Source organism: Cryptomeria japonica, chromosome 9, assembly GCF_030272615.1.
Source record: "Cryptomeria japonica chromosome 9, Sugi_1.0, whole genome shotgun sequence".
In the NCBI taxonomy this organism is placed as follows: domain Eukaryota; kingdom Viridiplantae; phylum Streptophyta; class Pinopsida; order Cupressales; family Cupressaceae; genus Cryptomeria; species Cryptomeria japonica.
In genome coordinates this window covers 562,871,221-563,159,578 of record NC_081413.1, presented here as the reverse complement: position 1 = coordinate 563,159,578, position 288,358 = coordinate 562,871,221, and the positions used below count along the sequence as shown (strand labels likewise).

The window sequence follows — 288,358 nt, the reverse complement described above, 5'->3', positions numbered from 1 at the left end:
TTTAGTAACTGCTCATTATTAAGTTGGTAGAGTACGAGTCTTTCTTTGGAATGTTGAGTATCTTCTCGCTAAGCAACAATGGATACAACGCTCAGACTTATAGGGTTGAAACGCCATATGGCCTTTGTGGGTGAAATTAAAGATGAGAGACTCAAAGGTATACTTGTTCAATAGAACCCTCTGATTTCTAGAGCAGTTATGAAATTTCTTGGGAAGGATTTCGTAATGAACGAGGACCAAACTCGAGCCAACTCAGATATTGCCACAATGTTTCTGGCCTTGGCAATGTATTTCAAGAGGGATAGGGAGGTGGTGGTGAAATTATGCAAGAAGATCTTCATCAAAGACGTTCTTAGTGAATTGGAGCGGGTTCTGGTGAACATAGATGATGAACTTACAGCTCCCAAGCCTCAGGACTATGATGTCTTTATCAGGAATAACAAACCGGTTCCTTGTTTCCCTATTTTGGTTATTGAAGACCAAATGGTTTTTGAAGCTCTACGCTCTGTAAGGAGCAGGAACTTCTTATTTCTCTCCTAGATCCTCCTAGTAAAGAAACCCCCACGGGAGAAGTGGTTGCAGAATTATTTGGATGCAGAAAATATTACAGTCATCCCCGATCACATGCCCATCCCCCGCTCTCCTGAAGCCCTCTCTGCAGAGACCCTAGGGAGCTCTGGACCTTGCTCTTCTCAAAAGCCGAGCAGGAAAGGATAATGGCCCAGGAAGGGCACTCGTCAAAGACAAGGTCTCGGTATTAGATATAATCTTTTTGTTTTTAGATGTTAAGGAATACTCTGAAACATTACGCTTACTAACCTTTTATGAAAAAGGACGTAGCATAGTTGATCTCTCAAACTTGATAATCTTGAGTTGGTTTTTTCTAAGCTATTTTTGATCACGTAGACATTAAGTTATTTTTCTAGAAGAATATAAGGTTAGTATTCTCACAAAGGTAAAATATGGTTTCCAATCTTGTTCTTGTTTCTGAAGATGTCTACTTTCAGGAGTTGTTCTTATGCTTCTAGGCTAAAAAGGGGAAGTAATTCAGTAATATACATTCATTCAGTAAATTTTATATATATATATATATATATATATATATATATATATATATATATATATATAAAATACATACATATGAATATAAACATTCCCAGTTAGCTTTCAATATTACTGGTTTTAAGATGTGTGGCCGTCGTATTTTAGGCATTATTCTCACCTCTAAAATGCCTGATTTTAGTGGTTTTTTAAAGGTGTTTACCATCCCTAGTAAAAAGGTAACTTTGTGCCTTGCATATCTAGTAAATTATATATTTAATCCAGACATTATCCACAGACCCATAAGTAATATAGAGACAAGTGATTATTAGTATTTAAAGGCATAACTGGGTCTTTCAATCCCGTTTTCCTATGTCTTTTAAGCTTCAGGGATAAATATGAAGGGAGTACTCATGTTGTAGTGCTTCGACTATAAGGGTTTTCGTTCGGATATATCCCCTTTTATTGGTAGTCCCAATTTCCTCTAGTCATTTCTAGCCCAAGGTGAGCTCAGTGTCATCTTATAGATATATACTCAGATACCTATAGATACTTACATTCAAATATATATACTCACATATACTAATATATATACAAACATAGTCTCATATGCATATACATTTACACATGCACACACACACACACACATATATATATATACACTCACATATACTAATATATATACATGAGAGTATGTTTGTATATATATTAGTATATGTGAGTGTGTGTGTATATATATATATATATATATATATATATATATATATATATATATATATATATATATTTATATTTATATATATACATATTTACTCTGTATTATCTTTCAGGAATTTTATGGATGTCTACCTATATAAATACTTATACAAAATTTGGTAAAATTGTCCATGGTCCTTTTTCCTATTCTTGCCCTCCTCCAAATTTTCAGTCCTCGAAGTATACTTCATTCCTATCCCACTTCGCAATCTTTTCATACCTAAAGTATCATTAGGGTATAATTCTTGATAGCAGATGGGGGTCATATTTGCAGAAGATTCTCTTGTTTGATTTTATTCAAAGCAAAAGATTCTTTCGAGTAAATGAGACCCTAACTACAGATATCAGTACTGGGTCAAACTAATAAGGGGTTTTGAATCCTTTAGACATAGGCTAGGCAGTCACACTTTTCCTTTCTATTCTATAGACCCAACAATTCTTAATTTTTACTTTAGATTGCATGTGGAAGTATGTATTCATTGGCATTTACACTCACTAAGGGAATAATTTTATATATGAATCCAGGAGAAGTCTTTAATGACCACATGCTGAATTTCTATAATTAGCTATCTTGCATGTCATATCTTACAGACTATGGTTTAAAGGTGGTTAATAAGCAATTTTAGGGTCGGGACAACTATTTATATCCAGCCTGGCATAATCATACCCCATCATCCCTTCTGCTATAATTTCAAAAAAAGGGAGGTGGGATTATTGAATCCCATTTACCTACCCTTGTTATTGTAGCCTGGATCCCTTCTCTCTTAGGGACTGCATCCAGGAGCATTAACAAGAGTTGGTAAGTGAGAGATTCCTTATATGGCTAGGTCATGGGTCGATCATGTTTGGGCATTAACGAATTTGATACCTAACTTAGTTTTAAGTTTTATATCTCGTATGAATGTTCTTTGAGGATAGGTTTCACAAGATAAGTTTATTAAGGTAATCTTTCCAGTTGGACAGCTAAATTTTTCATTTATTATAATGGGCTGAGTGATTCTAACAACCTGCCTAGTTTTTGAGCAACTAACCATGCAGGCCAAATAGGTAGGCCCCGAGAAATCATGGAAACTATACAATCAAAGATCATCTCCAGAGCTATAAAAGATGGATGTTAAGTGACAATGACTTCTTAGTTATGAAAGTGGCAAATAAGGGCTTGTAAAGGAGGGGTAAAATAGAAACACCCCTCCTGATTACCCTAGCCCGAGGTTTGCTAGTTTTGTTATAGTAAAATTTGGAATTATTGTATATTATGTAAGTTAAGCTGGACTATGGTCTCGGGCAAGGCCGGAGGTTTTCTCACCTCCACTCTTTCCTACTGGCACCCGCACGAGTGGAGTAATGTATTGTAAACTTTAAAATAATTAATAAAATTCTTGGCCTCGGCCTCTTACCGATAAAAAAAATTTTAAAAAAAATATATAAGTTAATAATAATAATAATAATAAACTTTGTCTAAGAGTTGATATTGTTATTAATCTCAAGTACTAGAGTTAAGAAATCAAGGTTAAAATAATATAAGTTTACATCAATAATAATTAATAATTAAAATTATTAACAATTATGTCTATTATTTATTTATTTAAGTTAATTATTTACAATTAGAATTAGAATTAGTGTTATAAATAGAATTAAGAGTATTATTATTATTATTATTATTATTATGGCTAGGATGAAAATAAAATAAGAGTTGTAATTAAGATTAGGGTTGCGAGTAAGATAGAATAAGGGCTATATAATTGAGGTTAGAATTAGGGTAACAATCAAGGTTAGAATGAAATTAGGGTTATGATTAGGTTTATAATTATAATTAGTGTAATGTCTACCAAGAAACCCTGGAGAAATAAACCATCTAACCACCTAACTAGATAACTCAAGAGATCTATTTTTTTTTAAAGATACTGTTTATGGTGAAAATGGATAACAATAAACAACAATATTGAAAGGCTAAATGAATTCAACCACAAAACCCTAGCCTAACAATGAACAAAGATCCACCATAACATATGAAGATAACCTAAGACAATGCAAATAACTCAAAATCACAAAGATTATACCATCACATGTCCAATAGGGTTTTGATCTCCATTCTTCCTATCTCCATTGATCTTGCTTGATATATTTGCTCTCAGATTTTTGTATGCACAAGAGCTCAACAAAGAACGGAATGTGGTTGCAAGTGGAATTGTAGTGTAGCCAAGTACTCCAAAATCAGTCATTAGGGTTTGACAATGAAGAAAGCATCTCCTTAAATAGAAGACACAATAAGAAATGGAGGGTTAAGATTGAGAGGTGTAAAAAGAGAGGTCGGCTAGGATTAGAGGGTAGGTAAAAGAAATACCAAAATAATGAAAGAGGTAGGTAGTGTAGGAATTAAGAGATGAATGACATGTGTCATAGGTGGAAAAAGATAATGAATTAATTAAATAAATAAAGATTTATTTAATTAATAGAAGAAGTGGGATCAATTAAATAAATAAAATATTTATTTAATTTAGGAAAGGGATCATTTAAATAAATAAATGTATTTATTTAAATGAGAAATAAGGCTAGAAGAGGATAAATGAATTAATTAAATAAATAAAAATTTATTTAATTAATAGAAGAAGTAGGCTTAGATAATTAAATAAATAAAATATTTATTTAATTAGACATGACAATTTTGAGTGTCTACATTTTGCCCCTCTTTGAGACAATGCGGCTTGTCGCGTTGTTTCAAAGAAGATAAGATGAACTGATACAAAGTTGCCCCAAGATGGGAATGATATGCCCCCTCGAGAGATTGGATGAAAATGTCTGAAAAGATTGCAGACAATCTCTCGTTAAGAAAGACGGGATAGAATGGACTGATTGGATAAAGTGACAAAGTCACGGGATGAGAAAGACTGACTCGAGAAATGAAGACAAGGGCTAGGCTAGGCTATAAGATAGACCACGGGCAAAAGACATCCTCATTGTCATCCACACCCTTACGAGATCGCAGTGCAGAGCGAGAAAAGAGTAGCAGCAGTCAGCAGCGATGGCTTTGGTTCATAGATTTGACCATGTTCGCCGATTCCAGCGACCAGCAGAGGCAGGAGAGCCGGTAAGTACCCGAAAACCTCCTCGTAGTTTCACGCATTTCAAGTTTTGTCATAAATGCATGTTTAGTAGTAATAAATGCGCTAGGAATAGGGTAGTTAAAAAGTGCGAAAACGCGCAACCGCGTCTGTGTCAGTGCCAGGCGCGTCTGTGTCGGATAGGCGCATCTGTGTCGGGTCTAGGCGCGTCTATGCCTGGAACCGCGTTTGCGTTGATTGCAGGCGCGTTTGCGAATTATAGAAGCGTCTGTGCCCTGTAGGGGCGTTTATGTTATTTAGGGACGTCTGTGTTCCCTAGTCGCGTTTGTGCATGGTATAGGCACGTTTATGTTCAGAAAGCGCGTCTGTGTTGCAGAAGCGCGTTTGTGCAGTCTAGAAGCGCGTTTAGGAGTTTAAAGCGCGTGTGTGTGTGTGTGTCAAAATGCATGGTTTTGGTCTTCAAGGTCAAATCGGCAGTTCTGTGATGAACATACGCTGTCGATTGGATAAGCTGCTGAGAGGATACACTCAAGCAGGTCCTCTAGGAAGACTAGGATAGATCAAGGCACTTTGTGATGAACAGGGAGCACCAAGATAGGCAGCACTTTGTGATGAACAGGGAGTGCGAATGTGAGTAACACTTTGTGATGAATAGGGAATGTCACACACGTAGTACTTTGTGATGAACAGGGAGTACTACTAGGATAGATAGCAACACTTTGTGATGAACAGTGAGTGTCACTAGGATAGGTAAGCGTATGCATTTAGATAGCAAGTAGCATTTTGTGATAAACAGTGAATGCCACGATAACTAACATGATTGATTGGTTCGACTGCAGGAGTATTTACCGATGTTGGAGTCACGGGAGAGATTCCCATCGACTCAGAGGTTGCGACCAGAGTTGTCGATTCAAGATAGGATTTCCATTGAGGAGATGGGTCTTACACATGTGCTATTTGTGCCTGAGTTTCGGGCAAACATGGGTTTGTTGACTGTGTTGGCTGAGAGATGGCACTCTGAGACGTGCACGTTTCATCTGTCGATGGGTGAGATGACAGTGACATTGGAGGATGTGTACAGGATTCTGCATATCCCGATCGATGGAGAGTTGATTCCATACGATCGTGATGGTGACAGGGAGGCGCTGCGACGGGTATTTCAGGATCCCGGGTTGGAGATGCGAGCAGGTCACGTAACCTGGGATACCATGACTGCTACAGGTTTAGCATTGCTGGCGGTTATTGGAGGAGCTATCAGTGGTTACTTGTGTCCGGACAGAGCCACACAGGGATTGGCAGTTGGCTGGGGAGGGGCATTGGAGACGCTGATGATAGAGCACACCAGATATGCATGGGGGCCATGTGTCCTGGCACATTTGTACTATGAGCTGCATCAGTTTGTTTACCACGGATCAGTGGGACTGGGCTGCAGAGTTACTCTCCTTCAGGTGTGGGCATATGAGCACCTTCCCATCACACGACCAATCCACTTCAGAGGCAGAGGGTAGGGACGGAGCTTCGTGCATTTGTACGACATGATTACTTCACAACCTCGGATTGGTCGACTGGAGCATTGGAGGCGCGTCATAGATGACATAGACATGGTCATCTAGAGGTCGTACCTGGGGTGCGAGGAGTGGGATGACGACGCATTGGAGCTACCCTATGTATTCAGGTTCAGGTATCTGATTGGGCGGACGCCCTATATTCTGGAGAGGCAGCTTGTAGACAGGGTATGCAGGCAGTTTGGACGGATTCAGCAGATGCCACGAGGCTCGGGCATGTATGCCCGTACAGTCAGAGATCAGGTACAGTTTGGGCCGCTTCTATCATATGATCAGGTCGTGACACAGCTGGCAGAGATGATGCCATTACCATGGGACATGTGGCCAGAGGTAGAGGATGCAGGGATGGACGCAGAGTACTCTGCGTATTGGGCAAAGCATCCATTTCCTAGGTTGACAGATCCGGAAGAGCTGTTGGAGGGAGAGGCGGGAGGGGATGATGATGGTGGTGGTGGAGGGGATGGAGGCAGGGGACGACGGAGGCGGAGGGGAGTGGTGGGGGAGAGGCGAGTAGCACCTCGGAGGGAGGGAGGACAGGAGAGAGCAGCTCAGGTGGTGAGAGGTCGGGGTGGATTGCCCCTACAGGTACTAGCAGCACAGGGTCCTAGAGCACAGGGACCGAGACAGGTGCAGGGACAGGAGCAGGTGCAGAGATAGGGACAGGTACAGGCACAGGTACCTATTCAGGCACCTAGACAGGTACAGGCGGAGGCACAGGTACAGGCACCTGCAGAGGAGGAGCCACAGGCAGAGGCTGAGGGTGGAGATCCTGAGGAGGATGAGTTGCTAGGGCTGAGAGAGATCTGCCAGGGCCAGGCAGACGAGATTGCGGATTTGGAGCGGGAGAGGGATCGCCTCAGGATTATGCTCAGGGACACAGAGCGGGAGAGAGACCAAGCCATCCAGAGATATACTGAGGCCGAGATAGCTCTGAGGGCAGGGAGGCGGGCAGCAGAGGATGCAGGGGCAGGCTACGCATATGTGCTGCGAGCCGGAGAGGAGATCGCCTACTGGAGGGATCTATACTATGCTGCCGTGTCAGCGGATCAGAGGGCGAGGAGCTTCCATAGATCGTCGTGCACAGCGACGGCTACGGGAGGGAGTCGTACGAGGCAGGCGTCCAGCGGTGGGGTCATGGGTCCTCCACCACCACCAGAGAGACAGGGGGATCCTGGAGCGGGTCCATCTATAGCTCAGACTCCGTCGAGGCCAGGCGGCTCCGAGGGAGGGAGTTCATCATAGCCATAGATGGCTCCCCTTTGTATCAGTATATGTACCATTTTTTGTATTGTAGACACTTGCGGGTGATTTTGTAGCCATATGATTTTTGACATCATTGTATCATGACACATTTTGATTATATATGAGATGATCCATTTTTTTTTTTGCGGCAGCTATATGCATGTGTACCTTATGTGATGAGATGTTCTTATGTGATGCATGTTTTATGATATGGATGCTTATATGATGCAATGCAATATATTTTTGTTCTTTTATGTTGTATATGTGATGCATGATGCAAATGTGAATGTATGTAATGCAAATGAATATGATAATGCAAATGATCATTTACATAATGAAAATGTGAGATGTGCTAATATATGTTGTATGCAGGATGTGATGCAATTGTGATATCTATATGTATGTATGAAATGCTTATATGTGGTGATGCAGATGTAGCTATATGAAATGCAAATGTTTTTGGTGTGTCATTATACTCAGTCATGTGACAGCGGGCTACGCGGACTTGAGAAGGACGATGGAAGTCAATCAAGAAAGGGGGATGGAAGACAGAAGATATGAACGTGAAAGAGCTTCTTGTGCGTTATCATCATTGAGCTTATTATGGCAAAATAGGTTATGACAATCGAGGCATATGTTCGGCCTAGAAAGTCATCGTACCTGTTTGCATGGAGATAAGACAGTCACAAACAAGGAATACCCCAGTTCATACTAGACTCACAGTGTCCTCATATCCTTGGACAAGTCATAGCATTACTAAGAGACAATCCACAAACAACAAATGCAAATAGGTGACGATACCCCATCCTCGCCGTTCTAGTCAAAAACATCCTGGAGATAGAATATCTAGTCAAAGACATCCTGGAAAAGCTAAAAGACATGTCACCAAAAAGATAAAATCAAAAGAAAACCAAGACTTGACACCAACATCCACTGTAGTCCTCAAGTTTAGTGTCTCTTGTCACTTGTATAAGTCGAATTTTGATTGTGGTCACAATGTTCACTTTCACAAAAAGGATAGATAGCACTGAACCATATGTTGTCTGAGTCTGTTGAAAGATTTGATTTTGTTGAAGCCCATTGTTGCTGCTGTGTCTCATCTGAAACTGACTGAATCCATGAAACTGATATTTTATTGTGGAGAAGACGAAACTTTATTGTAAATCTATGATGCAGATGTTGCTTTATTGCGGATTGTGCGCGGATAGACTTGAAGGAAGCTGGAAGAAACTGTACTCCTTGAAACACGTGATGTTCTTAGTTCCACACCCATCACTAGACGTAGGAATTGCCTTAGTCACAGATAGGAGCTGATTTATTATGGATGGAAAGGGAGTGAAAAGGGAGGGTTATGGATGGCTAACCAATCTTAGGTAGATCAATAACAAGCCATGATGGGAATGGGTAAGTTTATTGTGAGTGAATAGGTTGTGAGTGTGTGCAAAGTGAAAGGATGAAAGTGAATCCTGAAGGAGGGAGGAGCAATGTCTCTATGCATGGCGCTGGTGACCCAGTTTTCACCATGGTACTTGCCCAGGGCGCCACCGAAGTGGTTTTCACCGTTGGACGAAATTATTTCTCTTTACTTTTTTCGATTTTTCAATTTTTTTGTTGTCACAAGGCGCCTGTTTGCCAGGTTTTCACCAAGTAACGATTTTTTTTGTTTTATAATTTTTATTTTTTTTATATTATGAAATTTTTTGATTTTTTTTGTATTTTTGAATTAGGATATTCTGAAAATTATGTGTAGAACCTGCGAAGGTGCATGCTGTTGATAGGATCCTCTAAGGGTCCACCTTCTGTAGTTGAGAGCTGATATGCCCCAGATCCATATACCACTGTGATGATGTAAGGACCAAGCCAATTTGGTTCGAACTTGCCCTTCTTCTCTCTGTTTTGCTGATTTTTGGGGTTTTCTCTGAGAACCAAGTCACCTACCTCAAATGTGTGAGGCTTGACTTTGTGATTGTAACTGCATTGTTCCTTGACTGAATGATGTGTAGCTTGAGTGACTGTCTTCCTTGATAAAGGAACTGAGATAGAATTACTAGTGTGTGGACTACACAGGCCCATATGCGTGTCACCTAAAGAAGTTTGGGCATCACTGATAGCAAAGTCCTTTGAGGAAGCTCCATTAAAGGTCCATGATGTATCACTAGAAGGAAAAGGATGTGTGGAACAAGTGGATGAATGATGAAGGCTTATGATTGCGAAAAGAAGTGAAAGTAGGATAGCATGATGGAGACTTAGGATCAACAAGTGTTCTTTTTGACTTGAAATTTTAGAACTTTTGCCCCCAGTTATTTTGATATTAGGGGAGATCAACTCTTTCTCTTTTTGCTTCATAGGATTTTTATCCTTGACTTTGATTTTTGCAGAGTCCAATAGCTTTTGATTTTGATTTGGACTAAAGGACTTTTCTTTATTATTGACTTTTAGATTTTTCTTTTCAAAGCTTGATTTTTGATCCCCAATTAGTAAGGGCTTTTGTAATTCTTGTTCATCCAAGTCTGGGAGTGGAGTGGAAATGGAATGAGTGGATGAAATAGTAAGGCTATGTGAGCTCTCAAGAGGGCTGGTGATACACTCAATAGATTGTTTGTTGGAACCACTCTTAGGACTATTGATATCAAGAGTTGCTTGCACCACTAGAGGAGATTTGCATTCAGACTCAGTAGCCACAACACTAGGTGGTTCACACCCAATTCCTTGTAAATTGTTTGTAGATTGTTCTTGTTGACCGAATACATTAAGCTTTAAAAGAGATAAATGCATAAAATTAACATGATCACATAATCTTAAATGCACAAGCAAAAATAAATGATTTCTAACATCTAACTATCATTCCCTAGGGTATCCTAACATCATTACTGAAATGCAACAAAAGTATAGATATGCACAACATTTATAATAGCACATGGTATTTTCCCTACTTGAGCTAATGCCTTTCATTACACATAACATATGAAAGTAATCATTTTAAACCATAGAATCATAATCATGAAATATGTTGCATCTAACACCTCTAAGATATTAAGTTCATTTAAATACATTGTTATCAAATGATCCTACGTGATTAAAATCAACTTACATAATAAGTCCATACATCCCTAAAATATAGCCGGTACCATTTACACAGAATAAACAATGTGAATCATCAATACACTACATATTACACCTCATACAAGGTTTAAATTACAAATATGCATTAACCATTACAATTAGAATGCCATGATACACTAATTACATGAATGGTATCCAAATTACATAGTACAAAGAGATTTCTTGAACATGTAGAATAGATCACATCTGCTCCACGAAACCATATCACAAGAGCTGAAGAGAAATAGATGCATCCATCATGCACATGAACAACCAACAAGGAATTCACAATGGAAAAAGGCATCAACCACCCAACCATTTGGAACCCAAAAGTTTCACTCTCCATGCTCCAGAGAATGACATAGGGCCCCACACACACTCTAGACCTAAGTCGACACCTAATCAACCATGGGAATTTAATCATACACATAGACAGTATGATACCGAAAGACTAGAAACAATAAAGACATAGGTTTAACCACAAATCATATACTCACCAGAGGCTTACACATCACAGAGGTTAAGTTCCTAGGACACACCAATGTGTTGTCAATTTACACTCTATTGGTTGGTTTCACTATGTTGTCATTGATGACAACATGGTATTGTGTTTCGGCTTCATGTTTTGGTTCTATGGTGTACTGGAAGGCACTTCATAGATTCTTCACCGGCATCGATAGGATAGAGGATTTCTTTGGTCACCGACAATGCAAACCGACATGGTTTAATAAAGGTTATCAGTATTGGAGGCCGACATATCTTGGATCTGGCATAGGGAATTTGTTTTAATGTTTGTGCATTTATGTTATTTGACTGACATGTAATTTGATATTGTATATATCTTTGTAAGCCGACATAAGGTATAAAAGTTGTATAGAGTATATAGGTCAGTTAAGATTAGATCATTTTGACATATAGACATAGTGATGGATATGTGAATGTAATATGATGAGAAATTATTCAGAGAGATTATGTATGTGAGGAAATTATTGTAAGGGTTATTCTAGTAAGGGGTTTATGGTTTCAAACCAGAATAAACAGAGCTTAAAACGGAATTGTATTCTAGCATAGAAGATGCTATCTTCGTAGTTCTCACTTCTCTGTATTGTAGTCTAGAATTTTATGTAGTTAGTGAGGCTCCTATTGTGATTGAGCAATGTGCTCTAGGCTGTAAGACTTCCTACAAGTGGAGGCCCCTCATATTTTGTAATATCTCTTCATATGACCAGTGGATTGATATTGTGGGTCATAAATCCCACCGTGGTTTTTCCTCTTTGAGGTTTTCCACGTCTAAATCTATGTGTTATGATTCTCATTTGTGTGTTTGTCTTATTGGTTGCTTTACTTCTTTCAATTTTGTATGTACCGGTATACCAGTTGGTGTATGCATGTTTTAATAAGGCTAAAATTTACTATTTTGATATAACACTAATTCACCCCCCCCCCCCCTCCCCTCAGTGTTATTGGTTTCTAACAATTGGTATCAAAACCTTTTGCCTCTGAGGAAGTTTAACATCTTGAGGAAGATCCCAAAACCGGAATCCATGAATATTATGATGTTGAAAGGTTGAAGAACTTAAAGCTATAAGATGAATTGAATTCTGCTAAGGAATTCATTCTTGTCTTACAACAAAGGCTATCATCTATTCAAGCTATGAGGAAGAAACTTTTGCAAAATTAGGATGATGAAGAGAAAGATGCACTTAAGGAACAATGTCAGAAATTGAGTCAAGAGAACATGGTTATGAAGAGTGAAATGCAAGTTATAACTATGAGGATGTCTAAGGAGATTGAAGATAGAAAGAAGAAGGAAGAAAATCTTGTTGTATCCTTAAAGAACAAATTTGAAGAATGTGGTAGGTTGGTTCATGAAAATGATATGTTGAGAACTGATTTGGTACAATCCTAGTGTAATGAACAAGAGCTTGAGAGACAAATGATAATACTAAGAGAAGATTTAACTACTGCAAGTAAGTACAAAGAAAAATTCAAGATCAGCTTAGCATAACTTGATGAGTTATTGAAAAGATAGAGGCAGATTGGAGATTCTAGTGGACTTGGATTTGAGCAAGGATAGAGTTTTGGTACTACTAATGAAGATCAAAACCAAAAGGCACTGGTATGATAATTCAATGCTTATAAATTCAATGGTAGATGTATTTTTTGCAATAGATTTGGTCACATGGCTAGGCAATGTAGAAACAAAGCAAATCTGAACCCTGATTCTGCTCCCGTTAAATGTTCTAAATGCAATAAGGTTGGTCATAAGACAAAAGATTGCAGAATGAATGTTAAATGCTATGCTTGTAGAAAATTTGGACATATGGCTAATCAATGCAGATCAAGCATTTTCAGCAGTTTTAACAAAGCAATTCAAAAGAACAATGTTACATGTTATGCATGTGATGAGGTTGGACATATTGCTAAGTTTTGTAGAAGCAGAAATCCACCGATTAGTAATGGAGGATCAAATGAGAAAGGAAAAGAGAAGGTTAGTGAAATCCGACAAGATCATACTCAGAGATGGGTTAGGAAGACTGAAGAACAATCATCAGATAGGAATGTCTTGGTTACTTATCTAGCAGAAGAGACTACTCCTACACTAGCAGGAAGCTCATCCGATAACTAAGGTAGATGCCTTAGGGGTAGGCAAAATTCATGAAGATGTTGCATATGCCCTAGAAAGAGGTTCTAGAAGATGTTCCAGATATTGGAGAGGATTATCCAACATGGATATGTTTTGAGCGAGATCTGGTATCTTTCACAGGCAGTCATTTATGTCAATAGAAGATTAGGGTTTTTTCTCGAAGGATAAAGGTCGAATACACTTCATTGTTAATCACCCTACATTCAGAGCGATTTAGAGCTACTAAGTGCGATCAAAGGCAATTCAGAGCAACTAGATTTCTTCTTGAGCGATTTCACCAATGTCTGGAAGAATTTGTTGGAGGTTCTCATTGAGAGCGATCAAAAGGTATTTATCTTTAAACATGGAAGCGTTATCATCTTCTATTCCTATTTTTGTTGCAAACCCAACTGTAGTAGAGGTCAAGGACCTCCCCAGGCCAATTTTCAAGCGGTATCCACATGTGGCTACCCTAGAAGATTCGGTTGGAGCATTTTCTCACATTCCGGAGGTAGTTGTGTATGTAGAGGATGTTAGGACATATATTCATTGTCATATCGAGGACTTGGGAACTTCTAAAATTAAGGGCATGTATATGAGTGAGCTAATGGGAGAATCTGGAAAGATCAAACTGGCATATAAACATATTGAAGACCTAGGGTTTACAGACATTTTGGATATCCTAGAGTTTGAGGATGAGATAATCAGATATATACTGAGCAGAGTACATGGGCAATTCATATGGATGAACAAACCTTACAAAATCACCAAGGAAGCCATCTAGGCAATCACTGGTTTTCCATCGGTTGAGCAACATCCAGACAAGAAGGTTTCAAATGATTTCATGAGGAATATCACCGACACTATATTTGACAAAAGATCCATGAAAGAGCACTATCACCGACACTGACATCAAATTTGGTAGCATGATTATCAGGTATAAGGTAACTCAGTCAAACCGACTAAATTTTGTTTCCAGTTCATGCATTTTGGCTGCATACAAAATGATGAGAAAATGTAAAATTAGATCTGTGTGGTTGGATTCTTGATGAGTTGTTAATAAACTTAGGGAATATTAAGGGTTAAAAGAAGGGTACATTCTCATATGGAAACTTGTTAGTCTTCCTGATGTTATATTTTCTGAATGATACACCCGGTTCTAGTAAGAGGCAATGGGCTTTTGACATTCCAGTAGGGAGACAATTGAAATAGTCAATTGCTGCATTAGGAAGCTAGAGAGATGATAAGGTTTGGGGGTATTTTAAGGCATTTAAAAAATATATGAGGTCTAGGGTAAGGCTACCTGAGCATAATGCAGAAAAATATTCTATCGACATATGCTTTATTGTAAAGAAGGATGAGACACTCATGGAAGTATTTAAGCCCTGAAGGATCTAGATTGAAGAAATGGGCTATGAGGTGGATGCACATATTCTTGATGCTTGCGTAAAAAATGTTGATTGATGCACAAATTGATGAGGCAGAGAAGCCCTGTGGTACTGCACAACAGAAAACTCAAGAGGTTGAAATAGAGTTCAACTGGAAGAAAAGAGAGAAACAGGAAGGAAAAGCAAGCAAGTTTGTGCAGAAGGTCTCAAAGGACATCAAAGCACTAATTGATGTTGTCCCGGAGAAAGGCAGAAAGAGGAAGGATCTGGAAGTTCATATTGAGCATGTTAATGCAGAATCAAAATCAGAGGATGACACATCATTAGCATTTAGGAGGGTTGTTAGGAAGAAATCAGAGGAAAGAAAGGTAGAAGCAAAGAAGCAATTGATTAGGAAGGTCACAATCAAGATACCAGCAGAGAAGCAAGCACCTAAAGCTACACCTACAACTGCATACGATACTTCCAAGAGGAAGAAGAAGAGTGACATCGACTTAGCACTTGAAACTAATAGTGTGACTATCATACCACGTAAAACTTGTGTAGAAATAGTAGATGAAATCACCAAAGATGGCATGTTGAAGAATGTTAAATTTTATTATGAAAACTTAGAGGATGATGAACAAAGAGAGGTAGAGGAAGCAATCATATTATACTTGGATATTTATAAGAAAGCCTTAATAGAGATAGAAAATCAAAAATCGGTTGAGTTATATAACATGTTAGATGCTAGAAGATTGTCAGCTATGCAAGAGGATAAACACATTGAAATTCAAGATCTATTATTTGTCTATGTTACTATAGCTCCAAATGAATTGGAAAAGACACTTGAGGCGGCAGACAAATTTTTTTTCAATAGCAAATATAGGATAACTAATCTGATGCTAGGAAGAGTGAATGAAATAATAAAGGAGACTCAAAAAGCATGGGTTAAATTTTTGGGAGAAAATAGAGGATTCTTTACTTCACCAGAAACCAAGACAGACACTGTAGATACCCCGGTTGAAGGAAAAGGAAAGGGGATTATGGGTACTTCACCCTTATCTTCAAAAAATATTAAGATAGTGGAAATTGAGCCCCCGGTAAATACATATGTACAAACAAATATTGAGATACCAGTTAATATAGAGAGTGAACCAACTAATATTGTAAAGGATACTAATATTGAGGATAATTGTCCTCTGGATACAAATGTATAGGTTGAGGTTATTGTTCCTACAGAGGAACCAATAGTTACATAGACTGCACCAAGTGGCGAAGCCACCAATGCAAGTGAGGAGGTTATAAAGGATAAAACTTTAGAGGAGAAGACAGGGGAATCCGGCAGGGAACAGACTGTTGGCCCATCATTATTGTCAATTGACACTTCTTAGGTAGAAAAGAAAAACATCACACTCAAACCGGAAAGCACTAGAAAGATTTACTCAGGCTAAGATAGCCGCATTTGATCAGGTAATTGAAACTGGGAAGAAAAAGATTGAGGAAAAGTTGATACTAATAGAAAACTCCTTGAAACAATGTACAAATATATATAGGGTATGTTGTAACATTGGAATACTTACAACAAATGTAGATAAAAAGATAAAAGAGATTTAAGAGAAAAATGCAAGTATTGCTAACTCTTTTGATGGATTGATTTCATTAACTACATCAATTGATGGTCAAATTTTGATTTTGGAGAACCAAATTTCCGCTCTTGAGAAGGAAAGAGACAAAATAATTAGAAGAGCCAGAAGTCTGAGAGGCTTGGTGAGTACCCGGTTGGATTCACTCTATGTACACAAGAAAGAATGCATGGATATGGTGGGAAAGCCCACACCAGCTGAGGTAAATGAGAAAGAGCCTTTTGCACATTTATTGAGTGGACTTGTATCTATTTCCGACACATTCAAAACTGGCTGGGATACTTATGTGGAGTTACTAGAGAAGGCTTATCCAGAAATTTTGAAGTTGGTCAAACTCTGGTAAGACATTTTTGGGGGATATTCATTGTACAGTTTTTATTCTTTGACATTCCTTTTTGAATTCTTTTCATGGCATTGATGTCAAAGGGGGAGTAATATAGATGTGAAAAAGAATAAAAAGAGTTGTATACATTAGGGGGAGTTATGGAGTCATGGAGTTTTGGAGATATGGAGTATTTTGCATATTCAGCTTAGGGGGAGCAAGGCAGGGTGAAACTGACAGATGAAACCTTGAGCATTTTTCACATGAGTGTTTCCATCAATTACAAAGGGGGAGATTGTTAGCAAATGATCACACTCTATTAGTTGGTTTCACTATGTCATCATTGATGGCAACATGGTATTGTGTTCTAGCTTCATGTTTTAGTTCTATGGTGTACCGACAGGCACTTCACAGATTCTTCACTGACACCGACACTGACAAGACAAAGGATTTCTTTGGTCACTGACAATGCAGGTTGACATAGTTTAATAAAGGTTATCGGTATTGGAGGATGACATATCTTGGATCTGGCATAGGCAATTTATTTTAAATTTTATGCATTTATGTTATCTGGCCGACATGTAATTTGATATTGTATATATCTTTGTAAGCCAACATCAGGCATAAAAGTTGTATAGAGTATATAGGTCAACTAAGATTAGATCATTTTGACATATAGACATGGTGATGGATATGTGAATGTAATATGATGCAAAATTATTAAAAGAGATTATGTATGTGAAAAAATTATTGTAAGGGTTATTCTGGTAAGGGGTTTAGGGTTTCAAACTGGAACAGACAGAGCTTAAACCGAAACTGTATTCTGACATAGAAGATGCTATCTTAGTAGTTCTCACTTATCCAGATTGTAGTCTAGAATTTTATGTAGTCGGTGAGGCTCCTATTGTGATTTAGCAGTGTGCTCTAGGATGTAAGCCTTCTTGCAAGTGTAGGCCCCTCATATTTTGTAATATCTCTTCATATGGCCAGAGGATTGATATTGTGGGTTGCAAATCCCACCATGGTTTTTCCTCTTTGAGGTTTTCCATGTATAAATCTATGTGTTATGATTCTCATTTATGTGTTTGGCTTATTGGTTGCTTTACTTCTTTCAATTCTATATGTATCGGTATACCAGTTGGTGTATGCATGTTTTAATAAGGCTAAAATTTACTATTCTGGTATAACACTGATTCCCCCCCCATCCCCTCTCAGTGTTATTGGTTTCCAACAATATGGCTATGCATAATAACATATTTATTAATTACCAAAACCATATAATATCAACCCAACAATAATATTAAATAAAATACATCAAACCTAAACCACATTAAACCTAACAAGAAGATTCAAGCCAATAATATGGGAACACACAAGATTGACTAGGATTAGAGTGTGATAGAATCCTAATGTCACCTCCAATCATATGCCATTGGGATTAGAGGCACACTCAAACGTATGAGACTAAGTGGAGTTGATGCCTAGTACATGCATCCTACATAACACCAAACATCTCTATGCAACATATAATTAAACATAAGGTAAACAAATAGGTGAAATAGAATCGCAACATCACACCCTGCTCATAAATTAGTGATGTGACATTGTCCCTTTCATATCCACAAAAATAAGGCATAATGGCAAAGACCTAACATGACTAATAACATCATCATATCTAATGTAATCATGAAATAAGGGTTAGCACATGTGCATATATCATAATAATTAAATGTAAACCACGTCACATGATAACGAGTAAACACAAATAAACAAACATAAACCCTAACATAATAATAAGTCTTGAGTATAACATCATCCAACATACAAACATAATGTATCAAAAGTCACCCTAAAGTATCTCAACATAAATAGTCTAAAATAAGTCCATAAGTAACCATAATATGTGTCATAAAAGAGTGTGTCATGGAAGGGCACTATAATTAGGGCTAGAGTTACAATCAAGGTTATAATTATAATTATGATTAGTATTGGAATTAAGATTACTCTTAGCGTTAGGGTTAGGATTAGACTAAAATTTGAGCAAGGATAAAGCTTCCAGTTACAATCAATGTTATAATTACAATTATAATTAGCATTAGAATTACGGTTACACTTAAGGTAAAGGTCAGGGTTAGAATAAAATTAGGGAAAGGATGAAGCATAGGGTTAAAAATAGACTTAGATTTAGGGCTAGCAATAGAGTTAGAAGTAAAGTTAGAGTCATAATTAGGGTTTTAACCCTTTAAGACCTAAACTTGTATGATGGTTTTAATTAAATAAATAAATTTAATATATTGATTCAAAAAATTATTTTAAATTTATGAGTGGGCCCAATCCCACAATTTGCATATAAAAAATAAAATAATATTTTAGATCTAAGGTTATAATTTATTTTGCATAATTCACTTTAAGTAATTAAATTCATAATAATGTAAAAACTCTAAAAATAACCAAAACCTAATTTTAATAACCTTCATCCTAACCCTACTTCTAATTGTACCCTAATGCTAACTTTAGCAATATTAATTCTAACACTAACCCTAATTCTAATCATAACTCTATAAATTTTTTAAATGATTTTATTTTATTTTATTTTTAGTATGCAAATTGTGGGATTGGGGTCCACTCATAAATTTAAAATAATATGAATCAGTATATATTATTTTAATATTTTATTTAATTAAAACCTTTATACAAATTAAGGTTTTACAAAGGGTTAATTTGATTTCAAGTAAGGTGTGCACAAAAATAGGAAATCACTCACGTAATTATTGTTATTATAACTTATATCATTTTAATCAAATTTTATGCGAAAATAATTATAACCTTGATTTTAATTATAACTCTAATTATGTTGGTGTAATTTATGTCTCATGCAATTACACTTTACTTAAGTTGACAGGATAATGCATTTCATAATAATTTGCATATGAGACACTTAGGGAATTGCATATCTAGGGAATATGGTTGTAGGAGAAATTCTTGTCTCGCCTCATTTAATTAGTTTAGCCTAATCACCAAATTATTGTACTAATTGTTTAAATAAGAACAATTAGATAATGATTTGATTGTGTTGATTATTGTTGCAATGGTTATGCTGACAACTAATTGTGCAAGTGTGACAAGAATCATTTGATATCTTTTCGGGTTGGATAGAGTGTATCATTGGGAAAAAGGTTCTAGCCAGTGGAGGTAACTTGTTATAATGGAATTAACATAGACAAACCCGCATAAAGTCATGTAGTTAGGTTTCATGTGTGTGAATAGAATTAGGTACTTCAAGTTTCTTTTTGACAGTTAGAAGCATCATTTCCATAATGAAAGGTATAGTTAAAGTCCAAGTAAACAAATTTATAAGTGTTTCATAGCTGATATGCCATCAAGCACTTCAATGGATGCAAAGTAGATTGGGTTGATGTGACAAAACTTTTGGTGATACTGGTCTTCAAGGCATGAGAGTGTATTCCCAAAACCACTTGTTCTATCATAGCTCAAAGGGGAAGATAAGTACCAATTATGATTCAATCAATTATATTCTTGCCCTAAGTTGTTACAATTTGTTAATTCAACAGTCATTAATTAGAACACAATTCACAAGCATAAATTATTTATGGTTACTGAAGAATGATGTACACTCCATTTCTAAATACTTCAATAGTTTTATTTTAATTCATGTGTTGAGTATTATACTAAATAATCTTGGTAGTGTAGTTTCAATTGTATTCTTTCTTCTAAAAATTTGATTAACATTTTAAGTTGTCCTCCATCTAAAACTATTAAACATTTTCCTTTTCTTTTCCCTTGTTGTAGTTTTCTCTATATGGTGCTCAAATCTTGAAAAACCACCCTTATCAATAATGGATGTAGAGTGATATTCTGAAAGATGTCAACCTTGTGGTGGTTTGTGCTACAAAATATTAGTGGCTCACTCATCATTAACATATTGACCATAAATTGTTTCAATGTTGCAATAACATTGTATCCCATATATGTTGACTTCAAAACTGGTACCTTTCTTCCATTGTTTCCCAACATAAGCTTCTCCTTGTTGTCCATTTTTGTGATGTCCACAAATGCTTGGAAATTTTCCTTAGATCATCTTTCAACCACTATATTACCATAAATTTTTATGTTGGGTTGTTTGGAGTGTGACAAAAAGGGTAATTGGAACATCTAAGCCTATAAACAAATCATATCCTCATTTGATTGGGAGCATTGTCTTCCTCATTTAATTTGTTTCTTTTTCCTCTTATGTAATCCTTTAATGATGATGATAGTGGAGCCTTTGTTAGATAATTTTGGTTCCTTCTTATGTTATTTTTCCATGTGGTTAATCTGATCTCTATTGGTATAGATCTTATCTCTTTCCAAAAATTTAGAAAATAAAACAATTTGGCCAGTCTATGAGCCCTTAGTATAGTTTAGAAGTTAAAAGTTAAGCCCTTGATGTCTTGTGTAATAAAAATTTTAACCATAGAAACCATTTCTTCTTAGAGAATACCATCCAATAATTTTACATATGTTATTATACTAATTTGTTAGCCAACTAGTTGGTCATTCAAAGGATGGTTTAAATAACAAAAAATACAACTGTCTCGTTGTTCTGGGTAAATTAATGACCCCAAGTTGAGGAGAAAATTGCTCACACATGCTTAAGATTTATGCTAATCACTTATTGGGTTGTGTTCTTTATTCTCCTACCTTTCTAGAACATATTGAAGTTCTAAGTCTGGCTTGGGGATGTAAAAGTTATGGGTGCATGAACATTGTCCTTTTGCTGCAAGTTATAGGTTAAAAATTATCGATTGACTTCCAAGATGATGTTTCTTGAATTTAAATGATTATAGTCATTATTTACATAATTATTACTTTGTATTACTATGCTTCGTGGTAGGGTGGATGTCACCTCAATGATGCTCTCTCTCCTCTACTTCAAATTATGGATGAAACATGTGAAGGTTTGTAATGTAAGTGTTAATGTAATTACCTATTTATAGAGCATAGATGACTTTTGTAGAATACTTATTCTTCTCTTGTAATTTTGAGTGTGATTCATAATGTGGTGTATGAAACTATAGCATAAATATTGCATTTTATAAGATGCCAAATATGGTAAATGGGCTTGTACAAATAGTAATGATTATGGTATCATTTGAAGAATGTTTAGATTTATTTTTATTTTTTTACTATTAGTCTAATATTTGTCTTCTTGACTTTGAATTATGTTTACTTTAATCACTAGTTACCATATTTTATTAAGTGGTTATCAATAGATTTTACAATTCCACCTTTGATGGTGTTATCTTTTTATCACATTTTCATATCCACTTATAGTGGAATGATAATTACACCTTTAGTGGGTGATCCAACTTTAGTGGAATTGTCTCTTATTTCTCCTACCTACCCTTGTATCTCATTGGGCCACCTATCAAGATTTGATTTGCTCAACTAGCCATGTTAGTTGCCTAATTAGCTTGAACAATCAACAAACATGTGCCACATCCATACGTGCCATGTCACCACTCATACACCATGTCAATGGCCAGTCAATGTCAAGTCAACAAGACACACAAGCATCCATAGAGCCGCATGGCAACATAGTCAGTAGTCGTACAATATGAAATTGAATCACAAGGTGACATGTATCACTGTTGTACAACACGTCATCTACCACACAAGTGTCTATACCTGCCACGTTCAGATTTGTACACTGCTACATTAGTCCTTTGTATAGTACAAACAACCACACATGCAAGGAGTTTTTTGGCATGACGACCATACAACCATCAAATTAAACATAGTTTTTTGTTGATGTCAATACTTTTTAAAAATAAATTTAAAAAAATAGACCCCTCTCCATTGAGCTTTTTTATTTTGTAGTCCAACTTTGAAGGCTCATAACTTGGTCATCTTGATGCCTTTTTTAGTGCATTTTTTTTAAACTGCATAATTTTTCATCTACTTTCTTATGGTGCTATCAATTTTTCATTCTTGTGAGTAGAAATATCATTTTTTAGAGCTTGATCTATTTTGGCCTAATTAGGCACATGTAAATGTTTGGATCTTAGTTAAGGTCTTGTGCATTATTGATTTGAGTCGGCTATAGCCTATTTGAGGCAATTGTAATCTTAACATCAAAAGTCCACTTTTCTCTTGTTTGCAAGTGGCCCATTGTAATCGCACTAAATACCAAATCGTCATTTTTTATTATTTTTTTTTTTAAATTTTTTTTTTTAAATTTTTGGAGGGGGGGTCTTGTGTGATTGTGCCTCTCTCTATCTTGTGCTCTTTCATTTTTAGTTATAGGTTCTCCTAAATTTCCACTTCTAACTCCACATAATTATGCATCATGGAAAATTAAAGCATGGCGTAAGTTAATGGAAAAATGACTAATTCATTAAATAAATGGAACAATAGTAGCACTAGCAAATCCTAAAGCTAATCCAATTTCTCAAATGGAATGACTCACTAAAAATTCTATAGCTCTTGGAACTTTGAGAAAGTATGTATTGGATGACCTTATCTTTCACATTGAGAAATGTAATATAATTAAAGAGGCTTCAAATATATTTGACAAATTGTATGCCCAAGTTGATGATATTAGGGGCTACAAGCTTGACAATGAACTCACAATGTTGGATCCCAATGATTTTGATGCAATCCAAGACTATGTAACTCAAACAATTGATCTAAGATCAAACCTCAAGGATTGTTACATTGATAAGAAGGATGCACAATTGGTCTACAATTTGTTGGACAAGATTCCATCAAAGTATGTTGTCTTTGTTTCTAGCTTTCAAACCCATCAGTTGACTTTAGGTGTTTCATTTACCACACCATCATTTGATGCATTCACAAAAATGTTGATGCTTGAGCAAGCAAAGATGATCAACATGGGGATTTTTAAGTCTTCAAAGCCCATGGCTTTGGTGGTTAATCATGGAATCAAAGGAATCAAGGAAACAACAAGAACCAAAAGCAGTCTAAGACAAAGCCATAACAAGATAGAGCACATTTGTCCTCTCCACAACAAGGAAATACTTCATCTTCTTTCAAGAAGGGAAATACACATGAGGTATTCCTTGAGAGGAGTGCTCACTTTGAGGAAATCTCTCCTACCTTGGCCTCTTTTCCTCATCCTCCTTTGTCCATAGTCGAAACTTGAAATTGATGGTAGTGACTCAGATGATGATTCCACCTAAACTTTGACTCACAAGGTCCACTTGAAGTTGAGGAAGCTCATCCTTCATCTCCTATAAGACCTTGTTGGGCTCTACAAAATCTTGAGTTAGTGGGTTCTCTTATTGGGGATTCTTCAGATACTCAATGGACTCAGTCACAATATCAAGATCTTCCACATGGGATCCACAATCCATTAAGGAAGCATTGGGGGTTCCCGAGTCGGATTTTGCAATAGAGGAAGAGTATAGTTTCTTGATGAGGAACAACACATGGGAGCTAATTCCTCTCTCTAAGGGGAGGAAGATGCTTTGTTGTAAGTGGATCTATTGATATAAGTTTGTAGTGGATGGTAGTGTGGATAAGTACAAAGCTCAACTTGTTGCAAATGGTCTTTCACAGGTTCCAGGTGGTGATTATACTGAGACCCTTGCACCCATAGCTAAGATGAACTCCATTCACTTAACACTTTCCATTGCCACAACTCATGGTTGGGCTATACATTAGATGGATGTGAAGAGTGCATTTCTTCATGGGGATATCGAAGAGGATATTTACATGGAACACCTACATGGATCCATTCAGGATTCTTCTTTGGTTTGCATATCCAGGAAGTCTATCTATGACCTCAAGCAAGCTCCTAGGGTTTGGTATGCCAAGATGGATTTCTTTCTTCTCTCCACAAGATTCACTAGGCGTCATTCAAATCCAAATATTTACATTTTACGACAAAATGACTCTCATTTTCTACTTGTGCTCTATGTTGATGACTTGATCATACGAGGAGTACCTCATCCATCATTCGCAGTGTCAAATCTGCTTTGCATGAGAGATTTGCTATGATTGACTTGGGTTTTTGCACACCACTTTCTCAAGATTGATATTTCACAGTCTTCTTTTACGATTACTCTTTCTCAACCCTAATTGTAAGCCTCGTTGACTCCCTTTCTTTCAGGAGTCAAGCTCGAGGCTAAGTGTTCCACTCCACTTGTTGATGCCACATTGTATAATCATCTTGTTGGGAGTCTCATCTACTTGACTCACACATGCCCTAATATTTCTTTTGCAGTTGGCATGGTTTCATGCTTTGTGCATGAACCACATGAGCTTCATTGGGAATTTACCAAACACATCTTGGACTACATGCAGGGTTCACATCACTTTACAATTCACTGTGTAGCAAGTGCATAATTTACCGTAGTTGGTTACACAGACTTCGATTGGAGTAGTGATCTTGATGATCATAAGTCCACTTTAGGTTATAGCTTTAATCTTGGTTCAGACCCTGTTTGTTGGCAAAGCAAGAAGCAACATGCTATTTCTCTCTCTTCGATTGAGGTTGAGTGTCAAGGGGTTGTTAATGCAACTACCGAGGCTATTTGGCTTCAAAAAATTCTATCAATGTTTGGCTTCACCACTCCATGGCCTACAATCCTTCATTGTGACAATTAGAGTGCCCTTTAGATCTTAAAGAACCTAGTTCACCATCAGAGGACCAAACACATCAAGATCCACATGCATTGCATCAGGGAGTTGATCTAGGAGCAAGTCATTGATTTATAGAATTGTCCCACAACATAGTAGGTTGCCGACATCTTCACCAAATCCTTCATTGAGAGTAAGTTTCATCAATTGTGAGCTCTCTTGGGGGTGTAGGATATTTCATCAAGGGGGTCAGTTGACTTCTCCATTCTCTCTTATGGGTGGGGTGTTTTTTCCCACTGTTTTTTCTCCCTTTCTCCATTCGTGAGAGATTCATTGCATTTGTTCATGGGTACCTTACATGGCCTTGTAGCTAGGACCCATCTAGTATTGTTACCTGGAGTCTACATTTCCCTAAGTTTCACTTAAGAGGAGGTGTTGGTGTAATTTATGTCTCATGTAATTAAACTTTACTTAAGTTGACTTAGAATAATGCATTTCGTAGTAATTTGCATATGAGACACTTAGGGAATTGCATATCTGGGGAATATGGTTGTAGGAGAAATTCCACCTTTGGTGGTGTTATATTGTTATCACATTTTCATATCCACTTATAGTGGAATAATAATTCCACCTTCGATAGGTGATCCACCTTTAGTGGAATTATCTATTGTTTCTCCTACCTACCCCTACCCACCCTTGTATCTCATTGGGCCACATTTCATGATTGTGTGCTCTCATTTCCCTATGGCCTTGCCTTTATAAGCAAGCTCATGTACATTGTATGATTGATCAATTTTTCCATCTTGATGAGTACAATTTGTTCTTATCTACCTCGTTCTCTCTTGCTTTTGTGCTATTCAGTTGGCCTCTATATTTTGGGTTGCTAGACAATTATTACAAATTATAACCCTAATCTTTACTCAATTATTTGGGATAAATAATACAATTACTCTTAGACATAATTGTTAATTATTATTATTGTAATTTATATTATTTAAATTAACTTTATGTACAATTTATATTCAATTTTATTGTTAACCATGATTGAATATAAATTTACAATTATTATTATTATTATCATTTTATTTGCAAATTTTAATTCTAACTTATAAATTCCCATAGACTTCCAACTATATGAATACCAATCATAATTTGTTTGACTTTCTAGAAACCAAATCTGTAAGACAAGTGATGATGATTTTTTTAAAAGTATTTTTTCATAAGAATATTTTATTTTGCTAAAGCTTATAAGATGGAATAAAAGGCTTGGATGTCCTCATAGTTTGAAGACTGCATAAACAAGGACATTATTACGACTGTTATGTAAGTAGAAATCATGTTAGAGATGCATTGCAATACAATGTCAAATATGGCCGACACTATAGAGATGTGTCATAAATGTTAACTACTTAGTACAAATCATTGAAACAAGAATAAAAATTTCGACCATGCTTCACACCATTGAAACTAACAAAGAGATAGTGATTCTAAATAATGAAATAAGCACTGATGAAGACCAAACCAAAAGAGGCACAACATACACATCATCATTTATGGCTAAACTGCCAAATAGACACTACGAATTAGAAATTATTAAGCAAACACTAGAACTTGAGGACAATACATATAACACTATTGACTGGCTTGAAATAATCTCATCTCCAACAAATGAATACAATATTGGGAGCCTATTCAATATGCATTTCCCACACTTTCCAAATAGATTTGTACTACAAATGAAACCACAAAATAGGAAAGTGCAAATGCATGAGTATATATTGCACTTGATGAGATTTCATGACCAAAGATTTAGAAGGCATCTGAGGTTTCAATATTTAATCTTCAATCTTCTAATGTGCCATTGTAGCCAATGACTTGCAACAATTTTTATTAAAAAAATTCAAAAAAAAACATACCAACCATTATTGAAAACCTACGTGCACACCTAAGATATCTTCCTGATACATAATTATCTAAGCAACTTATGCACTTCAAATCTTTGATGAGAGACATAAGAACATATTGGAATGAGTGTCATGTTGAACTAACAAACATGATCAACCAAATAGGGTCACCCACTCTATTTTTCATATTGAGTGCAACAAACATAAAGTGGCTATATCTACAATAACCACTCTCAAATGACATGATGACATTGATAGTACAAACAAACAATGTCACTTAGATAATGTAATTAATAACCCCCATACCATATCCTTATACTTACATCAATGATTCATAATCTTCCATGAGGAAGTTATCGAGAAACTCCTCTATGCAAAAGATTATTGGCATGGATATGAAAGACAACATTGAGGAATTGCACATGTACATGGATTTCTTTAGCTCTAAAATGCATTTGAGATGAACAAATTTGATTATAAAACAACATAGATATCAAAAAAGCAAGAACGTTCCTTCACATTACAACTATGAACTTGTAAAAATATTTTGTACAATTTATATTTTTAAATTAATTTATATTCACACACACACATACATATATATACACACATATATGTACACACACACACACACACACACATATATATATCTATGTATCTATGTATCTATGTATGTCTGTGTATGTATGTATGTACATATGTACACATATATACATACTTACATGCATATACATACATACATGTATATATATGTATATATGTATATGTATATATACATATAGATACATACATATATGTGTGTGTGTGTGTGTGTGTACATACATACATATCTATATATACATATACATATACATTTTTTCATACATACATGTATATACATACATACATACATGTACATACATACATATATGTATATACATGTATATATATACACACACATGGATATATATATACATAGATATATGTGTGTATGTGTATATACACACACACACATATACACATGTGTGTGTATACATATATACATATGTATGTATGTATAATGTATGTACACACACATGTGTATATGTGTGTGTGTATACACACACACACACACACACACATATCTATGTGTGTGTGTATATATATACACACACATATACATATACATATGTGTGTACACACACACATATATATCTATGTGTGTGTGTATATACACACACACATATACATATACATATGTGTGTACACACACACATATAAATACACATATGTGTGTGTGTGTTGTATATATATATATATATATATATGTACATGTATATGTATATATATATATGTACATGTATATGTATATATATATATGTACATGTATATGTATATGTATATGTATATGTATATGCATATACATATACATATACATGTACATACATACATATGTACATATACACATATGTATACACATGTGTGTGTGTGTGTGTAGATATATATGTATATATATGTAGATATATATATTATATATTATTTATACATATATATCTATATATGTAGATATATACATATATATGTGTGTGTGTGTACATACATATGTATATGTATATGTATACATATACATATATATGTAGATATACATATATATGTATATATACATATATACGTATATGTATGTGTGTGTGTGTGTATGTACACAATTACAGCAGTAAAATCTCCTAACTGGGTAAGCTCTAACAAGCTTAGTGTTATTCAAATCCTCTAACCAGGTGGTCCATTAGCTTGGATTTCAAATCCTCTACCGAGGTTACTCCTTATAGGGTATTGCTTTTAATAGGGCATTCTAGTCAATCCCTTAACCAGGTGGTCCCTAACAGGATTTGTTCTTAACAAGACTTTTGTAAAGCTTTAAAAGGCTAGGCTCCTAACAAGGTGAACTTCATAATAGTTTAGAATACTTGGGTTTCCACGTCAAAAATATGGTGTCAAATGGTGAATGCTTTTGTGGTTATGTTTACTATGGTTGAATTGCTTAACTGCTAAATCCACTTTGATATGTTATGTTAACCGACAACAATTTGAAATATGTTTTAACTACTGTTGGTAAAGTATTTGAATGATTCAGTTAAAATGTTTTGTGAGTTTCAAGTTGTTTTACTGTTAGTCTGTTATAACAGTCAACCAGTTTAACTTGTCACTAATATTGCATTTGAAGTTCAATGTTTAAACCAGTCAGTTTAGAGTTTTCTTTGAGAGGTTCATTTTGAGATTGGTGCAAATTTTATATCAAATTTTTATCTACTGATTCACCCCCCTTGTTAGTAGTTGATCGGATTCTTATTCTTTCATCATACCATCACATACACACACACACACACACATGTGTATGTGTAGATACATACATACATACATACATATTGTAGACACTCAAAATTGTCATGTCTAATTAAATAAATATTTTATTTATTTAATTATCTAAGCCTATTTCTTCTATTAATTAAATAAATCTTTATTTATTTAATTAATTCATTTATCCTCTTCTAGCCTTATTTCTCATTTAAATAAATACATTTATTTATTTAAATTATCCCTTTCCTAAATTAAATAAATATCTTATTTATTTAATTGTCCTACTTCTTCTATTAATTAAATAAATCTTTATTTATTTATTTAATTCATTATCTTTTTCTACACATGACACATGTCAGTCATCTCTTAATTCCTACACTACTTACCTCTTTCATTATTTTGGTATTTCTTATACCTACCCTCTAATCCTAGCCGACCTCTCTTTTTACACCTCTCAATCTTAACCCTCCATTTCTTATTGTGTCTTCTATTTAAGAAGATGCTTTCTTCATTATCAAACCCTAATGCCTAATGACATACCCTAATGACATATCCTAATGACATATCCTAATGGCTAATGACTGATTTTGGAGTACTTGGCTACACTACAATTCCACTTGCAACCACATTCCGTTCTTTATTGAGCTCTTGTGCATACAAAAATCTGAGAGCAAGCATATCAAACAAGATCAATGGAGATAGGAAGAATGGAGATCAAAACCCTATTGGACATGTGATGGTATAATCTTTGTGATTTTGAGTTATTTTGCATTGTCTTAGGTTATCTTCATATGTTATGGTGGATCTTTGTTCATTGTTAGGCTAGGGTTTAGTGGTTGAATCCATTTTAGTCTTTCAATATTGTTGTTTATTGTTATCCATTTTCACCATAAACACATATATCTACATACATACATACATAAATACATACAAACGTATAGATATGTATATGTATATATGTGCATATGTGTATATATGTATATATGTGTATATGTATATCTGTATATGTATGTATGCATATATATGTATGTATGTATGTATGTATGTATGTATGTATGAAAGAGTTTACAATATGTATTAAATTATAGAAAATCAGATGAGAGGGAAATAGAACGCCCTCTAATCTAACATACTAACAACATTTATCTTTTAAGTTGATAGGGCCAAAATTACCCCCAAAAGATAAGAGCATCACTGAACAATTCATTTTAGCTAATCTCATTCGCATAGTGAAGTCCTAATGTTTAACACTTCCTTGACAAATATGCAAAACAATTGAGTATGCAGTCTCACTACATCCTATATCATAATTTTCTATCCTCATTCTTGAAACTGAAACGATGAAGCCCTTGCAACTTTCATCAAAATCTGCCAACCTTTGATCACAACTGGTCAATCAACCTTTGACCAAATTCCATCTTCATAATCTGCAATCTTGTGTTCAATTGGAGCCAGGATTCACTTGATCTCATTATCAGAATCTTAAATCTCGTGATGAATATTTGTTTAGGGGACACAACATACCTATTGAGAAAAATATTCACAGGGACCTCCATGTTAAATTTTTTAGACCAACTCCCAATTCTTGGGGCGACATTGTGACTGCCATTTGAGAGGAAGACAACAAGGTAAACTATGCCATCCTCAGAAAAGAAAGATTTCGAACACAACTAGACATGCGGGAGCTATCTCAGACAGGAATTCAAGGAAAATTTGTCAAAAAACCCTTCAAGACCACTAGACACCCGAACCCATCTTAAAAAAACTGCTATCTTGTGGTCAATCAGAGCCATGACTTACCCTAGCCCATTATCAAAATTTGTTATCTTGAGGCAAAATGTCAAATTAGTAACAAACAACCAAACCAACAAGCAAAATTGTTTACAGAGACCTCCTAGCTAGATTTTCAAAGCCCATTACTGACTCCTGAGACAAAGCTATGCTAGCGGGATGTGGAAATGACAATAAATACCCATGGGGATCTATCTACGCATGAGAGTGGAGCTCCCAAATAGCATTAAATATAAAATTGCATTTGAAAGAAATGACTTTCCTATGAGAATAGCATATAATTTCATCTAATGGAAGAATGAAGTAGGAGATGCGTAGTGAATGCTATTAATAATTATTAGCTAATAAAGTATTACTTTTACACAACCACCCCCCCCTAAAGATGAACTTAGGGAGTAGCTAAAAAACAACTAAGGACTAAAAAGGTATGTAAAAAATGCATGAAAGCAACAATGAGTCCCAACAACTAGGCTTGATGAGGTACCCAAGTACAATAAAATCTCTGTAAAGTGGAAAAAAAGGAGAAAACCCTATGGGAACAAAACTCCTCTCCAAGAAGAGATGAAAGCTCAAGTGAAGGACTAAGAAGCCTCTAAACAATAGTGTTCCAAAAGATAGGAACAAAAAGAAGAGAATGAAGAACACCACTGAAGCATGAAATAGTTGCAAACACTGTCGAAGAGTATTTGCTGATCTGAAGAACCTCCACTGAAATAGAACATGACTAGGTAGAGAAGACTAATTTGCATGAGTGTCCTCAAATGGCACTACTCAAATCAAATGGAAAAAAATGGCAAACAACTAAACTCGAAGATACAGATGGCATGAAATACCATAGCCTGAAGAGCTGATCAATCGAACCAAGGAAGCGTTAGAACAACAAGACAAACCTCCCCATAATGCTGAAAAGGGAGAGGGATAGGTACACTGAAAAGAACGACCAACAAGAACTGCATGACGAAGAACCAGGAACGTCGAAGGTGTAGAGAAAGTACATAATGTCATGGAAGGAACACTCACTTGACACACATCATGAGGCTAATTTTGTGGAAGGAACACTCACGTGACAAAGGTAGATGGCAAACAAAGACAAACATCAACCTCCCCATGACACTTTATAAGTAGTGCATATACAATAAGACACAAGATGTGCAAGATCCCAAGTATACAATGCATGGTGGAACTTTATCTCAGTGTGTTTGCATTAATAAAATGCTACAATGATAAGAAGAGACAGAAAACTGGAAATAGAAAGAATAACAAAAAATGAGACATCCTATTCAAAGAAAGAGATCCCAGGACCTGAAACATACAAGATATTCACTAGAGTGATGAAAAGCAAAAAAATGAATAAATATACCTAGAGAAGAATCTGGAAAGAGCACTCATATGATTGGAAAGTACACAGAACAAGCTTTCCAACAATATAAAGCTTTGAAAAAATGGAGTTCGGATGCTCAAGTGATGTCTCCCGGAGTGCAAAAATAAACCTCTAGCTTTGACAGAAAAAAATGCCATAAAAATAAGCAATATCAAAATTTCAAACCTCCAGATCTAGATAGAGCTTGGAAAGAGCTTTCCGACGATATAAGGTTTTTGAAAAAGCGCCTCCGTATGACCAAGTTATGGCCAAAAGAAAAAAAAAAAACCCTCTTGTAGGGCATAAAGAAAAAAATAAAAATAAAATTTTATATATATATATATATATATATATAGTTTTATTTTTGACAAAAAATTTCTAACGCATTTGCAAGTACAGTTGTACGGATTTTTGTGCCTCGAAAAATGTACCAATAAAAATTCATGTCCCAGATGCCCCTGTCACCGAAAATAGGCAAATTATATATCACAATTCATGGAATCAGCCTTCTGAATCCAATTGTGAGGTCCTATTCGCACCAAAATATACCAAAAAATCAGGTACCCCCAGAAATGGAAAAAAGCAACTACACAAACCCTCGAATACACAGATCTGAAAAACAAGGCCCAAAATCTCTCATGAAGAGAACAGGGGCATGCAAATTTGGAGCTCTGATACCATATTAGAGTTGAGAAAATACAACTTTAGAGATCCCAAGAACAATGAAAAAGCTTTGAAAAAAAATTGAAACCCTCCTCCAAAAAATATTCTGAAAAATTAGAAACAATTAGCAATAGATGTAGGCTTTGATTCCATATTGGAGTTGAGGAAAAAACAATTCTATAGCTCCCAAAGATCACCTACATGCAAACCTGTTACAGAAAGAGAGAAGCAGAAAAGCTATGGAGGCCAGAATTCAGAGATCCAGAAAAGAGGAGTCATATTGATTGTACAACAAGAATACAATTCAATAATTATAATTGTTATGAAAAATACAGAGAGAAAATCCTTATAAAAGGATACTCGAAACCCTAAAGGTGAAAACCCTTAAGAATTATAAGATTCCTAAGTTTAGCTTAAGCATAGAGTATAATAGACTAATAATTAAATAAATAAATATTAGATAATAAAATCTCTAATAGAAAGCAACGACTTTCCTATGAGAATCGCATATGATTGCATCCAATGGAAGAATGGAGTAGGAGATGCATAGTGAATGCTATTAATAAAGGAGAGATATACAGATTCCTGCATAACATTCACTCTGTTGAAAACCCCTCCTACCCATACATCACTTGAGTGGAAATCATAGCTAGCCAATTGTGAGTTCAACACTTACCAAGTGAAAAAAGAGGAATGCACGAAGGGGCCAACCAGATACTTTGTAAAATCTTTCGAACATGTTAAGTCCATAACCATTGACGCCATTTTGGCTATTGCCAAAGAGGGAGGAGCAAAAGGGTTTGCTAATAACTAGTCTTCCCCAAGAATTTTGTGAATTGCCTAGTCAACATTAAAATAAGGGATTGCAAAGGCCTCATTGAGGTGAAGAGGATTTACATTCCCCTGCGGCCAAATCACATGAAAGCCACCCTGTAAAAGATTTTTAAGCACCATGAAGCCTCCAATGATCAAAATGACTTAATTGAGGAAGACAAGTCTACAGTCCCATATTTAATTGAACTATACACATGTGGAGGAATTGAGGCACATGTTATTTCATCCCTACTTATGCGAGAAATTGCGAACCCAGATCATCATTGTCTGCTTTATTCCATTTGTCCATTGTTTTTACTTCTTATAGGTTTCACTTTGAATCTCATTAACATTGCTTGAACTCTAATCGTGCGAAAGTCCTTCATCCAGGGATGAGAAAGGAAATTGATATGCACGGAGAGGTAAAACTAGGCACCAAGTGTCTTTGCATAATCCTACTCATATCCGCATTTTATATTTTCCCTCCGACTGGCAAAGATTACACAAGAGAGCATAAGATTGATTATCAATTCATGAGAGGTGCCATCATTATTGCCAATGTCACACAAGGTACCATAAATGTAGTGAATTAACAGAGGTATTTACAACACGTTGTCTCATGACTCTAGAATAAGCTCCAATATAGACAAAATATGGGGAAATATGGTGCCCCTGTCAAGGTGAAGAAATATGAACCTTGCAATAGAGACAAAAAAGAATGAGGGAAAAAATAATTAGGATAATGACCCTACGTCATTCTTCAATTGCAATATGAGGTTCATGTCTTCCTAAACTTGAAGTGGAGACATAGTTATCTCCTCCTCATTTGATTCACATCCCCTATTAGCTAGTAAATCTACTAAATGATTTGCCTCCCTATAGCAGTGCATAATGCTATATCCTTCTAAAAGTGAGATCCTCTCTCTATCTTCTTGAATAATGTAATCTATCTTCCAATTAGGAGCATGAGATTTTTTTAATGCTGATATAATATACATAATCTCTAAATATTTAACCTTCTCTGGAATGGCTAAATTGATGCCAACCAACAAAGATGTTGCTTTTGCCACATTATTTATTTCATCTGGGATTCTTGCATAACCTGCTTTCACTACCTAACCTTGTTGATTTCTGAGCACACTCCCAATTCCAGACACTCCCAAGTTACCCCTCGTAGCCCATCAAAATTCAACTTGAAGAAGTTCTTTTGAGGAGGTCTCCATCTAATTCCTTTCCTATTGACCCTTATGTCTGCATTTACCATCATACTTCCCTTGAACAAGAGTTTTAAAAACTGCCATCCGTTCATTCAATCACTGTCCCAAGAAGTATAAAGAGAGTCGATTTTTTTTATATTTAGTTGTGTATGTATTAATTCTGAAATTGTCATTTCTATCTTGTTTAATATGCTCTACACATTGTTATTTTCTTTTCAAAAAATGTGTCTATTCCTTTCCCACTAGAGATTCCAGATGAGTATAGAAGGAGCCACTTCCCATATAACTACAAAAAAATAATTTGTAAAGAGCTTTGGCCAGGAGTCAAAAACCTTAGACAATGAGGATTGTAAAGGGGAGGTCCACCCAAGTTTATTAAGTAATCATTTCCAACATTTTTGTGCCACTTCACAACCCAATAGTAGATGATCTACCGTCTCAGTAGTTTGCTTAAATAAAACACAATCAAAAGGCAATGCAATCCTTAACAATGCCAATCTATCACAAGTTAAAATTATTCCCTATAATGCTAACCATGCAAATGATCCAACCTTTTGTAGACCACATCCCTTCCAACAAAATGAAAATTTCCTTGATGGTTGGTCAAGACCATGAGATGCCAACTCCTTGTAGCCCTCCTTTACTGAGTAGGATCTTGATTTAGAGGGAAGCCACATCATCTTATCTCTTGTCCCATTGTAGAAAAATAATCTCTTCTTTAGTTCGGAAGATAACAACTGTTTCTACTGATGTGGGGCAGAGACATTATCTAAACTTTTCCAATTGCCCTTCCAAAACCCATTAACCAATGATTGTTGAAAATAACTGCTTAATGAGTAACCCCAAGTGGTTTGCAAAACTGCCTTAATTACATCCAATCTTGGGACACTATCCAGAGGGGGGTAGCTATTCCAAGTATCCTCCCAAATTCATATCGACCTTCCATTATGAGCAATCCAGGTTAGATTTGGAAGCAAACTCTCTCTACACTTCAAGAGAAATTTCCACATCTTTAATCCTTTTGGAGGATCGAGGACTGTAAAAATTCTTTTTGGTTCCTCCAAATCAAGATACTTACCTCTAATTATAGAAGACCAGATTGAGGCGATGTCTAAATACAACTTCCATATAAGTTTAACACCTAAGGCAATATTTCTATCCTCAAAATCTAGAATGCCTGCCCCCCCATAGAATTTGGGAAAACATACTTTCTCCCATGCCAATAGATGTATTTTATTTTTTTGATCTCTATTTCCCTTCCATAGGAAATTTTTAAGAAGAGATTCCAAAGCTTCTTTAATCTTGGAAGGCATAGGGAAAACTAACATAATGTAATTCAAAATTGATGCCAAAATAGTTTTAATTAACAAAATTCTCCCATCTAATGATAACCAAATATTCTTCCATGATGCTATCTTGTTCTCCAATCAAAGAGACTACAAAATCTTTAAAAAAACCTTTATTGCCTCCTTAAAATAGTGGTATTCCAAGATACTTACATAGTAAACTTGCTTGTTTAAAACCCAAAGTGGATAGTAACTTTTTTGATAAACGTGGTAAACAGTGAAAGAGATAAGCTTTTGACTTATTTTCACTCACTTTTTGGCCTAAGACATTGATGTATAGTTGAAGTTCTCTTTTGATCACCTTTTCTTCCCTAACCAAAGCCTCCCCAAACAATATTGTATCGTCAACAAATAAACAATGTGTAACCACTATCTGAGTTTGAGAAATTTGAATTCCCTTCCAGGAAGAAGAATCATGCAAGGCTAATATCATTCTACTTAAAGCCTCATCCATAATGATGAATAAGGATGGGGATAAAGGGTCCCCTTGTCTGACCCCTTGGGAGGAAGAAAAGAAGCCCACTAGGCTACTATTTACCAAAACCGAGAACTTGGCCCCTAATAAACAAGATAGAATCCACTTACAACATAATTTGGAAAAACCAAATCTAAGAAGGACTTGATGCAAGAAACTCCAATTAACCCTGTCATAAGCTTTCAACATATCAAGCTTAACCATCATTGCTTCTTTGTGAGACATGACTAAATGCATTATTTCATGCACTAAGAAAGCCCCTTCAATCGTTTCCCTCCCTGGTACAAACCCACCTTGCTATTTGGAAATGATCTTGGGAATAAAATTTGCTAATCTAATAGAAATGGCTTTGGTAACAATCTTATAGATTGTGTTACACAAGGAAATTGGTCTAAAATCTGCAAAGGATAACGAATTGGACATATTGGGGATTAAAACAACGAGGGTAGTGTTAAATTGTTTCAACATGTTACCATGTTTTCTAGATTCCTCAACCATCCTCCAGACATCCGTACCCAAGAAGCTCCAACATTTAAAAAAAGAGAGAGCTGGAAACCCATCCGGGCCTGGAGCCTTATCAAGCTGCATGGAGAATATTGCACTCCTAACTTCCTCCAAGGAAAAAGGTTTCATTAATACCAAGTTAACCTAATTAGTGATCAAACATGGGATGCGTTCGAGAATGTCTTGGGTCTTCCTACTAAAATCTTCATCTTCAACCACCGAATTTGAAAAGAGAGAGGAGAAAAAGGTCACGACTTCCTTTTGTATTTTTAGATTGTCCACAACAATCTCCCCTGCTCCAATCCTAATTTGTGAAATTAGGCTATTTGCTCTCTTCATTTTGACAAGGGCATGGAAAAACTTAGTATTCCTATCCCCTTCTTGTAGCCAAGCTTCCCTAGATTTTTGCTTCCAGAAAAGTTCTTCTCTTTTCAATACTTCCTGAAGCTGCAAATTAAGAAGATTTTGTTGCTTGTAGGACATCTCATTTATTCCATTCCAAATATTGTCTTCATTAATAATTTTAATACTATCCTCAATATGTTCCTTTAATTGAAAAATATTCTTAAATACTGAAGTGTTCCATTATATAATTCTTGATTTGATCCATTGGAGCTTTTTACAAAACTGAGACATCCTAGAACCCTGAACGAAAGGAGCAGACAACTACCATTCATGTAGTTTGGGTAAAAAATTCACATCCCTAAACCACATTTGTTGGAACTTAAATGATGTTGCACCATTCATTGGTATAGATGACAACAAGATATCCAACTAGAGAGCAAAATGGTCAAACCTAGTTAATGGTAAAATCTTGGAAGTAGGAATGCTATATGCGGCTGTCCATATAGGGTTTACCAGAAACCTATCTAAACATTTTGCAATATGAAGGAAACCTTGCCTTCTATTCGACCAGGTAAAAGAGCCATTTGTTGTCTCACAATCTTTTAGAGCATTTGTAGAAACAAAGTCATTAAAATCTTGCATGACCTTTGGGGGAGGAATGATGCCCCCAGTTTTGTCTCGTGAAGATAGAACAACATTAAAATCTCCTCCTAGAATAATGGGGTCCTTTGGAAAATTCATCAAAGTTAGTGCAAGACTGTCCCATACTGCTTTCTTACCCACTGTTGATGTTGGTCCATATACTAAAATCAAATGGAAAGATGCTATAGAATCTTCTACTTTGACATGGATAAAGTTTGCTTTAATTGCAATAGTTTCTACTCTCCCCACACTTGACTTCCAAAGAATGGCCAATCCTCCAGAAGCACCAATGGACTGAGATGCAACATATTTCCAATTTTTCCATCATTTGAAAGGTTGTGTCTTTGCATTTTTTGAAATTTTTGTCTCATGAAGTAGAAAAATATCAGCCTTGCAATTCTTAATTTGAGATTTGATAAGGCTCCTTTTGTTAGAGGCATTATGATGTCTCGAAGAATTCTCCACTCTCCAAGGACAAAGTTTACCATCTAACGTAGTTTGTATTCCTCCTCTTTGATTTTCTTTGCCACTCTTTTTCTTGATGATCTGCCCACTCTCCCCTTGGGTTTGCTAAACATAGCTGCTTTTCTATCAACCCTCCATTATATTACTTAAGTATATTTTACTATCATCCTAACCTTATTTTGGTACTAAGTGCTAAGTATTAATTATTAAAATTTTAATTAATGTACACATATATTTTCCCTTGCAAAAGTATCAAATAACCGCACCTAGCATTATGTGATATACACAATATTCAATATGAATGCACCCGAAAATTCCCAAGGCAGCCCAAATAACTGCTATTGGCAGAAAAATCATATGCATATTTAGAAAAAATGATATACATTCATCATGTATCAACATCTGATCCTCTGATTCCTCGCTCTGGGATACAAAATTTATAGTGCGATTTTGGTTTTAATATACAAGCGAGCTTCGAGAGAGCCACAAGGGACACACAACAGGTAGGGTTTCAAACAGAATTCATACGTGCGTAAATGAACCTAGCTGGTTTGGGCGTTCAATCTCAGATTATTTAATCCTCACGCTTGAAATTCTATTGATAAAGCAAATAAATATGTTTTTTCACGCCGAATTTGCTAGGGTTTGCGTGGGATTGCCTAATTGCAAGCAGTGGTTTAAACTCAAGTCATGCTCTACACGACTTCACCATTCTGTTACACCACAACGCCCAGGACATTCCAACCTCAATTTTAAGAGTGCCGTTAGTAGTTTATTTGTTTGGGGATTTGATTCTTGAAATTTTGGTTTTGACACATTTAAAAGGATTTATAATTCTCGGTAAATCTCAATAATTCTGTCACTGTCATGTAATTCAAAGATGGTCTAGGAACTCTCTGAATGTACTTTTGTGGCCTCTTTACCATAAGAGAGAACTTCAAGAATTTGTTTTATTACAGGTTGAGGTGAACTCAATTAATTATCTACTGACTGTAGTTGGAATACTCTGATTAAACATATATTGAGTTGAATTCACTTAGACCTAACTTTTTCCATTGCTTGTTTTTTTTGTTGCTGAGAAAATTGATCTGATGGCCGATCGTTTTTTTCTGTTTGGCTACATTATTAAGGAACCTATATAGAAAACTATCTCTTACTATTTTAGAAGAAGTTCTCAGAAAACTTTTGCTCAAGCTATCTTTCGGAAGAATGGAAATATCTAAAGTGGGTCCACAAACTTACATGATCCCCTGAAAGCCTTTTACCAAAAGCTTGCCACTCCATTTTTAACTTAAGATTCCAATTTTTCTTTTCCTAATTTGCGACTTTGTTAGAACCATTTGGGCAGCTTTCAATCTAACGGACACGTGAAGGCCCATTAAGCAATGGGTAATTTTAAAGCTTATTTACCAAATGCAAGTCTATGTATTTCAGAAGTTGGTGAATATGCAATCTTATGGCTGTCCCATCGACCTTCTAAACAAAGAGCAAGGGCACAATGACCAATTTAAATTTTCCAAGAAATAGGAAAATGTAATTTGTATAGTAATATGCATCATTATTTTGCTAGCTGTCTAGGAAATTACCTTCTCTTTCTTAGAGAGGTTTTTTTTTGATTCTATATATGGGATTTGGTCATGATAATAAAGTTAAACTTTCTGTGACTGGATCAACCGTGTCTTGCATTAGCATTGAGCGACTTGAATGGGATAAAAGAAAAATTCTTTCTCGAGGACCTACTCCGCAATCACGCAAAGATCACAATCCCTAGAATGGAACCTACTATAGCTGAAGGCAGGCTAGGAAGCCCCCGCTTCTTTGAAAATTTTGTTTCGAATATTTGATGATAAATATGCTAGCTGTCATAGCACTGACGACTAAGAATGGGCATTTGGACCTGTTTTTGTGGATCTTGTTAGAACTCTTCTTCATCTCTATCTGAGCAAGCTGCAGCCTTGGTAGCTATATTTAATTTTTTTGGGTTTATAAATTACCAGAATGGCAGGCATGAAAATAGGTTTGGCAACATTTGGTTTCAAACTTCATTTATCTCTTTTTGTGAATTAGAATGGACCTTAAATCTTTTCAAAATTCTGGAATTGATCAACCAAACAACAATCTCTATAACCCGCAGACCTTTTGTTTCTTCCTAAGAATCATTACTGCATTCTAACACTTCTCAGAAGTCAGGACTTTAGTTTTTGGGCATTAATGTCCAAGTTTTATTAACTTTTGCATTCTTAGAGTCCTCATTCTCTCTCTCTGCCGCATGTGATGGTTGAAGACTTTTCTGGATGAGAATCTGAGATATATTTTTATTGTTGTATTTTTTGTTTTATGTATTTTATGTGGTTATCTAAACTTAATACCTGCTTTAGGCTAAAATATGTATATATTTATGATTTTATGTGTTTTTTGTAAGGATGTAACCAAAACATACCCAACACAATTTCTGTTTGCCAAACCAATGTGTCTAAATTCCCATCCATGAACTCAACTGGTTACTCAGCATAAAATTAATTAAAACCACATGTTTTGTGAGTATGCCTAATGGCCCAAAATAACAACTATAAAAACACTCAACTTTCTATTTGGCAATGTGCATCGCATTTAAACTTTTGCCAACAGATTATTGTAGGATGTCTTTTTCCTCTCTCCTAAAGCTGATGTTAAGCTATAATTTATTGAGCAATGATACCTTTTTACTGCTATGGATATTAGCCAATTTTTTTTTCACAATTTTGTATTGAATTCACATCCTGGTCTTTTCTTGCATTCCTGCATGGTGATTGTAGACATTTTTATGGTTTGTTATTACAAATTACAGGTTTCCATGTCCAAGCTTGTTCACATTACTTTCATGGGCATGCATTATGGCTGAAGACATGTAGTTGAATACCTTGTTTTGGTTTAAAATTTCTTATTCACTTAAATTTTCTGAATTGAAATGGCCTGCTGCCATATTAGTGTCTGTTATTTTTTTAAAACTTAAACCTAAGTATTATTTCCTTTTAAAGAATTGGAATATCACTCCTGCCTCCATAAATTAACAAGTAAGAATGCAGTTTGTTATTGCCAACTTAAGTATGTGAAGCTATGTTTCGTCAGGCAAGTTTTTGTTTTTCACTTCTATATAAGTTCTTTGATTGGCGTGGATTGACAAGGTGGTGTATTTCATCTGAATTAAGAATTGTATTGAAGAAATATTTATATTCTAATTAATTTTGTTTACCAATTCTTTAATTACTGTCCGAATTTGTAGTTGATGTTAGAGTTCTAATTATGTGTCAGATACTAAGGATGCTTCTTGTTAGAATTGGAAGGAGCCTTGCAGAAAGAAGGCGAAGTCAAGGCAGATGCTTGCAAAATGTATGTACCAAAAATCATTTTTGTTGAGTTTCTTGAAGGAATGTGTTAATAATCTGTTAAGATTTATATAAAAATATAAGCCTCTTAGATTGGTATTCTCTTCTGATTAGATTGTTTATTTAGAACAAACAACATTTTCTTAATTCAAGAGGGCAAGTATTTTCCTGTATGAAATATAAAATTATCATATGTAGCACTTCCAGACTTCCAGTAAAGATTAATTTTATTGTTTGGTCTAGATTTGATGGGATTCAGAATAATCAGAATAATCAAAGCTTTTTTGCAGGCTCATCATATTTGTCTAATAACTTGATGCGAGTAATCTGTTGAAATTTTGTTTGTTTTAGCAAAAGACAAGAATTAAGTTCTAACCTTGTCTAATTCTGCAGACATTTCAGAATTCATCAGATGTATCTCATCTTTCGAATCCCAGGTTGGTTGGTGAAGTTTATCGTGGTTTGTGTTCATTGAAATCATTGCCTGCTTCCCACAATGTTTGTTCAGGTAATTCCATTCAATTGGAATTCCTGAAGAGATATTTGCATGGCTTAAGGCCAAGTGAAATGTCAAGTTATAACAATTGCTTATCAAAGGTCTTGCCAAGGAAATCTGGGATTCGGCTCTTCAGTAGTGAAGCTCCAAAGAAGAAGAGTAAGAACTCCGTGTTAATAATATGCTTGGCCTGAGTTTTGTATCTGTTTAGAACTTAGGTACATGTAAGGATGATGGCTTGGCTTAACAATCTTGCTCATGTAGTCTTGTTTATTATGCAAGGAATCTTGTTGACAGTTTAAATCTTTATGCCACAGGGGATAAAAATTCAAAGTTGAATACAAACCTTCTTTTTTTCAGCCATATCAATAAAACGTTTGTTTTTGGGAGAGTTATTTAACTTTGATCCATGCTTTCTCTAACCTCAATTAAATCCAATATTTGATTTTAATTGTCCTGAATCCAAGATCCTATTTGAAGTTTTTTAATATTTATAGACTTCATGTTTTGGAATACTTACATTGGGAAAAACTTACATTGTCTCATATCTTTTGTCTTTCAAAATTTATAACTTCAAATTACTTGATGTTTTCTGGATCTATTTTATTATTTTCTTTTACAGATGTGGCCCAAATGGTTTAACTTTATGCTAAGGTTCTGTCAAATCATTAATTGGCTACTTTTCTTATGTATATCAGGTTTTGAAAATTTCTACCCAAAAAGTAAGAAAGAGTTACCAAAGGGAAAGGAGCGGAAGTCACAGTCCAAAGGTGAGATTTGTTTGGAGATAGTTAAAGTATTATGAACTGACTTTAAGAACTGTGATGTTTTGAGTAATTTTCTGTGTTAGCATTTGGAAAAAAGGATGCATGATATTTTTCAAAGTTCTAATCTAACTACAAAAACACAAACAGTTAGTTGCATCCATTAAAAAGCCCACATTTTATATCCTTTTTTTTTTAGAGATTGCAGTCAGATTACAAAGGTGAGCATTGTTTGGAGATAAATAAAGGACAATGAATTGACTATGAGAAACTTGATGGTTTTATTTTTTGTTTTGTGCTAGCATTTGGAGATAGGGAGAAGTGTGATATATCGTCCAAAATTCTAATCTAATTATGAGAATGCTTTGTCCAAAAGTTCTAATATAATTATGAGAATACTTTTTTTACATCATATTAATTTGATTTTGATCGTGGATAAAGATCATATCTTTTTCTGTGTCAAGTGTTGTACATTTAGAGTTTTGCATTCTAATACACTAATTATTAAGTACCATGGCTTACAATTTTGAGTGATCGTGTAAAAATTTGGTTTGCTGACTAAAAACTCACCCCGCCGAGAGGAGTATTTACAAAAAAGTGATCCATACTTTGGTTACTAGTGATTCCTTTATTCTTCTACTGAATACTCATCTTTTCTATCAAAGTACCGTTTACCAGATAAATATTAAAAGAAAATGCATTTCCATGATTTGCATACGATAGGGAAATGCAGGTGGGAATGACTCTCTGCAATAAAATTTCCCAAATTCCAGTTGATGGGCACAAAATGTTTCTCGGAGGCACTTACATTAGGCCAACCTAATGTTAACACATTTTTTCTTTTATTTCTTGGTTAAGTACGTGTAAAGGTGATTTTTGTTGGGTTTAAGTTTGGAAGTTCAAACTGAATGGAGAATGCTTTGAGAGTTGATTACAATTTAATAAAGCAGCTCTTATGCTATGAGAGAGATTAATCACATAGAGCGAGGGAGAGAGCTGTTAAATTGGTAAAATTTACAAATATCTTTTAGTATCAAAATCCGCAGACTTTGCCTTGTAGATGAGTCTAATCTTTTCACTGATTCAGAACGATGTTGTTTTCTTCACATGGAAATATTTTTGGTATTTGTATTTAAAGGGCGAGAAAATTCCCATACTTTCTATCTTATACCCGATTTATCCTGAATCTCGGAGCCAGCCAATTTATTCCCTGAACAAGTCCTGATTCATGAAAAAATCGTTGACCAATTATTGACCCAATTTTCTGTTGAGACATGGACCAGCTAGGACTCGAACCTAGGACCTTCCATATGCTGCTGGAGTGCTCTACCACTGAGCTACTGGACCCTCTTGGACCAGTCCATCGTCAGTCCGGGTGTGGCTTATTTCCAACACCAACACCCCCCCTTAAGCCACACCTCTCGTGTGCTTGGGGCTCCTAGCCTGGACCTAGCTCTGATACCATGTTGAGACATGGACCAGCTAGGACTCGAATCTAGGACCTTCCATATGCTGCTGGAGTGCTCTACCACTGAGCTACTGGCCCCCCTTGGACCAGTCCATCGTCAGTCCGGGTGTGGCTTATTTCCGACACCAACATTTTCAATGATTTTTTGCATTTAAATCACGTTAAAATCATGTTAAAGACCTCCAAAAATGGCAAAAAAAAAAAAGAAAAAAAATCACTGTAAAAACTCACAAAACCCTAGAAAAGCTCATGAAATTATTGAATTCCTCAGAAATAGGGTTGATCCGAGATGGAATCAGAGTCAATGTGGAATCAATGTTGAAAAAGTTTGTTATTTTGTCCCTTAGTTTTTCTTTCTCACCTCTGAAAATTCCTAAATAAAGGAGTGGGAGGAGCAATGGCGGTCATCAACTGAATTCAAAGGGGCCTCAATCATCGTAAATCGTGGGGGGCATATGAGATAGTATCAAAGCAGCTGGAAAATCTTCTCTAAATTGTGGCTTCAATATGACTCAAGCACGCTGCACACCCCACCCAATGGATTCTTATGCGAACAAGCATATAATTAATATTGTTCACTAGCTTTAAAATTAATACTACTATGCACTATTATAGATGGCATTTTGACAAGGAAGGAGTAAACCTCTATAGTTTATAATTAATACTATAAAATAGTTTTAAAATTTAAACTGTTATAGACTATGAATATATATTAATAGTTATATAATAAACTATAAATTAAAAATAATGTAAAATTTGTAATGTACATATTTAATTTTTACTATAATATATAATATATAGCTCTTTTGATGGAGGAAACTCGGGTTTTAGCTTGGTTTGATCCCAAAGAGACTGCTTATAGAGGATCTCTTCCCATTAGGCCATTTATGGGGGGTCATCATTCCCCACAATTCACTTGTTGAAACCCATGAGCTCAACGGCCCAACAAAGGCAAAAAGCCTATGAGCTCAATGGCCCAGCAGGGGTTTGAACCTTGGTGGCTGCCTCACCAATGGAGTGTTTCTACCACAACATTAAATGTTTGAAGACATAATATATATATATATATGATTTTTAATTTTTAATTGATATAGTTAATTTTTGCTCAAACGAAGACATAAAATTCATTATGTGAGCAATATATCAGTGCTCCACGAAATAAATCTGAATGACAACAAACAAGCTTACATACTTGTAATAAAACAGCTTCCAACACATAATTATTAAAATTTCTCTAACTAAAATAGTAATTGCAAGCTAGGTATTGCCAAAACTAGTGGCTTGCTAATCTTTTACTTCAGCTAAACAAATGCCTTTTGTTGAATTCTACCCCATATAAAAGATCCAATTGTCATCAGGGAATATAAAGCATTGCAACTGTGGAATGTGATTTGATAAACTTTCTCAAATATTGAAATACCCCTAGAAAACTCCTTTGCCTCAATCACAATGAAAGTCTTGGATCACTTCAAAATGGCTTCCACTGTTACTAAATTCCTAACAATAGCTGGATTGCTGTCTGATAAATTTTGATCTTAGCTACTTCATAGAGTTAGCTAATCGTTGATCTCAGACTTAGACAACTATTTGGTGTATTTGGTGACTGCCCTTTTAAAAAGTTAACTGAATATTCGCCTATGTAATCAGCAGTATGAATATAAACAACAAAAATCTATTTCTACAATTCATGGGTTAAACTCTATTTTATATACTCTCTATATCTCTATGCTATGGAAATGCCCTTAAGTTTAAAAAAAAAGTAGTTTGTCTTAATTTCTACAATTTTTTATGATTTTTTTACCCATTTTTTCAAAAAATTGTGTACTTTTGGTTTGTCGGTTTTCCCCAATTGATTTTTGCTGCTTTGATATAAAGCATTGCAATTGTGGAATATGATTTGATAAGCTTTCTAAAATATTGAATTAATCCTACAAAACTCCTTGCCTCAATCACAATGAAATTTGTGGATCACTTAAAAATGACTTCAACTTTTACTAATTCCGAATGTTAGCAGGATTGTTGTCTGTTAGGTTTTGATCTCAGTTACTTCATAGACTTGGCTAATATTTGATCTCAGACTTAGATAACTATTTGGTGTATTTGGTGACTGCCCTCTTAAAAAGTTAACTGAATATTTGCCCTATGTAATCAGCAATATGAATATAAACAACAAAAAAATATTTTCTAAAATTCATGGGTTAAACTCTATTTTATCTGCTATCTATATCTCTATGCTATGGAAATGCCCTTAAGTTTATAAAAAAGTAGTTTTTGTCTCTTTTTCTACAATTTTTTATGCTTTTTTTTAAATCCGATTTTTCCCCTACTTTTTCAAAAAATCTTATACTTTTGGTTTGCCGAGTTTTTCCCCAAATGATTTTTTCTGCTATGCTTCCTATGCTTTGAATTGTGCTCAAACATCAAGCCTGATATGCCTAACACTAGTCCTTGAAAATGGGATAAATGACTCATAGGTTGATAGTCAACTTTATGATATTTTAATTTGTGACTTCATTTAAGTTCTGTTTGTTTTTCTTTTTCAACTGTAATATTGTTACAATGTTGTCTTTAACTGTAAGGATTTCTTCACTCTTTCTCTCTCTTCTCCTTGTCCACCTTGGTAAATGCCTAGCCATGCAGCTTGCTCTGACTCCCTGGAGGGTCCCACTTTGGCACATAGGACTTATGCCTCTAGATGTGGAGTCCATCTGCTGATGTATCATCTTATCATCTTGATATCAGTGTTGTTTTCTCTTGCCATCACTTTGTTGGGCTCACCATTTGGGTTAGGGCTAGCATTGTGAGGGGATTGGTGATGCATGTTTATGTGTCGGCCAATTTACCCTTATACACCCCAAATTTGGTTGCTGATGTCTTTTGAATATGCCTTAATTTTAATCTTTGCCAAATGCTCAATAGGTGTTGTTGGCAGTTCGTTGGGTGCCACTTAGTATTTTACTGTCATCTCTGTTTCTCTCATGGTTAACAATGGTCATGTGAGTACAGATTTCCATGTGTACATATGTGGGTTATTAATCATATCTTCTCGTATGATTGTAAATCAGCATCAACAGCATTGGTGTCAGCTCTTCATCAGTTTGTTGAAACCGTGAATGAAAATATTGTCAAAAAACTGGCTAAATCGCTATTCAGAAAGGGAAACAATTTAATCGCCTTTAAAATCGCGGCCGATTTTTTTTTAAAATTTGAACTTTTGATAGGTTTAAATTGCGATATAATCGCGAGCATAGCAAAAAAAATCGCGTGCCGAAAAGCGATTTGGTGTTTATCTTCGTGCAACCCTAAAAACGAATATTTTTTAACGCCGGATAAGTCCGCGAAATAGTTTTTAGTGCGTGCGAGTCTTCACGCAACGGCGGCTGAAGGAAACAGGTGTGTGAATCGGTTTTTAGCGCTCATTTGTCTTCATGCAAGTTTTCTGGCGAATTTGCGGTTTGAACCAAGATTCAACGGGACAGGTAAGAGCAGGAATTTCTTTATCATATTTAATATTTATTATTTAAGCTCTACCAAAGTTTACGATTCTTCCTGCCTGTGATTTTGTCTATGATTCTACCTGCCAGAACTAGAGACCCTTGATTAAATATAATTTTTAATGTGTTAATTCTTGATTAAGTATAGTTAATTTTTGGCAAAACAATAAATCGTTAATGAGTTAGTCACTGTTCTATTTTTTTTCTATGTTACCCCGAGTTTCCGGGACAGGGACAAGTTTCCGGGACGGCAAAGGGGACGGCTATATAAAATATAGGGAAAATTTAAAATATATAGTGAAATTTTAAATGTTCATATGAAAAATAGATAAAGCATGTATATATACATTATATTCATATGAAAACATGGATAAAGCAAGTATATGTACATTATAGAACCTTAACATACCACATTTGTGTTCAAAATTTTTTGTCAATACTCAATATGCATTCATAATTGAAAATACATTGTCAATATGGCAACACTTGTTTGCATGTAGTTCATTGTTTATTTCTGGTTGAAGGATATTTTGATAGTCTTCCATTTCTATTATGACCTACAACCGCTTCTTTATGCACTACAAAGTTTTGGATGTTTGTGAAATTCTATACCAAGCTGTTTTTCATATTTCTGAGTGCTTTTGGCTATGATTCAAATCTGTTTACCTTTCATAATTGTGAAAAGTCCAATATTGCAGACCTACAACCACTTTTTTACGCACTGCCGCGTTCTAAGTGTTTGTGAAATTTATTACCAGGCTGCTGCTCATTATTTCTAAGTGCTTTTGGAAGTGATTCAGACATGTTTACCCATCATATTAATGAAAATCCAATTTTATAGACCTGTAATAAAATAAAAAATAGTTTTTTTGAGCATTTGAGACTGTTTTTGTTTTTTAAATGTGCTGGGAAAAGGGGGACGGCTGGCCATCCCCGGGACAGTTGGGGGACGGGGGGACGTCCCCTTTAAGAGTCACTGCCATCCCCTTTAAGAGTCACTGCCGTCCCCAAGTTTCCGGGATGTTTCCCTCAAATTTTGCAATTTTGGGGACAGCGGGGGGACGTCCCCTAGCCGTCCCCAAGTCCCTGAAACGTCCCGGGTACAGGGATGGGGGATTTTAACACGGGGACGCGTCCTCGGGTTACGTAGATTTTTTTATTTTCAGATTAACAATTTATTTTTTGATTTTCACTGTCCCAGATAATATATATTCCTAGTATTTATAAATTTTGTGTATACATGTGTTTTTTTAGAATATTTTAAGAAATTATATATTTTCAAATGTTCGATAATTTTGGCGATTTATTCCCGATTTTTTCCCGATTCCTGATTTTTAAAAAATTTTCGGCCAAAAGATTTATTGCCGATTAAGATATTTACATCTTTGGTTGAAACAATTGGGTGTAGGTATGATCTCTCCTGCTTGTCATAGATGTTGATACATCTCTGTCAGGCACATCATGACTTTCTTCTTTGTTAACAGTCTCTCATTCCTTAGTAGCAAATTGTAACCCTATGATGAGGCCCTTACCATATAGGGACTATGTCACAATTACTAGTTGTATACTAGAGTCCATCTTGATGGTACTAATAGCAACACCCTCTTTGCCTGGGCTTGCACATTTCTTTATCACTCTTCTCCAGGAATGTTGGAGTTGTTTAACAACCACCCATAAAGTCATCCTGAATTTTTTTGGGACCCATGTTGTGTTTGGACCCTTTTTAGACTTCCAGAAAGCCAATCCACAGTGCTACATATTTTTGGAAAACATTCATAGTGGCCCTGTGGATTGGGCTTTGGGTGTCTTTAGGGTGCCTTGCTTTTTTATGGGTACTTTTGGGGTCTTTGTTCCATCTTTGAACTAGTTGTGACATTTTAACTTACCGGTTGGTTTATGGGTTCTTGTTTAAGTGAACCTAAATGTTAAATATATCTATATATAAACTTAATCACATTCTATCATGTTCGTAAAGGATCTTTTGGGCATGGTCACCTACAACTACCACCAAATTTTTTGCTTCCATACAACATTATGAGCATGGATTGTTTGATTGGTTTTAAGAGTCACATTTTCATCCTCTAATTTACAAAAGTCATTCATTGTTGTTTAGGTGTTGCTATTCTAGTTCAGGAAAAAGTAGGGAGGCTAGTAGGCCACTCCTCATTCTGCATTACAGCTACCTTGACAACCTTGTGTCTTTCTCCACCACCTCTCTTCCTTGCTTCTCTAGGACAATCAATTTGGTTACTTTGTTTAGGATTTGTTTGAGGAGCTACTAGTTGTTAATACACAGACAATCAAAACCTTCTCACTTTCATTCATTACAAGCCTTTTGACTTGAGGGTTTAAGTTAGCAGTCTGACACCCCTGACAACTGTAGAGGTTTTAGGTATCACTCTTGGAGGAAATTATCCTCCCAATGTTTAGCTGTCTTCATTTACTTCATCTTTTCATCACTGGAGTTGAATCATTGCCTGTTATTTAGAATGTGTCTAGGGTTTCTTTAAATTCTGCATTCATTGTATGAGCATTTGGGATTGAGGAAATCAAAAGTTGCATTCCCTAACAATAAAGTTTTTTGTGTAAATAAAACAAAACAAAAAGAAGAGAAATCAGCTAACTTATATCGTAGTTTCTATTCGTTTTATCTTGCATTTGTTTTCATTATTGCAAATATAATTAGTAGAATAGTCTACTTTGGTTGATACCCTAGAGGTCGTATTTCACCAAAACACCCTAGAGGTCATATTTCAAATCCTATTTGATATTTTCTGTCTAGCCTAGTTTGATTTACTTTGATTCAGGGATTGTCTTATCTATTGCATTGCTCCATTGTGTTGATGAAGGCCTTGCTTAGTTTCTAAGTTTGTTTTTAACCCATATTATTAGTATGTAACATATCTTCAGTTTTTTACAATTGTAAATTAAATATGGAATAAGACAACTGTCAGTCATGCATTGTATCACATTTAGCTAGCAATTCCTTTAATTTTTCTTTGGTCAATGACTTCTCTGACTTTGCTCTTGATGCAGCTTACTTGATTTGCTCTTTTGGATTCCATTTGTTGTTATATCATCATTAGCTCTTTTAACCCTGTGTTTGCCTGAATCAATCCATCCTTAGTGCAATTGGTTTTAACTTTTAATTCAAATTGTGTTACCACCAAGCTATCTAGTTAATAAATTAATTATTTGAATTGTTTGTCTTTTTTCTTTGTGTTTCTTCGAAATCACTAATGTTTAAGCATAGGTGTATTTGCATCTGATTTTTGACAGGGAGCACTAGTCTGATGATCTTAATTCTTTTTCAGACAACAAACTTGTGCATTTTTTATAGTTTGATATCCTTAATAATCCTTATTTGCTGTGGTGTCTGCAGATGAATCAAATTCAAATGAGCAAAAGGGCTTTCAGGATATGTTTTCCAAGCAATTTCAGTTTAATCTTTCACCAATTTTATTGATTGGACTTGCCCTTTCTACTTTTTCATTGATCCCTCGAGATCAAAAGCAGGTGTATTTTCATTGCAGCTACCCTATTTGCTTGTTGCTGTTAGCTTGCCATGGCTACAAGTTATTTTTGTCAAAGCAACATTTTGAATGCCTTTTTAGCATTTATTAGAGTAATTAATTATTATTTAATGGTCATTAGTTAATCGTTAGTTTACTTTAGTCTGATTAGATAGTTTCTATTTCAGTTTTCTGTTCTTGATTGTTTCGTTTAGAAACATCGTAATGTAATTCGTTTTACCTCATTAATAATCAAGCAATTACCATTTTGTGGTATCAGAGGGATAAATCTTTTGGCAAATTTTTTATCAATAAAATTTGTAGTTAATCCTAAAAATTTCTAAAAGAAGTTTTTTCAATTTTTTTTAAGAATAAAAGGATCATGGTTTTCACTTAGGAAAATTGAGGGTTTTCAGTTCATAATCGTGGGTTCTTTTTAGCAAACAATTGTGCGAATTTTTTTGCTGAAGAAATCGTGTGGGTTTCGTTTTTTAAATTATGAATTTTTTTGTGCAAATTGAAGGGTTTTTGTTTGTTAAAATTGTGGAGGAAATCGAAGAATCGCAAATGAAAACTGTTTTTCTGCTCCCAATTGGGTGTGTGTTTTCGATGCATGTTGTTTTTTATCATGCGACGGTTCTTTCTTTATGTTTTTCGTCCCACACAAACGTGTTTTCTGTGTCTGCTCTTCTTTTTTTGTGACGGCTCTTCAAATCGTGACGTGTTTGCTCCAGCCTGTGTTGCTCGCTATTTGGGTCTGTGGCTTTTTCTGTGACCAGAGATTCTAGCCCTTTTTTTCTACGTGGGGGGACTGAGAATCGTGAAGGCTTTGATTTCTTTGAGTTTTTCTGCATGCGACAGAGGTCTCTTTCAGTGGCTACGTTTTTCTCTTAATGTTTTTTTCTGCGTGCAAGGATTCTTCTGTGACGGGTCTAAAATAATTGCAGCCAAGTTTTAGTCTTCATGATTTTTCATGATTTTTCCAGCAAAATCGTGGGTCTTTATGATATGGACCTCAATTTTTTTTTTCAAAATTATGGGTTTGTGAGCTGCGACCTAGGGTTTTTGAGTTGATGGTGGGGTGTATCTTTTTTGACGGTTTTTAATAAAATTTGGGCCCTTCAACCTGCATGTGTTTTTTAATTGATTTTTTAAAAAAGTAGATTTTTTTACAAGCACCTCGGGATATGTGCCATGAAGTTTTTTGCTAGGGTTTTGACTATTTTTTTACCACAAAATCAGCTCTGTTCGTTGTTGCAGTATTACCTCATTTTTTCGTGCCTTGTAAAGTGTGAAGTATGGCGTTGTTGACCAACATCATGTTGGAAAATAATTAGTGTTTCAACGGCAAGAATTACAACATGTGGAAATAGCAAATTCTCACAATATTTGAATATCAGTGTCTAGACCAAGTTGTTTTGGGTACGATTTTAAACGGTGGTGGGAAAAGACTAGGATAAGTACGATGGGCGCAATTGGGAAGCAGTTATGCTCATCAAACTGTCAGTCACTGACGACATGCTTCCACAAGTGTCGTTTGGCAAGTCAGCTTCAGAGATATGGACGCTTCTGAAGGATCTCTATGAGATATCAGACAAGAGACAAGCATTCTTTTTGAAGATCGAGGCCAACTTCAAATGTCTTCTTGGACTCCTTATCAATAATGTGGCATTTGTGTGCATTGAAGACAACATCCAACTTCAAACAATGTCACATCATTTGACTAACGGAAAGCAGATTTAGCACCATACTTGGAACATAGTATAAGTTGAGGAATTTGAGATTTCTCCCACCAGATGTAATCTAAACGTTGCCCTTGTCGACAATCGTATACTCTTCACCTTCTCCAAAGATCATTGAATTGGAGCAAGCCATGTACTTTGTGAACCAATCTCTTCTGTGTGTGAAATGTTGAGAAGTTCTAGAATCAATGTACTAGGTAGAGGACTTAACCTCGTTTGTTGATCTTTTGGCCATAAAAGCGTAAAAAGCACACTCCTTTTGCTCAGTGTGCTCTGCAACATGGGCCTTCTACTGAGACCCTCCTTGATTGGATTGCTCGTTAGCCAACCATTTTCAGCACTGCTTCTTCATGTGGTCAATCTTTCCATAGTAGTGACATGTGATAACCTTCTTGGAGCTGTTCTTAGGTTTTCTCTACCCTTTTGTTGGAAAGGAATTGCCTTTGCCCTTGCTTTTATTCTTGGCTCTGGTAGTGAAGGCTTGTTCTGTAGGTGATGATGCACTGCTGGTCCCAAATTGTTGTTTCCACCTTTTTTGCTGCAAAAGTTTGTTGCATAGCTCAAGAATTTTGAGATCAACATTTGTGAAGGTAATGTTGAGCGTCTCAATAAAATATTCATACGAGTGTGGTAAACTTTTGAGAGTGATCATCACCATGTCTTCTTCCTCCATCTTGCGACTAATAGCTTCCAGTTGATTGCGTATATCCTTGATCTTCGTAAGATGCTCTTACGGAGACATCTTATCATCCATCATTATTGAAAACAAGAATGTGCCTAAGAAAATTTGGGCTAAAGCAGTCTACACTACCATATACCTTTTGAATCGGTCTCCCACATTGGCAGTTGATTGCGTATATCCTTGATCTTCGTAAGATGCTCTTACAGAGACATCTTATCATCCATCATTATTGAAAACAAGAATGTGCCTAAGAAAATTTGGGCTAAAGCAGTCTACACTACCATATACCTTTCGAATCGGTCTCCCACATTGGCCATTGAGAAGATGATTCCTGAAGAAGCTTGGTGTAGGAGGAAACCAAAAATCAGCCATTAGGGTTTTTGGTTCAATTGCATATAACTGGATTCCTGATGCAAAGAGAACAAAGTTGGATTCCAAGAGTCAGAAGTTGATGCTTACAAGTTACAATGACAATCATAAGGCCGATCGGCTGATTGATGTGGACACTAACCATCTCACATTCAGTAGAGATGTGGTTTTTGATGAAGATAGTTGGCCTTTTTTCAACTCTCTCCCAGCCAACGTCCTAAGGATCAACCTCTACAGAAAACATATATGGGTGTTAGGCTTCCATTAGCTTCACCTAAAGGGAGGGATTTTGATGTTTTTGAACCTGAAGTTGTGGAATCACCAAGGCATGATATTGTACCACTAGAGTTCCCTCAGGAAAATTTGGATCGAAATCTAGATGATTTTATTCCAGGCAGCCCAAGTCATGTTGCTACACTTGATTTGGAAGTAGATGGTTCTACTCTCTGTCATAAGTGGTGGGAAAAGCTTATTGTTGATGTTTGTGATGATGAGCTAGTCGAAAGTAGATCTTCTAGAGGCAAGAACAAGAAGAACATTGTCAACTTTGCTCTTTTGGCCAATATTCATAGTGTTTTTGAGCACTAGATTTATTTAGAGGCAAAAGGAATACCTAAACAGTAAAAGGCTATGGAAGCTGAACATCATAGTCTTAAGAAGAATAACACTTGTGTTCTGTCAGATCTTCATCTAGGAAGAAACCCATTGGCTGCAAATGGGTCTATAATGTGAAGTACAAAGCTGATGGAACACTTGATAAATACAAAGTTCGGTTGGTGGCTTAAGGCTTCTCACAAAAAGGAGGAGTTGATTATGAGGAAACCTTTGCTCGCACAACAAAGATGAGCACTATCTGACTAGTTCTAGCCATTACAGCTTAGTCTGGCTGGAAAGTCCATCAGATGGACGTAAAGAGTGTCTTCCTTGATGGTGATTTGGAGGAAGAGGTCTACATGACGTAGCCTCAAGGTTTCAAGGTTGCAAGCAAAAAGCACCACGTATGTAGATTGGTAAAGGCTCTTTATGGCCTAAAACAAACCCCTAGGGCATGGTACATTAAAATTGATCAATACTTGGTTGAACACAGCTTTCAGATAAGTCCTTCTGATCCCAATTTGTATGTCAAGTTTGTTGGTAATGACAATTTTTTCTTGTCATCTATGTTGATGATATCATCATTATTGGTAGTGGAGAACACTTGCTTGAACAAATCAAAGAGAACTTGTGTGAGGCGTTTGATATAACAGATTTGGTACTTTTGCATTATTGTCTTGGTGTAGAGGTTTCGCAGAGAGGTGGCAGCATTTTCATCTCTCAGTCAAAGTATGCCAAGAGTTTGTTGGAGAAGTTCAAAATGCAAGATTGCAAACCTTCATCTACACCTATGGAGAAAGGGCTGAAACTATCAACCAAATCAGATTCACATGTGGTGAATGAGTCAACTTTCATGCAACTAGTTGGTAGCCTCATATATCTTATGGCCACTAGACTTGATCTTATTTATGTTGTAAGCTACACATCTCATTTCATGATAGCTCCTAAAGCAGAACATTGGGTTGCAGCAAACTGTGTATTGAGATATGTTAAAGGGACACCTGACTATGGCATTTCGTACAGCAGAAGCAAAGATCCTCGGCTGATTGGTTTTACAGACTCAGATTGGGCAGGTTTTGTTGATGACAAGAAGTATGTCTTCAGTTTTGGCACGGGTGTAGTCACATGGATCAGTAAGAAGCAATAGGCAATAGCTCTTTCCTCGATCATCAACTTAGGGAGGAATGGAGGAAAATATAAATGACCTGAGGAAATTTAAAATAAGTAATTATTTTCAAAAAACAGAAATTAAGGATGAATAGTTGTGATTCTTTCAAAGGTTAGAAATAGTGAAAAGGTGTGACTTAAAATATAAAAAAGGAGATCAAATCATTTGGAGGGGCACCAATTCAGATAACAGCAATTCAAAGAAGAAATTCCGAATGACACTCAACAATAAAGGAATCCAAGAGATTTGGTAAATAATTTATTATTTTCAAAATACAAGAGTGAAGGGTGTTGACTCAATTTTTGTGAAAGGTGGTGACTTTTTCACCAATAAAATATAAAAGAGAGATCATTCCAAGGATTCAACCAATCACTCTATTAATTCAGCAATCATTCAATCATCACTCACCAAAAGATCAAATCAGCAATTATTAAGTAATCACTCATGAATCCGTCAAAGGAAATCATTCAATCATCCAACAATCATCTATGGAGATTCATCAGTTCAGAAATTCATCATCAAATATCAACCTGTTCAACTATATGTACAAATTCAGAATTCAATCAACAATCATTTTTGAATATCAATTTACAGTCATCTACAATCAATAAAATAATTTAATTCATCAATTCAAGGCAAAATTCCAGAAATACACTCAACAATACATATAATTTCAGAATTTCAGTCAAGAATGATTCCTAAGAACATTCAAATATTATTCAAGGGATTGATTGTCAATCCATCAAGAAATATTATCTAGCAATAGTCTAGCAGATATGCCAAGTCATCAATTTTGAATTCTAGTTAGTACTTGTGAACCAGATGGGCCTGGGCCCTTGGGGTGGGCTAAGGTTTGGAAGGACAGTGTCTTTCCCTACCCTTTCGCAAGCCAGGGATTGGGTCCTTGGTATTGTCACCGGACAAGGTTCGGGTTCACGGGGTGAGCTAGGGTTTTAAGGGATGAGGTCTTTTTTTTCCTAACTTTTACAAACTAGGGACTAGTGTCCTTGCTTTCGTCACTGTTGAGTTAGGGACGGGGTCTTATAGCTCACCAGATTTGCAAGATATTAATAGGGAATTCACGATTTGATCAACTTGGGTATTGTGCAATAATGTAGAACTTAAATATATTTATATCGATTGCAATCCTTGATAAAACTATTTTATCTTGAGTGAATTCTATGATTTTTAAGAATATCCCAAAAAGGGGACAGTATGCATGACTACAAACAATTCAACCAAAATACAATAATCACTTTTGTAAGTTCACTATAATCACTACCCAAGAGAAACAGACAGCACATAAAATTCTTGAAACCCAAGGACTGCAACACAAACCATTGAAATAGAGCTGTACAAGCAAAACGACGAGGGGAAGACTAAAACTAAAAACCTAACAGTGATTTGAAACAAACGACTTCAAGCATCCGCAATAACTATCTTCCTACTCTGACGAGAGAGGAGACTTACATCATACATCGGGATCCTTTGTTAATTGCTTCTGGAGCTTCAATCTGAAGTTCTTAAACCTCAAACTTTTGCCCCATGTGCTTCTTGGATTTATCCATGGCCTTCAACCACACGGAGGAGATACCAACCAAGCAATGCTGAACATCCTGATTCAAAGAGAAATGTTGAAGAAAACAACTCTCAAGTCTCCTCCCTTCCCTAAAGCTCATCTTCCCGAACAATGAAAAACTGAAATAGCTGCATCAGCAAAGCCATAGATCTCGGCATACTAGCTGCAAGTACTGGGGGGATTTCCTATGTCTGATCCACAGGAACCATGGAAGTCTCTGTGAAGAAGAAAAGTTTCAACTAACTACAAAGCAACTTTGTTTTCTCCAAACAAAATCCTCATCAGGCTTAGCCTATTTCAGCATGCATTTCTGCACCTTGAGTCTACTCTATTGAAACTTTGTAGAGAAAGAACCTTCTTATCTCCTGGCCCCATTCCGATTGCAATGAAAACACCTGAAAAGCAAAACCCCAAATTCTGCATATTGCAGCCTTGATCCGTGAGAAGACTGAATTTGAATAAATTGAGTAACAGGGCATGGTAGATCCTCAAAACACACTCCCTAGCATAGCTGCCATAAGAACCATCCAAATTAGGATTGATTTTAACAAAACATGCCAATCTTCATGAGCAGTTGAATCAACTTTGCATATCTACACACCGAGGGAAGATGAAAGAAGCAGATACAAAAAGCATCTCTTGAAGGAGAAGCCTTAGCAGGATCCAAAAAAGCTTCCAGGGGCACAAAAACAATCCATATGTCCCAAGAAACACAGCCCTTGATTCAAAATAAAATGCTGCTCTTCAACTGAATGTAAATGAAGAAGAAAATAATCCTTTACTAAGAATAGAGAGAGAGGGCATCTCTATATCGGGCCAAGATTCTATCCACCTGGATATCTCAAGAGAACTCAGATTTTTGTTCACATATATACAAACTAATGATTTTTCTTCATGTGCAGAGGAAATCTCAGTAATACACTCCTCTGGGAGAACAAATTAGGAGTAGCCATCACATTGACAGGGATATCCCAGAGAGAGAGAACAGCTGCACAACCATTATCATCAGCTGGTAGAGGTTTCAATCTTGAACCCCTTCGCCGGCACACAGAAATTAATAAATCTATCTCCATGTACTCGTTATTTCAGACCTTGGGTGGGCCTGGCCTTTTAGAACCTCAGTATTACCAGTGAAAGACACTTGTTTTTGATTCTCCACTTCAGACATTTTCATCAGAATAGGGGCCCCTCTAACCACATCTTCTGAAAGAAACGGAAGACAAAGTGCTACAACAGTGGAAACGGTTGTAAGCATTTTTACAGTCACTATAAATCAGTCTATCTGACTGTGATTCTTATCAGCCCAACCCTACCATCTGTAGAAGAAAAAGGGGAAGACATTTTGTGTAGATGAGAAGTAGTATTATGACTACTAGAAGTCATCCATCCATCATTCTGCTTACGCCAATCAGCTGTTTCTGCCATTCTAGCATGAACCTTCACTCGACAAAGTACCAAAGAAGATCCTTTAAGCTGACAATAAGTGTTTCGAAGATTTTGTTCGTTGTCACCTTCTGTTACCAAGTCCTTACCGTCTCCAGAACCTACTGCCTTTCCACAGCCTGTAAAAGAATGACGACATGCTTCCTATTCAAACCTTGAACTCTACCTCAATTGCTGACTGCCATCCTAATCACCAAAAATAAATAAATCATAAGATAATCTAAAAGATGCCTATAGATATCAATCTTGACATGCCTATCTAGCCCATGTGACGAAAATAATATTGGCTCTCCAATGCTGATGCCTCTCAGCAACTTGTAGGTACATGCATTTGAGGTATCAGTGCTAGTCATAATATATTACAGAAGGGTTCTGACAAATGTGTTAACGTCACAATCCTAAGGATATTCTGAGCATTATCAAAGTCAACAAATAACTGCATTTTCATGAGTTGGGTGAGATTCTACATGGTTTCCCTTGAAGGGCTCCCACTTTATGAGTAATAAATTAATAATAAATACATTGGAGAAATTGAGAAACTGCTTGATCATCTATCTCTCCCAACATAATTTTGCAATCCCCCAAAAAAGCATCTAATTCTTGTGCTTCTCATTGGTCTCATGCACGTGGCAGCTATCAAATATGTTTTTCTCAGCTAACTCCTTAAGCAGATGGCTTTTTCATCCAAATTCTACTCCTGTAAATATCAAACTGGGTAGCATTTATGGTCAAACCAAGATATACATATGTTGACATTGCTTAGTATCTCCATTATACCTAGTGTGATGTCTGGCTGGTATTCACCAAGCATGTGAGGAACTTCTACTTAATCTTATCGAAAGGTTTCCTTGCCTTTGCTATTATCAGTGACTCAATAGTATCAAATCCCTCCATAGTTTACCTTGCAATGCCTTTCTTATTGTCGATGATTAAATATGTTATGTCCCTCCATGGTTTACCAGTACCCTGCAGACAAGGTAAAATGAGAGGAGGTTCACTGTTGCTTTGCACTTGCAAGTGCCCAGTTTTATTTTCCTCAGCAGAGATATATGTTGCATACGATTTGCCATTTTGCTGGTATAATGGATCTTTTCTTTTCATTCATCAATGCAAAGGACATAAACAAACAATTTGGCAGTGCTGTTGAATGCTACAGTTTCTTGAGAAAGAAAGTATCTGTGCTTTGTATTCCATGGTCTTTACTGAATTGAATTAAGCATTGTTCTATTGTTCGTAGTCATCATTGCTTTCTATTCTATGATTGACACGCATGAGGAATATCAGCGGCTTCCTAGTCTTTCTAATCCTATTACCCTGCCATTATTTTGTAGGTATAAGTCATGAAAATTATGTTTTCTAACATTGTAATAGGGTTGAGCAGTTCTAAACAAACCTCCACACATGCATATGTAATACTGAAAAAAGAGTTTTGAGCAGCATATAAAAATTTAAAATGAACAAAAGGGTAACTCAGAATCATGTTCCATGATTTAATTGTCTTCTACTTTTCTGCTGTGTGGAGAAATTGCCCATCTTGAGAGTGGTTGGTGTGTATTCCTTCCACCCAGCCAATTGGCTTTATAGCTGAAGCGTGTTGGCTTTGCAAGAGGGGAAGCTCAACATTGACAAAGCAAAACTTGTCTCCTTTCTAACTGCCACAGGGCGGACAAAGAGGAGTTTTCAGTGAGATTCCTCATAATGCTGTTCCACACTTGACAGACAAAACAGTGAAATATTTGGAAAGTACTTTCCTCGTGAGCCAAATTTGTCACACAATGTCAGTGCTATGGAGCTATGGATTCTGGAGGATTTAGGAAAAAACAACCTGCTGCTCAATCCACCTGCTACTTGTCAAAGCTAAAACTGTTCAGCAATTTTGAGAAGGACAAACTAACTTGGTCAAAGGCATTTGACATGTCCATATTGATGAACTTGGCCTTTGCTTTGGCTCTTGATCGGGTGGATAGTTTAGTAGGCAATGATGATGCCCTCTGGAATTTTCCGCCCTTTAACAAATCCTTCCTACATTTGCCATATGACAAAATGAAAACAAAAAGCTCATTATGAGATTTTCAACTATAGGTTTAGTCATAGTTTTATGGATAGTATCAGTCTAATCTGGGATGTGTGCTGGCAGTCCATGAAATGCATAGAATTTCTGCTAGATAAGCTGCTTGTTGTAGCATAGGGAACATTAGTTCAGGCTCAATAGTCTGGTTTAAATATTGAATTAATGAAAGAAACTTTTTTGACATCTGCATACAAAGGAAATTATGTTTTATTGATCAACATCTTAACTTTGTTGATGTTTTGGTTCTGCAGATGAAGTGGGAAGATTTCCACTTAGTTTTCTCAAAAGTTTAATTTAGAGTTGGATCTCCTAACTTGACTTTATTTGTAGATCTGTCCATGTTAGCTAGTCTGATAGATGAGACTTGTTACTCGTCTAAGAAACATACTGAAATACTTATTTAGGATTATGTTGTGCAAAAATTGCTCCATTATTAATAAAATTATGATGTGGACACTCAATTTATTCACCACGAAAAACGTGCATATCCAATTGAACTTACTATTAGACCTTATCATACTTTTTTGGACTTAAATTAAATTTCTTTTCATTTCTCTTCTTAAATCTCTTTGATTAACCATAGATTTTTTTTGAGAATATATGCTTATTTTCTTTTTTTATATTGAAATAAAAAAGTGGACAGTCATATATGCTCAGAAAGAGCAATCAAAATATTATCAAGTATCAGTAAGGTCAGTGCTTGCTTTTTAAGGATTTTGTGATATATATTGCTGGATATTATTCTAATACTTCTTTGAGGTCCCTGCGACCACACTTCTTCTTAATGTTGTCAATTGACCAGGAAATATTTTTTATTTATTTTTGTACTTGATTACTAATGCTTGGAATTTATACTGTTTGTACCATGAATGTTGCAGATAAGCTTTCAAGAATTCAAAAATAAGCTTCTCGAACCTGGGCTTGTGGATCATATTGTAGTTTCGAACAAGTCTGTTGCCAAGGTTTATGTCCGAAATTCAGTCAATACTGCTACACAAAGTGACAGCCAGGATGGTGATATACATCCCCGCCGAACCGCCTCTGGTGTTGGTGGCCAATATAAGTACTATTTTAATATTGGCAGCGTTGAATCCTTTGAGGAGAAGTTGGAGGATGCCCAAGAAAAATTAGGCATTGATCCTCACGATTATGTTCCTGTAACATATGTTTCAGAAATGGTTTGGTACCAAGAACTATTAAGATTTGCACCTACAGCACTGATTCTTGGATCACTGTTTTACTTTGGACGAAGAATGCAAGGAGGTTTTGGTGTAGGAAGAAGTGGAGGCAAGGGTGCTCGTGGAATTTTTAATATTGGCAAAGCTAATGTCACAAAGCTAGATAAGAACGCAAAGGACAAGGTTTGTATTTCTAGTCTTCTATCTTTTTTTTTCCGAAATTATGTATCTTAATATTACAGTGTAAAGCAATCAAGGTAAATGACAGGAACTAAAAGTGGCAATCTAGAAGGCATAATTAGGTGCTCATTCCATAAAGGCACGAACAATTTGTCAGATCTTGGTATTCTGTTTTTAGAGTTTTGTGCTGCAATTTCAGCTGTTTGTCTGCTCTATGTCTTGCAAGTCTTCTAGTCTTTTTAAAGGACTACTTGAAAAAAATGCTGCACTTGCATAGCTCAAGGAAAGGATGGAAGACAATTGAATCACCAGCAAAACATTCTATCATGTTGCCAGACCATCAATGTGTTCTTGCAAAATCATTTCTTTTCAAGAGTGGGAATTGACAAAGAGGGAAGCATATTCTGATATAATGCAAGCCTGAAACACTATGCTGTCCTGCAATAACAAAAGGCATAATAAGCTGTCTCTTGTTTGTGACAAATTGCACAAGCTTTGCATGTCAATCTGGATTTTTTTAATCTAGCCTTCCCATCTAGGTTCTGACAAGTAACCAGCCAGCATTGAACCTGAATTTTGAAAGATCCTTTTGATTTCTAAATGGTCCAACATCTTTTGATCCACTGGTTATTGGAATTTAGTATGGGGATGATTTTAGTGGCTAGTATTCACCAACAGTCTATTTATGTCATTTTCTCTGAATAATATTTCCAATTTGAAACATTTGAAAAAGAATATTTTACCCATTTTCTACAAAACAATTTTTTTCCTTTGCTAATTTCCCAATTTGTTTGTAAATCTCGTTGGAATTTTTGGAAATAGAGCAATATATTTAGATACATGCTAAAATTAAATCCCATGCCATCATGGTTGGGTAAATAAACAAAAAATGCTGAATATGTTTTAAAATTTGAAAAAATGGAGGTCTAAGGTTTGATTTTTATGGTGTAGAGCAAAGCAGTTCATGCATACATGGGCTTTCTGGTCCAATCTCCAACTCACTAACCATGTTTGTGCGCAAGTATGGCTTGTGTTGTTTTTTTCCTCTTAAACCATGTCTAAACAGTTTGAGCTTTGTGCTGCTCCATTGATTTTTTTGCCTGCCTGACTGAGCACACACACACACAAACCTGTTCAGAACTGGCAACTAAGGTTGAACATTGAAAGCCTTTCCCTGCCAGTGACTTTGCTGTGTAATTTTTGGTTTAGCTCAAGGCTTCTAATTTGTCATTTGAACTTATAATTAGTGAAATCAACACCATTGTCTATCATATTGATATGTATGGCCACATTGACAACCTTGGTTTTCAATTTAAATTAAAGGAAATGTAAACCTGATGATGGTCCATTACAGAACAATTGTTCACTTTCTCTACTTATTTTGAAGTGCATTTATTTCTATCAAGATTTTAAATGTGTGCATCCATCAATATATTTATATAATTTTTTGCTATATTACATGTGCTTGTAGTTGACGAGCCAGTTGTGGTACAGATATTATTCAAAGATGTAGCTGGCTGTGATGAAGCAAAGCAGGAGATTATGGAGTTCGTGCATTTTCTGAAAAATCCTAAAAAGTACCAAGAGCTAGGAGCCAAAATTCCAAAAGGTGCTCTTTTAGTGGGTCCTCCTGGTACAGGCAAAACACTTCTAGCCAAAGCCACTGCAGGTGAAGCAGGGGTCCCATTTCTTTCAATTTGTGGTTCAGATTTCATGGAGATGTTTGTTGGTGTTGGACCTTCTAGAGTTAGGAGTTTGTTTGCTGAAGCAAGGCAGTCTGCACCAAGTATAGTATTTATTGATGAAATTGATGCAATTGGTCGAGCAAGAGGACGTGGTGGTTTAGCAGGAACAAATGATGAACGAGAAAGTACTCTCAACCAGTTGCTTGTGGAGATGGATGGATTTGGGACAACATCTGGTGTTGTGGTGCTTGCAGGCACGAACAGACCTGACATCCTAGATAAAGCCCTTCTCAGGCCTGGTCGCTTTGATCGTCAAATTGCTATTGATAGACCTGATCTAAATGGCCGGGAACAAATTTTTCTCATTTATCTAAAGAAACTTAAGCTTGACCATAAGCCAAAGTATTACTCTCAGCGGCTTGCTGCACTTACGCCAGGATTTGCAGGAGCAGATATAGCAAATGTTTGCAATGAAGCTGCACTAATAGCTGTAAGGAATGAGAAGTCGGAGATTAGTATGTCACACTTTGAGGCAGCCATTGATAGAATCATTGGGGGCTTGGAGAAGAAAAATAAGGTTCTATTTTGTTTCTTTCCTTTATTTGTTATTTTTGTGCTTAATTCCAGAGATTGATATGCTATGAATGTTACCTGGTTTTGGCTTCACAATTTTACTTCAAGAAATGGGATTACATTTTTCATTTAGCAGAAGAAATTATGTGTGTCATCATTTGTAGATATCTTCTTCAATTTGGATTACTTCGAAGTTTGAAGAGCTCATTCTGCTATTCCCCAGGTAATCAGCAAGGAAGAAAGGAGAACTGTTGCATATCATGAATCGGGTCATGCAGTAGTTGGATGGTTCTTGGAGTATGCAGAGCCACTTCTCAAAGTAACAATAGTCCCTCGAGGTACTGCAGCATTGGGCTTTGCTCAGTATTTGCCAAACGAGAATCTTTTAATGACAAAAGAACAGCTTTTTGACAGGACATGCATGACTCTTGGAGGTCGTGCTGCTGAACAGGTAAAGCCCAGTCATCTTTTTATTGTAAATATCTCTTTCTTTTGTTTCAAGGCTATGTCATCACTTCAACTCAGCATTGTTTGTGTTTTAGTACCTTTACTTGTGCCTAGTGATATCCTTGAGTGACCGTGACTGGATTTTCCAGGTTTTGTTGGGGAAAATTTCAACTGGAGCTCAAAATGATCTAGAGAAGGTAACAAAGATGACATACGCACAGGTTACCTTGTATGGATTTAGTGACAAAATCGGTCTTCTGTCATTTCCTCAAAATGAAAATTCTTTTGAAATGACAAAGCCTTATAGTAATGAAACTGCTGAAGTTATTGATAGTGAAGTCCGGGACTTAGTAAATAAGGCTTATAGTAGGACTTTGGAATTAATTGAAAAGCACAAGAAAGATGTGGAACAGATGGCAAAATTGCTGCTTGAGAAGGAGGTATTGTATCAAGAAGACTTGGTTCAACTGCTTGGAGAGAGGCCATTTAAGTCCAGTGAGCCAACTAATTATGATCGTTTCAAAAAGGGCTTTCAGATTAAAGGTCTTGAGGAGGGAGAACAAGATGATAAAGAGGAAAATATTCCATCAGCAGATGGTACAGCAGTCCCAACTTAGAATGGCAGCAGGGAATCACATGAAAGCAGAAAATTGCTTCAGGTGGGGGTGTTCTCTAAATATATCTTGACTAAATTTGTTCAGCTGGCACTCTTGCTGCTACAGAGCACAGAAGGATATGGCCAAATTATCTTAAGACAGACTGCTGACATATTTTGAAAACAAGTCGATATAATGAGAAGGTTAAAATGCTGACTAATAACAATTCAAGAGGTATCTTGCCAAAGGGTTAAGAAAGCTGGATTTTAGAAGGGAAAAATGAATTGGATTTAGGTGAAACATGAATTGGATTTAGGTGATTAATTAACCCTACCCTATGCTGGCATTCATTGGGCATATTTCTTTATTCTGGGATGATTATAGATGACCTTTAAGAGCCTAAACTGATTGCTTCTCTTATTCCGAGGGAAAGTAATATTGTATTGATAATTACGTAAATATTTTTTTTGTTTGGTCAAGAAATAGAACTTTTATTTTGATGTATTTTCATTGGCATCAGATTCAGCTTAGAACATGAATATGTAGCAGTTTCCATGTCAAGAAATTTTTTCTGTGCTGAGAAATTTGTATTGTTGTAATCAGTTGTTTCACATTCCTTCAATTATTGCATAGAGATTTAGCCATTTTCTGCTAGAGATAGTGTGGATTCCAAGCCAACTATTGAACATATTGACGCCTGTTCGTTGGAGACAATATTCAGTTCTGAATGTGAGCATCATTCTAGTGTTCGTTAATGATGTATGGTTAAAGATTGTTTTGTTGTCTATTCTTATGCATAGAGATTTGTCCATGGCCTACAAGACACAGTGTGCATGCATTTGAATTTTTGTTTGGGGATTAGATTGTTCTGTTTATCAATCTATTAGTTTTGTGGAGCTAACTGTGTGGGTAATTTAAATTTTGTTCGCAAGAACATTCCTTATAAAATTTCAGAATAGCAAAGCAAATTATAATTCATTTCTCAAACTAGTGCTTGAAACCAGTGGTGGCTGTAGATGTCAGAAGAATTTTATTCCAATAATGATGGAGTTGCATGGTTATCAGTTTCACTTCCAAGGGTTTCTATGATTCTGCCAGATGAATGCTATTGTAAGTAAGCTGTTTACAAAAGCTCATGTGTTGTGTCCCAAAAAGTTAGTTGCATGCTTGGCTATAAATCTTCACCCAGCTTCGTCTTTCAGCTTTAGAATGTATGTAGACGACATACCTCTTCAAAGGAATTTAAATTCCAATGCCCACAGAGTTGCACGGTTATCAGTTTCATTTCAAGGGATTTCTAAGGTGTTCTGTCCCAAAAAGTTAGTTGCATGGTTGGCTATACATCATCCAACTGTTGCATTCCTGCTAACTCTAGCTTTTTTTGTGTTAAATGCTTGATGTACTGATATGATTTGGATTAAAGGCGGAAACCCTAACTTCGGAACTGCTATCATGTTTGACATTTTGAATTTTGTATGGATATAACGATTGATTTTTTAGATTTAGCATTTTAATTTGCTGCTCTGTTACAATTGTTGAGTAATTAGACGTGCTGAAGTATAATTGTTTCATTTTAATTTATGACATTGTTTGTGTCTGTACATGTATGTTACATTTTGGACTAACTGGGGACTACAATCTTTTGTGACTTGTGCATGAGAATTGGAATAGTTTTATAGGTGTCAAGGGTGCAACAATAGTTCTAAAGCCTTTTAATCCTGCCCTTGTAACTAGGAGATCAAGTTGTTCTAGATAGGTCACCTGACTGAACTTTTGCTCAATGCAAGTTGTGTCCTTGACCCTGGGTCATTGTGTTCTAGAATGATTGCCGATTCAACCTCTGACCTCCCTCACAAACGTTATATAAAGAGTTATCGTTAGTAGACCAATAAATTCTCCTCTGTTGATTGTCAATAATTATACATTGGTGATAGAAATTCTCCAGCTCTATTCATTGGGTGTCAATAACTATATTTTGGTGATAGACACCTTTATTGATCCAGGTGGGGAAAATAAAAATGATGTTCATAATAAGGAGACTGTTGATGAACACAACTTATATATATCCCTAAACATTTTTATTTAGAAATAATGTAAAAGATAAACTGAACGTAAAAGAAAAACTACTATAAAAATGAAAATATAACAAAAATTTAACTAAGGTCGTTATATTTTTGCCAAGGACCCAGTAGAGGAGAAGAGGGCATTAATGGAGTTATCTATCCCTCTAATGGGTGGGAGATAGCTCGAAATAAACAAGAATGGCATGGGTATGCTTAGGAATGGCTGCCCATTTAGTAGGACATGGTGTTCCACCTGTCCGGCTGTCTAAAACTTGCATTGTTGCAAGTTAAGGACAAGGTATGGCGCATAAGGCAAGAAATAGAGCCATGAATTTCATAAAACCATGTTTTGGGGGTGGTTTTTGTAATTTTGTGCCCTAGATTAGTAATCAGATTTATGTCCTTTAATTATGCCCTAGTTTGTTACTCAGATTTGTAACATTTTAGTAAATCATAATTCAGTAAACTCAGAAATGAAGGAAGTAAACAAGAGACAAACACAAATACCTTGGGAAAACCTCCAAGGAGGAAAAACCCAGCATTAAAGACCCACAGATCAAATTATATATTCTCCCTTAATATCACAAGTACAATACTTATCTTCCTTGTCAGATCTGATCCCTTCTTGTATGATAGATTTGCACTTCTAAGCTCTTCAAGTCTGCACCAAAGATTGCCTTTGTCCTCTTGGACAAGTTCGCATAAGTCTAGACAAGTTTGCACAACTTTGCACAACTTTGCACCCTCCTAGTGTAAATTCGCACTTTTCATGCAGAGCTGATTTGCTGAATGCTTGAGAATGAAATGATTGTGTTTGACTTATGAAATGTCTTTTATTTATATGCACCTTTAACCCTTATTTGCAAGTCGGCCTCCTTTAAGATTTGGCGCCAATATTATTATGGCGTGTGTATTTAGGATAGTGTGAGGAATAGGGCAGGGCCTAGACTTGGGGCACGTTACCCTTTAGGGCCCAGACCTAAAAGGGTTTGGATGTTGCCTTAAGGCAATCCGAACCCTATATAGCCCTAGTTACAAACAACACTCCCTCTTAACTAGGGAAGAGGAGAATACATAATCTGAACCTTTAGATTTCCATCTAGCACACAGGCATAGAATGGATCTAGCACACAAGCATAGAATTACATCTTCCACCTAGCACACAAACATAGGATGGTTCTAGCACACAAGTGGGTCTTTACATAATTACAATTATCCATCTAGCACACAAGCATAGATTGGACATAAATCATTCTTGCACACAAGCAAAGTATCATTCAAAGTGTTGCAGATAGAGTCACTGAGATTGAAGCTTCCTCTCAATCAGGGTTCTGTTTTCCACAACACCAAGTCTGTCTCTGAAGTATTTGAACTTCACTCTGGATAAATGTTTGTTAAGGATGTCTGCAATCTGTTCATCCGTGCGAATGTACTTTAGATGACTGGCGCCTCTTTGCATCATGTCCCGAATCAACACTCCCTCTTAACTAGGGAGAAATGGAGGCTGTAAGGGATGATAGACAATAAGGATTTATGGTTGGTTAGAGGAATGAGGATTAGGAGGTGAGGAATGGTTTGATTTATTATGATTTAGAGGGATTGATGTGGGGTTTGACATGGATGGAAATTTATATAGTTTTATGAAGAGCTTAATGTTTGGGATCTTTATGGCTTGGTAAGGGAATCAATGTATGACAAATTATAGGTCTTGACTCCATAACCCTATTTCCAAAAAAAAATTGTATTTCTAACATAATGAGGGTATTGGATTGGAGTTATTGCATCATAACTCCTCATCTTTGTTCTTAATATTTTTCTTATGACACCTTGCTATTAGTCCTCAAAGGAAATCCTTTGCAGATGAATTGTACTAGATAGAATTTGACTATTGATTATATGTGTGATGGGATCAATGGTTGGATTACAAATTAGGTTGATGAGATTGATTAGATTGCAAAGGATATGGGGATGAATGTCTTGCACATGAAGTGATGCAATTAGGGATTTAATAAAGCTTTGCATGGTTGTTCATTTGTCCACTTCTTCCAATTGTTGTTCTCCATCAACTTACATGTACCTTTCATGTGATGGAAGTTTCAAAGACCCAAAACATTCTAAGTGTGGAGGTTTGTGTTCAAATTTCCATTTACTATGTTAAATGCGAGAGTTTCTAGAACTACCCATCTTAGCATAACTTTTTTTCGACCCCTGCTCTATCTCTTTTCTTTAATTTTGGGATTTTTCTTATTAGAGTTTTGTTCCTCACATCCTTCCATTTGGATGTTGTACACAAATTTCCCTTCAAATTCATGGTGTAATTCAACTTCTTACTTGCATACCTCGTAGTATTAGTCCCTTGTATCCATGATCTCTTAATTTTGATGTAATATTAGTAGTGTAATTAACATCTCTCCCATCACCAGGTGGAATGAGCATGTATTGATGTGCCACTGCTCAGGTAGCGCAGTCAGTAATCTGGGATTCGTACGAATCCGGAAGAACATATGCAGTTAACCTCAAGGTCTGTCAACTAATCACACAAACACTATATGGTTAGATGCCTCTCTCGCATCTGCATAACACCTAGGTGATCCTCCTACACAGACAATCGAACAACAATGTCAATCTCCTTGCTATAGAAAAACACAACTATTACCTAGACTTTTTTTAATTCTTTTTCAAGTATCTAAGTCACATCATGTAACTTGACTCATAAACACCTAGACTAACAACATACATTTACATCATATTGCCTAGTCTCAACAAGTACACTGAGTCTCACACAAACATGCATGCAATGACAACATTCACATCAATTGTCAACTTGACTGTAAAATTGGGGCATTGACACTGACTGTCTTATACTCAGACCCAAAAGTGCTAAAAACTTGACAAAAGCGCTAAACAAAATCAAAAGCGCTACTCCAATAACACAACAATACTAAACAGTCCAATAGTGCTACTTTAACCCTACAAAAGCGCTACATTATAACACGTTCTACATTGTGCAATAAAAGCACTACATCAATCACATTTCAATGACCATGATAGTAACACCAAAATAGTGAAAACATTAGTGCTAAAACTCCCTAACACTAGCGCTCCATTGACAAAAGCGCTACAACTACTATACAAATGCGCCATTGTGGCACGAAAGCGCTATTTTGGACGACAAAAGCGCTAAAACAATGTTTTAGCACCTTTGTTGTTTGAATTTTTCCCCTAGCTATAAATTGCAATAAATAAGCTCTAAAGGCAAAAGTTAGAATTGGACATACCGGGGGTCCATAGTCGGTTGGCCAGTGGTATCTCTGGCTTTGCTCCAAACGATGATCATCGAGTGGGAACACCATTTTCACTTAACCAATCTGTTGCAAATGTCAGTGTCAGGAGCTCTAGATCGCTATAGTAGAGTGTGCAAATGCGGACCCTTTTACCCCTTGTAGCCTACATATACCCTACCCAACCCTACCCCTGCTTCACCCTGTAGATCGCCATGGACTCCGGGAACTTCCAAGGCTTGCCATTTCTCCGTTTTGACCCCATTTTCATCCATTCTTTTGCCATTTAATCCAAATTCCTCTCCTCTATCATCCCCTAATTTCTTTCTATTTTTCGAGAGATCACCCGATTTTCTGAAATTTCCGGCCCATCTTTTGAGAGGGCATACCAACCCACAAAACTAACATCCCTGGGGCATTTTTCTCATGCCTATCTATTGTTCTTTGAAATAGTGCGATAAACCACACCGTCTTACAGAGGGGCAAATGTAGACACATAAATTTGTCTATTAATTAAATGAATATTACATATTTATTTAATGACAAAATATTCCTCTATTAATTAAATTGACATTTAATTAATTCACCTTATCCTATTCTTCTATTCTAAGTTAAATAAATTTAATGAATTTATTTAATTACTAACTATAGTCCAAGTTATTAAATAAATTTAATTTATTTAATTCACTCCCCTTCTTCCTATTTAAATAAATTTAATATTTATTCAAAAATCAAATCCCCTTTTCAAATAAATCAATATTTATTTAAAAATAACCCATCCACTTGCATTCTCCTACAAATGCAAGTTGCACATTTAAATAGATTTTTCTTTTACTAAAAAACCTATTTACCCACACCCACCTCTTTCTAGATTCTTCTAGATTTCTCTAAACCCCTTATAGACTCTTCTAACCCCTTCTAATTTAGCCTAATCCGTCTTCTAAACATTTGTACAATCCTAATCCAAGATTAACCCTCAACCCATCATCGCACCCATTTGAGACTCTTACAGAGTCATAAATGTTTCCCTTTTTCAACACTCCAACCCACATGGGTCTTGACCCTTTGGTTAAGGCTTAACCATGGGTAAACTTTGCACAAGAGCTTACCCATTGGATAATAACATTACCCTTGGATAAAAGCTTTATCCAATAACCCAACCTACATGAGGTTACCCTCATATATTCTCAGGCATTAAATGCTCTTTACCTCTCCTCTCAAACCATCTCATGTTGACACTTGTCATCATAGGATTGGGTTGAAAACCATAACATGGATCATGAATCATTCAATCCTAGCTCTTCACAAACCAATTCAATCTTGACCATCCAATCCACTATTTTGCCTATAAATAGAGCCTCATTCCTCAAGCAAAGGAGGAAGCATTAGAGCATTGCTATTATACTGGTATTAGCATAGACATTTAGAGCTTTCTCATATATATCATCATCATTTACATTTGCATAGAATCTTGTTCAAGTATTTTCAAACAAATGTTGAATCTCCATATGGCATCCATGGCTTGTGCTAAAATCTGAGAGCTTCATTCATTTGGGACTTGGAGATGAGAGAAACAAAGGAGGAACCATCATCAAAGCATCATGGAAGCATCTTAGGAAGAACTAATCTTTGTTTGTTTGTTTGTGCTTTCTTCATTTTGCTTTTAAATCTCCTTTGAATATGTTCTGAAATGGTTTTTAGTTCTTTGTTTTGGTTTCATGGTTGAACTAACATACTCACATTGAGCTTTGCTTTTGACTCTTGTAGCCATTTCTCACGGCATAATTTGGTGAACCTGACGTGAATCCAACACTTAAAATTTTAAAATTTGGCTTAACTTTTGAAAAATTTGTAATTTTACGCACAGGCGGTGTTTTAGTGTTTTCGTCGCTCGTAATAGCGCCTTTGACGCTCATTTTAGCGCTTTCATTGCACGAATTAGCGTTGTGTTGTTAGTTGGCCTTTTTTTATTTTTAGCGCTTTCGTTCGATTTAATAACGATCCTCAGTTGTTTTAGTGCTTTTGCAATTTTCTGTAGCACTTTTAGTTTAAATTAGCGCGTTTGCTCTGTGTTAGCGCTTTTGTAACCTGTACTGTTTTAGTGCTTTTGTCATGGATAAAGGCGTAATTTTGTAATCTCAAGGAACATTTTTAGGCTTGTAAAGCCCACTAGTAAAATTGATTTTGCAAACTGTTGGTTTGCAGGTTCTAACATTTGTTTGCAGGGTCTAAAAGGAGTTAGATTAGTTTTCTTTACGTCACTTTCTTTCAGAGTTGGTTAAAAGAACTCGTTTTTACTTTCTTGCAAAGGCTTAAAACGAACTTCATATTCATTTTGGTGCTTAAAAAGAATCACACTGTTTTGGTGCATAAAAAAAATCTCATTCTACTTTCTTGCAAAGGTAAAAAGAACAACAAATCAAACTTCCATTTTTTTTTTTGCAAGAAAACAAGTTCATCCTTCTTTGGGGCTCTTAAAAAGAACATCAAACTTTTCCTTTGGAAGTTTTAAAAAAGAACAAACAATCTTTCCTTTGCAAGCTTAAAAAGAACAATCATTTTTCTTTTTTGCAAAGCTTTTAAAAACAACAAACATCTTTCCTTTGGAAGCTTAAAAAGAATAATCTACTTCAAAGTTAAAAGTTTAGCTTTCAAAATCATTGTTATCATTTTGGCGATTTTCTTTTGTTGACTAGGATTTCCCTTTTCAAAATTCAAAGATTTGGTCTCTTTTCAGAAATTGCTATTTTGGTTAAAAAGAACCCCCATGTCTTTTGGAGAAACATCTCCAAAGTAGCCTTTAGACAACAATTTCAATATGGATTAAAAAGAACAAGTGTCCTTTGTGCTCGAAGGTGATAGGTATATGCTCTCCCCTTCATTGGGTGATAAAAAAGTCAAACTCACCATTTTACTTGTTTTATTTCTTTTTTTTGCAATTATGATAACTCCTTTAGCAGGCCTACCCTCTCGAGAAGCCAATAAGGTTGATGAGAGGGGAACAAAATAAGTGGGGAACAAATTTTAGCCAAGTTTACCAACCCACTATAATCAAATGTGGAGGCTGATGAAAATCCCCTCCAATGGTAGTGAGCATTGATAGCCCTCCCCAAGTATCCTTGAAATATGAAAAGCCTTTGTTTTAAAGGTTGGGAAGCCTCTTAAGGGAATTTTTATTTCGTCGCACCAAATAAAACCTTTACTAAAGAGCTTTTAGAAGGAGAAACCTCACTAAGTCAGTTAGCCAGACAATCGTATTATCTTAGTGCAAGGGTGGAGAAGAATCCGCCTCCAAGACACTCACCATATATCTCCCAAGAAAACAATCCAATTGAGGAGCAATTCTCTATGGTTCAAATTCCAGATAGAGGCAAAAAAACGGGCGCACCTTAGGGTGTGACAGGGCTATTTGAACTGACGGAGTATCAAGTGTGGGCTACTGATATTAGGAATGACCTTTTTGACAATAGTAGAGTCTATCTGATTTGTCTTTTGTTTGTTCAAAAACCTGTGAAAACAAAAGAGAATTTGAAAATATCCTTGCGCGGATCTGAAAACATCCTAAACAAACATCAACAGTTATCAAGAGAAAAGAAGTGTTTCTATGTGCTTGCTGTGTCTTCTTGTCAAAGAAATAATCCACCATTTGAAACTAGTTACATCCCAAAAACAAAATTCTTGAAAAAGCCATCAATGCTTCGTGTTTGAAAATCTCTCAAATATGCCAAGAAGTCAATTTATTGACAAACCGAGAAGAAACAAAGTGAAAAGAAAATAAATTCCTTGTACAAAAACCATAAACTATTGTTAAAGGATCGTACCTTCATCCATCACTATCACGATTTCAGTTATGGTTGCACCGACGATTTTGAACTTCCATATTCCAAAATCAAGTCACCCAAATATAAATACCTTCCATAAGTATACTTCAACATTCACCATCTTTTATAAATCATTCATTTTCCATAAATACCTTCCATATTTCATCTTCTTCAAATTCATGCAATCATTCCAAGGTTCTACACTCATTCCAAACACACCAAAAATCCATTCCACTCTCAACACACAGGTTTTGTCCTTAGTTCTTTCAAATATTGCTAATCACAAACAATACATACTTTCTAGTGTGTCTCTACATCTAGGATCAATCATCCTAAGAGGCATTACTAAGCATCTAGATAGGTTAAAACTAGCTTTTGAGTGCATCCTCTCAAAACTAGGTAGCTTATGCTTTTAAATTCTTGCTACACCTCATCTCACAATTATTTTAAACCAAGCAAGTAATCTCAAAAAGAGCTTTGATGATATCCACCCTTTTTGTAGACAAGATCACTCATCCATAAAATTTTCATCATCCGCTCTTGGAATCATAAGAGAAGCATCAAACACCCACTTTTTCACTTTCACGAATGTGCACTTCAACCATGGCAAGAACTAGGTCTCAGAGTCAGAGGAAAAATGAAATATGGGAAGAAGAAGAAGAGGCTGTTAACCCCTTTTCAAGAAGAGGTCGTTAACCCCTTTTCAAGAAGAGGAGACCCAAACACCCCTACACAAGCACAAATAGAACACGCACCTAGCAACCCCAGATTTACTAGAAATTTTGAAGAAATTCTCAAGAGAAATGTTGACGCCCATTTTCTAAAACTTGCTCAAGATGGAGCCAAACTTCTCGCTGACTTTGACGTATCACAACTTAGGGATATACCAAAACAAGCCCAACATAGCCATCGATAAGAACAAAATCAAGATGACAGGGGGGAAAGGAATACACATAGCTATTATGATAACTAACAACACAAAAACATCCCACCTCATTCTACAAAAATGGATATATTGAGACAACATATGCAAGACCTCGACCAACAAGTACACTTAGGAAGGTCACAAAAGCAATACAATCTCGAAGATATTTGTTCATATCCATTTGATAGAAACATATAAATGCCTCCTTTCCCATGCACCTTCGAAATTCTAAAGTTTGATAAATACAAAGGCAAGGGAGACACTAGAGATCATGTGCAAGACTTTTACTCCACTTGCTTAGAGGTTGCATATGAAGACACATATTTCATGTGCCTTTTCCCCCAAAGCTTGGGAGGCTTGGCCATGTAATGGTTCTCATGCCTACCTGGTGGGATCAGGACCTTCGAGGACATGGTACAACAAATTATCACTCATCATGTGCATAACATAGAACAAGATGTCTCCATGGCTGATCTATGCAATACAAAACAAAAGAATGGCAAGTTATTCTCAACATTCTTACAAATATGGAGACACCTTTCTAGTAGACGTTCCTTCCCCATTCCCGAAGAATAATTAGTTGAATTTTTTATTTCAAACTTAAATGAGGAAATAGAATTCTACTTAGACATAAAATGTTTAGAAAATTTCAAAGACGTGATAACTCAAGGACTTAAAATCAAGAAAGCCGTTATAAAAAAGGGACTTGAAAAAATATACAACGACAACAAGGAGGGTCCAAGACCAACCTACAATAGTGACAAACCAAATTTTTGGGCCAAGAACAAAAGCATTGTTAACGATGGTGTTGTGGACGCACGAATTGTCAAGATCGCCCAACCCATAGTCAAAATCTCAAGGCAAACAAATAATTGCAACAACCCCACTACAAATCAAGGTAATCCCCAAAACAATCAAGGAAATCAACCTTCAAATACGCAACAAGAGGAACCTAAAAATAGGTACCCTACCTATAAACCCAATCGCACCTACACACCCTTAGGAGAACCTCTTGAAAAGATTTTACGACAATTCATCTCTTCTAATCTTATCAACCTAAAACATCAAACTATGAATCACATGTCAAACCTTCATGGTGGAGTGATACTGAGTATTGTGAATTTCATAAGGGAAAAGGTCACAAAACAAACAACTACCATCGGTTAAAGGATATTGTTCAAGGCCTCATTGATCAAGGTGACATAGAAGTGGATGGTCACAATACAAATACTTCCAATATTGATCATACCATGTTCAAGAATCCACTCCCATCATATGAGAAAGGAGGTCACTCTCATCAAGGTAAGAATCACGATAAAACAACAAACTATACCTGTGCACCATATACTTATACTGTCAATAACCTGTATGATGCCAACGAACAAGTGGCATCCATTACAATCAAAGGTAAATAAGCCGCATGCAACATTGTTACTCACCGTAGTAAGATTACTGTACAAGGAAAACCATCAAGAGTGACATGCGTGCCCAAACATTATAACCTTGTGGACCAATTAGATAAGATGCCAACACTTATCTCTATACTAGAGCTTTTGTGCTTATCACCCTTATATAAAACCATCTTAGACCAAGCTCTACAAGATGCGTCAGTTCCACCCAACCTCAATAAAGATCAATTTCAAGTCATGGTCGGTAGTCTCAAATCATCCCCATGTCACACTTTACAGAGAATGATGACACATGCTTTCAACAACCGCATAACACCCCTCTTCACGTTAAGGGATTCATACATAAACACAAAATCAAGCGAGTTTTTATTGATAATGAAGCTGGCCTTAACATTTGTACCTTATAGTTAATCATATCATTGGGATATGCAGAGGATGTATTCGATGCCAGAAAGTGGATCATAATCAAGGCCTATGATGATACAAAACGCTCCTTAAAAGGGTTTGTTACTCTATTAGTCAGGGTAGGATCCATGGTGAAGAATGTTGTTTGGCAATTCATAGGCCTCCCTCTTCCATACAATCTCCTATTAGGTAGACCATGGATTCACACCATGCAAGCAGTACCATCCACTTACTATCAATGCATCAAGTTTCCAAATAATAGAGTAGAGATTCCTATCCTCAGTGATGCCAACCCATTCACCTTTTGCAACAATATAAGGCATCAACCTGATATCATAGTCCCTAGCAATAGAGAACCCATCGCCTCATCATCTTACATCCACCCAGAAAATCTCACTAGTTCACTGATCCATACACCCAAACAAGAAAAGATGGAAATGAAAGTAAAGGATTAAGGCACGGGCAAGTATAATATTAGTTAGCTTTTCTATGTTGGCCAACTACCTCTCTCACCTAGGACTCATGGAAAACCACAACAGTCACTCAAGCCACTTGTTGCAGCTAACACTACTACAATTGATGGATTTATCCCAGGAAGATAACAGGAACAAGAAACTATTGATAAAGATTTAGTAGGATGGATCTACAAAGACCCTTCTGATACAATTAGACAACAGATCGAGATCCCTACAGAGAAGTATGGTAAAGGCTTTACCCTAATGCAAAAGATGGGCTATGATGTCTATAGTGCATTAGGATCCCACAACAAGGTTTACAAGAGCCATTGCAACCATTGTTACAACCAAAAGATACAACTAGAATCGGATTCAACCCTGGTTTAGGAGGCTCTCCTAAGCTTAGGATTCCAAGCAAACAAAGGAAGACCACTTCTAAGATCACCCCTTCTAAAAGAAAGACAATTTCTATTGTAAATTAACCTACAAGATCAAAGAATTCCAGTCACAAAAGCACTCCTCAATTGACATCTCTACATACAACAAGTAAGCGACAGAGTTATGTTGCCCACCAAACTGTCACTCTCGAGATAAAACTTTTGTCCACTTCAGACACCCAAGCAACATCAACAACCACATTAGATAAAACTCCTGTAACAACTGTCAACAAACCTTTCACATTGACCAAAATCCCTATAACATACAACAACAGAGTTCTACCAAGTGATTCTGAGACAGATTCACATGAGTACGAATGGGGTTCCTTAGCTTCACAGGAATATGAAGATGATTCCCCTAGTCCTCTTGTAGATAATAGCATTGAAGGAGAAGCATGGATCAAACACTTTTGGGACTTTGATCCTAAAGATACTTCATGAATGGATAGGTCACCTCCCAAACCCAATTACAAAGAGGATAGTAGTGACAATGACCTCGATTCCTCCATAGTTACCTTAATCGACGGATCCTATGAATTGACCTTGATCGATGAAGCGATACCAATTATTCACCCTGAACTCATTGATTGGGACCAACACGACCCCCCACACCTTGACACCTTCCAAAATGATGATATGATCATAAACTTTATTGAATTACGGGATGACATACCAAGCGGGGATCACAAAGATGGGTATGCTATTGAACTTAACAACGTGACTTACTTTGGAGAGAATTCCAAACCTTTCAATCACAAAAATATTGCAATCAAAATAGGATCCTAAAGTGAAAACCACACTGTGGCTGTAATAACCCACTTAGCTTAATCCAAAAACTCAACTGATTTTTTTTTTCTTAGATGATGATTACTTATTGTTACTTATTCTTATTTATTTTTGATTCAATCACATACTTAGGTACATCTATCCAAATGAGATAGGCATCCATCCAACCAAAATGGGCATCTAACCATATGGGTTAGGCATCTATCCATACGGGACTAGGCATATAACCATACGGGTTAGGCATTTGTCCATACGGGACAAGAGGTTTCATCTATCCAATCTAGGATAAGCATCTACCCAAACGGGGTAGGCATCTATTCATAAGAATAGGATATGCTCTGGCCAGAGACTTTAGACTCATCAGGACCATCCGGGTCTTGAGCCACTCTTCTAAAGACTACACTCCTCTACTAGGAGTGCACCGAGGTCGCCATCCTTAGGAGTATAAAAGTAATTACATAAACAACCTTGAGTTCTGCCTCAAAATTTGGCCTAAAGCCTCGGGAAGTCAAGCGAATCCATACGAGATTCCTTCTAAGTATGCATTGAATTAATTTTAACCTTTCAATTAATATTTGCACCATTTGATTAAAAGACCAAGGAGCTTCAAGAAACAACTACTCACCCATAACCAATCCTAATCCCCATCCCCAAATGCCTGAGTACAAGGGACAACTTCGTCCCTAGACTGCCTACATACCCGTTTTGACACGGGATCAAGGCGTAAGTTATGTAGTTTTGGTTTCTAACTATGGTTTAATGTAAATTGTTTGGTGGTTACGCAACCCTTTCTAGGGTCAATGTCCGAGACAGTTCCTCTGCGGTTGCCACCCACGACGGTAGCTCTATAGCAAAAAGGCTCTAGGTGGCCTTTCGCTTGTGGCCTAAAATAACTTAATCCTAATTCCTATTCAAAACGTTACCCTTAAATCATTATCATCCTCTGAAAAACATCAAGATAGATAAATTCCAAATCATCACACACCACCAAGCCCTGATGGGGTTTTCTAAGGTTTAACTGAGTGGATGTAAATTCATTTTAAAAGATTATCGATCCAAGGGGGATTACCCGCCCCTTGGATTTTTTTTAACTTCCATATGACCCTTATTTCTCCTCGACGATTTATAGGGACGATACCACAGACGCTGTTAATGCAGCTTTATTAGGCGTTAAGTGCAGTAGTTCAACACGACGACATTACCCGTAAGTGTGATCCAGAGGCACCATAGATACCGAACATTGCTAACGTTTTGGTTTCGCCTCCTCTTGTTTAGTTGCCTAACTAAGAATTCTAATTTGAAATCATAAATCTTATGTAAAGCAATATACTAATACAATCATGAAAAAGAACTATAGTATACAAAAAAAATTTCCTTGAAAACTTGTAAAATTATAACTTATGAAAAACTTCTTGGAAGGTAATAAATTGCTTAAAGAAAATCCAATGCCTAGGTAGAAGGCCTTAGAAATGAATTTTAACACTTACTTGATTGAAGGAAAAACTTAATATTCATAAGCTTTCAGAAAGTAACCGCATTATTGATAACCATCTAATTCTTCCACTTGAAGCAACATAAATTCTATCTTTAATTATTTCCCACAAATGATAACCTTACTTTAAATATGAATCTTAATGCTTGAAAGACACTAATTTGCTTAAAGAAGATTAAATTATCTAATAATAATACTTTGAAAATTAATTTAATATTCACTTGTTTGAAGGAAAAAGAAAAGAACTATTAACGATAAGCTTTAATAACCACAATATTTTAATCACTAATTGTTTGAAAATAAGATTTGAAGAGAGTCTAATTACTTGCTAATCATCCAATATAAATAAGGCTCTAAAATCAATCTACTTCTAGACGTTAATGCCAAATCGAGATTATAAAGAGGTAACTAACTATTTCTTCCACTTGAAGTAACATTAACTTTATCCTTAGATCTTTTGTACAAATAATAACCTTATCGATTTCAAGTTCTTAGAAGTGAGCTAATATTTGCTCCTAAAATTTACTCAAATTTAATTCTCTAAGTGATCATGGAATAGGTTTATTCAAAACTCATTTGCTTGATAAGGATAAGAATTTCGATAATCTAAAACAACAAGATTCTATCTTTATTTCAGCTTAAAAACTAAGTTCATTACAAACAAAAGAAGAGTGTAAAATTTGAGATTTTTCCAAATAAGTCAAGTTTAATATTCTTATGAAAAAGGATCTCAGTTTTTGTTTCATTTTTATTTGCTAAAACTAATTTGATTTCAAATAAACTCTCTTAGCATCCTAATTAATACTAGTTCTTACTTGTTACAATGTATGTTTCTTATAAATGTACACAGAGCGCCTTTCATATCTTGCCCTTATTATAATGAGCTTTCAAGTCCAATATATATCCTTCATAGTTTATACTTTCAAAATACTTGAATTCATCTATCAATAAGCTATATGTCCAACACAACCAATGGAGATTTAATAAAGAGGCATACTACTTCCATCCTTTATTTACAATATTGTATTTATCACAATTTACACCATCTAAGAGGCTTCCATATTCTATTGTAAAGACATTATAAACTTCTATAACAAGAATTAGGGTACATCTTAAATACATTCTTAACTATAAAAAAAAAAATAGCTTGCCATCACATTCATTCTTTTATTTTTATTTTTATTCATTTAAGAAAAGAATATATATATTTTTTTATCTTGTTTGAATTTACCATCTTATGATCAATACTAGAAATATCCTTTATCTAATGTTCAATACAATATATCCTCTATAAATTGAGTTAGCTTTAAAATTTCTTATTTTATATTAAAATTAAAGGGGAAAGAGAATATTAATGGGGATTTTATTTTTTACTTTTTTAAGACTCGCTCATAACAAGGTAGTTGTTTTTATTTTATTTCTTTCCTGCTGTGCTGTACAAAACAAAGATTGAGAATCAAACAATAGTGAGGGAATTATACCAATTACAAATAGAACGCATAATCCTTTAGCAGGGTTCAAGGAGTTAGTGATTGCAACAAATAAAATAATTTAAAAGAGTTAGTGATTGCAGCAAATAAAATAAAAATACAGACTTTCAGCATTTAAGTAATTGACAGGTGCAAAGCTGAAACTCACTACTATTGCCAACATTTTCTTGTGACAAAAATGAAAGCTAAGAAATGGGGGTGTAATCATCCATGCAAGCATAATGAAGTAGATTTTTTTTTCCCAAAAGATATGCGTTGCTAGAGATGATGTTCCCAAAAATGTGAACCAATTCCATCATTTTAACACAGAAAATTTCTTGCAAAGTTATTTTTTTGAAAACCAATGCACTATAAAGCTCATTATTTGTCACTAAGGATTTACAGGATTCAACTCCATTTAAGCATACTTGTGTAGAAGCATAGACAACGTGTGGTTAGACATATTAGTGGTTAAGATAAGTAGAATAAATCTTCTCACAACCAAACAATATTGGCTTTGATAGCAGAGTGATCTATTTGACAGAAAAATGGATTTTATTGAAAAGGCATAAGAAACTTTCAAACAAGAAGAAAACAGATATAAAGCCAAATTCTTTGCCAATACAATGGCACCATAGGTAGGGCATGGACTATATCCATCAAACTTATAACTATTACATCAATTTCTCTCTATAAGAAAAAATAAAATAAAATGCAGATCTCCCATTATAAGGCATTTAGAGCTACTATATTCTTGAACTCTGACAGATGCTCACAACCCTCTTAAGTGACGATGGAGATTGCACACTAAATCTAGTTATTAGATAGAAGAACGAGGAATGCAGAATTTGCTCTCAAAGATTTAAACTGTTTCATCTTCTTACATAGGCAACAATCTTGAGGAGATTACCGGTGATGCTAAATGAAACAAATCTAAAAATAGGCTTGCATTACAATGATGTGCGGTGATTCAGATATCTCGTATAACCATAACTAAAGGACATCTTCCATGGCATGGCAGAAGGGGAAAATTTTTCAAATAATAGTTGGAAAAATTGCCAGTAGTTATCAATGTAGAAGCGGAAGGACAAACAAGGTATGCAAACTATTAACAAAATCCCCCAAGGAATTCTATGCTATAAAACCCACCAAACCAATACTTGATCTATACCCATTCTGTTGCAATGCATGCAAGGTAGGACAAATAAGGATATGATTAACAAATAGGATCTCAATAATTGCTATGGTTTTTAATTGCTATCACCTGAAATATGAATTGGAAAATGACTGCTAAGATAAGAGAAAAGCGATCTTTTCCCAATACTTATCATCTAATGATAAAAAAAAATTCAGTCTAGATTGAGATTCCTTTGACATTTTCCATGATAGATATCTAAAGGAGTTTCTTAAACATACCTGAACCGCAGATGAACGAAACCCTTGTCATTGAATCCAATCCTTGTTCTCCCAGCTATCCTCTTTCAGCCCAGTAAATATCTTCTCTAAAACCATCTAAAATCCTGCATTATGCCTACAAAATTCTCCTACAACTAACATGATACTGAAAATTAACTTCCTATGAATTCAAGGATTATTTTATCAAAAAAAAACTCTGAACTCCTCTTTTCAAAATCTAGCATTCAATATATAGAATAAGAGGACTATTTCCCACTACTAAAAGGAATAAATGATTCACAGATTCTTTTTCCCAAAATAATTCCATGCAAGAATGATTAATGTCATAGTGGGGTTACACTCATATTAAATTTGAATTTTAAAATTCTTCCATGCAAGACACATTCTTACAACTTGTCATAGTGTCGGTTACATTTTACCATGCATTAAAATCTAAACTTTGAATTCCATTTCTAGAATCTTCTTATTTCTTCTACACCATGTGCTCATTTAGAATATTGAGTAAATAAATAGTTTCCAAATAAATTTATGACCTCATTTCAATTTATCTAACATTACTTATAAAATTAATAATATAATAGTAGTAGTAGTAAATATAATAATAATAATAATAATAGCAAGTCATATCAAGGTCCAAAAAAAAGAGGGTTATGACAGTGGTGCTTGTGGAAACAAAAAGAGTAAAAACAAAGGACGTATCCGATGATGAAAACCTCTCTAAGGCACCAGAGGATGGAAGGTTTTACATTCTCCCCTTCAACGCTAATCAGGAGAGATCATCTAAACTTATTGAAGAAACAAAGGAGGTCATTATGGGGGCACCATAAAATCCACACATATTACATCTAGCGGAATCACTAACTCTAACAAAAGATCCTAATTTTATAGAGTTCTTTCACAAGCAACAAATCAATTTTGCGTGATCCTCTGTAGACATGCCAAGACTAGATCCAGAACTAGTAATGCATCATTTGATAATAGTAGAAGGAGCCAAACCAGTAAAACAAAAGCTCCAAAAGATGCATCCTTAGATTACACTATTGGTAAAAGCAGAACTCAAAAATCTATTAGATGTGGGTTTCATAAGACCCATTGATTATGCAGAATGGATCTCCAACCTTGTACCAGTGGAAAAACCAATTGGGGGCATCCGTATTTGTACATATTTTAGAGATCTCAACAAATCATGTCCTAAGGATGAATTCCCTCTTCCAAACATTGATATGATCATGGACCTCACAACGAGACATGCAATGCTATCACTCATGGATGGATTTTCAGGATATAACCAGACAAAGATTTCTCCAGAGGATCAACACAATACAACTTTTACATGCCCATGGGGTACATACTATTGGAATATAATGCCATTCGGTCTCCAAAATGTAGGTGCCACATATCAAAGGGAAATGACTACCATCTTCCACGACACGATGCATACACTAATGGAAGACTATGTGGATGATTTACTAGCTAAATCATTAACAAGAGAGGGTCACCATACTCTACTACACAAAATTTTCAACATACTAGAGAAATATAATGTACGCCTAAACTCAAAGAAGTGTGTCTTTGGAGTAAGCTCTGGGAAGCTCCTAGGATACATTGTCTCAAATAAAGGAATTGAGGTTGATCCTGTAAAGGTTAAAGCAATCATGGAAATGCCACCTCCTAGGAACATCAGTCAATTGAGGACATTACAAGGAAGGCTATAGTCAATATGTCATTTCATCGCACAATTGGATGATAAATGCCATCCCTTCACACATATACTTCATAAGAATGTCCATTTCAAATGGGAAGAGAATTGCGAGTAACCATTCCAACAATTAAAGGACTACCTAATGATGTCACCATTGCTACACCACCATTTCTAGATAGGCCATTATTGTTATACATATCAGCTAGAACAATGGCCTTAGGTGTCTTACTCGCACAACATAATGCAGAAGGCAAAGAATGTGTAGTATAATACATTTCCAAACCACTGGTAGGGTAGAATCAATTGTACCCCTATTGAAGGAGCCTATCTAGCAGTTATTTTCGGAGCCACTAAACTAAGACACTACATGCTGACACATAAGATACAACTCATTGCCAAGATAGATCCACTAAAGTATCTACTCAGTAAAGTAGCGCTAACAAGCCATTTGGGAAAGTGGGTTATGCTCCTAAGTGAATTTGACATATAATATGTGGATTGAAAACAAATCCAACGACAAGTCATTGCAGATTAGTTAGTCGAAGAACCACTCATAGAAGACCATCCGTTCATTTCAAATTTTCCAGATAAGGAAATATTCACAGTTATGCCAGCATAGCAATGGAAGCTATATTTTGATGGCTCATACACCAGACATGGTTCAGGAGCCGACATTCTTTTTATCACACCTCAGGGTGACAACATTCCAAAATCATATCAGCTCACATTCCCATGTACGAACAATATAGCAGAATATGAATCCTTGATCACAGGACTATGCATGGTCGTACAATGGAACTTAGAGCTATAGGTCTATGGTAATTTGCAACTGGTAATCCGATAGGTCAATGATGAATACAAAACTAAGGATGATAAGCTCATGCATTACAAGAAAATGGTTGATAGATTCAAATAATTATTCACAACTATCACTTTTGAGTAGATTCCTCAAGATCAAAACCGAGCTGCAGACGCAAAGGCTACCATAGCCTCTCTCCTTGATCTTCCACATAATTCAACACACTACGAGTTCTTAGTTGAACAAATTTGGATCCTCACTTATGATAGCTCAAAATATGAGATGGTATGTCAAATCATCGGTCCTAATTCCCCATGGTATGGTGAGTTTTATGCTCACCCACATGATCAAATCCTTCCACCTAACCAATCAAACAACCAATGCAAAACCTTCATATGCCAATCCGTTTGATACACCATCATTGTTGAAACCCTATACCGATGAGGTCTTGATGGTACTCTCCTTTGATGTTTAGAGCAAGGTGAGGTGACCACAACTTTAGAAGAAGTACATGAAGGTGTTTGTGGGGCTCATTCAAGTGGCCCTCCATCAGCTAAAAAAATCATGCAAGTTGGACACTATTGGCCCTTTATGGAAAAAAGACTCCTAGTACTTTGTCAGAAAGTGCAAGAAGTGCCAAGTTCACAGAGATCTGATACATGGACTAGCGCAAGAACAACCACCTATCATAACACCATGGCCCATTTGTCAATGGGGACTAGACCTTGTGAGTAAAATCCATCCATCTTCATCCAATGGTCACAAATTCATCATTACCACCACAAAATACTTCACAAAGTGGATCGAAGTTGTTCTGCTTACCCAAGTAACTGGCAAGCAGATCACCTCGTTCATCCTCAATTACATCATCTGTCGGTATAGTGTACCCATGTCCATCATCACAGATAACGGGCTTCCTTTCAAAAATCAAGATGTCTGTTAATTCTGTGAGTTGTTTCATATCCAACACTGTTTCTCCACCCCATATTACCCACAAGGGAATGGTCAAGCAAAAGCCTGAAACAAGAACATATTGATGATCCTAAAGAAAACAATCAATGATGTCGGTCATGACTGGCATATATGTTTGAATTGAGAACTATGGGCATATCGAACTAACATTTGAACCCCTATAGGCGCTACCCCATATTCACTTGTCTATGGAACGGAGGCCATCCTACTTATTGAAGTAGAATTAACATCCCTACGGGTCTCCTTGCACAATCTAATAACTGATGAAGAGTATTGATTCTCCTGTCTTTAGGACTTGGAATTGCTTGATGAGAAGTGACAAGCTGCATACAATCACCTCAAAGCCTATCAACAACGCATGAGAAGAAGCTACAATCACATTGTCAAACCTCACACATTTGAGGTAGGAAATCTTTTTCTCAGAGAAAATCCTCGCAATCAACCAAATCGAGAACACTGGGCAAATTTGAATCCAACTGGCTAGGTCCATATGTCAACACTGCGTTCTTCAGGCCTAGGGCATATCAATTAGCAACTTCAGAAGGAGAACCATTGGGAGATCCAATCAATAGAATTCATCTCAAAAAAATATATACATAAGCTATCCAAAGCATCAGGCTCATCAAATATCAGAAAATACCAAAAACATTCAGAAAAAGTCTTGAAAAAAGGACAAAAAATTCAAGAAAATAGTAAAGAAAAATCATTCATCCAAATGGTGAAAACCACTTTGGTGGTACCTTGGATAAGTATGGTCGCGGAAATCTGGCAAGCAGGCACCATTTGTAAAGGTTGTAGCTCCATTGTCTTTTAGACTTGTTGCGATAAGATCTATTGCATCCCTTCATACATCATTTATACCATGGCTTGGTATTGAATTGCAATCAAGGTTATTGCCTCATAGGTCCCACGTGACGTTTTCACACCCACACCTTACTGGGGGTCATGTTCTTAACCTAATGATGGGAGTGGATTCTCCATGTGTGTGATTCAGTGAGTTACTCATTTGAAAAACGTCAGAAAATACCAAAAATATTCATAAAATCTTAGAAAAACACAAAAACATCCAAAACATCCAAAACATCCAAAAACATCCAAAACATTAAAAAACATTGCAATTAAATTGTTCCTTGTACATAAAAATTAAGCTAGACACAAAACAACATTTGAGATACTTAACGATGACCACCTATCAAATCTGTATATAGAAAAAACATTCTGAGCACGACATACACAAAATTGTCTTAAGCAAGGATGCATCCTTCCTTCAAACAAACAAGATATGGTGACATATAGCTTTGACAAGAAGATGACGTTTAGTTGATAGGCACTTGGTCGAGTTATTGCTTTATATATTTGGTTCCTATGTCACTCTAGGATATCCACAAGTGATTATAGTGGCCAAGATGGTTCTAGATATCTTTTTCTTTGTTTTCTATCTAAGGATTTATCCAATGAAGTTCTGGGGCATATACTAATGGTGTCTACATGGGAAGTTCACTAAGCTACAAAATCCTAGGTAAAATATGCAGTCATGGATCCCTGTTGGCTTGTTGACTATAGTGCATACCTCGACCATTTGCATATGAACCAAAATTGAGGGTTACTTTCTTTGTCTACAATGAATGTTTATAGGTGCAACGTTCAAACTTGGTTTCCAATACCTCGGCCAACATTGGTACTACCATGCTCAATGAGGATACAAATCACAATGAATAAGCCATAGATCGTCATTTCATCTCATCTATATATATTGCATTCCATTGCAGATCACCCATTCATTTATTCCTTCATACATTGTACACATCTTTTGTCAAGCATGCAATTAATTAGGGATGCTATGAAGAAGTTTTCTATCAAAGGCTTACCTTGCAAAAAAATCATGACGGACTATTCTGATACATCATCTCACATCTCCTTGTCATGGTTTCATTTTCTAATACATTGGCAATTATGTCTCATATAGGATATAAAGCATCGCATTTTCAACTCATTTAGGTCAATTCAAATTTGCATTATCCTTAATTTCAATCATTAAGTGCATCCAGTTAAGTCATGAAGTGCAGTCAGTTAAGTCGTTAAGTGGATTCATTAGGTGCATTGCTTTAAATTCATTTAAGTTGCATTATTTACATACATCTATTCATATAGATTACTTTAAGTTCATTCATGTACATTTATTTTCTATACATTTGCATTCATGTATGAATTCATTTAGGTGCATTTATTTTAGTACATTCTATTAGTAGATTCATTAGGTACATTCGTTAGATTCATTTTGTATATAAATTTAGTTCATATCGTCATTGCATTTTATCATCACATCAATATTATCTATTACTATCATCATGTACTACACATCCACACAATGATTCATCCATTGCATCACATATATATTCATAAGCACATATTACCATTACAAATACAATCATTTGCATAAACATTTTAAATATATCATCTTACATCTATTTTACATCATCACCACATCATTTTACATCATCAAAAAGTATGCATCATTCATCACATTGTCAACATCTATATTCTACCTAAACACAGATATCATACATTCGAATAAGCATTATTTTAAATCACACTATCATCATATCAACATCATACATATAGATAGAATCAACATCATCACATACATCAAATATAACCTGCATACACATGTCAATATCATCATATCAACATCATACTATATATAGAATCAATATCATCACATACATCAAATATAACCTGCATCAACATGTTAGTATCATCATATCAAATCATGTCATCATCATGCATAAAACAAATATGTCATCACATAAATACATATCATATCATCATTGCCAAAACTAAGATCTCATCATATATCTCATCAAAATAAAGTACACATGTATAAGAATACAATGATGTAAAAAATATCGGCTACCAAGAGCCATGCAAGTATTTGTATAGTAGAAAAAGTCACAGTGAAAAAAACATCTCAAATACCACTCGCACCAGATGTCATGGCTCCACCACCACCACCCTCACCATCTCACTGAGGAGGATCCATCACACCCCCACTACTCTGATCCCTCTGAGATCCCTCTGATCTCGCTCGTTGCATCTAGGAATAACTCATCGCCCATTGACTATTGAGCACCACTTGTTCATATATCCCTCGCCAATAATAAATCTCAGGTCCTGCCCGACACATTTCCCTCATCACCTTGCCTGTAGAACCATGTCCCTGTACTCCCTCCAATGCTCGAACCCTATCCTCTAGCTGCCTCACTTTATCTATCGTATCATCCCTCTCCATGAGTACAACAATCTCAACCCCCTATGCAAATAACTGAACATCTTTGGCAACAATCTCTGCATCCCTATCATCGAGTTGTGCCTCTAAATCTCAGATGTGATCCTCGATGACAGTGAGATGAGTCTGTAACTGCACTATCATGACCTCTGGAAGGTCCCCCAATCCACCACTTGCAGCTCCATGTCCCTCCTCCATTGCCACATCACCACCAACATCCCCACTGTTGCCCATATATCACCCTCCTCCTCCCTCTCCCCTCTCTACTACTGTTGCTACTGCTAGTCCCTGTATAGCTGGTCCCTATCCTAGCCGCAAAGGAAACCCAACCTTGCATCTCCTCAAACCCCTACTACCAAATCCACCATCTCCTCCACCCCCATCTCCACCTCCTCTACCACCACCACCTCTCCCATCTAATCTCTTTCTCCTCCTCCTATCTTGTCTCAGTGCCCTGTAATCCTTGAATGGTGGCACCAACTCTATTGAATTTGAGATCCGTGGAAAGGGATGTGCGGCCAAATACTATGCACACTCATCTGTCATCCTTGCATCTGCCAACTCTGCTCGATATGGCCATGGTTCCGCTTGTATAGTTTGAAACTTTGCAAAAGCCTGATTGTAGGGCAATATAGGCCCCCACTAAAATCTCTCCCGAACAACTCTAGCATACTCTCTGGAACCTCATGGCATACCTTGTGTCCTCTTGAACTGCCTCATCACTCGGGTTGGCAGATGTCTCTTGACCACATAAGATGTGCGCCCAATGAAAAATTGCATGGTGAACACATATGGCATCGCATCTGCATCATCCTCCCACAGCTCACAATCAAGGTAAGGGTGCCATATCACTGTATGTAAATCATCCAGCGCCCATCCCTAGTACTCTAGTTTCCCCAACTGGGGTTGTTTCATCATCCCTCCATACATATAAACATAGGGTTGGTCAATCGCCCTAAACCTCATGCACACTGGTCTCGTAATGGGCAAGTACTCCCATGCCCAGATATGCAATAATATGATCCCTATGCCCAACAAGGTCATGCCATGATAAACCACCTCATGCAAATCCCTGTACAAATAGGCCAATACACATGGTCCCCATGCATATTGAGTGCCCTCACTGGCCATCCGCTTGATGACTAGTCCCGAACCAACAACAAGAGAATGTGACCTCCGATCAGGGCATAGGAGCCCTCCAACGATGCTTGATAGTACAACCGATAATGGCCCACATCAATCAGCTATATCCTCCCATGAGACAGATCCGCCATAGACCTCTAACTCCAAATAGGGAAACACTCGTCGTAGTGCCACCTCACCCATCACCTTGTCATAGGTGACCAGCTCCCTAGTGATCAGAATGTGCGGTATCCTCCAGAAATCCTCTTGTGTAATTGAAATCTCTCCCATCACCAGGTGGAATGAGCACATCTCGTTGTGCCACCGCTCGGCTAGCACAGTCAGTAGTCTGTGATTCGTACGAATTATAGGTAAATGTATCATATCAAATAGACCGGCGACACATATGCAGTCAATCTCAAGGTCTGTCAACTGATCATGCAAACGTTGTGTGGCCAAATGCCTCTCTCGCATCTGTAGAACACCTAGGTGATCCTCCTACAAACACAATCGAATAAAAATGTCAATCTCCTTTCTATACAAAAACATGACTATTACCTAGAATTTGTCTGATGCTTTTTCAAGTATCTAAGTCTCATCAGGTAACTTGACTCATAAACACCTAAACTAACAACAAACATTTACATCATATTACCTAGTCTCAACAGGTACACTGAGTCTCACACAAGTTACAAACATGCATGCAATGGCAACATAGACATCAATTGTCAACTTGAGCATAAAATTGGGGCATTGACACTGACTATCCTATACTCAGACCCAAAAGTGCTAAAAACTTGACAAAACTGCTAAACAAAATCAAAAGCACTACTCCAATAACACAACAACACTAAATAGTCCAATAGCGCTACTTTAACCCTACAAAAGTGCTACATTGCAACACATGCACTACATTGTGCAACAAAAGTGCTACATCAATCACATTTCAATGACCATGACAATAGTGCCAAAACATTGAAACCATTAGCGCTAAAACTCCCTAACACTAGTGCTACATTGACAAAAGCACTACAACTACTATACAAATGCGCCATTGCGGCACAAATGCACTATTTTGGGTGACAAAAGTGCTAAAACAACCTTTTAGCGCCTCTATCGTATGAATTTTTCCCCTAGCTATAAAGTACAATAACTGAGCTCTAAAGGAAAAAATTAGAATTGTACATACCGGGGGTCTGTAGTCGGCTCGCCGTTGGTACCTCTAGATCCACTCGAATGGATGATCTGTGAGTGGGAACACCTTTTTCACTCAACCAATATGCTGGAAATGTCACTGTCAGGAGCTCTAGATCGCTATAGGAGAGTGTGCAAATGAGGACCCTTTTACCCCTACCCCTGCTTCACCCCATAGACTGTCGTGGACCTTGGAAACTTTCGAGGCTTGCCATTTCTCTATTTTGATCCCATTTTCATCGATTCTTTCGCCATTTACTCCAAATTCCTCTCCTCTATCATCCCCTAATTTCTTTTTGTTTTTCAAGAGATCACCCAATTTTTTGAAATTCTTGGCCCATCTCTCGAGGGGGCATACCAACCCACAAAACTAACATCCCTGAGGCATTTTTCTCATGCCTATCTGTCGTCCTTTGAAACAGTGCGATAAACCACACGATCTCAAAGAGGGGCAAATGTAGATACATAAATTTGTCTATTAATTAAAGGAATATTAAATATTTATTTAATGACAAAAATATTCCTCTATTAATTAAATTGGCATTTAATTAATTCACCTTAAACTATTCTTCTATTCTAAGTTAAATAAATTTAATCAATTTATTGAATTACTAACTATAGTCCAAGTTATTAAATAAATCTAATTTCTTTAATCACTCCCTTTCTTCCTATTTAAATAAAATTAACATTTATTTAAAAATCAAATCCCCTTTTTAAATAAATAAATATTTATTTAAAAATAACTCATCCACTTGCATTTTCTTACAAATGCAAGTTGCACATTTACATAGATTTTTGTTTTAATAAAAAACCTATTTACCCACATCCATCTCTTTCTAGATTCTTCTAGATTTCTCTAAACCACTTCTAGGCTCTTCTAACCCCTTCTAATTTAGCCTAATCCCTCTTCTAAATATTTGCACTATCCCAATCCAAGATTAACCCTCAACACATCATCTCACCCATTTAAGACTCTTATAGAGTCATAAATGTTTCCCTTCTCCAACACTCCAACCCACATGGGTCTTGACCCTTTGGTCAAGGCTTAACCATGGGTAAAATTTCACAAGAATTTATCCATTGGATAATAACCTTACCCTTGGATAAAAGCTTTATCCAATAACCCAACCGACATGAAATTACCCTCATGTCTTCTCAAGCATTAAATGCTCTTTACCTATCCTCTCAAGCCATCTCATGTTGACAATTGTCATCATAGGATTGGGTTGAAAACCATCACATGGATCATGAATCATTCAATCCTGGCCCTTCACAAACTAGATCAATCTTCACCATCCAATCCATTATATTGCCTATAAATAGAGCCTTGTTCCTCAAGCAAAGGAGGAAGCATTAGAGAATTGTTATTATATTGGAATTAGCATAGACATTTAGAGATTTCTTATAGCATCATCATTTACATTGACATAACATCTTATTTAAGCATTTTCAAACAAATCTTGAATCTCCATATGACATCCATGACTTGTGCTAAAAACTAAGAGCTTAATTCATTTGGGACTTGGAGAGGAGAGAAACAAGGGAGGGACCTATTAGCAGTAATTAAGAAGAATTACTGAGAGGGTGGGGGGGTCAATTAGTCTTCACTGGATACAAAAAATTAAACTCCAAAACAAAACTGATAAACTACAACAATAGACAGATAAGCAAATTAACAACACAACACACAACACCAAAAAATTTCCAAAATTTTTGACGTGGAAAACCCGGTTAAGGGAAAAACCACGATGGGAACCTACCCATAGTAAGATGATACTCTGCAGTAGTATGTGAAAATATTACAATAGGGAATGCACATGCATTCAGACACACTGCCTAGAGCTCACTGCTCAAAAGATTTTTGCCCAGAAGGCTACAACACTCAGGGAAGTCTCACTGACTTACAATATGATTCAGACTACAATCCAAAATAAATAAATTGTAATGATAACATCTACAAATGCCTGATGACAGTTCCAGTTAAGCACAACTGTCTACTCTGCAATACCAATCTCACCTCAACATTTATTGAATGATAAATCTCTTGTTCACACATTCACCTCTCTCTAATAATGCAAACACACTATCGACACTCAAATTACATGAATATCACACCTATATATACAAATCATCAACCTCGATAACAAGGTCAGCTAAACTTTCAACCCTCAACTCACAATTACAAAATTACATTACATGATACAAAGATCTATCACTGAACCAATATAATGATTTACATTACATAGCATGGACCTAATTCAAATTCCCAAACGATCACATCCATCAGAAATCATACCAAGATCAACTGCAACACGCTACACCACTATAAATACCGCATAACACGAAAATCACCATAGGTTAATAGAAATCACCAAAAACTCACACAATGATCAATACGGATTGCCAAAACAAATAGGACATGACTAGGAAACACCAACAAGAACGTTAGAACCATCTGTAACAGTTGCAACAACACCACTTTTCAAATCTTCATTTGTCAATGTCTAGAAGCTCAAGAACACAACAATCGACAACTACCACGAGGAAAGATAACTTGTGGGGCACCAAATCACAAACCATTTGAATTGAAGATACACAAGATCGTCCAGAACAATATCCCAAAGTCTCAACACCAGTTCTGATCACACCGAAATATATAAGAGGAAATACCAGATTCTAGAAAACATTGAGCAACAAAACCAAACTACAAAACCGGATCAGAAAATCTTCCCAATCTCACTAGAATAAATCATAGGAATATGTTTACATCAATGACAACAACATGTCCTAGCAGCAACAATAAACAACCATATCCAATAGAACCATCATCAAGCATCATGGAAGCATCTTAGGAAGAACTAATCTTTGTTTGTTTGTGCTTTCTTCATTTTGCTTTTACATCTCCTTTAAATATGTTTTGAAATGGTTTTTAGTTCTTTGTTTTGGTTTCATGGTTGAACTAACATACTAACATTGAGCTTTGTTTTTTACTCTTGTAGCCATTTCTCACAACATTAGTTATTATTAACTTAGATTTTTCTCTCACCATATTTATTAGTGTGAATGTAGTAAGAATGTGATAAGTGTCACAACACTTTTATGCATTTTATATTATTATCTGTAATGGTATTTCCCTTAATATATAAAAATTCTATTTTTTTAAAAATGGATTATCAATCATGTTTAGTTGTTAAATATTGTCTTTTTAATCATTTCTATGTATTGTGTCTTTTGGAAATTGTCTCTGTACCTTGATATATAACATCAATCTTGGAATTGTTTGACTCTTTATGCACCATTAAAATGAACAATATCTTTAATAAGTAGTCAGGAGAAAGAATTTAGTTTATATGCATTTGGTGGTTTAATATTATGCCTAGAGAAATACCTAGAGTGAGCCTTATGATTTTCTCCTTTATAAAATCATGTTCTACATATCTTCATTAGCTTGATAGAGGGTATATGTGTAGTAGGTTATCCCTACTATAGTGATAAATTTTGGGGCCAAGCATACATATAGATACTATTGTAGTTAGTATATTTGCACATCTTCAATTATGATTAAACCTTGTTAAATATTACCTCTAGGAACACACTCATACTGGAGCGATTATCGACTTTTAACAATCAAGCTACCATCACTCTCTCTTTATTGATGAGTTGATTTATCCACCCTTATAATGGCTTGGTCCTCAAAATTGATTGATTTATATTGACACGAACATAATATTTTGTGTAACCAAATTATCTCTTAGGTATTATTGTCACTAGTTTACTTAGAGAATTCTCAAATCAATCAATTTATATTTTGGGTCATAAGATCAAGACACATGCCATAATATTATGTTATCTTATGTCTAACCTTGGCTTGTATAGCCACCTGGGTTCTCAATCAATGGAATTTATGTTATATTCATGTATACATATCATGCATGTGCTTCCTTTTATAGAATATAATTATTCTCCTCAATCATTGAAATTTATGTTATATTCATGTATACAAATCATGCATGTGCATCCTTTGATAGATTATAATTATTCTCTACTATTTGGTCTTTCTTTTTCTTTTCTTGCAACTCCTAGATATTGGGTGGATATCTCCATAACTAAATATTGCATTGCTATTGAGAATTATGTACTAACTCTTACATGGTATAAGAGCTTGTGGGATTTATTGTTTTCAATCATTTTTAGAGATCTAGGGGTCAAATCTTGGTTGATCTTGAAAAATTGAGTATGCTCTTATCTTGATTCATATGATGGATTGATGTATAATTAAATATCGATATAAATACTAAATGTATGGGGGGTTCCTCTTGTTTGTGTAGGTTTTTATTTTCCAGTGGAATACTTATTTTTCCTTACTCTAGGTTCTTCCTACACTTTTATTAAACTTGCAAAGTTTCATAAAGTCAGTTTAACTAGGATATGATGTTGATGTGTCCCTTTTCTTAAAAGGTGGTATTCCCAACCTTAATGGGAAAATAATTCCTTAAAGGGAAAAACATTCCTTAAATGGTGGAGATTTTCCTATTTTTAGACTAATTGGTGGTCAGACCCTATTGGTTAGATTTTCTACCTCCATCCTCTCCTTAGTTCTACATAAACTCACTAGCTAGCTTGTATTTGGCATTCCATTGCATACATTGTAATTCTCTTACATTGGTTGGAATTCATGTAATTTAAGTCACATAGTCATTCTTTTGTACCATCTCTTTTAAGCTCCAAATGCAATTTTTTCTTCTTGACATTTGCACATCTTTTAGAATCACGAGTCTATATGTGCTTTATTGTCTTTACAATTTTATAACATATATAATTTTTCATAGAAAAATCTTGGTTATAGATCTATTTTAGATTTCTAACATGGAATTAGAGCTTTGGTTTTGAGAGTTTTGAGTACTTGGATTCTTTATTTAGAGATTGTATTTTTGTACAATCTTGTAAATTATCATATGTTATTCTCTTAAGTTTTCATATGATCTTTAGAATAAAAAAGCATTTGAAATGATCACTTAATCTCATATTTTCACATGTTTTTTTGGGGAGATTTGATTATTGCAACTATTCTAGCTTAGTGGTAGCTTTTTTGGCTATCCCATTGCATGTGTGATGCTTGAGAAATTTAGATTTGTCTTTTGTTGCACTTGATTTGGTCATCATATAACATAGTAGCAAAAAAGGGTTTAAAGCTCACATTTGATGAACTTATTTTTATTGAAACATTTTTAGCCCAAATGGATGCTTCCATGTCATTCAAAAGGCCCAAACCCTATATTCATTTAAAAAATTTCTATTTTGGACAAATTTGATTTTTTGGCAGTTTTTTTTGCTTCTTGTAAATTATCGTATGCTCTTCTCTTAAGTTTTCATATGATCTTGAGAATCACAAAGTGTTTGCGAAGATCACTTAATCTCATATTTGTATGTGCATTTTTTAGGAGATTTGATTATTGAGACTATTCTGGCTTAGTGGCAACATTTTTGGCTATCCCATTGCATGTGTGATGCTTGATAAATTTAGATTTGTCTTCTGTTGCACTTGATTTGGCTATCATATAAAATAGTAACAAGAAAGGGTTTAAAGCTCACATCTGGTGAACAACTTTTTTATTGCAATATTTTAAACCTAAATGGATGCTTCCATGGTATTCAAAAGGCCCAAACCCTGCATTCATTTTTAAAATTTCTATTTTGGACAAATTTGATTTTTTGGCAATTTTTTTTGCTAAGGGAGTTGTCATTGCAAGCTTGAGATGAGTTATTTCCATCCATGCTAGTCTTGATCATAAATTTCTCCATTTTTTCAAGATATTGCAAGTTGAAGTTGTTTGATGTGTTCTTCATCAAAATACCATAACTTTTGCTTGAGAGCTTCAGTTTTTAGAAACAAATAGATGTTCAAAAGGTATTAGAGAGCACCACACAAGTATAGGGTAATTTTTTCTATATTTTTTGATTGGTTCATTTCTTATCAAAAGTTGTAATTTTTGGCATTGTGGGCCTATTAAGATGGTAATTTGGTATGATCCTTGGTAAACGCACTAATCATAAAGTTCCAACCTTGCAATATCTTAGGGGTTATTTTTGAGACTATTGGAAAGGGGGTGTTTCTCTTTATTTCTCCTTTTCACTTTTCTTTCTCTTTTTGTGCACTCACAAAATATTTTTTTATTCTTTTAAAAATAACAAACGATTAATTTTAACACCCTACTATTTTGAAATTGGAAAAGTAAAATGACAATCTACTTGAAAAATTATGGATTGCATAGGGTAGCAATGAGGCTAGAAATTGAACTGACAATTGATGCAAAAAACCTAAATGGTTTAATAAGTGTGATGAAGCTTTTGGAATCTTGTGTACGTTTGTATCTCTAGATTTTCTCTTTCATGTTGAGTCTTTGTCCACACCAAATGAAGTTTGGCAAACATTGAAAATATTCTTTGATAAACAAGATGAATTAAGAGGTCATAAATTGGAGAGTGAGCTCATTAGTATAAGTCATTCAATTTTTGATACTATACGAGACTTATTAACCAAACTAAAGGCCATAAGGTTGAAATTAAAACAAAATGGAATTGAGAAATAAGATAAAAAATTGATCCTAAGTATTCTCTCTGAACTTGGTCTTGACTATTTAGTCTTTGTTTCTACTTTCTATGATACTAAAAGTTCCCCAATAGCTACCTACACTCTTTCATTTCTTGATGTGTTTAGTAATGAACTCACAAAAGAACAAAACAAGTTGGTTCAAATGGGCACTCTAAAATATTATAAATCTCATGCATTGGATACAATTCAAGGCACTAAAGATAAAAAAAGATAATGGAAAACAATCTAAGAAACAACATGACCAAGGAGAAAATAATTTACATGAATCTTTTTCTACTTCTAAAGTGGACACTAAACCTTATTGAAATCAAGGAAACTTAAGAAGCACAAGCCTAAACGTGCTTATTGTAACATACTTGGTCTTAATGAACATAAATACATGAGAAAAAAAAAATGAATGCCTCACACATCTTCTTCAGAAATCCAATAAAGGGGTCAATGAATATACATCTTTATCAAACCAATAGTCTACGAAGAATAAGGAAAAAGGTCATGCTAGTTATGCATCTATGTTAGGAAATCATAAAGAAAATCTCTTTGTGCTTCTAAGAGTGTTGGATCAAGGAGACGACTTCTAGATTTAGGAGCTTCTCATCAAGTGGCTTCTTCATAGTCCATGTTCTTTTCTTTTGAGCCTTTTGTTATGTCCCCTATTTTGATGGATAAAAAATACTTATAAGTAATTGGAATGTGATATGCTAATATTGAGGATGACACTTTCAATGATGTATTATGTGTACCTCATTTTTCTAATAATCTTCTTTCCATCTTTTAGATTCCTCAAGGTGGAGCACAAAAGATTGTGGAATTCACTCGTAGTTCAATTCTCATAGAATTGGAGAATAAAGAGATTATTGATATTGAGAAGGTTGATCATGTATCTTGGTTGTACACCTTTTCAGACTTTCTTCTTGATGTCCACTTTGATCCTTAGGATGGTGATCACTCTTTTAGTGTGGGTTCTGATTATGAGGAGAACTTTGGTTACTTGAACTTGGGTATAATTATAATAATCTAGTTATTGGGTCTAGAATTTTATCTCATCCATATAATATTGCTAATTCATAGTTTAGAGTTGCTTCATCGAAAGCTTCCTGTGATTCTGTCCATCAAGACACACACCATATTTTAGATATGACTTTGTGGGATGACTTCTTGATAGGTGTTTCAGACTTGTTTGTGGAGTCTCATATTGTATATTTGAGACGTACTATTTATTTCATACATATTCTCTTTGATGAGGATGGTCCTTCTTCAATTATTATGAGGGAACACTTTGACCGTCTTTTTCATTCTCTAAGTGATAATTCCTCACATTTTGACATTAGTGTGCATAGTTCAGACAACATTTTGATGAGGTCTCTTTGTGTTTAGAGGAGATACTTGAGTCTTTGGGTTTTGTTCTACATCAACTTATAGGGGATTATGGATTATCATCTTCAGTTATGTGGCCCGGAAAATTTCAACATTGACATCGAGACCACCAAGTAGAGTGAAAAGACATCATACATTTTGAGTTTTATTCGTATATATCCATTTTAAGAATGGGGAGATCTCATGCATTCAACTTTATTTTTATTTCTTCCTAAGGAGAGGAACGATGTCTGAAAACTGTCGAGCATATTCTACATTCAGTTTTGAGAAGCTAGAACTGCCTCTACACATTGTAGGGAGGGGAGCTACTTAGTCCTTCCACTTCATTTTTCTCTCTCAATTTATGGGAAGCATACTTCCTTGTTGTTAGAGGGGTCTTATTCTTCTTTAGGGGATATTTTATGTACATGAGTACTTAACATGACTTCCATTTTCAGGACTCATTATCATCTTTTTACCCACCTAAGCCACACTTAAGGGGGTGCTAGTGTAGATTTTTATTCTCCTAGTGGAATGTTTATTTTCTCTTAGTCCTAGGTTTTTCCTACACTTCTATTAATATTTATTTATTTGATAAAATGAGTTTAGCTAGGATATTATATTGAGTTATCCCCTTCCTTAAAAGGTTGTGTTTCCATCCTTAAAGGGTGGAGCTTTTTCTACTTTTGGGCGACTTGGTGGTCACACCTTATTGGTTGGATTTTTCATCTCCATCCTCTCCTTAGTTATGTTTAAACTCACTATGTAACTTGTATTTTACATTCTATTGCATACTTTGTAGTGCTCTTACAGAAATTCATGTACATTGATTCATGCAATTATTCTTCTACAATATCTATTTGAGCTTCTAATGCAATTTTTTCATCTTGACGTTTGTGCATCTCTTGGAATCATGAGTATGCTAATACTTTATTTTATTGACAATTGATAGTTTTGTCCACCTTCTCTACCTCTTGTTGGCTTATATTCTTCTATTCTTGTGGTTAAGAAGGCTCCTCCTTCTTTGGAGTTTGTTACTTCCCCTCTTCCAGAGGTTGGTGATTACCCTCTTGTTGTTCAACATACTTTGGTTGAGTCAACACACTCCTCCTAGAAGTATATGTTTGACTCTTTAAAGGATATTTTGACACTATCAACTATCTTCATGATATCGTTGACACTCACTTCACAAACCTATATGAGATTGACTTCCTTACCTTTATGATGATGTAGATTGGGAGGCTGAAGACTCATTAGACATAATTGATTAAAGTAATATACTTCATGTCTTTAGATTAGAATGTGCATAATTATTTATGTTCCCCTCGTAATTGCCTATTTATGTTTGTTCTCTCTACTAGAGGACCTACGATACCCTCGTAGGTACTTGGATATAGGGACAAAACTATTGTCATTTCTTCTATTTGTTTCATTATTCTTCTATATGTTGTAAATTGATGTGTTTTTATTTTGGGGGTGATGAAAAGTATCGAGATATTTAGGCCTCTTCCATGTGACCAAATTTATATTTTTTTTCATGTGATCCTTCTTCTTTTGTACTTGTTGTTTCAACATATTTTGTGATAAGGTGTCAATTCATATACCATTACATATAAATACTTACATACTATGAACCATGTTGATCCTAAATACTTGGATCCCTCAAAGTTTAATTATGATCTTCTTGTCATTTTGAGTTTTATGTGTTAACCTTTATAGGATAACATTCTATGAATAAATCTTGATATGTGTTTCATGATGCAACATATTTTCTCCTTCAAATGAATTGCACTCCTTGGAGTAGCACAAATCATTTGAGTTGGGGGGGGGGGGCACACTATCATTATTATATTTCACTCGTACATTTCCATTCTTATATTTTTCATATATGTCCAATTTCAATTGCCTTGTTGCATATACACAGTTTAGCATAGAAGCATCTTGCTAGACATATATATATATATATATATATATATATATATATATATATATATATATATATATATATATATATATATATATATATATATATATATATATATATATATATATATATAGTCTCTTTTTCTATGATTATCCTCTAATGTAGTTTATGGCAATCACAAACCAATTGGATTATCATATGGTCTCTAGCATTACACAACTTTCTAGCCATACCTATTGGCATCTTCTATGTGTTTAAAATATTTTGATATCTATTTTTTCCCTAAATATTTGTTTATAGCTAACATGTTTGTGGTGAATCTACAAATTAACTTCACATTTAAATACATGATTGATATAAGCCTCTTCGCAAGGGTCAAATCCATACAGATGCAATACTCTACACCATCTTCACATCTTAGATAAAATTTTGTCCAACTCCTTCTCTATTATAGTTCACACATCTTTCAAATCTTTTATATGTTCGCTAAAGAAGGGAAAAATTGTGATGTCATAAATTACAACCCTACCATTTCAGATATGTATGAACCTCCCCTTTAGAACAAGAAAGGGCAATTGTGTAATTTAACTATTAATTCAATTAAATATGATTGTGCCCAATAAAGAAAGGCCAATTCCCAACCTCTAAGTCAAATTTTCCTTAGACAAATGCACTACACATAGATGTTCACATTATGCACTCAAATCCTACAAAAATTTATAACTAGACTCACCATTGGAGTGTTATATTTACTGCATTTATTAGTGTAATGGCTCTATCAACTTGCCTAGGTGTTGCAGAAATATTTGGACTTGCTATATTTAATTTCAAACTTTTATTTTGCCTCTAAGAATCTATTCATTTACTCTCTCCAATAATTGCTCTTGCATTCTTGTTTTTCTCTCTCACACACAACAAAATATTGTCCTCTTGAAGCTCATATCACTATATTGGCATTAATGTTGAAGTTGTGGAGAGTATTCTTCCTTTCTCATTTCACTTGTTTTAAGGCAAATCTACCCTTGGATAATTTATCTTCCTTTGCTAGGAGATTATTAATTTCTAAATTTGAAGCACTCTTTGAATTCATGATATTGTCTTCTATTCATAACATATTGTTATCTCTTTTATCTCTTTGGATGTCTTTTATATCTCAAATCGTCTTGGTTATCTATGGAGATGGAAACACTAAAGTAGGGGTTTGACTAAGGCAAACCCGTAAATAACTGCCCGAACCACTCTCTTTGGTTTTCTATGTGATGTCCACCTTATAGTAGCTTTCACAATCTTTTTAATCTTTGGGTGATCTCTCTCCTTTTCCTTTTTATTCTCTATTTAGTTCAGATTAATATATTATTGTCATTATCTTTAATTTATCATATTCTAGTATTTTTTTCCTTGGAACCTATGCAAGGTCAATACAAGTTTTCCCTATGATAGTTCCATTTTTCTTATATAGGGCAAAAATGTGTTGCACTATCATCTATGTATATTGCAAACATCTGGGACACAAAGCTAGTCTAACTATCCAAAAAGTCTTTGTTATGTACAGGGTCCATTTATAAATTCCTCACAATTTAATAATGTCCAATGCTAAATATATAAATAGAAAAATCATCAAAATCTCCTTAGTTAAATTATAGCTTCACAATTAATTGGGTAGAAGCGAAGTTTGTATTTTTACCTTTTATTTATTTGTGTGTATAGTTAGATGTTGAGCTCTCAAACGATAGTTATCCTTTCATGGTAGTTCACTTTTCCTACTCTACATACACATATTATGTATTTGCATCCTTTGATATAATATAATTATTCTCTCATGTTTGGTCTCTCATGTGCCTTTGAAGCTTCTAGATATTGGGTGGCCATGTTTTTAGGTAAATCTTGCATGATATAGAGCATTCTATATGAATTCTTACAATTACCCAAACAGTGCAAGAATTGATTTTGGTTTCCAATACAATAGCATTTTTTTTGTACTAGGTAAGATGTGATTGGAAGACATATTCAAACCCTATGAAGCTCACAACAATTGCAACCATGCATTTTTAATTCTAGCTCATCAACTTATGCTAACATAATGACACCATTGTTGAGTAGAGTTTGACTTTAGAATCATTTGGAAGCCCCTAAAACTTAAAGTTATTTGCATCCATCAAGTTTCTCACATTGCAAGTTGATGGCTTACTAACTTGCATGAACATGAAATTAAGGGAAGAAGGTTTTTATTTAGTATTCTGAAGTTTCCTATTACTAGATTAAAATTTGGTCTCTTCAAGTGATCAATGGTGACTCTATTTAAGTCCAACCTAGAATAAAAAATATATTTAAATAACTGAAGGAAGAGTGAATGATGCAACCTTGAAACCAACAAGGACTTAAAAAAGCTTCAACCCATGCAAGAAGATAAAATACCACACTAAAAGGTAAGGACAATAGCAAGTCTCATATTCTAAATCATCAAGATATAAAATTAGTAGGTAATTTTAGGTAGAGATGATGCAATTAGAGATTTAGGAAAAAATTAATAATACACATCTAATGACTTTATTGGTAACATAGTGAAAACAATGAAAACAACTACGAAAACATATAGGGAAGACTCCAAAGTGAGAGCCCTTTTGATTTGCTTTTAAATAGTGGAAGGATCCAATGTCTTGACCAAACTTTTTAGCGGCTTTGCCAATCCTTCTTTGAATAGAACTATCATATTTTTCTCAAATATATTAGAAAAGCTAACAACTATACTTTAAAAGGGACCTATGTAGTGCTATACTAATTCATGGTGTTTTAATTGTGTCAATTCTTTAAATGAGTTTCTAGATCAACTTGATCAAATCTTTTAATGAACCTTTAGTTAAAATATTCAAAAGTAGTGATGAGACTATGTGCTTGTGTCACTATGCCATGATACCATCATTCATAGACTACCACATTTAGATAGAGAGAGGCAAATAGGATGACTTCTCTTCATAGATTAGATTTAGAGATACACAAGCATTGATTCTTTGGATCCAAGTATAAGATGAACAATTTTGTACCCCATCAAGCATAGGCAGGGGAACCTTGCCTAAACGTTGCTGCAATTCCTTGTTAGCTTTATTTAAATTTTTTTTTTTCTTAATTTGAGGACCATTTTAGAGTTTGATGTTGTAAAATGTAAAAATAATAAGTCATACAAAATTTCTTTCTTTAGGTCTTTTTGTTCAACACATAGGGATAAAAATCCTCCATTATCTCTATTGCTTCTCCTTCTGATGAATTTGATCTCCTTTGGATTTCCTTTGGAGGAATTTAGGTTGGAAGGGATTGGGTGATGATGAATCAACCATTTGCTTAACACTTGATGTAGTTCCCCTTTAAGTAGGTGATTTTGGAGCTATTAAATATTGTAGCCTTTGTCTACATAGTCGATTTCCCAACTAAGGACATCAACCCCCTATCCTGGAGAAAATTCCCCACTCGTGAATCACACGTCAGCATCGTAGGCAAATGAGACTGGTCTAGATAATGAAATCTAATGAACCCCGCAGGCATGCCACGTGTTAGCTCTGCAGAAGATCTACCAGATGTTAAAAACAGCCCCCAAGAACTTCTTGCCTGCTTGACACGTGTCCATTGCACATCCCACTCCGATCAAGAAATAGGAAGGTGTCACTTGAAAATCAAATATAATATGGTAGTCATGCAAAAGAGTTCTAAATGACCTTAAATAGAAAAATTGTGTGCATTCCAGTAATTGGATTGAATCAGAAGGAAAAGGAATGATCACATGAGCAAAATTGCATGCTTTATTACCTCAAATCATGGCTAAGAAGTTGTGAAGATGCAAATGGTGATCATGCCACTAATCATGTAAGATTTACGACACAAAGCTCTGCAAAAGAAGTTATCTCCATCATCACGATCTAGCTGCCACGTAGATATTTTGTAATTGAAAGAACATGCTTTCTAGATAGGAGATCAAATATAAAAGGACCAAGAGGATATTGTAAATTGAATTTTTTTAGCTTCTAATGAGTAGAAGGATTTCATGGCAATGTCTACCCAGTTCTTAGATGCATCGACATGGAGGCATGCAATTATATATATGTAACACGTAATGTATGGGTAATATGTATTGTATGCATAGGATGTGGTAGATGTTGCCATACAATATGTGTAACATGTAATGTATGTATTGTATGCATAAGATGTCGGTGTATTGTAGGGGCTAGGTAGACGTTGCCAATCCTTATAGCCTTTAGTCCTATTTGATAACAGACATCTCTAATTTTCTTGTTTAGGATGAAATTTATTATGGTTCTCAGTTGTGTAGGTGTAATTTGTGTTTGGGCCTCAACATGTTTGCCCTTAATAAAATACTAGATCATGTCTTAGTTACCCTTTTTGTGTCTATTATGGGAAGTGTTCTTGCTTCTAAATTAAATGCGTGATTATTTTTTTATCTACGTTTCTTTGGTTGTCTAAATTTCTAACGGATGATAGATCATGTAGGAAATTTTACTCTTTTATTTTCCATAAGGATAGACAACAAAACTTATACCATTCATTGTAGAGTATAGAATGATGAACCATTGTGGAGATTTAAAGGATTCATCTAATTTTGTTTGGCCTTTATAGGTGCTTCCCATGCTGATGATCTAAATACTACACCTTATGTCTTTATCACTTCATGTGTTTTGTTCTCCTCTCAATAATGAAGGGTCTATTGTGCACTGCACCCCTATTACGAAATAGTTAAGTCCCAGATGTCTTATCTTATAAGGATTAAAGTATTGTAAGAGCTTTGCATTCATTATAAGCTTTGCATTCGTTGAATGATTGCTTGGGTTTGGGGAATTTGAGTTTTTCTCTCTCTTTTTCAAAACCCTAAGAAGAACGAAGAGCCATCTTCAAAAATCCTTGAGGTTGTTCCACAAGTCGCACTTGGTTCCACACCTATGAAGCTTCTCAATTTCCCTTATTTAGGCATCGACCTCTTAGGGATCAACAAATATTTCTAACCTTGCATGACACACATCACAATCATTTCCAATACTTCTTTGAGTGCTTGTGCCATCTCTCTATGGACTACATTAAAATTTAATCATTATTTCAAACATTGAATAGTTCTTTTCATCGTTTATCAAATCACATCACTATCTATCTTTCATCTTGTGTTTCCACTTTTCACCAAAATGTGTTGACCCTTGATTGTTTGGGCGGTAAGATCAAAACTATAATACGCTTGATTTTGGATATTGTCTATTTCTAATGTATTTAACTCCATATGACAACAATGGTTAAATCTAATTATAAATCAAATCTATTATAGCCAATAATATACTTAACGATGTATGTAGAAATAAATCATAAACCCTTACAAAATGAACAAGTGATGCAATAGTTTGTAAAGTAGGTTAATTCTCTTATTACAACATAGAATTACACTTATAATACTTAAGTTTGCTCAAATTTTCAAGATTAACAACAATATTATTATGAAAAACATAGGGAATATTAAAAACTAGGATTATAATTATTAGGCACTGGCAGAGCTACCTAAATATTAGACAACATGCACCATAGGAGTTGTCAAAACAATATATTAGTGAAGCCCAAATACAATCCTTGTGTGATATTATCATGATTAGTTCTAGAGTTTTGATCCCCTAACCAACAATGGATATTAGGGGGTTTACATCCATCAATCTCTAATGTTAGAAAATTAGGATGTCTGGTCTATTTAAATGAAACGAATGGATAAACAAGTATACCTCTTGATCCCTATATTGGTCAAATATATAATCTTTTAATTCATTTCCTTTCCCTTTAAAATATGGCAACATATAATCTTTTATTGACACCATTTTAAAAATGAGTATCTTGTAACATAACACCAACAACCTCATAACCTAGGAACCCAATTTAAACACTTGCATTTTCCTATGTTACTTTCCTTAAGCCCACAAGGAATAAATTATAGGCTAATGAGATAATCTAAAACCTCAAATATATTCGGGGTATTATATATTTGTAATGGATTTAACTCCATGGAACGCTAATGTAGAATTACACTTATAGTTAATTCTACTATAGAATTACACTTATAATTAATTCTACTTGTTAGAACTTTCGAGAACAAATCTACAACAAGAAATATAATTTGTTGGTGTGAAGAGAGCTACCGAAATATTAGACAATAGGTATTTTAGGAGCCACTAAAATAACAAATTGTTGAACCCTTATTACAATCCCTATGTGAGATTGCCATGAATAGTTCAAGACTTTTCACCCATCGACCAACTATGGACATTAGGGGTTCTATCCTTCACTCTCTAATGATAAATGAACACGATGTCTAATATATTTGGGTGAAATCAATGGATAGAAAAGAATTATTTATCTCAACCCCTATCTTGATTAAATATGCATATTTTAAATTATTTTTCTTTCCCTCAAAAATACACCCACACACATCCTTAGTTGATACCATTTTAAAATGATCAACTTTTTACATAACACCCATGACAACACTGAACACTTACATTTTGCTTTGTTACTTTTCCTAAGCCCAAGGGAAATGAAAAATGGGCTTATGGGACAACCCAACATCTTATGGGAAAAGGATACATTACATTATTGGTAATGAATGGTTAGGATTGATTTGATTAATTGGATGCCTAATATTTAAAATTGGCATTTTTAGTATTATAGAGATTTAATAAATGAAGAGGCTATGATAAGAAAGAAATATATTTAGTATTATGTTAAAATATGAGGAGAGAGAATGGCATTACCTTAATTAAATAAAAATAATATTTAATTAAATAACGTTAGGATAAACTATTTAGTTTTTTTTTTTTATGAGTCACAACCGAAGCGATATTTTTTAGCTTTTCCTTGGAGCTAAGAACTAGTCAATGTCAGAACCCTCTTTTTGGACCTTGATATGACTTATTATTATTATTATTATTATTATTTCTACTACTACTATTATAATATTAATTTTATGAGTAATGTTAGAAAGAAAATATAAATTGAAATGAGGTTGAAGTTTTAAAATAAAAAACAAATTAAGTGGTGACACACACATGAGGTCATAATTTATTTCAAAAATTGCTTATTTTCTCAATATCCTAATTGAGCACATGGTGTAGGAGAAATAAGAAGATTCTAGAAAAAATTAAATTAAATTTAAAATATTAAAGATTATATTTAGCAAATCTATGGCATGGGAGTTACAAAATTATTCTATGACAAGAATAATTCTATTCATGGCATTTTTATGACAAAGGAGTTACAAAATGCATTTTTGGGGGAGAATTCAAATTTGAATTTTGAATGCATAGTCAAATGTAACCCCCACTATGACAACAATCATTTTTGAATGAAATTAATTTAGAAATTGTTTATTTTCTCAATATGCTATTTAGCATATGTTGTAGGAGGAATTGAGAAGGTTCTAGAAGAGAATTTCAAATTCAATTTTTGCATGTAACCTCTGACAATTAGTCATTTTGCATGAAATTATTTTGGGAAAAGAATATGGAAATCAATTAATTTCTTTTGTAGTGGGAAAATGACTCTCTTTTCTATATATTGAGTTCTAAATTTTTGAAAAGGGGAGTTCATTGTTTTTTGGATGATAAAGTAGTCTTGAAATTCTTATGGATTTATTTTCAATACTATGTTAGTTGTAGGAGAAATTTTGTAGATGTGTTGCACGATTTTGGAGAAGATCATTACCAAGCTTCAAGGAGGAATTGAAGGAGGTCAACAAGGTTCTTCATTCAAATCCAGGTTCCCCTCTTGCACATTCATTGCTTGCCTTTTCTTTTCAAAGAAAATCTTCTTCTCATCTCTTTCAAAATTTTGCACATAAGAAAGTTTATATTTTAATTTTATTTTTTTAAAAAGAAATCTCTTTTATCCATTTCAGATTTTTGCAAGGAAATCTTTTTCAATTTTTGTTAATTGATTTAATCAAATACATGTAATAAATTGCTTTTCTATCCAAAAAAAAGAAAAAAAAATCTTCTTTTTTATTCTGCATGTAGGAAATAAATTGGTTAATAGATTTCTTTCAAAATACGCATATACAAATTCAAATATTGTTTAATCTATTATTTTTTCCTCAATCAAATTTCTTTATTTTACAAAAAATCAGATTTTTTTTAGAATGGAATATATATATTAGAATTAATTGAACAAAAATAAATCTATTACCAAAGTAATATAAAATCAGAATAAAGAAAACAAAATAGAAATATATTCATCTCTGTGTATGTTATATAAATACCCATCTCTGTGGATTTTAGGAAATATTCATGTCTGTAGATTTTATTCCCTGTGCATGTATGAAATATATATATATATATATATATATATATATATATATATATATATATATATATATATATATATATAAAAGTGGGTAAATCTTGCCTTCATTAATAAATTAGTAAATTTTCCTTCAAATATATATTATATAAACATATATATCAAATTTATTTAAAATCATATTAAATTTATGTTCTAAATTTGTTTGTAGATTTAAGTTTTTTTTTAATAAAAAAAATAGATTAAATAAATATAATTATTATATTATTAAAAGATTCTCAGTTAATTACCAAAAAAAAAAAAAAACACATATATGTATTTTGAGTTAGGAATTGTTTTATTAAAATTGAATTATACTTTAGAGTTTGTAATTAAATTTTATGTGTTATTCAAATAATTGATTTTTTTTTTATATATCCTAAGTTGTTTAAGTAATTGAAATTTATTTGTATCATTAAAATAAGTAGTTCAAATTTATTTTTATTTTATTTTTTTATTTTAATTTAAAATTAAAAATGTTTTAGAATATTGAAACTTAATTTGAATGATTAAAACTAATAAGCTTATAGTTCTTTGAAATTTAATTATGCACTTGGTGATTAAAAATCATTTAGGATTAGTTTATAATTATAAATTTTAATAGTTGAAAATTGAGAAAATTTAGTGAGAAATGGATTTATTTATTCAGGTCTATTTAATGAAAAATAGTTTTATTTATTGATATCTATTCAAAAAGGGTTAATGAGACCTATTTATAATCTAACCTTATTAAAATTAATGGAAATATGTTCTCTAGTTTTTGGAATTAGATTATTAAAATATTAAAGGAAATTTTAAGCGAAAAGGGTCTAACCCATATTAATGGATACCTTATTGGAGTTTAATTATGGAAAATTAAGTTGCAAAATTGAACTCTTTTTAAATTCTAAAGAGTTAGTATCTCCTCAATGATGGGAAAAGACTCCTTTGGGTTTTGAAAAGATAAATATTGCATAAGGCAAAAGGGTCAATTAGTACTTGAGAATTTCAATAGATAATCGAGCATTAAGAGATCTATCATCTTGAATTAATCCTTCTTAGGATGTGATGCTCTGCAAAAAGGGAAGGTTAGTCATGATAACAAAACACAAACAAGAAGAAAAGCCAAATTGTTAGTGTCAAAAATCATAAACAAAATACTTTCCTACACAAGCATATCAAAAGAGATACCAAAAGCATGACAAAATATCTAACTAAGAAGGTAAATATGATGAGGCATCTCCAAATGCCTCCTAACATGCTCTTGGCTTCTTCTCCTTTGTTCCTCTTCTCTCCAAGTTCCAAAATAATGTAGCTCTCAGCAGCTTTTTGCACTATGGATGCTTATGGAGGTTTGAGATTGAAGTATTTGCTCTAAATGTGAATAAAAAGTTAATACTATGCTATTGATACTAAAATGATTTATTTTAACCAAAATGACAAGATATTAGTTGATTATACTAAAATGCTCTCTCAAAATGCCTATAGCTTAAATGCATACAAGTTTTCAGGATCTGGATTATGAAGAAATGGGCTCTATTTATAGGAAAAATGGAGCAATAGATGGTTGAGATTGAGTAATCTCAACAAGGGTTAGGATTGAATGATTTGAGATCCATGTGAGGGCTTTCAACCCAATCCCAAGATGACAAGTGTCAATGTGAGATAAGTTGAGAGGAGAGGTAATAAGCATTTAATGCTTGACATGACCTTGGGAGTTAAGGTCAAGGTTAGTTGAATGAATAAACTCTTTATTCAAAAAATAAAGCTTTTATCCAATGGATAAACTCTTGTGCAAAGACAAAAGGGATAAACATGGTCAAAGCAATAAATACTTGAGGAGACACATGAGTGCAAGTTGAAATAACCATAAATGGTTATGTAAGAGCCATTAATGGTCATGTAAGAGCCATTAGTGGTTTTGGAAGACTTTGGAGGTTAAATTGTTGAACACACAAAGCATTAAATGCTTTTCAAAGACTTTGAAGTCTTTGAGAAGTGACTCCAAGTTGCTTAGGAATGTGACAATAATTAGGGGATGGATTAGGTTAATTAGGAAGGGGTTAGAAGAATCTAGAAGGGGGTTTAGGCTTGCAAGTGGATTTGGTGAGTAAGGGAAAATATGATTTTTATTTAAAATAAAAATTCATTTATTTCAATAAATGTGTGCATGTTGCATTTGTAGGAAAATGCAAGTGGGAGGGATAAATGATTTAAATAAATGCTTAATTTAATTTATTTAAAAGAGGAAAAGGGGGATTAATTAAATAAATAGGATTTATTCATTTAATTGATTTGTGAATTTGGTTTAATGAATTAATTAAAATAAATTGAATAATTTATTTAATTAATAGGAGAATGATTTGAAGATGAATTAATTAAATATTAATTTAATTAATTGATGGCTTAGTGGATTTTTAATCAAATAAATACAAAATATTCATTTAATTAAAATGGACAAATTTATGTGACTACAGGATGTATATATAATAGTTAAATCTCTATATTAAACAAATTAATTTGTCTTAGGAAAAACAAAGCAAGGAAAATGTTATTGCACCAATGATAGACTTATTCCATAGTTTGGATCTTTTCATCAAATAATTAAATCCCAATAGTAAGTGGGTTCCCTCAAGACATTCAATACATTTCAAATATTTAAGTCCAATAGTAAGTGGGTTCCCTCAATACATTCAATACATTTCAAATATTTAAGTTCTTTAATTATTGGATTTCAAAACTATCTTTTGTATATTTCAATTAGTACAAGTATCAAATGCTAAAGGAATTTACCTAACAGGTAAATGTGTTTAGAATCATAGTAACACTTTAAGGTATTTCAACAATATGAGTTAATGTTAGACAAAGTTTTTCCTCAATTTGAAAGGTTGATTATTTGATTTGGTTCTTTATTAGATTCCAAGATATGAGTATATAAGGCATTGCAAATAGTCACTTCTTTTAATAGTTAAAATCATTTACCTTCTAGCTAAAAGAAACATAAGACTGGTAAAAAGGAAAAGTTACACTTAATAATACAAGTAATTAGTAAGGATAAATTAAATTAAAATTAAATTTAGAGGTAAATTGCATAGTTAAATATTCATATGGTAATAGTATTAATTAGGATGCAAAGAGAATTTATTCAAAACCGAAATTGTTTTAGCAAATGAGTTTCAAGAAACCTATTCTATGATCACTTAGAAAATTAAATAACAATTCTACTTGAGGGTAATTTAAGTAGTAAACATTAGCTCCCTTCGAAGTATTTGAAAATGATAAAGTTATTATTTGTAGAATGTATCGAAAGATAAATTTAACATTACTTCAAGTGGATGGAGTAATTAATTATCACTTTATAATCTTGCAAAGGTATTAGTCCAAAAGCAACTAGAAGTTTATTGATTAGAATTGTTTATTAGGCGACTTAGTATTATTTACTTGGTTAACTAGCAAGTGTTTATACTCGTGTCTAAACTATTTTTCAAACAATTAGTAACTAAGAATAATGTGGTTAGTTTGAAGCTTATTGTTGAATAGTTGTTTCCTTTTCCCTTCAACAAGTGAGTATTAAATTCATTTCCAAATTATAATTATTTGATAATTTAAAGTCTGTTTCAAGCAATTTAGTACCTTTCAAGTATTAGGATTCACATTTAAAGTAGTGTTATCATTTGTAGATGAAATTTGTATTACTTCATATGGAAGAATTAGTTGGGATTATTATTAAGTACTTTTCCCTTCAAACAAGTAGGTGTTAAAATTCATTTCCACATTCTTGCTATTCAATCATTTAATTTTCTTTCAAGCAAATTAGTACTAGGATTCATACTTATTGTGTAATGGTTTGTCCCATAACAATTATATCTTGCAAGTAATTCAAATCATTTTTCATAAGTTATATTTGAAAGTATCATGGTTTCCAAGCAATTAGTAATTTCATGTATTTAGTTCAAGTTTTCAAATTTTTAATTATCATAACTTTCCTTAGGAGAAAATACTATTCCAAGTAGTCGTTTTGTTTATGTTCCTTTCAATTACATAAAATTTATACTATAGTTTTTAAATTCAAGCGATAATTTCTTGTATATAATAGTTTCTTTTTCATAATTGTATTGGTATATTGCTTCATTTAAGATTCATGAATTCAAAGTTAAATTCCTAGTTAGATAACTAAACAAGAGGAGTTGAAACCAAAAATTAGCGACGTTCGGTATCTATGGTGCCTTTGGATCACACTTACGAGTAATGTCGTCGTGTTGAACTACTGCACTTAACGCCTAATAAAGCTGCAATAACGGCGTCTGTGGCATCGTCCCTCTAAATCTCCGGGGAGAAATAAGGGTCATTTGGAAGTTAAAATCCAAGGGGTGGGTAATCCCCCTTGGATCGATAATCTAAAAAGATTAATTTTTAAATGAATTTACATCCGATTAGTTGAACTTTAGATAACCCCATTAGGGTTTGGATGTGTGTGAAGATCTTGAAAATTTTATTTTATCTTGATGACTCCAATGGATGATAATGGATTAAGGGTGACGTATTTAATAGGAAATAAGACTTAGTTGTTTAGGCCACAAGAAAAAGGCCATCTTGAGCCTTTTTTTTTCTATAGAGCTACCATCGTGGGCAGCAACCGCAGAGAAACTGTCTGGGACATTGACCCTAGAAAGGGTTGCGTACCCACCAAACAGTTTACATTAAACCATAGTTAGAAACCAGAAATACATACTTTACGCCTTGATCCCATGCCAAAACGGGTATGTAGGCAGTCTAGGGATAGAGTTGTCCCTTGTACTCAAGCGTTTGGGGATGGGGGTTAGGATTTGGTTATGGGTGAGTAGTTGGTTCTTGAAGCTCCTTGGTCTTTTAATCAAATGGTGCAAATAATAATTGAAATGTTAAAATTAATTCAATGCATACTCAGAAGGAATCCCGTATGGATTCACTTGACTTCTGGAGGCTTTAGGCCGAATTTCGAGGTGGAACTCAAGCTTGTTTATGTAATTATTTTTATACTCCTAAGGACAGAGACCTCAGTGCACTCCTAGTAGGGGAGTACAGTCTTTAGAGAGTGGCTCAGGACTCGGATGGTCTCGATGAGTCTAAAGTCTCTAGCTAGAGCATATCCTATTCTTCTGAATAGATGCCTACCCCGTTTGGATATATGCCTATCCTGGATTGGATAGATGAAACCTCATGTCCCGTATGGATAGATGCCTAACCCGTATGGTTAGATGCCTAGTCCTGTATGGATAGATGCCTAACCCGTATGGTTAGATGCCCATCCCGGTTGGATGGATGCCTATCTCATTTGGATAGATGTACCTGTGTATGTGATTGAATAAAAAATAAATAAGAATAAGTAAGAATAAGAAATCAATATTTTTTTAATGCTTTGAGGTTGCGTTTATAAGGGTTTTTTGCTCTGATACAGGTACTGGTAGTCTTAGTTTCCAGTAGTCATCCTAAGGCCCTCATTAGCACAATCTTGTTCTATGGATATATACACATACATATCTTCATACCTATATATATATATATATATATAGAGAGAGAGAGAGAGAGAGAGAGAGAGAGAGAGAGAGAGAGAGAGAGACACACACACACACATATATATAGTCATAAAATCATATATTGGCATATTCATATATATATACATAGGTATACATATAAACATATGTATATATATATATATATATATATATGTATATATATATATATATATATATATATATATATATATATATATATATTCTTATATATATATATATACTCATATTCTAATATAGATATACAAATATTCATATATATATATATATATATATATATATGTATATCAACCTATATAACTATATTTACATTAAGTGAGGAAAATTTGTTGTTCTTGCCTTCTCTTAATAAGCAGCCTTCGATGCTTACTTCACTCCTCTCCCACATTGCATTATTACATTCTTATCTTTAGTCTTAATAGGGTATCACTCCAAATAATAGATCAGGGTCACTTTGGCAGGAGATAATTTCTCCATTAAAATGTTTGATTATAGTGGTTTTTTAAAAGCTGTTTACCAAATCTAGTAAAATAGGATTTTACCTATAGTTAACATTGAATGGGGCAATATAGTAGTGTGTATTGATTCTTTAAGACAAATGTATATATATAGTCATATTGTAGCATTTTGTTCTACATACCCAGTAAATTGTATATTTACTTCAGACATTAGCAAAGCACTTGAACGTATGCATTTACTGGTATTTACTCACTCTGATGATATATATTTTAGAATGCATATCTATGTGAGTATTTCTAGTACCACTAGCCTGTCATATCTTAAGATTATGGTTTAAAGGAAGCTATGCAGAACTCGGGGTTTGGACAAAAATTTATATCCTACAGGGTATAATCATACTCCGTCATCCTCTTTGCTAGAAATAATGGGGATAGGGAAGGGAGACTGACTGAATCCCACTTACCTACTGTTGTTATCATAGCCTGGATTTCATCCTTCTCAAGGAGCACATCCAGGAGCATTAACAGGAGTTGGTAAGCTGGAGATCCCTTATCTGATGAAGTCTTGGCTAATCACTCAATTTCGAGTTTCACATCTCTTATGCATATTCTGTGAGGATAGGTTTCACAGAATAATTTACTAAAGAATCTCTCTAGATGGGCAGTTAAAATTTCATTTATGATAAAGGATTGGTCGATACTAACATATCTGCCTAGTGTTTTAATTACTAACCATGCAGGCCAAACAAGTATTTTTTGAGCTATTAAAGGATAGTATTTACAATTAAAGAATATCTTCAGAGCCATGCAGGAGGATTTGAAGGGACAAATGATTTCTGAAATTCAAAACCTGAAATTTGTAAATTAGGGCTTGTAAGGGAGGGGTAAAATAGAAACACCCCTCCTAATCACCCTGGCCCGGGGTGGTGTTGTATCAAAATTTGGATTTTTTTGTATTAAGTCAGGACTAGTTGAACTATGGTCCTGGGCAAGGTCGGAGGTTTTCTCGCCTCCACTCTTTCCTACCGGTGCTCGTATGAGTGGAGCAATGTAAATTTCAAAATAATTAATAAAATTCTTGGCCTCGGCCTCTTACTGATAAAAAAAAAAAGAAACCAATATTTTTATATATTAAAAAAAAATCAGTTGAGTTTTTGGATTAAGTTAAGTGGGTTTTTACAGTCGAGTAGACTCGAACCCAAGACCTCCCATGTAGGAAGCTCGCAACTAGCCGCTGCATTGTGGGGTCATCCCCAAACTATTTAGTTAGGTGGAAGAAGATGATAGTTTAATTAATTGCATAATTCATCATGTAATTACTTAATGTTAGAGGCATTATAAGATTATTGACAACAAATGGTTAAACTATGAGGGGATGGATTTTAGGCATCTATAAATAATATACAACTTTTTAAATTATCATTTAAATTTTCCACAATATTTAGTCACAAAATCATGGTTTTATATCTATAAAGACCCTTGATAGTCCTTATTATCAAGTCTAGATGATGTTTGTGAAGACCAACTAGTCATGATCTACCCAACACACGACTTTTTAAACAATTTAGCCTTGTTTTACAAATGTGTGCTATGTTTGGAGCTTTAAGTAAATAAATTCATTATGATGAACAAGTTGAGCCAAAATTTGTACCATTAGACTGATTCCAACTCTTCTTTGTTTGACTCTATAATCAACAATCTCTTCCTTTTATGATTATTTGTTCTCATCTACCATAAGCAACAACATAAGATCTATTTGATGTTTGCTCCCATATGGTCTAGTTAAATTAGTCATGTAGTCACATAAATTTGTCCACTTAATTAAATGAATATTTAGTATTTATTTGATTATTTAACCATCAATCAATAATTAATTAAATTAATATTTAATTAATTCATCTTAACCCTCTTCTCCTATTAATTAAATAAATTATTCAATTTATTTGATTTAATTCACTTAACCAAATTTAGACCATTAATTAAATAAATAAATCATATTTGTTTAATTAAATCTTCTTACATTTAAATAAATTAAATTCCCCAAAATCCCACCTCTCACATTTAAATAAATTAACATTTATTTAAATCACCTTTATCCTCCACCCACTTGTATTTTCCTACAAATGCAAGTTGCACAACTATTTTAAATAAAATATTTATTTAAAATCCTATTTATCCTCACCCACTTGAAACCTTTAATGGTTTCCCTTAAAGTCTTCAAACTTAATGACTTCTTTCTAGAGTCTTCTTAAGCCTCTAATGGTTTCCCTCAAAGTCTTCAAGTATTTAAATGCTTTATCTTCCTTTTTCTCATGTAAATAAATTAAGATTTATTTAAATCCAAAATTCACATTCACATTTAAATAAATTAATATTTATTTAAATATCTATCCAAATGCAAATTACACCATTTAATTGAAATAAATGATTTTATTTTAATTGAAAACCCAAAAATTCCTCCCACTTGCATGCCTAAACCCCTTCTAGATTCTTCTAACCCCTTCCTAATTAGCCTAATCCATCCCCTAAATATTGTCACATTTCTAAGCAACTTGGAGTCACTTCTCAAAGCCCTTAAAGTCTTTGAAAGACATTAAAAGCTTTAAGTCTTCAAATGGTTAACCTCTAAAGTCTTCCAAACCATTAAAGACTCTTACATAACCATTTATGGTTAACTCACCTTTTACCTTTGGTTAGAGACTTTCCTCTAACTTAACCATCATTTTGACTCATGGGTATCTTCAAAGCATTTATTTATTTGACTAATGTAACCATTTAACCCTTGCACATTCATTTATCCTTGGATAAAAGGAATATCCATTAACCTAACCCTAACCCAACCCCCTAGGGCAACCATCATGTCCCCTCAAACATTTAATGCTCCTTATTTCTCCTCTCAAGCCTCCTCATGGTGACACTTGTCAACATGGGATTGGGTTGAAAGTCTCACATGGATTGAATATCTTTCAATCCTAACCCTTGTTAAGATTGCTCAATCTTAACCCTTCATTTCCCCATTTCTTCTATAAATAGAACCCTTCTCCTCAAGCAAACGAGGAAGCATTAGAGTATTGTTGTTATACTGGTATTAGCATAGAGCTTTTTCATAGCATCACTATCTACACTTGCATAGCATTTGTTTGTGTAGATAGTGTAGATAGACAAACAAATGCTATGCAAGTGTAGATAGTGATGCAATGAAAAAATGTGTATATACACTTGCATAGCATTTGTTTATCTCGTTTGAGCTACACATTTTCACTATACAATATCTCCACATATTCACAACTTCTAGTCTCGTTTGAGATACACATTTTCTATCTACACAAACACTTTAAAAACTTATTCTCATTTCATATACATGTATACTGCATAGGATATCCTTAAAACTACATATTTTTAAAGATGTATGCTATGCTGTTATATTTTCTCATTGTCTCATTTGTGAGGATTTGAGCACTCAAGTTCTATAAGGCCACCTCACATTTTGTTTTCTCTTTCTTAAACAACTTGTACAACTATGATTTTTATTTATAAGAGTAAGGGTTTTTGTATTTTCACCACTAGGATTGGGAATGTTAGTTCTAGCAATATCTTTCACTTATTATATCCCCTTTGAGAAGTGACAAAACTAGCCCATGCAACCTTGAAATATACATGAAACTACATAGATTTACCTATAATAAGGTGAAATGAATTTCTAAAATGAGATATGTCTACTTTAGTAAGATTATATTCTCCCTTCATTGTGAGCTTGTTGAGCTATTGCTTGGATGAAAATATAAGGAGAACTTGTTTGAAAATGATGATCTCCAAGTTGGATTGGGAGAAGAGATGCAATGTTATATTGGATGTTGCTATTAAAAAACCATTTCAAGGCTTCTAGTATAGATTTTGGGATTGTAGGCTCAAATATAATGATATCTATCATAATGATATGTGGAAAAGAAAAGAACTATTGGTTAGTACAAGTTACATAAAGTAATATTATATTATATTTAGATACAGTTTTTTGTGATAGTCATTATTCTTTTTAAAATACTTTTCAAAAAAAGGCTTGACTAAAAGATATTAATGAAAATTTTAAATAAGAAAACATATAAAATGTTATGAATTGGTTAATAGAAAAATAATTACCAAAATCTATTTTAAAAAATCAAAGAGATGAAACCATTTTAGTTCTAGCATATTAGAAGGAAATTTATCTTATTAAAAACAAGCTTTTTCCCATCATCTAAAACATCTTTAATGATATTATCTTTATCTATAACCTTCACAAAATTACATATTATCACAATACATAATTTTGTATTTGGACAAAGAACCTACTAAATAACCAACACATATTATTCTATATATGTGCACTCAATAATAATGGTTATTCAACCAATAACAATCTAAAGAAATCTTATTTGAGCCTTTTATATATGAAATGCAAGGAAAATACTAATTATATGTGTGTGTATGTGTGTGCGTGTGTGCATGTGTGTGCATGTACACACACACACACACACACACACACACACACAATTTAGTTTAATTTAATTAGAGTGAGAGAAAATTAGTTAGAATGCACATGGTTAATTGATTGCTTGTTTTTCCTTCCTAAATTTTCAATTTGTGTGATTCATGGAATTGAATATTTGGAATTCTATTAGTTGAGAGGTGTTGGTGTGAATTCTCCCCAGTAAAGTTTCGAGTGGGATGGCCCCTACTATATAGGTAGTGGTGGGTGGGTGGATATAGTGCTCATTGTTCCAAACCAGTGATTTAGCCAGACTAGACTACTAGACTAGACTTGACTATATTAATGCACTCTAAAATAGTTCTATAATCGAGCTAGAATAGGAGGGGCACCCACCCACCTCATGGGAATTATAGTAGTGGATGGGTGGCTGGCAATAGTTGTCCCTTCTCCCACCTCAACAAATTCTTTTAGGCATAAAGAATGGAAACAAAGTAACTGACCACCCTATTCAATCTATAGGTAGGTAAGAGAAAACATGCTTTTTTCATTCACCACTCAGTTCTTCTATCTACGTCATTGAATCGCTGGCAATAAAACCATGTAGATGGCTAAAGAAGTGCAATGTCCATACAAACGATAGGTCCAACAGAGAATTTTTATTGAAAATTTGTTGGATCATTCCATGATAAGAAGGATAGGCCAAGCAGAGCTATCTATATATACACATACATGTATGTATGTACACATATATGTGTATGTACATAAACATACATACACACACATTTATACATATACATATACATATACATGTATGTATGTATGTATGTATGTATGTATGTATGTATGCATATGCAAGTATGTATGTCTGTATGTATGCATATGCATATATATATGTATGTGTGTATGTATGTATGTATGTATGCATGCATATGCAAGTATGTATGTCTATATGTATGCATATGCATATATATATGTATGTATGTATGTATGTATGTATGTCTATATGTATGCATATGCATATATATAAGTATGTATGTATGTATGTATGTATGTACATACATACATACATACATACATACATATATGTATGTATATATGTATAAATGTATATATATATACATATAAACATATGTGTGTGTATGTATACACACACATACATACATATGTATACATACATACATAGATGTATGTATATATGTATACATGTATATATATATATACATATAAACATGTGTGTGTATGTATACACACACATACATACATATGTATACATGTACACACATACACACATACACACATACACACATACACACATACATACATGTATATGCACATACATACATGTATTTATGTATACATATATATATATATATATATATATATATATATATATATATGTGTGTGTGTGTGTGTGTGTGTGTGTGTGTGTGTACATATACATGTATAGAAGTAGTCATCGGTGAGGAGGGACCTCAAGGAGATCAATCTGGACTGGTCAGCAAGAGTAAAAACAACAGAAACACACAGATATGATGGAAGAAATGCAGAACAAATAGTTTTTATTGCATGAAATTTGATTACATCCAATTGGTAACAACCGGGTTACAACATACCGACACACAGGCCTGGTAGAATAGGTCACAACCAAGACCTTGAATCGAAAGATCTATCTTCTAGGCACACTCTATCTATCTAATACTCTGATTGATTCTAATTGATTACATTCTAAAGAATAATTACAAAAATATATATCGATCCAAAGGATCTAGTAAGCCCAAAAGGGATGAAAACCCGAAGAACAAGACCTAACGTGCAAAATGAACAAGGTCAACCTCCGCCAAGAGATTCCTCTGGAAAATCCAAAGGAAGATATGTAGAAGGTTGGCCACATGCCAAGAAACATCGAGATCAATGCTCAAGGCTCCACAAGCTTCAGAACGGGTTCTGGGAGATCATCAGAATACGTCTCAGGCAACCGGTAACAAGAAATTGTCATTGAAATCGGTGGCAATATCTTGTCGGAAAGTGATCCAAATGAGATGTAGTTTGAAAACAAGAAAGATGATCAAGTCTTCAAGTAGAATACAACTCCACAGGATCTGGTGAGTCAAAATCGGGACACACAGAAAGGAAAACTGAAACTGCAAACAAAAAACAAAACATAAAGGAAAAATGTTTTTGGTTGATGCAAGATTGTTGTGAACCGGGGATGCTCCTGCATCAGACATTTGAGGTTAATGAAAAGTGGGCCTCTCACTTTATTAGGGTCAGAGGGAAACCAAGGTGATCTACCTCTACCTGAGAAATTCAAGACGAATCTTCAACTAGTCTTCTCTTCCACTTCACAAGGTATTCTTTGTACTAACTATTCCGAGCACTACGCCCAATCCTATTATCCAAAATCTCTTCAATATGATATGGTTCCTTCTAGGGCAATTGTTTCTCCAAGTCTGCAACACTGTCCTCACTGAATTTTGGTTCATGGTACTCATGAAGATATGCAATCTTGAATATAGGTGATATACTTAGAATATCTGGTAGCTCCACTTCATAGGTGTTTCCAGAATTGAACTTTCTCAAAATCTTATAGGGTCCAAACTTCTTCATTTGCAACTTATTATAAGTTCCAACCGAGAATCTCTCTTTTCTCAAGTATATCGTCACTTCATCACCAACTTCAAATTCCTTATGTCTCCTCTTCTCATTTGCCTTCTCCTTATATTTGTTGTTCATGTCTTCCAAATGTTGTTTAACCTAAATGTGCAATGCTTCCATATGATCTACAAAATCTTCTGCTTTTGAACTCTTCTGGTCTTCATTGCTAATGTCTCTCAATTCTGCTATTCCTCTAGGATGCACTTCGGTAACAATCTCAAAAGGTGTTTTTCCGGTACTTCTATTCACTGAATCGATATATGCAAGCTCTGCTTGTGCAAGGATCAAATCCCAACTTTCGATATTATCTCCCACTAAACATCTCAACAAGTTTTCCAAACTTTGCTTAACTACTTTTGTCTTTCCATTAGTCTATGGATGAAAAGTAGAACTGAACTTCAAATCTGTCTTCATCTTCTTCCAAAGTGTTCTCCAAAAATAGCCAACAAACTTAGTGCCTCTGTCTAAAACTATGCTCTTAGGTAATCCATGCAATCTCACCACTTCCTTGAAAAATAGGTATGCTGCATGCAATGCATCTGATGTCTTAAAAAATATATCCACTACCACAAATATAGAATCATTCCTTCTCGGTGTCTTAGGAAATCCAAGTACAAAATCCATGCTTATATCCTCCCAAGGTCTTATCAGTACTATCAAAGGTTTATACAATCCCACATTCTGAGGCAATCCAAGTACAAAATCCATGCTTATATCCTCCCAAGGTCTTATCGGTATTGTCAAAGGTTTATACAATCCCACATTCTGACTACTACCTTTTGCAACTTGACAAACTCTACAACTCTGCACATATCTCTTAACATCCTTATGAATCTGGGGCCAAAAGTATTGCTCACTCCCCAATGCAACTATTTTGTCAATGCCAAAATGTCCAACTAAACCTCCACTATATTTCTCTTTGATTAGTTTCTCTCTCATGGAACTCTTAGGTATGCATAACTTAACTCCCCTGAATAACATCCCATCCTGAATGTAATAATCCAACCATAACCGATTCTCTACATGCTTTCCAAGGTTCTGCAAAATCTGGGTCTTCATGATACAAGGTCTTCAAATATTCAAAACCTAATATCGTGACTCTCATCTTTGTTAGCAAATTCCTTCTCCTACTCAATGCATCAACAACTTTGTTAGATTTCCCACTTTTATGCTTCAACACAAAGGTGTAACTCTGCAAGAATTCTACCCATCTCATATGTCTCTGATTCAGCTTACTATGACTGCTCAAATACTACAAAGCTTGATGATCTATATACAACACAAAATCCTTAGGCAACAAGTAGTGTCTTGATTTCTTCAAGGCTTGGACTATGACATAAAATTCTTGATCATACACTGAATATCTCTTCCTAGCATCATTCAATTTCTCACTGAAATATGCTGCTGCTCTCCCTTCTTGACTCAAAACTACTCCTATTGTTGTTCCACTTGCATCACAATCCACTTGAATCACAATCCACTTGAAATACCTTATTGAAATCCGATAAAGCTAACACATGTTTCTTAGTCACTTTATACTTCAACAATTCAAAACTTTTGTTTACTCTGGTGGTCCACTTGAATTCCTTCTGATCTCCTCTCATAGTCTCAATCATAAGGTTACAAACTAAACTGAAATTTCTGATAAACTTATGGTAAAAACTGGCCAACCCATGAAATGATCTTACCTCCCCAATGCTTTTCGGTGTAGGCCACTCAACAACTGCTTTCGCTTTCTTAGGGTCCATCTTCAAACCATCCTCATATATCACAAATCCTAAATAGACTAACTCATCCTTCATGAAAGTACACTTCTTGATATTGATCAACAACTTTTCTTCTCTCAACCTCTGCAAAACTTGTCTTAACTGCAACAAATGCTCCTCTTTTGTTCTACTGAAAATCAGAATGTCATTCAAATACACAATAACAAACTTACCCAAGAATTTCTTCAATACATCATTCATCAGCCTCATGAAAGTGCTCGGTGCATTAGTCAATCCAAAAGGCATCACTAACCATTCATATAATCCTTCATTTGTCTTAAATGTTGTCTTCCACTCATCACCTTCTCTGATCTCGATATGATGATATCCACTCTTCAAATATATCTTTGTAAAGTATTTTTCCCTATTCAAACAGTCCATTATGTCATCCATCCTAGGTAAAGAAAACCGACATTTCACTGTGATCTTATTTATCGCTCTTGAATCAGCGCACATCCTCCATTCTCCATTCTTCTTAGGTGCTAATACGACTAGTACTACACAAGGGCTTAGACATTCTCTAATCAAACCTTTCTTCAACAACTACTACACTTATCTATTCAGTTCTTTATTCTCTATCAGTGTCAACCGGTGTGCAACTTTATTAGGCAAACTAGCTCCGGGGACCAAGTCCATACAATGACTAATACTTCTATTAGGTGACAATCCATCAGGTACATTATCTAAAATGATGTCCTCATATTCTGTTAGCAAATCTCTTATCTTTGTTGGGTGTTATCCTTCTGGTTTCGGTCTCTCAGTCTTCTTAGGAATTAAGGAAAAACACACATTCTCATGGCTTAGTCCATCCACGAATTTCCTTCCATCTACTAAATATATTCTAGTATTTGTACATACTTCACTCTTCAAAGGTTCCTCCAAAGGTAACAAGGTTTGATTCATCCCGTTAGCCACAATAGTGAATGTATTCTTCCTTCCATAATGTATGCCTGTCTATCAAACTACTAAGGTCTTCCCAACAAAAGATGACAAATATCCATAGGCATAATATCACACAAAACTTCATCATGATAATTCCCAATTTTTCAATTTTACTAAACACTATTCACTTACTAACCACTATTCACTTACTAACCACTTATGTTCATCCTGAATCCATGCTATCTGATAAGGCTTAGGGTATTTCAATCTCTCCAATTTCAACTTATTCACCATCTCTTCTGAAACAAGATTATTTGAACTACCACTATCAATAACAACTTTACAACACCTACCATATACCTTACATCTAGTCTTGAACAAGTTCTTCCTTTGCAAGGGTTCTTCATCTCCTCTAGTATGACACAAAGCTCTCCTCATCATCAATAGTTCTTCATCTTCTAGTTTATCATCTAATCCGGTGGGGTTTTCTTCCACCACTACTTATCTTTCGGTAGCCTATGTCTTCTTATATTTAAATGCAAGGTGTCCTTCTCCTCCACACTTAAACTAGGTTCCTCTAAATGTCCTCTTGTCTTGTCTTCCAAAGTTCTCATTCCTGTAACCATTTTGTTCTCTCCTTCAATAGAAATTTCTATCATCCTTTCAATATGAATTACCTTTCTTTATCACTTCCTTGTCCTTGTTCTGATCTATATTGGTTCCTCTTCCTCCGGTAAACCTTCCACCTCTACCTCTCTATCTCTTCTCATGTCTTTTGTTCAATTTCTCTTCAGCCTTTAGTGCATATTGGTAAGCCTCTTCAAGACTCTCCAATTTGATCATACTGAGATAATCTTGTATAGACATCCACAATCTGTTCAAATATCTTGCAATTTGTTCAACTTCATCATCAACATGTCTGGATCTGATGTTCAACTTGTAAAATGCTTCGGTGTATTCCTTCACACTAGATTCCTTCTATCTCAAGTTCTGCAATTTTTGGAATAAATTCACTTGATAATTCATCCAGACAAACTTTGATTTTAACTTAGCAATCATTTAATCCCATGTCTTAATCTTTTCTTTACCTCTTCTTTGTCCATCAACTTGCACATGCTCCCACCACAGAGATGCATGACCTTTCAACCAGGTATAGACATATTTCACCTTCCTCTCTTTTGTAGTGTTTTCAAAATCAAAATACTTCTCCATCTCCAAGATCCAATCTATCAATTCATCCGAATCTAACTTCCCATCATATTCTGGTGGGGTAAAATGAGGTTTAGTGTTCACCCTACTCAAAACCCTTAAAAACCTTTCTTCATTCAGATCAACTGCTGGTAGGTTTACTTGTTATGTCGGGGCTTCTTCTCCTTCATCTTCACTTACATCTTTAATATGTCAGCCTCTTCTCTGGGCTATCTCCACGACTTCTAACTAGGTTTCTATTCCTCACAACATCTCCATCACAATAGGGTTTGCATTCTCATGTGCTCCACCATTCCTAGTTCCTCTTCACACCATTGATTCACGCTAGTCCTCTACAATTGCAGGTCGGATCCATAATCCGCCACCCTACAACAAAATTGAGAACACGCAACCTCCGAAATGAAAATTCGCTCTGATACCACTTGAAGCAATCACTAGTGAGGAGGGACCTCAAGGATAATGAGGAAAACGAAAGTTAATTCTGAGAAGGAAACAAACAAAGGCTTTGAGAAGAACCTGACTGAGGAAAGGGATAGCAAGGACAAGGAAAGTGCTGGTGAGGGGCTTATCTTGGATAATCTCAAGAAGCCCTCGGAGGCCAGAATGAATTTCAACAGACGGACTTACGAAACCCTGAAAACCTAGAGAAGCAAGGGATAAATTCGGATAAAAAGAGGAAGGATGAAAACAAAGAGCATATTAATTGGAAGCAAGAAATGGAGAATAAGGTAAAATCGCTGGAAGAGGGAAAAAAAGCGATGAAAAATCTGATGGAAATTATCCCAAGTATCCTCTTTGCTGTCACCAAAAACTTGGAAGACATTGCCAAGGTCTTTGACCACACTCCTAAACCGGCTGTGGATCTTAACCTGGAGGAGGAGACCATCCAGACTGGAAGTGGTGGTGATGCTACCCTGGCGGGCGGAACTGCGAAGAGAACCAGGGCCAGTATCAAGAAAGTTGTGGCTGTTGTGGCCAAGGACCCTCCCAACCTCAAAGACAACATCAAAGAGCTGCAAGAAATTAGCAGCACCCTGGCTAAAGCCCTGGATAAAATTTGATTCCTGGATAGCCTGCTGGCTTTTAGGGGCTTTTGTGGGTTTTCCTCGATTTTCCGCTGGTTTTTTTCCTTTTGTTCTATTTCTCTCTGTTTCTCATGGCTTTGCTGTTCAAGTCTTGCTTGTAGAGGGTTTCGGGGCCCCTTCAAAACCTGCTTTTTCATTAATAAAAAACAACCGGGTTACAACATATCGACACACGGGCCTGGTAGAATAGGTTACAATCAGGACCTTGAATTGAAAGATCTATCTTCTAGGCATAGTCTATCTATCTGATCCTCTGATTGATTCTAATTGATTACATTTTAAAGAATGCTTACAAATATATATATATATATCTATATATATATATATATATATATATATATATATATATATATATATATATATATATATATATATATTGATCCAAAGGACCCAGTCGACCCAAAAGGGATCAAAACCCGAAGAACAAGACCTAATGTGCAAAATGAACAAGGTTGACCTCCGCCAAGAGATTCCTTTGGAAAACCCAAAGGAATAAATGTAGAAGGTCGACTACACACCAAGAAACATCGAGATCAACGCTCAAGGCTTTACAAGCTTCAGAATGGGTTCCGATAGATCACCAGAATAGGTCTCAGGCAACCGGTAACAAAGGAACAATCGGTAACAAGAAACTGCCATGGAAATCAGTGGCGATATTTTGTCGGAAAATGGTCCAAACGAGATGTAGTTTGAAAGAAAGAAATATGATCAAGTCTTCACGTAGAATCCAACTCCACAGGATCCGATGAGCCAAAACTGGGACACATAGAAAGGAAAACTTAAACTGCAAACAGAAAACAAAACAAAAAGGAAAAATGTTTTTGGTTGATGCAAGATTGCTGTGAACCGGGGATGCTCCTGCATCATGCATGCATGTATGTATGTATATGTATGTATGTATATGTACATTTTATTTTAGTTTGTCTTATGTGTCTTATGGAGTTTAATTTTGACCACTAGTACTTGATATTTCAACATATTCATACGTTAATAAAACTAAAACATCTAATAACATCTTAGTTTTGATCCTATATTAAATATTTTATTATTTTTTAATATTCCAATAATAGTGAGAAGATACTTAATTAATGAATTAAATTATAACAAATATCCTCACAACTATTTGTATATGATCAATTAAGGCTGGGGTCGCATGGGGGGCTTAACTTCTATTTTTCATGAAAAGGAGGTCCCATGAAGAAAAAAATTGGCTAAAAAAAATGTTTGGCTAGGAGATTATTTGGAATCTTTTCCTTTATAATAGGAGCCCTTACATTTTAGGTGCCCCACCAACTCAAGATTGTTATTTGCCACTTGTCAAACATCTAAGTTTAGATTTCCCTTTAAAAATTAATTTTGTAGGGAAAATGAATTTTTTTCAGTTGTATTCTATTTTAATTTTTGGAATTGAAATTTTTTAAGTCGAAGGGCTCTACAAAATTCGTGGGACCAACAACTTAAAAATATTCCTTAAAAATCTCAACAGCTCCAACTCTATTTTTTAAGGAGCCCACACACGAAAACCTGATTTAATAGAGTTTCTCCCCTAATAAATATTAAATAACAAAAAAAATATAATTATCAAAATTAAACCCAAAAAAACAAAACAAAAACCTTACACAAAATAATAAAACATATAGAACCAACATTGAACTATTGAAATTAAATATAATCTATAAATTGAAATAAAATTGATTCAATAATCTTTCAATGATTGATTCTTAACAAAGGAAGAGCTCCAAGTCTTATGAATGCAAGACACCAACTTTATGAAATTGTGCCCCGTGACAAGATGAAAACCCCAATCATTAACTCTAAGTCCAAATGAGACAAAATCCTCCGAACAAAAAAAATTAATATTTCAAACGTATCCGTTTAAAGACAGCTTTGAATGTAAATATAAGGCTGTTACATGACCACCTCTCCTAAATCTATTTGCAGATAACATCAGGTTCAAACACTTACACCGTGGCCGTGTCCTAAACCTGAATGTTAAATGATCCTATTGGTAGTACAATTCCGCAAAGAATACTCTGGAGACAAGGGAATAGGACGGAGGATCCATGGAGAAACCTTCGAAAATCACTAATCAAAATGGAGACATAACGGAGGTTAGCCCTTGTCCCAAAAAGGGCACGGTCTCGACTTTGATCGATTTGGCCGAGAAATTGGTGGTTCGTACGCTCTATGCCTCTGCCCAACCTATGCATTATTTATCTGGCAATTTTGCTCCTGCCCAGCATGAAACTCCACCGCATGCAGATTTGCCTGTTATCGGTCATCTCCCTGTAAGTACGGAATTCTCCTTTATTTTTGCTTGCGGTTAAATACGACCTATCTTATGGGCGAGTAATATTTTTGGACTATATTAGAAATGCTTGGATGGAGAATTTGTACGGGTTGGTCCCAATCCCAAATTTGCACCAGTTGCTGGCTATCACTGGTAACACTTTTTTCCCTTCCACTTAATTAGCTTCAATTTGATTCCTCCGATTTCACTATGTATAAATCTTTTAAGGAATGCCTATATGTTATGCCTGCTTGCAGGTTCGACGGAGACGGGTGCGTTCAATTTCCATTGTTTCTTCAACTTGTTAGCACAGAAAGCATTTCTTAATTAAGAAATGATTCAAAAGAACTTCAAAATTGGAAATGCTGTTGAGCAGGCAGTCGCTACCAGAAGTTTGGCTCCGTAGATAAAGCTTAAACAAGCCTATACATTGTTTGTTATTTAGTACATCTGAAATTCCAAGTAACAAACAATTTGCAGGCTGTTTAATTATTATCGATTTGTTTAAACAGTTGACATTGATTTGCCCCTGCATCCGTATTGTTGAATTCATCTTTTTGCATTATCATGTGGGATTAATCCAATCTCAAGTAAAAGTAATTTATGATTTGTTTATTCATCATTAAATTTTATTTATTTTAAAAAATGATAAACATATTATATATTATTCTGAACATCCAAAACTTAAAATGACAAATGATGTTGAGAAAGAATCCGATGGAGAGTACCTGTATCATTTAACCTTTACCCTTTGGGTTACTGCAATGAAAGGAAAACACCCAATAATGTTTAATTTCATACATAATTATGAAAAGAAATGTTAAAAGTATTATTTAAGGTAACTCGCAAGCTTGAGACTTATGATGCATATTTCAAATGTTTTTGAGTTGTGACCGTGGAACTGATCTGGTACAGAATGGTGCATGGCTTGAGAATTAAAGATGGAAAGGCAACATATGTTTCGCGTTTCGTGAAAACTTCTCGTCTCAAACAGGAGGAATATTTTGGGTCTGCCAAATTTATGAAGGTAATGGAATGGACCCCTTTTTTGTTTTTAGGAAAATGTTTTTTGTTCTTTCTACTCCGCACTATCTACTCTGTTCACCTATTTCTTTTATTGCTGTTGCTTTCATGCGGCTATTGCATTCATCACATACCATCTCGGACTTAGTAGTGGCACAGCTTATACACCACGTTTTTACCGTTCTCCCATTTCTTTACATTGGTTTTGTTTTTGAGAGATAAGATATATAAATATTTTAAATTCTATTTTCGAATCATAAGCGACCTATATTAAAATATAGAGAACAAATAGTATAGGATGTGATCTTATGAATAGGGTTTTCTAAAAATTTTTAGTGGGTGCTGTTGAGATTTTTTAGGAATATTTCAAAACTGGTGGTCTATGAATTTTATAGTGCAGTTTAAACTTAAAAGTTTAAGCTCCAAAATTCATGGTCGATGAATTTTGTAGTGCATACATATATAATGAATTTTGTGGTCTTATGAATTTTATTATTTTGCATACTCAATTTAACAGAGTAAATAAATATAAATAAATAACAAAATTAATTAGTGAGAATTTAAAACTCCTGATGATTGACAAGGCATAAATAAAATCTTAAGCGGGGCAATTTCTAATCTCATCCCAAAGGCACCCACCCACAAATCTTCAATTTGAAATTAAGGACTGCTATTAGTTATTGAAAGATTGTAATTAATCTTGTAGCATATTTATTTTTTTGTTTCATAGGATTCCTTCTCCTTCAAAATAGATCCTGAATCCCCCATAAAATTGCAGCCTTAGATGGATAGGATCTGGTTGAAAAATTTGAACTCAAATTTGGTAGACTTAATTGTTTTAAAATTTTGGATAAGGTAAAAGTTGGGCAAAATTTTGGAACATTAAAAATATATGTTTACAAAATAATTTTAAGAAAAATTTGTAAATTTATTTACAAAACATATAAATAGTTTTTCCTTTGTGTAAAAAATGTTTAAATTCAAATCGGTTATTATCTGGAGAGTGATATATTAAAAGAGCATACAGTTCGGAAATTAAACATAAACAAACTAATTGTTATGAACGGTTGCCTCCATAGGGGCATGTCCATACGTGGCAGTTGCCACGTATGGACATGTCCCTACGTAGGCAACCTTTCCTCTTGTATTTAAACTGGATTCAATGATGGAGAGGATCAATAACTCACGGCAATCAGTCTTCCAGAATCGTTGTCATTATTCTTCGATCCATATTTCACAACATGGTATCAGAGCCAGGTTATTAAGAGAATAAATTAGATAGTCATATTACTCATAAGCATTTATCGGAAGTAAATAACAAATTGACGCAGAGGCTATATACGCAGAGGATATATCCGACTAAGAAAATATTCAAAATGTCAAGTAATATGAGAGTGGAAGATAGACTCGAAGGAGCCTCCAACTTCGTTTCCTGGAAGATACGAATCATTGCCATTCTTGAAGAACTAGAATTAGAGTCTTACATAGAAGAGAATCTAGACATGCCAAATGATGAACCAGAGAAATCTACCTGGAAAAGGTGTAATAATAAAGCAAAGAAAATAATTATTGACTCAGTCAAAGATCATATTCTTCCATCTATAGCCAGACTGCCTAAAGCATATGAAGTATTTAAAACCATTAAAAATACATATGAAGTTAACAATGCGAGAAGAATGTTAACCTTGAAACAACAACTTTTAAACATAAAGATGAATAAAGATGATACAATATCTACATACTTTTCAAGGATATCTGAAGTAAAAGACCAATTACAAACTATTGGAAATGAGGTAGATGATCAAGAAATCTCTCTCATAGCCCTAAGAGGATTACCAATTTCATGGGAATCCTACATTCAATGTATTAGCAGAACACCCCCCTTACCCAAATTTGAACAACTTAAGAATGAGTGCATTCAAGAGGAATCTCGACTAATCTCAAGAGGATTAGGGCCAAATAAAGAAGGAGAAATCCAAGCACTTAATACAAATACCTTCAACAAAAAGAAAAAGTTATCCAAACGGAAGAGAGGAAATAAAAACCATCAGAAAAGAGATATGTCTAAAATTCAGTGTTACAAATGCGACAAATATGGGCACACTCATAGGAATTGTCCAGAAAGGAAGAAAACACAAGCTACTCTAGCCGAATTCAAGGAGAAAACTCACTTTTCTTCTTAGCCCTATCAAGCGAAATAAATACAAATAAAAACACTTGGATCATAGACAGTGGAGCATCGAGGCATATAACTGGATTCAAAAATCAGTTTGAAACACTTAATGGGCACTCAAGTGAAGAGGTTACTATTGGAGATAATTCCACATATCCTGTGAAAGGAATTGGGACCTGTACTATCAAACTAAGAAATGGAGTATCTCTACAATTAAAGGATGTTCTGTTTGTACCTGGAATAAAAAGAAATCTAGTCTCAATCTCAGGCCTAGCTGATCAAGGATATCGGGTTACCTTCAATAAAGATAAAGTTCTACTCTGGCCTAAAAATACAAGTATCAAAAATGCCATAACAGTAGGTTCAAGAGATGGTAGCCTATACAAACTATGCAGTGATCAAAAGGAAGCACTAAATCTTGAAGTTTCAAATAATAATGAATTATGGCACAAAAGATTAGGACACCTAAGATATAGTGCTCTATCCAACATAAAGAAGATTACTTCAGGACTGCCCCAACTAAAATCTGAACACATAGGCATTTGCAAAGGATGTGCCTTGGGAAAGAATGTGAAAGTTTCTTTTCCCTCAAGCAAGCACAAATCAAAAGTTATTTTAGAACTAAATAACTTAGACCTATGCGGTCCCATGTCAACACCATCCCTAATTGGATCCTTATACTACATAATCTTTGTTGATGACTACTCTCGAAAAACATGGATATGTTTTCTAAAGTGCAAAGACTCAAATGAAGTACTATCTAAGTTCAAAGAATTCAAGGCACTAGTAGAAAACCAGTAAGGGAAGAAAATTAAGGTGTTAAGATCCGACAATGGGGGAGAATATACATCTGACAACTTCAAAGACTTTTGTAATTCTGTTGGGATTAAGAGGGAGGATACTGTACCATATAATCCAGAACAGAATGGAGTAGCAGAAAGAAAGAACAGAACCATAATTGAAGCAGCAAAAGCCATGATGCATGACCAAAACTTACACACTTCATTCTGGGCAGAAGCTTCAAATACAACAGTCTACATTCAAAATAGATGTCCGCACTCAGTTCTAGAAAACATAACTCCTGAAGAAGCTTTTACAGGGAACAAACCAAACTTAAAGTCATTTAAGGATATTTGGCTGTCCCGTATATATACATGTTCCTAAAGAAAAGAGGACAAAACTAGAACCATCCGGAAAAAGAGGTATCTTCATTGGCTATAGTGAAAATACTAAAGGATATCGCATTTACATTCCAAGGAAAAAATCTGTTGAGATAAGTAGAGATGTAAAGTTTGAAGAAAACACTACACTCAAAGAACCTGAGGATGATAACATTACTAAAGAAGAAGAAGATCACATAACTGAGATTGAGAGGGAGAATATCATAGAAAATTCCGAACCTTTAGACACTGAGAGGGAGGACATCATAAGAGTTTCTAAACCTCTTGTTGATGAAAATATTGAAACACTCAATAACAAGAAAAGACCTCTATGGGCAAGGAAAATAATTGAAGAGAATAATGTAGAACCAAATGAAATTTCCAAAGAAAATAAGAGAACAAGAACTCTAAAATGTTATGCTGCACTTCTAACCAAACTCACAAATTCTGAACCAACAAATGTCAAAGAAGCCTTATCAAAACAAGCTTGGAAAGATGCTATGGTTGAAGAATATCAATCTATACTAAAGAATGATGTTTGGGATATGGTGCCTAGACCAAAAGACAAATCAGTTGTCTCATCCAAGTGGTTATTCAAGATCAAATATGCATCTGATGGCAGCATTGAAAAACATAAAGCTTGCTTTGTGGCTAGGGGATTCTCTCAGAAAGTAGGAATTGATTATGAAGAGACATTTGCCCCAGTTGCCCGGTATACGTCAGTAAGAACAATCATTGCAACTGCAGCATCCAAAGGATGGAAAATTCACCAAATGGACGTATAGACTGCCTTCTTAAATGGTTCAATTGAAGAAGTATATATAGAACAACCAGAAGGATTCACCATACGTGATAAAAATTGCTATATTTGTAAACTAAAGAAAGCTCTCTATGGGTTAAAACAAGCACCTAGGGCCTGTTATGCAAGGATAGACAACTATCTCTCCAAACTAGGGTACTCCAAGAACCTAGCAGATCCCAACATCTACTTCAAGGCTTCAAATGGCAATATGATTATATTGGTCCTTTACGTGGATGATCTTTTGATAACAGGAGAGGATAATCTCATTGAGAAATGTAAGCAAGATCTGGCAGCAGAATTCGATATGAAGGATCTAGGGCTTCTACATTATTTTCTGGGATTAGAAGTATGGCACAAGAAAAACTACATCTTCCTAAATCAAGGAAAGTACACCACAGATATTCTAACTAGATTTGGGATGATGGAGTGTAAGCCATTAGCTACACCAATGGAAACTAATTTGCACAAGCTGAAAATTGAGGCAGAAGATTCAGAACCTACAGATCCCACACTCTACAGACAAATCGTCGGTTCACTCATGTATTTGGTAAATACTCGTCCTGATATCTGCTATGCTACAAATGTATTAAGTCACTTCATGTGTGAACCTAAGAAGATACATCTAATGGCTGCTAAACACATTCTAAGATATTTACGAGGCACAATCGGACTTGGCTTAAAGTATGAAAATGTTGAGATTCAACTTGAAGGATATTTTGATTCTGATTGGGCTGGAAGTACCACTGACCATAAAAGTACTACAGGGTGTTGCTTCAGTTTTGGTTCTACTATGATATCTTGGTTAAGCAGAAAACAGTCACCAGTTGCACAAAGCTCCACCAAAGCAGAATATATGGCAGCCTCCATGGGAGCTCGTGAAGCGGTATGGCTAAGAAAGTTATTATTTGGATTATTTGGAAAAACTCTGAATTCAACAATAATTCATTGTGATAATCAAAGCTGTATCAAGCTCTCAGTAAATTCAGTTTTTCACAATCTATCCAAACATATTGAGATCCCTTATCACTACATAAGAGATATGGTAGATCGAAATGTCATAAAACTAGTGTACATCAGTACTGAAGAACAAAATGCTGATATCTTCACCAAGCCACTTGCAAGATTGAAGATAGAATACTTCAAAAGTAAACTTGGTATGACTAGATTATAATTGAGATTATTAGGATGAAATTCCTACCATGTGTAATTTGTTCATGAATAAATAAATAAAATGTATATTGCAATATTCTAACTATGTTCAAGAAGATGACGATCTTCTTATGTTTAAGGTTACTATTTCAAGGTGACGATCTTGACAATAGTTGACCAAGTGTCAAGATTGACTACATTAAGTTGTTGTCCCGGACTGTGCCGGATATCTTGATCCTAAAATATGTGATCATCTCATGATTGACTTCTTAAGTGATTGTCGCGGATTGAGCCGGATATCATGATATTGTGTTTATTGTCATGACAAGACTATATTAAATGTTGTCCCGAATTGTGTCGGAAGTCATGACAGAATATGCTCCCAAGAAAATTACTTAGATCCACTCCTGCTAAGAGGGAGTGTTAAGATATAGCCCTCGTGAATCTAACTGATGGTAAATCGGTTATTATCTGGAGAGTGATATATTGACAGAGCATACAGTTCGGAAATTAAACATAAACAAACTAATTGTTATGAACGGTTGCCTCCATAGGGGCATGTCCATACGTGGCAACTGTCACGTATGGACATGTCCCTACGTAGGCAACCTTTCCTCTTGTATTTAAACCGGATTCAATGATGGAGACGATCAATAACTCATGGCAATCAGTCTTTCGGAATCGTTGTCATTATTCTTCGATCCATATTTCACAACAATAAATCATATATTGATATTAATATTTTTGATATATTTCTGTTGTAAAAATATTACCTCAACTCAATTGTTATTTTTTGTTTTTAAAAATCAGAGTAGGGTTCTGGGGCAGCAATTTCTAGCAGGGTTGAGAGACAATGCCCCTTGCAAGGGTTTGTAGGGTTTAGGGCCAACACTCCTGTTTATTATATCAAACAGTTCACTATTTCTTGGAAAATCTTCAAAAAGTTATATGGAAAAAAATATATAGCTACTCAATATATAATTCTACAAGATTCCATACCCCAAGTCATGAAAATCGTACAATCCCAGGAAATTCTCTTATATCTTTTACAAATACATAATGTCTGCTCATGTCATCATGGAAACGCAAAACTTTTAAGAGGTCTTTTCTCTTATCTTCTTTGTGTTTGCTTGTAGAATTCCCTGCATGATTTTAAAAATTTTAAGCATAGGCATTCTCATGGCTGTCAATCTATGAATGTGTAGTCATATTACCAAAGCATTACTACACAATTTAACATCAATATGAATGCTAGAGAGACACAGATTTACCTTGTGGGATGTTGGTTAAAAATTTTGTTTTTAAAACTCGTGGGATTCGCCAAGACTCGCGAGTCCATTGGCGGGCCGAGTCGACTCGCCAAGGACTCGTGAGCCGAGTCCTTCCTGAGGACTCACGAGTTTTTTGAGTGGACTCGCGCGAGCCTTTCACTTGGACTCGTGCCATTCACTTAACACACCCAGCCACGATTTTAAGTTTTTTTTTTTTTTTTCACTCATTTGGCATTTTTGCTTGCTGAAAACAGGTTTGTAGGGTTTGAAGGAGGAGAGGAAACAAGATTAAAACAACCTCATTTTCTTCATCAGAATATATACATGAAATATAACATTTAAATATAAGTCATTCTTATACTTTAAGTTATATTTCATGTATATATTGGCAGGATGTTTGAGAGTTGTTTCAGATCTCTAGGAGTTATAATGCAAATTCTAGGTTTTAGAAGATCTTTTAAATTTTCAGACTTAGTCAAATTTCAGTAATCAGTAGGTTTCTATTAGCATTCTCTCGTTCTCTCTATCTCACTCACTTTATCTGCCCCGAATTTTAGATCTATCTATCTCCCTATCACTCTTCCTCTATCCCCTTTCTCTGCCACTCTATCTTACTCTCTTCTCTCTCCCCCAAGATCTAGACCTATCTCTCTACCCCTCTCTCTCTCACCCCTAGACCCTACTAAGTGGTGCTAGCCTCAATCTAATTTTGGCGAGCTGGAGAACCCACATCGGACTCCTAGAACTAGACCCTCTAGTTCTATCTCTCCCTTGGTTTTCATTAGAGCTGGAAAAAGGAAGATGTAGTCTTCTCTTTAGTTTGTTCATTGTTGTTTTTCACATTTGGACATATCAATATATGTAATTTTGTTAACATTTATAAACTTATGCTGCTATTATACATTTTAAAGTCTAAAACTAGGAGTATGAATGATGAAATTTCAAATATTGAGTGTTTGTAGATCATATGACATGTGTAATGTTTCAATTATGGCTCTAATGTTCTCTAAATGCAATAATTTCTTTATGATTTTTTGTAAAACTATGGTTTTTTTTTTGTCGAGACCTTTCGCGAGTCTTTCACGAGTCTTTCATGAGTTCGAGTCTGAGTCCAATTTTTTGGTTTGCCGAGTCTGAGTTTTAAAACTTTGTTTTGTACACTTGGGGAGATGTGCAAAATTGTGGTTTCAGTCACAACGTGTCAGTTAAAAACTCTCTTAATTTAAGGGAAGGATCCCCCTTTTCTACTATTACTAATCAACTAAACTCTAATCTAACTTGGGCAATACAACATCATTTTCTCTTTTTTCAGAAAAGATGATATTCTTTTCTCTTTTTAGAAGAGAAACAACAGTTACGAAAACAAATACAGCAATTGAAGGAACTTTAAGAATTACAAGAATGTTTATACAAAAAGGAAGTGAAGTTTCCGTGAAAGCTTAAAGTCTTCTGTCACTACCCCATGATGAGAAAATAGAAACAAAGCTCAAAGTTTTTACTTTCCACTATTCTATCTACCTTTCCAAAATGATTGAAATAAGAACAACATACAACATATAATAGCACAAAGTCTGCTGATATGGTGCACTCCTGAACTACTACAAATGGGAACAACTACAAGCACAAAGTCCTGCAATTCCTCTCAGTTATGAACACTTAGCTATAATAATTTAACCCTTAATACTTGCAGCACAAAGTCTATGATAAATCGGATTAAAGCTCCTTTTAACAATCTCGTTAGGACCTCAAGCAAATGCAAAACAAAATACCACTATGACACAAGAACACAATGGATAGGACCTCAAGCAAATGCAAAAAAATCTACAGTTATGACACAAGAACACAATGGATATTAGAGCAAGACTTCAACACAAAGTTTGAAACTCAAATGCCTTCTTGATATTACTTGAAAAAACAATTTACAAGCATGAAGCATAAAGTCTTTATGACTATAATTTTTTGTAGAGTTTTCTTGCTTGCTAAAAAGATAAAAATTACATAGAGCACTCTATTGTATATATAGGTGAGGGGCTAAGAGAAAAAAGTGGGAAAGTCTAAGTAACTAAGACTTTTTCCACAACCAACTATAACTAACCATGACTTATTCAAATACAGTCCTATTGCTATTCAACTTGTAATTTGTTTACATTTAATTACAAGTTACAAGACTACAAGTGATGAGACTACTTGTAATCATAAGTTTTCACATTACATGTTATTTGTCAAAAAAAAAAATGCATAAACAAAATAAAACTCAAGTGTCATGAGACAATTCTTGTTCTTCTCTCTCCCTGGCCATGAAAGCTTGAAACCTATCAATTGATTCCTGCAATTCATCAAGATTTGGTCCTGCTGTATTCCTCGCAACAACAACAATTTTGATGATGACATCGGAATATTTGATTGTCGCTATTCTATGTTCCTCAAGAACAGTCTGTATCTTGTCAAGGAAAACTTGAGAATCCACAAACCTATTGATTGAGGTCATTGTAAAATGATCGGATTACAATTCCTGATGAAGCCTGGACACCAACTCAGAAAGTATTACATCCTTTGGAAGCAACTCTTTATCTTGACTTACCATTTTGCAAGACATTTTCTCAAAGTTGGAGATAATATCCTGTTCTACTTCAGCATTCATTTCAAGAGTAGCTTCAATATCTTTGATCAAGTCTTTAACAACTAATGACTTTTGATCATAAGTTCTTCAAACTCAATATACTTTTCCCTGTTTGGTATCATAGTGTGATTGCATAGGATTTCCAATGTGACTCGATCCATTTCATGCCAGATTCTCAAATCTCATTTTGTAGATCCCAGACTTTGCTTAAAAGCTTCTAAACTCTAGTTCAATTTTGTCCTCGCTGCCCTAACATTGCCTAGCACTAGTAAGGCCTTTTTCACCACTTGAGTACTTCGATCTGCTAGTTGATCAACCCAAGAATCAATAGCTTTGGCTTTTTGAGCAGCTTTCTCAACTCGTTTGATGGACTCTTTAGAAGTAGAGGAAGTTAAAGGATCAACCTTCTCTGAAGAATTAGTGATCTTTTGAATCACTGAGATGAGTTGTGCGTTCTCCTCCTTGAGCTTATCTTTCTTTGCTAGGAGCTCATCGTAACCCTAAACCAACGAAACTACTGAGTCCCGAGTGTCATGCATCATTCCAGCATGTGTTTGCCTTCCTAGCTCCACCCTAGTGAACTTGTAATCAGATAGCTGCATTTCTTCTGGTGGTTTATCAATAAGAAGTTCTGCCATGTCTGGACATTTCATCTTATTGTTGTCCACAACTACTTGCGAGACTGTTTTTGCCTTCTTAGCAGCACTTGGCTTAGATTTCCTAAGCTATTGAAAATCAAACACATCAGGAAAAATATCCCACTTCTTCCTCTTAGGAGTGATTGAACTTAACCATGGGGGTAGATCTAATGAGCTTGCATTTGTGACAACAACTATGGTTTGTGTAGAAATAGGATCTGCCTGTACCACAGTTGTCACTCTTGGTGAGGCCTCGGTCTGGACAACGATAAGTGTTTGCTGAGACGACAAATCATGTCAGGCTTCAGACATGAACTTATCAAAAATTACAACAAAAGTATCAATTTTCGGGAGTGATATGCTGGATAAAATGTCATATGAAGGATTAACATAAAAAACACTCTCCAAGTCGCCATGAGAAGTATCTACAGGTATTTCTACAACTGATGATGATACATTTGTGCAAATAGATGCACTTGGCATAACAGGATCCACATGGACTGTAGAGAAAGAATCCACACCCGTGTCAATTGGAGACATAGGTACATCCAAAGACAATCGGGGCATGATTGTGTGAGGAGAATCTGAGTTCATAGTAGGAGGGGATCCTGCTATATTCTCCTCATGTGTTTCATCCTCAGGGTCAATAACATGAATTTGCACTTGAGGCTTCTCTTTTCCCTTCAATGACTCCTCTTGTGGAGGAATAACCAAAGCCCTGCTCACTCTTAGCTTGATCCTAGTGCTCGAGGAAGAAGCACCCTCTTTAGATTTGACCCTAACTTCAGACTTACAGCCAACTGGTCCTGCTGAATCACTTTCCACCCCAACCTTGATCTTAATGGTTTTGACATTATTGTTTTTTAGCCAAGCATTGGTGTTGGCAAGGATGGGCTGAAATCTATCAAAGATTGAGGTACACTCCTTTTGTGACCATTGGGGAGACGGAAAAGGAGCCTCAACAACCCTTTGTTCTGTATTCTCTTGATCAAGGATTTTTCCATCATCTACCATGCCTTTTGGAATCTTGGTCAGATCCAAATGTACAATCTGCTCCAAAGTAAGCCTGTAGTAGTCCACTTTCCTGATATGCTCTTCTATAAGGCGATGAACATGAGTGAAGGCTTTTTTTATTTTGTCTTTCATCCCTCGATAATCAAAGTTCTTTCTTGCCTTGAACTTCAACTTAATTTCTTGAAGTTCTTTCTCCATTGCTTTGGCTCTAGCTGAGGTTGTCAAGGAATATCAGCCAATCTATAGTGGATTGTGAGAGGATATGTTGATGCCTAACTTATGGTTAGCTAGCTAGATTGCATGAACTGTTATCAACTGCCTAGCCAACTCCATTAGGATGATCTTATCAGTAGGATATCTGGGAAGCATATATGGCTGATCTTCAAAACATCCAACTCTCATGTAAGTGAAAGTTAGAAACTGAAGAAACAAGCATCCATACTCATTCACCTTCTTCCAAGTTGCCTCAAACACACTCTTATTCTTCAATGTTTCATCAAATAAACACATGAAATGATCAAAGAAGGCATCATGCATCCTCCTATAATGAATCTTACTGGGTCTCAAAGTGAGTTGCTCATAATATTTCCATACCGGTACCAACGATTTGTCACCTTTGGTAGAAAGATCAGGAAATTGTCTAAGTGACGCTGCTATGTACGCTAAGTAGGAATTCATGTAGAAGGTAAGGGTGGTTGAAACTTGTGACAATTGCTCACATAGGTTATCACTGATGACTTCACCCCAGAAGATATGAGATTGTCCTTTCCTCATGACTACAATGTATTTGTACATCGAGATCTCAAATACATTGGACCGTTTCAACCCCATTATCCTACTCAGAAGTGTGATCATATCAATGACTTCCTCAATGAAATCAAACTGACATAATTTGGGCCATCTAGAGAAACAGGTCCTGGGAGTCTTGAGCCATTTTGAATTGATGTCTTATGCAATCCGATCTTTTCTGGTTGTAGTGATCTAGAGCGCTCATCATGGAAATATCTCCATATACTGGAGCAGCAGGAACCTTGAAGATCTTATTGATGGTTTTTGCATCCAATCTAATAATGATATTGCCATCATCATCCCTGATCGTCCTAGATCCACTGTCAAAATGAGCAGCACAGGCAAGAACAAATTCTGGCTCCAAGGTTGCTACTGGGAAAGTAGAAACCAAGTGGATATAACTATTTAGGAGCAATTGCATGCCATGGCTTGGCGATCCTTCTACTCTTTCAAGAAACTTAGACTTATCAACATGTCCAATCTTAGTGCCCTTAATCTCATCAACAGAACAGCTCACTTTTGAGGGAGGAATTTCATTCTGATACTTATCATACTTGTATTTCATCTTCTTGTTGGAAGGAGGTGTTGGCTCTTCTGTCATTGAACAAGAATCTGCAACATTGCGACGAAAACGCCGAAGAGTCAGGACTTCTTCGCAGGTTATTGGAGATGCCACGATACCAAAACTTGGAAAGAACAATGTCCAACCTTAGACTTATCATGAAAAAGGTGAAAAAGAATGGACAAGATTGGAAGATGCACAATGACAATGACAAGGGCAGCATTTCGGATCTCTAGGGAGGGACTGCAAGTAAATGACAGTGAGCTTAGATTATGTAATTTGGAAAAATGTGGAACTTTCACTTGCAATCAGGTCTTGGAGACCCGAATGCATGTATGCAAACTAGGGGAAAGACTATTTGCAATTCAATTTTAGAGTGTGGTTGCAAATAAATGTGTGATTGCAAGTGAAAGGTAATGAACAAAGAACTCACAATTGGGTCCTAGAGGTCTAATTGCAAGTATGCAAGTGGAATGACTTAGAATGATGGAAACGATGAATGCGAGATAGGGAAACACTTTCATATTTGCACTTGTAGTCGGGTCATAGAGATTCGAATGCAAGTGAACAAGTCTTGCATTTGCAAATGAATGATATTGATAGGCTTGCAATAGGGTCTCCAAGACCCGACTACAAGTGAGCATGGTGATAGGTAAATAATAAACTATTTGCAGTCGGGTCTTAGAGACTTGATTGCAAGTAAACATACTTGCAAAAACGGTGAATGATGGGAGGAAAAGACTTGTCATGGTTATGGGAGGATGAAAACCAACTGCAAATGCATACGCAATGCACAAAAAAAAAAGGGAAGATTGGCAAACACTAGAAATGCCACACAAAAGAAAACCGATATTTGCCATCTCAAAAACGCATCCTTACTGCTCTATTAATCACGAAATTATACAAGCAATTGCAAGCAAACTTACACGACATAGGGAGAAAAGTAATGATGAAAACGTGCTCCCTACATTATCACAAAGGGGAGATGAAGGAAAGAACAAAAAACCTAAGTGCAAAGATGCACTTACCTGAAAACCCCAAAGGAAAGAGGAAGAAACCGATCAGATTCCTATGCAGTGTGCAAACAAAATGATCCAAAAAAATCTCCATACTGTTGTGACGTATTCACACATCGCCCCATTGCAAATGGGGACCCCTACTTTCTACTTTCTAGGGTTTGCTTTTTAGGTCTTTTAGGTTCTTGTCTATTGACCTTTTGCATTTGAGGGGTCGCTAGGGGGCTCATTAGGGTAGCAGGCTCTGCTTGAGTTAGGTGGATCTCCTCAAGAGGTTAGGTCAATTGAGTGATTAGGAGTAATATAGATCATTCCTAGGGTGTTTTTTGTGTACTATCTGGTCACACTTCAAGTTGCTAAATCAAACCTTGGTTGAATGCATAGTGTCCTCCTAGGTCCCATCCTTTACATCAAGGGTAGAGCGAATTCGCCTTGAGAAGTCTGGAATGTCATCCTGATCCTCAAATGTCCTGAAATTTGGCTAAGTCGGGAATGTCATCCTGATCCTGAAATTTGACTGTCTGGAAAATTGAAGAATCCTCCAAAAAACTAGATTTTGCATTATAACTCCTGGAGGTCCGAAACCACTCTCAAACATCCTGATAGTATATATGGAATACAACTTAAAGTATAAGCTTATACTTAAATGTTATATTCCATATATGAATCTTGACGGAGAGGCTAAAATGTCAACTTTCGCTCTTGACCCTTCCAAAGGGTCCAGAGCGAATTTCAATTTCGCTCCTGACCCTTCTAAAGGGTCTAGAGCGAAAATTCACCAAAGACTCAAGATCTCACCTAAGTCAAAGAGTGGTTGAGCGAATGGGCAAGGATATGGAAGGATATGCATCAAGGCGTGAGTCTAGGCCAAAGTCAAGTCAATTCCAAAGTGAATCAAGCCTAGAATAGGAATTTCGCTCCTGACCCTTCCAAAGGGTCCAGAGTGAATTCCTTTGTAAGACACTCTACATTGCCCAAAGTCACGAACTAGCTCATTCCCAGTCTTGAGTGAAGGCAAAACACCTATTTGGAATGAATAAATGTGAAAGATGAAGTTAGGATTATAGCCTAAGGTGAATTTCGCTCCTGACCCTTCCAAAGGGTCCAGAGCGAAATTTATGTAAAACCCTATTTTTCACAAAATCTTGAGCTAGATGTCAACTTGAAGAGCAAATTCGCATGATCATGATGTAAGGAAGCCTAACAAAGTATGTCCAAGGCATGAAAAGGAGAAAGGATGTGGAAAATTAGCTCAAAATGAGAATTTCGCTCGTGACCCTTCCAAAGGGTCCAGAGCGAAATCCTCATTTGACCCTCTATTTTGCCTAAGGCATTGAAAAATGAAGATTTTTGAGCCAAGTGGATGGCAAATGGACTTGAATGTGGCAAGAGGAGGCTGGATAAATCGAGTTTAAAGTGAATTGAGGAGAGAAGAAGTGTGAAATCAACCCAAAATGTGAATTTCTCTCCTGACCCCTCTAAAGGGTCCAGAGCAAAATTCTTCATAAACCTCATTTACTTCCTTGCTTAGACTGCCAACCTTGTTCCTTGGGCGTATTTGGAAGTAGATTGACATGTCTTTGCCTTTTGAAGTGATGGGATGTGAAGGAGTGAAGGATTTTGTCCTAAAACTTGAATTTCGCTCCTGATCCTTCCAAAGGGTCCAGAGCAAAATTCTTGCAAGCACCTATTTTTCCCTTGGAGAAGGTCAAGTCCTTGATTTTTATGGCATGGATGGGAGTGGAGTGATGTGTCCTTGCCTTTTGAGGTGTATTGTAGTTGAAGGAATGAAGAGTCAAGCCTAGAACATGAATTTCGTTCCTGACCCTTCCAAAGGGTCTAGAGCGAAATTCCCAAAATCCCTCTTTTCCTTCCATTTTTGTGTCAAGCCAAGTGTGGATCAGGGTGGATTGAGCTTGGAAAGACCCCTAGGTGTGCCTTTGAATGGATTGTGGCCACCAATGATGAAGATTTTGAGCTAAAATGTGAATTTCGCTCCTGACCCTTCTAAAGGGTCTAGAGCGAAATCCTAAATAGGTCCTGCCCCTGGCCATGTTTTTTAGGGAAATTCTCCTTTAAAGTCATTTTGAGGTCAAGCAAGTGCTGTCTTCGTGAGAGGAGGATCCAAAAGGGAGAGTCAAGGTAGAACAAAGTGAGAAGAATGGAGCTAAGTAAGAGAAAATAAGCAAAGAAAGAATTTCGCTCCTGACCCTTCCAAAGGGTCCAGAGCGAAATTCCTCAAACCACCTATTTTCTCCTTGTGTGAAGCCAAAACATTGATTCCTATGGCATGGTTGAAGGTGGAGTGATGTATTTTTGCCTTGCAAGATGAATTGAAGTGAAGGAAATGAAAGATCAAGTCTAAAACTTGAATTTCGCTCCTAACCCTTCCAAAGGGTCGAGAGCGAAATTCTCAAAATGTCCTTTTTCTTCAAAATTTGTGTTAAGCCAAATGTTGATGAAGGTGAATTGGACTTAAAGATGGCCATAGGCATGTATTTGAATGGGTTTTGAGTTCAAAAAGTAAGGATTTTGAGCTAAAGAATGAATTTCACTCTTGACCAAAGTTACCCCGAGTTTCCGGGACGGGGATGGCAGGGGATGGCGGGACGCGTTTCCGAGATGACAAATTTTTTGCCAAATTTGGGGACAGCGGGGGACGGCTATATAAAATATAGAAAAAATTTAAAATATGTAGGAAAATTTCAAAATTCTAAATGTTCATATGAAAACATGGATAAAGCATGCATACATACATTATATTCATTGAAGGAATGGTGAATTCTATGTGTCGATTCTACAATTTGCATGGTCTCTATACTTCTCAAATTTAATTTCATGTTATTAGATGAATGGAAGAAATTTGTATGATCAATGGTGAACTTTGTATATCCATACTACTAGCGGTTTGTTGATTGCAAACTTGCCTTGCGTAGTCAACTGGAATCATTCATGCTTAAGCTTAACTTCAATTATCGCTTCTTGATTGATATGCATCAACTTGATGGTGTCTATGCTTGTAGCGGTGATTTGAACATCATAAAGCTTTTCTTAGAAGATCACACTAACCTTGTGGAGATGATCCTAGCATGTCAAAGCAAGACTTAGTTAAAGTTTCATCAAAGGTCATCCATCGCTCCTACATTCTTAGTGTTAGAATTAGATCTTTCTCCAACCCTTATCCTTTTCCCTTTTAAAAAAATCAAGGATCTGTAAAGACCCACGTTCCAGTGATATCGAAAGCAAATCAGATGCTGAGGTCATCGAATGTAAGTTCCTTGTGATTCCAACAAAATCACATCATACCACAAGAGCTTATCCACACGTAGAGAACCTACAATCAGAACCTTGGAGCTACTCCAATTGATCCTTCTGTGAGATCTTCAGCATTCGGGGAAGCTTTATTCAAGAGAGGATAAGGTACCTTTAGGTATTTTATTATGTGTTTGGTCGTGTACTAAAGACACATCAACACATACGTGAGCTCTAAAAAGCAAAATAGGAAGAACACTCCTATTACAAAGCAACCACAACTTAAAACGGCTCCCTTCAAAATTGTAGAAGAAAGGAAGCATAGAAAGAAAAAAATCGGGTCTTGAAAAACTCGATGCAAGCATATGCAATACTTGATATTGGTGGAGACATCAAATACTTGTAATTGGGCCCTAAACCCCTAATTGCAAGTAGAAAGAAAGCCTTCTTGTAATCGGGCTTTTGACCCCCGGTTGCAAGTCCATTATGACTTTAAAAACAATGAATCAACTTGTAATTGGCTCCTAGAGACCCGATTGCAAGTTAGAGCATTTACTTGCAATACCTTACAAAAGTTCCTATTACTTGCAATGCTAATCCTAAAACCCAAAGTTGCAAAAATAAGGGAAAAACGATAACCAAAAACGACTAAAACTGGGACAAAGACAGCCAAAACACACACGCAAGACTAGACACAAACCAATACAAGTTTTAACCTCGTAAAACATGCCTTAGGAAATGAAACTATGAATTTAAAAATTCATAGGGGTTGTCAATTTTCAATATTTCGAAAATTAAGACAACATGGGATACCCTGTTAGAGAAACTATTAAGTGTATGCATGTTTTAAAAGAGGGGGCAATTAGTTTGCTGCTTTTACTTAAAAGGGCCATTTAAATTTCACTTTGAAGGTTTGTAACGAGGAAGGCACATATAACATGCTAGATATTTGATTATAATTTTATAGTTCGTCCTAAAGATGAAAGAAAATAGAAAAATATAAAATGTTATCGAATCAAGGGATGTTATTATATCTTTCTTTTACTCCTATGAGTTAAGAATTGCTTTTTGTTAAGGCAAGCAATGTTGATAATTTGTCCTCTCAAATAAAGCTTTGCATGCTTGGTGCACGATCTGATGCTTCAACAGAAATGTTTTACCATGTCTATTTATGACCTGTCTCTGTAGGAAATTCACATTCCATTGTTCATGGAGGCATTTTATATGATAATGTAGCCTCAGGCAAATGAACCTCAGTCAACTACTCGGTCTGGTTATAGTGCACAAACAGAATGTGAATGTGGAAATTCACACTTAAAGTCTTTCCTCATTATTGATTTTTCATAAATTCACAGTGAAAGTCTTTCCTCATTATTGATTTTTCATAAATACGCAGACAAATAATTAGATGAAAGAAAAATCACTCTAGAAATTGATTGCCGCCTAGAATTGGGCTGCATCAACTGCTTGAAAGAATACATCAACAAACTATATTTCCGATCTTAAACTCTACGAGCACTTTATACCTAACTTGACTTATGGAACCTTTGGCAATCTCCCTTTCAAGCTCTATTCACTCACTTCATTGCAAGCTTCTACTTGGCCAGCTTCACTCTCTTAAATTTTAAAAGCCTGTATTTCTAATTTGGATTGAATATTTATCTTCATGGTTCTTTTACATTACTGGAGGGAAGAATAACTAATGGGAAGATGAAATGATTCACCTTCCGGTTCCAACCAATGCATGATTTGGATGCTGAGTTGAAATTCAAGTTATACAACTTTTGATGGATGTACTGAGCTGCATGTCGAATTTCATATCTTGGCATGTGTTCAAGCATCGATATGTGACAAGTTGTACGCCTTTCTAGCCGGTTGCTAGCTTACTGAAATGTGCATAAATGGCTTATGTAAATGGTCAATGGTAGATGATGCTTTATGCTTGACATGACTATCATCATGACACGTGTTAATCTACACACACTTAGGCATTCAACATGGAATCTCTTTTACAATAACACAACATTGTCACTCTATTTGACCACATGATATCTTACTAGACTGACCGTAGTATGAGCTTTTCACAGCATAATTGTTAGAAACTTCAAGTTTTCAATCCAGAAAATATTTGGAGATAATTACACGAAGGAGAAATTGGACCAATGTATTGGGCGCCACTTTATGGACTTATTAAACTTCTCTATTTCCCGGGTTCTATTCTTCACAATTAAGGAGCATCACTTTTAATTTTCATTGGCAAACTGCTGACTCGAGGACAGCTCACTTTATATTTGTAATATAATTTTTTCACATCAGTGCACCTTTAGTGGTAAGACAAGTGTGGTTCCAAATTGCTTGTGTGTAATGTAAGTGGCATGTGGGCCTTGTTGGAGCCCATTCTGGCATGCTCTAAAAAAAATAAAAAAATTCTAAGTTTATTGTCACCTTTGTTGCCTTGGGCCCCTTTGCCTATCAATACAGCCCCTCGTTCAAAGTTGATGTTGAGGTCACACAAGGATTACTCATGTGCATAGGGAAATTGTTTCCTACCCTAGTAGTGTTGGATGTAATTATGATAGAGCTGCTAATATATAAGTAGGCAAGGGATTATTCTCAAGTATGGCTTTTGTGCAAGGTAGGAATACCTTCCACCCAAGTAGATTCCATGTACTATTGACATCTCTATATATTGTAGACATGCACATTAAAGGTGTTAAAGTTTTAATAGATCTTGCATGAGATCATTTCAAAATAATATGTTGCTTAGTGTAATGTCCCCTTTTTAGCGCAACATGATATGGGGTGTCGTTAGCCTATTCTGACATGGTCCCGAAGGCTAACAAGGACATTGGTGGGATCCTGAGGTGTTTTGGCCTAGGTGTTTTCAGTTTTAGGCCAATCGGTGCTGCTCTGACAGGGTTTCTAGACACTTACTATTTATAGTAAGTTAGTCCCCAAGCAGTGACTTGAAATTTTTAGTGTTTCCCTGGTTGGCATAATTATCAGTAAAAATGTTTGAAGGCGACAATGATTTAAAGAGATTATCAACAATGTTTTAATATTTAACGATAAAGTGTAAAGTTAAATTAAATATTTAACTTTATCGTTATATTATAAGGTTGGGAATATAAAGTAATGTTTAAAATATTAAAAGTTCCGTTTAATGTGTACATTGTGGGAAATAATATTTTATTCTAAAATGTATTATCCCACATTTAGGAAATGAAGTGTTTTGCATCCAGGAAGAAGATATAAGTGGAGGTTGAGAGCTCTCTTCTGGGGTATGCTGGGATGAGATTAATGTTATGCTGTTGGATTTCGTAGAGATCTGATTATTGGGCTTGGAGGGCGGAATCCCTCTTTGCTAGCATTCTCTTCGCTGTTGAAAGACACAATCAGGAGGATTAATGGTGTTTTCATTCAGGAAACACATTGGGCTTCATCTGGTGCTCTCGCATGAAGTTTTTACAGGGGTTTGAAAGTGCAGATTTGAAGATAGTGATTTTGCTACAGTACCGCGTGAATAGTGTTTTGCTACAGTGCCGTGTGAATAGTGATTTGCTACAGTGCCGCGTGAATAGTGATTTGCTACAGTGCCGTGTGAATAGTGTTTTGCTACAGTGCCGCGTGAATAGTAAAAATGCTACAGTGCCGTGAATAGTGCAGCTACAGTGTGTGAACAGTGTTTCAGCAGGTTCTATACTTGTGGAGTTCAGGTTTGAATTTGTTTATTATCATATGGTCTGTAATGTTCTTCAGATCTGATTTGTATGCTTGAAGTTGGAATTAAATAAATACCATCAGCATTAATCTTCTTGTTTTTGGTATTTGATATGTCTGGTTGTTTTTATATTGAATAAACTTTGAAAGCTTTACAATAATATATCAGCTTATCCAATTTATCCTATTGCAAATCAAGAACCAAAAAATCCAGTAGTCAGCTTGCAAGCCAACTGTTTGACAAAATTACACTAAGTAAATAGGACATAAATTTAGTGCCGAACAGGGGGTGTCCATTACACTTAGTGCAATGGTGGGGTTTTTGTGGCGAAGAAGCCAAAAAGTCTTTTATGGATGGTGGTGCACATTTTGAGTCAGCCTTGTAGGCATCTCCTTGTGAGTGCACTTGGAGTGTTTTTGAATAACCAGTCGACACGCTGGAAGAATGATTTGGTGTTCGTTCACCACAATCTTTCCTTGAAGTTGAAGAAAGTTCAAGATTAGAGTTTGAAGTACCTGTAATCGTTGTTTTTGTTTCAATTTCAATTTCCAAATTTAATTTCTATATGGAAAAATTTAGTTACCATCGAGGAAGGCCAACCAATTGACCTTGAGGAAATTAATCCAGATTCTAAGAAGGTGCAAGTGATGATGTCCTTCTTGATCCTTATGATACCCCAATAGAGGCCAACATAGATAGTGACATGGTTGAAGGACTTAGGTGAGGCTTTGACCTAGGAGCTTCATCATCATGACCTGAAGCCTTCTAGTGTAGCTCTTTGTGTGAGCAAGAGTCATTGGCTATGCTTGATTCTTTGGAACTTTGTACTTATTTTGTAGGTTGACTTTGTACAAAGTAGATTGTAATTGAAAATTTGAAAACTACTAGCATCTATTTATCATTTATTCACTATGTAGTATGCCTCGCTTTGCAATGTAATCAATGATATGAACAGTAATGTGAAATCTATATTCTACAATTCATGGACTAATATTTCATTTTTATTTGCTCTACATATCTCTATGCTATTAAAATGCCTTTACATTGCGAAAACAATATATCTTTCTCTTTTGTACAACCTGAGTTTGCCTAGTGGTGGAGAACTTATGCTCTTGAAATAGAGGTCACAAGTTCAAATCTCACAAAGGGGGTAGGGTATGTACACCTTATTGGCTTCAGCCCATTACCTCTCTCTCTCTCTCTCTCTCTCTCTCTCTCTCTCTCTCTCTATATATATATATATATATATATATATCTCTTTTTTTTTTTCGCATTTATCTACCTTTTTGAAAATCCAATATTTTCCTAACTAATCCTAATTTATTGATTTTTTTTAATGTTTGGTTCGTCAAAATTTCCCTTAAAGATTTCTAATGCTATTATCCTCATCATCTTCTTATGTTCCCTCAAAGGAAGCTACCAACTTAGGGTTGTTACTTCGAGGGATTTATGACTGTATTTGATCTATCAATGATTCATTAACTCAGACTGCTATACCATACTTAGGTCGTCAAATTGTGGATTCCTATTAATAATCCTCCAAAAACACCTTCAAATGTTGTTTTCCTCTATTATGCCCTTATCTTGTAGCATGTATTGGGATATGTGATAACTTACCATGGACCACATAATCCTTAATTGAATCTATTATGAGTCCCTATTTATATTTATGGTGTATATATGTTAACAAATGATTCCTATATAGGAGGTAGTGAGTTGTAATTACGCATCTTATTGTGAACTCTATTCTCATTGAAAACTTATAGTGGTCTGCCCTGTCAAAGTGGCCTATTACTATCAAGTATTTGCAACATATTCCTATATTTTGTTCTTGGGCAAGTTATTTCATTACAAGTGATATTAGAACATGATCTTAGCATCTAGAAGGCAAGAAAGAAAACTTTTTTTTTAATTTAGGAGGTCAGATTGTGAAGCACATATCTATCTAAATTTGGCAATTTTTTCCTAAAATTTGAAAGGTTGATCAAGGACATATAGAAGTTACTATAGTTACAATTTGAGGTCATTTGAAAGAGTTATTGCAAAATTAAGCTTTCAACTAAATTCATTCTCAAGGTTGCAAATCAGTGAATTTTTGGAGATATTTTGAGGTCTATGCTCAAGTAAGTTACAGTAAAAATTTCAGCTTATTTTTTATTGGTTCCACTGATAGCCATTATCAAGGATTTCTTTTTGTGATATTCGTTTCACTTACAACAATTGTCATGGTTAATCCTTGTCTTAGAAAAAAAATGGTGTAAAGAGTATGCTGCAATTAGTGATTTGCTTTATAAGTGTGTACTGCTGTAGTTGACTTACATTAAGTGGCCTTGCATCCATCTTATTGCTAGTTGAATTCAGCTGTAACCAGTGTAAAGACTTGCTCTTGTCGGTTTGATTCTCTTATAGCAGTCCAAAACTACTAGATTTGTGTTTTGAGAGCCAGTTTTAGTGTGTTCTGCTGCATCTAATTTGCATTGTTGTAAAATTCCGTTCTAGCTTGTATTTTCTGTATGTAACTTGCAGCAAAGTAGTCTTGTTTCCTCTTACTGTGTGTGAACTGTGTGTTGTGAGCTTTACTAGGTTGGCTGTGCTGTCATTCTTCATCCATTAAGTTGCCAACTCTGGTTGCAATTTCCAGCATATCTCCTCTGAATCTCCATCCTTTTCACAATGAGAACGATGAAACTGCTCTGTGCCTTGCCCTTGTGATTGATTATAGTAGTTGCGTTTGTCTTGCTCTTTCTTTTGTTCTTATCCTCATTTTTATCACCACCATGCTGCTGTTCTTTATCCCTGCTGTTTTTGCGTGTAGGAGAATAATTCCTTTTTATCCAGCTCCAAATAATGTGTTTGGGCACACACTTTGTCAATATCTTGGGTTTAGCCAAGAATTTTGGCCTCTCTAGGTGTACCCAAACGGCCCATCTATGCATTTCATCAGAACTTCATGACCCATAATATCTTCGTGCATCTGAACCACTCTCTTCCTAAATTCACTTGTATACTCTGAACACTCTGTCCTTGTTGATGAGCCTCCAAAATGTATTTGATCGTATAACCTCAAAAACTACTTTGTACATATCTTAGTATATTTGCATGGTAAGAAAGATCTAACACATCTATATATATCTGCAGATTGGTGACTTGAAAGGACTATTTGGGTTGTTGTCTGCAATAATATACAGTTTACGTTTAAAACTTGGTGTGTTGGATGGTACATATGGAGTGGGAGCAGGCAAGATTACCTATGTCAATCAACCAAAGTTGTTTTGTTTTGATGCCACAAATTCCACAGAATCAATGCTTTCTGAAGTTTATGGATCTATTTTGATGTCTTGACAGGAAACACGGCCCTCATCTACCATCATGGAAGGCTTCTTGCTCTGAATGAAGGAGACAAACCTTGTAAGATGTCGAACTACAGATCTTATTTGCACAATCTTCTAAACCCTTGTTACCAATATGGAAAATTATCAAATGTAACTTGGTTAAATTAAGCAATCTTTGTACTGATTCATGGGCTGACCCTTACAACTCTGATATTCATCTTCATTATTTTTTTCCAATTATTGTGACTTGCATTCTCATTGTATGCAAAATTTTTTATAGGTAGACAACAAAAGTGGGGCAGCACCAGGGCATACACACAGTACTAATAATCATGTATGATATGTAGAATATAAACCTGCAAATACATTTCAAAAGGGACAGCCAAATTTTATTGGTTACTATTTTTTCTTCCTAGAGATGTGTTTAAGAAGTGCTAGATATCACAAGAATTTCCATCGTTGACTAGAGTCTACATTCTCTGTCCTTTACATCTTCTGTGGAAGGGATATTTGGTGCTTTCATGGCGTCTTATTTGTTTTTAAGGTTTATTTCAACTTTTGTTGTTGCTTCTTGGACTATCTTTTTTTAGAATATAGACTGGTTTAATCAATATACATACTTTAGTTTCTTATGGGAAATTTATGAACAAAAAAGCATTGCAATGGGATTCCCACTCTCCCATCGTTGCTTACTTGTTCATAGAACATAGATGACACAAATCTCAACTGCTTTCACGTGAGGCTGTATGTAAATGTTTTCTCGGATTACCTCAACATGTTACTTGACCACATTCAATTTACAATAGAGGTGGCTCACTCTGACAACAAGTTTATCAAAAGATGACATAGGCAGATGTACATGCATTTGTAAGAACTAACCATCACCATTACTCATCCCTGAAAGTTGGGTTCTCAATATGCTCTTAACTAGAGCACCTAGAGTCTTATATATACAGATCACATAGAATTAGAGGATAAGCACATGACTAAGGTATTAAAAGGAATGGTTATAAGAAGTCCTTGCAAGAGAGAAGTTAAACCAAACAAGTCTACAAGAAATAAAGAACTTCGTGCCATGTTCAAGGCATCTCTAATAAGAAAACTAGGACACTAAAAAGAAGGAGCATCAAAACCTATTTAAGATCTATTAACACCTTTTAGAAATAAACTTAGGAATTCAAAGAACCCTTTGAAGTTTTGAACTCATGCTAAGTAAATGTGTTAACCTAATACTTTGCCTGCATAAAAAAATCTTGCCTTGGTGAATCTGGAAGTTTGCACCAAACTAGAATTAGAGAACATTGGGCGAACATACATGGTAGGGTCAACAAATTAAACTTAGTCAAATATGAAGATCAAACCAAACAATTCATCCACATAACGGGACCTGAATGTTAACCACATAGAGTTGGTTCATGTCTATAGTGAAAGGAAGTAGAGGTGTGGAATGTTGATGTATGTAGCTAGGTCGGAGCCCTTCTAGGGCCGACACTAGCACACCTAGTGTGTATGTGGCCCTGCCGGCCTTAGAAGGCATAAATGATTTTTGTGTTAGTCTGGCCCTAAGTGAGCGGCAGCATGTAACTTGTAATTGTAATTTGAAATATGTATTGGTCTAGCCCCAATTCATGGAACTTGTAAACCATATTGGGCAAACCCTATATTGGGCAGCAAACTTAAGTATTGTAATTAAATAGCTCTCCTTGGAAGCCGACCTTGGTAAAACTGGGAGGCTATGTCACATTCATATACAAAGCATCATTCATGCTTATGACAAGACATAATATACACAGCAATCTCCTTCAACAGTAATCAGCGAATACATTCTTATCTGCAGCGAATCATCTTCTATGCACAGCGAACTGCTTTCTGGAGACAGCGAACTCCACCTTGAGGACAGCAGACCTTATTCAAAGGACAGTGAACCTTATTCAAGGACAGCGAACCCTATTCAAGGACAGCGAACTAGATACAAAGGGCAGTGAACCTTCTTGAGGCAGCGAATTGATCTGCAAATGGTGTCTTGAACCAGCATTCAAGTGTACTGCAGATAAGTCATTTCATTGCTGTGTGTGCCCTAGTTTGAGTACTTCATACTACTGTTCACATTCTGCCGTTCTGATTGCTTCAAGTGTTGAAGCAGATTTGTAAAGACTCATACTGATTTGTCATAATAAGATTTGAGATTATAGCTGGGTTTTTCACCTCCAAGAGGGAGGTTTTCCCAAGGTATTTTGATGTGCTTTGTGTGCATGGATTTGGTTCTCTAATATTGCTATCTATATGTTACAGTCTGATCTAAAACTAACATGGAATACACTTCTTACAACAATCTTTGAGAGTAGTGTTGACGTGTATTTTGTACACCATCATACACAGAATAAAATACCTAAAGGCATCTTATCCTCTCTTGAATAAAGTCTCTAACTGCTGAAGATTCGCATGAAGGATCAGTTAGGATGACTCCAATGTTCTGGTTAGTAGGGTCTCTACGTGTGGATAAGCTCCAGTGGTATGATGTGATTTGCTGTGTCCTCAAGGGGTCTTACACTCCGAAGTCCTTGTCTTTGCTAAACTAAAGAAGCTTTTCAAAAAATAACAAAAGGATAGGGTTTTGCAAGAAGTCTAATCTAATCTAACCCTATGAATGACTTCATGTGGACAAGACTTGGCAAGATTCTACCAACTTCAATTTCGCCATAAAATAACAACTTAATTGAAATTGATGCGATCTTCTAAGGTAACAAAATGATTTTCAATGCATCAAAGATCAAAGATACTACCACGAAGGTACATATCAAAGATACAATAATGATTGAAGGTTAAGTGATTCAAATATCTCCAGTTGACCACGCAAGGCGTTCCTGCAATCAGCAAGAAGCTAGTGGTATGGAAAGCGAATCCTACCAAAGATCAAGTCTCACACTATGTCCTTCGAATTAACACACTACTTTGATTGAGCATGATTCAAGTAAATTGAACAACCATGAAGATAACCAAGAAAGTTGCAACAAAACACCATAACTTCAATATTTCATTGATTTCAAAGTCATCATGTACAACAATTGCTTGAATTTCTCTCTTCAAACTCAATCTTGCTACAAAAAGTAAAATTGCTTCTAACTCTAATCTTTCTAATACATCTAACTCTCTCTCTAATCTCTAATTTTCTGATTACAAATGAAATGAAAATGAGGGTATAAATAGCATCCTCAATTACAATGAATGGTCCAGATTGAAAACAGATCAACGGTCAAGATCATGACACCTAAACCCTAATTAGGGTTTGTTACAAATGGCCTCCTTTTTACTGAACAATATTAAATGCATAGCCAAATATTAAATTTGGCACAAAAACCTAGGAGACATAAACCAATGACAATTAAGGTGCCATGTCATCTATAACAACCTCTCATCTAGAATCTTATTCCTTTTCCAATGTTCCTTTATAGCATATGCAATGAATCTTGATACGATTCCTTCGATCTCAGCAATTGGAATCTCGGGAAGATTCTTCATACTTTCTTCCAAGTGGATGACCTGATCGAATGCATCTAGAAGAGCTGCGTCCCATGAAGATTCAAGTTCCTTTGTTCTTTCAATCAGGAGCATGGTGGCAAACATCTGATCATATTGCTCGTCTGTGACATTAGCGTCCTTGCAAAAGATGACCTTGATTCTATCCTCTAATTCCTGCATATCCACATCTGTCTCGACCTCGATCCTCCTGCCAAGAATGGTACGTAGTACCTCAAATACTCTGTCCTGGATCGGATTGATCACCTCCTCCACTTGGCTACATCTAGTACTGATGTCCTCAAAGAAAACACTCTTCATATGGAGTAAGGTTGACCACTGAAGCAAACTGTGAGGTCCTCCAGCCATGATCTTTTCTTGCGCTAAGACCTTCCTTGATGTGTGTCTAATTACTTTCAAGACAGGAATGATAACATCTTTGGTATGAGCAAATGCGGCTACTGTTATCATCAAATTGTGGATTATCTCAAGAACCTGGATAGCTTGATGAATAGTTTTCATCATCCTTGTTACAAATTCTACGGCAACTGTATGAGATTTATCCATCCAAGTACTCGTACGCTGGACCATATTCCTGAATCTTTCTGCCTCATTAATTGATTGAAGGGGAAGTGCCTGCACTGGTGATCTAACTGGATCCTGACGTCCCAAAGGTTCATTGAGATGACTGAAATATGTCCTCCATGCACCGACCTCTCTCTCAAGCTTTCTATTCTTCTCCATTTCTTCTCTAAGCTTGTCTTTCAATGCCTCAAATGAATCGGTGGCATCATCTAGTGTCTGCTCTGCTGTGGATGGTCCTAGCTCAAAAGTCTGTATATCATATTCCTCTGCTAGGATCTCACCTTCATATTTGTCTACTGCCGGTGTAGCTATCTGCAGTTTTCTGGATCCAGTCTCATCTCTAATCATCTTGGACATCTTGGTAGCCTTCCTCTTCTCTGTTACTTCGTGTGAACGTCCAACAAGGCTTTCTAAATCAATTGCATTATCTTCGTCCTCTATCACGATCACCTTGGTTAATCTTTCCTTCAACCAATCTGGGATGGCCGATCTTGTCTCTTGAACCTGTATTTCCTTATGCACTACTTCTTCTTCTCTGGGAGGAGATGTTATTTCGTTATCCTCTTTATCTTCATCTAGCTCATAATCCTGGAGAGATCCATCTGGTGACCCCTGCGGTGCCTGTCCTTCTTCCTGCCTATCATTCTGTACCATAGACTCCATAGATTCTTCCACTTGAAGTGTCCTCTTTTCTGGTCTAGAAGATGTACCGGATGAACGATCTCGGTTGGCCCCTTGCTTCTTCTTGGAAGATTCCCTCTTTTCTGGTCTTTCTTTCCTCTTCGAACCTCTTGGATGGAGATTGCCTTCACTTGCACATCGAAGGTTACCTTCACCTGAATTTCTAGGATTAGGATTGCCTTCGCTCACACTAGCTCCACCTTCGACTGGTTTCTCTTCCAAAGTGAAAGTCATAGCTATGCCTTGTTCTCTCAACTTCTGATGCTGTACGTCAACCCATCTGCGAGTACAAGACAAGACTGGAGCCATCAAAGCATCTAAATCCACGACCTCGGGCTCATTCCAATCTAACCTTATTGATTTGCTTTCTCGATCATAGGATGATTGGATATGTCTGCCACTGTCCTGTGCTTGGTCGGCCACTCTGTAAATCCTGCATTTCCTGATGAAATCCAAAGGCAATCTAGAATGCATTTTTCGTTTCACTTCAAGATCATCTAAGAGATTCATCATAAAATCTTCTATTTGGTACTCATGCTTAAACTTCCTACCGACTGTCTCCTCTAAATGTCCATGTGGATCAAAGCTTTCTCTCAAAGCAAAGGATGAAAAAGAATACAAGGCTAACTCCTTCTCTGCGTCATTCATAGCTAAAGCATTAGGACATACCTCAACTGAATTGCCCAAAATGATAGGTATTGGAACTCCATTCCCATGCCTGTGTTTGAATGCCTTCGCATATGCTGCCAACTGTCTTGTTACTTCAAGTAACACAATTCTATCTGTCGGATATCTCGGCAACATGTATGGAGGTAAAGGACATCCATGAACTCTGATATAAGTAAACTTCGGAAATTGAATAAACCAAGCACCATACCTCTTTATTAGTTCCTGTGCATCCTGAGATAATCTGTTGTGAATCCCACCTTGCAATGTCCTTGTGATGTTCATCGTGAAGGTATCATTAACTAGCTTGTAGTTGCTTCCTGGCGGATGATGCAAGTGGACATAGGAATCACAAACTCTGACCTCGCCGGGTCCTCTTCCAATCACTCCTCTGTGAGGTAGTCCTGCATACTCAAAACTCCTAATCAAGGCATAGATGACGTATGAACTCATGTGGAAAGACTTGGTAGCCTTGAGTCTCCTCAACTGTACGTCCAAGCAATGGCTAATCATCCTAGCCCAATGTATGGTTCCCTTTCCCTGAACAATCACCTGGATGAAGTAGAACATCCACTTCTCAAAATAGAAGGCGTGAGGGGCTCCTGTAACTCGGTTGAGCATTGTGATCAAATCTCTGTACTCCTCCTGGAAATCAATCCTGTGCGGTTTGTTCGGGATCTTGCTCAGGCGAGGACGGCTCTTGAGTAACCAGTTCTTGTTGGTAATGCTTAGACAAGCATCTGGATCATCTTCATACATTGACCTGGCTCCTTCTATGCTCTTGTATATCATATCCCTGTGCTCTGGAAGATGGAAAGCTTCACTTATAGCTTCCTCTGAAAGGTACGCCAAAGTGTTTCCTTCATTGGACACGATCGTTCTGGACTGAGGATCATAATGACGAGCACACTCGATCATCAACTCATGGCACTGAACTGCTGGAGGGAAGCCGGCCGCCTTAATGATGCCACTCTCGATTATTCTCCGGGCGACAGGTGATGGCTTGCCAATGTAAGGGACCTCTCGAAACTTCTTCGTGCTGAAGTTGCCCAAGTTGGTATCTCCAATGTTGCTCCACTTCGACACGATCTTCGTCTCCACTTCTTCGGTCTTTTGATCTTCCTTCATGAGAGGTGGACGACTGGTGGATGCTCCCGCCTTCGGGGTCGCCATACCTACACGACATTTCATAATAAGAACTAGATTTTGCAATGAATAACATAGATTAGAGAATAAATTTTAGGAAACATCATGATAAGTCTTTGAGTTATCATTTCCTAAAAAACGATTGAGCTACTGGAATTTAAAATTTCAAAATTCAAAATTTTAGGCTATGACGATCAACGTTCAAAATTAAAACAATAAAGCCATATCGCCATACCTCACTAGAGAGCTAACTCTAGAATGCAAAATAGAGGAATTCACCTAGGCAAAATTAATGCTAGATGGCCTTGACGTGATCTTCAAACAATCGTCCCTCTTATCAACTTCGCCACCCTTGGAGTCTTTGACGTATTCTTCAATGTCTTTCGCCTTAATTCAAACTTCAAGTTCGCACTCCTTAGATGATGTTTACGCCTTCCTTTGATGAAATTCGCACCTTGAACACCACTCGCACCTCCTCTTGAATGATACTTTCGCACCACCTTTGGATACTCCAAATCGCACTTGAATGTAGATGATTAAATGATGATGTGAAAATGAAATTTTCACCCTACCTTTATAAGCGCTCACACCACAATTACCTTGAGGCCGACTTGGTAAAAATAAGGTAATTAAAATGATTTTTAAATAAATAATAAAGGCCGACCTTTCAATCCAAGCGCTCCATTTGATTTTTAATTAATTAATAATTAATTATTAAATGCCTTTGTTTTTTAATTTAACAATTCGATTTTTTACAAGGCAAAAATAATTAATTAATATCTTGCGCAAATTTTAAATGCTATTTTTAATTGAATTTTTTAATTTATCGAATTTAGCATTTAAAATAAATTCAAAAAATGTTTGTTTTGGCGCCAAAATTTGAAGATGAAAAATACAAACCTCATCGCCCTAGTCCCTTGGAGAGGGACAGGAGCAATCTAGATGTTTTCTCCTTGATCTTGCTTTTTTAATCACCAATCTCCATCATAAGGCGAGTAATAACGTGATTTCTTCATTCCACGCTTGTTTCACTTGACTTCTACAAGGCATATTCGATGTTTGGAAGATTATCGCCCTGGTCCCTTGGTGAGGGACAGGAGCGAACTTAGTGCTCTAGCCAACATTCTTCGTACTTAACCTTTAACTTCTCGTTCATTGCCTTCCAAACGACGATCTTGATCTTGTGCGACCTTGCTTTGACATGATTTTGAAGGAAAATGAAGGATCCTGTGAAAATCGCCCTGGTCCCTGACTGAGGGACAGGAGCGATATAGCTTCCTTGGCTCAATTGATAGTCTTTTGTCGTTTGAAACCTTTGCATATCATCTTCTTAAGATACCTTAGACCCTTTACCACCTCGCATGATCTTGACTTGTCGTGATTTTGAAGGATTTGGCCAATATGGTAGATATCGCCCTGGTCCCTGACTGAGGGACAGGAGCGAACTTCAATGTCCTGGGCTCGTCCTTGCTTCCATCAACTTGCAATTATTTTTCGTGTAAAATGAAGTCCTTTGATCCTTCTTGGCCACTTGATACGCGATCAACTTTCAAAATCGAGGCCTTTATAGGAATTTCGCTCTGGTCCCTGCCTGAGGGACAGGAGCGAACTAGGGTATTTAGTGCAAAATCTTCATCATACTAACTTGCAATTATCTTCAAAGTGCAAAACAATATCCTTTACTCCCTTTCAAACATTCAAAATGTGAATAGCAACCCAAATTTAGCCTCATTTAAACACTTTCGCTCTGGTCCCTGAGAGAGGGACAGGAGCGAACTTAGTCATTTTAGTGAAAATCCTTTATTTTGGTGGTCCTTGTAACTTTGTTCTTCATTGAGACGCTTCGAAACGCCCTTGCCACCTTTCATCTTGACTTGGAGAGGTTTAAACTTAGAGAAAAGGCAATATAACCATCATATCGCCCTGGTCCCTGGCTGAGGGACAGGAGCGAATTTGTACTTTCAAGCTCAACTACACTTTGCTAACTTCAAAAATTATCTTCAATGGTCTTGTAGTACTCCGTTTCACTCATCCATGCCTTGGAATTTGCTCTTACTTGGCAAGAAATTTGTCTAAGGCAAAAATTGCTCTGGTCCCTGACTGAGGGACAGGAGCGAACTTGGGCATTTGGGTCCCTTGTTGATGTTTTGTAATCTTCAATTTGTCTTCAACGGGTTCAATTCACCTCCTTTTCTTGCCTTCAAACTTAAAACTTGCTTGATCTTTGCCTAAAACATGCCTTATGAAGAATTTCGCTCTAATCCCTGGGAGAGGGACGGGAGCTACAATAGACTTCGCCCTAGTCCCTGACTGAGGGACAGGAGCGAACTTTGCATTCTGGCCATTTTTCTTCATGTTTGTGCCTTCAAATTATATTCAACTGGTAAAATGCATCTCCTTGGACCTTTTCAAATCGTCAAGTTGTTAAAATCCTGCAAGGACAAAGCAATATTTGATTTTGAGCTCCGGTCCTTCACTGAGGGACAGGAGCGATTTTGACCCCTGGGGCATATCCGTGTTCATGAAATTCTTCAATTTATATTCAACGGAAAGATCACGCCTATCTTTACCACTTCCACTTGAAAAATCATCTTGATCCTGCAGAGATAGTAAGATTTTTGAAAACGAGCTCCGGTCCTTCACTGAGGGACAGGAGCGATTTTGCTCCTACAGGCCAAAATATCAAGATTTCACAAGTTTAATCACTTCACAAGGCAAAAACAAATCATTCCTCATGCCCAGGATCAAATATCAAAAAACTCAAAATTTGGTCAAAAATTACCCAATTGAATAAAATTCACATTTTCATCATCAACACTTAGACAAATTAAGACTCTGCATTCAAAATTCCAATCTTAGACAAATTAAGACTCTGCATTCAAAATTCCAATTGAAAATAGACCATTCTGGCGAATTCATTTCATTCAAAATTGCATCCTACAAAAGGAAGCTGAAAAAGCTCTCAAGACTGACTGGACTCTGGCCTGAAAAGATCGAAAAAGAACCCTAAGGCTTGACCCTAATCCAGACAACTGACAAACTACCAAAACCCTAAAAAACGAAGCAAAAGGCGAGCGAAAAACGAGCAAAAAGAGGGGGGTCCCCATTTCAAATGGGCGATGTGTGAAATGGTCACAACAAGTAGGTATGTAGAAATAAATTAAATCTTTGTAGTTACAAGGAAAAATACACAACAAAAGCAATATATCACCACCTAGTAATTAATGTGGGGAAGATACCTTGGGAGAAAAACCCCACACTCCAAAGCAACTCAATGTATTATTTAGCAATCAATGGTTACATACACTTGCAAAGTATAAGCTTTTATAGGAGAATCATCAACAAGACATCTAGAGTAATTCTGATAGCATAATAGTACCTAGAAGATTGATCATCAAAACCTCCACTTCAAGCTTGCAATAGATAGAAGCAATGCGTGTAATCTTTAAATGGTAATTAGGAAACCATGAGCTAAAGCCACTCAAAACTTGGCTCCTTGATCTCTAGCTTAAAAATCCAATACCCAAATTCCAAGATGAGTCCACAGGCTAATATTAGCATATTTCATTCCCTTGCCATAAGCTCATCATAAATTATCCACCAACATGTACACCTCCATTTTGGCTCCATTATCTCCATTCAAGATGCTTTATGGCATGCATAACACACATCATCAGTTCGTCAACATGTGTATTTCCCTCTTACAACTAATAAATGTTCTTACATTTCCAATATGGGAGGCCCAACTTTTGAAAGCCATAACTTCTGACTTGGGAAGTCAATTGAGCCCCTTTTTACTAAATTGTAAAGCTTAAAGAGGTCCATGTCATGGGCAGGAAGGAACTGATGCTAGCTTATCTAGAAATATTTTGAGGCCAAAACTGACCTCTATAGCCTAGAAATTGAGTGTTTCTGTTGTATACCCTGAAAATCCCAGTTTTTGTGTTCTTGACATTAGGATGCAAGATTGAGACACCTTTGCTAACATAAAAGAATCATCAAGTATTTAAAAATGGACAAGTTCCCTAAAAATATGAATGGAGATGGTAAATGGAAACTTATGTCCTGATGATGGATCATGGTGTTTGATCCGAGACGTCGGCAACGTAAAAAATTACATAGTCGAATCTAGAAGAATTACAAACAAATGGAAACTAAGTTAAGCATGGTATATTACATAGATCAAACCAACCTTGAGACTCTTCTACTCACTCCATCCATATGTTCATCCAACCTTTGGCTGATTTATCCTTTTGTGACATTGATTTCATACTAATTGCTCAATCAATTAATCACATAGTTATGATATTCTCTTTCTAATTTAATGGTTAACATTCTTTAATATTTATATTAACAAAGAATTCATAAAATTTGTTAAAGAATTAGACTAATAAGAGGATCTAACCATATTTGCTTATGATGATCTGATGCTTTGTTGGTATCCATCCCCATTGATCTCAAGAAAAATGACAGACTTTAAGGTAGTGTGGTTTACAGTGTTGGCAATAAAAAATATTAGGCAGCAGATTTCAAATACTCTGCCAATTCTGTAGCAATGCAAAAATAACCTGCAATCATTAACTATACTAGCTATGCATGGTTTGTTACCCCAATGGTTGGTTAGATTCCTAATGTGATCCAATTTCATCATAAATCTCTTTTTCGTGTGTCAATTTATAAATACCTGGCATTATTTTATACCAATCAATATAATAACTATTTTTTAGAGAGTGGAAAACATAATGAGAAATTGCTTTGTTTTGTTGTCTCAATATTAAACAAAAATACAATTAAATTATGACTTGTTCACTTTCCTTTTGAGAAGTTTGGACAGTGGATCCATGTATTGCTGCTGTATGTAATGTTAATTATGAAGATCTATGATAAAACCTATATATGCAACTACCTATCTCTGAATGGTATTTCACTTTTGGACACTACCAAGAATTTGTGATGTTCTCTTTATGTAACTGAGACAATTAGCTTGCAGAATCAGTTGCAAGAGACTTCTTTTCCTAGAGTCTTAATTAATACTTAAACAATAATAATCAAAGCTACTTGATTGCAAGAATGATAGTTTATGATACCAGTTTATCAGAGACTGTTCTATGAAATATTATTAATACCACTTATATTCTGATATTACAAGATGTATACAAGCAAGTATCACTGCCTTTCTGGTACTTAGCATGTGCGAGATGATCTTGATGAACTATATCCGATCTGCAACTGTGTCTGATTGGGTGTTGATGAAAATGCAAGTTGAAAATATCTGAATGCCGTGATGCCCTAATTGACGAACTTGAATTGCCTTGTATATCTTGGAATACCGAAAGGATAGGTTGTATTCCAAGACGTGTCTTATGCCTCTCCCCACAATCACCTTTCTTCATAACATCAATTTGTTAAGCAAATCGCATCTCTTCAAGAATTACTGATTTATTATACCAATCGTTTTCTTTCTTTAATTACTGGCACTTAACTATTTTTGATTGTATTCTTTAGAGTATGTCCATTAGTCAAATACTCTTTATCGCACTGATGTCATTATTGGCGAATCAAGTAATTAGTCAATTATTCTTTTTGATTATCGCTGTCAATATACTCACACAATGTAGACATGGGACAAATCGAATATCTACTGGGTGCCATACTCTTATGGTTGCGCTGTAGTAGATGAAGGTGATCGGTATATGAATGGTGCTGCTTCATACAGTTCTGTCACCATTTGTCTTTTTGCAGTCTTAGCATTCTGTCCATCTTTGGAAGAATAACGATAAAATTAATTTGCTGTTAACATCCATGCTGTCATCTAGCCAAATGTCTTGCTTAGTTGATTAGTTAACTGTCTTCTGAAACCTCCTTTACACCTTGGTCGATCCTTCAATTTCCTTGTTGAGTTCATCTAAGTGATTGGGTTATTCTAGACATACTACCTTTATGAGTTGATTGCATCTTCATTTGGTCTCCATATATGGATTGGTCTTGAATGGGGACATGACAGCTTCCCCCTCTTGAATTTGCTTGTCCTCAAGCAATTCCTCCTTGTCTCCTTGTTCTTGAATGAACCTGTACATAGATTAGTAATACTAATATATATATACCTATATAAATCAAAGTATTGCTAAGTATACTTAGGGAGAGGGTTGGCTTCCTTGAGCCCATGTCCATTTTGGCTTCCTTGAGCCGTTGTAGAGACTGACCTTCTTTGGGTCATCCCGCCTTATTGGCTTCCTTGAGCCCATAGACTTACAGAGGTTTGACCTTCTTTGTGTCATCCTACTCATCTAGGCAGGGTGCTGGCTTCCTTGAGCTGTGTTGTCCCCCCCCCCTCATTGGCTTCCTTGAGCCCTACTCATCTAGGCAGGGTGCTAGCTTCCTTGAGCCATGCCTCCCCCTCCCCTCATTGGCTTCCTTGAGCCTTTATGCTTAGAGAGGATTGACCTTCTTTGTGTCATCCTACTCATCTAGGCAGGGTGCCGGCTTCCTTGAGCCATGTCGCCCCTCTATGTGTTTACTTTATCCCTTGAATGGTTACATATATCATAATTTGGTGCTAATTGTACAAAATTTTTCTTCTAGTATTTACAATTTAAGATACAATAATATAATTTATTGTATGTTCCTATATACAAGTGTTGCTGTCCTTTTGGAGTGCTTCCATATCTTCCTTCCTTTCCCATGTGGCATCCTCTATTGGTAAGCCCTTCCATAGAATTAGAAACTCAGCGATGGTCCTATTTTGTAAGCTCCTTTCTCTAGTATCTAGGATAATTTCTGCTTCCAATATGAGTTTTCCTTTGTCATCGAGCGGTGGCAATTGTGTATATGGGACAACTTGCTGTCCTAGAACCTTTTTCAATTGGGACACATGAAATACATTATGGATCTTGCTACCTACAGGGAGCTCCACTTCATAAGCTACTCTGCCTATCTTCCTCAAGACCTTGTAGGGTCCGTAGAATCAGGGTTTGAGTTTTTCTGCCCTACTTGACTTAATTGATGATTGTTTGTAAGGTTGTAACCTCAAAAACACCATGTCTTCTTCTTCAAAGGCTCTTTCCACACGGTTCCTATCAGCATACAAATTTTGGTGATTTTGAACTTGATGGAGATTTTCTTTCAAGGTATTCATGATGTCAATGTTTAGTTGGACAAAATCTTTAGCTCCCGGTACCTTGCTGCCTTGAATGAGGTCTCCAAATGATGTGGCCTCATATCCATATAGTGCCTTGAAGGGGGTCATCCCAATGGACAAGTGATGAGTAGTGTTATAGCAATATTCTCCAAGATGTAGCCATTTTAGCCATGCCTTTTGCTGTCCGGAGATGTAATTCCTTAAATATCCTTCTATCCATTTGTTAACAATCTCAGTTTGTCCGTCTGTTTGCGGATGGTAGCTGGTATTAGGTGTGAGCTCTATATTTGCTAATTTGAAGAGTTCTTACCAAAATGGTCTAAGGAAGCGGCTATCTCTGTCGCTGACTATATTCTTTGGCAAACCATGAAGTCTAAAGACTCCCTTAAAGAATACTTCTGCTATTTGGGCTGCATTGTAATTGGTAGATATGGCAAATAAATGAGCATACTTAGTAAGTCTATCTACTATGAACATAGATGCAATCCTTACAATGCACTTTAGGTAAATGTTGACGTGTCTGAAATCGCATTGCTGCAAACTCCATACGGCCAACGCAGAATAGAATAGCCGACTGATTATCCTACTCTCTCTTGAGATAAGGAAGTCTCTAATGCTGTTTTCTAAGTTTGATCAAAGGAGACTACCTCAAGGTTTCTTTTGTCAGGTCTTGATTGCGGGATCTCTCAGTGGCTTTATGTGTTTATGCTGGAAACACAAGGGGGCTTACGTTTGATTAGTAATTTTATATGCGAATTCCCAGGGACCTCTTTTGGTTTTCTTTCAGGTGATGTCGATTTATTTGAAGCTGATTTAGCAAGACTGGATTTCTAAAAAAAGGATAAAATTGGGAGGAAAGAAAGGAAGGGTAGCGAGAGAGAACAGTAAATATTAACTAGGACAACAGATTTACCCAAGCAGACAGACACCTCCAGGAAACCAGGTTAAGCATCATCAGTCATTCAGACACAATGTTTGCATAAACTTAGTGCAATCTTCAAAGGAGAAACCAGATTTTCATATTACCAAATACAATATTAGAACTTCTATATTCATGATACGTGTACTTTTGATAATCGAACTGAATCATAAAATAGCCCAGATTAACCATGCAGAAAGGAAAAAAAAGCAATCAGCTATCCTCTAATGGTATGGACTGTGGAGATTCTATCAGATGCTTGGTAAGAACTGCTGTGTAAAATGAACAGACATAATTAAAAGCTTTCTAATTTAAATGAAGAAGGAGACCATGCACTCACAAGGAAATTTGAAGGTAATTTCAATCCATTGTATTAATTCCTGCAAAATTTCTTCAGAGCTTTCGCAACAATTCAAGAACTTCCTCTTAAATGAGGGAAAACCAGTCCCCTTAAATAGGTTTCCAAAAATGGATGAATGGCCAAGATCTAATCTAAACAAGTGGCCCAGATTCATCCTTACAAAAAGAGGGACCCACACTCATAAATAGGGAGATAAATATCTACAACTACTCAAAAGGAGCAATAACTACCAAAGGATAATTACAACTTTGAAATAATCCAAAAAGGGGAGGTGCACAAAAAACTTTACAATATGTTGACCAAAAGTCAACTGTCACCCTTTTGGGACAAAAGTGCACTTTTTAAGACTTGGAGGGAAAAAAGCATTTTTGAGAAACTGCTTTCTCTATTCTGGTTTCACATTCCTTTTGCAGAAACTGGTCTTCGCCATGCAGGTATTCTCGCCATAAATCACGACCTGCTGCTCGTTCCTCGCGGACATATTCCTGAAACTTGATGCATAATTGGAAGAGGGGATTAAAAGGTGGCATGGGAGGGTGGCGAATTTTGTATTGCATGCCTTCGAGATACTGGTCCACGTGCCTTAAACCGTCCTTCCAGCTGGAGCGATTACGCTCGAAGCATAATATGTCTGAATGGAACTGACCAGCAAAACTTAAGTCTTCAATGGAATAAGAAGCCTTATCTGCTCCCAATCTTCCCTCCCAATCCGGTCGGATTACACTGTCGGACAGGTCATTTATCCACCCCGAAACCATTGATCGGAGGATGGTCTTGCCTAGTTCTTGCATGTTCCCCAGAATCGCCTCACACGCGTCATTTTCTTTGTCAATAATTTCCTGGGCATCGTTCTTCATGGTGACGGTCCAATACCATTCCTTGAGAACACTGATGCTATGGGGACTCAAGATGTCAGGCAGTGTGGGAATTTGTGTATGTGTCCAGAAAAGAGCTCTTAGGAGGGGAAGGGTAGAGGCCGCTACTTCATGCATGTGGAGGGATTCTCTCTTTACTTCTAACAACCTGACGAGAGTGAGCTCTCGATGGAGAGCCATTTCCTTTACTTCTTTGAGGATCTGTTCTCCCTTTTTCTTGATGTCTTGCACCCATTCCTTAACGGCCTTTGCGATATCCCGGATTCCTTCAAATTCAGTTGTGGTCCTCTGCGCCAATGCCATTGGGGGAATATGGGATTCAGAGGGGTTGTGTAGTGGCCGTAGGAGCTTATCGATGTATCCCTCGGCTTGTTCAGCACGGGCTCGATACATGTCCTTTTCAGCCGTGATTTCCTCGAGCTGTCTGAGTATGTTTTGCACCGAGTCCTTAAATTCCTCCTTTTCTTGCTCTTTTGTAGCTCGTCCGATGGGGACAGTCGTAATGCTATAATCTGCCAGGGTTATTTGATCTGCTAGCTTGTTTACGGGCGGGGTAGCAATATGAAGAGTGCGGTTCCTTTGCCCATCCTTGGTTATCTTAGAGTATGTTCTCGGTTTCTTCTTCCCTTTTGCTTTTGTTTGATCCATTCGTGAGAAGATGTCTTCAAGGTCGATGGGCGCCTTGGTGGCGGCCCTACGCTGAGCTCTGGCGATCAGCCACTCTTGAGGCACCGTCTGGGTTGAGGATAGGGTTAAGTTAGCACCTTGTGCTCCCATACTTTCAACTGGCTGATCACAAATTAACAGCTGTCCCGCCATCGGAGGGGTGGAAGAAGGAGGAAGCTCTTTGTTTGCATCTGAGTTCTCCCCTATCTCACTGAATAATTGTCTGATATCTTCCTGTGATGGTGGCTCCTTGGTTCCCTCGAGCTCATGGATCTCGTCTGTTCTTTGTTCCCCTTCGACAGTTGAGTCGTCCTTGGCTGCATGGAGGAGTAGTAATTCATGGCGGCTCTGGTGGGTAGGTTCATGCACTTCGATCCCCTGGGTGGATGGGATTTCTCCTTCCTCTATCTGGTCACCCGGCTTAGTCGGATTGGGGCCCTTTTGCTCGGTGTCCGGCATATCTGGAGCAGGAGGATCATTGGCTTGGAATGCCTCTATGTCGCTCTGGGAAGGCGGAGTAGGTATGCAATCCAAATCTATGGCACCATCGGGCGAACTGGGGTCTGAAGATGAAGTGGTCTCTGGCCTTCTTATGGGAATCTTCTCCCTCCTTGTTCTCTTGGACGTCCGAGTCCCTCTGCAAGCCTTAGTTTTCTTCCTTTTCTCTGGTTTTTCAGCTGATGTCCTTTCATCTTCGGAAGACTGAGAGTCGAAATTGCCCATCAGATGGTAAGTAAACTGGACCCCTTCATGGACTAGCCTCTCGATCTGGTGTTGTAACCATTGATCTGTGTATCTTGCCGGGGCTGCCATGACTGCTTCGAAATCCGTGATTGGGTCTTGAGACCAATCAACGCCTGGCAAGAGATGCCTCACTGCTTCGAATTCCCGGACTTGGAGACAATTCCCCGAGTCTGTGAGCTGATCCGGGACCCGACGGTACTCAAAGAGTCGCATTTGCTGCACACTCAATCTAGAATATTCCCGTCGCCTGACTTCGTAGTCATCGGAGCAATTTTTCCAGTAATCTTCAATTGACTCCTTTGCTCTGTAGCGCCTACCGTAAGCTCTCTTTGCCAAATTGTCATGATCGAAACATTTTCTTGGGAAATGTTCCTGTAGGCCATAAGAGGCTAGCTCTGCAAGGGACTCTTCTGCTAGGGTGGGAGTTCTCAATTGGACATCATGGTTGCCTATGATCATTGGAAATGCGAATCCAGCCTGCTTGCTTTCTCGTAATAATATGCCGGTAGGGCGTGATTGCCTTGCCACTTCCATGAGGACTACTTTATCGGTTGGGTACCGCGGAAGTCGAAGGGGGGCACCTTCGAAGCCAGCAATTCGGATGTAGGAGAATCTTGGGAACTGAATAAACCAGGCCCCATACCTCTGCACTAAAATGGTAGCTTGCTCCGAGAGCCTTATGTGTAACCCTCCCTGCATTAGCCTGACTAGGCGCATTGTGAAGGCGTCGTTGACACGTTCGTACTGTCCAACCGCGTAAGCCGGGCTGCTCTTTTCCCTTTGAGCTATATCCTGCTAGTGCAGCTGCGGGTAGCAATCATAAACCTTTACCTGACCAGGCCCATTCCCGATCTCACCTTTCATTATTAATCCTGGCAGTGGCTGGTTCTTTGCGAACATATAGACCAAATAGGAGGTCATGGTGAAATACTTCTTTGTCTCAAGATCAATCAGCTGAGCGTGGATGTTATCACTTATGATCTGAGCCCAGTCAAACTTAGACTTTCCGGCAAAGACCTGTTCTGTAAAATAGAACATCCATTCTTCAAAGTAGTTGGACTTAGGGAGTCCCATGACTCGGCTAAGTAAGGTGACCATATCACCATGTTCATTATGAAAGTCACTTCTGGGGGTCTTTTTCACAATCCTGGTGCTTGAAGGCCTTTTTTCTTTGAACCATTCTTCGTTAATTAGTGCCCTGCATCGAGCTGGGTTCATATCATACGCTCCCTGTGCCTCGTCCATTGTTGTAGCTATGGGATTATTTGGAAAGGGGATATCAAATGCATCGCCGATAGCCTCAGGGGAGAAGTCGGCAATAGTGATATCTTCCAGAAGCACTAATCTGGACTTTGGCTCGTAATGCCGAGCAGCTTCCACTACTAATTCATAGTTCTGGATTGCTGGAGGAAAACCTGCTGCTTGGGCGATGCCACTTTCCAGCATTTGCCTAGGCCTGCCATATGCATTGGGTGAGAAGACCCGATCCCTGAAATCCTGAATATCAATGTGGCCAAGGTCGGTGTCACCAATGTTGTCCCAGATACTCTGGACCTTTGACTCTCTTAACCCTCCCCTCTGATACTGATACTTCATTCTTTCAACTTTCCGTGGGATGTCTGATTTGGATGCTCGTGAGGTTTCTGCTACAGCGGGTGTTTTTGATGATTCTGCCGCTGATTTAGGCATTTATCCTGCACAGCCAGACACAGATTACAAGGTGACACGAGAATGACGATGCGGGTTAGATAATAACAGAAGTGTTTCAACAGACCGAGATTAGTTTAAATATCACTCTGGGCTAACAATCTGATTAACTTCTACAGCATCATATTCCTGAAGATTTATGACTAAGCATTCTTACTCTCGAATTTTTTGGATTAGTTTTAACAAAGGCAAAACATGAGAATTTTGAAAAGAGATGCAGTTTCCGGTCGAACCTCGGGTATGAATCCTAAATTTTGGATGTTCGAATGACGGAGATGCAGACTCTTAAGCATTTCAAATTTTGCGTATTTTGCCTATTTGATTCATACATTTTAAATGACCGTACGCGATAAGGCGTACTTACCTGATTGGAGCGAATGATAGGTGAGTGCCCGACCTTGGTGCGCGGGGCGTTTAAATATCACTCTGGGCTAACAATCTGATTAACTTCTACAGCATCATATTCCTGAAGATTTATGACTAAGCATTCTTACTCTCGAATTTTTTGGATTAGTTTTAACAAAGGCAAAACATGAGAATTTTGAAAAGAGATGCAGTTTCCGGTCGAACCTCGGGTATGAATCCTAAATTTTGGATGTTCGAATGACGGAGATGCAGACTCTAAGCATTTCAAATTTTGCGTATTTTGCCTATTTGATTCATACATTTTAAATGACCGTACGCGATAAGGCGTACTTACCTGATTGGAGCGAATGATAGGTGATTGCCCGACCTTGGTGCGCGGGGCGAGCGGATGATCCTGCAAAATTTGAATCCCAACGGTTATCCTTCCTGTTTAAATTTTCGCGGTTTGGAGGATGAAAGAGGATTTATCAATTTCACATGGTTCTGTGCCTAGCAACCTGAATTTTAAATGGTTGATGGGAGGATGATGCGGTGTCTTACCTCCTTGTTTTCGGATTTAAGAGTTCTTTCAAATTTTGAATCGCATTCTTTGAATTTTGACAAATTGGAGGCTTCTTGATTTAGCCTTCGCGGACTTCGGACCTGGGGTAAGGGGTGTGGTTTGCGCTGTCAAAACTGTGCCTTCTACGCTAAAACTTCGCTTTCTTTTAGGACTTCGTTTTCTGCGTTTTCTGCTTGCCCTGGCCTTGTGTTACAAACTGTGCCTTCGCGTGCCAAAGTTCGGATCTTTAGCCCGAAGAGGAGATGCGTTGGATTTTAAACTCGGCTTTGCCCTCGTTTTGGTTCAGACCTAAAGTCCGAAATGCGATCGCACAGTGTTAATTTCCTCGACTTTCGCCGGCGCTCGAGGCTTAGGGTCCGAAAACGATAATCGCGCCCTGTTTGGTTTTTAAACTTTCACTTTGCCCTTTTCGGAGCTTAGGGTCCGAAATGCGGTGTTCGCACAATGCTTTAACTTTTAAAACTTCACTTTGCCTTTTTCGGAGCTTAGGGTCCGAAATGCGATGTTCGCACAATGCTTTAAAACTTCTCTTTGCCTTTTTCGGAGCTTAGGGTCCGAAATGCGATGCTCGCACAATGTTTTAAAACTTTTAAAACTTTACTTTCCCTTTTTCGGAGCTTAGGGTCCGAAATGCGATGCTCGCACAATGTTTTAAAACTTTTAAAACTTCACTTTGCCTTTTTCGGAGCTTAGGGTCCGAAATGCGATGTTCGCACAATGCTTTAACTTTTCTTTGCCCTTTTCGGAGCTTAGGGTCCGAAATGCGATGTTCGCACAATGCTTTAAAACTTCTCTTTGCCTTTTTCGGAGCTTAGGGTCCGAAATGCGGTGTTCGCACAATGTTTTAAAACTTTTAAAACTTTACTTTCCCTTTTTCGGAGCTTAGGGTCCGAAAAGCGATGTTCGCACAATGTTTTAAAACTTTTAAAACTTTACTTTCCCTTTTTCGGAGCTTAGGGTCCGAAATGCGATGCTCGCACAATGTTTTAAAACTTTTAAAACTTCACTTTGCCTTTTTCGGAGCTTAGGGTCCGAAATGCGATGTTCGCACAATGCTTTAACTTTTCTTTGCCCTTTTCGGAGCTTAGGGTCCGAAATGCGATGTTCGCACAATGCTTTAAAACTTCTCTTTGTTGATCTTGACTTTTGCCAAGTTCGGACCTGAAGTCCGAAAAGATGCTTGTATTGCGTTAAGTTTTGAAATTTTGGAACAAACTCTCGGTATTTACGCCCGAAAGCCAGATCAGTCAAAAGGGCTCATTGGTTCATTACTCCAACGTTGATCAGCTTACGGACTGATCACAAACTCGCTCGAGGAGACACGAGAAACTCTGATTCGATTCTCGGGATGACGATCAAAAAACTCAAACCACGGAAAGGGGGACCCTGTCGGCGACAGGGGGCGTGTGCAACGCACAACAAATGGCGACTCTGCTGGAGAAATGCTCCCAGTCATTTCGGGAACGCAAGTTCGGATCGAACCTAGAATCTCTGGTTAACCACCACGACTGAGAGGAGAGAAGGAGAAGAATCTTTCAAAATAAGATAATGTGAATAGTCAAATCAAATCACACGCAGGTCGGATCAACTAGTGTGTGCAAATGGGGTTCATTCCGGCCTAGAAAAAGTTGTGGCATCAATGTTTCGCTGCGTCGAGATGTCCAACGGGCTAATACTCCAAAAGCAACCTGGATAGAGCCCCGCTGCCAGCAAGCGTCCATAGCCCCGACGGAGTTATCGCCTGTTAGCTCACAGAGATTGCTCTGTTTCCGGCAAGAAGGTTTTACCCCTTTTTCTTTTTATACCGGCAGAGATGCCTGCATTCCCTTTTGCCAATTTTACGCTTAACGCTTGATTTCAGAGCGCTTGATCAGTTTTCTTTTCTTTTCTCTTTTTCTTTTTTTTTTGGAATAGTAGGCAATGAAGCCTACGCGGGATTGAGCATAACAGTGGTCGCTGAAGTGTAGCCACGGACCTTTCATCGATATAGCGTCCCTTTGATTAGCAACTGATTGTATGCAGTTTTTTTATGTGTATCTGTGCAGTAATCGCGATATTGTGGATAGGTTTTGACTAGGACAAGATTTTGTAGAGAAAGGTCGTCTAGATCTAACCGGACGGATCATGGGGTGCTCCATTAATCAAAAGTCTCCCCGAGCTTGGATTCCAAAAACAGATGGTAACAGTAATCTGGCGTCGCACCAGCGTTTGTACATGGCGAAGGCCTCCTTCGAGAAAATGACAGGGGTCCTAAAACGGAGCAGGAAAACAGGAAACTAAGCTAAGACAAGGAAGGAAAACGGAGCCGCTATTCACAATGAAAAAGGCTTGGGGAAGCCTATGGCTGGAAATAATGCTTGAGGAATTGACCATTCACGGGCAAGGGAACGTCCTCGCCTGTTAGGGTCCTGAGTCGGAATGCATTCTCTCCCAAAATTTCTGAAATTTGAAAAGGACCGAGCCACAGATTATCAAATTTGTCGTGCTCTCCCTTTCTTTCATGAGCTTTGTCCCAACAAAGAACAAGATCGGAAATGCGAAAGGCCTTTACTTTTGCCCGTCTGTCGAACCAACGCTTGACTACTTCTTGGTGTTTGGCAAAATTATTTATAGCGTCGTCTCTTTTTTCATCTAAGTATAACAGCTGGGACAACCTGGCTTCCGCAGCGTTATCGATTCCTAGGTATTTGCTCATGAACTGCAAAGTTGGTATTCTCAATTGTATCGGGAAGATGGGGTCAAGACCATATACTAAGTGGTATGGAGAAGTTCCAATGGCAGCCTTGCATCGGGTACGGTCTGCCCAAAGGGCAAATCGGAGTTGGGTATGCCAATCTCTCGGGTTCTTGTCTAAGAGTCTCTTAATCACACTCAGGAGGTTTTTGTTTGTGGATTCCGCCAAACCATTACCTTGGGGATAGTAATTAGATGAAAATTTTAAAGTGATCCCGTAATTGAAGGCCCAATTTGAAAATTTTAATGACGTGAAAGCAGAACCATTATCACAGACTAGAGCATGAGGACAGCCAAAACGTGTAATAATATTCTCCTCTAAAAATTTAATAACAGCATCAGCATTGCATTGTTTCAACGATTGAGCTTCAGACCACCTTGTACAATAATCAGAAGCGGTTAGAATGTACCTGTGTTGCGCAGAGGAGGGTGGGTTGATTGTACCTATGAAGTCGAGCGCCCATTGGCCAAATGGTCTTACCTCTATGACTGGTTGGAGTGGCATAGCTGGGGTGCGCTCCCTTGCTGCGGATACTTGGCACACATGACATTTCTTTACATGTTCGTGGGTGTCTCGAAATAAGGAAGGCCAATAATAGCCTACCCTGAGGATTTGGTGAGCCGTTGCTAGGCCTGATCCGTGGCCGGTTCCGAACTTGGTATGGAACTGCTCTATAATCTGGCGTGCTTCATCCTCATTTACGCACCTCAGGTAAATGCCCTCATGATTCCTACGGTATAAGACGGCACCTTGCAGCATGAAACGGCTACTCTTCATCCTTAGTGCCCTTTTCTGCACTGGGTTGAGGTGTGATGGGCATTTCTGATTAAGAAGGTAGAAAATTATGTCATCGTACCACCTGTCTGGGGAGACCTGTTCAATCAAATACTGTTGATGTACAATTCCTGAGCATTCAGACGCGAGGGTTTGTGTCAAGGCCTGACCTCGCACTAGCTTCATAGGCTGGATTTCAACGTCATATTCCTGGATGATGGTCACCCATTTGCCTCTCCTTTCGCCTAGCTCATTTTGCATCAATAATGTCTTCACTGCGACATCTGGTACTATGGCATATATCTTACTCCTAAGTATATAATGCCGGAACTTCCTGATGGCTTTGACTAGCGCATAGGCCTGCTTTTCAATGTTTGGGTATCTTAGTTCAGCCTCCTTCAACGGAGTACTCATGAATGCTATCGGGTGCTCACCCTTTTCCTCCCTTCGCTGAGTTAAGATTGCTGCACAGGTGTGCTCGGAGGCGAAGGAATAAATGTAAAAGGGCCTTAGGTAGTCAGGGCTTACCAGAACCGGCGCTTGGACGATTGCTTGCTTGATCTCTTCGAACGCCCTTTTGGTTATTGGGGTCCATTCTATCTTGGCGTCCTTTTTCAACATATCGTTAAGAGGGCGAACTATTTCAGCAAACCCAGTTATGAATTTCCGAACAAAATTTATCTTTCCGAAATATGACTTAAGTTCCTTTTTACTTGCAGGGAGGTTGATTTGCAGTATGGCCTTGATCCTATCAGGGTCAATTGCTATGCCCTTTTCTGAGATAACATGGCCGAGGAGCTTACCTTCGGTCACTCCGAACATACATTTCCTTGGGTTTAAGGATATCCCGAATCGACGACAGCGTTGGAAAACCTTTCGCAAATCATTCACATGATCTGCCCTTTGTTTGGAGAAAACGGTCAAGTTGTCCATATAGACAATGATGCAGCGACCTACAAGGTCTTTGAATGCAATGTCCATGGCGCGTTGAAATGTAGCCCCTGCGTTGATCAAACCAAAGGGCATTCTCCGATAAGCAAATATCCCCCACTTAGTGGTAAACGCAGTCTTAAGTCGGTCCTCGTATTCGACCATTACTTGGTTGTACCCAGAGTAACCGTCCAAGAAGGACATCATCTGGGATCCGTTGACTGTTTGCAGGACTTCATCAAGGGAGGGCAGCGGGTAGTTATCCTTTTCTGATGCTCTGTTTAGATTACGGAAATCGACACACAGTCTGATTTCCCCGCTCTTCTTTCTTACTGGGACTAGATTAGCGACCCAGGTAGAATGTCGTACTGGAAAGACGATGCGAGCAGCCAGCAACTTCTTTACCTCTTGATATATTAATGGTTCGAGGAGGGCATTCACTGGACGCTGTCTTTGCCTGAAAGGTTTTGAATCTGGCTTGAGGGGTATGGTATGAGTTACTACAGATGTATCATAGGTTTTGAGATCCTCATACCCCCAAGCGATGATATCTGGGAATTCCCTCATATTTTTGAGGATTCCGTCTCTTTCTTGGGGCGTACACACTTTGCCAATCAGCACGTTCTTTTGATTTCCTTGTGTGCCGATGTTGATTTTATCACAGGCGCCTCCTTCTGCAGTGCCCTCTTTGCGAGACTTAAGCTGGTCCCAGTCGAAAATTCGTTCTAACTGCACCATACCTTTGGGAATCGTATTTGTTCTGAGATTTAAGACCCCCTCTATGTCAATCTCGGCTTCTTGGGGTTCTTCCTCATCTATGATCTGAGTTGCAAATACATCTGAGCTTGTAATGAAGTCGATGATGTGTTTGTCATCATTAAACACCTGAAAATTGGTAATGTTGTCTGGGACTGATGGAACTGAGGCTAACTCTACTGTAAATTTCTTCAAACTTTGCATTGATAGTGGCTCAAGCGTGCTTGCGGCCTGGGCCAACGAATCAGCGACCTGGTTTTGTGACCTGAATATGGTTTTGATGTTAAAAGCATCGAAGCTTTCCATTATGTCCCACACGCGATTACGGTAAAGGCTGAGTCTCTTGTCGTGGCAAGTGTATTGTCTTCGAACTTGCCTGACTACTACTTCGGAATCTCCGAAACAATGCAGGATCTGGGCTCCCTTTTTAGTGGCTAATAGCAAACCGTGAATTAAAGACTCATATTCTGCTATATTGTTGGTGCAGTGAAACTGTAGTCTGTAGGAAGCTAAATAGGTTTCACCAGTGGGGCTTATCAGTTCTACCCCTGCTCCAGCCCCTCTCTTGGATTTAGAGCCATCGAACCTTAAGGTCCAAGTCTGATTTGGGCTGGTAACCTTGCTGGTCGCGGTTGCCGAACCTGTAATTCCATACTTTTGCCGCTCAGGGGGTGTGGTGGCCTCCGGTCTGAGAGTATGAGTTTGTAGCACCTCTGAATGCCTCTTGCATGCCTGACTCAACGCTGCCCTGCATAGTGAACAAGTTGTTTCTGAATGGGCAGCATTGTGAACTCTGCACCAACCGGTTAGGAGCAGATTTGCAATAGAATCTTGATAGTTAAGCTGGGACGCTGGTCTTTCACATTTACAGAAGAATTCCCTGAGGCTGCTAAATAACTCCCCTTCTTCTGGCGATGGGGCCTCCTTATCATAACTCTCCGCAATCTGTCCGAAATTTTGGACTGGGTTTGAGCATTGTACCAATAGGACTTCGTTCATTGACCCGACGTCTGCCCTATATGTGCCCAGGTCTGATTCTAAGAATAGGGTTTCATTAGCCTGATTATATTCCGTAATCATCAGCTTGAGCCGAGGTTCGGACTCGATCCGGATCTGATTTGCTACCCCTCTCCATGGTAGCCACATGTGAGTGAAACTAGAATGCAGCCAGCCGTTGAGGACGCGGGTCCAATCTCGGCTGAGTAACATGCCATAGGCCCCTGGGATGTCCACCACTTGAATGTCGATGTACATCTGAATACGTGGATCAGCTGTTAGTTGCATGTGTATGTTGTTTAGCTCGCCCACTACAGTTACTTCAGATTTGTCCAACTGGGTAACCTTTCGGTTAGTCTTGGTGGGGGTCAAGCCTAAAGCACTGCATACTGACAAGGGCATAACATTTGCTGAAGCTCCCGAGTCAATGAGGCAATTGTGCAAGTTCTTACCAAAGATTCAGAGAGTTAATAAAAAAGGGGGGGGTTCTAGCTTTTCGGTGAACAAGCTTATTGTAGGCTCTGATGGTATGGTATCATTGTTCATGATTGAGATATCCTGAGTCCTTCCCCGTGCACGTGCTCCAAAGCCAGCCTCCATAGGTGGATCATTTTGGAACTCAGGTGGTGCAGAATAATTCACTGTCGCATCCCTGGGAGTTGTTGGTCCTCTCACCTCACCACTGATCTTCTGGGGTTGTCCTTGTACTATCCTTTGTCCAGGGTGATCGTCCATCCCTTTGGACTGAGTAGGTGTGGGTTCCTTAAGACTATTCAAGACCATGTCCCTGACTTCGGAGACTTTCATTAGTTCAAAAAAGGGTAAGTTGACTTTCATTTTTTTGAACTCATCTGCCACCAACTGGCCAAGCTTAGCAATTTCTATGTTGCTGGATGACCTATCACTAGAGCCTGGATTTGTGACAGTAATTGGCTGGTTCTGCGGAATGAGCATCCTTGGCTGGGGTAGGGTTTTCTGGGGCTGCCCTTGGCTCGCGTACTGTTGCGATGCCTTTGGACAACTTGGGTTATTACTAGCATTCTGATCTGGAGGGACCTGGATGTCTTTGGGAGGTGTGGAAGTGGTGTAGAGGCTGCTGTTGCTGTTCTGGTTGTTATTGTTATAATACCCCCGATTTGCGCGCTGGTACTGCTGAAATGCATTCACATCGACGGGCTGATTCGGGTCAGCCACCTCGTTTTCATCCTGATTGGGGAAGAAAAATGGGGGAATGTAGGTTTCTAGAACAAGTGCAGTGTCGTACCTTGGTGACGGCACTATTTCAAATCCAGAGGGAGGGAGCACTGGTTGAGGCATTGTGTTTTCCACCTCTCGTTGGAATATGCTGGCAGCAACCTGAAATTCGTCGCATTGTAACTCTGAGTGCTGATTAGTGTTGTGTAACCTGCACCAGTTAGAAAGCGCTGCCTCTGCCAAAAATACCATGTCCGTTGGCCTGTTTTCCGATGCTGGCGGATTGTCGAGCGGAGTAGGCACTCCTCCGTTGTTGGGACGGGTGTTCCATGTCCTTGCGGGTCTTTGATATCCTTGATTCTGATATTGGCCCTGGTGTTGGTTCCTCTGATTACTTTGCAACTGATTATTCTGATTTCGTAGATGAGTAACTTCAGAGGACAGCCTTTTCATTTGGTCAGTCAGTTCCCGCATCTCATCCTTCTCCTCTTGGGTTCTTGATGACACAGTGGTATTTTGCAGATAGATAGGCTGCTTAGGGAGGATTTGGGCTATAGGTGGTCCTGGATGAAGTACCAGTTGGCTGGTGGGCTGCTGAGGCTGATATGCCGGTTGTGGGATTGGGTTTAAAATGGGCGTTTGGTGGGTCAAAGCTTGAGTAATTCCCTGGAGTTGGCTGGATGCAGCAGGGGGGCCTAATTGCATCAAGGGCCCGGCGATATTTTGGCCTAGCCCCTTACTAATTTCCATGGCCTTAGCATAGGCCTCAGTCAGTGTAGTTGGCGCAGGGTGTGATTGTCGGACGAACATGGCTGTTAAATAATCCAGCGCTGAATAGTAGATTTCCCTTGCCGAAGCGTCACTCACCACATACGGATCCTGTAATCGGGTGAAGGCCTTATGGAACCTATTGTTGAAAGAACTTATAGGCTCGTGTTCCTGTCTCTTGACTTCCACAAATTGCCTGTACAGCTCCGTGGGGGTTATAGGGATGCCATATTTTCCTGTAAAGGCTGCCTTCAACTTTTCCCAAGAGTCGATAGAGGATACCGGTAAATGTATGAACCAGTAAAATGCGTCTTCCCCCAATGAATAAGGAAAAAGCCTGCATGCAACATCCGCGTATTCAATTCGCCTATTGCGCAACGCATCCTCAAATATTTTGATATGCTCTTCCGCTGTCCTGTTTGGGTCATTTGGATGAAAAACGGAACAGAATCTGTCTGGGCTCTTGGGCATATCATGATAAGCCGAGAAAATCAGCGGTGACGGGTTGTCTACCAACCATGTGGCACCATTTGGAGCAGGTGGATTGTGCGCCATCCGTGGCTGAGTTATCTGTGTTGTAGTAGGAACTAGATTTGTAACCACTGGAACCGTAAAAACTGAACTCCCTGGAACGACGGACTGCTGATTCGCCGAGCTGGACTCACTGGGGTCTGAAGGTTGGCGATAACCCTTGCGTCTATAGCACTGAAAACCAGTAAATCTCTCCCGTTCTCGGCTTGATTTTTGGACTCTTTCGAACCTTTTAGGAGAAAAAGACCCAATTCGTTCCAGCGTGAGTTGTCTAATATGATCTTTGAGCTAGACTGCTCGGGGGCCCTCCTTCTAGCGCCAATTCTGTTGACGTGTCTGAAATCGCATTGCTGCAAACTCCATACGGCCAACGCAGAATAGAATAGCCGACTGATTATCCTACTCTCTCTTGAGATAAGGAAGTCTCTAATGCTGTTTTCTAAGTTTGATCAAAGGAGACTACCTCAAGGTTTCTTTTGTCAGGTCTTGATTGCGGGATCTCTCAGTGGCTTTATGTGTTTATGCTGGAAACACAAGGGGGCTTACGTTTGATTAGTAATTTTATATGCGAATTCCCAGGGACCTCTTTTGGTTTTCTTTCAGGTGATGTCGATTTATTTGAAGCTGATTTAGCAAGACTGGATTTCTAAAAAAAGGATAAAATTGGGAGGAAAGAAAGGAAGGGTAGCGAGAGAGAACAGTAAATATTAACTAGGACAACAGATTTACCCAAGCAGACAGACACCTCCAGGAAACCAGGTTAAGCATCATCAGTCATTCAGACACAATGTTTGCATAAACTTAGTGCAATCTTCAAAGGAGAAACCAGATTTTCATATTACCAAATACAATATTAGAACTTCTATATTCATGATACGTGTACTTTTGATAATCGAACTGAATCATAAAATAGCCCAGATTAACCATGCAGAAAGGAAAAAAAAGCAATCAGCTATCCTCTAATGGTATGGACTGTGGAGATTCTATCAGATGCTTGGTAAGAACTGCTGTGTAAAATGAACAGACATAATTAAAAGCTTTCTAATTTAAATGAAGAAGGAGACCATGCACTCACAAGGAAATTTGAAGGTAATTTCAATCCATTGTATTAATTCCTGCAAAATTTCTTCAGAGCTTTCGCAACAATTCAAGAACTTCCTCTTAAATGAGGGAAAACCAGTCCCCTTAAATAGGTTTCCAAAAATGGATGAATGGCCAAGATCTAATCTAAACAAGTGGCCCAGATTCATCCTTACAAAAAGAGGGACCCACACTCATAAATAGGGAGATAAATATCTACAACTACTCAAAAGGAGCAATAACTACCAAAGGATAATTACAACTTTGAAATAATCCAAAAAGGGGAGGTGCACAAAAAACTTTACAATATGTTGACCAAAAGTCAACTGTCACCCTTTTGGGACAAAAGTGCACTTTTTAAGACTTGGAGGGAAAAAAGTATTTTTGAGAAACTGCTTTCTCTATTCTGGTTTCACATTCCTTTTGCAGAAACTGGTCTTCGCCATGCAGGTATTCTCGCCATAAATCACGACCTGCTGCTCGTTCCTCGCGGACATATTCCTGAAACTTGATGCATAATTGGAAGAGGGGATTAAAAGGTGGCATGGGAGGGTGGCGAATTTTGTATTGCATGCCTTCGAGATACTGGTCCACGTGCCTTAAACCGTCCTTCCAGCTGGAGCGATTACGCTCGAAGCATAATATGTCTGAATGGAACTGACCAGCAAAACTTAAGTCTTCAATGGAATAAGAAGCCTTATCTGCTCCCAATCTTCCCTCCCAATCCGGCCGGATTACACTGTCGGACAGGTCATTTATCCACCCCGAAACCATTGATCGGAGGATGGTCTTGCCTAGTTCTTGCATGTTCCCCAGAATCGCCTCACACGCGTCATTTTCTTTGTCAATAATTTCCTGGGCATCGTTCTTCATGGTGACGGTCCAATACCATTCCTTGAGAACACTGATGCTATGGGGACTCAAGATGTCAGGCAGTGTGGGAATTTGTGTATGTGTCCAGAAAAGAGCTCTTAGGAGGGGAAGGGTAGAGGCCGCTACTTCATGCATGTGGAGGGATTCTCTCTTTACTTCTAACAACCTGACGAGAGTGAGCTCTCGATGGAGAGCCATTTCCTTTACTTCTTTGAGGATCTGTTCTCCCTTTTTCTTGATGTCTTGCACCCATTCCTTAACGGCCTTTGCGATATCCCGGATTCCTTCAAATTCAATTGTGGTCCTCTGCGCCAATGCCATTGGGGGAATATGGGATTCAGAGGGGTTGTGTAGTGGCCGTAGGAGCTTATCGATGTATCCCTCGGCTTGTTCAGCACGGGCTCGATACATGTCCTTTTCAGCCGTGATTTCCTCGAGCTGTCTGAGTATGTTTTGCACCGAGTCCTTAAATTCCTCCTTTTCTTGCTCTTTTGTAGCTCGTCCGATGGGGACAGTCGTAATGCTATAATCTGCCAGGGTTATTTGATCTGCTAGCTTGTTTACGGGCGGGGTAGCAATATGAAGAGTGCGGTTCCTTTGCCCATCCTTGGTTATCTTAGAGTATGTTCTCGGTTTCTTCTTCCCTTTTGCTTTTGTTTGATCCATTCGTGAGAAGATGTCTTCAAGGTCGATGGGCGCCTTGGTGGCGGCCCTACGCTGAGCTCTGGCGATCAGCCACTCTTGAGGCACCGTCTGGGTTGAGGATAGGGTTAAGTTAGCACCTTGTGCTCCCATACTTTCAACTGGCTGATCACAAATTAACAGCTGTCCCGCCATCGGAGGGGTGGAAGAAGGAGGAAGCTCTTTGTTTGCATCTGAGTTCTCCCCTATCTCACTGAATAATTGTCTGATATCTTCCTGTGATGGTGGCTCCTTGGTTCCCTCGAGCTCATGGATCTCGTCTGTTCTTTGTTCCCCTTCGACAGTTGAGTCGTCCTTGGCTGCATGGAGGAGTAGTAATTCATGGCGGCTCTGGTGGGTAGGTTCATGCACTTCGATCCCCTGGGTGGATGGGATTTCTCCTTCCTCTATCTGGTCACCCGGCTTAGTCGGATTGGGGCCCTTTTGCTCGGTGTCCGGCATATCTGGAGCAGGAGGATCATTGGCTTGGAATGCCTCTATGTCGCTCTGGGAAGGCGGAGCAGGTATGCAATCCAAATCTATGGCACCATCGGGCGAACTGGGGTCTGAAGATGAAGTGGTCTCTGGCCTTCTTATGGGAATCTTCTCCCTCCTTGTTCTCTTGGACGTCCGAGTCCCTCTGCAAGCCTTAGTTTTCTTCCTTTTCTCTGGTTTTTCAGCTGATGTCCTTTCATCTTCGGAAGACTGAGAGTCGAAATTGCCCATCAGATGGTAAGTAAACTGGACCCCTTCATGGACTAGCCTCTCGATCTGGTGTTGTAACCATTGATCTGTGTATCTTGCCGGGGCTGCCATGACTGCTTCGAAATCCGTGATTGGGTCTTGAGACCAATCAACGCCTGGCAAGAGATGCCTCACTGCTTCGAATTCCCGGACTTGGAGACAATTCCCCGAGTCTGTGAGCTGATCCGGGACCCGACGGTACTCAAAGAGTCGCATTTGCTGCACACTCAATCTAGAATATTCCCGTCGCCTGACTTCGTAGTCATCGGAGCAATTTTTCCAGTAATCTTCAATTGACTCCTTTGCTCTGTAGCGCCTACCGTAAGCTCTCTTTGCCAAATTGTCATGATCGAAACATTTTCTTGGGAAATGTTCCTGTAGGCCATAAGAGGCTAGCTCTGCAAGGGACTCTTCTGCTAGGGTGGGAGTTCTCAATTGGACATCATGGTTGCCTATGATCATTGGAAATGCGAATCCAGCCTGCTTGCTTTCTCGTAATAATATGCCGGCAGGGCGTGATTGCCTTGCCACTTCCATGAGGACTACTTTATCGGTTGGGTACCGCGGAAGTCGAAGGGGGGCACCTTTGAAGCCAGCAATTCGGATGTAGGAGAATCTTGGGAACTGAATAAACCAGGCCCCATACCTCTGCACTAAAATGGTAGCTTGCTCCGAGAGCCTTATGTGTAACCCTCCCTGCATTAGCCTGACTAGGCGCATTGTGAAGGCGTCGTTGACACGTTCGTACTGTCCAACTGCGTAAGCTGGGCTGCTCTTTTCCCTTTGAGCTATATCCTGGTAGTGCAGCTGCGGGTAGTAATCATAAACCTTTACCTGACCAGGCCCATTCCCGATCTCACCTTTCATTATTAATCCTGGCAGTGGCTGGTTCTTTGCGAACATATAGACCAAATAGGAGGTCATGGTGAAATACTTCTTTGTCTCAAGATCAATCAGCTGAGCGTGGATGTTATCACTTATGATCTGAGCCCAGTCAAACTTAGACTTTCCGGCAAAGACCTGTTCTGTAAAATAGAACATCCATTCTTCAAAGTAGTTGGACTTAGGGAGTCCCATGACTCGGCTAAGTAAGGTGACCATATCACCATGTTCATTATGAAAGTCACTTCTGGGGGTCTTTTTCACAATCCTGGTGCTTGAAGGCCTTTTTTCTTTGAACCATTCTTCGTTAATTAGTGCCCTGCATCGAGCTGGGTTCATATCATACGCCCCCTGTGCCTCGTCCATTGTTGTAGCTATGGGATTATTTGGAAAGGGGATATCAAATGCATCGCCGATAGCCTCAGGGGAGAAGTCGGCAATAGTGATATCTTCCAGAAGCACTAATCTGGACTTTGGCTCGTAATGCCGAGCAGCTTCCACTACTAATTCATAGTTCTGGATTGCTGGAGGAAAACCTGCTGCTTGGGCGATGCCACTTTCCAGCATTTGCCTAGGCCTGCCATATGCATTGGGTGAGAAGACCCGATCCCTGAAATCCTGAATATCAATGTGGCCAAGGTCGGTGTCACCAATGTTGTCCCAGATACTCTGGACCTTTGACTCTCTTAACCCTCCCCTCTGATACTGATACTTCATTCTTTCAACTTTCCGTGGGATGTCTGATTTGGATGCTCGTGAGGTTTCTGCTACAGCGGGTGTTTTTGATGATTCTGCCGCTGATTTAGGCATTTATCCTGCACAGCCAGACACAAATTACAAGGTGACACGAGAATGACGATGCGGGTTAGATAATAACAGAAGTGTTTCAACAGACCGAGATTAGTTTAAATATCACTCTGGGCTAACAATCTGATTAACTTCTACAGCATCATATTCCTGAAGATTTATGACTAAGCATTCTTACTCTCGAATTTTTTGGATTAGTTTTAACAAAGGCAAAACATGAGAATTTTGAAAAGAGATGCAGTTTCCGGTCGAACCTCGGGTATGAATCCTAAATTTTGGATGTTCGAATGACGGAGATGCAGACTCTTAAGCATTTCAAATTTTGCGTATTTTGCCTATTTGATTCATACATTTTAAATGACCGTACGCGATAAGGCGTACTTACCTGATTGGAGCGAATGATAGGTGATTGCCCGACCTTGGTGCGCGGGGCGTTTAAATATCACTCTGGGCTAACAATCTGATTAACTTCTACAGCATCATATTCCTGAAGATTTATGACTAAGCATTCTTACTCTCGAATTTTTTGGATTAGTTTTAACAAAGGCAAAACATGAGAATTTTGAAAAGAGATGCAGTTTCCGGTCGAACCTCGGGTATGAATCCTAAATTTTGGATGTTCGAATGACGGAGATGCAGACTCTAAGCATTTCAAATTTTGCGTATTTTGCCTATTTGATTCATACATTTTAAATGACCGTACGCGATAAGGTGTACTTACCTGATTGGAGCGAATGATAGGTGATTGCCCGACCTTGGTGCGCGGGGCGAGCGGATGATCCTGCAAAATTTGAATCCCAACGGTTATCCTTCCTGTTTAAATTTTCGCGGTTTGGAGGATGAAAGAGGATTTATCAATTTCACATGGTTCTGTGCCTAGCAACCTGAATTTTAAATGGTTGATGGGAGGATGATGCGGTGTCTTACCTCCTTGTTTTCGGATTTAAGAGTTCTTTCAAATTTTGAATCGCATTCTTTGAATTTTGACAAATTGGAGGCTTCTTGATTTAGCCTTCACGGACTTCGGACCTGGGGTAAGGGGTGTGGTTTGCGCTGTCAAAACTGTGCCTTCTACGCTAAAACTTCGCTTTCTTTTAGGACTTCGTTTTCTGCGTTTTCTGCTTGCCCTGGCCTTGTGTTACAAACTGTGCCTTCGCGTGCCAAAGTTCGGATCTTTAGCCCGAAGAGGAGATGCGTTGGATTTTAAACTCGGCTTTGCCCTCGTTTTGGTTCAGACCTAAAGTCCGAAATGCGATCGCACAGTGTTAATTTCCTCGACTTTCGCCGGCGCTCGAGGCTTAGGGTCCGAAAACGATAATCGCGCCCTGTTTGGTTTTTAAACTTTCACTTTGCCCTTTTCGGAGCTTAGGGTCCGAAATGCGGTGTTCGCACAATGCTTTAACTTTTAAAACTTCACTTTGCCTTTTTCGGAGCTTAGGGTCCGAAATGCGATGTTCGCACAATGCTTTAAAACTTCTCTTTGCCTTTTTCGGAGCTTAGGGTCCGAAATGCGATGCTCGCACAATGTTTTAAAACTTTTAAAACTTTACTTTCCCTTTTTCGGAGCTTAGGGTCCGAAATGCGATGCTCGCACAATGTTTTAAAACTTTTAAAACTTCACTTTGCCTTTTTCGGAGCTTAGGGTCCGAAATGCGATGTTCGCACAATGCTTTAACTTTTCTTTGCCCTTTTCGGAGCTTAGGGTCCGAAATGCGATGTTCGCACAATGCTTTAAAACTTCTCTTTGCCTTTTTCGGAGCTTAGGGTCCGAAATGCGGTGTTCGCACAATGTTTTAAAACTTTTAAAACTTTACTTTCCCTTTTTCGGAGCTTAGGGTCCGAAAAGCGATGTTCGCACAATGTTTTAAAACTTTTAAAACTTTACTTTCCCTTTTTCGGAGCTTAGGGTCCGAAATGCGATGCTCGCACAATGTTTTAAAACTTTTAAAACTTCACTTTGCCTTTTTCGGAGCTTAGGGTCCGAAATGCGATGTTCGCACAATGCTTTAACTTTTCTTTGCCCTTTTCGGAGCTTAGGGTCCGAAATGCGATGTTCGCACAATGCTTTAAAACTTCTCTTTGTTGATCTTGACTTTTGCCAAGTTCGGACCTGAAGTCCGAAAAGATGCTCGTATTGCGTTAAGTTTTGAAATTTTGGAACAAACTCTCGGTATTTACGCCCGAAAGCCAGATCAGTCAAAAGGGCTCATTGGTTCATTACTCCAACGTTGATCAGCTTACGGACTGATCACAAACTCGCTCGAGGAGACACGAGAAACTCTGATTCGATTCTCGGGATGACGATCAAAAAACTCAAACCACGGAAAGGGGGACCCTGTCGGCGACAGGGGGCGTGTGCAACGCACAACAAATGGCGACTCTGCTGGAGAAATGCTCCCAGTCATTTCGGGAACGCAAGTTCGGATCGAACCTAGAATCTCTGGTTAACCACCACGACTGAGAGGAGAGAAGGAGAAGAATCTTTCAAAATAAGATAATGTGAATAGTCAAATCAAATCACACGCAGGTCGGATCAACTAGTGTGTGCAAATGGGGTTCATTCCGGCCTAGAAAAAGTTGTGGCATCAATGTTTCGCTGCGTCGAGATGTCCAACGGGCTAATACTCCAAAAGCAACCTGGATAGAGCCCCGCTGCCAGCAAGCGTCCATAGCCCCGGCGGAGTTATCGCCTGTTAGCTCACAGAGATTGCTCTGTTTCCGGCAAGAAGGTTTTACCCCTTTTTCTTTTTATACCGGCAGAGATGCCTGCATTCCCTTTTGCCAATTTTACGCTTAACGCTTGATGTCTCTTTGTATTGCTTCACCTAAATTGTGAGGCCCCAAGGGGTTTACTATCTTCTTGATTGATTCTTTGAGTCCTTCTATGAATAAGTAGGTAAGCCTCCCTTGAGAGAGGTTGGGAACCATGACCGCTAAGTTCTGAAATTCATTTGCATATTCTTCCACTGAACTTTGTTGCGTGAGTAGAGTTTTTTCCTTGAAATACCACTCCGGATGTCTTTGATTGAATCTCATGATGAGTCTTTGGGTGAATTCATTATATGTGGTGATGCTTCGATGATCTTGAGTGACAAGGCCGTGGTGCCACCAATCGTGTGCTATCCCAGTGAAGTGAAGTGTAGCGAATTTGATGGCGTTTTCCTCCGTCATAGGGCTGAGTGATAGGTATGTATCCAATTTTTGAACCCAAGACTGAGCTGAGAATTTTCCTATCCCATCAAAGTGTGGCAATGTCATTTTACTCAGCCTTGCTTTAAGATCTTTGTCGATATGCTACTTCCTCCTATTTGGGTTGGCTTGGATTTTAATTTTAATATTCTTTAAAGGGAATGCGCTCTTGCACTTCGGGATCTAACCTTGCATACATTGCAGCTATCTCCTTCACACTTTCAATTACTGGTTCCTCTCTCTCTGCCATGGGTTCTTCTCTGGGCAAAAATGATGGCATGGTAGGTCTAAGAATGGAGCCTTGAGATGAATGTTCATTTTCAGATTGATTGGAATGTTTGTCTCTTCCCAAATTGGGATTAACCCTTGCGTTGTTGTTGCTCATGCCTTGAATGGCTCGGAGAATTAGCTGGTTGGTTTTTTCAAGCTTGTCATTGGTCTGCTCCATGAAAGCCTTCATTTCCTTTGCAACCTGGTCTGCCATGGCTGCTTGGCCCCTTCTTCGTTGATATGTTTGCATTCACCAAATTTTTCACAGGATGGCAGGGTCTTTTTTTCTGATACCACTGTGATCTCCCCTTTATGTAACTGAGACAATTAGCTTGCAGAATCAGTTGCAAGAGACTTCTTTTCCTAGAGTCTTAATTAATACTTAAACAATAATAATCAAAGCTACTTGATTGCAAGAATGATAGTTTATGATACCGGTTTAGCAGAGACTGTTCTATGAAATATTATTAGTACCACTTATATTCTGATATTACAAGATGTATACAAGCATCACTGCCTTTCTGGTACTTAGCATGTGCGAGATGATCTTGATGAACTATATCCGATCTGCAACTGTGTCTGATTGGGTGTTGATGAAAATGCAAGTTGAAAATATTTGAATGCCGTGATGCTCTGATTGACTAACTTCAATTGCCTTGTATATCTTGGAATACTGAAAGGATAGGTTGTATTCCAAGACGCATCTTATGCCTCTCCACAATCACCTTTCTTCATAACATCAATTTGTTAAGCAAATCATATCTCTTCAAGAATTATCGATTTATTATACCAATCGTACTCTTTCTTTAATTACTGGCACTTAACTATTTTTGACCGTATTCTTTAGAGTATGTCCATTAGTCAAATACTCTTTATCGCACCCCTTGATGTCATTATTGGTGAATCACCTGATTAATCAATTATTCTTTTTGATTATCGCTGTCAATATACTCACGCGATGTAGACATGGGACAAATCTAATATCTACTGGGTGCCATACTCTTATGGTTGTGTTGTTGTAGATGAAGGTGATCGGTACATGAATGGTGCTGTTTCATACAGTTCTGTCACCGTTTGTCTTTTTGCAGTCTTAGCATTCTGTCCATCTTTAGAAGAATAACGATAAACTTAATTTGCTGTTAACATCCATGCTGTCATCTAGCCAAATGTCATGCTTAGTTGATTAGTCAACTGTCTTCTGAAGCCTCCTTTACACCTTGGTCGATCCTTCAATTTCCTTGTTGAGTTCATCTAAGTGATCGGGTTATTCTAGCCATACTACCTTTATGAGTTGATTGCATCTTCTTTTGGTCTCCATATATGGATCGGTCTTGAATGGGGACATGACAGAATTTTACATCATTTTTTTGAGAATTACTTCCTTCATAGAATTTAACAATAATTTTTTAAAGCTCTCTCAATTTCTATCTGTTTGCAATGGTCATCTACTGAGAACAAGGAACCATGCAAAGAAAACCTTAAGTTGTACTATAACTTTTCAGACTTGTCTTATTTTCTATATGAAGATACTCAAACACAACCTGAGACGTTGTAGAGCTTGTTATGCCTTAATAGGACTTCCTTTTAAACGATGCTAGAAGCGAAATGCTCAAAAAATGAATTTCATTTCCAATGACTTGATCTACTTTTTTGGAGGGTGGAAACCCAAGATTTGAAGTAGATACATAGGGTTATGGCTTCTGCTACAACTTTTGTCTATGAAATAAGCAAAATGTATAACAAGCTAACAAGAAATAACCTAGTAAATTATATACTGTTTATGGTAAAGACAATTAGCTACAAAATTCTGTTAGATTGGAAAAACATAGTTAAAGTTAGGAGTATTGTTCGAGATTTCCACGCTCTTATGAAATTTGTAGTTAAAGTTAGAAGGATTGTTTGTGGCTGTTGTGCTTCCATGAAACTTATCCTCTGGAAAGTCCTTTTCATGTGTTTTATTGAATCCATCTATCAAAGTGTTGCATAGAAAAATTGTGGCATGATTTCATCCATGATTTGTTTGTTTCTTGTGGTGTGTCATTTCTAAGCGTGTTTTGTTCAGTTGTCAAGTCACATGTCGAAGCAAAAAATGAGGAATCTGTGTATCCAACAGATGGTGGAGTGACGGAGTAGCACCCCTTAGTTGCATAGACAATGGAAAATCCCCATCGGGATCATGAGAAGGTTTTAAATGTTTAAGTGGTAAATTCAAAGAATGAGAACTTCAAATTGATGATTTCTAAGTTAAGTGGGAAAGAAGGACCAGAAATGTACCTAGCATATGAATGCCAATGCTAAGTGGCTTGAACACTTGATAAGTGCGTTTGAGCCCTGTTAACTTGAAGTTAAGTGACAGATATCATGCAAGAGCGCTCCAAGCAGGCCCAAGCCAAAATTTAAGTGGCAGGAGTAACTAAAAAGTGCACCGGGTTGTTTAAGTGAAAAGTCTAAGTGGTAAAGATGGTGTCAGAATGCACCTAGACCCTTTAATGCACTTTCAAGTGACAAAGTCTGGCATGGAGTGTATCTTATTGATAGTTGTCAAATGTTGTGTTAATCGCCATTGAAAGAGTGCACTTTGACAGTTTATGGGAAGTTTTAGGTAACAAATATGAAAGAAAAGTGCACTGACCTATTGTATATCATGATCTCAAGCAAGCTGCAAGAGGTTGGTATTCAAGAATTGATAAGTGTTTCTTGGATAATGTTTTTGTGAGAAGCAATAATAAACCTACCCTTTGCACTCAAATTATTGATTCTAATGATCTCCTTGAATGCTATATTTAGATGAATTGATTGTTACAAGAAGCTCTAGAGACATGATAGAGAATTTCATGAAAGCTATGATAGCTAATTTTGATACAAAAAAATCTTGGATTGATGAAATATTTTCTTGTTATGGAGTTTTGTGTCAAAAGGAAGGCAGGATCTATATTTGTCAATCAAGTGTGCACAAGATATGCTAAAACGGTTTGCTTGATATGATTGTTAACCTGTTGATGCTTCAATTGCAAGTGGAGAGAAATTAATGAAAGAAGATGGTAGTCCCAAATTTGATGAAATATGTATCGAAGCATGGCAGGTAGTTTAATGCACCTTTCAACTACTAGTCTGGATATTACTTTTGGATTTTGTTTGGTTTCAAGGTTCATGAATAACCCCACTAAATATCATCTTCAAGCTATGAAGAGGATTTCAAGGTATGTGAAGGAACCTTCTTGCCTCCTTTGTCCTCTCTTGAAGGCACATCACTCATACAATCTTATATTTGCACTTCTTTGTCTTGGATGCTTCTCTATCCTCTTTCCTCTTGCAGGACATGTACTCCTTTTTCTCTCTTTCATTCTCCTACAGTTATCCGACATGCTTCTCCAGCTCGAGTGATATCTCCTCCAATGTGCTCCTCTACATTTAACACTTCTTTCAAACTCATGTAGGATCACTTCACCTCCTTCCTCTCCTCTCTTTGATCCTCTACCATGCTCCACCAACAACATTGATGGGATTACAGTGTTATGAATTAACTGAAAATGACTAACACTTTAGTACACCCATTGTCGCTAAGATGTAACTTGGGATGATTTGACTTTGATCTCCCATATGAGAACCAAGTGGTCCTACCATTTCATCATAACTCCGTTGACCCCTATGTTAGTGTATATATGCATTATGGCACATGGTTATACACATGACATTAAGCCTAGTTAGGTGTCTTAATTAGTGCTAGTTAACTCACCAACTCGTATGAGTTTTGAAGAAAGCAACTTGCCACCACTCTTTGTTAGCGGGATTATATCACCTAGTCTTCTTCACTAATTGTGCTAGCAGTTGCGTCTCTCCTTTCTATATGTACACCTCTTTTTTGGTTAGTTGACATGTGTTCTCTCTTTTGCTTGTATTTCTATGTTTTTGAATTCATCGTATAGGTTTAGAGTATGCATGTGTGACATTTGTGGCCCAACTGGTATTGGTATTTTGTGAAGAGATTTTGGTGAATTCTACATGGTATCAGAGCGAATCTGTAATTGGGTGGTGGTTTTTTTTTTGAGTTAATTTTTAAAAACTGTGGTGCATGCATTTTTCCTATGTATTCAGATCTTTGTGTATTTTGATATGAAGCATTGCCAAAAGTTTCTTTGTGTTGAAGGTAAAATCTTTGTAGCAAGAATTGAAACATGCGACCACAGACTCACGTGAGATCTGTGATAGCATAGGCCACACAAGATTGGAGATAGAGAGGCATGATAAAGAGTAGCTACCTTCACATAAAACCTAGAGTAGCTACCTTCACGTAAAACCTATTGTGAAAGCATTGAGATTATGGCATTTTGATCACTATTACATGGTGTTCTGATCCCTATTAGAGACCTTGGCATTTTGATGCTGGTGTGTCTTGGCGTTCTACTTAGCCTTTGGCCTCATAAGGGTTAAAACCCCATGATTCCTACTATTGAGGGCTTAAACTTAGCTCCCTTTTAATTTTTCCTCCAAATTATTTTGAAATCATTTTTTTAGGAAATAAAAATTTTGAAGTGTAATTTTGGCTATGGGGAAAAATTAAAATTGTCATAAGTTTCGATTGGCAACTTGAAATTGAGTGCCATTCGTGAGTGTACTTCCTACTTTCCTTCCAGTTCATTTTCTGCATTTTCATTCATGCAATTTCTTAGTTTTTAAGCATTCATTCAAATCAAGTTGCCATGCCATTAACACCCTTTAAGTATAATGACTGAACTAAAAGTTTAACTTGTGCTAAAGAACAAAGTGTTGTTCAGGGTCACGATGAAACTGAGAAAGAACTTGTTGCTGAGGAAGCTAAAGAAAAATGGTTCACTAAATTTGATCAAGCCTTTGGAATTCTATTTCTGATTGTATCTCTTGAACTCCTCTTTCATCTAGAGTCATTGAAAATGCCCAATGAAGTTTGGCTTGCATTAGAAAAACCCTTTGGGAACGTTGATGAAATGAAAGGTCATTAGTTGGAAATTTAGCTCATAAGTCTGAGTCCAAGTTCCTTTGAAACTGTAGAGAAATTCTTCACTAAGTTCAAATCATCAAGGTTGCAGTTAAAAGAATGTAGAAGAACTTAGTGTTGGAAGTATTGTCATTGATGTCAAAAGAGTGAAGATCATGTTATCATTGATGTTGAAACTTGAAAGTACATGAGTAAGATTGATTGCAAATTGTCATTGATGTCAAATATGACAAGACAATGTTAGTCATTGATGTCAAAGTTCAAGGACAATTCTTGCAATCAAGTTTAATATTTGATGACAATAATCTCTATATGGAATCATAATAATCTCTAGATGGAATGATAGATTCAAAGCTTATGATTGATAAGTATTCAAGATGGCCAAAGGTTACATGCTCCTCATTGTCACAACATAAGGTTCTGTTGACAGAGATTTTAAGCCTTCCTCTTTTGTATCATAAATCAGCTATAGAAGTCAATGAATTGACTCTAGCAAGGAGTATTGTTGAGCATGCTGTTGTCCTTAGTACAAAATGAAGGTCCAGCAAAAGGTTCAGTGATGACAACAAGTATTGAGATTCAAGTTGGTGACTTCATTTGTGAAAGCAATTAAGATTAGTGAAAGATAATGAAGTCAAGGTTCAGTGATGACAACAAGTATTGAGATTCAAGTTGGTGACTTCATTTGTGAAAGCAATTAAGATTAGTGAAAGATATTTAAACTTACTAGTTAATGCACATCAATTATTGGCAAAAAATCAGACTTGTTTAGAAGCCTATGTATCATGAAATACATACATAACAAGAAGAGACATCATTTGGAATATAATATGCAACAGTTAATGGGTAGTGATAACATTATAGCCAAGAAGCGATTCTATTTTCCAGAGCAGTCTAAAAGCAAGAAAAGTTTGGCCAATAGCAATCTAAAGGAGTAATGAATATTCTTTGTATACAGCAACTGCGCATGATCAAGCATCTCGAAATCATAAAGGTGGTGATTTAGTCGATCTAATATGCAGATTTAAGATAAACTAATATGCAGCTGTCACTAAGTGCAGCGATTTATAAGAGTCAATAGTACGCAGCAAAGAAACGGGACTCGGACTCGGCAAGGCCGACTCGGACTCGGACTCGGGACTCGGACTCGGCAAGGCCGACTTGGACTTGGACTCGGGAAAGTGAAAAACTCAAGAAATTTAGAGATTTTTAAAGATTTAAAACTTGTTTCAGGCACCCTTTATTGAATACACCTTAAAGACACAATAACATCATCAAACTCGGCTCATTTGATTACATACACAAGTATACATCAATCACATAAGCATAAATGCAAATTGTAGCTGAAGGAAATAACAAACATAGATATATAAATATTGTCAAATGTATACAATATTACAAAACTCATGGAATAAAAAATCCATGTCATCGTATGATCATCATCAAATGTTTCATACAAATACCAAAGGTAAATACAACTACAAGCCTATGGCTCAGAGGTGACTGCATCCTCCGGCCCCGGCCCCCTGTGAAGGCGTCTAAGGTAGGTCCTGGATTATTCGACAACAATAGCCGCTCCTCGTGACACCATGCCATGCTCACCAACATCAAGAACATTCGTGTCACTATCTGCCTCTGAATCTCCTGTCTGTGCTCGTGCTCTCCGCTCCTCCTCTGCCATGGCTACAGTCTCAGCCTCTATATCTACCTGGTCGATCCAATCAGTGTCAGACTCGGAGCTTAAATTTTCCCTACTTCTATCGATGCAGTTTCCCCCCATATTTTTCGACGAGGGTTTGGGGGCAGCGCCCCCAAGGTGGGGTCAAAGGTGTCAGGTGTTATTTTTCTATTGGCTGACATGTTGTAACCGTAATTTTTCTCATTCTCAGGTGAAGGTTGTAGTGAACAAAGACGATACCATTTATTTAAAAAAAACTTTTTAAAATGTTTTTTTTTGTCATTTTACTAACCCAGCCAGTAGTCGAGTTTGGGGCTCGGGACTCGCCGAGTTTGGCGAGTTTGAGCCAAACTCGCCAACTCGGTGAGTCTGGCGAGTTTGCTTGCTAGACTCGAACGAGTCCGAGTCCGAGTCCGAGTCCCAGAGACTCGACGAGCATGGGCCAAACTCGCCAACTCGGTGAGTCTGGCGAGTTTGCTTGCTAGACTCGAACGAGAACGAGTCCGAGTCCGAGTCCCAGAGACTCGACGAGCATGACTCGGACTCGGACTCGCCGAGTTTAGGCGAGTCCAGGCGAGTCCCGTTTCTATGTTATGCAGTGATTCAAACCTTACAAAGGTTTTTGTATCCTCCAAAAGTCAGCGATTACATATAAGATGTAGAAGGATTTATGTTTAAAGAGTCGATTTATAATTAAAGACATTGACTATAGAAAAGTTAGTGACTTGTTTGCTAAGCTGAAAGGGTGCGATTTCATTAAGAGTACGGGTTATGCAATGAGGAGAATAAAATAGGCCTACTGCATAAAGGAACAAAGATTTGTTAAGACAAGACAAGTCAAACAAATAAAGAATGCTAGGAGCAATAGGTTGAAGACACTGATCATGTTTTTGCAGACAATGATTTATTTTTCAAACAACGTTGGAATGTGCTATTGAGGCAGCGATTTAATATGAGAAGGCAGCTTTTCAACACAGTGTGATAAAAAGTCATTATAGATCACGACTTTGACAAGTCATAAACAAAGCTAATAATAAGTTCATATCTGCAGTGAAAAAAATTACTATGATACGATATGTATCAAGAAAATAATGCCGACTTAATACAAAACAAAAGACAAGACAACAATCAAGGATATGAGTGCATCGGGTTTATGAAATGATTACAAAGGCAGTTGTAAAATATGTTAAAATATGTAATTAAGGATAACCGGTTCTGTTTTCCAAGAGTCACGTATAAATTAAAAGAAGGTTGTCTTCCTTCTAAAGGTTGTTTCTATTCATAGACACATAAAGATAAATATGGTAACGCAATTCATTTGATGAGTGGAAATTTTTTGAGTTAGAAGTGTGAATGTAGAATAAAGACAATCAATCACACACCTGATTCAGAAGGTGGAGAAAATATAAGAACTTATTATCAGACTTTATATCAGATTATGAAGAGAAATCTCAAAGGTTCAAAATCAGACTTATGAAAGTACAGTAACAAAACCAGCTCTAAGTATACAGGCAGATTATAGACAGATTTGTGGAGGGTTTATAAACAGTATTATATGACAAACTTGTGAGGAGATTATGACCAGGTCAATATGACTGATTAGCAGATTGAAGAAGTATTTGCAACGGAGCTTTGGATAGAGGTTGGTGCCTCATTTAGGTGGAGTTGGTGCTTCATCCTTGTGGGTTGGTGCTCACTAAATCAGATTTGGGAGTTGGTGCTTCCAGTGGGTTGATGCTCACAAAATTCAGAAATGGGATTTGGTGCTTCTAGTGGGTTGGTGCTCACAAACAAATTTAAGGGTTGGTGCCTACAAACATTTTAAAAGAACAATTATATAAAAGCATTGATTTGCTGTGGTTTTCTCTTGTAAGGGTTTCCACGTATACATCTTGTGTTTTATTTGTGTTCATATTAGTTAGATCACATATGAATGTTGATATGTAATGAATATGTTTATGAGATAAGTTATATACTTGTGATTGAAGTTGAAAAAGTTAATTAATATACTAATTCACCCCCCTCTCAATATATTCTTGTTCTCTTCACTTAGTGAGGTTGATGAAATGAAATGTCATGAGTTGGAAATTTAGCTCATAAGTTTGAGTCGAAGTTTCTTTGACACTCTAGAGAAATTCTTCAAGTTAAGTCTCAAATCATCAAGGTTGCACCTAAAAGATTCAGTTGGAACTGCTTGGAGTATGTATTCTCTAGATAACTTCATTGCTGACTTGACTAGGAGGTAGGATAATATAGATGGGCACATTGCAATCTTCAAAACCTCAAGCCCTTATTGCTGGGACAGGGAAACAATAGGCTTCAAACAGCAAGGAGAGGAAACTAAACATTCAAAAGGATAAGGAGTCCAAGAGAGAACAAAAAACAGAATCCTCGAAAATTAACACCGAAACTTCTAGTCAAGGCAAACCTAAGAAATAAAAAGTCAAGTGTTCCCGTTGCAAGAAACTTGGGCATGATGAGTAGAAATGTATGAAGAAGCAGATTGACTACCTCTCACATCTTGAGAAACGTAATATAGGGGTTCTTGAATTTATCAGTCTTCATCAACTCAAGAATCTACTAAGGCAAAGGAAAAGGGAATTTAGAAATTTAAGGGTGTTGATGTGTTTTTCATGCACATGCGAACACATAATAAAATACCAAGGTATCTTATCCTCTCTTGAACAAAGTTTCCCCGAATGCTGAAGATTTCGCCTAAGGATCAATCGAGGCAACTCCAAGGTTCTGGTATGTAGGTTCTCTACGTGTGGATAAGCTCTTGTGGTATGATGTGATTATGCTGGAATCACAAGGGGACTTACATTCGAATGCCTGAGCGTCTAATCTGCTGGAACTTGAATCCTATCTACTGGTTGAAAGATAAAGAAACATCAAAAGATATAGGGTTTGGAGAATCTAATCTAAGACTTAGAAATCAAGAAGATGGATGAACGACTAGGTGGAGTCCTACTGGGCTGGGTCTCACCATCAGGTTGAACAATCCAACACCAACTTAGTGCGATCTTCAAAGGAATGCTTCAAATATGTTCAAATCGTACACTATCAGACACTGGACACCATTCAAGTTAATGCATGAACAATAGACGCGTAACGACTTGAAGTTAAGCTCATTCTATGCCAGTTGACCACGCAGGGTGCACTTACAGTCAGCAAGAGGCTAGTGGTTTGGATTAGGTGGATTCCATGCGAGTGCATTCAATAACTTCTCTTATTCAATCTAATTATCTATCATCTAAAATGAAGATTCAACAAGAGACCATGCATATTGCAAAGAAACGACACATTTCACCATAACTTCAATGAAAATGGAGTTCATTTACAATCAAGGCAACAATTTCTTTCCTTCTCCTCCTAATCTACTCTATTGCTATTCTATTTGCTATTCTAGCTACTAACTCTTAGCTATTCACTATTCTCTAACTATTAACTTTTAACCTTTACAAATGAAGAGCCAAAGCTTTATATAGGGAGCTCCTTACATTTCAATGGCTCTGATTGATTTACAATCAATGGCTAGGATTACAAGATGGAAAAACCCTAATTAGGGTTTGTTACAACAAACTCCCTTAGCCAATGATAAAATTACATTTCATATTTGAGAGCTAATAGGAAACAAGGGTAGGTGCCTCGAAGTTTGTGCCATCACCGGTAAGTCAGGTACATTGAATCTGAACATGTTGAGGTGGACCAATCTGGTTAGAGAAACAGTGACTAGGACACCACCTTGTCTGGTACTTGCTTGTATCTCTTGATATTTGATGAGAAGCTTAACTTTGATTAACTCTTCTGAAACTATTTGCTTCTTCAATGTACCTTTGTATTAAATTTAGTTGATCCTCCTTCGTCCTTGATGCGATGAATGATGCACTCCTTGATTCTCTATATGCTTGATGAGGCTTCCTTACTGTCAAGTTTTCTTTCTCCGATAGCATACCTCGCCTTGAAGTGTTGGTAAGGTCATTCTTCTCTGTCATCGTGTGGTTCCTTTGTGTGGCGAAATGAAGGTTTTGGAGATAGCTTGCAACTCCTTGAACACTTGTAGTCTTCCAACACTTTAAAACACCTTGAGTCCTCCTTTATGCATTTGGAATGTCCTTGATGATGGTGGGACTAGAATAGGTCATCCTTGTCCTGGCTTGATCCTCCTCAATCTGCAAAACAAACCAAAAGATGGTTAAGTACACATGGTATATTTATCCCGATCATAGCATTTCTTACCTTAAACTATTAATAAGAAGGCATCAAAATGGAATTCGCTTAGGATTCTCTCTAGGGACAGGCCCTATAGGAAATTTCGCTTTGGACCCTTTGGAAGGGTCAGGAGCGATTTTTGCTATTTTGCTCAAATCTTGACCATTTCCTTCAAACTCACTTCTAAGCCTGGCTTTTATGTCTTATCCTCATCTCAATCTTACTCAATTCTCAAAGTGATGTCAATTTCAAAGTGGTTTTGGCGAGAAATTAGGCTACCCTAGGATTTTGATTTGGACCCTTTGGAAGGGTTGGGAGCGAAATTCATAATTAAGACACAATTCCATCCCTCCCTTGCTCCAAATCGCTTCTCAAGGCAAGTACATATTAGTCATCTCTCCACCAATGCCTTAGGAATCCATCTCTTGATCTCAAACATGAGCAAATTAGAGGATTTTGAGAATTTCACTCTAGACCCTTTGGAAGGGTCAGGAGCGAAATTCATACTTTGCTTGTTTTCCCTCACTTAGCTTCGTCCTTCATCCTTTTAGTCATTAAAAAACAAGTCTTTGGCCTTCGAAATTTCTTGGGAATGAGCTAGCTTGTAGATTGGAGCAAGGTATAGAGCCTCATGAAGAAATTCGCTTTGGACCCTTTGGAAGGGTCAGTAGCAAAATTCTTTCCTTAGGTTGAATTCCTCCTTCCTCTTACTTTTTTTTACCTTGATTCACACCTTTGGATCGCTCTCTCATGAAGACAACACTTATTCGACCCCCAGGAAGGCCTGAAAGGAGGATTTCGCCCTAGACCGTGGCCAAGGATAGGACCTATAAAGAATTTCGCTCTAGACCATGGCCAAGGATAGGACCTATAGAGAATTTCGCTCTGGACCTTGGCCAAGGACAGGACCTATTTAGAATTTTGCTCTAGACCTTGGCCAAGGACATGACCTATTTAGAATTTCACTCTGGACCCTTTGGAAGGGTCAGGAGCAAAATTCAAGTTTTAGCTCAAAATCTTTACCTTTTGTGATCACAACTCATTCAAATGCACACCTAGGGGTATCTTCAAGTTCAATTCACCCCCATCAACGCTTGCCTCAACACAAAATCGGGAGGAAAAAAGGAGATTTTGAGAATTTCGCTCTAGACCCTTTGGAAGGGTCAGGAGCGAAATTCAAGTTTTAACCTTGATCCTTCATTTCATTAATTCCAATCCACCTCAAAAGACAATAATACATCACTCCACTTCCATCTACGCTATAGGAACCAAGGTTTTGACCTCACCCAAGGAGAAAAAAGGTGGTTTGAGGAATTTCGCTTTGCACCCTTTGGAAGGGTCAGGAGCGAAATTCATGTTTTGGACAAAATCCTTCATCCCCTTCATTTTCAATCGCTTCAAAAGGCAAAAACATATCAATCCACCCCCATTACGCCCAAGGAAGAAAGATTTTGGTCAAAACAAGGAAGAAAATATTGTCTATGGAGAATTTCGCTCTGGACCCTTTGGAAGGGCTAGGAGCGAAATTCACACTTTGGGTTGATTTCACACTTCTTCCTCTCAACTCACCCTCAAACTTGATCAAACCCATCTCTCCTCACCACAATCAAGTCAATTTGCCATCCACTTAGCTCAAAACAAGGTCTTTTCAATGCTTTAGGCAAAATAGAGGGTCAAGTTGAGGATTTCACTCTGGACCCTTTGGAAGGGTCAGGAGCGAAATTCTTGTTCTAGGTTGATTTTTACCACCTCATCGCCTCAAACTACCTTTCAAAGGCAGATATGCATCAAAGCCTTCCCAACATGCCTTAGAAGTCAACAAATTTAGTCATATCAAGGAGCAAAATAGAGGTTATGGGAATTTTTCTCTAGACCCTATGGAAGGGTCAGGAGCGAAATTCATCTTTGAGCTCATTTCACACTCTTTTTCTGCCATTTTTGCCTTGGATCTAACTTCTCAAACCCTCTTCTATCATCATGATCAAGTCATCCTTCTCTCAAAGTGGCGTTTACTTAAAGGTTTTGTGAGAAAATAAGGTCATTCAAGAATTTCGCTTTGGACCCTTTGGAAGGGTTAGGAGCGAAATTCACACTTAGGCTCAAATCTTGACTTTGCTTATCCAAACAAGTGCGTTGCCTTCAACAATGCCTGGTAAGAGGATTGGTTCATGGTTTTGGGCAAGGTAGAATGTCTTATGGAGGAATTCGCTCTGGACCCTTTGGATAGGTCAGGAGCAAAATTCTTATTCTAGGCTCAATTCATCTCAAATTTGACTTGGCTTTGCCTTAGACTCAACCCTTGATCCATTTCCTTCCATAGTCTTGCAAATCAATCCAACCATTCAACGACTTTAGGTGAAATCTTAGGTCCTTTGTGAAATTTCGCTCTGGACCCTTTAGAAGGGTCAGGAGTGAAATTCACATTTATGCTCAAATTCTTTACCTTCTTCACTCATCATGCTTTTGACTTATCTTCTTGAATCCTCTCCTTGCCATACATGAATATCATTTGATGTCCGTAGTGAAGAAATAAGCAATAAGGAGGATTTTGCTCTGGACCCTTTGGAAGGGTCAAGAGCGAAATTTGCAATCATGTCCAAATTCCTCACTTTTCATCACTTCTCCTTGTTGCAAACATTAATGCTCTCTTCATACCACCATAAGGACAAGGTTTCTTATGCAAATTAGGACCAGGAAAGAAGATCCAAGGAAATTCGCTCTGGACCCTTTGGAAGGGTCAGGAGCGAAAGTAGTGAATTTGCCTTAGACATCACTCAAACATCCAAGCCTCTACCTCAATCACATTGCTCTTACCTCTAACAAACCACCTTGAGGAGTTCCTGGCTCAAAAAAATGGATTGCAAGGACATTTTAACCATTTTTCCCAAGTACCCCTGGAAGGATAGTACCTATCCTAGAATTTCGCTCTGGACCCTTTGGAAGGGTCAAGAGCGAAATTCATGAATTGGGCTAAATGTTCTCATTTTCCCCTCAACTTTCCCCTCTGACTTGGTTGTTAGATCATTCCTTCATCTTAATCAGGTCCATTCACCTTCAAGGTGATATCAATTCAATGCCTTTTGAGCTCATTAGGTCTTTCCAAAGATTTCGCTTTCGGCCCTTTGGAAGGGTTAGGAGCGAAATTCACACTTCTAGGCTCAATCTTGACCTTTTCATCAAACTCTCCAAGTCTAGGCTTGCCCAAGGCGTCCACAAAGGATAAATAGGTCAACCTCACATCATCTCAATGTCTAGAACTTCATCATTCATCAATTGGATCAATCTCAATCCCCTAAAGATGATATTCACTAACAAAGTTTCATTGACTTCCTCAAACTTAGACAAGACATAACCTAGCAACAAGAGAAAAACTTGATCTAAGGAAGGCCTTCAAAGAAACCCTGACCTGGACCACCTACCGACCCCCCTCAACTCAAGCAGAGCCTGCTATTCAAATGATCCCTCTGACAACTCTCAAAATGCAAAGGCTAATAGACAAGAACCTAAAAGACCAAAAAACAAACCCTAGAAAGCAAAAAGTAGGGGTCCCCATTTGCAATGGGGCAATGTGTGAATACGTCACAACAAAGGGCAAGGATTTAGTTGCCACTACATCATCATCATTAGCTCTGTCTTGGATTATTCACTCAGGTGCCTCACACCACTTGGGATTTTTATAGGTCGAGTTCTCTTCCTTAGAGCATCATAATGTCTTCTATCACTTTGGGTGATGACACTTCAACAACAATTGCAAGGAGAGGATCTATTGAAGTTGAAGGTTTATTCACAAATGTTCTAAGTGTACCTTCACTTTTAGGTAATCTCTACTCAATTTATTAGATAACCCACATAAGGAAGGGAACGACGGATCATTTTTTTCTAGACCTAGTTGAGATTAGAGAGTTGCATAGCAACCATTTGCTAGCATTGGGAAGGATAGATCACTAGGTGAGGATATGCTCCTTCTCACACTTTTCACTTGATGTTTCTCCTATGACATTGCTTACTCGTTCAGATAGAGTTAGCAAATTATGGTGAGTGGTTTGGCTACCTTAACTACCTCCACCTTGAGCAACTTAGGCAACAAGATATGGTCACAGGGTTGCTTAGAGTTAGATTCTCTAAAGGTCTTTGTGAGGGTTGTACCCTTGGGAATCATCCTAAAGAGAAATTTGACAAAGGCAAATCATGAAGGGCTACATAGGTTTTGGATCTTGGGGTAATTTTCCCATCCATTTCATGACGGCTAGACATTTTCTCACTTTCATAGATGACTACTCTAGGTACACATGTGTCTACTTCCTTCAGCAAAAAATTGAAGTCTTCAACAATTTTTTAGACTTAAAGGCTCTTGCTGAAAAACACACTTTGGGTTTGTTTTTTGATCTACTAAAATAAAATAGAAAAAGAAAAGAGGAATTGTAAAAGAAAAATGATGTCTTTCTGTTTTTAAAAAAAAAACCTTCAAAATACAAACCTCTTAAATCTAGCTTGAAATTAATAGTGAGCTCTTCTGACACCTCTCGATGCAACAAAAGTATCTACAAACCTGCCCAAATGTGATTCGACAATCAATTTTTGCTCAAATTCCTTGCTGGTTTCCCTATAGTGCAATCCAAATTTGGCTCAAAACTGTTTTTTCTTCTTGTCCTTTGGCATGGAAATGAAATGAAATTACTTTTAGGGTGGAGGAGGAGATATAGGTGAAAATAAAATAAAATTAAAGTATTGATTTTTTATGTTTTTTTTTTCACTTTTTCTATGTTTGATGCATGGTCAAGTGTAATGCTTAGGACTCTCCTAGACTTGGCTAGAGTCTCGTGAGACTTTGCAGCCAATCTCCCAAACTTGGCAAGCAGAGCCTAGGTAGATCCCGATGACTCCCAAAACACTGCTACTAAGAGTGCTACCTTATGCATAGAAGGTAAATCTATATAGAAAAAAGAATGGATACTATCTAGGAAACTACTAGAACAAGTCATCTAGATTTTTCTCTGATTAACTATTATTAAGTTGCAAGATCTCCTAAGCGACTTGATAATATTTACCTTACAAATAAATTAAAGCATATCAATAGAATGATTGTAGTTCCTGTGTCGACTTGAATTTCATCCTCATAATGCTATCTGCAACAAGTTAGTTTCACAAAATACCAATGAAAATGCTACAAGAAATCCAAACTCAACCAATGACACTACATGAAATACATATGAAATAAAAATACTGATATTACTTTCATGGTTTATGTCTCATTGTGTCCTAACTCCACTGTTCCTGGTTGCAGATGGTGTGCTCTCAGACAATGCACTGATAGCTTCCAAGATGGCATATGAAGAATGGATTGATAACTGATAGTTAACTGATGCTATGATATGCAATACTACATGATTATGCTATATGATAATTGCTATTTGCTTCAAGATTAAAACTCACAGATGCATAAGTTTTACAAATGATTTGCTTGAAAATGTACTTGAAATCTAACTCTCTCACAATTGAAGCTCTTGATTTTATAGACCTTGAGAGGATGAGATGATGTGGCTTAGATCAACGGTCATGATCAGATCTATAGATTTGGATGGCTGTGAGCAAAGGTGAAGGTTGAGAGAAAGGGGGAAGGAGAAGACAAGTGTCACTTATCTCACCTTGACTGGGTTGCCGACTGAGGGAATCTAGGGATGGTTGGAGAAGATTTGGGCATGAGCGGACAAGTGGACTCAAGTGCTTCTAAGATGTAGGGGGTGTTGGAGAAAATATAGAAGATGGTTATGAAATATGTGTACGTACACAATATTCATTAAATTTGGAGGTTGAAGATAAATGATGAAGAAATATTAATTTCCTTAGCCACATGTTGGATGAGTTGAAAAAGGGAAGATGAAGTGGAGATGGAAGGTGAGTTGGAAAAGAAAGATTAAATAATTTAGGAAATCATTTAATATTTGAGACTATAGGATAGGAGAATAACCATTAAATATTAGATATTTAAATGATTGAAGGAGATAACTAAATATTAGATATTTAATTAACTTGGTTAGAAGGATAATTAAATATTAGATATTTAATTAATTAGAGGAATAGTATAGATGAATTAATTAATAAAATATTAATTAATAGAAATGTACGAAATGAATTAAATAAAATAATCTTTTCAAATTAACTATTTAATAGAAGAATAATTATTAAATAAATATAAAATATTTATTTAATTGCTCATAGCCATTTTTATGTGTATACAGTTCCAATACAAGAATTACATATTGTTTTGACACCAAGAAAGCAACATATACTTTTATCAGAGATGCCGATAATCTCTTGAATAACTTGAGATATATCACCAAAAACTGCTTGGTTATGTGCAATTGATCTATCACGCAAACACTAAAGTATGATCTTAAATATTCCACCTGAAGACTTGAGGCAGGAATTTGAATCAAGTTGCGAGTTATTGTGTTTCATTTTTAAATTATACAATATTAAACTTAGCTATATTGTTTACCCTATATGAAAATAGAAAATCAAAGTTCCTTTACCATTGAGTGAATGAATTGGGTTCCTATAAATCAAAAGAAATTTGAAATTTGAAAATAATGACCAGTAGATGCCAGAGGCTTGCAAATTAGTATAGTTTTTTAGTGTTTTTTATTTGTTTGTCATTTATATTTTTCAATGTTAAGCACTTCAACTGTATATCACAGATATTGAAGCATTCCCAGCATATGTCAAAAACTTTATGACATTCAATGCTGGTTAAGGATATGGACTAAATTGCTCAACTCTTTTAATAACAGATGTGCTAAGAGTACTTGAAGATGGGGATCTACAGACACTTGGGCTGATGGATTACGATAAAAGATTAACTCACTCCTTTACAGCACATCCAAAGGTTGACCCTGTTACTGGTAAGTATAGCAAAACGTGAGAATGTACATGGCTAGGCTAATTCTGGACAATAGTACGTATTATAAATGATACTTAATAGCAGATGGAACTTTCTTTGATCCTTTGGTTTCAATTGGATTACAGGAGAGATGTTTACATTTGGCTACCAATTCACTGCTCCCTATGTTACATACCATGTTGTCACTAAGGAAGGTTACATGCTTGATCCAGTTCCAATAACGATTCCAGAACCTGTCATGATGCATGATTTTGCAATAACTGAAAACTACGCAATTTTCATGGATCTTCCTTTATGTATAAACCCCAAGGTGACTAAACCTTTCAATTTTTTTAGTTTAAAACTATTTTCATGTCAGATAGCAATTAAGAAGGCATACAACATTAAAAAAGAAAAAACCTGTTTCAAGTGAAACGGCAAAAACAGTTGCAAGGAAGGAACCCGACGTCCAATGAATGAAATTTCAAAATTAGAAGTAACTCCGGGATGATATTTGATCAATAAGATCACTTTTGAATTTGAAGTATAAACAAATTTCAAAATCGTCAGTTTAGAAACACTTCCCTGTATGTAGCTGAACTAATATATTTCGTATGAAATTCAGATTGACGTGTAAATGATTCAAACCTTTAGACTCCAACTTGTGTTTCTTCTACAGAATATGATGAAGGGAAAGCTTATTCTTACTTTTGATCAAACCAAGAAAGCTCGTTTTGGAGTACTTCCCCGATATGCAAAAGATGACCTTCAAATGCGTTGGTTTGAGCTTCCTAACTGCTACATTTTTCACAATGGTAATGCACTAAAGACAACTTGAAAGATCCTCTTCTTTTAAGTTGTCATGGTTCTGTTGCAAAAGACCCGTTCCGCCGGTTGCATAGAGCTACAAACTTGATTATTTCATAAAATCATGTACAGCATTCCTTTTTTCTTTTGTCAGTACCCCTGAATCTGCTACAATATTTTTTTTTAGGTACATAATTATATCAAAACTATCAATTTAATTCTATAGCTGGTTAGAGGAATTACGATTTTATTCATGCTGTTTGTATGCTTGTTTCAATTGTTTCAGCCAATGCATGGGAGGAGGGTCATGAAATTATTCTTTACACATGTCGCCTGTTGGATTTAGATCTTGAAATGGCTGCAGGACCTGTCAAAGAAAATTTAAAAAACTACACAAATGAATTGTATGTTGTTCATTCTCTTCGGTGGTCTTTGAATGAAAGATTTACAAGTATCATTTGATGCTTATTGGCCAGTTTTTCCTGAACGTTCAGATAATGCTATGAATATCTGGCCTTTGAATATGCACAGATTTCGCTTGTATGCAGTTAGACAATTTGGAAAAATTCAATGTAGATATTCATTTTCTCATTGTTGTGGGTCAGCTATGAAATGCGATTCAATTTAAAGACTGGAGATGCTTCACAGAAGAAGCTTTCAGAATCTGCTGTAGATTTTCCACGTATCAATGAAAATTACATCGGAAGGTAATTACTCAGTGAAACTGTAACTACAGAAGGTTGGATTGCCATGTAAATTTCCCTGTTATTTCTGCATATTCATGAATATCTACCTTTTGAGGTTTTCAAGGTTGCTTGATAAATGTTTATTTTCTTCCTCTGGTCAAAGAATTCTGGTGGACAGTCTTTGGTTTTTCTGTACAAATCCTATCATTAAGAGAGATTACCAATATTTTTCTTTTGTATTTTGGCCATTCATATAGGAAGCAACGTTTTGTGTATGGAACCATATTAGATTCATTGGCAAAGGTGAAAGGTGTTGCTAAGTTTGATCTCCAAGCTGAACCGGAAGTGGGTAAAAAGCAAATTGAGGTTGGAGGCAATGTGAAGGGCATCTTTGAGTTTGGGCCTGGAAGATTTGGTTCTGAAGCTATCTTTGTACCAAGAGAATCTGGTGTGGACTTAGATGAAGATGATGGTTATTTGATATGCTTTGTCCATGATGAGAACACAGGGTATGTGTAGTTCCCATATAATTGCGATGAAGATAACTTAGTCTCTTTGTATTGTTAGATTGACACAGCAGGACCTGAAGATATAGACATACATATACATATATGCAAAGATGTGAATAGCTGTACAGCTAGAATCACTATCATGTGAATGGGTTTGCTAATCAAATTATTTGTAATGATAACAGTAAATCGGAAGTTAATGTGATTGATGCAAGAACGATGTCTCCTAAGGCCATAGCAATTGTTCCTCTTCCAGCAAGGGTACCATATGGGTTTCATGCTTTCTTTGTGACAGAGGTATGCATAAAGTCATTACATTAAATGCTTTTTTCATTACCACACATTTTATCCAGAGTTATTTGGGTTTTTAGTAGGTATAAGATTTTATCAATTACAAACGAAGAAAAGTAAAAAGGCAACCTACAAGGACACTTCAAGTTTGCTTGCTTCTAGTGGACACATACACAAAGAAAATAATGGCTATGCTTTTTTAGTAAATTCAATAACGTTAATTCTTGCCTCCTGATTCTTAGCTTAAAACCTGAAATCTAATTGTCATGAGTGCCTTTGAATCGATTGTTTCCTGTAAATGAATGTATATTATAATTTCAATTTATACTTGTGTTAATTTTCACATGAAGTATCTTCTCCTCATGTTTCTATTTATAATTTTTCATCATGTCTATATAGTATATAGTATTGCAAGAAAATAAAACACAATCTTCCAAGTTATCTAGGATAAATGAATAACTAAAGCAAGTTATTCAAAATTAACGTAGATAAAAGATCTGAGACAGTAACAGCATTAAATATTCTTTTTAAAACGATTTGTGTACTTAGCTTCAAATGTGGTGAGAAGAAATCTTCTGAAGACTACTCGCAGTGATCCAAAATGCAACTCAGTAATCAAATCTGTGAGTGATGTACTCTGACAAATGGCCCGATATTCCACTCTCTGCTATGTGTCTATTCTACGCCTATAAAACTGATCTCTGTCCCAACATAAATGAACCTGTCACATGGATCCAATCTGTGTCCATGGAATTGACTTGTGTACTATTAATGAACGTGACCTGTCCACCTTGCTATTTGGGACAACTATCTGCAAAGCAAGTTTTGATGAATACCTGTGTGAGTTTGCTAAGTGAGAAAATTTGATGTTTTGCCAAATCCCTAGATTGGATTTAATGGTACACAAATTGAAGACACAGCAACATTTAATATACCTTAGTCTGTCACTAAATGTGGATGTTGATGTAATTTGACGATGCCCTGGAAGTAATGACCATAGTTGGACTACTTGCCAAGGCCTGAAAAAAAAAATTGGCACAAACTCGGCAAAAACTTGGCAAAAAACTCGGGAACTTAAAAAATTGCTTAAATTTAATTAGAAATGCATTTTTTTACAAAATTCAATGAGAAGATGCACCCAATGAGTCAATAAATGAGAACACAAAAGAAACAACCTGAGTCTAGATATATTTAAACGCAAAATGGGTACAAAATCGCATCCCCATGAGGAATGCTGATGGCTGGAAGCAAAATAGTAAATAGTTTTTGTAAAACTAAAAGTAAATACATCAATACAATTACATCTTCCTCTTCCCAGCTTTCGTAAAAACTAGGGGAAGAGGTGGAACTAGAGGGTCTAGTCCTAGAAGTCTGTTGTGGGTGTGATTGTCCCTCCTCCCTTGGTATGACTGGCTCAAGTTGTGGCTCGTCCTCCATCCTGGATGTAGCTCTACCTCTAGCTGCTCGTGGTACTGGCAATGCCTCCTCATTCTCCTCAATGTCATCTAGTGTGAAACCAAACCCACCCCCCTCCTCTTCCATAGCCTGCCTCTGCAATCATTGATGTCATTCTCTGTAATCAATGGAGGCTGCTCCTGCAATGTCCAATCACTGTAAGCAGCTATATCATCCAAATCAATTGGACCATCTGGTGCTTCCTCTACCTTCCTTATGTGCAACCGAAGATTATATTGCACAAAGACAAGGTCATTGAGGCATTTTTCAGCTAACTTGCTCCTCTTCTTCGTGTGGATGGACTCAAACAAGCTCCAATTGCGCTCAAAACTGGATGAACTAGAAGGCTGACATAAGATTCTGAGGGCAAATTTTTGAGATTTGGGGTATTTCCACCCCAACTTTGCCACCAAGCATCTACAAAAGAAAATATTGAAAAGTTAGAAAGCAAAGTGAAAAGTGAAAACATATTTTATCAATATATCAATTACTTTAGACCCCAAAATCCGAATGGCCAATAATAATATTAAACCTGGGGTTTGAGTGGCTCTTCCTCTCCTGGCCAGCTTTGAAGAGAATAGCTTACCCTTTGCTTCCTCATAATTTTGGAGATCGGCCACAACGAGGTCTCTCACCTCAACCTCAGGTATCATCCTCTAAATGCATGTAGTGAGGCCCTCCATGACCTCTCCATTAGGATCTGAGTAAGAATCCTCAAACTTAAAACGAGGGTTGAGGTAGTACTATCAGCTCCACCTCTTATCAATAATTTTCCAGATGGGATCAAATTTGAGTCTATCCCCCTTCTAGTAATTTTTGATAGACTCATTGGCCCTATCCATGGCCTCATAAACATACCCCATTGGGGTTTGATCCCCATCTACCAAGCGGAGAACTCTAACCAAGGGCATCGACACCTACAATTGAAAAATACAAATTACCCTTCTAGTAATTTTTGATAGACTCCTTGGCCCTATCCATGGCCTCATAAACCTATCCCATTCGAGTTTGATCCCCATCTACCAAGCGGAGAACTCTAACTAAGGGCTCCGACACCTACAATTGAAAAATATAAATTACAAAAAGATTAATTATTGAAGTTACAAATTAATAATGAGAGACTTGAATCTATAATAATTAATATTCAAGATTTGCAGTTACCTTCACAATTTTTGTAGTCTTTTTGTTAAATTCGTGCCCTAGATCAGTAATCAGATTTGTAACTTAGTAAACTATAATCAAGTAAATTCAAGAATGAAACTAGGAACCAAGAGACAAACACAAATACCCTGGGAAAACCTCCAAGGAGGAAAAACCCAGCATTAAAGACCCACAGGTCAGATTATGTATTCACTCTTATTGCACAAATACAATACTTAGCTTGCTTTTCTGAATCTGATCTTTATATATCAGATCTGCCCTTTTTGCATGCTTCAAGACTGCACCAAAATGCCCTATATCCTCTTGAATAAGTTCGCCCAATCCTTGGACAAGTTCGCACAATCCTGGATAAATTCGCACAACCTTCTTTAGTGATTTCACACCTCTTGTTTGTAGAGCTAATTCGCTGATTTCATGGATAACTGAATTGTCTTTGTATTTGCAATTTAACCTTTATTTATATGAGTCTTTAACCCATATATCCTAGGTCGGCTTTAGTCCCTTTTGGCGCCAATTTGTGGTGTGTTGCTTTTAGTGAGGCATGGAGGATGGGGCTAGACTTGTCTTGGCGGCACGCTACCCCTTTAAGATAGGACCCAGTCCTAAATGGGTTCGGATGTTGCCTTAAGGCAATCCGAACCCATTTTCCCTAGTTATAAACAACACTCCCTCTTAACTAGGGAAGAGGAGAATACATTATCTGAACCTTTAGAGTTCCATCTAGCACACAAGCATAGAATTACATCTCCCACCTAGCACACAAGCATAGGATGGTTTTAGCACACAAGCATAGAAAGTGTAATACAAGTGGGTCTTTACATAATTACAATTTTCCATCTAGCACACAAGCATAGATTGGATATTTTTCATTCTTGCACACAAACAAATAATGATCAAAGCACAACAGATAGAGTCACTGAGATTGGAGCTCCCTCTCAATCAGGGTTTCACTTTCCACAATACCAAGTCTGTCTCTGAAGTATTCGAACTTCACCCTGGATAAGGGTTTGGTAAGAATGTCTGCAACATGATCATCTGTGCTAATGTACTTTAGTTGAATGGCGCCTCTTTGCACCATATCCCGAATGAAGTGATAGTGCGTTTCCACATGTTTGGACCGGTCATGGAACAAGGATTTACTGACATCTTTATACAGCTTTGATTATCACAATGAATGGTGGTAGGACCACTAGCGTGACCAAATAATCCAACAAGGAGTTTGCGAAGCCACACTGCTTCTCTGGATGCAACAGATGCTGCAATGTACTCAGCTTCTGCAGTGCTCAATGCTACGGAAGATTGCTTTCTACATGCCCAAGAGATCACTGCAGCGCCCAAGTTGAAGCAGATACATGAAGTACTTTTCTTGATACATTCATTGTGCAATCTGTAATCTGAACTCAGCCAACACTCCTTAGAGAGGACCACAACAAGTAGCCAGTAACCATAAGTAATAAGTAACCAAATCACATAACGGTAACTTATCATGGATCCTTTTATAATATTCATCTTGCCTTGCCTGTAGAGGATGAATCCAAAAATTTATCATGTACACCTGCAAGACATGAATACAAGCACAAGTATATATATGCACATCATGGACTCTTTCCATGATATCTATCACGCATATACACCATTCATTGCTTGCTAGAAATGATGAAGAGCTTCCATTTCAATATTCTCTCAGAGAAGATTGCAGCACCAACTTTATTTGCACACTAGTATTCTCCTTAATCTTCTCCCAGAGAAGAATGCATTACCTTTACCTCAGTCTTCTTCCAGAGAAGAATGTAACATCAGAAAATCATAATCTTTCATCTTGCTCACAAGCATAGAATGAAGTTACATAAACCATAGTCCTCCATTTTGCACACAATTAAAGAATGAATAAACATAATCTTCTATCTAGTACACTTTCCATCCAGCACACAAGCATAGGATGAAATTCCATCTTTTCTACCATCTTACATTGCCCGCAAAGGATGGTAACAATTACTCTTTTCCCTGAGAAGATTACACTACCACCTTACATTACCTGTAGAGGGTGGTTGATGAAACATAATGCATCACTGAGGTTGAGACTCCTTCTCAATCAAGGCAGTGTTCTCCACAGCTCCAAGTCTATCTTCTGAAGTACTCAATCTTCAAAAGACTTGGTGAGAACATTTGCAACACAAGATTATCCTGCCATAAGACACTGAATTTTCAGGTATCTCTATACGACTCTGATAATAAATAATTATAAGAAACCATTCAACAAGAATTTGAAAAACCACACAATTTCCTTGATACAGTTCATGCTCCAATGAATTTAGCTTCAGCAGTACTCAGTGTGACTGAGGATTGTTTGCTGTAGTCCTAAGAGATCATAGGGTATCCAAGTTACAACAAGAGATTGAAGTGACTTCCCTTATCTGAGACACTTCAGAATCTGAGTTAGCCTTCTGAGGTGATTACAGTCTTCTGCTCACAATCATTTGAGATTTTCAAAATGCAACAAGATATGCTTGGCAACAACAACATGTTTCAACCTTGATCATGAATTAGCTGAGGCATCCACCAATCAGCTGCTTGTCTTTAGATGGATCTGCAAAATCAGACTTTGCTACAGATATCCTCAATCTTTATGTTAGTTTTCATAAAGGTTTACAATCCATTATTTTAAATATCAAAAGTATACTTGACTTGGAATAATTTGGTTAGATCCTTGAAATATTTCTAATCCTAGAAAACAATAAATTTAGATCCTTGCGCTAATTATTCCTTATATTCCAATGATGAGAATAGAGTTAAATCACCACATCAAAAACCAAAATACTTTAGAACTTTACAAAACCCTAGACTTAACAAATGATTGTCAATTCTTTAATACCAAGTCTTTATTGAAGATAGGACTCCCTCTTAATCAAATAAGAATCAATAAAGGAACCAGAAATCATATAAAATTGAAGATGCTACTTGCTTTTCTCTTACTTTCACCTTCTGCAAGGTGAATTTTCAGAAAACCTTCATCTTTAACCCCAAGAGGCTGAGATACAAACTAGTTCCCATCCGAATAACCATGCTGAGATTCAAGCAAGCAAAATACATAAGCCAAATCATCTTTCAAACTGAACAACTGAAAATGAGATTTCTTAGAAACCCAATCACAAGATATAGTATGACTACATACATATGATTGATAAATATCAAGTAGAACAAAATCTTTATACTTTGCTGAACAAGATCCTAATTATATTCAGCTTTGGTGGAAGTAGAAGAAATTAACGAGTAAATTGCTTACCTCAACCTGAAGAGATCTCAATGCTAATCATAGAAGGAGACTAGTGACTTGTTCATCTTTCACTCTTCCTACATATGCTATTTACAACAATACATTCTAACTTCTACTATGTAGGAAAGAGCATCATCATAACCAATTAACTGAAAGCAACTTGTCATGGTTATTTTAACAGATAACTGACACATAATAAAACTGCATTTGTCACAACATTTAATGACATGAGCTTGAATGCAACAGGGATGATATAAGGATGGTAACTCGGGATAACACAAGCACAAACTTGCTTGTAGACCTATAAGGATAAACACCTCTCACCGGGAACCTCAAAACATGATTGGCCCGACACGGGTTAATTCAAAGAGAATATCATTTTCCTTTCACACAACCCAACAGGGGTTTTACAAAACTAAGTAAGCACAAACCCATAAGAAGCAAATATTGATAATGAAACCCTTATTATTACAACTTGACAAAGAAACCCCATATAGACAAATTGACAAAGTTATTCAACAGGAATACTTAACCTTCAATTATCATAAAGTCTCTCATCACAAAGTTAATAAAGAATTAAGAAAAATACACCTGTTGATGTTTAGATAACACTGACACTGGAACCGAAAGCTTCCCCAAAAGAAACTATCTTTGCAGTCTATCTTCAAAAGCCATAATTCGCAATCTCCTCTTGATGTGCCTTAGCATAGTCAACTAGGGTTTGAAGATTGGTGGGAATACAACTGATTTTGTTAGCAATACAAAATAGTAGTTGCATGTCTAGTAGCAAAATAAATCTACCATACCATCAAAGATTCAATCATTATTAAAATTGGATTGGATCACATCAAGGGTTAAAACTTAAGAATCATGAAATATATACCAATCTAGGGTTTAGACCAATTCTGAAAATCAACAACTCTGAAGGTCTGAATAAGGTAATAACTCCACAGTATACACTTTGCATTCCAAAGATCTGAAAATCTGAAAGGAGAAATATCAGTTACTTCCTTCTTTGGTTCTTCACTCGAATCTCCACAATCTTTAATGAATTAAAGAATGACTCCTTGATGAGGACCCGATGATGCCGTCTAACTTCACCCCTGTCATTATCTTAATAAAAGACGAACAACAACCTGAGGGTAAGAGCTTACTGAAATCTGAGGGTTAGTATAACCTTAGCTCTGATACCATGTTAAATTCGTGTCCTAGATCAGTAATCAGATTTGTAACTTAGTAAACTATAATCAAGTAAATTCAAGAATGAAACTAGGAACCAAGAAACAAACACAAATACCCTGGGAAAACCTCCAAGGAGGAAAAACCCAGCATTAAAGACCCACAGGTCAGATTATGTATTCACTCTTATTGCACAAATACAATACTTAACTTGCTTTTCTGAATCTGATATTTATATATCAGATCTGCCCTTTTTGCATGCTTCAAGACTGCACCAAAATGCCCTATATCCTCTTGAATAAGTTTGCCCAATCCTTGGACAAGTTAGCACAATCCTGGATAAATTTGCACAACCTTCTTTAGTGATTTCACACCTCTTGTTTGCAGAGCTAATTCGCTGATTTCATGGATAACTGAATTGTCTTTGTATTTGCAATTTAACCTTAATTTATATGGGTCTTTAACCCATATATCCTAGGTTGGCTTTAGTTCCTTTTGGCGCCAATTTGTGGCGTGTTGCTTTTAGTGAGGCATGGAGGATGGGGCCGGACTTGTCTTGGCGACACGCTACCCCTTTAAGATAGGACCCAGTCCTAAATGGGTTCGGATGTTGCCTTAAGGCAATCCGAACCCATTTTCACTAGTTATAAACAACACTTTTGTGCAAATAGGTTGTTGAATACTATGCATTCAACACCCTCTCCTTTAGGCTTCTTTGAATAAGGTGTTTCTAGCCATGTTTGACTCACAAACATTTGTTTCAAAGAAGTCAATGCACCAAGAATGCTTTGCAATGTCAAGAAAATCGTTACAAACGTTGTGACACCCGCTCTTACCAAATCTCTCCCTTGGGTGTGCTCTCTCATCAAGTGAAGTACCCAAAGGTGATTGTACATATATTTTGTGATCCTCCTTGCATCTTCCACAACTGGAGTCACCCAATCAAGTTTTTCTATGTCCTCCAAAAGAACTCAAGGTGTCCAAAAAAGAGTGGGGTGCCTATCTTGAAGGATTCTACCTGCTGCCACATATGTTGTTGTATTATCCATGATTTGCACCACATTCTCAACTCTTGCCTCCATGATAATTTGCTCCAATATTAGAGCCAAATTTTCAGCATTTTTCAACTTGTTGGAGGCATCCACCGATTTTAAGAACACCACATTGTTCTTGAAAGCAAACAAAAATTTATTTATGGTGTGGTTTTCGCCATCTGTCCATCCATCAAAAAGAATAGTGCAGCCATATTTTCTCCATTCTTTTCTTTGGTCCTCCACTTCTTTTGCCCTATCAACTGTATTTGTCAGCTACCTACAAGAACAAAGTGAAATTAGGTCTTAGACACAATTTTGATTTAATTAACAAGAAAAAAATTTAAAAATGAAATCAAGTGGACTATTTACTAACCTCACACCCAAGTCCCCGCAAGAAGGGGCATTGTATCTTTTTCCTGAAACTATCAATGTGGTTGCCAAATTAAGCTAATAAGGATTGTTTGCCACATTGAATGGGATGTTGTTGAAGTACCAAAAATCGACACATGCAATGTTTGTTCTCATGCAGCTCATTCCATCCAGTTGTCTAATGATGGTTGTGCTCCAGGTGTGTTCCTGGAGACACAATAATTACCTATAGACTGTGTCACTTATGGTGATGCAACAGGTGCTCTACTAGAAGAAGCATAAGTGGTGGTTGAGGTGGTCCTGGGTTTGCAGATATGTGGGCCACGACGAGAGCCCACTATGCCTTGAAGTGCTTATTCTTCTTCTTCAATGTCAATTGAAGCACCTTGAGATCAGCTATAACAGCTCTCATGGTTAGTTTTGCCCTCTCCCTTTGCAACTTTTTCTCTGCCCGAGCTGCAAGTATGGCATTAACGTCTCTTTTTTATTTCTTTTGTGGCCCTAGGACATTCCGTAGCATCATGCTTCTCGATGCCTGCAAGTTGGTATTTGAGGTGGTTTATGCCTCCATGAAATATTCTTTCACATTTAATGCATATCATCGACCCAGGTTTCGGTCCTTCATAGGCATACCTCCAAGTTCTATCTCTAGCATCTTTAGGACGGGTGCCTACATATCCTGATGGGCATGGTTCTAGTGGCTAGTTATACCTTGAAGTTGATGCTGAAACTGAACCACCTATATTTGCCATTATAAATTAATGGTTAACTGTTAACCTACACATACAAAATGAAAAGACAAAGTTAATATTTTAGTTAAAACAATTAGCAAACTATTTAAATTAGTTTAAATAATTTTAGACATCGTTGAAAGTTAAAAGAAGAAAAAAACACTATTGTGGTTTGAATTTAAAAAAAAAACTAGAGATTCATCATAAAATAGTGAAAAAATCCACAAAATTGTCGAAAATGGTGTTAAATCTTGTTCCAATGACTCTAAATCATTTTTGACTACTTAGGAATGATTTTCTATTCATCTAGATGCAACAAAAAATAAATAAAATGTTTTAAAACAACATCAGAAAACCTATCTGGGAATCTGATTTTGCTTCAAAAGCCACCTCAAATCCACTTCAAATCCACTTAGAATTGGCAAGAATCGATGGAAATCAGTTTGCAAATGTTTGGGAGGGTGTTTTCCCCCTTACCAGCGAAATACAAAACACAAAATGATCAAATGAACTTTTTTTTGACGTTTTCTTCTTATTTTCCCAGGTGGACGATTTTTAAACATGGGCTCGCCTTGACGAGTTTTTGCCATAAACTTGTCGAGTCAAATTGGCGAGTCAATGGCGTGAAAATTTGCCCGTAAAAAGAAATTGCGAGTTTTTCACAACTCGCCGAGTTTTCGGTGAGTAGTGCATTTATGGTAATGACACAAGTAGATAGGAGCTAAGAAATGGATGGATGTATCGGATTCTTGGACATGTAAACTGGAATTAGTATTGGCCTTTCTATACAAAACTCTAGCATTTAAATGACATTTGTAATGCTCAAGTTGGCATATAATAGCTAGTATCAAGGGAGTTGGTTTGGGTCCATTTTTAAATTTGAATTTGGAAATCAGGGGATCAATACTGCACCATAGATTTGACCTAGGGTCATTTTTGTACTATGTTTGACCCAAGATAATGAAAGGGTAAATCTATAGGATGATGAACTTTGGGTTGTCTAAAGATAAGACTGGGTAAATTGCCATCTTTTTGCACAAAATATGTCACTTGTACAATAGTATTGCATGAGAGGCAACCCAGTCAAATTGAGTTCAAAATGAACATAAAGTGCAAGGTATGCAATATTCTTACATTTTGCCACAACTTTGATGTGTATGTGAACTAATATGAAGATTCATGTCAAAATAAACTACGAACAATATGAAAGTAATTATTTTTGACTCATTAAAATGATATGTATAAAAATGATGATTCTGCAAACACTTCTCATAATGAACTATCCATCTTGAATACTGCAAGCACAACAAGGATTTAATGAGTAGGTTTTGATAATTTTTTTTAATAAGCTTTAACATAATTGCTTCATAATGTCAATGATCAAGAAAATAAAACTAAAAGGGAGACATCCGTTGGGCACGGTAGGAGCCATAAACATCAATCAGGCACAATGGGAGCCATGAAAAGGAGCATGAAGTTATTTTGGGCATGAATCCTTGGTGACATGAAGCTTGTAAAATAGCATGAAGTTGTAATTATAATCATATCCATCGAATTAATGTTAGTGATAGTATATGCCCTACTCCAATTGATTGCATACAAGTGATGTAAGGAATTCAAGGGCAGGTAAAAATTATATGATCATTGGAAACCCAATAAGCATGTAATGTGTCCTAGATACATCATGTGATGGGCATGCGATAAGATAACTAGACATGAGCATGAAAATGTTTGTAGGAAGGGGAATAAGGTGCCCTCTAATGTTGTCCTCAATGAGGGCCATAGGCAAGTGATAAAAGCTGTATAAGAGAATGTGATCATAAATAAGTGGAAGATCATGTTGTGAGCATGAGATGTAAACATGGCAGTCATAAGCATGGGAAGCATCATATTGTAAGAATAAATATAGTAACCATAAGAACCATACGATAAACATATAAGAATAAGGATCATAAGATAAAAACATATAATATCTAAGGTATTTGTGAAGGAGATGCCCCCGAGTGGGGAAGCATGATAAGAGTTGGAGCACGATCAAAACTTTCTTCATAGCTTCCAATGTTGTCTTCATAGGAGCCATTAGTTCCATAGAGTTCATGGGATTGATCTGAATTTGTAGTCAAGGTTGCTGTTATAAAATTGCTATCTAGCTCAATCCTCTCATTTGTAGCTGCAAATCCTTCAATAAAATAATTTTGGAATCTGGCCATGCATACCTTTTGAAACAAGGTGTTTTCTTCTTCATCTTCATGCAAGTCTGATTTTTCTACATAATCTCTCATCACAATTGCTTTCCCTTGAAGTTTTAAACCTTGCTGCCTAAAAATTTGCTTTTCATAGTCCATGTGAGCAACCTTTTCCTTAATTTTCTTTAGGTGTTGTTTTGCTTTAGTAGCTATCCAAGTCAGCTTCCTAGCAATTCATCACACGTTTTCTGGTTCCTCACTACAACTTTAGTGCTTGTCTGTAATGTGATTAATTTCTTTCCTACCACAGGGTCCTTGTTCATTGCTTGTGCATTTGAAAGCGAATCATTTACTGCAACAGATCCAACTCGAGTGTCACCTAATATTGGTTTCTGGTGAATGATCTGTTATTACTTCTCCATTTTCTTTAGTGATGACCCTTTAAATTTCCTTTCAACTGATATGCGAGGTTTCAGCATTTCTGGATGCTCTATCAATGTTGTTAGATTCTTCTAATATTCTTGAAAGACTTGCCAAATTTCTGTCATGAGTTCCTGCTTTGTCTTTATCTTTGAAAACAGATCAACAATCTGCTATATATATATATATATATATATAAAAGTGTTGGTCACTTACCCGAAGCAATTTAAAAATGATCTTCTCACTGATAACCACTTAGGTTGGCAAGATGCACAGCTTTAATACCATTGTAATATGCCTTTCCATATTTTTCAATAATTCTCAAAAATAAATTTCTTGTTCACTTTTGATGGTCTGATATTTTTTGGTTTTCAAGATCTGATTTTACTTTTTCTTTTCTAAGCAATATTTAAATAAATAATTCCCAAGACATTTGTAGCATTTATACTGGTAAAATATCCTCTTATTATTGCCAAGAAGAAATATTTCTATAATATATTGAACCACTTTTATCACATAAAAATATCAACCTGTATTGGCTGGTAGCTAGCTAGAGTAGTGGACAATCAACAAAAAAAGACAAACTAAATTTCCTTAATGTCATTTACTCCTTGAGGCTTCTGCTTGACTGGTCAGCGATCCACCTTTTTCTATTGACTTTCACTTTGACCAAGGATGTTGCGTTGCTGATGTAGGAGGGTGGTGATTACCAAAAACTTCTATCTACTCACTCTTCTTTAGGTATCATCCATCTTTTGGTTTCACATCCAAGTTGATGTGAACTAATTATTAGCTAAGCCATTAACATTTTTGCTTTCCATTTTATTTCTGCTCCTATATAGTTCTTTTGTGTATGGTCATATGTGGGATTGAAACGTTTGATATAGTATGATGTTTTCCTCCCAAGTTGTTCTATCCACATACTTTCTTTGAATTTTCGTTGCACGTACTTTTTTATTTCCCCTTTGTTATTTGGTCACTCTTTTATGCCAATATCTCACTTATTCATCCACATGCTCTTCCTTTTGTCTAATTTCTCATGTGCTGCCATTTTGGGCTAACAATGCAGCTCAATGTTCATTAATCTTCTTAGATAACTTAAAAACCAGATCATAGTTGATGCCTCTACTAGAAAGGCCCCAACCTCAACCAAGACAATCTCATATGGAACATATGATTTTATCTTGAGGCCATGTGATTAAATGTTTTTTTATTCTCTCTAACTGTCTCCACTTTCTTGTTGATGTGTTGCTACCACAGACTCAAAACCTGAATAGTACCATCAGAACCACTAGCAACCCAATAAGAATTTTCTTAGCTTTCGAGTCCCATAATTAGCTCTTCTGCATCTATTTTGTAATGAGTATAAGGCTTTCCATTTCCATGGTATCCTTTTTTCTCTACATGATTTCCAATTGAGTTTTTTTGTAGAAATTGAGGCCAAGGTACTTAATCATTGACCACTTGCAAGGGTCTGCCTTCAAAACAAATTCCTTATGAACCTTCTTTCTGTTAATTTTAGCAATCAGATATAACAGACTGAAAGTAAACTGAAAGTGCAATGAAAAACACAAGACTACAACACACCAATACCCTGGGAAAACCTCCCTCTTGGAGGTCGAAAACCCAGCCTCAAATCCAATATGTATTATCTCAAATGTAGGCAATTACAAGGCAATAAAACTTATCTCAGTTTTCTGTTCAGACAGCAAGATAGCTAAATCAGATTTGAAAGGATGCTTCCTTCACCCTTGAATACATAGACAATGTAGTTTGCTGAAATGGAAATGTTATTCGCAGCCTTGAAGTAACAGACAGCAGATGACACCTTCAATGCCTTCAAGGGATTTGCTTGGAGAGAGACTTCAATAAGTTCGCATGGATTTTGAACAAATTCGCACAAGTGAAGGAGAAATCACTGATTTGGAGAGCAGATTACATTCGCATAAGATGGTGGTGATGAATGACTTGATTGATGTTTGTTATATATCCAACTTTGGGTGCTATCTTGCAAGGTCGGCCTTGCTATGATATTTTATTTATTTACATTTTATTGAGCTGCCTTAAATAGGACAGGACTCATAATGATAATATTGCCTTTATCAAATCATATTGCCTTTATTAAATTACATTGCCCTTTTGGGCCAAGCCCCATAATAGTTCGATTCAACATAGATAAATACATATTGAATTTTAATTGTCCATGACAACATTAAAATTCAAACAAATAGGTACCCGAGCTAGCTATTTTTTTCAACACTCCCTCTTAGCTAGGGAGGATAGCCATAGCTTGTCATGAACCTTTCATGACCTTCATCTTGCATTGCCCCGCAGAGGATGAATACATAAGCTCCATGATGCATACCTGCAAGAAAACATATACAAGTATATATATATATATATATATATATATATATATATATATATATATATATATATATATCATGAACTGCTTTCATGATATCCATCTTGCATTGCCCGCAAAGGATGGATCCACCTTGCATTGCCTGCAGAGGGTGGAAGAGGTCTTACACCTCAGCCTTCTCCCAGAGAAGGATACAATGTCACCTTGCATTGCTCGCAGAGGGTGGAAGATGCAACTTAATTGCATCACTGGGATTGAGACTCCCTCTTAATCAATGATGTGTTCTCCACAATTGCAAGCTTCTCTCTGAAGTACTCAAACTTCACTCGAGCTAGAGGCTTCGTGAGAACATCTAAAATCTATTCATCAGTGCTGATATATTTCAGCTGGATGACACCTCTTTGTGCTATATCACGAACGTAGTGATAATGAGTTTCCACGTGTTTTGACCTGTCATGAAACACTGGATTATTAGACATTTTAATACAACTCTGATTATCACAATAAATAATAGTGGATTCCCAAGGTTTGTCCAAACAACCCGGCAAGAAGATTGCAAAGCCAAACCGCTTCTCTAGTTGCCATACTTGAAGCAATGTATTCAGCTTCTTCAGTACTCAATGCGATTGAGGACTGTTTCTTGCTAGCCCAAGAGATCATAGCGAACCCAAGCTGAAACAAATTCCTGAAGTGCTTTTCCTGTCAATAACACTTCCAACCCAATTAGAATTAGAGTGGCCTTTCAAATTAATCACTGTGTTGATTGGATACTTCAGCCCATAGCCAACTGTTCCATGCAAGTATCTCAGAATGTGTTTGGCTGCAACAAGGTGAACATGCTTTGGCTTGTTCATAAACTAGCTGAGTGCACTCACTGCATAACAAATGTTTGGTCTAGTGTTAACTAGATACATCAATGATCCAATCAACTGCATGTACTCAAGAGGATCTGCAAAATCAGAGGTAGCTGCAGATAAACTCAATTTCTTCAAGTTAGTTTCCATAGGAGTAGACATAGGTTTGCAATCCAACATTCCAAATCTTTTCAATATATCAATAGTATACTTTTCTTGACTAAGTATAATCTCATTAGGTCTTTGCCATACTTCTAACCCTAGAAAGTATTGCATTAAGACTAGATCTTTCATTTCAAATTCAGTAGCTAGTTCTTTCTTACATCTACTGATAAGACTATCTTCACTCGCTAGAAATAAACCATCCACATATAAAACCAGAATTAGCATTTCACCATTAAATATTTTAACGTAAAGGTTAGGATCAACATCATTCTTACAAAACCCTAAACTAACCAAGTACTTATCAATTCTTTCATACCAAGCGTGAGGAGCTTTCTTGAGGCCGTAGAGAGCTTTCTTCAGTCCGCATACATGAGTTTCTCTATCATGAATCTCATAACCTTCAGGTTGTTCAATATAGACTTCTTCCTCAATGGCACCATTAAGGAAAGCAGTCTTTACATCCATCTGATGTAACTTCCAAGCTTTAGCTGCAACAATAGCTATACTAGTTCTAATGGAAGTATATCTAGCAATAGGAGCAAATGTTTCTTTATAATCTATGCCTTCCTTTTGAGAAAAACCACGGGCTACAAACCTAGCTTTATATTTCTCAATACTACCATCAACAACATGTTTAATTTTAAATAATCATTTAGAAGAGACAATGGACTTACCTTTAGGTCTAGGAACAATATCCCATACATCATTCTGGATGATGGACTTGTATTCTTCATCCATGGCTTGCTTCCAAGCTTGTTGACTCATAGCATCTTCTGTGCTGGATGGTTCAGTCTCAATGATGTTGCACATCATTGCAACATAGTTGGAGAACTTCTAAGGTCTCTTACTTTTTTTGAAAGTGCCACTAGGAGCTGCAAACTTTTCTGCTTCTTGCACTATACTTCTAGCCCAAAGTGGTCTTTTCTTGCTTATTGCAATTTCTCTGGGTCCATCAGTTGGATCTAGAGGCTCAGAAGGATCACCATGTTCAATAGGTTCGGGAGACATAGAAGATTCCCTCTGAATCTCAGGGTTAGTATATACATCCATATTTTGGTTATCCTTAACTTCTTTATCATTATCAATAAGAGAACCTTTAGATTTCCTGAGAGCAATATTTTCTTCAAAAGTAACATCCCTACTTACCTCAATATACCTTTGACTGGGAATGTAGATGCGAAATGCCTTGGAGGATTCACTGTATTCAACAAGGATACCCTTCTTCCCGGAAGGCTCTAGCTTAGTCCTCTTTTTCTTTGGTACATGAACATAGACAGGACTTCCAAAGACCTTTAGGTGGTTGATATCTGGTTTGACTCTAGTGAAATCTTCCTCAAGAGTTATGTTCTTTAGGACACGGTGAGGGCATCTATTATGAATGTACAATGCAGTCTTGGATGCTTCGGCCCATAAGAAAGGCTGCAGGTTCTGATCGTGAATCTTAGCTTTGATTGCTTCAACAATGGCTCTATTCTTTCGTTCAGCTACACCATTTTGTTGAGGATTGTAGGTGACAGAAAACTCCCTCTTAATTCATGTTTCTACACAAAAGTCATTGAAGTTACTTGAGGTATATTCACCTCCATTGTTAGTTCTTAATACTTTAATTCTTTTACCAGACATATTTTCAGCTAGAGCTTTAAATTCCTTAAACCTACTTAGCACTTCATCAGATTCTTTTGATTTTAGAAAGTAAATCCAAGTCTTTCTAGAAAAATCATCTATAAATGTAACATAGTGTAGAAATCCACTAGGAGAAGGAACAAACATAGGTCCACATAAATCATAATGAACAAGTGCTAGTTTTTTCTTGGCTCTATTTTCACTTTTATGAAATGGACTTTTAGTGTTCTTACCTAATGCACAACCTTTGCAAGTATCATCATGAAATTGACTAAGTTTAGGCATACCTTTAACCATCTTTTCAAGTGAAGGAAGTGCCTAATAGTGAAGATGGCCGAGCCTTCTATATCATAGCTCGCTAGATTCAGGAGCTTCATGAATGAGTGCTCAAATGGGGTTAATTGAAAGCTTATATAAACTATCATATCTATTTCCAATAACACGAGCAGATTTAATACTAGATTTCTTAGGCCATACAAGTACTTTACCCTCAGAAAATGCTATTTGATAACCTTTATCTTCTAGGGCAGAAATAGAAATTAAATTCCTCTTAATTCCAAGAACAAATAAAATATCACTAAGATGCAAGGACATGCCAGATTCTAAATTTAACGAAGTATTACCAAAACCTCTTACCGAATACCGAGAATTATCACCAATTACCACATGAAGGTTGGACTCTTTCTCCATGAAGTCTGAGAGATGCTCTCGATATCCCATGATATGTCTAGATGCACCATTGTCTATCAACCAAGTGTTGCTATCAGTTGGCACATTGCTGGACAAGGCAGAAATGAAGAGGTAGCCTTCATTATCCTCTGAATTTGCAACTTCCTTCAGGTTGGCTTCTCCTTACTTGGGTAGATTCTGACATTTTTTATCATAGTGATCAAACTTGTCATGTCTAAAGCACCGGATTCGTGAAAGATCCCTTTGTTTCTTCCTTGAATCATGGACAGTAGGAGGTCTGAATTCTCTATCCCTTTTGAAATTGTTCTTCTTCCAATGGCCTCTCTTTTTAACATGTTGAGATGCAAGCACATGTTGATCTCCTCCATGAGTGCCTTTATGCAATCCTCTTGCAGCTAGGCGTGATTCCTCTTGAATGCAATCTGACTGGAGGCGATCAAAGGAAGGAAATTCAGATCTTCCACTTATGCTTTGAATGAATGGATCCCAAGAGTAAGGAAGACCTTTCAAAGCAATCATGACAATATCTTTGTCCACAACTTTGCTTCCAATGGCATTGAGTTGGTCCTTCAATACTGAAATTTTCATGAAGAAGGACATGATTGAATCTCCTTTGCTCATTTTGACTTGAAGAAGTTGCTGCCTCAATGTAAGTGCCCAGCTGATGTTGTTGATCTCATACATCCCTTCTAGATGTTTAAACATCTCTCGATCTGTCTTCAATTTGGAGATAACTGGAACAAGATGATCCTTCATGGAATCAATAAGGAACTTCTTTGCCTTGAGAGCATTCTTCTTGAATTGCTTTAGCTCATCCGGATCAAAAGGCTCAGTCAGATCTTTATCTTCCTCAAACTGTAACAACTCTAATTCTTCAAGGGCAAGGAGGATACAGACCTTCCATGGTGTAAAATTGAGAGCATCTTCAAGTCTGTCCTCTACTTTTAGACTTGTAACCATCTTGCAAAACTAAAAGAGCAAACTGAAAGTGAAGGACAACTAATAATCTGATTATTTAGAATGAAACTAAAGCTCTGATACCATTTTAATTTTAGCAATCAGATATAACAGACTGAAAGTGCAATGAAAAACACAAGACAACAACACACCAATACCTTGGGAAAACCTTCCTCTTGGAGGTGGAAAACCCAGCCTCAAATCCAATAAGCATTATCTCAAATGTAGGCAATTACAAGACAATAAAACTTATTTCAGTTTGTTGTTCAGACAACAAGATAGCTAAATCAGATTTCAAAGGATGCTTCCTTCACCCTTGAATACATATACAATGTAGTTAGTTGAAATGGAAAAGGTATTCGCAGCCTTGAAGTAACAGACAACAGATGACACCTTCAATGCCTTCAAGGGATTTGCTTGGAGAGAGACTTCAATAAGTTCGCATGGATCTTGAACAAATTCGCACAAGTGAAGGAGAAATCGCTGATTTGGAGAGCAGATTACATTCCCATAAGATGGTGGTGATGAATGAATTGAATGATGTTTGTTATATATCCAACTTTGGGTGCTATCTTGCAAGGTCAGCCTTGCTACGATATTTTATTTATTTACATTTTATTGAGCTGCCTTAAATAGGACAGGACTCATAATGATTATATTGCCTTTATTAAATTGCATTGCCCTTTTGGGCCAAGCCCCATAATAGTTCGATTTAACATAGATAAATACATATTCAATTTTAATTGTCCATGACAACATTAAAATTCAAACAATCAGGTATCCGAGCTAGCTATCATTTTCAACACTTCCTCTTCAAGGTGAAAATCATAACCTTAGTTTTGCTAGTGTTCACTTGCATCCCCACCTAAAGTTGCAATATAATTCTAAAGCTTTCAAGTGTTCCTTCAAATCATGCATTGTTTTTGCCATTAAAATAAGATTATTTGCATATACAAGCAACTTTTTTACATAATTGGTCAAGTGAATCCCCCCTCCACCAAACTTGTCTGTCCATTACTCTAATTTGTCAATGTACATCCCAAATAATGTGCAAGATAATGGGCAACCCTACTTGAACCCAATGTCACTTCTGAAACATTCTGATAATCTTTGCTTGGTTCGAATTTTGGCCCAAAATTGGTCATACAACCTATGAACAACAACTAATGTTATGATATTCTCAATTCTTCCATTTTACTCCACAATTTGCCTCTAGCTACCATCTATGTTTTTTTGCTTTACCCACTACAAGATTTTAAATTCCTTTTTTAGTGTCTTTCAAAGAGAAGAGCTTAGCCCTTGAATTGATTATCAGGGGAAATGTCTTTATCTTGCCCATTCTCATACAACTGCTTTGCATACTCTATTGAATATTTTTGATACTATTCTCTCTTTTGTGTTTTTTTGTTGCAATTCTTTCCAAAAGCCTCTTGGGTTGTGCCTCCCAATTTAAATCAACTCTTTTCTTCTTCTTTGTGTATAATCCTCTTTTTTCAGCCTTACTAGCTTTGTATATTCCATTTCCCTATTATTACCCCATATTTTGGCCATTCTCTTTGCTTCTTTACAATCTTCATCGTACCACAGGTTTGTTGGAAAGCTATTTTTGTTGCCTCTTTTAGGCCTAGACCTTTTGCATGAATTGAGAGCCTTGTGGATTATTGAGTCTAGGTTGACATTGCCTATTGTTTTCTTTTTGCCAGCACATAGGCTCCCACGACGTGTTGCTGTTTTTGAAGTGTTGCTCGAAAAGTTTCTTGGCTTTCATGCATCAAAAGGATTGTACCTTGAGTAGCTTCTTTATTTTCATTTTGTTGTATCTTCCTTTGGTGTTGATTATGTTTTTGCATACTGATCTTTACGTACATTTTATTGTGATCTAATTTCATTTCTATGTGGCAGTCCTTCACCTCTACACCAATTCTTGTCATAAGTTTCTTTGAGTTGATAACATAATGCACCACACTTTGTTTATTGTAGGTGTGGCACACAATTTTCTCTAAGCTTGGCCAAAGCCTTTAAATCGTTGCATATAATCAGATCATACAAGCTGCAAAATCCCAACAATTTTGCCTCATACTGTGTGATAACTCCCTTTTCATCTCGAGAGATTCTTTCACTTTGATTCTCTTCCTCTTCCAATCATAAAGGGTTGTCTCATTCCCTCTTCATTACTAAAGCAAAGAGCCTAGTTATTTCCTGTTCTAGCATTAAAGTCTCCAATTTAGATTATTTCTCCTATGTGGTTGTATGCTGATATGTCCTTTTTCAAGGCTGCATATGGGTCCTCTTTATCTAGTTTCTCCTTATATAATTTTGAGCCATGAGGAGCAAAGTAACATGCTGCAATATAAATTATGAATTGTACAAGTGTTTTGGTAAAATATTGAATGAATAAATGAAATGATCAAACGATCATTTAAAGAATTACATAGACAATGTTTCTATTATGAAACATTCGTAAACTAAAGAAAAAGAGAAACAACCTAATATGTACATTAAGTTACATTACTGACCATTAATAATAAATAATAAAGATATTATTCTAATATCTCCCTCAATGGTCAATCTGTCAACTACACTAAGTTGCCCTCTGAATTTTACAAACTTGTATGGGTTTAGAGACTTGGTGAGGATATCTGTTGTTTGATTCGCTGTTGGAACATATAGCAATTGAATTGATCCGTCTTCAACTAGATTCCTAACGAAGTGACAATGAATTTCAACATGCTTTGTTCTTTCGCGGAAGACCAAATTCTTGGCTAGTTTGAGCACCCCTTGATTGTCATAGTGAAGGGGAGTAGGACCTGCTTGAGACATCTACATGTTTGAAAGCATCCTCTGAAGCCAAACTGCCTCACAAGCTGCCTTAATTGTTCCTCAATACTCTGCTTTTGTCAAGGAAAGAACCATTGCTTGCTGCTTCTTACTAGTCCATGTGATAGCGCTAGATCCCAAACGAAAAACATACTCAGATTTTGATTTTCTATCATCAATGGAACCTGCCCAATCTAAGTCTGTAAAACCAATGAGTAGGATCGTGACTTATGCTGTATAGAAGGCCAAAATCTGAAGTGGCCTTCACATAATGCAACACATGCTTTGTTGCTACTTAATGATTAGCCTTGGGGGTTGTCATGACGCGTAAAATGTAGCTCACTACAAAACTGAGATGAGGCATAGTAGCAGAAAGGTAGATGAGACTGTCCACCAGTTGCTTGAATGCTGATTCATTAACCACAGGTGAATCTGATTTGGCTGTCAACTTCAACCCTTTCTCCATAGGTGTGGATGCAGGTTTGTAGTCTTGCATCCAAAACTTGTCCAACAGATTGTGAGCATACTTTGATTGAGATATGAACATACTACCTTCAGTCTGCCTAACTTCAACACCAAAGCAATAGTGCAGAAGTCCCAAGTTTGTCATGTCAAAGGACTGGCACAAACTTTGTTTGATCTGATCAATCAAAAGTGCCAAACTACCATTGATAATAAGGTGATCAACATAGAAAAGAGTAAGAATATCACTATAAGTGTTTTTGATATATAGATTAGAATCAGATGGACTCCTCTAAAAGCTATTATCTGTCAGGCACTTGTCAATCTTGATGTACCAAGCCCGAGGAGCCTATTTTAGGCCATAGAGTGCTTTCACCAGTCTGTACACCTGATATTCTTTTCCAGCAACCTTGAACCCTGAAGTCTGCATCATCTAGACCTCTTCCTGCAACTCACCATTGAGGAATGCACTCTTAACATCCATCTAATGGGCAAGAACAAGCCGAATGGTACTCATCTTGGTTGTAGGAGCAAAAGTCTCCTCATAGTCAATGCCTTCCTTCTATGAGAACTGCCTAGCAACGAGAAAAAGCTTTGTACTTTTCAAGGGTTTCGTCAGCTTTGTCCTTAACTTTATACACCCATCTGCAGCTAATGGGCTTCTTCCCTAGAAGAAGATCAGAAAGGACCCAAGTGTTATTCTTCAAAAGACTGGTGTTTGTAAATGATGTTCAATTTACATTCAATATGCAAGTTCTATTCTATATTTTTTCCTTGTTTTATATGTTAATGAATTAACATATGAATCTGACTATCTTCTTTTGTGTGGCAGGTGAGAGGAGCATTTATAAATTTTAATGTCCATTCTCACACATACCATTTGACATATATAGCAGGCTAGGTACGGTCAAGCGATGCCTTGACTGACCATGTCTTTTGGACATGGTCGATCCAGACATCACTTGATCGTGCCCCTTCGCTATAACAATAGTACATGGCGTTTATTAACCAAGCGGTGTATGTTTATATTTCAACACTCAATAACCATCGATGTATACCAATTGGTGTATGATTATATTTAACACTTCAAAAAGCTTGCCTTAACACCCGATATCAATCGGTGTGTGTTTGTTATACCACCCGATAACAATCGGTGCAAGCATAAATTAACATCGGTACTAATTGATGTTCGGTCTACCCAATAATCATTAAATCAGATTTGCAATGGTTAACCCGATTTGATAATCGGTGAATGCAAATAGTGTAATAGATTATCAAATCGGGATTCTATGATAATGAACAGTTAAGCATCATATACAAATAAAGAATGTTTATCAATTGAAGGCTTGAGGTTATTCATTTTAATAATCGATATGATAAATGATTGAATGAGAGACTTCATTTATCTCTCATTCAATCATTTATCTTACCGAAGCTATTTATGCATTAACAGTGTTTAGCTTCCATTGCCTTTTCCCACTCAGGAATTCCTTTAGCCTTAGAATATGTTTGAGGCTCAAAAATACTATGAATGTTGGCCATGAGAGAAAAGTTGACTTTATTCTGCTACTTGCTCTTGTTTCTAGAAGATCTACTCTTGATGAGCTCATCAGGACGAAGATCACTTATTGTCTTAGCCCACCATTTAGGTTGGAGAGTAGAAGAACCAACATCAAATGTAGGAGTAATAACTGGAACAAGATTTGGACTAGGTTCAACAGGAGGAAGATCAACATCATCCAGCACAAATTTAGGTAATGCATTATCAAATTCAGATTTTGCATCATCCCTCCCATTAGGTGAACCAAATGGAAGACAAACACCCAAATTAGTAGCCTTAAAACGCTGATCCTCAAAATTCTGCACAAACGAGGATAGCTGAAAAGGTCCTTGTTCTTCATTAAAGACAACATTATGACTGAAGATGAGACGATCAATGTCTACCTCAATCAACCGGTAAGCCTTGTGGTTGTCACTGTACCTTGTGAACATAAGTTTCTGACTCTTGGAATCCAACTGGGAGCACTTGGAATTTGGAATCCAAACATTTGCTAAAGAGCCAAAGACTTTCAAATGACTGATCCTATGTTTTCGACCAGTCCAGGCTTCCTCAGGAGTCTTCCCCTTAATAGCTTGTGTGGGAGATTGATTAAGGAGTTAAACTGTAGTGAATACTGCTTCTGCCCAAAATTTCTTAGGAACACCCCTATGTTCCAACATTGACCTAGACATTTTAGTTATAGTATGGTTGCGATGTTCTACAACATTGTTCTATTGAGGAGTGTAAGGTGTAGTTAATTGGCGCTTGATACTGTGTGTATCACAAAAGTTGGAGAAAGTGGTAGAACAAAACTCCCCCCCATTATCTGACCTAAGAGTGACTTTGGGAGAGCTTGACTCTTTTTCTACTAAGTCCTTAAACTTTTTGAAATACAATAAACACATCTGATCTAGTCTAAGAAAGTACACCCACATTTTACGTCTGAAATCATCAACAAAAAGAAAGAAATAACTGGACCCAGTAATAGGTGTATTCATTGGACCACATATATCAACGTGAACCAGCTGTAGTACCTTGGAGGCTCGCCATGAGTCATCATCCTTGATGGTGTCCTATGTTGCTTCTCAGCCTGACAAGCTCCACAAACAAGGTGATTTTGAGTCAGAATTTGAGGTAAGCCAAGAACTAGATCCTCCCCAACAAGTTGACCAAGGTAATGAATTTTCAGGTGGCTATACCATTGATGCCAAAGATTGCTGATAGAAGATGGTTTAGTTGCAAAGGCATGCTCAAGAGAATTGCCTGTATCGACAAGTCTGTATAGACCATGATCCTCGATGCCAACAACCACAATAGTGCGAGTCGCGCGATCAACAAGTGAACACTTGTGTGAACTGAATACCACATCAAGTTGAGAGTGCTGCATAATTTAGCTCATGGAGAGAAGGTTTAGTTCCATGCTAGGAACATAGTATACATTGAGAAATATGAGATTCCTCCCATCAGACTGTATCTAAACGTTGCCCTTGCTGACAATGGTATACTCTTCACCTCCTCCAAATTTGACTAAATTAGTGAAAGGTGAGAAGTTTGTGAACCAATCACGTTGATGAGTGAAGTGTCAAGATGCACCGAAATCTATATACCAAGTAGAAGACTTCAGATGATTTGCAGGTTGTTTCGTTGTGATAGCGTAGAATGCAGATTCTTTTTGCTCTGAGTGCTCTACCACATTGGCCTTAGGCTGAGATCCTCCCTGCTTTTGCTGTTCAGAAGCCAACCAATTCTGACAGTCCTTTATCAAGTGACCAAATTTGTGGTAGTAGTTACACTGGGACTTCTTCGAGCTATCTCGAGTCTTATTGGGGCCTTTCTGCTGAGGGGAATGAGATTTGCCTTTATCCCTGTGAAAGGTTTTGGCTACGAAGGCTTGTTCAATGTATGACGAAGTGGCATTGCTACCAAACTGTTGTTCCAACTATCCTGTTGCAGAAGTTTGGTGCACAACTTTGGAAACTTCAAGTCAACATTCGTTGTAGTAATGCTGAGCGTTTCTATAAAGTGTTCATAGGATTTATTTAGACTCTTTAGTGTGATTACTACCATATCCTCTTCCTCCATTTTCCGACCAATTGCTTCTGATTTATCTCGAATGTCCTTAATCTTTGTCAGATGCTTCTGTAAGGACATATGCTCATCCATCATGATAGAAAATAACTGGTTCTTTAGGAAGAATGCATGGTTCTTGTTTGATGTCTCATGGAGATCCTTTAGAATAGTCCAAATCTCTACAACTGTCTTGTCGGATGGCACTTGTGGCAGCTGATCATCAGTAATCGAAAGTTTGATAAGCATGACTGCTTCTTGGTTGTGGTCATCAAACTTATCTTGATCTTGTCTTGTTGTGGTAGGACAAGTTTCTTTACCCAGAAGGAGATCATCTAGGCGACGATATTCAAAGATCGTCATCATCCTCTTCTTCCATGTGCTGTATTTTTTGCCGTTGAATCATTGAGTGCCTTCCAACATTATGTTGGTCAAAGACACCATCGTGCATGCTTTTTGAGGCATTGAAAACGAGAATCTTTGAAGAGGTGAAAAATTTATTACGAAACCCGAGGAACGGATCTGAATGTAGAAATTGAGGCAGATTCAGATATAAACTTTGAGAAGTACGACCGGCACAAATCCCAAGGTACAAATTTTCAACAAACCTAGAAAATTTTGATGAAGACCTTGAAATATTTGTAAAAAACCCCACAAAGAATTTGTAAGTTAAAATTTATTTAGACTTAAAAATAGAGAAATTTCTACAAAACCCTAGCCGACAAAAATAAAACCCTAGGTCGAAATGTTGAGGTGACAAGGAACGAAGATGCAGATTCTAGAAATTTGAATCCGCAAGTAGGAATGAAGAAAACCAAAAAAATGGGTCAAAACCTTAGTTGTTAGGTGTGGGCAGTAAAATGCAAAAAACTCATCTGAAAAAGATAGAGGTCGTGCGGAAATATTTGAAGTTTCTAGTGAAGGTTTCTGTTGCGAAATCATAAATGTAAAACATAGACATATCGTGGAATAAACACATAAAATCGCGAATTTGTTTCGGTCGAACAAAATACACACACTCCCATTGCCATTTTTTACAGAGCTATCGCGAAGGGTTTTGAGTCACAGGTAGATAGAGAAGTGAGTCGTACGGAGAGTCTAGGGCACGATGTGACTTGAGATTCAAGTCACAGGTAGAAAGACGTCGTGTGGGCAAACAAATGATAGGAAAAATGAGAACCACAGTCCAAAAATGCAAACACAATTTTGTCGAAAATCTGCAAAACTAAGACAAAATACGTTGCGAAAGAAAAAAACAACGCGATTTTTCAAAGAAAACCCCTCGAACGCGTGCAAAGAAAGGCCACGATTTTTAGAGAACTAAAAAATCTCACAAAAAAAATTATTTTTGAAAATCTTCACTAGAAAAAAAACATTTTTGAAAAACCTTAAAAATTTCTTTTGAAATTTTAGAAAAAACGAATTATTTTCTTTCCCACTCTTATACCATGTTTTGGTATAATATGGAATGAATTAATGAAATGATCAAACGATCATTTAAAGAATTACAAAGATGATGTTTCGATTATGAAACAATTGTAAAATAAAGAAGAATAGAAACAATCTAATATGTACATTAAGTTACATTATTGACCATTAATAATAAATAATAAAGATATTATTCTAATAATATCCTCTATTTTTATCCATATGTATTGCTTGTTTGGGTCCTCCTTTTCAGCTTGAATGATTCTTTCCCAAGATTCTCTTGCTAAAATAATTACCCTTCCATGATCCTTTCCACTTTTAGTTAGCTCATTGACATTCCATGTTGATATCTTCAAGTAATCCTCAAAGTTTGGAACCTTACATCCTTATGCTTATGTATTTCAATGAGAACAATTGTGTCCTTCCCCTCTATTATGAGCCCTAAACCAAGACCTCTCCTCCAAGGTTAACCTTTGTGATTCTAGCGTATCATTGAGAGGTGTGCCTGAAGGGCCTCGCCTTCCTATTTATCTTGTGCTTTTTCATTGCTGATATGAGCTTTTTCTCTATACATCCATGCTTCGTTAGCTGCATTTCTTTCTGCTACAACTTTTGCCATTTCCTTTCTTCTCTCTTCTAATTTAATGGGGTTAAATCTTCATCTATGTAAAATTGTGAGCCTTATTCCAATCAACTTAAGAAATATCAAAACATTTCTCGAATTATTCATAAAATCCAAATCTGGACTTAGAACTGAATTCCGATTGAAGCACTATGATCATTGATGCTACCTAAGTTCTACAGGCCAACTAACAGTTCCTCCTAAAAAGTAGGGACTCACCCTAAAAATTAGGAACCTCTTTCCAAACCCCTGTAACTACTCAAAAGGATTCTGCTTTGTTCCTTGGTCCCCTAGGTGGTCATCCAGCCAATTGCCAGTTCTCCCTAAAAAGTATGAGACCTCCCTAAAAAGTAGGAACTGTCATTTGAAGATCCAAAACGGCTAATAGAACCCCTTCCAAGCTCCATGACCCTCAGAATAAGTCCCCTAATCATACCGTTGACCTATAGGAGCTCGAATGATAGGTCAACCCTTGCTCATCTCCTGTCGCCTAGAAAGGGGACGTTACAAAGATTTTTATGCCTTGGGATTCCTGAATGCCTGGAAATTTTGGAGAGAAAATCTTTCCAAAGAAATTTTTTACTAAAGGAAATTTCCGTGCACACTTTGTCTAGTAGGGAGGTTTTCCCATCAACTGACCACTTCTTTCACACCTGAGGAATTTTATCAACCCGAGTCCTGGAGAGAGAAAATTCTCTCATAGCCAAATTTTCTTTGTGCCCTGAAATTATTCACCTTTGGCGCTGGGGAAGGAATTTGTTTTTTGAAATTTTCCTTCCAAATCATGTTATTGAATTTTCTACTTGTCCTGGAGTGCATATGCTAAGAAGTGGAACAGTTCTGAAAATTAGACTTTTCTTCCTTGATGTCAGCATGGCGCCCATTCCTTTCCTTGAGCACATTTTCTCCATGGTGAAGGAATTTTGATGTGGAGGAAAATTCTCCTTAACCTTATTTTGGTGCCCAATCTTGACCTTGATTCTACTTTACCCCTAAGGAAGGAATTTCTTCAATCCTTGGCCAAATTTCACATTATCCTGGAATTATGTCTTGAAAGAAGGAATTTCCAACACGACAATTTTTCACTTTCCTAGAATTCAGTCCCGAAGGAAGGAATTTCTAACACCTAGTTAATTTTTCACTTTTTCCAAGAATTCTATCCTAAAGAAAGGAATTTCCAACACTTAGTCAATAGTGAATTTTTCACTTTTTCCAAAAATTCTGTCCTGAAGGAAAGAATTTCTAACACAGTCAATTTTTCACTTTTTTCAAAGAATTCTATCCTGAAGGAAGGAATTTCCAACACAGTCAATTTTTGCTCAGAAGTCTGCTTTTTCAAATTTTCTGAATTTAGAAGTGTTCAGGAATGCTTAGTCTTCAGTTCTAGGATCCTTGCTTGTTGAGAACTCGCCACAAATAGAATTACTATAAATAGTAAGTATTTCAAAACGTCAAAATTAGAGTGAACTGGGGCAGGGTGGCACTTACTGAAAACATAAACTTAATAAAAATAGAAACTGTTAAAAATAGTAAGTTTGATTTTTGGTAGAATTATAGGAACTAGTGAAATCCCTAAAAAATAGGAACTTTATAAAAATAAAAAGTTCCTCAAAATTCGCTCAAATTTCACTGGCAAGTTCCTTAAAGTGTAATGATTCCAATGCAATGTTCGGTTTTTCCAAAACCTTAAAGGAAAGGCCTCAAATGCAAGTCTAAAGGGCAAAACCCTAAAATCGACAAAACAGGTTCTAGACAGCCAAATTTATACAAACGACTTGTAAACTTGATGGTATTGACCCAAAACACTTGCAAACTGAGGGGATAATGTTCAGTTTTTCCAAAACCTTAAAGGAAAGGCCTCAAATGCAAGTCTAAAGGGCAAAATCCTAAAATCGACAAAACAGGTTCTAGACAACCAAATTTATACTTAGCCAGAATTTATACAAACGACTTGCAAACTTGATGGTATTGACCCAAAACACTGGCAAACTGAGGGGATCGAAGAGATTGTTGCAAAGAGACCTAGAGAATCACAACCAAAAGACCAAAAGGACCTAAAAAGTAGGGGATCCCCATTTACAATGGGGCGACGTGTGAAAACGTCACAACATCTAGCCTCCTCCCAAATTAATGTTTTTGAACATTTAAAGATAAAATCCAATCGGCAAGGGAAGTGTTCAAAAACACTTCAGGGCTAGAACCCAGATTAAGGCACATTAATCTGAGATTGCTTAAGTGTGTGCATATGCATTAATTTCATCTCACAAGACCATCTAGACTCCTAGATTCAGCTATAGCAAGCTAAAGGTATCTACTTCAAAAGCATCTTGGATATTGCCTCGCTGCCAGTCAAGCATCCATAGCTTTGACGAGGTTGTCTTTGAAATTCCCATGAATATTGCTCCACTGCCAGTTGGGTGTCGATAGCCCCAGTGGAGTTATCCACATATTCCCAAAGCTAGTAATTTGATATTTCTTTTCATTTTTTCATCTTTTCATTCTTTTGATATTGCGTTTTTGTTTCCGTCAATTCTTTTGGCTCGTAAGCAATAAAGCCTACTGAGGGTTTGGAAAATTTAGTGGCATTGTAGCAAGACGTAAGGTTTTCACTGGCCATAATTTCTCCCAAGAAATCTAAATGACTCAGAGCAATTGATTAGGCGTGTGAAATATGACAATCTCAAGATTCCTGTGTCAAGATACAACATTAGTGGAATATAACTAGACTTGCACAAGGAAAAACATCATCACCCCACTTGCAAACAAAGACTCCAAACATTTAGGCCACTCCAAAATCCTAAACCTAAGAAAAACCACTTGAGCAGACAAGCTCATGGGAAACCAACACCAAAGGCTAAAAACCAGAAACCAAAACCCAAAGCAAAACAAGATGAAACAAACCAAAACCAAGAAAGGAAAGGGAAAACCCAAAACAAAACAAACCAAAACCCTCAAAAGGGAAACCTTGTCTAATATGAACAACAATTTCGAACGGACAATACTCACAAGACCTAAATATATACAACTCCTAACATGATTTTTCAGGATGTGTAGGAACCACATGGCATTAGTCATGGTTCAAAGCCTCGCAAATTCATCTTTAAACTCAGAGAAGGAATCTTTCACAATACAAATCTCAAATTCAAGCAAAACTTCAGGAAAGATTAGCAATTGGGGCAACTCATTTGGACTAAGATTAATCCATAAGCAAGTTGTTCTTCCTAAATTTCCGTAATCAAATTCGTAGCTTTCAGACTGAGGAGCAAGGAAAGAGACAACTTGGTGGTCTTCATCCTTGGGTAGGAATTCTTGCATATCATCCACTGCTTCATCAAGAGGTTGAAGTTGGTGATGTATTATCCCACTTGCATTTGCAACATGTAGCTTAGAATTCCAATTGTCAGTAGGCACACAGTGGTGAAATCCAAACTCAAATGGAAGCTTGGAAACATGAAGTATTTCAACCATCAACTCCTTTTGAATTTTTAGTAACGGGTTTAGCCCCAACCTGAATTGCTCTTCATTCTTTACTTCTATGGTGACAACTCGTTCGTTGGTCGGCATCTCATGTATGTCGTTTCCTTTTAGCAGTTCTTCTTGGATCTTGAGTAGGGGATCAAGCACCGACCTGAATTGCATTTCATACTCGATTTCCATCTCAGCGGCCCACTAACTGTCACATATTTCTTCCCCCCTCAAGTTGTTTATCATTTCTCCCATCTTGTCAATGCATGATTGAACTTCTTCGTCGAGGATTAGTCCTTTTGGATACTTCTTTTGTTGCAGGTTCAAGCATCGATCAAAATTTTCTCCTTCATGAGAGGTACTAAAATAGTTTTGTTTATCTTGTTGTTGTCTTTCTTCACTTGCACCAATGATTTGATCCCCATGTGCTGATGCTTCCAAGTGTTGAATATGATTTGTTATCTGCTGAAGTTCTTCTATGGCTTCTTTCATTTTCATTCCATCAACTTCTTCTGGTGTGATGCAAGAAACATTGTCCCCCACTTGAATGCTTGGATCATTGGGTTCATTTGCGCTATCTACTTGTAATTCATGTCCATTACCACCAGATGGTGTTGCAATGTTTTGTTCTTTCAATTTCATTTGTTCAAGATAGACAATCCAGATTCTATCTGTACTGCATTCCTTTGTAGGCACTAATATTCTGGACTGGTATCTAACTTGGTTGATAGCCTCTCCACATGTTGGACAAGAGTGTGTAGTTCATCTTTCTTCAAAGTAGGTGGATCTTGAACTGCCTCGTTTTTTGTTTCTCTTCTTTCTTTGGTTGCAAATCAACAGTGAAAGGTTTCAACTCTCGGAAAATTCACCTTTCTACTATAGAGAAGCTTCTCTCCAATTGAATCTTAAAGCTTCTAACCCTTCACATCGACACCATAGCCAATGAAGATACATTTAACCACCTCGTTCTCCAATTTTGATCGATACATGTGCATATGCCTCACAACCAAATACTCTGAGATGTTTCATTAAGGGCTTCTTACCAGACCACTCCTCCATGGGTGTCTTTCCAAGTAGTGCCAAAGTAGGAGATTTGTTAATCAAATAACATCCAGTGGCTACAACTTCAGCCCAAAACTTCTATTCAAGGCTAACACAACTTAGCATACTCCTAGCCTTCTCTATGAGTGATTTGTTCATGCTCTTTGCAACTCCATTTTGTTGTGGTGTGTATGGAGTAGTTTTGTGTCTCTCAATCCCATGGTCCTTACAAAACCTGTCAAATTCTGTCGAACAAAACTCATCACCGTTATCAGTCATGAAACAACTAATTTTTCTACTAGTCTGGTTTTCAACCAAGGACTTGAATTCCTTAAATCAGCTAAAGATTTTAGATTTACTCTTGAGGAAATATACAAATGTCCTACTATAGTCATCCATGAGTGAGACAAAAGACAAAGATTTAGATAATGAACATTAACAGGATCAAACACATATGCGTGAATATAATCCAAAACCCCAAAAGACTTATGAGAACTAGAATAAATGAAACATGGTTTTGCTTTCTTTATATACAATGCTTGTAAAATTCGAACTCAAGATTACAATCATCAAGACCAACAAGGCTCTTATTTTTCAGGGCTCTAGAACCCTTCTCACAAATATGGCCGAGTCTCTAGTGCCATAACATTGTTTTCTCCGTTGGGAGCTTCATCTCCAAAGTATTGGCACCCTTAGGTACCCACAAAGCATGACCATCAAATGTAAAATCCACTTTTTTTTCTCTACTCGAGTTGATGGTTAGGATGAAGAATCAAAATGTCTCTTCTTTGGTACATGCGAAGAACTATTGCACTGAACAATGCATGCATCCAACTTGTACAAAGTGCCCATTTGAACACTCTTAGCCAACACCATAGCTCCTCTTGTCATCTTGCATCCTCCACTCGAGAAAACAACTTATGCACCCACATCATTCAACTTGCTCACTGTTGGTGTCTTTTATCATCTGCCAAACATTAGGATAGGATACCCGAAGGTATTCTATCCTCTCCTGAAAAATCACTACTGATTCCAAGGTCTATATGTGCGAACAAGCGACTTTAGTGGAATAGCTTCTTGGGTAGTGTATGCTGAAATTTTCAAGGGGGACTTACGTTTGACAAGTATTTTGAACTGCTGGACTTAGATGGATTTAGCAATTTTTAGGCTCTTCTTCTTTTTTTTTTTTTAGGAATTTTCTGGGATTTAGACTTTCAAAAGAAAGGAAAACAAAGATAGGGTTCAGGAAGGCTAATCTAATCCTACGAATTCTGGAGACAGTATCAACTGGGTGCTTTCGAGAAACCAAACCTTGCTTCGCCACACTAGGGACAACTACACAAGGCCGGTGCAATCTTCAATGGGTTGTGCTTATGATCGAGATGTTGGGATGCACAGGGGATGGGCTCAGACTAACTTTGCACGGTAGAATGGAAATCATCCATTTACCAAAAGTATGAGCGGAAATACACCATCAATTGATACTTATCAAATCCTTCATTCAAATTAACAACAATTAAAGCAAATCTAAATAATTTCTAACTAAGTGTTGAGACAATTGAAACCATGCAAATCATTCAAATAATAGAGATTACAAAGCATCGCACATGCAATATATTATCTGGAAATGACCTTAAGCAACAATACATCAAAAACCTCACACCCTCCAAATGAGAGGAGGTAGACTTATATAGTTTCTCAAAAATAAATGAATGGCTGAGATCAAACAGTGATCAAGGGCCAAGATTGAAAGCTATAAACCCTAATTAGGGTTTCCCAAAACTAACTACCCTCGACCAATTACATTTGGGACACTTGTCCTTCTTGCTAAATATGAACCATCAATGAAAATAGAAGGTTGTTGCATTGTGAAGTGTGCCCTTCTAGAAGCTTCTAGATAAGTTAGGTTCATCGAACTTGGACATGCTGACTTGGAGCGATCTGATTGGTTGGAAAATGACGAGGCGCCACCTCAACGTGTTGGATGTCTTTCTTGAATTCTCCAATTTGTGTCAAGAAATCGTTTAAGTATGGAAATTTGATTCCTTCTTGTCGCCATTTGATTCTGCTTGGGAGCTTGTCTTTTTTAAATCCTTCAGGAGATGAAATTCTTCAAGAAGTTGGAAGTTTATCTAACTTTTCCATATTTTCACCAAGTCTGAGAACTTCTTTCTTGATGCCTTGAGATTCTTTCAAGTGCCTCGAATTTGGAGAAGAAATCTCTTCGCGAAGTATTTCTCATACTTAGCCAAATTTTGTCCCTCTCTATGCTCGGACGAACCTTGCTCGTGGTCCCGTTTTCAATTCTAAAATTGGCTCGAAACTCCATTTGTGTTTTCTGTGATGATCCTGCCTTCAGTTGCCAATTTATGTTGCGTGGGAGGAGGGTTAAAAAGCTCTGGGTAACCCCTTGCAAATATGAAATGACGCGATCAAGCTGTTCAGGCATTTGTTGTGATCATGTCCTTCTTCTCGATACCCTGACATGCCTTCATCATGATTGAGGAAATTGGAATTTTCTTTGTGAAAGCATTTCCCATACTTAGCCAAATTTTGGCTATCTTCACACTCGGATGAACCTTGCCTGTGAACTTGTCCTCAATCTTTCGTTTGGCTTGAAACTCCAACTGCGATCTCTATGATGATCCCGCTTCTATTTCCTCCTGCGACTTGTAAAACCAAAGAAAAAAAGTTAGAAATCTATCTTGGATTAAAGAAAATCGAGGCTGCGAACGGCTAAGTGTTTGGAAAATTTCACTTCATTTTCATACTTAGCCATGAGAATGGGATTTTCACATGTAAATTCTCCAACCTTCAAGATAACTGTGATCGCAATCCAACACCAAGTGTTATAACTCCGAAAATTTCTTATACTTAGCCAAAAAAAATGATTTTCCTCCCTTAGAAATTCGAACAAATTCACTAAAAATCATTTCTCAAACTCTGGAAAAACTCAAAAAATACATAAATCTGCATCATGAATTTAATTTCACCCTCAAAAATTCAGGAGAGATTCAATAATTCGTCCTTATACTGGTTGTCTTTCTCCAAAAATCTATGAAACTTTTGTCAAAAAAGTTTATCCAACTTCCAACAATATCCAAAACTTTCTCCAGATGAACTCCAAATTGAAAGTATTTTACTATGCTCTCCTTAATATTTTCGAATTTCTTGGTGTAGAAATGAAGTTTACAATGAAGTATTTGTAAATAAAGTTAAATCCTCAATCAGAAACCCTTAAAATCTTCCAAATCATGTTTGTAATTTTAACTTCACTCTTTTGGAAAGTGTTGTCATGTTTCCAAATTCGAAGAAAATATCTTCCAAAAGTTTCCAATTTGGCTATAAGTTTGAAATATTTATTAATCTTCCAATATTCTCTTTAAAAAAAACTTTCCATTTTGGAGTTAAATTTCGAAATCCTTATCAATCTTCCAATATTCTCCTTTTGAAAACTTTCTATTTTGGATTTATTTCGAGGATTTTTAATAATCCTTAGAGATTTTCTTCACTTTGGATTTAATTTTGAAATCTCAGTGGATTTTGTGACATCACTGGCATCTTGTTGATTTTGTTTGACTTTTCAATGCGTAGGTGGACTTTTGAAATTTATCTCCATCTTCTCCAAGGTATGGCAGACTTTGGAGACCTTTCCTCATGGCTCTCCATCAAGTCGGGAATTTTGGCTAAGGTATGGGGCGGACTTTGAAGGTCTCTCCTCATAGCTCTCTTTACCCTTGGCGGACTTTAAACTTGGCACCTGTTACCTTGCTCTCTTACTTTGGCGGACTTGGGAGAGGGCTCCTACATGACCTCCATCTTGGGCGGACTTTGGTGGTGGCTCCCATCTTGGGCGGACTTTGGTGGTCTCTCATCTTGGGTGGACTTTGGTGGTGTCCCCAACTTGGGCGGACTTCTATCATCTCTCCACCTTGGGCGGACTTTGGAGACACCTCCTCATGGCTCTCTAACCTATGGCGGAGTTTAGACTTGGCTTCTCATCACTTGGCATGCTTGGGTGGACTTTAGGCTACACCCCTATGCACCCTACACATACATGGCGAACTTTGGAGTGTTGGCCACCATGGCCTCTTCAACCTATGGCGGACTTTGGTGTTGCTCCATGCAAGGTGGACTTTAGGCAACACTCCCACCTTGAGCGGACTTTGGAGACACCTCCTAGGGCGGACTTTAGGCATCTCTCCCACCTTGAGCGGACTTTGGAGACACCTCCTAGGGCGGACTTTAGGCATCCCTCCTCTTGGGCGGACTTCAAGCATCTCTCCCATCTTGGCAGAGTTTTGGTCTACCTCCCAACATGGCGGACTTTTAGACATCTCCAACATGGGCGGACTTCTAGACCTTTGCTCTTCAAGGCGAACTTTTGGAGGCTCTCAAGAGGGCGGACTATATATGAAATATAACATTCAAGTATAAGTGGTTTATACTTTAAGTTATATTTCATATATATTATCAGGATGTTTGAGAGTGGTTTCGGGCCTCTAGGACTAATAATGCAAAATCTAGTTTTTGGAGGATTCTCCAATTTTCCAGACTTAGTCAAATTTCAGGATCAGGATGACATTCCAGACTTAGCCAAATTTCAGGACATTTGAGGATCAGGATGATTTTTCGAGTTGATTATCCTTTGAAGGTGCCATGACCCCCTAAAATATAGGAACTTAGCTTTTTGGGTCAAAATTTGAAAATTTTGGATCGCGGTCGAAGCAGGTCAGTGGTACAAGCGTAAACACTAGGTTTGCATTCCGAAAAGCAAAAAGCCTAAAATCTAGGGATTTAGCTTTTTTAGGTCAAAACTTGGAATTTTCGAGTTCCAGTCGAAGCTGGTCAGTGGTGCAAGTGTAAACCCTAGGTTTGCATCTCAAAAAAGCAAAAAAGCCTAAAATCTAGGGATTTAGCTTTTTTAGATCAAAACTTGGAATTTTCGAGTTCCGGTCAAAGCAGGTCAGTGGTGCAAGTGTAAACCCTAGGTTCCCATTCTGAAAAAGCAAAAAGAAGACATCCCTAAAAAATAGAGAAAACTTTCTAAAAATAGCCATACCGGGGATTGGGCTAAAAAGGCCAAAAACGAAACTTCCTAACAAATAGGAAAAAGCAAAAAAACAAACTTTCTAAAAATAGAAAGTTGTCCAAATTCGTCCAAATCAATTGTGATCTTCGTCCTTTGGCCTCTCTAAGCACTTTGGTGGTGTTCGCATTTCGGAATCACATAACTTGCAAAAACTAACTTTCAATCGTCAGGGCCTGAAATGCTCTGAACTGGACAAGGCTTGGTGAAATTGCAGCAAAAGGTCATAGGACACTAACAAAACCCTAGAAAGCAGGAAAAGAGAGGGTCCCCATTTGCAATGGGGCGATGTGTGAAAAAGGTCACAACACTCACTAAAAGAAGGTTACATGCCAAAATAGGAGTATATAGGACACCATCAATCCCCTTACTCTACCATTAGGAAGTCAAATTTTACTCTTCCATGGCCAACAATCTTGAGATGAGTGTCAGCCAGATACACTTTTCTATGATCATGCTCTTCATACTTCAAGAACCAACCTCTATGAGAGTTCATGTGGAACGAGGCACTTGAGTATATCAACCATACATCATTTGATGCATGTGTTGCCAAGGTTGTGACAAAGCATCTATATCATCTTGAGAGGATTTTTTTGAGTCAGAATTAGAGAAATCTTTTTTATCTTTCTTTTTCTTCTCCTCACACTCTTTTAAAAAATGACTAGATTTGTTGTAGTTTCTGTTAATTTTAACACTTTCAGATTAATAGAAACTCAGAAAACCAGAATTTAGTTTCTAACTAAATTGATTAGATGAAAGATTTATAGTTTTCTAGATTTAGGCATAAGAAGGAAATGAACAAAATAAGAACAAGACACGGTTACCCTAGGAAAACCTCCTAGGAGGAAAAACCCAGCCAGAAAAGATCCTTTGATCTGATTATGGATTATATTCATATGGAGATTACAACACTTATCTCAAATACTTGAAGATGATTGCACTTAGGGCTGATAATGTCTTCTACAAGACTGCACTTTCATAAGCATCAAGTTGTCAAGTCTACCCACTTTAACACTTCCAACAACAATCAGGTCCAAACCCTAGGTCTGCATTATATTGCATCTGAATTCTCCACTTTGCTGGACTGCAACCTTAGCACCTCAGTTCACTCTCCTTATGAGTGAATTTCCCACCTTTAATGACAGTTATACTTCGCTGTAATGGCAGATGTAATTCGCTGTAATATTGCTTCTCCAAATTCGCATTAGGTAGATATATGTATTTCACATGGAATAAGAAAATGATTGAGTGAATGATAATGTGAAGTTGATATTCATTTATATGGGGAGCAATATCTTTAGTCATGTCGGCTTGCTTTATAAATTAATGACCTTTAATTTCTTTAATCGAAATGCATTATAAGATAGGGTTGGCCCTATTCATGTTAGCGTGTTAACTTGCATGTGGCGTGGAGTTGTAGCGTGCAGTTTTTATGAGATGCCGTGAGGTATAGGGCTCAGCCCTACACGTTGGAGAAGGTGCTGGCCCCTTGGGTGGGTTCCAATGTTGCCCAAGGCAATTGGAATCCGCCATTACCTAATTACAATCAATAGTTTCAACATTTTGCTTTGGACATTTTACCAAGAGATTTAGATCTCACTCGAGACTTAGACTTAGACTTGTCCTTCTTCTTGCCTTTTTCCATCGATCTACCATGAGCACAAGGTCCTCCTCAGCCTGTTTAGAAGATTTCCTTCACATCTCTTCAAATAACAATGAAGCAACCACATCATTTTGAAAGTGGTTGATGTACTTCCAATAGCCATAACAAGGTAATCGCACGAGACTGGCAAAGAACATAACTAGCATGCACTTGTCTTGTTCGTCAATCTTCATAGTAATAGGACCCAATTGGGCGGCAATCATGTTGAACACATTCAAGTGATTTGTAACGGATCTTGCTTCCTCCATCTTGAAAGAAGACAACTTAGTTTTGAGGAAGAACTTATTTACCAAGGATTTCCCTTGATAAATATCTCCAAGTTTCTTCGAAAGATCAGCTATAGTCTTCTCTTCATGGACATTCGATAGCTCATAATCAGCCAAAGAGAGTCTTATCAAACCCTTGGATTTCTGATATATTGCATCTCATGCATCGTGGGCCATAGTGGTTGGTTTTGTTTTAGATGTTGCAGTCCATAGGTCTCTATCTATGATCATATCTTCTATCTTGAGTTTCCACAACTCAAAATTGCTGCCATGAAACTTCTCCATCTCTATTTTCTTGGATGTGCTTGCCATCTCAAAGTTGCAACAGGTTTTAAAATCACTCTCTACAAAACTCTGACTGAAACATGATTTGCACAAAAACTTCCTCTACCCAACAAGAATAACAAAGTTGGCCAGACTTTGATACCAATTGAAAGGAAGCTAAGTGCGGAGTAACGCTTCCAAATGCTAAATCTAACAGATGAATGAATGCAAAAATTTCTTACAAACCCTTTAATTAGTTACAAATTAGATGCTCAAAATAAAAATTAGTTTCAAACAATTAAACACATAAAAGCAAAACATCGGGTTTACATTGGAAAACTCTTATAGGAAAAAATCCACACCCCAAGCTCAATTGTATTTTAGTAACAAAGATTACAATAAAACGCACAAACCTAATGCTTTTTAGGAGTAGTTACAACAATAGATAAATCTGGAGCAATTTCGACAGTCTAACGACACCTCAAAAAATAAAGAAAGTGTCTCACAAAAAGTAACTAAGGCACCAGCATATTTATACAGCTCACATATGAAAGGTAGGTGCCCATGGTTTCCAAAACCATCTGCCACGCCTAGGTAATCAAGTGGTTTCCAAAACAGCAACTTGCCATATCCTTGACACGTTGCAAATAGCACTTTCCAAAGCACTAACACTTGTCCTTTCCATAATTGTAACTTTCCTTATGCGCTACACCCACTTACATAGAAACTTCCAAATCCATAATCAGGCATCCATAATGCATAATGATACTTGCTAAAAAGAACTCAACTAAAAAATTATAAATGTAAAGTGCCATACATTAACTTTCCATGACTGTAGTCCTGAAATAGCAATTTTCAAATCTTGCCTAGTTTAAACTCAACATATAAGGACACATGTCATCAAAGCGCACCTCCTAAGAATTTTACAAATTTCTTTGCCCAAGATGAGCAACCATGTGACAAGTGGCACAATTTCATGCTCCTTACTCCACATGTAGGAAGCCAACTCACAATTGAGTCCCACAAAGTGATATAGCAACATAGTTAGTTAACACTTACAATATAAATAATAAAATAATTAAATATTAATCCATATTGAGACTCTTAAGGTTGAGACAACTTAATTTCAACTGAAATCCATGGATGTGCTTTTCCACTTTTGGTTGATGATGAGCAAGGGTTGTAGCACACTTATAATGTTTGGGTTCATCATCCTTAACACCTTTCCAAGAGAACTTTTCCTTATATTTTGTATAATTGGTTTGTATAATTTAGGGTGCCCAATTATATGTGCATTCTGTAATGCATTCAAAATCTTTTTCTTTCATCTTAGATTTAGGTACTAAGAAGATTCTATCCTTATACAAGATGAGACCATCTACTATCACATACCAATCGTCTTTTAGATTTAATCTAATATTTAAGCAATGAATATGTTGTTAGCATATTGTACCATAATAGAAACCTTCCAATCACTAGAAAATAATAGAAATAGAACAAAGAGTGGGCTTTCTAGAAAGAGAATCAACAATTACATTCTTTTTACCCCTTCCATATATTCTACATTATGTTAATTATTCAAATTTCATTAATCCAACTTCAAGTTGTGATAATTTTTATCATAAATCTACTACAAATCAAATATTTTTTGAAGTTTGCTAAAAACATGTATAATGACTAAGCATCTCCATGTCTTAAATGAAAAATCTTCTTTTGTCTTTGAACTTCTTTCTCTCAAATGTTATGGGGCACCCCATTTGCATTACAACTTCTCCAACTCCTCTTAAAACACCCCATTTGCATTACAACCAAAATACCCCGAATCTTCCGTTGATTCCAATTTACACCTTGAGCACTCTGTACATGGCCCAAGTATTAAATATTTGTGGCCCCAAACTCATATTTGACTCTTTTACAAATAGGGACCATTACTACAAAATTCCAAGGAATGTATCTAGTTGCCTTAGATCTTCCCATGTCTTGCTATATATCAGAATATCATCAAAAAATACTAAAACAAATTTCTTCAATTGACCACTCAATACTTGGTTCATCATAAATTGCAAAATGTCAATGAATTTATCAAATCAAATGGCATGATGAGAAACTCAGTGTCTATAATGGCATCTAAAAGTCATTTTGTACGAATTTGATAGTAACTTGATCTTAAAAAAATGTTCCATGCAACACATAAATGATCTTATTGATCTTGGGAATAGGGCATTTATCCTTTTTTTCCTTCTTATTCAGGACGATAATCTATGCACATTCTCATGGTGTCATCCTTTTTCTTCACAAGGGCCACAAATGAAGCAAAGGATTAGAACTTGGCTTGATGTGACCCATATCCAACAAATATTTTAAATCCTTTTTATTTCTTTTTTGAAAATTTGTAGATGATGGTAAATGTTAGTCACAGTAGGATTAGAGCTTGGTTCCAACTATGATTTGTTGGAATCCCCAATTCAGCAATAATCCAAACAAAAAATTGCTAAACACCACACTATGCTTATATACTAAGTTACCGGGTTCGGCCCCCTAGACCCCTGGTATTGGTCTGGTCCGTACCTGGTTTAGGGTTCGGGTCCGGTTCGCCTATGGTTCGGACAGGGATCGTGATTCAGGCCTGGTTTGAACCAAGGCGAACCCAAGAGGACCCAGGGTCGAACCCAAGAGGACCCAGGTTGAACCCAAGGGTTTGACAGCCCAAAAATGGATTTTTTTTTTTGCAAAATTTAATTTTTTTTGAATTCCACCACATAAAAAATTAAAATATGACCCTATAAGTTAGTTTTAAAACATTAACTTGGCTCATTTCACACAAGCAACATGACTACAAGCAAGGGGAAACGAAGATGTGGGATATGGAGCCAAAACATACTGATTTGGATGATTTCACTTCTCAGCTTGTTGCATTTGATGACTCAAATAGCGAACAAACTTAAAGTGCAAGTGCAAGTGTCATTGGCATTGGCATTGATTCATCTAATGTCAATGTCAATGATGAGGAGGAGGAGAATGAGGATGACAAATTAGAGAATCCATTTGATGATCAAACTTTAAATTGTTGAAAGTTGAAACAATGATACTTGAATATTTTATCATTTTGATATTAAACTTGATGTATATGATGCTGTTATGCTATGATCATGATGCTATGATTACAAGTTTATGTTGGTTTTGTTGTTTATATGATGCTATGTGACATGCTAATCTTAATTCATGCTTATAGGCTGCATATATATATAATTTACATGTTTTTGTACTAACAAACCCAAACGAACCCAAACCCCTTTTCAAAATTTTGCCGTACCAGTGTACTGATTCTTCGAACCCGAACCGGTGCCCGAACCAGCAACCTAGCTTATATAAAATATTATGAATTCCAATATGATAGTATGATGCTACCTAAAGATGAATTAGTAGGCATGCCTTTATCACCAAGTAGCTGGAGTCCCATGCAACTTGTTCCTTGGAGAAAGTAATCTCCATCCTCATAGTTGTGCATTGAATCCAACAAGTCTTCAGCTTTCAATCCTCTCTTAACAGTCAATTCTTCATCAATGAAGTTGTGGGTAGCCCCACTACTAATAAGCATTATGATCCAAATATTGATTCAATAAAGTCTTCAGCCCTCTCCTAATAATCAAGTCTTCATCAATGAAGTCGTGGGTAGCCCCACTACTAATAAGCATCATGATCCACTATTTGGATAGCACTCCATGGACCGTAAATGGATGATATCAAATGTCCTTGAAAGAGCTATAGGTGCTATAGGTGCACCATTGTTTTTGTATTCACTAACATCAAACTTCTCTAGTTCATACTTAATTGATTGCTTTTCTATGATTTGTTGTAGCTTAGGCTCTTCAAAATTTGACTCATCATCATATACTACCTCAATAAAATGGACTTGGCCTTTGCCAAGGCAATGGTAACTAGGAGTTCATTTCTAGTGGGATCATCCAATCTTTTGGATAAAAATAGTTGTGGTGTGGCAATTGAGGGAATGAGTTGAAACCTCCTTTCTAAACAATTGCCCATTTGTGATCCAATAGTAGGTGGTTTTTTCCAAGATGAAATCTTGTTCTTTGGTATGAATAAGTGTCAAAGCCCTCTTAATAGCTTCTTTTAGAGATGATGGTGCAAAAGCCTTAACTAGGCCCTCGAGGGGCTTAGATAAAAGATAAACCTTTATTAAAGAAGAAAATGATTTCTTAAAAAAAATATCAGGCACAATCATTGGAATCCTCTAAAAATCTCTGCTTCAATTGTGTTTGCTCTCTAAAATGGATTTCAAGCTCTCTCCTCTCAAACTTATCAAACTTATCTATCAATATTTGATTGAAATCTTAATATGTAGTGACAAGGCTATGGATTTGGGCAATTAAGTCATGGTACTACCATCCGTGAGAAACTCCTTCCAAGTGAAGAGTAGCAAATTTGATTGCCTCATACAGACTCAAAGAGAAGTAGTGTAAATTTTAGATCCAAACATGGGTTGAACATTTCTTGGACAGTCAAATAAAGGAATTATGAGTCTTTCTAATTGTTGCTGGAGGTCCTTATGAGTTTGGTCTTGCTTGAGCCTTCTCTCATTCTTAGGCCTTTTTTTGCTTTCAGATTTCAAAAGTTTATAAAAGAAAGGTCTTCTTCACTCTGTGCTCTACACTGTACATGGAGGGTGGTCAAATCTTCATCTTGCTGATCTACCATTTCCTCTTCTGGTTGATCTCCCCTTTCTAATAAAAAGTTAATTTACTGTAGGTGGAAATATAACCTAGAGTTTGGAATGCTTTGAAGAACTTATAAATGATTTGTTGCTGCCCATCTCTTATGGACTCCAAGGCTGAGAAAAATTCTCTCTATCTTAGAATTTTTTCTCTCTTCACCTTTCTTTGCATTTTTTTTTTGTTGGGAGTAAGGTTTTGCCGAAGCTTTCTTTCCTAACTCCATAAATATCTTATCTCGTTTTCAATGAGTGAAATCAGCACTTTTTTAATCACCCTTCAAGCTAACAAGAATCCAATTCTGCTACAATTGCAATGACTTAAACAAATTCTAAATAAAAATCATTTCACTTTTTGTTCACCTAGGTTCTTTGAAGGTGAGGTGAGAAGCTGCAGCAATAGATTGCATGAACAATACAAATATTTTGGAGAAAAAAATCCAATATGTCAAAATATCATCCAATAGGCAAAATATAAATATGAATCAAATTGGCTATTACAATATGTTCCAAATACAAATACTTGGTAAAAAATAGAACAAAAGCTTTCAACATAAGTACAACTGTTAAATGAGATTGTCCTTAGGATATTATAAAATTATAGTGTTTCTCTAATGGTTATCCTAGTTTTCTTAGTCATCTTTACTTTATTTAGTGATTTTCTATTTTCAGCTTTTGTTAATGATTATTTCTTTTAGAAACATCATCTCTTGTAAATTCTTATATAGAGCTCTCGCTCTATTGTATAATAGCATCGAATATTTTAACATGGTATGAGAGCCAGTATGAGCTTGTCCCCCTCATGGGATGGCTTAGGTTTTTGGGAAGGCTTTTCTGGCCCTCTGTTTTGGTACGGATTTGCAAAGGCGGGTTTTTGTGTTCAAACCCATGAAGGGTTTTGATCCATCTTTTGGGCAAAGATCTTGTAGGATTTTCACATGCAAAATTTTGTGGGCCCTTTTAAAACTATAATTCAAAATTTTTGTGGGTTTGTGGACTTGTGTTCATGAGCAGTTTGGGTGCTACATTTGAAGATCGTGGAGGTTTTCATCTATTTTTTCATGCCTATGGATTTTTGTCTTTTGTTAGCAACTATGGTGTTTCAGATCTGCAACTTGCATTTGTATTTTGCATCTGGCGACCTAGAGTTTCAGATCCTTTGTACTTGCGGTCTAGGGCTTCGTGGAGTTGGACCTTGTTCAATGTATTCATCTCCCTGCACTAATGTGACTAGGGCATGCAATCTACCTTTTTGTTTTGTGGCTTGGAGATGTTTTGATGGGTTCTATAAATTTTTTCCCTTAAATTTTTTTTGATGGGTTTATAATTTTTTCCCTTAAAAAATTATTGGTAGCTTTTCACAAAATTTTTTTCCCTTCAAAAATTTTTGATGGGTTTTAATAATTTTTTTCCTTAAAATCTTTTGGGATTGTTTTAATAATTTTTATGCTTAAAATTTTTTTGTTGGGTTTTACCATTTTTCCTCAAAATCAAAAGTTTTGTATGCTAATCCGCGTCTCAGATTTTGCGTTTTGGGTTTTGATCAATTTTCCACCTCAAAAATCATGTCCGATTTTTATTGATTTTTCACCTCAGAAATCGTGTCTAGTCATTTGTAATTTGCGATGTTTGAATGGGATTTTGGGTTTTGCCTGATTTTTTCCTCATAAATCATGGGTACAAGTGTCCCTGTCTTAGGGTTTTTACCCTTTATTATGAAAAAACGATGCTTTGTGAACTTAAGGTTTTGGGTTTGACAACTTTATCCTAAAAAATCGTGGCTTTTTGTAGTCTATTTGAGGCGTCATGCTCATCTGCACAAGTTTGTGGACAATTTGTGTTATCTAGAAGTTTTCTGGATTCTGGGAGGGTTAGTGGCAGGCTCATCTCAGTGACAAGGTCAGTGGCAGGCTCATGTCACAGTGTTATGAGAAGGGGGCAGCCTTCTTTGTTTTTTGGGTAGTTAGAACGATGATTATTAAGGGAGGGTATTAGAATATTGTAATGTTTCTTTAATGATCATTTTAGTTTTCTTAGTCGTGTTTAGTTTATTTAGTTAGTTTCACAAACCCACAAAAATTCGATGTTATTATGTCACCAAGGAGATCATGAAATGTATCTTTTCCAAAAGTTTTATGCAACGACCTTAAGGTTTTTTTGACCAATGGTGAAAAAACCTGCTTGAAACCTGCTTCTTTGTTTGAATTCTATTGTTCTTGGTATTTGGCCACAGTAACCCTAACCACGACATCTAAGACTGGAAAACCCAATAAATCATCAGAAGAGTTCGGAATGAACCTAGCCAGTATTTTTCCATGCAACTTGTTAAGTATTCTAGAATCCTAGTTATAAAATCTAATGACCATGAGAACAAGTTTAGGAAGGTTGTAACTCTTCTTAAGTAATCCAGATCCTAGTTATAAAATCTAATGACCATGAGAACAAGTTTAGGAAGGCTGTAACTAAAAGAGAAACTGTAATTTCAAAAATGCTTCAGCTAATTTATCCTCTTTTGGAAGTTTACTATTAGATCTTTCATTTACAAATTTCCCAGCCCTATCTGTATACCTCAATTTTTTTTTAAGTCACTTAGAATAAATAATTGAGGAAAAACACCAGGATATTGATCTTTTTTCGGTATGCATAACGGATGTCACTTTGTTTGTCTTTTATTTATAATAATTACATTTAAGTAGACTCTTTTTATAATCTCAAGCCAAAACACCTCCAGTTTACAAAATAGGGTTTTAAGACTGAATTTTTTTCAAATAAAAATTGGTACCAAGTGAAAATATTTAGTACTTCGGAGGAGCAAGAAATCAGGAAGTGGAAAGAATCTGTCCTTGAATTTGACAAAAATCTCTTTTATAACAAACACAAAACCTCCCAAAATTCCTATTCTAAGGGTAGGTCCCATGCGGCGGCTTAGCTTATTTTGGCTAGCAGCTGCTTCTCAAAAGTTTTAGCAGCAATTTGTAGAGCTAGTGGCCCCATGAAAAAAAATTGTGGAGCCACTTGTCATTCTTCTCAATGAGCTGTTGTTAATTTTGAGTCTCCCTTTTTTTCAAAGCTTATTTTTAAGTTTTAAGCAGTTCCTCTCCACAAAAATAGGAAAAAATTCTAATTTATCCTTTACCCTTAATTAAAATTTTGCCGGGAACACTCCAATTGCTTAATTTTAAGCAGCAACATGGGGACATGGGTAAATGGTTACGTCTAGAACTTTAATCTACTATTCGTTGAGTGCTGTTTGGGACGAGGAAATAGATATGTCAAGCGGGCCATTTGGCCACCCTAGTGGCTTGGTGCACCAAACACACCTATTATGTGGAAGGCATTGACTTTGGGTGCAATCTTAGGGCCTTACAAATATATTTTTTTTAAAAACTTTTACATTCTTTTAACTTTTATTTGTGGAATGAGCTCAACTTCATGTTGTAATTACTGTTCATTGGATTTCTTTAATTAACAGTCCACTAAAAAATTATCTAGTGGTCCAATAACAACCCATTGGTATATCCAATGATGGGAAGAAAAGCTAGTACTTAGATCAATTGTGCAGACGGTGAGAATAAAAGCTAGTACTTAGATCAATTGTGCAGATGGTGGGAATAAAAGATAGTACTTAGATCAATTGTGCAACTTTATTGGTACCAATAACACATGATTATTGAGGCATTTGTATTAGATCAACTGTGCAAATTTTTTTGTTGTCCAAGCAAATGGTTAATAGGGGATATGTTTGGGATGACACTTTGAAATGACTACTTTTTGGTCCTTGTGTGCATAATGAATCCCATGGCATTTGTTTTTACTACCTAGAAGCCAAAATGAAAGCTATAAGTAGTCAAGTTGCATACAAAGACAACAATATTTTTTTGTCAAAATCAAATGTATCACTTAGGGTGCGTGAAGTTAGCTATAATGACCTTTGGTGCTCTTCACCTACTCATTTTTTCAAAATGGATTATTGACATTTTTAAATTTGATTTTAAGCCAATTTGACTTGCCTGATGTGCTAGCATGCCAAATGTACCAGAGGGCAATTATGGTAAATTTCACTAATAAAATATAATCCAATTGATCTAACTGCATTTTGAGGGCTATTTTGATTTAAAAAGGTCAAGCAGTCATTTTGACATGTTTGGAAGAACAATTTAGCATTTTTTATGATTTGTCAAAGTTGCAACCAAATGATCATTTCTCTTCAATTTTTTAACTTTACTCTACTTATGCATTAATAGAGCATTATTCCCACTTAGAGCACAAATAACTCTTTCCAAAAGCTAGTCATACTAGTAAGACTTGAATGAAAAACTTATTTTACTCGTAAATTTTCATCAAAACCAAAAGAAACTCAATATTCTATGCATTGAAGAGATTTTGAGGTTTTCATATGATTCGACTATTAAAAACTTAAAACTTCTTTTTTTCATATGTTTTTGAACATATGAAAACAACTCAAAATTAAAAAAATAAAAATAAGATCAATAACAACCCAAAATACAGTAACAATAAGAATAAATGTAATGATTTCGGTAGAGGTGCAACAAACTTTTATGAGTTTGCCACTTCACTATCATCCATGCCACAGTCATTTGCTTAATAAAAAATTTAAAAAACAATCCAAGTGTATTGTCCTCGTTAATATATTGCTTTCTTAATCTATCGTAATATGTAGTGTGACCTTGATTTATTATTGATGTGTATATTAATCATTCTTTGTACTTAGTAGAAGAATTTTATTCAACTAGATTGTCTACAATAACTTGTAAACCGCATGCATACAATATATACTTTCTTTGATTTTTTTTTGGCACTAATTTGCTATTATTCATGCAGGAACAACTCAAGAATCAAATTTGACTGCCGAAAGCATAGTCTCAAGTATTTATTATGATCCATATTAACTCAATTTTATAGCTTATTGTGACTTTGCTTAATAAACTCAATATAAATAGTTTAATTTGTATATTCGATAGGAGGATATATACATTATTAGTAAATTATGTGTAATATATGGTCTATTCTACTCAAAAGTTGACAAGGTTATAACCTGTAACATTTCTCAGAAATGTATATTTATTTTCGATTGACAATCATATGTATTTAATATAGTCATTTAAGTTTTAATGAAATTATACATATTTTTAGATATAATTATCATTTTGAGAATGTCAAGAAACATGATCTGCCTCTTATCATACATTTAGTAGGCGGATTTAATGTGCCTTTTCAGCTCTTTATATATCACTATCATTAAGTATTGATGGACAATAGGTGTCTTGTAATAATTTATTTTTAAAACAATTTTATTACATTCTAAGTATTTCTTTAATTAACCAAGCAACATTTTTATGTTTAGAATGTCAATCTCTTAACTTAATCAAATAATAGCAATTACAACATCTCCATGCCACAATCTTACATTCTTGTACTAAACAAGGTGAGCTCCTAATATCATGACATATCTCTAGTTCCAAACCTATTTTCCAAGGATTCATAGAAAATGGCTGCATGTATCCCCCTTTTGAGATTCATAGTCTTTGTAGTTTGCATCAAATATGAATAAAATAATTCATCTTTGAATTTGGGATGAGATCTTCAACCTTTCTTTTGAATCATAAACATTAATTAAATTAATACTTATAATTATATATATTTACATTAGTATAACAATTGGTATATCCAATGCAAATGTTAGTACATGAATAAATAGTGCATAGCATTCAACTCATACATGTATCACATGTACGTGCATAGTGATCAAGTCTTACATACATCACATGTACACAATGTCCATCTAGCAAAAAGGAAGTGGATGTGACCTTACTACATGCATATTCTCTTTTACATAGTTTACTAATACCCAAGCCTTTAAGTACATTTGATATGAAAAGGTAAAGGTTGTTGCATCCCATATTACATCACGGTTCCATCTATTTTGAAGTCATTGTTAGTTGTGATGACAAATAAGAATCATATATTACTTGTGGTTATCATTGGCTAGGGAATTAGTGTAACAACACAACACATGTGGCCGTCAATAAATTTTCCACAACCAACTACACCTCTTGAGTTGTGGATTTTTATACTTATCACTCTTGGGTTGTTGACAAAAGTTAGTCCAAACTAGTATGGAGTAGCCCTTAGCATCTATAAGTTCACTTGTCATGTTTGAACAAGTAAATTATATTAGATAGGTTTTATTTTGATAAACTCATATATATTTAGAAATTTCTAGACATGTGTTTATGTAATGCCCCGCTAGGAAACCCCGAAGGGATTAAGCTAAATTACAAGAATAGAGTGCATATATATAAAGTTAAATACAACACAATGATACAATGAGATATCAAAGATCAGATTACACAACGAAAGACTTCAATTAACACCTAAAGAGTTTCCCAACGTGATTACTTAATTCCACATTACACTCAACTCATGCTAACTAATCCAATTAAGCTGATTATCTTAATAACGAGATAATACTTAAACAAGGATAATTTCTTTCAGTAAGATAAAAATATAGATCATATGACAAGGTTCATCCATTGAGGTTAAAAGTGTAGGTGGCATGATTAAGTTCATCCAATAAAATTTAACCAACCATTACGTTCAAACTTTTCATTAAAACATAAGCCATGCATCTAATTTCAAAATGTACTTTAATTTCATCATAAACTAATGAATACTTTCCAAGCATACTTTAATTGCATTATCAATAACTGAATACATTCCATTATACAAATCAACAATCCTTCACGATCCCCAATTGAAAGCCACTTTCCCCTACGAAACTAGACCATACTCAACAAACTCCTAAACCCAGGATTACACATGGTCAAACAAACGGAGTTCAAAGCAGTAGGAATACCCACTTGGTCAAACAAGACTTCATACATGGTGCACTGACTGACAGTACTCTAACTAGAGACCTGACCAGTTATGATCAACTACGAATCAACATTCGACACCCGCATAAAGGACATGACTGATTACAACACCATCACAAGACAACAATCAAACTCAAGATTGAGGACAGAAACAGGTACCCCAAATCAATCATACGACAAGGTCCAATCAAACAAATCAAAGTCTTGCCATTACTTAAGCAAATGCGAATATAGAAAATTAAACTTGCACAAACAATAACCAAAAAAGACAATCTTTTTCCATATTGATTTAAACATTAAAAGTCGATCCAATTTTCTTAAATGATTTAAGTTTGATTGCAGTTTGTGTACCTCATCTAAGTATAGATCACTCATGGTTTTCTAACTCACTAAGTTCATATGCATCATATTATAACATAACCAAAGAAAAGCTTCTCCCAGGTGGTTGCGTAGGTTCCTCAGGCCAAGCCTCTGGTTGCTGCCTCTGTTTTTAGTGTAGCTTTGCCTCAGGAGTGTGGATGCTTGCAGTGGCATCCCAAATGATCATTTGAAGAATGCTGGATCTTCTTCTTTGGTGGATGACCTTCCCGCTTCCCAGATTGATGTTGGATCTTTATCTGATTCTTTTATTTCTGTTGTCCATACCTCTCCGGATGATGGCTTTGTTCCTCTTGGTGATGGGAGGTCCTCTATTCTGGGCCCACCCTCTTGGCAAAAGGTTGCTACTAGGGTTGAGGAGGGATGAATTATTGTTAAAAGTAAAAAATCTAAATCGTCCCAGTGTAGGTCAAATTCTTGATCCGTCCTGGTTGGGTTGGAGCTGCTGGTCTTTTGCAGCTCGTTGGTTTTTGTTGGGGGTCCTTCTTGTGCTGTACCCCATCTTTGGTTTGGCTGTGCTGAGTCTCATTTGTGTTCTGTTTCTTTGAGTGGACTTTCAAGTTTATCTTTTGGTTCAGGTTGCAGGTCCTCCCAAAACCTGTCTTGTATAGGGTTTCAGGGCCCTTAAAACCTGTTTTTCCTTAATAAAAAACATAAATAATTCATCTTGAGTTTTTAAACCAAATTCACATGGATATAATTAAATAAACATTAACTCACTAAATATGATATTTATTCTTCAAAATAAAACATTATTCTTATTCTTTTTCGAAATAAATAAACCACTCTCACATCTCCAAAACAAGCATATACTTTCCAAAAAATGGAAATATACATTAGAAGAGAGTTAAAGCAAAATAGGTAATCATTCTCTGAATTAGCATAATACTTCCTTACGTATATATTTTTTTAACAAATATACAAACCAATATATATATATATATATATACACACACACAATAATTAATAAAATCATAAATTAACAACAGTTAATATATATTTAAAAATATACATTAGTTATTGACCAACTATTCATCAATTATTATTTAATGGTTGAATTAAATAATAATTAAAACTTATTTTAAAAAAATAACTATTATTTTATTAATATATTATTATATATATTTTTTTTAACACAAAAAAAAATATATATAAAAAATTACAATTTCCAAATGGTACCAGGTCGCTACCATTGGTAGCGCTGCTACCAATTGTAAGCAACCGCTACCTTTGGTAGCCTGCTACCTCCTCGCTTGGTGGGGGGTTTTCCCTGCCACGTGGGGTTAAATTCATTTTTTTATGCTTATTTTTTGTTTTTTAAAAATAACTTTTAAAATAAATAAATTTCAACTTTTTTAAACAGTCTCAGACTGAGACTTAAAACCATTTTTCCAGAACTTCATGGGTTGCAAAATGTCTGCATCCACAGAATGACTAGACCCAGAAAAGGTAAAAGTTTCCAACCAAACACCATACTTGGCAAAATAAGATTGATTTACACATCTAATCAACAAATCTGCCAAACCCCAAACTAATTTTCCAATTTAAAACTTATTTCTAAGAACATTCAATAGAGTTTTAAACAAAATTTCATCTTGAACAGCCAAACCCCAAATTTGATTTTAAAACAACCTGAGCAACCAAAACCTAAACTTGAGATGGAAAAGAAGACAAGGAGGGTTTGGATTGGAGATATAATTACAACTATTTCATTTTCCTCAAATAGATGAGATTTTTTAATCTTCACAAACAGATTTATACAAAATCCAAAACAATTTCTTTAAAACAAAGAAGCCAATGAAATAAACCAGAGATCTACTTGGTTCAACAATCCTGACAAGATTGAAGGAGAAGCCAACCTGCAAGCTCCAAAAATCCTTCCTTTTGCAAAATCCCCAAAATTTCATTCCCAAAAATATTTTTCCAAAATACTCTCCAAAATAATCCTCCAAAAATTATTTTCAAACCTAGGTTAAATGGGGAAAAGTTTGACCAAAAATTCATTTTTGGATTTAAAATATTTTTATTTAAAATAAAATCTCCAAATTCATTCTTTTCAACAAATCAATATATTAAACTTGCTTTTCAAATTAAAATTGATTTTCCCAAATAACTTAAATTACCCCTTTCTATGCCAAAATGCTAAAGAGCTTAAATTAATTCTATTTCGAATAAATTTAAATCTTTCATTTCAAAAGCATAATTGAAAATATTCATCATTTAAATGAACTTGCTACCAACCTGAATAGAGCAATTCTAATTAATGATTAATCTCATAAAAAGGGAACCTATTTAATTTAGTCTCCAAAATACTAATGCGTAAACATACATCAAATCAAATTAAATACTCAATTTAACCCCACACAAACACGCAACCCAAGAAAGCCAAACAAATAGACGACCTGCATACCCAACCAAAGAGAATACCGACGACGACTGACGATGTTCACTTGAGCACGACTATGGTCAAATGAGGGTCTTATGACCACCTAATCCAAATTCTAAGGACCAAAGAGGTATACTCAAACCTGCGAATCCAGGCGGAGACGAACCTCGCACCCATGCGACACTGTACCTGAAATCTCCTGCAACCAAGAGTCATACATGCATACATATCTATACTTAATGAAAGTGTTAGCCTGATATTAATAACACAAAATAGGAGAACTAATAAACTTGCATACGAATTGGCGTGAAAACCACATTAACAAGTATGCACAAAAATCCAAAACATCTGACTATAACATTATAACATGATAAACTAACCAAGGTCAAACCAAGATTAGAAATTGATTACGGCAGGGGTACTACAATTTTCATTTGGATAACTTGTGGAAATTTAGTTTTGTTGATGCATCTATTTTACATTTTATACGTTGATTTTACATGTTTTATTCTTAAATTAAATATTTCGTGTCTATGCATTGAACAATAATGTATTGATTTTAATTTTTAATTTTATTTATGTGTATGGATTTATTTCATTACATGTTGTCTTAATAGGTCATTTAAACACATGTATGGATTCATTTATATTTGTACACATGCATGGATTCATTTTATTCATCTATGTATTCATTTAATTTATATTTACACATGCATAGTTTCATTTAATTATGTTGTATATATAGTTACGCATGTATATATAGTAACACAGGTAGCTTGAATTTTCAATGTGTGAATCACCTATTAAATCATCTTTAAATGTATGTATACATGTATCAATTCATTTATAGATATGCATGATCCAAGAGATCATATATATATATATATATATATATATATATATATATATATATATATATATATATATATATATATATATATATATATATATATTGTGATTGTCTTAAGGGGATATTTGTGTCATGGATTCATTTATATTTTTACACATGCATGGATTCGTTTTATTCATCTATGTATTCATTTAATTTATATTTACAAATGTATGATTTCATTTAATTATGTTGTATGGATTCATTTAATTATGTTGTCCTAATGTGTTTTAAGCAGTCTTAAGGAGATTTAAGGGGATATTTGCGTCATGGATATAAGTTCATTAAATTTAAATATATAGATATAAGTTCATTAAATTTCTGAAGTAAGTTCATTAAACATACATAAACACTTAACTAAAATGAACAACTAAATTAAATTTTAATGACTAAATTTGTATGCTTAAGGGGATTTAACTAAAATGAAAAACTAAATTAAATTTCAATCTAATTATGTTGTCTTAAGGTGTTTTAAATGGTCTTAAGGGGATTTAAGGGGATATTTGTGTCATTGATTCTTTTATATTTTTACACACGCATGGGTTCGTTTTATTCATCTGTACATTCATTTAATTTATATTTACACATATATTGTTTCATTTAATTATGTTGTTCTAAGGTGTTTTAAGTGGTTTTAAGGGGATATTTGCGTCATGGATATAAGTTCATTAAATTTAAATATATAGATATAAGTTCATTAAATTTTTGAAGTTCATTAAACATACATAAACACTTAACTAAAATGAACAACTAAATTAAATTTTAACGACTAAATTTGTATGCTTAAGAGGATTTAACTAAAATGAACAACTAAATTAAATTTCAATCTAATTATGTTGTCTTAAGGTGTTTTAAGTGGTCTTAAGGGGATTTAAGGAGATATTTGCGTCATGGATTCTTTTATGTTTTTACACATGCATGGATTCATTTTAATTTATCTATGTGCATTCATTTAATTTATATTTACACATATATAGTTTCATTTAATTATGTTGTTTGGATTCATCTAATTATGTTGTCGTAAGGTGTTTTAAGTGGTCTTAAAGGGATTTAAGGGGATATTTGTGTCATGGATATAAGTTCATTAAATTTAAATATATAGATATAAGTTCATTAAATTTTTGAATTAAGTTCATTAAACATACATAAACACTTAAATGAACAACTAAATTAAATTTTAACGACTAAATTTGTATGCTTAAGGGGATTTAACTAAAATGAACAACTAAATTAAATTTCAATCTAATTATGTTGTCTTAAGGTATTTTAAGTGGTCTTAAGGGATTTACGGGGATATTTGCGTCATGGATTCTTTTATATTTTTACACATGCATGGATTCCTTTTATTCATCTATGTACATTCATTTAATTTATATTTACACATATATTATTTCGTTTAATTATGTTGTTAGGATTCATCCAATTATGTTGTCCTAAGGTGTTTTAAGTGGTCTTAAGGGGATATTTGCGTCATGGATATAAGTTCATTAAATTTAAATATATAGATATAAGTTCATTAAACATACATAAACACTTAACTAAAATGAACAACTAAATTAAATTTTAATGACTAAATTTGTATGCTTAAGGGTATTTAAGGGGTTTTAACTAAAATGAACAACTAAATTAAATTTGAATCTAAATATGTTGTCTTAAATTGTTTTATGTGGTCTTAAGGGGATTTAAGGGGATATTTGAATCATTGATTCATTTATATTTTTACACATGCATGGATTCATTTTATTCATCTATGTACATTCATTTAATTTATATTTACACATATATTGTTTTATTTAATTATGCTATTTGGATTCATCTAATTATGTTGTCCTAAGGTGTTTTAAGTGGTCTTAAGGGGATATTTGCGTCATGGATATAAATTCATTAAATTTAAATATATAGATATAAGTTAATTAAATTTTTGAATTAAGTTCATTAAACATACATAAACACTTAACTAAAATGAACAACTAAATTAAATTTTAATGACTAAATTTGTTTAACAATGAACAACTACAATATACATAAACACTTAACTTTCAAAAATGTAACCTTTAAACACTTAACTTTCAAAAACATGCAAAGTCTAGTATGAAATGTAGATTCCTAACACATATATGTATATGTCTATCTATAAGATACACATTTGAAATTCAAATGACTATGTATCATTTAAACACTTAACTTTAAAAAACGTAATCTATCTATCTATCTATCTATCTATAAAAACGTGCAAAGTAGTATGAAATGTAGATCTATCTAACACATACACATATATGTCTATCTATCACATGTACACATGTATTAAATGTCTAGTACACATACACACATGAAATATGGAAAACAAATATCTAGTACACATACACATATGAAATGTGTAGTACATATGTATGAAATGTCTAGTACACATGTACAAATATGAAATGTCTAGAAAATATGCACACACACAAACACATATTTATAACTTGGAACCTAATACTTTAAATATAGAACTTAAATATTTGCACGTAGACAAACATACCTCTGAAGAGTCTCTAACAACACCACCATGTGCAAGTAGGATTCTAGGAAGTCTATGTGACGAGGAGCTCAACCTGCATGATAGTGGTGCATCTTGCAATGTTGAAATTTTGTTAGATATACATACACATATATTTATAACTTGGAACCTAATACTTTAAATATAGAACTTAAATATTTAAAAGAAACAATTAATTTAAAGTTATAATGTATACCTATGTCTCTTGATGAACAGGGCCAATGACAATGTGCAAATCCTCAAACATTGCCCCATGCACCTACAATAGAGTATGCACACATAAACTCATACATTAAACATTTAAATCATAATAGAGTAAATTTTTTTAAGTAACATATATTAAGAGTATATGTGTAGACAAACATACCTCTGAAGGGTTTCTAACATCACCACCATGTGCATGCAGGATTCTAGGACGTCTATGTGACGAGGAACCCAACCTGCGTAATAGTGATGCATCCTGCAATGTTGAAATTTTGTTAGATATACATACACATATATTTATAACTTGGAACCTAACCCTTTAAACATAGAACTAAAATATTTAAGAAACAATTAATTTAAAGTTATAATGTATACTTGTGTCTCCTGATGAACAAGGTCTGTGGCAATGTGCAAATCCTCAAACATCGCTCCCTGCACCTGCAATATAAATTACACATGAACTCACATGCACATTATTTAAACATTCATTATATATATATATATATATATATATATATATATATATATATATATATATATATATATATATATATATATATATATATATATATATATATATATATATATATATATATATATATATATAATTTATTTTAAATATCAAATTGAATCTACTTGAACATGTACATGTATGTGGTTGTAGATAAACATACCTTAGGGTCTCTAACACCTCCATCATGCACATGCTAGACTCTAGAACATTTGCAGGATGAATGGCTCATCCTGCGCAATGCTCGCTCATCTAGACAATGCACACATTTTTTTTGATATATATATATATAATTTATATAACTTGAAATTATTTAATCAATACCTAGATATCCATTTAAATAGAACTTAAAAACAAAAAAAAAAAAAATTTAAATTTTTTATATACTTGTGTCTCCTGATGAACAACTTGGTCAGTGACAGCATCCAAATCTCCATACATTGACCCTAACATGATACCCTATATAGTTCAAAAAATACAATCCAATATATATAATCAATTTAATCTATGCAGTTCATGTGTACAATCAAGTAGCTATATAAAATTTCTAAATTAAATTAGTAAATTATAATTCTTACCTCTCCTGCAACATGTAAGGCTTGTCCAATCCTGCTGATGTCAGAATCATGCAAGGAGCCCACTGCAACATGATCCCCCTCATTGTCTGGCTCCATAAGCACGATAGTGGACATCCCCGAAAATCCAGTACCAGGTATTGTGGCTCGATCAACTGATGTATAAACAGGAGGAGGTGTATCCTGACCAACTGTTGTATGTTGGGATGGGGCAATAGGATGTGCAACAACAGTAGGCTAAGAATCTATATGCTCACAACCACGACTAGAAGCACTCGGTCTACCAAGTACACGCCTAACAAATGATGGGGCCTCCTCTAGTGGGATCCCATGCTCCATTGCAATGACCTGATATGAATCCAAGAGATCACTAGATAAGCATGCACTCATTTGTCGTAAAGGATCTATGTCATGCATGCGTGCAACATCCATCGGCGATGGCATGTCTACTCAAACATATGGATCATCATTCATTGATGCATCATGAATGCTAGTATGAGAGCACAACAAAAATCTACCCACCCGATCTGATGTCATCTCATCCACCTGTGTGACTATAGTAACAATACTGGAAAATATGGACTGTTGAGTGTCATCTAGTACACTACCTACAACATGTGCTAGGTCCGCACTCTTGGGAAGAACCACAAGGTTTGGACCAATCAATGCCCGCTTATTAATGGGCGGGGGTACACCTGGCCATCTAAACTTATTTGAAATCTGCCCTTCCCTTGCCCAACATGTTTCGGAAAATCGGTGTAGTCAACATCATCCAACAAATGAAACTCTACAAACAATTGTTTGTAGAAATAAAGGAGCTCAACTCATCCTTTTGGGGCCACCTATGATGAGTGGCTAACCATCTAGGATAGATAAAAGGTCATACTAGTGCACGTGTCCCATTTCACCGTACCACATACACTGCATGAAAGGGATCTATGGAACTCCTCTGCGTTGACCTCGTCATATGGATTATAATTGTCAGTGAGGTCAACCATATGAAGTAGCTCCTGTTTAATTATCTCACCTCTTTGCTTATTTGTTTGATCACGCATGTCTCCAATTCTGATATTTAAATGATCTAGGGCATGTTGGAGTGCCTCTGCTGTTTGATTGTAGAGCTGTTGTCTCTCCTGTGGAGTTGTGGCAGATCTATGTGACGTCTTCTCACTCCCAGGGGGATGAACACCAGGCTCAAAACTACTAGTGTTATGTGATCCAGGCTCACCAGATATGATGTGAGTGGGTAATGTAGATATATGTAGTACACATTACAATAATTATAAAAGTATACATACATTTAAATCATTTAAAACATATTTAAACATGTAAATTAAAAAAAATAGATATACAAAAAAGAAATTTAAGATAATTTCTAGATCTATGCACAAAAGAAATTTAAACAACTATAAATTTATTTTTAAATTTCAATATATGTCTAATTTACAATTATATATATTTGCATATACAATAATTAATTTGGAAATTAGTCAAATTAATTTACAATTACAATTAGTCATATTAAGACAAATTAAATCATAATTAATTTACAGTTGCATATACAATTTAATTAATTTCAACATATGTCTTATATGGTCGTAATAGGTCCTAAGGGGTGCAGATGTGCCGTAAGGGGCCTTGTGTGGTCCTAAGGGGTCACCCATGTGTTAGAATACATGCGTGACCCCTTAAGACTACATAAGACCCCTTTCGACACCATTTGGTCTTATGTAGTCCTAATAGGTCCTAAGGGGTGCACATGTGTCGTAAGGGCCTTGTGGTCCTAAGGGGTCGCCCATGTGTTAGAACACACACGTGACCCCTTAGGACCACATAAGACCCCTTGCGACACCATTTGGTCTTATGTGGTCCTAATAGGTCCTAAGGGGTGCAGATGTGTCGCAAGGGGTCTTGGGTGGTCCTAAGGGGTCACCCATGTGTTAGAACACATGTGTGACCCCTTAGAACCACATAAGACCCCTTTCGACACCATTTGGTCTTATGTGGTCCTAATAGGTCCTAAGGGGTGCACATGTGTCATAAGGGGTCTTGTGTGGTCCTAAGGGGCCTTGTGTGGTCCTAAGAGGTATTAATTTACAATTTCATATACAATTTAATTAATTTCAACATATGTCTTATGGTTGTAATAGGTCCTAAGGGGTGCACATGTGTTGTAAGGGGCCTTGTGTGGTCCTAAGGGGTATTAATTTACAATTGCATATATAGTTTAATTAATTTCAACATGTCTTATATGGTTGTAATAGGTCCTAAGGGGTGCAAATGCACCCATGTGTTAGAACACATGCGTGACCCCTTAGGACAACATAAGACCTCTTTCGACACCATTTGGTATTATGTGGTCCTAATAGGTCCTAAGGGGCGCACATGTGTCTTAAGGGGCCATGTGTGGTCCTAAGGGGCCACCCATGTGTTAGAACACATGCATGACCCCTTAAGACCACATAAGACCCCTTTCGACACCATTTGGTCTTATGTGGTCCTAATAGGTCCTAAGGGGTGTACATGTGTTGTAAGGGGCATTGTGTGGTCCTAAGGGGTCACCCATGTGTTAGAACACATGCATGACCCCTTAGGACCACATAAGACCCCTTGCGGCACCATTTGGTCTTATGTGGTCCTAATAGGTCCTAAGGGGCGTAGATGTGTTGTAAGGGGCCTTGTGTGGTCCTAAGGGGTCACCCATGTGTTAGAACACATGTGTGACCCCTTAGGACCACATAAGACCCCTTTCGACACCATTTGGTCTTATGTGGTCCTAATAGGTCCTAAGGGGTGTACATGTATCGTAAGGGGCCTTGTGTGGTCCTAAGGGGTCACCCATGTGTTAGAGCACATGCATGACCCCTTAGGACCACATAAGACCCGTTGCAACACCATTTGGTCTTATGTGGTCCTAATAGGTCCTAAGGGGTGCACATATGTCGTAAGAGGCCTTGTGTGGTCCTAAGGGGTCATATAAAATAATTATATACACCTTAGGATATATACATACACATACATACATACACCTCAAGACATGCTATCAGGGGTTGTGTGTGGTCCTGAGGAGTCACACATGTGTTAGAACACGCGTGTGACCCCTCAGGACCACACACGACCCTTGATAGCATGTCCTGAGGTGTATGTATGTCCTAAGGTGTATATAATGATTTTATGTGTATTTATGTATGTATGTGTATGTATTTATGTATGTGTATGTACATGTAGGTATGTACATGTATGTGTGTGTATGTATGTATGTTTATGTATGTATGTGTATGTATTTTTATGTATGTGTATGTGTATGTCCTAAGGTCTACATATAATTATTTTATATGTATGTATGTATGTATGTATGTATGTTTGTGTATGTATGTGTATGTATGCATGTAGGTTTGTATGTATGTGTATGTATGTATGCATGTGTATGTTTGTGTATGCATTTGTATGTATGTGTGTATTTATTTTCCAATATTCTAAACTAATATGATACAATAAATACAATTTTTTTTTTTTTTAAAACTTTTAAAAAACTATTTAAAAAAACTAATTTGCTATCAAAAAATTAATTTTCTATTAAAAAACTATTAAAAAAAACATAAATTAATATGATATAATAAACACATTTAAAAAAAAAATTAAAAAAGGTACTTACCGCCAAAACCCTTCCGACCAAATCTCTAGAAATATTTTCGCCCTCTTGCTCAATTCCAAGCCGCTCAATGCAAGGGGTTTTCGGCTGGAACCCTTTTGACCAGAAACCCCTTGCCACGCGAGTGCTGTGTGGCTGCCAAATCGGTCCGACCGGAACCCTTCTGGCTAGAACATGCATTGTTAGCCTAAAGTGCGACATAGATCCGTACGATCACCCCCATCTCTTATAGTCCTATTCATACTCTTGATGACACCATTCTAGTGAGGAGTGTAAAAAATTGTATGTTGATAGAATACCATGCTCACTAAAAATCTTGAAATTCCCTATTCAGATACTTCCCTATTATCTATGTGTATTTATCAAAACGACATGACCGCTTCTCCAAAAATGCTTTCAAGGTGCTAAAAGTGTTGAAAACCTCTCTCTTGTAGTAAAAAAAGTACACTCATGTGCATCATGAGAAGTCATCAATAAAGTGAGCACATAATTGGCCTCTATAAATAAAGAAACCAAAAATGACGTAAGATCACTATGAACACAATTTAGGAGTATTGTAGAACATTTGTCCTTACCCTTAGGAAAGGGGAGACAATTTATTTGTAGACATTGGATCTTGTTTTGTCTTTAGGCACTTAAATTTTTTGAAGGAGATTATTCATTGGTAGAGGGTTGCAAAGTCTCTCACTTTTCCTCTTATGGGGGTGATTAGTCGTATCCTTTTGATGGATGTAGTATTTGGGGATATCAATGAGTCCTCCATAGGTCACTCATTACATCACTTGTTCATGTTTGTCATTTGCATCTTCTCTTTTGGATATGGGTTTTTTGCAATGTGTTTTTTCTTCTTTACTCCATTTGTGAAAGATCTTTTGTACATGGGTACCTAAAATGGTCTCATTGTTGGGACCTATACTTACGCCTTTGCATCATTTGCATACGTTTGCTACTCCCTAAGTTGACCTTAGAGGGGGTGTTGGCATGAATAAATTATTTTACCTAAGTAATTAATTAGGGGTTCCAACAATGAGACCATATCTTATCTTTTGTATTTCATGTACTTCTTGTCTAGGGCATTTCATATTTGTTAAGTTTGTTATCTCATGTTATAAAATTAAGACACATGTCAACATCATGTTTAATCCTATCTTTCATCCTTGCCTGTATAAGAAAGACCTCTTGTACAATTTGTTTTATATAGATCATAGATCATCATTCAATCACATCTCATAGATCTTAATATCAAACAAGATCATTTCTTGCATTCTCTCTTGTGGAAAGTTGTCATTGTTTTTGCACGTGATCTTGGGGCGTTGCGTTAATCTTCAACTCCTATATTATATGCCATGTAGTACGGTACATCGATGTTCATATTACACTATAAGGTATGCTATACGTATATGGGAGGATCTTTGATTGACACATCATTACTCACCATATACTAAATGGTGTTTCTAAGGAAGGAGATTGACTTATTGATGTATTGTGAGAACAAGTCCTAGTAAATGTCAAAGATAGAGAGAGGAGTGGTAGATATTAATTTAAGTATGGGGCCCTATTATTACATGTCTCACATTTTATTTTATGAATAATTTAATAGCTTTTACATTTAAAGTGTGGACAAAATAGACCCATGTAGCAACACAAAATAATGAACATGTTGATCATTTGAAAAATATCATATCATGCAACAAGGTTTACTAGTGGTTATTTAAGGGTTTTCAAATCCAAATGTAGAGTAGAGAACACATTTATATTTATGATAAAAAAATGAATGATATTACATTTGTAAAAGGTAAAGTCTATATTTGTGGAAGGATTAAAACCACCAATGTACTAGTTATTGTAGTTAACACATGAAATGGATTATTGTTTGCTAGACTCTAATGGAAGGGAACCAAGGACTCTAATGGAAGGGAACCCTTGGTCATCTTGAAGGAAAAAAACAAGAAAATTTTGAAACAACCAAGAATTTATGGATAAATAATGTATATGAAAAGATACATAGAATTTAAAGAAGGGTAATGAAACTTTATATCAAAAGCTACACATTGTTAAATATTTAGAACCGCCACCAATAATAATGGTGTTATTTGACCCCTCAATATTATTGGAAAGACTCCAACCATAAGTGTGCCACTCTAAGTGACTCAAATTGGTATGTCTAAGATTTGAAATTAGAGACTTTAGAACACATGAGGCATTGAGAAAGGGAAAAGTAGAGAAAAGTTGCCATAAGTTCCCACAAACCACACCATATCAAAATGCTAATATAATATAAGATGAAAAATAATCATTAGTAATAGACACCACAAATCCTCCCCTATAAATGAATACTAAAAAGACAAAAGAGAATCTTGACATTAAAAATAAAAAATAAAAAGTAAAAGAAAACAAGTAATATACCTTGGTTGTAGCTAAAGGAGAATGAAATGAAGAAGAAACCACTAAGGAGGTTTCACCTCAACCTAAGAAAACTAAAACTATAAAATATAATAAATCACCAGTAGAGCACCACCAAGTTCAGAGCAAGAGGAAAAATAAGAATCAGTGGACACCTACTGGCTCTATAGTTGTCCACTGGCTCTATAGGTGGATGTTAACACATGAGATTCCCTTGAAATTAGTGCATACATATCAATTAGTCTTTGAAGAAAAAAATAAGCAATTGAAAAATTAATTCTCAAGTAAATTTCAATTTATCCTTAAACCTTAATAGAGACCATTGAGTGATTCCCAAAATATTTAATTGCAATATTCATTAAAGAAACATGAAAAAATGGGAGAGGTTGTTTAGGCATAGGATATTTTAACAAATGAGTCTTTAGAAGAAATTGTGATGAATTTCTCTTCTAAAAGAAAAGAAAAGTTAACACAATTTTGTTGAAGATGATTGACTTAATTTATGGGGTTTGAGCCTTAAGCTCTCTCTTGTCACCATTTAAATATGATATCAAAGAAGGTTTTATGGACCTAATTGCTTTTCTTCCATTGACATGTTTTTCCTCTCCAATGTGGTGCGTACAAGGGTAGAATGATGTAAGACCATGTGCAACAATCATTGATGGTCATCCACCATTCTTGCATATTGTCATCAAAGGCAAATGTGAACCACATGAAAATATGCTAAAATTCATCATTCATGTGCATTTTGTTTCTCTCATCTATCCATCTTGTTCACTCTATTCATATTTTTAATTCATATTTGTTCATTTTCATATGATTTTTTCTTAAAATGCAAAGGTTCATATTTTTAGTTCATATTTGTTCATTTTCATATTTCTTAAAATAAGTGCAAGAGGTTAAGATGGTTGAGAAGAAGTTTTATATTTCAAACTTATGGGAGTTTATTTTTTTTAAGATTGGTATGGATTTATTATGCTTCTCTTTAATGGATAGTCATATTATGCAAAGGATAAACTATGTTTTCATTATGCATTATCCTATTGCTAGTATATTGCACTGACTCAAACTAGTAATTTAATACAATCTCACTAAAAATGTAAAATATTTTTCTTTTCTTAACAAAATTAAAAGAATTAATAGTTTGGAAAGTATTTTAATAGAAGCACAAAAGCAAAAAAAATGATAATTTTATTAGTATTAATTCATACTTGGATGCGAAAGAGAAATGTATTTTAATAGTTATTGTCATTTTAATTTATCTTACATATATGAATTTTAGAGCTATAAATTTTTTGTAATTGCACATTGTATTTGGGTGCATTATCAATAAAAAACGACATCCAAACAAATAATTCATTTGAGGGGTAATATGAGATAAGCCAATTGTTGATACTATAGCTCTAGGAAAAAGTCACTATGCCAACACTAAAGGGGGTGTTTGGAATTACAGTGCATGACATAAAATAATGTAATAAAATAATAAATAAACATATTAATATTAGTTTATTATATGTTAGTTGTTAGTTATTAATTAGTTGTTGGGTAGTTCTAGGTTCTATGGCTACATGTAAAGCTATTGAATGTTATATTGGGTGTTGAAGATGTATGATTGAATTTGCGATGCTAGAGCCCAATGCTCTTTATTTGTTTCTCCTTTTTTAATAAACACAACATAGACACCCTCCTCACCCTATCTGGGGAAGTGAAAAAAAAGTGAAAGGAACTTTTTAGTCATATAATGACAATTTCCACATAACCCAAAAGAAAAATATACAAAAACAACCATTCTGAATCCACATGCAAGATAATAGGCAACATACTATCAATATGTAACACAAGATATACCTTAGAAAAACTCTCAAGAGGGAAAAATACAACCTGCAAAAGCATCCATGATGTGTATTATTCAACAATAAACATTATAATGCATCTTCAAAACCTCCATGAAGACCTTTAAAACATCAATCCTCTCTAATGCATCCTCCATGTGTCCAAGAATGAATCCACACATCCCATGTCATGCTTTAGATATACACTCCTTAAAGGAAGACTTAAAACCCCAACTAGCCAACTTTAGACAACTACCTTTGTGTTTTCTTTTATAGAAACAAGCTCACACAAAACCACCAAGTGGTATTACTTAAAACCATGTACCTAATACTGTGAGATTGGAAAACCATTAACCCTTCATTAAATTTGGGTACTAAGTTTTCACTTTATTTATATTTCTCTAGTATTAAACTAAATACATTTTCCTAATGCAAAACTCCATATTAAACATATTTCCCAATGTTACATATACACAAAAAGTGAACCTAAGAATGTTAACTCCTAGGGATGCACGTACTTCTAAGTCTCCTTAGTAGGTGTCCACACACAATAGTAAATTGAATAGTATAAACATCATGCGAGTTGTCCAGCACCTAGTTGGCTAATTCCTAATAGAAAGGTCAATTAAGAAACCCTAGAGGCTACACAAAGATCCTATATAAACTGTTGAAACATGAAATGGAAAAAATATAACTACAATAGGACATAAGTATAAATAAATGTAGCATTGGAACACCAATAAATGATACATAAGGGTAAGAAGAGACTCTAAAGGAAATACAAGGAGATAAATCACAAAAAAGAAGAGGAAATCACATAAGATACTGGGAAATCAATATCCAATGAAGAGATAACTGCAACAAGACAATTCCAATTTCCTCATTGACATTTGATCAAATTTATCCTATGTATAAAATCAAAGAATTTTTCGTACAAAAAAATTAAATCAAACTAGTGGTCATATTACCACTCTTCCTTCTATCTATGTTTGGATCTTAAAGCTAGATGTATGCCATATTTATCCTCTCCAAACTTTCAAAAATAGATACACATCATCATTCAAGAGGAAATCCACAAATAACATGTGAATATTATAAAATCCATTAAATAAATTCTATTGTTATAGTACAGACTATAGACACATAATTTTTTGATCAAATTGTTCTCTTAATTAATCTTAATTCTTTCTACATCATAAGGTGGATCCGTATTATATAATATTTTTATTATCCATTATCATATAATACTTATTTCTCATTATTCATTATTCTCCATTAAATTATGATATTCATATCATATTATTAATTCATTATATCCATTAAATAATATATATTCCATTAAATCCTATATTATTCCCAAACTCTTGAATATCACAAATGCGTCCCCTATTCATCCTATCCCATCTCCATCTACTACATCTACCTAATGGATGTGGGACAAACATATGCAATAATCTATTATCCCACATTCGTCCTACAATCTGGATCTACGTTGAGGACACCTATTTAAACACCACCCTCTCTCATCTTTTGGGTATCTGTTATTTGCATGCATAGCTTACAACTTTCAGTCTTTAGGATTCAAAATTTTAAATTGCATATTTAATCACTTTAACATCTTGCATTGTTAGATTTCTCTTCTTTTCATGAATCCTTTCATAGGTTTTGCATCATATTTTCAATTATTTTGCTTCTAATATTCATTCTTCATAGCCTCTTGTGTGTGAGCTTTTGAGAGCATCTATCATTGAGCACATTGTAATGCCCACTTTTACCCAAGCAAAAATCACTAAAAAGTAGCAACAATTTTTTTTAAAGCAATCACATATTACAACATTATTAAAATATTATGACTATACACACTATAAGATAATGAATTTTGATTTAACAACACTCAACTAACAAACCTATCACCTCATACTTGAGATTTCTCTTCCTGGTATAGCCCATGTCTTGTCCTACCGCATGTTCCTGCATACAAGCCTACACTGCTAGATGCATACATTTGATAGATCTAATGTTAGATATATGTTTAATAGGATAAATCATACAAATAATTGAACTGGATCAAACGTCCACCATTGAACTCACAAGGGTAAACATATAACCTAGGAACAATGACAAGACCAGACAACTCAAAAGAGACAGACCTAAGGGCTCGACCTACAGTCTTGGGGGCTCATCATAGATGGATTTGCCTACGTGAATATGCAGAGACTTTGTAATTTGAATTAAAATTCATAAAAAAAGAAGGTACACAACCCTTTCTAGGGTTTCCTACCCCAGACAATTTTCTCATCGGTTGCCACCCATTTAGGTGAAAGAGAAACGAAGTCCTGGATAACTTGGACATAAAGATTAATCTATTTAATTTAGGTGAAAGAGAGACGAAGTCCTAGATAATTTATTTATGTCAATATAGTTGAAATTTAATTTATAACCTACTCTTATAAGAAGGGATTTACTCTTTAGTGTATAGTAAAGTTTGTTTATTAAAGAAAATTTTAAGAGGTGATTAATCCTTTAGGGAAAAATGATATTTCACCAATGATACACTTATTCTATAGTATTGGTTCTTTTTCTTCAAGTGTCTCTAGTTAGTCTCAAATTGTACCTAGTAGTAAGTAGATTTTTCCAAGATATTTAATACATTTCAAATATCTAAGTTCTTTATTTATTTATTTTTAATTTTTGGACTTCAAACTATCTTTTGTATATTTCAATTAGTACAAGTATCAAATGTTAAAGGAATTTACCTAACAAGTAAATGTGTTTAGATTCATAGTAACCCTTTTAGGTATTTCAACAATATGAGTTAATGTTAGACAAAGTTTGTCTCAATTCGAAAGGTTGATTATTTGATTTGTTTCTTTATTAGATTCCAAGATATGAGTATATAAGGCATTGCAAATAATCACTTCTTTTAATAGTTAAAATCATTTACCTTCTAGCTAAAAGAAACATAAGACTAGTAAAAGGGAAAAGTTACACTTAATAATACAAGTAATTAGTAAGGATAAATTTAATTAACATTAAATTTAGAGGTAAATTGCATAGTTAAATATTCATATGGTAATAGTATTAATTAGGATGCAAAGAGAGTTTATTCAAAACTAAAATTGTTTTAACAAATGAGTTTCAAGAAACCTACTCCGTGATCACTTAGAAAATTAAATAACAATTCTAATTGAGGGAAATTTAAGGAGCAAACATTAGCTCCCTTCGAAGTATTTGAAATTGATAAAGTTATTATTTGTAGAACGTATCCAACGATAAAGTTAACATTACTTCAAGTGGAAGGAGTAATTAGTTATCACTTTATAATCTTGCAAAGGTATTAGTTCAAAAGCAACTAGAAGTTTATTGATTAGAATTTCTTATTAGGATTATTTACTTGGTTAACTAGCAAGTGTTTACACTCTTGTCTAATCTCTTTTTCAAGCAATTAGTAACTAAGAATAATGTGGTTAATTTGAAGCTTATTGTTGAATAGTTGTCTCCTTTTCCCTTCAACAAGTGAGTATTAAATTCATTTCCAAAGTATAATTATCTGATAATTTAAATTCTATTTCAAGCAGTTTAATACCTTTCAACTATTGGGATTCACATTTAAAGTGGTGTTATCATTTGTAGATGAAATATGTATTACTTCATATGAAAGAATTAGTTGGGATTATTATGAAAAAAGATAATATTTATATTGAATAATAGAATATAATATAATAGTTGTAACACCCCACCTATAGATGGTCACAAACATTTAATACTTATGCTACTTGAGATGCTTTACCTCAGTTTGATGATATGAAAATTTGTTTTATGGTTAAATTTTAATTATCCTTATGATACTTATGTGGATTAGTCTTACATTGAGAATATTTTATACTTAAGTCGGAATAGAAAATGCAATGTGAATTAGTTGTTATGAAGTATTAAACTAGAATGCACAAGTGCTTACAAGATGAAGTATGGTGCTTTGACCTATGGTAGATGGAAATACTTTATGTACTTGATGACTAACGGTGCATGTCGTTTTGGCTAACACACTATGTTATATAGACGATTGTGACTTTAAGTATGATTTGATCTTGGACTTGAAAGAAATGGGTGGTAGGAAACAAACTTCATAGCAATGAGGTAAGTAGTTTGTCTACCTTATCTTGTTTGTTATTTTGAAAGAATATTTTAAGAAAAGGAATCAAACATTAATTTCAGATGATTTCAACCTATTCAAAAAGATATTTCCTTCTTATTTGAACATTTTGTATATCCATCTAGTAAATTGATTTAGTGTCAATGTATTTTTATGTATGATATGTGTTATAATTATAAATGAAACTTTGAATTGATTAGTTTTACACAAGATAATTAATTTGAAGAGGTTAATGTGCTTTTTGACTTGTAACTCAAAATGTGTTTGACCCTAACATCTACAAGTTTATTTCTCTTCATCATTACTCTATTCACCATTGCTCTAGGTTTGTAATCTTTCAGTTAATGCCGATGTATGTATGTAGCTAAACTACAGACTTGCCCAAAGAACACCATTGATATGAATATGCTGTTGAATAATTATACGGTTATGTCATAGCAAACATAATATTGCCTTGGTAATATATCAAATGCAGCTATAAGGAGGTTCAAAGTATTAGATTCTACTTGATTCATATCTTTTCAAAAGGTAAGACAATCGAAACTAAAACATGTGTTCATAGATACTAAGTATCTTTTTCAAATCGATGGATTTTCCGCACCATCTGGCAATCATGGCATTAGAGGAGACAGCACCACCTTGAGGCATTTTGGAAAATGGTTCATGCTACCTCCACATTTTGAATGCATATCCAGCAGAGCATTTTTGAAGTTGAGATTTGGACAAAATTTCACCACCTTTATGACTGGACGGATGCCCATGCCCTGTTCCAAAGCCCCCATTTTATCAGACGTAGGAAGGATGCTGACAAACTAATTGCAGTCTATGGAAAGACATTACTTTGAGAAATTCGGTCAAACAGCGTATTTGCCCTGTCCAAGCTTCCACATTTTGTGTGCATGTCTACTAAGGCAGTCGCAACTACCACACCAGGTGAAATTCCTCAATTGCATACTCTATACGAGAACTCCCATTTTGGCAGTGAGGATGCAGGCAAAAGAGTACGTATTCAAGCTTATTAGCTGACAAGAGAATTTGCTTGGCTCCATTTTGTCACAGGGCGAGAGGAAACTGGCAAAGAATTTGGCCTTACTCCTACCATTTACATTTGCTTGGAAGTTTGTAAAGTTCCATTTAGCAGATCCGTTTTTTTGTGCACATCCAACTTCAGTGTAGCCATTAGACCATATTTCTTATTGTTGAAGCAACAACAAATCTCAAACAGAAGTTTAAGTGGTGCATTTATATAAAACTTCGAGGATCTCCCTAGTTTACAAGCGTAAAGTTAACAATTTCCCTGGTTTATGAGTAGAAGCAGAGACTCGCGGATGGAGCACAGACTGGAGGGCTTCGCCTATGACCAAGAGGTACTTTTGTGTTTTATATATTTGAAACTGTTAGAAAATTTGTGCGTTGTAAAATCATAGTTATATATATCATAATCAAAGTATGAGTGTATTGTTAAATAAGTGTATTAGAATGGTAGATAACATTGAGGGTTAGTTTCAATAAGCAAATCTTTCCTTTTAAGAACTTTTTAAGCCATGATTTTTTATGGCCTGTAGAACTGTAGTCCTACGCTATATTCGAGATAATGTCTCAAATTTAGCTTTATGTTTTGGGTTTATTAAGCCTTAAGCCTCTGAAATAAGACCTCATTGTTTTGCTAGAGGGTCTTAACTGATAGAAGAGACCCTCGGTGTCAACACACATCACCAATGTTACTTGCTGATACTAGCGTTTTCCTTATGAAGCACCTCTGTTGATTATGCATCGCATCCTTGAACTCCGAGATCCTACATGTTTGCCTAACTGTTCTCTTGCCCTGCATATAGTATATAATCAATAGTAATAGTAATCATCATCTTTTTGAGAACTAGATTTACTGCAGCATTTTAGATACCTTTGTAGTTTGTATTAAGCACTTGCAGATGCTAAGAAGGGGTGTTAATAAATAAATATTAAACCTTAACCATTCATTCCATTTATCATTTGGTCAGAAGTAAACAACAGGAAACAAAACATCAATCACACAATGAAACAAAGATTTTATACCTAATGAGGGAAAAACCACAAAAATAACTATCTCACTATATGAAAAACTAATTACAAAGTTTGAGGCTCTATGCCAAGAAAGCCCACTGCACCTAATCTAGACTTACAAGCTCATACACACAACCTTAGGGAAAGATACAATGGACTTAAAAAATACTAAAGATTACTTCTTTAAGGAAAGATACAATAGGCCTAATTACAAAGAATAATTGTTGCTAAATTGTTCTAAACATCTGAAATTTACTTCACCACTACTTATCTACACTCATGTACCATCACACTTATTTGACGCACCATACAAAATTCCTCATTCAACTCATACCATCATATCATCCTCTAAAGGATATCATCCTATATATACCATCTGCAAAAATAAGTTATATCAATTAGGTCAACCTAATTGTATACAACATTTAGAGTATAGGCAGTCAACCCCAAATACATTCTCCAAAGTAATATGGAAGGAAAACAAGATGTGTGAAGCATCACACCATACTGGCACACCTTTCAATCAATCCCAAATCACCGCTTTAAACTCGACACATTACTACATAGACCATGAGCACTCAAGTCAATTCTGAAGAGTAGAACTGATAAAGCAACCCAGTAAAACATAATAAAAATTGCAATGCAAACCTTCACAACACTTACGAATGTGTAAAATATCATCACCTAACACTGGTAATACTACATTAGAGAAGAACAACATGAAAAACATCAGAAGGCTAAGGATGCAAAGTATTCCTACAAACAAGTAGATTGGCACTACATAATCAACATTGAGATGACACTAAATCATCTATGCATCAAATGAGGACATGAAACCTTGGATAAAACATTCTTTTGCATCCACCAAAATCATATTACAACCACAATCAAAGATGAGTCAATGTGGCATAATGCAAACAAAAAAACTGAACCCTATCTAACAAACTATTCATCAAAACACTCACACTTAGCCAAAATTTGTTGTGGACAATATAATACATTTGAATACTCTAGAATCTATCAGATATAATATTTATAGTCATCACAATAATCTCCATATGTTAATGTAGACTTGTGATATAACACAACTAATAACATACTTCCAGACCAACTTCTGGACCTTGGTTGACATCAGTGACAACAAGTTTAACATCATTCACAACACAAATCATATTTGCAATAGTTTGATGCTTTCCTTGTGCAGTAGGTTTTATTTTGTGATCCTTTCCAAAAAGTTCAAAACTATTAATATTTTTTAAAAAGATAAAAAATCGTTAAACAAGGAACAAAGATAATTAATACCAAAATCTTTAATTAAATTATTAAATATTATAAGAAAGTACATGAATTTTGAAACTACTACAACATATTTATAATAAAATAATAGAAGAAAACGATGTCGTAATTTCACTTTAACTTTTTAAAAAGGTAATCCAAATAAATATAAACATCTCTTTTTTCATACCTGAGCAAAAAGGAGTGATGTTTCTTGACAAGGAAAACTAAAATATGTCTTTCAATTTCATTTAGTATTGCATGAAATGGTTGTTTGATCTACTATGCTATTTATAAAAATAGGTTCTCTACAATAATTGAATGACATGATTCAAAAATTGACAAAATTATTTCCTCTCTTTGGACTAGCTTCTTGTGGTAGTGCATAATCTCGATTTAGATAAATTCTCCTCCAAATCTAGCAATATATTTCGTGTAATACCAAAATGCTTAAACCAAATACCGGAATAGTAGTTAAACAAATTAAGCATAAATAATAATCAAATAATAAATACCATCCACATGACACCAAGATTTATACGTGGAAAATTGGTAAAGGGAAAAACCATAGTGGGAAGCCTACCCACAGCCAGTTAATACTTCTGCAGTAAGTATGTGAATTACAATTTAGGGGTCTACACTTGTAGGAAGGCCAACAACCTATAGCACACTGCTCATCACAAAAGGAGTCTCACTAACTACATAGAAATCCAGACTACAATCCGAAGAAGAGTTGAACTGCAAAAGATAGCATCTACTATAACTGAGTACAGTTTCGATTAAGCTCAATACCGGA

The 288,358-nt window shown here is 36.3% G+C and overlaps 2 protein-coding genes across 3 annotated transcripts; both read left to right on the top strand.

Moving 5' to 3' along the window:
- The first annotated feature begins 39,434 nt into the window (after positions 1-39,434).
- Positions 39,435-67,163, top strand: LOC131070895 (ATP-dependent zinc metalloprotease FTSH 8, mitochondrial). Of its 2 annotated transcripts, XM_058006564.2 has the most exons (9): positions 39,435-39,674; positions 42,463-42,540; positions 42,930-43,191; positions 43,731-43,802; positions 52,141-52,274; positions 62,797-63,279; positions 64,771-65,538; positions 65,758-65,985; positions 66,131-67,163. In XM_058006564.2, the coding sequence occupies exons 2-9, from the start codon at positions 42,472-42,474 to the stop codon at positions 66,596-66,598; spliced, it is 2,484 nt and encodes an 827-aa protein (XP_057862547.1). In that variant the 5' UTR covers positions 39,435-39,674; positions 42,463-42,471; the 3' UTR covers positions 66,599-67,163. The 2 variants fall into 2 exon arrangements, with proteins under 2 accessions (XP_057862547.1, XP_057862548.1); XM_058006565.2 differs by lacking the exon at positions 42,930-43,191 and having other exon boundaries at positions 39,458-39,674.
- A 64,676-nt stretch (positions 67,164-131,839) lies between these two features.
- LOC131070888 (carotenoid 9,10(9',10')-cleavage dioxygenase) lies at positions 131,840-262,925 on the top strand. The gene is made up of 14 exons (XM_058006551.2): positions 131,840-132,207; positions 132,292-132,362; positions 132,467-132,481; positions 133,125-133,236; positions 156,538-156,637; positions 156,745-156,807; positions 211,529-211,639; positions 211,764-211,948; positions 212,297-212,432; positions 212,711-212,828; positions 213,030-213,131; positions 213,368-213,619; positions 213,805-213,916; positions 262,669-262,925. The coding sequence occupies exons 1-14, from the start codon at positions 131,983-131,985 to the stop codon at positions 262,690-262,692; spliced, it is 1,626 nt and encodes a 541-aa protein (XP_057862534.1). The 5' UTR covers positions 131,840-131,982; the 3' UTR covers positions 262,693-262,925.
- Positions 262,926-288,358: the final 25,433 nt, after the last annotated feature.

What these genes read in the sequence shown, in the direction of transcription:
- LOC131070888 (XM_058006551.2), top strand. Translation starts at nt 131,983, where the DNA reads ATGGAGAAACCTTCGAAAATCACTAATCAAAATGGAGACATAACGGAG. An exon ending in TACATATGGAGTGGGAGCAG is followed by an intron (nt 156,638 to 156,744) that starts GCAAGATTACCT and finishes ATGTCTTGACAG; the next exon opens with GAAACACGGCCCTCATCTAC. An exon ending in GAATGAAGGAGACAAACCTT is followed by an intron (nt 156,808 to 211,528) that starts GTAAGATGTCGA and finishes TTTTAATAACAG; the next exon opens with ATGTGCTAAGAGTACTTGAA.
- LOC131070895 (XM_058006564.2), top strand. Translation starts at nt 42,472, where the DNA reads ATGCTTCTTGTTAGAATTGGAAGGAGCCTTGCAGAAAGAAGGCGAAGT. An exon ending in TCCCTCGAGATCAAAAGCAG is followed by an intron (nt 52,275 to 62,796) that starts GTGTATTTTCAT and finishes TGAATGTTGCAG; the next exon opens with ATAAGCTTTCAAGAATTCAA. An exon ending in ATAAGAACGCAAAGGACAAG is followed by an intron (nt 63,280 to 64,770) that starts GTTTGTATTTCT and finishes GTTGTGGTACAG; the next exon opens with ATATTATTCAAAGATGTAGC.